This window comes from Sorex araneus, chromosome 6, assembly GCF_027595985.1.
Source record: "Sorex araneus isolate mSorAra2 chromosome 6, mSorAra2.pri, whole genome shotgun sequence".
NCBI lineage: Eukaryota > Metazoa > Chordata > Mammalia > Eulipotyphla > Soricidae > Sorex > Sorex araneus.
In genome coordinates, this window is record NC_073307.1 from 133838475 (window position 1) to 134125455 (window position 286981).

General features: G+C 43.6%; 2 protein-coding genes and 1 pseudogene across 2 annotated transcripts; 2 read left to right on the top strand and 1 right to left on the bottom strand.

Moving 5' to 3' along the window:
- The first annotated feature begins 12894 nt into the window (after positions 1–12894).
- LOC101556346 (40S ribosomal protein SA-like) lies at positions 12895–13722 on the top strand (annotated as a pseudogene).
- An 8566-nt stretch (positions 13723–22288) lies between these two features.
- RCN1 (reticulocalbin 1) lies at positions 22289–38762 on the top strand. The gene is made up of 6 exons (XM_055142998.1): positions 22289–22590; positions 27183–27376; positions 28715–28893; positions 29568–29628; positions 32836–33035; positions 35004–38762. Exons 1-6 carry the CDS (start codon positions 22349–22351, stop codon positions 35109–35111), a joined length of 984 nt encoding a protein of 327 aa, XP_054998973.1. The 5' UTR covers positions 22289–22348; the 3' UTR covers positions 35112–38762.
- Positions 38763–41540: 2778 nt separating this feature from the next.
- Positions 41541–232754, bottom strand: LOC101540905 (uncharacterized). The gene is made up of 3 exons (XM_004607966.2): positions 232627–232754; positions 134828–135068; positions 41541–42846 (listed from the first exon to the last, which is right to left on the bottom strand). Exons 2-3 carry the CDS (start codon positions 135043–135045, stop codon positions 42462–42464), a joined length of 603 nt encoding a protein of 200 aa, XP_004608023.1. The 5' UTR covers positions 135046–135068; positions 232627–232754; the 3' UTR covers positions 41541–42461.
- Positions 232755–286981: the final 54227 nt, after the last annotated feature.

Genomic DNA, 286981 nt, shown 5'->3' on the forward strand with positions numbered 1-286981 from the left:
ACCAACGTTTCTTTAACCAATCATCTGTTTTCAGGCACTCAGGTTTTTTCCAGATTCTGGCTATTGTGAACAGTGCTGCAATCAACCTATAGGTGCAGATGTCATTATTATTATACTTTTTTGCATCACCGGGATATATTCCCAGAAGTGGTATTGCTGGGTCAAATGGGAGCTCAATTTCTAATTGTTTGAGAAGTGTCCATACTGTTTTCCAAAAGGGCTGAACCAGTTGGCATTCCCACGAGGAGTGAAGGATAGTCCTTTCTCCCCACATCCGCGCCAACACGGGTCACTTTTGTTCTTTTGGATGTGGGCAAGTCTCTATGGTGTGAAATTGTATCTCATTGTTATTTTGATCTGAATCTCCCTGATGATTAGTGATGAGGAGCATTTTTTTCATGTGTTTTTTAGCCATTCAGATTTTTTCCTTGAGAAAGTTTCTGTTCATTTCATCGCCCCATTTTCTGATGGGATTGGATATTTTCTTCTTGTGCAGTTCAACTGGTGCCTTGTAAATCCTTGATATCAACCCCTTGTCAGATGGGTATTGGGTGAATATACTTTGCCATTCTGTAGATTGTCTTTGTATTCTGGTCACTATCTTTTGAGGTGCAGAAGCTTCTCAGTTTAAGGTAGTCCCATTTGTTTATCTCTGTTTCTGCTTGCCTGGTCAGTGGTGAGTCATCTTTGAAGATACCTGTAGCTTCAATGTTGTGGAGGGTTTTGCCGGCCTTGTCTTCAATGTACCTTAGGGATTATGGTCTGATGTTGAGGTCTTTAATCCATTTGATCTGATTTTTAAATTTTTTTTTATTGAATCACCATGTGGAAAGTTACAAAGTTCTCAGGCTTATGTCTCAGTTATACAATGCTCAAACACCTGTCCTTTCACCAGTGCCCATATTCCACCACCAAAAAAAAAAAAACCAGTATACCTCCCACCCCCCCAACCCCTAGCCCCCCATCCCCCCTGCATAACTGATAATTTTCACTTCCTTTTCTCTTTACCTTGATTACATTCCACATTTCAACACAAAACTCACTATTGTTGTTGGAGTTTCAACACAGAACTCACTATTCTTGTTGGAGCTTATCCCCCAAGAATACGGCCCTATTGACAAGGAAACATTTGATAATTAGTTTTCCACTGATGAGAATGAAGAGATATAAGTCGTTCAGCAGCAAAGCGGCTGTGCAAAGGCGTGGCCACCTGGGTCGAATCTCGGCAGAGCTCAAGCCGGACCGGCCCCGGCCCGAGACTGCGATTTTGATCTGATTTTTGTGCATGGTGTTAGGAATAGATCTGAGCCTTTTTATTTTTTGCATGTAGCTGTCCAGTGTTGCCAGCACCATTTGTTAAAGAGGCTTTTCTTGCTCCACTTCACATTTCTTGCTTCCTTATCAAAGATTAGATGATCATATATTTGAGGGTATGTGTAAGGATATTCAACTCTGTTTCATTGGTCTACTGCTCTGCCTTTGTTCCAGTACCACGCAGTTTTAATTATTACCACTTTGTAATAGAGTTTGAGGTTGGGGAAGGTGATGCCTCCCATTTTCTTTTTCCCCAAAATTGCTTTAGCTATTCAGGCGGGGGGGGGGGGTTGTTGTTCCATATGAATTTCAGGAGTGTTTGGTCCACTTCCTTGAAGAATGTCATGGGTATCTTTATAGGGATCGCATTGAATCTGTATAATGCTTTAGGGAGTATTGCTATTTTGACAATGTTAATTCTCCAGTCCATGAGCAAGGGATGTATTTCCATTTCCTCATGTCCTCTTTTATTTCATGAAGTAACATTTTTAATTTTCTCAGTACAGGTCCTTAATCTCTTTAGTTAAGCTGATTCCAAAGTACTTGATTTTCTGAGGCATGATTGTGAACAGGATTGCTTTTTTCATATCACTTTCTTCTCTCTCATTATTTGCGTATAGAAAAGCCATGGACTTTTGGGTGTTGATTTTGTAGCCTGAGACTTTACTATACAAGTCTACTGTTTCTAAGAGTTTCTTAGTAGAGGCTTTGGGGTTCTCTAAATATAATATCATATCATCTGAGAATAGTGAGAGCTTGATTTCTTCCTTTCCATCTGGATGCTTTTAATGACTTTTTCTTGCCTAATCGCTATTGCAAGTACTTCCAGTACTATATTGAACAGAAGTGGTGAGAGTGGGCATCCTTGTCTTGTCCCTGATCCTAGAGGAAAGGCCCTTAGTTTTTCCCCATTGAGGATAATACTTGCTACAGGCTTATAGTAGATGGCTTTGACTATATTGAGGAAGTTACCTTCTATACCCATTTTGGTGAGAGTTTTCATCATGAATGGGTGCTGGATCTTATCAAATGCTTTATCTGCATCTATTGATATGATCATGTGATTTTTTTCTTTTCTTTTGTTGATTTGATGGATTATGTTGATTGACTTCTGAATATTAAACTATCTTTGCATCCCCGGGATGAATCCCACTTGGTCGTGGTGTATGATCTTTTTGATGAGTTGTTGGATTCTATTCGTTAATATTTTGTTGAGGATCTTCGCATCCATATTCATCAGAGATATCGGTCTGTAGTTTTCTTTTTTTGTGGTGTTTCTGTCTGCTTTTGGTATTAGTGTTATATGAGCCTCATAGAAACTGTTTGAGAGTGTTTCTGTTTCCTTAATTTCCTGGAAAAGCTTGAAAAGAACTGGCAATAGGTCCTCTTTAAATGTTTGGAAGAATTTGTTAGTGAATCCATCTGGACCTAGACTTTTGTTTCTGGGGAGACTTTTGATTACAGTTTCAATTTCCTTGATAGTAATGGGTCTATTCAGGTATTCCAAATCATCTTGGTTCAGCCTTGGGAGGTTATAGGAATCTAGAATGTATCCATTTCTTCTAGATTCTCTTGTTTCGTGGTTTACAGACTTTCGAAGTAGTCTCTGACGATCTTTTGAATTTTTTTGGTTTCTGTTGCGATGTCCCCATTTTCATTTTTTATTCTGTTTATTAGCGTGTTCACTGTTTCTTTCTTTGTGAGTCTTGCTAGTGGTTTATTAATCCTATTTATTTTCTCAAAGAACCAGCTCTTATATTCATTGATCTTTTGGATTGTTTTTTGGGTTTCCATGTCATTGATTTCTGCTCTAAGTTTTATTATTTCTTTCCATCTGCCAGGTTTGAGCTCCTTTTGTTGGTCCTTTTCTAAGATCTTGAGCTGTGAGGTCAGGTTATTTATGTGGGCCCTTTCTTCCTTCCTGCGATATGCTTGCAGAGCTATAAAATTTCCCCCTTAACACGGCTTTAGCTGTGTCCCACGGGTTCTGGTAGCTCGTGTCTTCATTTTCATTTGTTTCCAGATACCTTCTGATTTCTTCCTTGATTTCCTTCCTGACCTACTCATTGTCAACATTGAGTTGTTTAATTTCCAGGTGTATTTTGGTTCTCTGCATCTGTGCATGATTAACTTCTATCTTCAGTGCATCATGGTCTGAGAAGATAGTTGATACAATTTCTATCTTCTTGATTCTATTGAGGTATGCTTTGTGGCCCAGCACATGATCTATTTTGGAGAATGCTCCATGTGCACTGGAAAAGAATGTGTATTCTTTTTTATGGGATTGCAAAGCCCTGTATAGATCTATTAGCCCTCTCTCTTCTATTTCTTCATTCAAGGCCAGTGTTTCCTTGCTGAGTTTTGATCTTGTTAATCTATCCAGAGGTGATAGGTGGTATTTAAGTCTCCAACTACTATTGTGTTGCTAGCAATGTCCTCCCTAAAATCTGTTAGCAGTTGTTTTAAGTGTTTAGTTGGTCCCTCATTAGGTGCATATACATTTAGGAGTGTGAGTTGTTCCTGCTGTACATATCCCTTGATCAGTAAAAAATGTCCTTTGCTGTCCCTTCTAATCTTTTTCAACCTGAAATCTATACTGTCCGATACTAGTATGGGCACCCCGGTTTTTTTTTTTGAGGGAGTTGTTTGCTTGAAGGATTGTTTTCCACCCTTTGACTTTGAGTCTGTGTTTGCTCTGACCATTCAGATGTGTTTCTTTCAGGCAGCAGAATACTGGGTTGCTTCTGAATACATTTTGCTACTCTGTGTCTCTTGATGGTGCATTTAGGCCATTGATGTTGAAATAGATTGTTATTGTGAATTTTTGTGCCATCTTTCTGTAGGGTTTGTTGTGGTTGTAGTGTTTTCTTTCATGTCTTACATGTAGGAGCCCTTTTTGTCCTCCTTTTAAGTTTTGTTTTGAGTCTATGAAGCTCCTGAGCTGTTGTTTATCCATGAAATTGTGTATGGTTCCTTTGAGTTTGAATGAGAGCTTAGTCGGATAGAGTATTCTTGGTGGGATGTTCATTTCATTAAGTTTTTTCACTATATCCCACCATTGTCTTCTGGCTTGAAGGGTTTCCTCTGATAAGTCTACTGTGAATCTGAGGGGTGCTCCTTTGTATGTGATTTCCTTTTTTGATCTTGCTGCTTCTGTATTGTGTCCCAATCCGTGGCATTCATCATTCTGACTATGATATGTCTTGGAGTCTTTTTATTAGGGTCTCTTCTAGCTGGCACCCCATTGGGCTTCTAGGATTTGGACATCTGCATTCTCCAGCTCTGGGAACTTTTCAGCAATGATTTTTTTAACTGTGGCTTTTTCCATTAGGGTTGCCTCCCTGTCCTTCCCGTACTCCGATGATTATAATGTTATTCCTCTTTGAATCATCCCCTACGTCTCTGATTCACCCTAGAGCTATTTTGAGGTCTTTTGCCATTGTTTGTTATAGCCTGTGAGCTTTCTGCTGCTCATCTTCAAGCTCAATGATTCTATCTTCAGCTGTAGCCATTGTACTGCTGAGGGCACTCACTGTGTTTTTTATTTCATCTACTGAGTCTTTTATTCGTGACATTTCTGAATGTAGCTTTCCTATTTCTGCTCTCATTTCTTCCCATTTTTTCTTCGCTGACTGTTCCACTGTTTCCTTAAGTTCGTTGAACATTCTCAGCATTTATTCTCTGAAATCTTTATCAGAGAGATCATATTTGTGGATAACCCCTGCTGAAGCTTCTGGACTCTTTACTTCATCCTCTCCTTATGGTGGGATTTGCACTGTTTGTTCATGTTGTCACAGTTGTATAGAGGTGGGACTTTCCAGTTCACTAGTGCTGTTCTCTCTTTGTGAGGTTTCTGATGAAGGTTCGAAGGATGTGTTCTTTTACATTGGGTTTGTGTAACTTCTTGTGCTCATCGGTATTTTGGTGTAATTGGAAAGGGTTTGTGCTCACTGATAGTTTGGTGTAATTGGAGTACGCTAGTAGCCTATTTGCCTTTTGTGTTTGCGGTAGCTGGGGAGTTCTCTACAGAGTTAGGTAATGTGGATTGAGATATCTGTGGAGTTGTACTGGAAGAGGGGAAAATAACTGCAGCCTGCGAGCAGCTGCTACCCCTGGAGACCACGTCCCCTGAAGCAGAGGCCACGCCCACTACCGCGGAGGCCACGCCCCCTTCTGGCGAGATTGGGGGCTTGGGGGGGCGTGCGGCTGGGAGCCCGCTGGATGCTGGGTTGAGGTCGAGTCCTGGGGCTGCGCAGGCAGGAGCAGGGGAGCTGGTGCGCTGGGGCGCCTGGTGAGGGGCGAAGAAAGAGAGCCTACTTTAACTTTCTACTCACAGGATGTCAAAGTACATGCATTCCAAATAAGAAATTCAATACCCCAGAGGAAATTCAATACCCCAGAGCCTGCAAAAATATACAATATGCTAATCCTTCCAAAGGTTAGATGAACTTTTCTTTGTTTGCCTGCTTGCCTGCCTTTCCTTCCTTCCTTCCTTCCTTCCTTCCTTCCTTCCTTCCTTCCTTCCTTCCTTCCTTCCTTCCTTCCTTCCTTCCTTCCTTCCTTCCTTCCTTCCTTCCTTCCTTCCTTCTTTCCTTCTTCCCTCCCTTCCTCCGTCCTTCCCCCCTCTCTTCCTCGCTTCCTCCTTCCTTTTCTCCCTTCCTCCCTTCCTTCCTATCCCTCCTCCCATCCTATATTCCTTCCTTTCTTTCTTCCTCTCTCTACCACTCACTCTCTTATTCCCTCATTTCCTAACATTTTTATAGTTAAGACTTCATTTAAATTAATCCCATTTTACATCACTCTATTCTTGCACTCTCTTTGCCAATATTCAGTGCAGTAAATTCAGTATACATGTTCTCCTGGCACTGCTTGCTGCTGTAGCCAAAATCACATATAAAGCTAAAGGGATCCACAGCAACAACTCAGCCCTGCTGGCTGCCCTTAAGACACTCAAGATACTACTGACTGGATTTAATTTTCCATTTCATTCTTTTTATTCTCCCTTAATTTGAGAAGATCATAATCCTTTTGATCTATTTCATACTTAGACAACTCTGGGCAGATTCATCACTCTTAACTTGTGAGGCTCAACACCGGTCCTACACTTCCACCAGGTCTCCCCAACTTCCTTTTTCCTGTTGATTACCTTCTTCCCGTCTCCCTTCAAAGCTCTTGTTCCTAATCCAAGGACAGGTTTTTTAAAGCCTGGGTCCTGGAGATGAGCAGAGCATGTACAGGACTCCAGGTGAGCCAAGACCTTTTCCTGAGTGCAGAATCTTGTTCTTATGTCTAATGTTGAATGAGATCTCCCAGATTTCATCTAATTTCCCAAGTGTCCAATTGACCCAGCACTTTGCATCATCCATTTCTTTTCTCTCTTGGATCATTAGGATTCACCTACTGTACTCTTCTCCATCTCTCATAACCCGGATATACTCAGGCCATGGACAATCATGAAATTTAATTCTTAGATGCTTGGGTTGCTTAGAATATTAGAGCAAAATACCACAGGCTACGGGACTTAAATATTAGAAAAATAACATTTTCTCTTGTTTGATGGAAGTTTGAGAGCTGAGTGTGAGCATGGTTGGTGTCTTGTGAGGGCTCTCTTCTGGGGTGGCAGGCAGCCACCTTCTCCTTCTAGCCTCACATGGTCTTCTCTTGGTGCATGTACTCAGGGTAGTGGGGTGAATGAGAGAGAGAGAGGTGGAGAAGAGGGAGAGAAGAAGATGAGTAGGGAAAATGGGAGAGTGAGGGGGAAGAAAGAAGGGATAAATGTAGGTAGAGAGGAGGGGAAGAAAGAAGGGGCAAAGGGGGAGGGAAAGAAAAAGAGAGAAGCAAGGGGAGAGGAGATGGAATCTGAGCAAGGGGAATTGGGTGAGATGGAGAGGGAGGAGAAGGGAAAGGAGAGAGGAAGGAAATCTTATAATGCTGCCAGTTTTGGATTAGGGGCCTCATCCTTATGACCTCATTTAACTTTATCTCCAAATAAATTTTATTTGACTTTATATTAAAATATAGTCACATGGTGGTCGGGTTGGAGGGGGGGTCATGAGGTGCTAGTTCAACATAAAACTTTGAGTGTGGGAGAAGAGGAACACAATTCTATTTTAGCACCAGGAATGAAAAAAAATAAAACAAACCTGATTTAAGTTATTCCAGTAGCAATCTTTGTTATTTTGGCAATAGTTTCCTACTCATAGTCCTCCTTTTCATTTACTCTCCATGCTGTAGTCAGCAAAATCCTTCAAGTGAATGATGTTGTGGTTGACTTCTTCTTCACTCTGGATGTGTTTGTTCTGCTGTGCAGAATAACAGCCATTATTAACACTCCTCATTCCCCACCCCCCATTCCCACCCCCGCCAAAGGATCCCTACTTCAGGGATCCTGCTTTTCTTTTCTCCTTCTTCTTGGCAAAGAGCTAGTCATTTGAAATATGCCTTTCCCTCTGATCCTTTGTGTGCATAGGCTTACAGGGACTACGAAGCATATCTTCATGTCTAACATCCCCTTCATATGTTTTCCCAAAGTTTTCCATTTCTCTGCCTCTATTGCCCACCATTCTTGCATGCAGTCTGCTTTTTCAACTAGAGCCTGCAACATATATTACTCACAGTTATTTCGAATACACTATACAAACATTTCACAATCTTTGGCATATCTATATCTAATTTCACTGCTGCTTTTTTCCCCCTGCGTCATCAGGCTGTGTTTATTCTTGTCTGTTAACATGCCTTGTAATGTTCTGTGGAATGACAGGCATTGGGTAATAGATACTTAGGTAAACCAACATTCAGCATGAGATTTTAGGTTAATTTAGTTAATTTGGTTAGCATTAGACTGTACTCTATGTTGCTGTAACTATAGGTGCTAAGGTTTTAAGTTCCAATAGTGTCTTTGTTTCTTATCTCTCTTTGGGCTTCTCTACAAATGTCTCTGTAAATAGAGTCTGAGTCATATTGTTTTTCAAAAAACTCACTATTATTTCACTCACAAGTCACCAAAACTGTTGGCTCGGAGACTAAAGAAGTGTAAGAAGTCTAGAGAGACAGTACAGGGGTATAGCATATGTCTTGCATCCCAGAACTATATGGTTCTCTGAGCACCACTGCTTGTAGCCCTGGACACCCACATGCACTACCCTACCCAAGGGACTGAGATGTTCCCCAGCACGGCAGGACCCAAGCAGCATCAGATCTTCAGATGTATCGAACCACCAGTTCAAACAGCCTGCTTGGGAGTCCCTCTCTCCACATAAAAAAATAAAATAGAGGGGCCGGAGCGATAGCACAGCGGGTAGGGCGTTTGCCTTGCACGCGGCCGACCCGGGTTCGATCCCCAGCATCCCATATGGTCCCCCGAGCACCGCCAGGAGTAATTCCTGAGTGCAAAGCCAGGAGTAACCCCTGAGCATCGCTGGGTGTGACCCAAAAAGCAAAAAATAAATAAATAAATAAATAAATAAAATAGAATAAAAAAGGGAATGTGTGTCGGAGAGGGAGGGCATAGGGTAGGAGACTTTTATAATCCTTTGATTCCTCTGGTTAAATTTTGGTGTTTTCATGGACGTGGGTCACAGGCCTGAGACCTTCACAAGTGTTTCTTTGCTCCTCGTCTTCCTTAGGTGAGATATGGCTGCAGGGGGCCTGAATTACTAGGAAACATGCCTCCAGGTGAGAGAAAGCACTAGGACTTATGAAAAAGTGACCAGTGCTCTGTTGTACAGGATCTGGGGTATATTTCAAGATGGCTTCTTCCCACCCTTCACTGTCCCATCTTCAGAGACATAGGCTGATTATTTTTCTCCTTTATCCCCACTCTTGGTACTTCTCGTTTGAGAGCAGGATAAGGTTCTTAAAGATAAAGCATATCAAATTCTGGATCCCTACTAGGCACCTTCCCCCTTCCACCACAACTACAGTACCAGAAATCTTCACTTTGTTTTAATACATATGCAGCCTCCTCAATTGATCAAGATTTCCATTTTCATGCTCCTATCAGCTCTTGGTAGCAGCAGCTTCTGCCCCCAGTGGCTGAGCTCAGCTGAGACTGCAGGTTCACCTTTCTCTGGATTTCGGGAGGCAGCCCTCCCTGCAGCTTTCATTCTGGTGGTGGGTCTAATAAAAGACTTTCAGTGTGTTCAGCTCCCTTTCTTGTTGTGAGTCAGGAGTGACAACTCCAAGCTCTTTCCTTGCTGCTGCTGAAATTAAAAGCCCTGAGACAGGATTGGGGGAGGCGAGTCTTTTGATGGGCTATTTTGGCTTTGACCGTGAAATCTAACAGATGGTAGTAACAGGCTCTTCCACCCTGAGAATATACTTTAAATTACTTGAATTCATTTAAATATATTGAGACTTATTTTATGGGTCCAAAGATGGTCTAGCTTGGTAAGCTTTTCACACTTGAGAAAATATGCATTCTGCTGTGGGATTGAATTTTCTCATTCTTGGGAGGTGTTTTGCACCACATCCAGAAATCCTTAGGGACTGTTCTAGGCTCTGGATTCAGGTATGACCCCAGTTAAGCTTGAGGGGCCCCATGTGGTACCTCATAAGGTAAACTAAGTGCCTTACCTCTTATACAATCTTCAGCCTTCATTAGAATTTTCTAAAGGAACAAATCAATTAAGGCACTGATAGTATCATTCAGCCTGCTCTCTTTGTTGATTTTGGCCTATGTGTTTCATCAATTATTGGAGATGAAAGTTTTTAAATTTCTGATTTAAATTGTGTGATTATCTAGCTTCCTTGAACATATCTCTCTCTTTTTCTCTCTCTCTTCTTTATTTTAACATTCTGCTATTCAGTGCAAAAATATTCAGGATTGCTCTTTTGATAAATTAATTCCTATGTAATTATAAAATGATTTTATTTAACTTTACCAAAAATCTTTATTCTGACATGACTTTGATATAAATATAGTCAGTTTAAATTTCTTTTCTTTTTTTTAAATTTTTTTCTTTTTTTTTTCTTTTTGGGTCACACCTGACAATGCACGGGGTTTTACTCCTGACTCTGCACTCAGGAACCACTCCTGGCGGTGCTCAGGGGACCATGTGGGATGCTGGGAATTGAACCCGGGTCAGCTGCATGCAAGGCAAAAACTCTACCTGCTGTGCTAGAGCTCCAGCCCCAAGTTTAAATTTCTTTTGGTTCATGTCATTTTGGTTTAGTTTTGTGTACTCAAAATATGAATACGAAGCCACAGCTCTCTCTTGCCACCTGCGTTCGATGGTCTGGAGCCGCTTCCCTCACCCAGGATATCTGATGGCAATGGGCAGACAGACGATGGAGGAAATAAAGCCAGGCTGGTTGGTATCAGTTGCAGTTTTTCCAATCTCCTCTCCATTCTTCTCTGGGTCTCCTAGATCCTCCCCCACATCCACATCCCCTTGCCCACTCTTACAGCATTAGTTATATTTCCACTCATGAAAGCTTCAGGGTAGCAATTACACATAGGTGTGGTCATACAATCAATGGATGTAAAGTCCTTCCCTCAGGGGAAGCTTCTTTTAGGACAAATTTTGATTCAGCAAGATGACTTGCCTAAGGCGAAATACCATCTATCGGGTGTGTTTCTCCTTCCCTTAGTCCAACAACATTTAAGCATTCATCTTAATTCTACTTCTTGATAATATGAGTCACTTTGTATGGGGACACAGTAAAAGATACATTAAGCTTATAGGATGGCTCTCCTGGGGACATCTTGCTATAGATATCAGACTACAGTGCTCAGGCCAGATTAGTCTTTCCTAACCCTAGCAGGTTCCTAATCCAGTTATTACTTTTTGGATCTTGACAGAATTTGTCCATGACTGTGCTATTAACTTATAGTTAAGTATTATAGTGCTTGACCTGGCCCATTTCAATGCCAGGGTAGCTTACAGCTTGCCCTGGGTCCAACCAGTCCCATGTCAGGACCCTGCTTTTGGGGTGCTAGGAAGTAAGGGCAACTGAGGTTTAAGTCAAGAAAACAGATGCCCAGGAGTGAATATTATTCAGAGTCAATTAGCTCCCAAGTTACAAAAGCATAGCATTAACTGTCTTCCTGTGACTATACAAAAAGGACATTGCTTTGAACTAACTACTCAAAGGACATAAGGAGAAGAGAAAAGCAATATCTCACTTACAAATACAAATCCAGTGTCCTTAGAAGGATTTAATTTACAAGTTAACAGAGTCTGAGTAAGGGATAAAAGTGATTGACCAGTTGGGAAAGTAGAGCACAAAGAAAGAGTTTACAGTTAAACACCGAGGAATGGGAGTGCCTCAGGAGCATTGTGATGGGTGTTACTCAGTAAACCTAAGCTCCCTGTGGCCAGGGAGAAAGGACAAACCAATATTATCCTACAAGTTTTTTCCCTTCCTTATACCTTTAACCTATTTGGTTTATTTTGTTTGCTTCTTTTTGTTTTGTTTTTTTTTTTTTTGCCACATCCAGGGTTGGCCACAAGCAAGGCCAGTTCCCTACCTGCAGTACTATCACTCCAGCTGCCATGTTTGTATTGTTATATATACTTTGCATTGTTTGTTTGGAAGGAGGTAATACCTGGCTCTCTCTCTGTTCAGAACAAATTTCCAATGCTGCTATGGGACCATGTGATGCTGGAGATTGAATCCAGGCCCCCTACATAAAGAGCATGCACTTAACCCATTGAACTAACTCTTGTATGTTATGTTTTTATATTTCAGAGACATTTCCTATAGTCAGTATATATTTGAGTACTGCTTTTATTAGACCAATTTTGCAATATCTGACACTATCTGCCTCTTAAACTGAGAGGCTTATACTACTTTTTTTTAATATGGTCATGAACATGGTTAGGTTCTTTAGGTTTCACAACATTATTCTTTATACTAACAAGGAAGTAGGACAGGGACATTAAAAATGACTCACAGGTGGGAGCTGGGAATGTGGCTCAAGAGGTAGAGTACATGTTTTACATGTATGACAACCTGGATTTAATACGTGACAGACACCGTGTTATCAAAAACCAGGAAAAAGAGATCAACAGAATTTCCTCAAAAAAACCAGACTAATGGCCAGCAGGCATATGAAAAAAATGCTCTCCCTCACTGATCACCAGTGAAGTGCAAATCGAAACAGAGATATATTACCTCACACCAGTGAGACTGGCACACATCCAAAAGAACAAAAACAATCAGTATTGACATGGATGTGTGTGTGTGTGTGTGTGTGTGTTGGGTGGGGGGGGGGAATCCTCTTCCACTGCCAGTGGCAATATTCACTGGTTCATCTTTTATGGAAAACAATATGAATCTTCCTAAAAAAATTAAGAATTGAACTTCATATGATCCAGCAATTCTGCTTCCTGGTCTCTAGCTCAAGGTAAAAAACCCCTATATTCTGAAAAGACATTTTCACTCCTCTTTGTTCATTACAGCACTAAACTGTAACACAACAGTTACAGCACAAAAGACAAAATCTGAAAACAACCCAAATGTCCAAGAACAGATGATTGGATAAAGAAGCTATGGCACACCTTCCCTCGCTGCCCAGCAAGGGATCCATAAGGTATTGTTCATAATTCCCATCATAACTTAAAGGGAAAGTTCACAATGTCCAGAGCCTTTGATGTCCTGCAAATAAAGGAGGAAGATGTTCTCAAATTTTTTTCAGCAGGTACCCAGTGAGCAGGCACTGACCTCGATTTCCAGCACATCTACAAGAGGAAAAGTGACGGCATCTACAATTATAAATGTGAAGAGGACCCTGGAGAAGCCTCTTCTGGCAGCTTGTGCCATTCCTACCATTGAAAACCCAGCTGATGTCAGAGTGATCTCATCCTGGAATACTGGTCAACGAGCTGAGCTGGAGTTTGTGGCCACCACTGGTGCCAACTCCAGTGGCTGGTCGCTTCACTCCTGGAATTTTCTCTAATCAAATCAAGGTAGCTTTCCTGGAACTGAGACTTCTGGTCATTACTGATCCCAGGGTTGACCACTAGCCCTTCACAGAGGCATCTTACATTGACCACCTTCCATTGCTCTGTGTAACACAGACTCTCCTCTGCACTGTGACGGACATTGCCATCCCTTGCATCACTCTGTGGGTCTCATGTGGTAGATGCTGGCCTGTGAACAACCATGGGAGGTCCTGCCTGGTTTCTGCTTCTACAGAGATCCTGAGGAGATTGAAAGGACGAGCAAGCTGCTGATGAAAAGGCTGTGTGACTAAGGAGGAATTTCAGGGTTAATGGATGCCCCGACTCCCGAGTTTACAACTACTCAACCTGAAGTTTCAGATAGGTCTGGAGAGATCCTGTCTCCCTTTGTTCAATTCAACCGTTCCTTACTGAAGACTCTCAGCCTGCCACAGAAGACTGGTCTGCAGTTCCCACTGTTCGGGCTACTGAGTGGGCAGGAACCACCACTGAATGGTCTTAAGCTTGTTTTTCTGGATTAATGCAGGGAATAAAATCAGGCTGATGGAAAATAAATTGAGTTTCTAAAATATGGGGAAAAAACAATGGTACATATGTACAATGGAATAAGATGTGGCTATTTTAAAAAAGACAAAATCATTTAATTTGCCACTACATGGGTAGATCTGGATAGTATCTTGCTGAGGGAAGTTAGAGGAACAGATATAAAATGATCTCTCTCATATATGGGCTTGGAGATCTCAGTCATGGGTTCTTGCATATGTGGGTTTTCCTGCCGGTCCACTCTCTGGTGAGGTTCATCCTGTCTTGGGTAAGGTTCGTCTGAGCATGTGGAGTATGGCCTTGAACATGGCGGGGGTTGTATTCTGGAGGTTTTCAGCTACCAGGATTCTGTTTGGGGCAGGGAGGGAAACTCAACCCACCCGCCACCCTCCGAGGTGCCCTGGTGAAGACATCCTGGCTCGAGGTTCATGCCTGCTTTTTAGTGCGGCCTTCAGATATTATCTCCTGTGTACTCCTATAAATCTTAAGCCCAGTGTGCTCCCATCAATCTGGTGTGCTAGTGAGCCCTTAACTCCGTTAACTGGGGTCATAAAAGGAATGTATCTGACTCCTTTCTCTTGTTTAACTTAGGGGGTCAGTTTCAGTTTCCCAGTCACCATCACATTTCTTAATTTTCATTACAGTTTCATGATTCTCATTACATACAGCTTCTTTCTTGTCATTACAGGACCACACATAGCAGTGCTCAGGGCTTCCTCCTGGCTCTGTACCCAAGGATCACTCCTTGGCTGGGCTGGTGGGACCATACATCGTGCCGGGGACTGCATGCAAGGCAAGAGCCCTATCCTCTCTACACTGCTCTAGCCAGTGACTTTCATTTCTATGAAGAGCAAGTGACCTTCTGGAGAGGGAAAAGGAAAGAAACTGAGGCAGGCAAACTGACAAACTGGGGACATTGATGTCAAGAAACATACACTGGGATATTGTATAACTGACACTCAATCACAAACAGCTTTGTTCCTGTGTATTTCCCAATGATATTTCCATAAAAACAACTTAAGCCAAAAAATTAAAGTAAAATACAATACATAAATAAATAAATAAATAAATAAATAAATAAAAGATTCTTTTTGCAAGAGAGAACACTGGCATTTCCAGAATGGGGTTAAGTATGAATATTTCCTATATACCCGCCTTTGTCCCAAATTCTTGACATACGTAGGAGTTCATGGGGCTTTTCCTGGGGAAAAGCATTGAACTTCTGATGCTTCTTTGTGGCATTTTTTTGTTTTGCTCTTTGGGGCCACACTCTGCAGGATGCTAAGGAGTTAATCCTGGCTCTGCACCCAAAAATTATTCCCTGAGGTCACAGGATAAAACCAAGGTCAGCCTTTTGCAAGGCTAGCACCTTACCCGTAGTACTATCTCTCAGACCCCTGGTGGCCCATTCTTGAGTTCCTATCACAGCCTTTTTCTACAGCCTTTGCCCACCCATTCCTTCCACCTCTCCTTCCAGGCTCCATCCTCTTGGGCCTAGAATTCTGCATCTCAATGACTTTCCAGGCTTCTGAGATGGATCCGTTGTATCGAGGGCCTCCATGCCTTCTGTCTGGTTAGGTTAACCCCAATATGCGTTATCAGGCCTCCTCTTTTTTCCTGCCTGTAACACTATGATTGAGGGGCTTATGACAAAAAAGGAGGCCCCCTAAAATTTAGCTGCACTTGCCTGGAGTTTAATTTCCACCACAGGTAGTGGGATATACCTGCTAAGGATGGCCCTTCCTGGGCTGTAGGTCAGTGGGGAATGCTGCCAGAAACATTCATCATTTTCTTGTGCAGCACCTAATCACCTGTTAATCCTGTGGTGGTACTGTAGTTTACAGTAAGGGAAACAGAATTCATCTTTGCACCCTTCCTAGAACAGAGCTCCCAAAACCCTTGACATTTTCTAAATGACCAAGGTATCTTTTTGCTGTTCATAAGTTATTTGATATAATTAGCTACTTCTTTTCAGCCACAAAAAATTTATTGGCCTATAAGGAGGAGGACTGCCTGCCAGAGAACCAATCATTTCATTAGAGAGTTAGAACTTTCAACACTATCCAGCACCTCTCTCTCTCTCCTGTCCAGAATGAGGAGAGGGGATCCACCACCAAGGACCAGAGCTCTGATTCTAGGTAATGATGCTCACCTAAGTGAAAGGTCTGAGATGGGGTAATGAAAAGGAAGAAACAGGGTTCAAGAGAAAAATTAGGCTGAAATGGGGTTTATTGGAAAGAGTGCTCCCTGGCAGACTTCACAAGCCTCAAGAGTTGCTAATGACAAAAGTAAAGAGAGAGAATGGGAGAAATTGTCCACCATGGAGGCTGGAGGAGAGTTGGAAAGGCAGGGTATACTGGGGACATTGGTTGTGCAGAATGTGCACTGGTGGAGGGATGGGTGTTCAATCATTGATGATTGAAACTCAAACATGTGGGGCTGGGGCTGGAGTGATAGCACAGTGGGTAGGGGGTTTGCCTTGCACGCAGCTGAGGTTTAATTCCCAGCATCCCATATGGTCCCCTGAGCACTGCCAGGAGAAATTTCTGAGTGCAAAGCCAGTAGTAACCCCTGTGCACCGCCAGATGTGACCCAAAAAGAAAAAAAAAGACTCAAACACAAAAGATTGTAACTGTATCTCACAATGATTCAATAATAATAATTTTAAAAAGAGGGGCTAATGAAGATGGCACCCACCTCTGTTTTAGGGTAGGTTTATATGAAAGTTAAGGAGGCCTGTGGCAGGACAAGGAGGGATGTGCCATTAACTCAGAACCAGGTCCTGCTTCTGCCTAATGGGTGTTGGTTAGCAGGGACCAAGGCCCCATAAGTACTCTTTTGTTTTGGGTTCCAGTGGGCTCCAGGGCGGTGCTTTTATGGAGCTGCAACTGCAGATTTCAAAGTGCCCATCTCTAGACTGACCTAACACTAAGAAACCCAAAACTCAGACCAGGTAGAAAGCGTGTAAGATGCTAAGAGCAGCGCATAAAGTTCTAACCTCTTCTCACGTGCCTTGCCCTGTGCCGCTGTTCCATTGGCTGCCCATGAATTCCATCCTTTTCCAGTGAACCAGTGATCAAGTAGATAAAATGTTTTCTTGAATTCTCTGAGCTTCTCGAGAAAATCAACTGAACCTACGGAGACAGAGAGGTGCTCTGTGGATACTCAAGGGGATCCTCTGCAGGCCTTCAGGTTTTCTCTGTAGACAGTTGTTAGAACAGAAGGCACCCCACTCTGTGTGAACAAAAGTTACACCATTTTGTGAATTTTTTCATTTTGTGTATGATATAGTTCGCTGGGAAGTTATTTACAAGGCTACTGATAACTGGACACGGACCATGGACCTGACACCTCTGTTTATCAATGCAGAGCTGATACTTCCTGCCTTGAACTCGGACTGACCAATTCAATAAGTGACACTACAAACTGATTGGCCAGTGGACCCTTTAATGACAGGCTTCTGACAGCCCCTGTCAGACTTGGACAGAACCCCTGGATCTTCTCCCTGTCTCCAATGTACTTGGGACCTGGCATGAACCTGTGGATCTCTGCTTTGTCCGCTATATGCCAGAGGATGGACCCTGTTTGACTTGTCTGAGGGACAACACTGCTGACAATCCCACCCCTCTGCCAACCTCGTGTCAGGTGAACTGGATGACCCTGAGCTGAAACTGTGGAGTTCACTGGACACATAAGACACGTCACATTAAGAGCACCTAGGTTGTGGCTTTAGTCAGCTAGAGGTGAGGATATGATTTGGAGTATTGTGTTAGTTATATGGTTTAGTTATATTGTATTAGTTAATTCAGTTTGCTTCCTTACATGATTTTAGTGATGAAACTGTGTACACTGTTATTCAACAAAGTAGAAGTGTTTAAGCATATCCAACTCCACTAGCATCTATCACATTGGTGACAATAGCTATCTGCTCTTTGGAACTACCCTCTGGTTGGCTTGGTGTCTCTGCACTATTTTCTTTTTAACTTACAGAGTATGCTTCATCCTGATTCCTTCTTCCTGCAGGTAGCTAGAAAATATCACCGACCTAAACTAAGATAGTCCTGGAACTCAGTGACTTCCAGTGTCCTTCAAGGCCTGATTCCAGGGCCTTGAAAACTGTTCTATCATTCTACTTTTTGTTTGTTGCCAACATAAAGGTAAATTTTGTCCATCCATGACTCCATGTTGACCAGAAGCAGAAACTGGTAGCTACTATTGATGTCAGTGGGCCACACAGGTGGCTTATGTGAAGCTGGGAAGAGAGAGATGGTCACTTTCTCCCAATCCATCTCTGCCAACGGGGACCCAGGGTTATTGGGTTCTTGTCTCCCCTCACAAAAAAGAATTTCAGAAGCAGATGAGCAGCGAAGTAAACAGATTTTATTTGAAGGTTTTGGGGAAAGGGAAGGAGGGAGAGAAAGTGGGAGATAGTAGAGTAACGTGATCAAGAGAGAGCACCTACACACATCCCAGCATTAGATATGAAGGCATAAAAGTCTACATCTCAAGAGGGGAGATTCGGGCAACACATGTGCTCGGGCACCATGTGTGTTTTGGTCATGTGGGCACAAGTACATGGGCCCAGGCAACAAATGAGCACCCTTCCTTTGTTCAAGATGGCTTTTATAGTTTTCTCCAACCTGCCCCCATGTGGGGCTTCTACCTAGGTAAAAGTCTATTGCTAAGGAGGTTGCCAAGGGGGATAGAGATGGGAGTGGTCCATGGTCTTCTTTGAAATTCCTTTCCTGGCCTTTTGCTTCTGCTGGAGCTTCTGTCAGAGGAGGGTCCAGCCTTCTCTTGATCTGTTGCTGGAGCCAGATGAAAGTCTTATCAGGCTTTAGTTCCTGTTTTCTGCAAAGCTGGCTTTTTTGCAACTTCAGGATTATTGATAATATTATTTCCCAGGAAATTCATTATCATTGCCTTGAGGGACTGGGCCTTCCTTATCTGCCTCCCTACATTACTATCACCCAATCAGTTTCTTTCAAATATTTTTTTCAAGTAGAAGCATACAGTGTGCTAGTTGCTGGGTACACAGCAATAAACCAAAAATATACAACCTGACAGATACAAATATCCTGACAGATACAACCATCCGGTTTGTTTTTCTTTGCCAACAGAACTGGAAATAAGATTTTCAATGTAAGTTGGGTACTTTCCAGGCCAAGACAGTGATCCTTGATTGGTCTCCACTTTATGATCTCTTAACCTATTGTTGGACCTGGGAAAGACATGTGACAAAATTCTAGGCAATGAGAGGTTAAGGGAAGTGGGCTGGGAGAATTTTCCTCTTGACAAAAGGAGGAAACACTCTTTTTCTCCCAGAGTTTCTGACGGGAAGAAAAAACAAAGAGAAAACAGTGTTTTTTGGATGATGTCATCAAGTCACTTAAATTAACCAGTCTGAAGCTGATCAAACTTTGCGCCATTTGCTACAAGTTTTCTTATAGTTTTAGTAACTTCTGCTGGATTTTTGTTCTAGTTGCCCTGACCTACAGCCGAGAGCTGCAAAATCAGAAAAGCCTAAGGAACCCATTCCCCTAACCTGCTTTTTCTTCCCACTGGTTCAACCTGTCACTTCAAAAATGGATATTTTGTTTTAAATGCCTCATCAAAAATGGATATTTTGTTTTAAATGGTTATCAACCTTGAGATGACAATGTACTTCACCACACATGCCCACGAGGAGGAAGAAAAAACAATTTTTAAGATGAAAAGAGAGCAATTGCACAATGAAGTAACTGATTCTTTTATATCACCATCATTCAGAACTTTCTGATTGAGAGGATTTATTTAATTCTCAGGGGTTGGTGGAGGAAAGAAAACATAAAGGAAGAGAATGTAGGCAAGTTTAGAGGAAATGTTATAAATGCTTACAGGCAGTCCATGAATTCTCTGGAATTTCCACAGGAGGCAATACTACCTTTGCAACAACCTGTGGGGAAACCACAAGGGTCTGGCAGGCAGCCAGCTAGAATGTGCCCTTCTTGTTCTGGAGGGACTGAATCAATCCCGGGGGCCAAACTGAATATAAGCAAGTTTCCCAACCTCACCCACTTTCCTGTTGACCTCTAAATCTCTCTCCTCATCCTAGCTCTGCTATATTTCCCTTTGCCTTGCTCCCCATGTCTCTTCCAGCCTTCAATAAATAATTCAAGTCTCTGCCTGATGTGCATGGAAGGTACTTAGCTACCTAAATCAGAGCTCTTGCATTTTAGCAGGAAGCTCTGACTAGCACACAGTCGTGTAGACATTCTGTGTAGACATTCAGGCCTCTGGACCACACTGGGGGACTGTTCTCTCACATAGTCTCTGAGCCATGAAAAGTCGACTGAGGTGGGCCAGGAATTATGAGCTTAGAACTCACTGCTAACAGTGGAGGGGCCACAGGGGCTGTCAACCCAACCGCCACTGCTTTCTACTCCCATACACAAGGATCCTTCCTTCCACTCACAGTGTGGCTTATCCTACTCACCTCCAGTTGCACTTTAGATTTTTCTTCTTAATTTTATTTGCATTTAATTAAAGAGCTATGGTTTACAAAGTTATTGATAGATAACTATTAGCCACACAATATTCAAACATCAACCCCACCACCTGTGGGGTCCTCCCTGCGGACGTCATCCTGTCCCGCAGGGAGGACCCTTCTCGGGGCTAAGGAGGGGATGCAGCCAAATGAACAGACACAGAGCCAGAAGGAGGAGGAGAGAACGAGAAAGTTTATTCTACTGCAGTTACAATACTTATACCTCTTGATGGGAGGGGGTGGTATGCATGCTTGGGCCCCCATAGGAACAATAGTAAAACGTTGATCAGGCATGGCCATTGGCTAGTGAGACAAGTGGTAAAATGATAAGATCACAGGAATCCCAAGCAGCCTCCGCTTGACTAGACGATAAGAGCCAAGCTCTGTAAGATGGCTCCCTACAACCACCAGTGACTATATTTTTGTTGGGGGTCTTCCAGGTTGAGCCCTCCAACTGAGTCCTGGCCTTGTAATGCACTTCCATAATACTAAGTGCCCTGATCTCTGGTACTGCTTTGAAATCATGCTCTGTAAACAAGTACCCACCACAGTGCTGAGGCTTAGCAGGTATAACTCAGTTCATTGAATGAAGGAGTGAATGGATGCAAGAATATCTGTTCCCAAACCCCACAGTTCTACAGAGACTGACAATCTTCTCCATTCCTTTCAGCACCCAGTCCCACCTCTGAGCATGGGTGGACTGATAAGTGATTGATAAGTGACTGTGTCACAACAGTCACTTATCAACACACTGAAAGGCATCTTCTTGCTTCTATCCTCCTGTGGAAATGTTCTATTGCAAGAGCAACAGGCATCGCCCAGCAATATCTTCTAGGCTATCAGAGATGTCTGGAAAGCTCTGGGTGGACGTGCAGTGGGTAGGCAGTTGAATTGCTCTCCTTAATAAAAGTCTGTTTCCCAGGGATTCTTAACCTGTGGCTCACCAGTGGGGTTTCTGGAAATGCACAAAAGTTCTGACCCTTGCATCAAATACCCACACTAGTAACTGCACTTGGTCTCAATGCTGCAAAAACAAACCGAATCATCGCTCTGGCCCTACACTGTTCACTATGTTAGCTACTTGCCAAGCATTAAAATTTATGCTTAAACTTGAAATTTCCAGTGCGTCACTTACACTTGATGCCCCAAAGCACACCTGTGGGACAGATGAGGGGGGCCAGTCCATCATTGCAGGAAGTTCGGCAGCGATTCCTTTTGGCAACGTGACCCCAAATTCAAGTCACAGTCCTTGATTTGTGACATGTGGTGCTTTTTATAGAACGAGTCCTCATCGTTAACACACACACACACACACACACACACACATACTCGAAACCCCAATTTGCTGTGGGAAAAGGGACTTTCTGCCAACTCGGGACCTGCATGCCAGCTGGCATCTCCCTTCTCATAGACCCCAGGGCCCAGCTTGGGTCCCCTCCCTGACTCGGACGGCCGCAGCCCTCGTCTCAAGGGGAATCCACGATGTCTTAGGTCTTCTTCCCTTTTCTTGTGTGTGGCGCTGGACTCCAAGTTTGGGGATGCAGGGTTGCTGAGCTCGATTTAGGGCGGCATCCTATTGCGGGGTGCGGGGCGGGGACGTGGACGCCCAGTTGGAAGTTGAGGAGGGACACGGCCCCCTCCGCAACCCCCCGCCGCGTTCCTCCTTTCGCTTTCTGCAGGATCTGGAAGCCCAGGAAGGGACTCTCATCGCGAACATCTGTTGCTTGACAAAGAACTTCTAGCACCGCAGTCCCCAGCCCGGGCCGCCTGGGCCCGCCCCTCGCGACGAGGCGGCGGGGAGGGGCCCCGGGGAAACCCGAGCCCCGCGCCCACTAGCCGGGGCAGCCGACGTGGCTCGGCGGGGCCGGCCGCGCCCCCCCAGCCCACCCCTCGTCCCCGCCGCCCGGTGGCCAATCGGGCGCGGGAGCCGGGCCGCCCGCAGCCTCCCTGCCCGCCGCCCCGGGCGCGCCCGTCCCCTCCTCCCCCGCGCCCCCCGCGCCGCGTCCCCGCCCGCCGCCGCCCGCTCCCGCGTCCCCGCGCGCCCCGCTCTCCCCGCAGCATGGCCCGCGGCCGCCGCTGCCTGGCGCTCGCCCTGGGGCTGCTGCTGGCGCTGGCGCCCGGCGCGCTGCGGGCCAAGCCCACGGTGCGCAAGGAGCGCGTGGTGCGGCCGGACTCGGAGCTGGGCGAGCGGCCGCCGGAGGACAACCAGAGCTTCCAGTACGACCACGAGGCCTTCCTGGGCAAGGAGGACTCCAAGACCTTCGACCAGCTCACCTCGGAGGAGAGCAAGGAGAGGCTGGGGTGAGCCGGGGCCGGCGCCGCAGGTGCCCGGGAGGGTTGGGGGTGTGGGGCGGAAGCCACGCGGGGCGATGGTTGGGGGGGGGGGGGTGGCGGCCACGCGAAATTCCGGCGTGCGCGGAGGCCCGGGCCGGGGGCGCGCGGGGCGCGGCGAGGTGGGGGCCCCGGGGTGGCCGCAGGAGCCCCGATCCCCCCCCCACCACCACCACCATCACCACCCCGGGGGGAAGCAGGCCGTGGTGCGTCGCCCCCCGGGGAGGCTTCCCGGCAGGAGGCGTGAACGTGGCAGCGGGCTGGAGGGCGCGGCGGCCCGGCCGGGAGAGCCCGCCCCTCGCTCGGTTACATCAGAAGGGAGGGTGTCGAAGAAGAGTTTGTCCACCGAGGCCAATTTTAGTGTTCTCCCGGGAGTTCTTGCCCTCCTTCCCGCCCCGATCGCGGAGAGGCGCGCCGCCGGCACGGATAACGAGGCCTGGAGGAGGAGCCGTGGGGGAAGGAAGAAGAGGCTGCCGGGCCTCTGTCCCGGGCCGGTGGCTGGGCGTTCCGGCCTCCTCTTCCCGCGTTAGCACCCCATCATTCTCCCTTAGAGGGAAAACTAGCTAAGAAGGGAGGGGGGTGCTGGGTGAGAAGGGAAACGAGTCCCTTGCTCCTGCTTCTTCCCGCTGATAGCAGCAGAGGCGCCCAGAGGTGGGTAATGTGGTGGCAGCTTGCGCATTTTCCTGTGGATGGCACCTGAACCAGGAACCAAGCCTGGGAAATAAAACTTTGGGCCTCCTTGGTGCCCTCTACCCGCCCACCCCCCCCCCCCCCCACACACACACACAGGCAGACAGTATAGGGCAGAAATATGTGGACGCCCTTCCACTGGGCAGCAGCCAGCCTGGCCCCAGGTGGAAGCCAGCCTAGGGAGGATCCCAGGAGCCCTCCTACTGGGCATCAGGCCTCCTGGACTAGGCTGGAGAGGTGGTGGTGGTTGGGGGTGCTTCATGCTCTGTGACTCTGTGAGGCACATCCCTGAGAGCTCAAAGGCCGTTGTGGCTGGTTAGACTGTGGATAGATTATAGCTATTGTGTAGGTGCTCTGTGTGCTGCCCTGATAAAAGGATCTTTTGAACTTCAAAGTCACCCCCAAACAATCACCTTCTTTTTTTACCTAGAGAGGTGCTTTCTCTTCTTGGTTAGCGGTTAACAATGGAGGCCATTGATGCGTTCCCTCTGTTGCATTGTTTGGAGACTAGATTTCTTCTGGGGCCCCAAGTGGCAGCCATTTGCAGCTAGGCCAGGAGAAGGAGGGGACTGAGGGTTTAGAGGAGGGAACTGAACTCTAGTTTACCCATTGCCACTGCCAGGAAGCCTGGTGGTGAGCAAATGCTGGTGGCGTTGGTGTGCATTTTTATCATGTGTCAACTATTACTTCATTTAGTCGCACAGCAGACTTCTGAATGACTGCTGCGGCCCTCCAGGCCCTCTGTCTCTGGCCAGAATAAGAAATCGGGGAGGCAGCAGCACTCCCTGGCTTGCCAAGATGGTGGCACGTCATAGCTTCAGTGCAATGACCAAGAGTGTCTGGGATTGAACAGAAGAACTTAGGAGCTGCAGTGGCTGCTGACCACACCTTGTGAGATGATGCAGCCCTGGGCAGCTGTATACACCGACAGGGAGGGGGACACGTCTGAATAGAGAGCCACCTGCTAGGAGAGCTCTTGAAACCTGTTCAAAGGGGACACGTAGGGTATTGGGGTTGGTAAAGGGGTATTTGTTGACCAGTGCTGGGAAGCAGGAGGAGGAACTCGAGAAGCAGCCAGGGGCAGAGCAGGAAGAACCTCCTGGACATTGAATGGATGTTCTCCTGATGTTCTCCTGTGCAGGCTGGGTAGGAAAGCACACATAGTACAGAAGGGGAGAGCAGGGCAGGGGGAGGGTAAGTGGGCGCGGTGGGATCTGCCCTGTACACGCTGACCGTCCTCGTTCCTGACTCAGTGTGGAGGGCCACAGAGTGGGGTGAGGGTTCAGGGGCATCAACAGGGTCTCTGCCCCGAGCCCCATGGGAAATGATCATTGGGGTCTTTGCCCTGAGCCCCTTGGGAGATGGGCAGCAGACTCACTGATAAGTCCAGGCTAGAGGTCAAGAGGGTGGAGGGCTGCCTTGATGGGGTCAGTCTGGGCTCAGGCTTGGGGTAAAGTGCCATCTCGGTGTCCTGAACAGCTATGGGTGTTGGCAGTGCTCTCTCCTTGTCTGGGCTGTAGAGGAAGGAGCATGGCTTGATCTAGGTAACTGTGACCGCAGAATCTAGAGCCATCACCTGTCCGCAAAATGGGGGGAGCTGCAGTCTTGGGAAAAATAAAATCATTTGCTAACATTTAACATTGGAGTGATTTCAGGGCTGGGAGCTAGTACAGGCGTTAGAGCACATGCCCAGGAGGTACCTGACCAGGTTCAATTCCTGCCACCACATGGTCCTCCCAAACACTGGCAGGAGTGGCCCTGAAGGCCAGAGCCTGGGCAGCTTTGCTTCCTCGAGCTCTTGCATTGAACCACGAGCTCCGGATGGCCAGGTATCACAGATGGACACAGCTTGGGAGCCCCTGCCCCCATCCCAGCCCTGGAAAGAAGTCAGAGTAATTTGATACAGAAAGAAACCAGAGTGATTTGACTTATCCTGATTTCTCGGCCTCCTGGGCCCCATGTTTTGTGACTCCTGTGGAGTGATCATTGCTGGCAACGGAGTGGGCAGTCTTGTTGGCAGCTGGCAGGAGCCATCTAGGGTGACCCAGGCTCTAAACAGAGGCTTTGCTTTTTGGTACCTGTGAGGTGTTGAGTTCTCCACCCAGCCAAGTTCTTGGTAACTCGTTCCTGCCTTTATTCCACACATCAGTCCTCAGAAAGTTTCGTTTTACACTCAAAGGCAAATCACTTACGTGGATGGCCTAGGATTAGGTTCCAGCGTGCTGAGAAGAGTATTCTTCCTTGGAGCATCTCACCCCTGAGTGTTTTTAGAGAGGGTTTTTTTTTTCCTTTTTGGGCCAGCAATGCTCAGGAGTTACTCCTGGCTCTGCACTCAGAAATTACTCCTGGAGGTGCTTGGGGTACCATACGGGATGCTGAGGACCAGACCCGGGTCAGCCGCATGCAAGGCAAACACCCTACCCACTGTACTATAACTCCAGCCCCCTGGTCTGAGTCTTGAGACCTATTAAAACTGCAAATGAAGAGACTAGGGATTAAGGCTATTAGACCACCTGTATACAGAAGCATAGTAAAGGAGTAACAAAAGACCTAAACCAACAGAATTTGTGAACTGATCCACAGAGCTGAGCTAACCATGGTGTTGGTGGTGGAGTGGGAGTGGAGGGGGGGTAGGGATGGGGCGGGAGACTGTGAGATGGTGGTAGGGGAAGTACACTGGTGGACCGTGTGATGTTAGAATGCTCTGTGCTTAAAACCCTGTCATTGATAGTATTCTAAATCACTATGACTAAAATAAAATTTAAAAAGAAAAGAAAAGTTTGTTAGAAAGTTTATGCCTTCAGGAGAAAGAGGCCTAAATCTAAAACTTAGGTACCACCAAATTCATTTCAAGTCATAGAAAAACTTTCAGAGCTTACATTTAGAGTAAGAGTTTTACTTCTGAGTTGATGGCAGTCCAGCCCAAGGTAAAAAACTAAATCCTTAATTAGCCTGTATGACCTCATCCGAGGTAAAAGGATTGTCAGGGTAAAACCATCTCAGCACTGGAAATCTTTGACGTCCTCCCCAGGGATATTGTCCCAAGCTCGGGAGGGGCTCTGGACTGGGCTTGAGGTTCTTCTGGGGAGACCAGAGTGAGATTGCTGGAACTGGACAGCCAAGGAGACTTCAGAGGCCGAGGGGCAGAGCAGGGTAAGGCCCCTGCACCGCCTTTGCAACTTGGGCTCCGTCAGTGGCTTCCAGAAAGTGAAGGCACTTGCTCCCCAATATTTTATGCTTTGTCTGTCAAAATCTGGCTGGCTTGCCTTTGCTTTAAATTTCAAATCTGGGCGTCCAGACTCCAAGACTTGAGATTGAAATTTTTTTCTTTTTCTCCAAAATTTTATTTTATTAAAACACCATGAATTACAAAGTTATTCATAGTTGGGTTTTTGACAGTATTCCATCATCAATCCCCACAGTGTTCCCAGGTTCCCTCTCCTACTACCCCCTTTGGTTTACAGACAGTTTACATTTCCTTCCCTCTCCTACCCCCCATTAGTCTGAGAGCCAGAAAACATGGGTTCTTATCTCAGTTGTGTGTGTTATTGGAAAAGTCACCCAGTTTTTTCTATCCTCAGTGCCCATTACTTTGAAATGAGAGTGCCTACATCCAGAAGACCGCTGGGTTTTTACCTCACAGATCAGCTTCAATCAGGCATCATACCTATGTGTGCCCTGGGCACCGGGGAGAGGTGCCGTGTAGTCCTCATGATCCATAAGATCCTTTCTAGCACCCTGGGATCATTAGTTCTGTTTTAATGTTTATGCATTTTTGCACCTACGGAGGTTTAATCTGTTCTGGGGTCACTCAAACCTGGATAACCACATGGTGGTTGTTTCTTGGACTTTTTTTTTCCCTCTTACTACAGGAAGATTGTTGACCGAATTGACAGTGATGGAGATGGCTTTGTCACCACCGAGGAGCTAAAAACCTGGATCAAAAGGGTGCAGAAAAGATACATTTATGATAATGTTGCTAAAGTCTGGAAGGATTATGACCGGGACAAAGATGATAAAATTTCCTGGGAAGAATACAAACAAGCCACGTATGGTTACTACCTAGGTAAATGGAACCTGTATAATGAGGCACCCTTCAGCTTGCTCACATCCACCCTTTGGGGATCCTCCAGCCACACCTCACTTGTGTAATATCCCCCCCTGCTTTCTGAGAAAGTCCTAGGGTGCTTACTCTAAGTGAAGTCCTAGGTGCTGAGTTGGAAGAGGCCAGAGATCTATTTAAGAGGTGACTTAGTTGAGGGTAAGGGAGAGGGGCAGAGTGATAGTAGAATGGGTAGGATGTTCACCTTGCACATGGCTGACCTGGGTCAGTCCCCTATATCTCATATGGTCCTCCTACACCTCCAGGAGTATCCCTGAGTGCAAAGTCAGGAGGAACCCCTGAGCATTGCCAGGTGTGGCCCCCAAACAAAGTGCAAGTGACTTAGTTGGGACAGACAGTACAGGAATTGAGGCACTTGCCTCACAAGCAGCCAACCCTGGTTTGATCCCCAGCACTGCAGATGGTCCCCCGAGTACTGCCAGGAGTGATCCGTAAGCAGAAAGCCAGGAGTAATTCCCGAGTGTGGGCCAGAAAGTGGAAAAAGTAAAGAAATGACTTCGGTTGCTGCTCTCCCCGAGTCTGTGATCTTAGAGGCCCACACAGAGAACGCAGCAGAGAGTCGATGTGTCTGTTGTGTAGTTTCCTGTAGCAGGAGCACGTGGGCTGGCGCGCACAGTGCCGACTTCCTGGTGAGGGGCGGTTTGGGAGCTGGGAGGGTATAGCTTTGTATTTGGAGAAGAAGAGAGTGTAGGGAAGCGGGATCATCTGGAGGTCCAGTGCATTGCAAGGAAGCAATGCATTGGGCAGTGGGGAGGGTTTGGGTGGAGACAGCTGTTTGGAAGGAACGAGGGAGGGGTGTGTTCAAAGCACAGGATGCAGCTTCACAGTGATGAGTTTAGACATTGCACGAGGACAGGCCAGAGGAGAAGTAGAGATGCGTTCCAGCAAGGCCAGAGCAAGGGATATCTTGAAAGCCAAGCAGCAGCATTGAGACAACATATCGGGGACTACCAGGGACCTTCTGTGTGTTCTGTGTGTTCAGGATCAAGAATGATAGAAGCACAGTTCTCCAAACAAAAATATGGGTTTGACACAGCTAAAGCCTGTGCCCTTTGCTACTTGTCATTATGCTTTAATAAGTCATGGAAACTTGGCTTGAGCAGGGCCATGAGATACAGGCACCCTTCATGGTGGCTTTCAGGGGCTTTCAGAAATAAAGTGTTTGGGAAGGACACAGATAGGACCTTGGGTCCCAAGTCTGCCCCTTAGGAGTGTGGGTGAGGGGTCTGGAAGGAAATGCACCCCTCACAGCAGCCCTGCTTCCATGATTCTGTCCTGAAGGAAACCCCGAGGAATTTCAAGATAGTTCCGACCATCACACCTTTAAAAAGATGCTGCCTCGAGATGAACGAAGGTTCAAGGCTGCGGACCTCAACGGGGACCAGACTGCCACTCGGGAGGAGTTCACTGCCTTTCTGCACCCCGAAGAGTTTGAGCATATGAAGGAAATTGTGGTTTTGGTAAGACCGCCTCTGACTTTAAGGCTTGGGAGATAGTACAGCGGTTAAGGCATGTGCCTTGCTTTGCCAGACTCAGGTTCGATTGCCAGCATCACATGGTTCTCTGAGCCTCACCAGGTGTCCTGAGTACCTTCAAGTGTGGCCCCAGAGGTGGCCTCGGTATCTCCAGAACTGCGGGGACCAAGTAGCATTGCATCTTGGGTTGAACTACTAGTCTAGTTGGCTGAGCGTCACCAGCAGCGCCCACAGCTGACTTGGGTTCGCTCCCAGCACCCCATAGAGTCCCTGAGCCCCACGAGGAGTGAGCCTCGAGAGCAGAGCCAGGATTAAGTCCTGAGCACCGCGGGGCCTGACCCCAATACCAAAATATAAATGAATGAATTCAACTCTAATTTCATTTGTCTGACAACAAATTGGTGTTTATGGTTCAGTCAGTCCTTTCCATTTAAGGACAGTGTTTGTCTCTGATCACGGTGGGTGGGGAGGAGGGGCAGAAACCACCGACTGTTTCTGCTTCTGATCAGTGACTCCTGCCCAGGGAGGTGAGGAGAGGAGCCTGATGTCCAGGAGTGCTGGGTTCTAAGTGCAGAACAGAGAGCGCGGTGGGGGGGCACCCCCGAATCCTTGCGAGCACTGCACCAGGAGTCCATTCTTCTTTCCCCTTTGCTTCCCAGGAAACGCTGGAGGACATCGACAAGAACGGGGACGGGTTTGTGGATCAGGACGAGTATGTGGGTGAGTGCCACCCAGTCGCTCACTGCGCTGTTGGGAATGAGCCACAGTGCCTGGCTTCTTTCTTGCCCAGACGTCCCTCTTGTGGCTGCTGAAGTCAGCAGGGGACTCTCCTGTGACCTCCCAGGGCTCAGGGACTTCCCACACCAGCCCTATTCATAGGCTCTCAGGAGGGATGGGTGAGGTGAGTGTCACACCAGCCAGGGAAACACTGAACTCTTCTTGACTGTGGGTCCTCTGTGGCCAGAGGCTCCAGATAGACAGCCATGATCCTTGTCCGAGCAGAAAGGTCTTTCACAGGGCACCCAGTGGCCCCCAACACCAGCAACCCAGTCACCCCCTGTCTTTGGATCTTCTCCTTGGGATTCCTATCACTAGGACTTTATTCCCAAAGTCCCCCAAGTGCACAGCACCAAGAAGTGTGTTTCCAGAAACGGGGCACTGGCTGGATGAGACACAGATGCAGGGACAGAACTCACCATGAGGGACTCCTGCTGGCAACTCTCCCAGCTGGCAGGACAGAGCAGGCAGTAGGGACAGTCCCGGTGGAGCCGCAGAGCTTCAGCACGTGGCACGCCCAGCGAGCTGCCTTCTCACAATGGCTCTTCTCTGCAGACCTGGAGGGGAAACTGGGAAACCCATGCAGAGCGCGGGAGCGAAGGGCTCGGAAACCCCATAGCCCTCTTTAACGCACGGACGCCAGCACTGCAGTTGGCACTAACTAAGCCAGATTCAAGTGTGAGCTCGAGCTGGTGATGCCTGCCTGCTCGGTGTGTTGGTAGAGACCATTCGTTCCCGTCCAGTGGAAGACCAGCCTCTGAGCAGTCACCAGTCTCTGGGTGGCATCAGTACCACCAGCAGCCACCCCAGTGAGAGAACAAGTACCCTCAGCCATTAAGAATCAGGCACTTGCCGTGCACAAGTCTGACCCAGGTTCAATCCCCAGCTCCCCATATAATAATCCTGCTCCCCTCCCCAGCAGTAATCCCTGAGCACAGGACCGAAAGTAAGACCTGAGCAAGCAATGTGTTCTCTCTGTCTCTTTCTGTCTCTGTCTGTCTTTCTGTCTGTCTGTCTGTCTCTTTCTCTCTCTCTCTCTCTCTCTCTCTCTGTCTCTCTGTCTCTCTCTCTCTGTCTCTCTCTCTGTCTCTCTCTGTCTCTCTCTCTCTGTCTCTCTCTCTCTCTGTCTCTCTCTCTCTGTCTCTCTCTCTCTCTCTCTCTCTCACACACACACACACACACACACACACACACACACCGCCCACCCCTAGAAGCCGGAAGCTGTTACTGCCGCTGTGTGTGACGACTGACAGGAAGCTGTCAGTATGATCATCAGCATGATCTGGTGGCACCACTTTTGTAGATGGGGATATGCTGAGAGTCCCCTGGTCCCCTGCCTGAGTAGCAGCAGCCGAGCCCTTCCCTGCGTTGCAGATGTGAGCCGTGGTGACAGAATTAGACGGACAGGAAAGGCTGAGTAAAACAGGCTTGTGCTTTTGATGCATGGTGTGCGGCTCTGCCCTGCCCAGCCATCAAGTGTGCAAAGTCAGGGACAAAGCAGCATATTCCATTCTTACACTGGGCAGAGGAGATGGGGATGCTTTGTGCTTGCAAAAGCGACTTTGAGGCTCTTGCTGGCAGACCTGATGGACTTGGTGCCAGTTACTGTTTTTTGCTGATAGGGAAGGGGAGGGTGGCGGGGGGGAGAGTGACTTCTCTGCTGGAAGGGATAGAGGGGAAGCTGGCAGTGATGTAGTTGACAGGGAAGAGCACTTGATGAGGGGTCCTGGCACCTTCGTTTGCCTGCTTTGGAGCCCCAGGGAAGCCTTGTAATCACTACTAACCTCCGTTTCCTTCTCTGTAAAATGGAAAGAAATAGAACCCATGCCTACAGGATTGAAAGAAGCTCCAATTAGTCAACTGCTGTGATAGCCTGAGCTCAAAACAATAGTAGAGAGTAGGAATAGTAGGGAGATAGCTCAGCCGGCCAGGGTACATGCTTTGCATTGAGGAAGGACCTTGGGTTTGAACTCGAGGATAGCATGGTCTCCTGAACACAACTAGGTGTGATCCAACTACACCCCCCAGACCCCTCCCCCTGCCCAAATAATCAGAACCAGTCTGCAGATTTCATGTGTGGTCTTTGTAGAGGGAGCAAGACTCGGACTTCTTCACTGCCTGCTTTTGCTATATAACCCCCCCTTTCTTTTTAAACAGCGTAAACATTCTTTTTTCTTTCTTTTATTTTTAACATTTGGAAATTTTACTCAGAAAAACTGATATCATCCATATGAATAACAGCTTAAAACCTTTTCTTTTAAAATTTTTATGCTGCTAGAGATAGAACCTAGGTCTCATATGGGCAATGCACTGCCCTTAACCATCAATCTCCATCACCGGCCCTTTCCCTGCTACCTTTTCCAAATTGTGCTTCCACTGAAAAGGAACTTCCCAAGAGGATATCTCTCTTTTCCAAGATCTAGTGACTCTGAAACCAACACATAAGCTTTCCTGCCATTTTGTAAAAGGAGGATAATGATCTACCTCATAGTACTGTTCCAAAGATGAAATTAGATACTGTAGGTGAAAGCTCTTCAGAACTGAGTAATGCACACAGTGGTTAAGACCCTGGGTTGACTGTTCTCATGTAGGCTTGTCCAGCCTGTGGCTCCTTGGGTAAAGGCTGGGTTTCCATCTATAAAACGGGATTAGTAACACCTGCCTACACCTGTTAGGAAAGTCAAATGGAAAATGTATGAGAAGCCGTGAATGCCTTATCTGGATTACAGAGAAAGTGTCTGATATTTGTGGGGTTCTTTTTTTTTTTTTAAAAAAAAGAGCCAGTTTGGGTTGTAGAGGGTTTTTCCAGAGAGCGGCCTATTGGAACTTCCTACTAGTCTAATGGTTTCTAGATCACCTTCATTTTACAGAGGACTAAGCTTATGTCTCAGCTACTGAGCCATGTTGAGGGTCAGAATCCATTGCCTGGTACCTCCATTCAGTTCTTTCTATATTATTGTCCCCAAGAAACTGGCTCCTTTTGCCATTGTTTTTTTAACAGCTTCAACATTTTTTTTCTTTCTTTTATTTTAACATTTGGAAATTTGGGGATTTCTGCACGTTGATCCTCTCCCTTGCAGAAACTCAAGAGGTCAGGTGTTCTTTGCTCTCCCACTTGTCTTCATAACCGAGAACAATCTTCCCTTCCAGCGGATATGTTTTCCCACGAGGAGAATGGCCCAGAGCCAGACTGGGTGTTGTCGGAACGGGAACAGTTTAATGAATTCCGAGACCTGAACAAGGATGGGAAGTTGGACAAGGAGGAGATTCGCCACTGGATCCTCCCTCAGGACTATGACCATGCGCAGGCCGAGGCCAGGCACCTGGTGTACGAGTCTGACAAGGACAAGGTATTTGACATTCTTCTGGAATGGTTTGGTGAAAGGACACAGTTTACATAAGATTACTGTTGTTTGCTTCCTTGGTGATAGCACTGACCCATGCGTCCCCGCTCTTATTGACCTTTCTCAGTCTTGCCTTATGCTAAGAATCTGTCCTGGGGAGACAGAGCAGAGGTTAAGGCACTTGTCTTGCATGTAGTCCACCTGAGTTTGTCCCCAACACCACATATGGTTCCCTTAAGCACCAAAGAGCAATCCCTGAATACAAAGCCAGGAATGAGCGCTGAGTACTGCCAGGTGCAGCAGCCAAAACAAAACAAAACAAAACAAAAATCTGTCTGCCTGCACCAATTCTGAGAAGCTGCAGTGAGCTCACTAGGTCGAGACATTCCTGGAGTGTACACAGTGGCCCCACACTTCCAACAGCACCTCCTAGGATTGTAGAACCGCTAACTTAGTTTGCTATGGACGGGGTGTGGATGGATCTAAATCCTGCATTACCCTAAGACATGTGTGCTGTTCCGCTCTGGCAGTTCGCAAATATTTGTCACATATCCTAGACGGGGAAGGTGGCAGCAAGCCCATCCTCTCAGAACCCAGGCATCCTCAAACAGATCACAGGGAGGCTTAGGTGCCCAGCACTTCGGTGTCCATTGATAAACTGCCAACTGAACAAATAACCAAGATTTAGAAAGAAGGCCTTTCTCTTTCCTCTTCGGCCACTGCACCAGAATCTCATGAGACAGTGGAGCTTGGCAGTCAGGTCCTAGAAGGGCAGTGGAACCCCGTGGGGCCTGCTTTGCCAGTGTCCCCGCTGCTTGCTCCTGAAGTCCTCCAGGACTTAACCTTCTGGATTTGAGCCTGGCTTTTACAGCCCAAGTCTGTTGCCCTTTTGGAGTTTTACAGTAGAGTAATGGTAGGTGAAGGAGGCACTTCACAGCAGTTTGCTTATTAAATGTGGGATTTAAAATATTGCATATTGGGACTGGAGAGAAGCCATAAAGGTTAAGGCAGTTGTCTAGCATACAGCTGCAGCTGTAACCCTGGTTTGAATTCCGGCACCACTGTAGCACTGTAGCACTGTAGTCCTGTTGTTCATCGATTTGTTCACATGGGCACCAGTAAGGTCTCCTTTGTGAGACTTGTCGTTACTGTTTTTGGCATATCGAATACGCCATGGGTAGCTTGCCAGGCTCTGCCATGCAGGCAGGATACTCTCGGTAGCATGCTGGGCTCTCCGAGAGGGACGGAGGAATCGAACCCGGGTCGGCCGTGTGCAAGGCAAACACCCTACCTGTTGCGCTAGCACTCTAGTCTCCCAGCACCACATTTGCTCCATATGCTCCCTTGAGCACCACCAGGCGTAACACCTCACAGAGCCAGGTGTTGCCACTGAGCACTGCTGAATGCCTCATACCAGCCCCTCACCTCCACCTTCCCAGGTTGCATGTGTTGTGCCCGAGTTTCAGATCCCCAGGTGCGGAGAGACCAGGTCCACACACGATAATGCAAAAGCGAAGGAACTTTATTACTAGCCCGAGCCATACCTAGCTCAAGCTAGGTAGGGTCCAAGTCTCATCCAACACAGTGGAGTCTTGACAAGGGCCCCGACTCCAAATCACAAGCAGTTTATATAGAGTTTAGAGCTAAAGAGCAACTTATATACTGGTCTGTTTTTAGCATTGACCATATTACAATGGTGATCAGCAATTAGGCAATGGTTAGTAACAATTTCTAAGGAGGGTACAGTGACCCCTTATGACCGGCCAGACCCAACTGCTCAACTCCTTGTCTCGGCAAATTACTCAACTGGGAGTTTACCAGAAACTGCAAGTCCTGCTTCGGAGAAACAGAAACTGAGGCCTAGCTGAAACTTAATGTTAGCTGCAGCTTGTCATGGCATCAGTTTCGCCCTCACAATGGACATCATGCTTGCAGAGCTTCTAACACCGGACTCTTTTTCATCCCCTACTACAGGATGAAAAACTAACCAAAGAGGAGATATTGGATAACTGGAACATGTTTGTGGGAAGCCAAGCTACCAATTATGGGGAAGATCTCACAAAAAATCATGATGAACTTTGATGTACACCTCCATCTCACAGTTAACTATCATGGAGTTTTCTTCCGTTGTCATAGATGGTTGCTACACTTGTCTCCTTTACAGCATTGGGTCTCCCCCAAAGCAAGTTCATAACCTCAGATTGGCGTTTAAATTGTTTTCCATAAATATTTACTGGGAAAAAAAAGTCATCACTATTCTTCCAGTGAATTTTCTTGAAACTTATGAAAATCTTGGCAAAATGGGGATGCACTGCTGAAGTCATGACCATTTAGCTTTTTCCACTAAGTTAAAGGAGAATAAGGTTTTAAAAAAACCTGTTACTCAGAAATTTCGGGGGCGGTATATTGAAATGAGTGCTATGTGTTTTAAGTGAATTTTTTAACCTTTGCCACTTGTCTAGTTGGCAAGGGAACCTTCAGATTAAGTGACAGTGGTATCATAAATAGAGGATTATTTCAGAACAGTTTTAATATTTCAGATTTTTCTTTTTTGACTTTATACTCTGAACTGTTACTATACATGATATATAAAACTGCTGTGCATTTGCACATTTTCTGCTAAAAACAAAAAATCTCCACTTTTAACAATAAGCAATCAAGACAGATAATGTGAAAAAGAAAGGAATTTCAAGTAGGGAAAAGATGAATGTGAGGTATGATGAACTATTTGAAAATGGTAAACACTTTATTATACTTGAGAAATTTTTCTTGACATGTATAAGAGGTATATGTGAGTTATGAAAAAGTGAATAGAAATGCAATCTATTTCTTCGTGATCATTCATAGAAATGAGGGAGTGAACTGTAGGGAACTATAGGGAAACTGGCTGAACAGTCTATCACATCCCAGTCCTGGGGATTTCCAGACCCTCAGAGCTGCACCGGGACAACTTACCCTGAGGAATTAGGACCAAGTGATATTCCAAGTCATTGGATGAACTGACTGAAACAAATTTAAATGTATTGAAATTCTACATTCTAAGTAAAAAGTGAGTAAAATAAAGGACTCTCCCCACCCAGGAGAATCTTCTACTGTGTCTTGTGGATTTTGACTTTAATTTGTACTATTTGTGACATCATCCAAATGGATTTCACAGTGGGTTACATGAGTATGGTTATAAAAGCTCTGCTCTTTTGGATCCATATTTATCAGAATGACCATATTTCTTTAATTAATACACACTTTCTTCACTGTGCTAGCCAGTATAAACTAAATACTAGTTTACAGGTATTTATCATCATAAGCACATTCAGAGATAGGTTTAATTAAGGAAAAAAATCTAGATTTGCTTTCAGAAGCTTATGAAGCCATCAAGTCCCTTCCTACTTCAATGGTGTCATTTTCTTCCTACCCTCCCTCTCACCTTCCCTGGCCAGTTTCACTGAATTTCTGCTCCTTAGACAAACACCAAGTTCATTCCCAGATTGAACCTGGCACCCCCCAAGATTCAGAACCTGCATCTCCTATATCTTTAGATGTCAAATGATACCTTCTCAATGGGCCTGCCAGATTCTGCTACCCAAAGCAGTTCCCATTTCACATCCTACTTCATTCCCAGTGTTCTTTTCTTGGCACAAATTATTACTAAGAATTTTATACTTACAGTTCCCTAGGGCCGCTGTACAAATTTCCAAACATAGAACAAAACCTTGATCTTAGTTCTAGAGGCCAGTGTAGGAGAGCAAGATGTTGGCAGGGCCATGGTCCCTCTGAAGTTCTAGAAGAGAATCCTTCCATCTTCTGCCTGTTTTCCCCTGGCCTGCACTTCTCTTTCCTCTAAGTATCTCTTTGTAGAATATTTGTCATCAGACATAGGGCCCACCTGAACAATGTAGGATAATCTCATCTCATAATCCTTAATTGTATCGGCAGAGACGGAAGCATTAGGAGATAGACATATCTCCTAATGGGGTGAGGGGCACCATTCCACTAATTGGAACATCTGACATTATCTTATTTGTAAGTTATCTCCCTGAATGAAAACCAAGAGAGCAATAATCTAGTCTGTCTGAATTATTGTTTTCTAGGACCTAGATAATAGATACTAGTTTGACAGTAAGTACTCAGAAATTACTTATACAATGAAGTTGTTGGCTTTAATCAAAGAGAATATTCCTTGTGAGGTGGGGGGAGAATTTTTTTTCTTAAAAAATAAGAAACCCTACCTTTAACAGTATTGTAAACCAGGGTGTTTAAAACAATCAATGAGCCTGTCAAGGAGGCTGTCCTGGAGGGCTGATGGAACCTGGGGACTTTGGTAGAGAGACAGTGACACTGGTGGTGGGACTGGTGTTGGAACACTGTATATCTGTAAATCATCAAAATTTTTTAAAAACCAAAAAAATAGTTAACTTTTCCTGCAGGTGATTTGCCCTGGATTGGATGGTGATAAATGGCAGGGCAAGAACTCATATCTGTATGTGCCTGGCTTATAAATCTCTTTGCTACAACGTTTACTCCTAAGTCTGTTTGATTTATTTCTTTGTTCATTCATTGTAAACGATTATGTGGCCAAGAAATGGAAATAACTCCTCTTACCTAGAAACAGCCTGATACCTTTTTTAAGAAAGCAAAGAAAACATGTCTTTAAAGGAAAAAATCCTAATTATAAACATAACACTTAAAAAGGTGCTAATATTTTTCTCCCAAAGGGGGAAATAGTGCTTGATTTCTGAAGTTACATGTAAAAAGATGCTAAATGTTATTTTGAGCATTGTTTTTCTTTTCAAGTCAATGCACATAAAAAAAAAAAACTCTCAAAAAGGACTAGTGATTCTAAGCCTGAATTTAACATAATATATAAGGAAAGAAAATCTTAGCCAGGGGACATAACTGTTTGTGTGGCGATTCATAAAGTCTTAGATTTTTAATAGGGTCTGACTGTTACAAGGTAAACATATTGTGTTTCTAGGTAATATTTCAAGTCTGATTACGAACAAATGATACAAAATTGATCTGTAATGGGAAGTACTGTAATGTCATAAAAATGTCATCTATATACTTGCTATGACTGAAAGCATTAATTGCTAGGAGCTAAAATCTGTCCAAGCAAAACATGAACACACGTTATATACCTTTTGTCTCTTAAAAATGAATTTTGTTTCTTACAAAATGAATTTTGAAAAATGGGTTTCAAATGAATTTGAGTGTTAACAAAAATGTGGTTTAAAATATCAGGGGCTGATGCTAGTTAGTGTTAGCATGTGTCCAACCTAGGTTCTATTCCTGGCACCACAAGATCCCCCCCAGCACTTCTTGGGGGCCCAGGTAATCCCTGGCACTGCAGTGCTGTTCAGGCCCCTTGCGCTTAGCCACCACCCAGTTGGCCAAGAGTTGCTGGAGGACAGCCCCCCTCCGTCCTGAGCAGTTCTTGGGAGTCTTCCCTCCCCCCATCCCTATCCCCTCAAGTGAGAATACCTGCAAGTTTTCTTCACTTTTGGATTATTGCAGCAGTTTCTTGTTAGTAAAGCATGAATCAGATCTGGTATATTTTCCAAGTTATAATAACTGCATGTTGTTAGCTGCTTGTTAGCTGCTCCTCTAAAACACCTAGAGTAAGCAGTGAATGGCTGTTTTTGTTTGTATTGTTTTTATTTTATTTTTGAATTTTAGATTTTATTCTATGTTATTTTGCCACCTCTAATAAAACCTGGCTCCTTTCAAGCACCAACAGAGATATTTGGCTCCCTCCATAGTCTTGAAATGAGTTTACAGTGCTAGAATTTCCCACTAAAAGCGAATGAGTGTTGTAAAGTTCACTGCTTTGGCATATACTGAAGTATTAAAATGTTGAGCAGTGAAACCACTGTGTCATCAGCACTTATGAGATTTACACAAATTTGGGGCTCTTTCTGAAGAATCGACTTGTACACTCATTCCTGATTAAGTTTGGAATCTAAGACTACAGACCCAGCCTAGGAAGCAGGCTTTCTACCATTCATGAGCTTTAAGTACCCATCATTTTTCCCATACAAAAGAGAAAGCCCAATATCCCACACAGGCACATGAATGAAATCTATGGACTGTTTACATTCCAATCGTGGAAAATTTTGTGTTGGAACTACACATAGCATTTCTTTCCTCCGATGATAAACACTAAACTATGCCAAGTGCTTTTATGTAATCTCGTGTAACCCTCACAACAAGCCATGAGGTTAAATCTTGAAAGAAAGAGGAGAAGCTGGGTTATTCTGTGGGAGCAAACAACCACACCAATTCAGTGGTTTAAAGCAACAGTGGTCTCATTTTGGCTTTCGAAAAGGCCTCTGTGGCACTGGGCAATTGCCATGGCAGCTGTGGTTTAGGGAGTCAGTGGCATCTCCACATCCATGAGAGCCAAGTGCAGGCCCGTAAATTCAGTGTAACCTAAGAAAGAATGAGAGAGTCCTCTTTGCTCAACTTCAATGGTGGAAGCAAGTCATGTGGCCACACTTTTTTTTGTTTTTTAACTATATAAAGAATATATAAAGATCTGAACAGCAATATATCAATATCAATACCTGATCATTTACAAGAAACTTTAAGGGAGCAGGAAGTGATACAATCCCACATTTTCTTAAATGGTGTGTGCCGAAAACTTTGGTCAGTAGCCATGGTGCTATCAGTACTATTTTCACATTTTATAGATGAGCCAACTGTAAGGAAATAAAACACCTGAAGTATACAATTTAGAAGTGGATATCCACTCATCACACAGATAGTCCATACCAGAAAAGCTTTTCCAATAAATTTGGAGGTGGGGGTGGGGGACACAGTTTTAATCAGTACCACTCTAAATCCTGGGTTACCTGCCTTACTCATTTTGAAATGAGGGCCTATTCAGAGACTTCTTTTTTTTAATAAATAAGAAATGGAGGTTATGAAATGAACAGAAACTTTCTCAAAGAAAAAATCCGAATGGCCAAAAGGCACATGAAAAAATGCTCTTCATCACTAATCATCAGGGAGATCTGCATTTTGATCTCATGCAGATCAAAACAACTATGAGATATCATCTCACACCACAGAGACTGGCACACATCCAAAAGGACAAAAACAACCAGTATTGGCATGGATGTGGGGAGAAGGGGACTCTCCTTCACTGCTGGTGGGAATGCCAACTGGTTCAGCCTTTTTGGAAAACAATATGGATGTTTCTCAAAAAAACTAGAAATGGAGCTCCCATTCGACCCAGCAATATCATTTTAGAGCCTTCTGCTTTTACTGAGCTTCTTATGGGCTGAGGAGCTGCAGACTAAAGACACGTACTTAAACTATGATACCCATTTCTAGACCCTGCTCCAAGTCGCTGTACTAACCTAAATTTCTCTCCTACTTCTGGAGCCTTGGTACATCTTCCAAAGGATAGACAAAAACCTCAGCGGTGCAGAGGGCCACACCCAGACCTAAGGAGCACCTGGCTGGCTCAGCTTGAAAATGCAGGCTGGCATTCCACACACACATGGATGAAGTGTCTTACCAAGAACAAAAATGATGGCATGATTCATGGACCATTAAAAAATTTTTTTTTCTTACACTTTGAGACCCACAAGTCTTATAGACAACCAGATCCAGGTCTGTCCTGAGCAAACTGGAACATGTGGTTCCCCTATCTGAAAGCAGTAGATCCAGGGCTGCCAAAAGGATTCCAAATCCATACTCCCACCACTCACTTTTTTTTTTTTTTGCTTTTTTGGGTCACACCTGGCGATGCACAGGGGTTACTCCTGGCTCTGCACTCAGGAATTACCCCTGGTGGTGCTCAAGGGACCATATAGGATGCTGGGAATCGAACCCGGGTCGGCCGCGTGCAAGGCAAACGCCTTACCCGCTGTGCTACTACTCCAGCACCCCCCCACCACTCACTGTCTTACTCACCTCACTGTGTAGCCTCCAATTTAAGATCCATACTTGGTGAAATCATGATAATGTTAAAGACAGAAATACATGAAAGAATTTGAAAATTCAGGACTACTGGGGGGAAGATTCAGAGCTGGCAGCACAGCTGGAAGAATCCAAAGCTTATGTAGGATTTGAGTTATTGATGTTAGAGCTGGTCACTTGCCTTCAGCCCTATCTGATGGAGATGATAATAGTACTGGTAACAATAATAATAATAATGGTTATTATTAGTATTTAATATCTAAATGTCAGAAACGTTTCAAAGATGAGATTAGGTATTACACATAGCACCAACTGCAAGGATTAAAACTGAAATACAAATGAAAGGAATTCTCCCTGTCGACCTTCCCAAGCAGGTCAAATACTAATTTGACCTACAAACATCAGGCCACTGTTAGCTGAATTTCAGAATTCAAACAATATACAACTGTTTCAAAAATCTCAAAGTACATCTATTTATTACCAGAAGAAATGGAACAGAATAAATGACAAAGGTGTTAAAGCATTTAGCATTATTTTAACCTTGGCCATGACCTTTCAAAGCTATTTATATGTCACAGGAATGTGAAATGCAACTGAAACACAGATCTAAGGGCTCCATACATTCAAATAACGTTCAGGGATCCAAATAGAAGAGGTCATTTAGGATCGTGTGTTCAGAGAACAACATTGAGGCCCAGATGTGGCTAGCTCTCATTTCCCCACTTCCATACACCTTAACATGCTCATCTGAATAGTGGCAACATAACAGTTACCGAGGGAAGAGCATAAAGGTTACACTAACTTAATCCTTAATTTAGATAGTCAGTGCTTGGTCAATAATGACCATTAATGTTATAGATACGAAAGTGTGGATCAAAGTTAAGGACTTGTCTCTGCATCAAAAGTTTCATTTAATCATAGTTACTTTCAATCTTCAACCCATGACACTAGTGACTAATAAAGGCCCTGGATTCATCAGAAAATTGTCAGTGGTTTGTTTTGAATGCATGAAAAGTGGATTTTCATCATACAAGTCTAGGTTGTTAAAGAAAAAAAGGTGATGGTGTGATTCACTGTCATAAGCAGAGGATATTTATGGAATCCTATCAAATTAGTGATCCCAAACCACAGGATGCTTGTAGCCCTGCTCTTAACTAAGTTAATAAGATCAAGAGGGTGTAGCATGCACATCAAAAAAAAAAAAAAAAAACTCAGAGATACTCCAGTGACTACAGGGTAGTTTCATCCACGCCATCCATTTCCTTTACCTCTTCATTTGAAAAGAGGTGAGAGCATTCCTCACCTCTCTGGGGTCTGTGGGACTCTGTGAGGCCCAGTGTGGGAGGCCCTTTGCTCAAAACCTGATGCAGGAAGATGCTTGACAGTGGTTAGGAAAACATGTATGGAACATCCAATCATTTTATGAGTTAAAAAATCATGCTGAGGAGTCCAAAGGAACTTGTTAAGAGAACTTATATTCTGACAGGTACACTTCCATGTACAAACCATTTACACAGCAGTGGGAGTTTTCAGCCTTAGGAGGCCCCTCCGGAAATCATCTGGAAGCCCCACAGGCTTGTTCGTGGCTGGACTCACAAACACATGGACTGCAGATCCTGTGGCACAGGCGGAAGTGTCAAACTGTGCCAGTTTGGGGTGTCCAGAGAAAAAGCCGTCGGTGAGGTCCTGGTGCTCCACTACAGGTTGCGCTGGGGCGGACTTGGGTGGGAACAGAGCCAAACGGTAATGCACACTGGAGCGGCCCACTTTCTCCACAGCCAGTGCGGCCACTGGAATCTGGGGAAAGCTGATGGGGGAGTGGAAGTTGCACTGATTGGTGGCCATGAGCCCCACCAGTGACGATGTCAGCAAGCTGGTTTTCAGGCCACAGTACCTAGAAGGTAAAGTCACAGAACTTATTCTGGGTCACCTACCAATGTCTGTGCTTTGGCAGCTTCAGAGACTCAGAGCTCCTGGTTCTGTCACTTACTGGCTGAGTTACCTGAGCAGGTCACTTACCAACCCAGAACCTCAGTGTCCACAGTATAATGTTGATATTTCTGTCTAGGTCATAGGCTGACTGTGAGAAAGACAGATGTCACTTAACATAGTACACCTTTTTCTAGACATAGTAAGTTTTCACTCAATACTACTATTTGTATTACTATGTCAGTTTATTCTTTCTTATCATGGTCAAAATCCAGGTTACTTTTGTGTAACTTACTTTCCTGTTAAAAAGAGGGAACACTAATTTATTGAGCTACTTTGTCTCATCTCGGTTCCAAAGGACAGAGACAATTCCCATCATGTTTACTTTTTTAAGTTTGTTGACTAAAAATGAAGCTACATTTAAGATAAATTTGGGACTGGCCATATAACTCAGTGGTAGAACACGTCTGGCATGTGGGAGAAGGTCCACATACCAGCACACCCCTCACACCCCAAAAAAAGCCACCAAAACAAACATGATGAATTCATACATTGAACAGAATCAGGAAAAGCATAATGCTGAGCTACAGCCTCTCCCCCTGCCAAAGGAGCCTTAAGATTTAAACATATAATCTCTTGTTTCTCTTTCTCTTGAGCAAATTCATATTGACTGTGAAAATTCCCTGTCAGGCATTCCTACTGGTTGCTTAAAGGTTTGTCTAACAATTTATTAGCAGAGGGGCAGAAAGGAAGTTCAAAGGGCTGGAGTGGTTGTCAGTGCTAGGCACTAAGTTTGAACCCTGGCACCACACGCTCTCCATAAGTGCTGCTGGGGTAACTCTGGGGGACCTCAGTACTATTGGGCTCAAGCACTGAACCATTTGGCCCCTTGACCGTTCTGGGGGAGCCCCCCTAAAAAGATGTTCATGGGACTATTGTTCACAGAGGTAAAACAGGAACTAGCTATTTGTCTCACTGGGAGTGGGAGGCAGGGGGTGTGGTGGGGCATACAGTGAGTACCTGTGGCCGGGCACCCTGACATCCAGGATACCAGCCAGTGTAACATTACATCCTCTCCCTTTCTGTCTTGGCAAGCAGCTCAGGAAGAGAGGTCAGGTTACAGAATGGCAGGACCACTCCATCTCCTTTGTTAAACAAGAACATACTGGTCTCTGTACTTAATGCCTAGAAAAAAGCCTTAGAAAGGATAGACTTCAAGATATTATCCGTGGTTTCTAGTGGGGGAACTTTGGATTATTTCCTTCATTTTTGCATGTGTGAATCTCCCCAAAATGAACATAATTTTCTTTTAAAGTAAAAATATGATTTTTATGTTTGCTTTTGGTCACACCCAGCAGTGCCTCAGGGCTCCTGACATGCTTGGGAAACCGCATTGGGTGCTGGGGATCCAACCTGGGTCTACCCCCTGCCAGCAAGCCTCTAAATTATCTCTCTGCACCCCCACTTTTTAAATCTGAGGGCCAGAGATATAACACAAGGGTTAAAGAATTTATAAACAGCTAACTCAGTTTCGATTCCTCACACTGTGTATGGTCCCCTGAGCACTGCCAGGAGTGGTTCCGGAGCACAGAGCCAAGAGTATGCCCTGAAACACTTCCAGGTAAGGACCCCAAAGCCAAAAATACATAAACAAAATAAAAGATGTAAAAAAAAAATCTGATTTTCTTTAAAGCACTAAGGAGATGCACCAGCTGGAAAAGCAAGACTCTTCCTTCTACTTACTGGGGTCCTCCTCTCCCCAGAAACCCTCCTCTTGAAAACCGGAACAGAATAAAAAGCCCTGAACCAAAAGTGACCCTCAGTGAGATCACCTGGTCTCTCTCATTTGCAGTGCCACCACTGGCTATTGCTTTCTGTTTTTTCTGCCATCACTTTCTCACCCCTGTAAAGAAATGGTGCCTCTTCCTGCTGGAGAGCCACTTGCCCGAGCTCTCTGATACCCTGAGCCCAGCTACCATTCTTTCAAACAAGTGAAACAGAGCGTGCTTTCAAACAATGCCACCAAGGATCAGCTTGGTTCATGCCAGGGCCAGGCTGCATACATTCCACTGTGAGTTTCAGCCACCCTATACGACAACTGGCATGCTCCCCATTTCACAGGAAAGAATCAAGCAAAGAGGCTAAACAAAATTTCCCGAAAGTTAAAGTTACTGATGAGCTCAGCCCAAACAAACATCAGGCTCCCTAAGGTCCGAGCTTACATCTTCTCCATGCTGGCTTACTGGAGGAGAAGCGAAAAATTGGCATTTTAGTCCAGCAGATGAATTGCATTTTCTCCAAGTATTCTGGAGAATTACATTGCTGAAATACTTAAAGAAAATGCAGTTCATTTCATGGGCCAAGCTGCAACACAGTGGTAAAGTGTGTGCCTTGAATATAGGAGTTTAATTCACAACACCGGAGGAGGGGGCGGGGAGGGAAGGAAATGACATTTTCTTTACAGCATCATTAATTCTGGACAATACGCCTCCTCCTGTTTGTAAGCTTATAACTCAAACTGGCTTGATTGATGATATAACTGGCCATTCAGAGAGTGATTTTTCCCTGGTTTAATTTTTAAGATTTTCATTTTTAAGAGTTTATGTGTATCTATATAATGCTCTGAAAAATCAAGTTGTTACTAAAAACTAGTAGTTCTAGACCAGGGAGATGATCAGTGGGCTAAGCGCAGATTCTGAGCCAGAAGTAGCCCTGAGCACTGCTGAGTGTGACACAAACCAACCCCTAAAACCAAGTATAACACCAGTGTGACCCCAGCACCATACACCTCATCCCTAGGCCCTTGCATTGACCTCCTGGCCTGGTTGCCTAAGAATCACTGGTGGGGTCCCCAGACCTCCTGAGCATTGCTTGGGAACACCCCGTCCCTCCATAAAAGCAAGTATAATAACTTAAGTCAAGTTTTTACAATGAATTCATCCATTCTACATCCCCACCACTCCTGCTCTCTGTTGAAGGCTATGGACATGATGATGGGCAGGAGAGGATTCCTGCCTGTGGATTCCTTACAAGGGTCAACACTAATCCTCCCTTTGACAGGAAGGTGCTCACCATGTGCCTTTCTAGTTTCCTGTTCTCTTTCCTCTCTCCTTTTCATTCTTCTCAACAAACATGCAAGGAGCACCTTCTGTGTTCCAAGGAGGTAGGGATACTCCTTTTCTGGAGGAGAATGCAGAGTGACCTGGCTTAATCGAGGGTCCCCGGGAAAACCTTCTGAGCAAATGACGGCTCAGGTAGGGTATTAAGAAAATGCTGGCACTCGCCAAGCAGGAAGTAGAATCTTGGGAGTGGGGGAATGAGAGATGCCTGTGCCAGGAGAGCACAGTTCAGAGAAGACTTAAATTCCAGATGGCCAGAACACCACGGTCAGAGGCTGGGCGAGAAGGAAAAGCCAGAGCCAACCTCTGCCTTTCAAACCAGCCCCAGACCAGACCATGGCTCAGAATCAAATCAGATGCTCATTATCCGACTCTCTACATCTAATTCCAATACTTGGATTCACTCTTCCCTTATTCCCACCTCCCCAGCTTTCCACCTGCCTCCCTTGACCCTAGCTAGTACTGAGGTTCTGCTTAGGGCCACCCACAGCCCCTTGGGTACCCTGGGGCAGTAGGAGCATAAAACACAAGGGGCTTGTGTGTCTGGGTCTGAGTGAGGACAGAGCCTACGTTCTCCTGAATCTGCAGGAAAGGCAGGTGGCCAACAGGCTTGGGCACAGATACACCCTTCAGAAGACTGGGGGGTTACTGTGTATAAATAGTAATAAATGGGCTGTATTTTGGAGGCAATTACCAAGAATTCCAGGGCAGGATTCTGTCAGAAAGTTCACCCCAACACATTCTCTGAAACTAAAAATGAGCTCAATGCAGGCAGAAGGAACTTCCAAGACTGTGCTGTGTTCTCAAGGAGGTTTCCATGGGCACCAGCCTGCGGAGTTGGCACCAGGAGACTGTAGTCTGTGTGGTGGTGAGACTGGGAGAGAAAAATATCTTGAACATGAGCAAGGATAAAGCTGCAAGACTGAGATGATGAGATCTTTGGCATGGCCTCTCTGTATCTCGACAATTCACCTTCAGTCCAGTCTATTTGGACACTGCATTTTCAGACTGACTTGGTCTGGAGGATGCAGGAAGGCTGACTGAAATCAACTGTACACAAGCACTTGTTTCTAGCAACATCAGCCTATGGTATAGCAAAGCCAGGCAGGAACTAAAGCTGTCAGATGGGGGCTTGAATAATGAGTGTCCTGCTGTTACTTCACGAGCCACTCAATTTTCAACAGTCTGAGTTTTCTCTTCTCTAAAATGGAGATGAAACCTAGGAAAAAAGCTCAGTGACCCATAAATGTGTGTCATGTGAAGGTCCTGAGTTTGGATCCCAGCATTTTATCCCCTGCCCCAAAACTGGTGGGTTGATTCCTGCAGGCTGCCAGAACTGCCTCCATTGCCAGGAGCACCATATTGTCAGGTCCACACATTGAATCATCAATCCTGGTTGGCCCCAGGAGTAACCAGGAGTAACAAAGAGTAGACCCTGATTTGGAGAGCTTAAAGCTTTCTTCTTGTTTAGAAATCATACCCAGTAGTTTTAAGGGTTTACTCCTTGCTCTATGCTCAGGGATCATTCCTGGAGGGGTCTGGGTGACCCAATATAGTACTGGATTAAACCTGGGTTGGCCATGTGCAAGGCAAGTGCCCTACTTGCTGTATTAGAGCTCCAACCCAAATTTTTGCTGTTATCGTTGTTTGGTTTTTGATCTTAGATAGAAGTTTAGATCATTTTTTAAAGTTTTTTTTTAATTGAAATACTGTGAGATAGACCCTTACAAAACTATTCATGTTTAGGTTTCAGTCAACATTTTAGGTCTTAAAGGTGAAGCTGACGTTTGTCTTTGGGTTAAATTTTCTTTCATTTTGGGAAGATCCCTTGTGATGGGCTTCAGTGACCAACCTGGTGATCTCCCAGGAGGACTGTTGATGAAGTCACTGTCTTGCTCCTTTAGGTAACTGGTTTCCAGGGTGGCAGACAGGTGAACAGGTAGGCAGTGCGAAGAAGCAAAACTGGTTGGATGAAGAGTGGTCGTGGTTATAAATTCAGAAAGTGGAGAAACTTCTAAGAGATGTTCTAAAGAGAAGTGGGGAGAGGTCTAGCAAGTGAGCCAGAGTAAGTCTGAGCCAATATGCTTCACCTTGTAATCATTACAAAAGTTAATGTTCACAGCATTGTCATACAGATAGAAATTTAGTCAAGAGGTATAAGAGAAACTCATTTGGTCCATCTCTGGCAACAGCATAAATAGATGGATTGGTAGAGCTAAGATTTCAAGAAAAATGGGCACATCAGTCTGTACACTTTATGGAATGTCAGGGACAGGCTCTCTTCTCTGGGGAAGCTAATATTTTGAGACAATAAGGAGGAAGTTGTCCAGATGAGTGGCAGCAACATCTCTGAGGGGGACAGAGATGCAGGAGATACCAGAAACAAAGGAGTCTAATTCAGATGGAGGCAGCTGGGCACTTCTGAGGACCCAAAGAAGGCCAGCAAGATCTGGTGGTGAGGTGGCAGAACGGGGGGGGGGGAGAATGGGAGGCAGCAGAGAAGAGAATGAAGTGGGAAGACTCATCTACTCATATACAAACTAGCAGAACAAGAAGATGCTGTGGAGTGAATGGGTCATTAGTGCCATGCAGGTCAAGAGAAGCACTCCAGGGAAACAGACTGGCAAAAAAAATGTGAAGACTACAGAGATGAGGGGAATTGGCTGATTGTAAGTGATTGATCACATGGTAAAAAGCTGTGACCTGCACAAATGTGCAAGAAGGGGCACCAAGGACAATGCCCTGGGCCCTCCTGACTGACTGCCTTCCATCCTCACAAAGGTCCGTGGTGGAGAGGGACAGCAGGAAGAGTAGGGGCCTCTAGCAAGTCCTTCTTGTGGTTGAGGCTTCCAGCAAAACCTTAGTTCTTCATGGGAATGAGACTTCCCCATGTCAGTCTCTGACTCTGTTACTTATTACTCAGCATGTCTCTACCTGTGATCAAGTTCTATTTTCCAAGTAGTACTTTACGAGTAGCTTTTACCAGTACTTCAAAAAGAGTATTTCATTTTGTTGATTTAGCACAGTGGGTAGGGTGTTTGCCTTGCATGCGGCCGACCCAGGTTCGATTTTTCTGTCCCTCTCAGAGAGCCCAGCAAGCTACCCAGAGTATCTCGCCCACACGGCAGAGCCTGGAAAGCTATCCATGGCATATTTGATATGCCAAAAACAGTAACAAGTCTCAATGGAGATGTTACTGGTGCCCTCTCAAGCAAATCAATAACAACAGGATGACAGTGCTAATTTAGTTTTGGGGCCATACCTAGTGGTACTCAGAGCTTACTCTTGTCTCTACACTCAGGGATCACTTGGGGGCAGTTTCATGCAGTACCAGATACCAAACTGGGATTGGCCACGTGCAAGGCAAACATGTTAACCCCTGTACTATCTCTCTAGCCCACGATTATGATTTCAAGTCAAGGGAAAATGATTACTCCACTGTTTAACTTCTAGAAGGGGAGGCTGGAGCGATAGGATGTTTGCACACGACTGACCCAGGTTCGATTCCCAGCATCCCATATGGTCCCCTGAGCACCGGCAAGAGTGATTGCTGAGTGAAGAGCCAGGAGTAACCCCTGAGCATTGCCAGGTGTGTCCCAAAAAGCAAAAAGGAAAAAAAAAAAGCATGTGAAGCACTCGAGATTAAAATGGGAAGGTTGATTTTCTGACAACTTCATATTTCAAATAACCCTAAAGAATACTGAGGGTAATCACTAATCATCAGGGAGATGCAGATCAAAACAACAATGAGATATCATCTCACACCACAGAGACTGGTCCACATCCAAAAGAACAAAAGTGACTGGTGTTGGCGTGGATGTGGAGAGAAAGGGACTCTCCTTCTATGCTGGTGTGAATGCTGACTGGTTCAGCCCTTTTGGAAAGCAGTATGGACGCTTCGCAAAAAATTAGAAATTGAGCTCCCATTTGACCCAGAAACACCACTTCTGGGAATATATACCAGAGATGCAGATGTAAAAGTGACATCTGCACCTATATGTTCAATGCAGCACTGTTCACAATAGCCAGAATCTGTAAAAAGCCCAAGTGCCCGAGAACAGATGACTGGCTAAAGAAACTTTGGTACATCTACATAATGGAATACTATGAAGCTGTTAGAAAAGATGAAGTCATGAAATTTGCATATAGGTGTATCAACATGGAAAGTATCATGTTAAGTGAAATGAGTCAGAAAAAGAGGGACAAACATAGAAAGATTGCACTCATTTGTGGAATATAAAGTAACAGAATGGGAGACTAATACCCAAGAATAGTAGAGATAAGTATCAAGAGGAGTACTCCGCAGCTTGGAAGCTGACATCACATGCTAGGTGAAGAAGCAGCTCTGATAGAGAAGGGATCACCAAGCAAAGGGTGCTAGGCGGGCCGACTAGGGATGGGAGATACAGGCTGAAAATAGACTATAGAACGAACAAGATGCCTACTCAATACCTCTGTAGCAAACCACAACACCCAAAAAGAGAGAGCGAGCAAATGGGAATGCCCTGTCACAGGGGCAGGGTGGGGTGAAAGGGACAGGGCGGGGGTGGTGGGAGGGATGTTGGGACCATTGGTGGTGAAAAATGGGCACTGGTGGAGGGATGGGCACTCGATCATTGTTTGACTGAAACGTAAGCATGAAAACCTGTAAGTCTGTAACTCTGTCTCACGGTGATTCACTAATAAAATAAAATTAAATTAAATTTAAAAAAAGAATACTGAGGTTGCCATCTGGTTACATGATGCTGCACTGAAGCACATTTTAAATCTTATTTTGCAGGACAGAGACATAAGTAATGAGAAAGATTTCTTGGAAGTAAAGCTGAGTAAAAAGTGAAATTGAACAAATACATCAATAAGGGAAAAAATCAATATTACTTTGTACTTTGTTTCTCTCGACACTTGGCAATATAAAACAATGAAGACAATATTTCTAAGCCAGGTAGCCCAAAGCCAAATACAAGAGAATGAAGAAGTGGTCCAATTGAGTCCCCATGGGAAAAGCCCCTGCTCTGTTCCACCGGCTGTGTAGGAAAATTCTTATGGAAACACTCAGTTAAACATGCCACAAATGCTCTGTAGTCTCCCGTGCCACTCTGCTCTCTACTCTGCTCTCCGAACCTGTGCTCCCTATCTGTGATCACTCATGTTCCACTGAGCTCACCAGATTCCCTAGGTTACAATCCTTGAAAAAATGTATGACCGCCTTCCAGCCTCAGGTACCACTTGTGGTCCTCGGAGCACAAACAGGAGTGATCCCTGAGCACAGAGCCAGATAAAGCACCTGAGCATGGCCAGGTGCAGCCCCACAACCAACGAACCAAATGGAAAAACAATAGTTTGACTTAAACTGCCTGCCCAAGCAGCTCCATGTGGGGCGCCTATGAAATATAAAAGGCTCTCAAGCTGTGTGGGGTAACTTCCCTCAGAGGTCTGCTGCTGTGTCCTTTTGATCAGTGTATCATCTAATCTGCTTTACTCTCTTGCCTAAACATCTCCCTTTTTAGTCAATTCTTTTAGTTGACCATCATTCTGCCTTGCAGAGTTTGGGTATGAGTAAGCACCTTCAGCAAATATAAAGCCAGGGATAATTTCTTTTGGAAAATTTCTAGACCCATTTCACAAAAGGCAGACACTGGGCCCCCAAACTGGGAAAATGGGATGAAAATTGTCATCTCACAGGACAGAATATGTCATCTATTTTGCAACAGTGCTCTCACAGGAAGTTATTGGGGGATAAATCAGTGTCAAAATGACAGGAAAAGGCAACATGTTTCAAGAGGTAAGACATGTAATAAACAAAATGCTTCCAACTTGTGTTCAGAAATTGAATGCTAAAGGTTTGGATGAAAATTTGAAAACCAAAAAAGGACCTGAAACAAATTCTCTAAAACATTTTGAATAAAAAGAAGAAGAGGGTGACACTATGGTCAATTAGCAGAAGACACAACCTTAAAGGGTAAACGTGGCTGACGATGAGCTATTTTTTCCCCCAGACATCCAGAAGCCAAACCAACCACTCGAGATAACTCCAAAAGACAGATTAAACTAGGAAAGCACTTTGATTTTGTGCACACACACACACACACACACACACACACACACACACACACACACACACGCACATATCCCAAAACCTGGTGTTTTTGCCTTGGCTAGAGTTGTCCAGCAAGAGACTTCAAAATTAGCATTCTCTTGGGGCTGAAGTGATAGCACAGCGGGTAGGGCGTTTGCCTTGCACGCGGCCGACCTGGGTTCGAATCCCAGCATCCTATATGGTGCCCTGAGCACCGCCAGGGGTAATTCCTGAGTGCATGAGCCAGGAATGACCCCTGTGCATTGCCGGATGTGACCCAAAAAGCAAAAAAAAAAAAAAAAATAGCATTCTCTGAAAAGTGACTATTTGATCCTTCAAGCCCTCAATGTTATTATGTAAGTCAGGGATACAGTGAAAATCCTGGTCCCCTAAAAGCACAAATGGGAGTTAAGCAATACGTTGCTTCCCATATCCACAGCCTTCAAGGAGGGCTCTAACAACTAGCATTTTTAAACCTGTTGTGGAAAGTTCTAAGACACTGTGAAGAACAGCTATAAAATTTTTATTTTAATTCAACCACAGAGCCAAAAAAAGTGAATCACCAGGAGAACAATTTAGAACCTCTCACATAAATAACTATGGGACTCACAAAAATGTTGGCAACACGAAAAGGTTCATGAACATATAATGACCAAAAAAGTAATGCAAAATAAACACAACAGCATGGATCCTTTCTGGCAGTGCTCACCTGTGGTACATTCTTGGATGAAAAAAGGTCACAAGTAGGAAAAACTAAACAAACTGTGATTTTGGGTAGTAAATACAAACATCTCTCCAATTTTTTTTTGTGTGTGTATCGAGAGAAGTCAAATGTGGAGATATAGGTGTATGTCCTGGTATAGATGTATCAGTATTGAAAATTGAAATTAAAGTGAATTATAGGCCAACAGTTAAGGGTTAAACTTACAGAAGAAAATGTAGAAGAAAATCTTAGTGATTTGGGTTTTGCAAAAGAAATTTTTTTAACAACCCATAGAAGTTATATATGTAATTAGATTGACACACAAAAAAATCATATAATAGACTAAAATGAGTTTTGCTCTTCAAATCTTATTATTATGAAAATAAAAAGGCCTCTGTCTAATGCCAGGCACAAAAGTCAGATTAAAGTGGATTAAAGACCTCAATATCAGACATGAATCTGTAAGGTTCATAGAAGAAAATGTAGGCAGAACTCTCCATGACATTGAAGCTAAAAGCATCTTTAAGGACAAAACAGCACTGACCATGCAAGTGGAAGCAAATATAAACAAATGGAACTACATAAAACTAAGAAGCTTCTGCACTTCAAAAGAAACAGTGACCAAAATACAGAAAGAACCCACAGAATAGAAAAGAATATTTACACGATACCCATCTGATAAGGGATTAATATCCAGGATATACAAGACACTTGTAGAATTTTATAAGAAAAAACCCTTCAAGCCCATCAAAAAATGGGGAGAAGAAATGAACAGAAGTTTCCTCAAAAAAGAAATACGAATGGCCAAAAGGCACATGAAAAAATGCTCCACATCCCTAGTCATCAGGGAGATGCAAATCAAAACAACAATGAGATATCATCTCACACCACAGAGACTGGCACACAGTGAAAAGAACAAAAGCAACCAGTGCTGGCATGGATATGGGGAAAAAGGGACGCTCCTTTACTGTTGGTGGGAATGCCTACTGGTCCAGCCTTTCTGGAAAACAATATGGACAGTCCTTCAAAAACTAGAAATTGAGCTTCCATGTGACCCCGCAATATCACTTCTGGAAATATATCTTTTTTTTTTTTTTTGCTTTTTGGGTCACACCCGGCAATACACAGAGGTTACTCCTGGCTCATGCACTCAGGAATCACCCCTGGCAGTGCTCAGGGGACCATATGGGATGCTGGGAATCGAACCCGGGTCGGCCGCGTGCAAGGCAAATGCCCTACCAACTGTGCTATTGCTCCAGCCCCACTTCTGGGAATATATCTTGAGGATGCAAAAGAGCACAGTAGAAATGACTCTGTACCTATTTACTCATTGCAGCACTGTTCACAATAGCCAAAACATGGAAACAACCCGAGAGCCCTAAAACAGATGACTGGTTAAAGAAACTTTGGTACTTCTACACAGTGGAATACTATGGCAGCTGTTAGGACAGATGAAGTCATGAAATTTGCTTATAAATGGATAAACATGGAGAGTATCATGCTAAGTGAAATGAGTCAGAAAGAGAGGGACAGACATAGAGGGACTGTGCTCATTTGTGGAGTGTAGGTTGCATCACATGAGGCCGACATCCAAGGACAGTAGGTAGAAGGGCTGAGGGATTGCCCCATAGCTGGAAAACTGCTTCATGAGCAGAGGGGAGAAGGCTGATGGAATAGAGAAGGAATCACTAAGAAAATGATGGCTGGAGGAACCAGTTGGGATGGGAGATACATGCTGAAAGTAGATAATGGACCAAACATGATGACCTCTCAGTGTCTGAGTTGCAAGCTATAAAGCCCAAAAGTACAAAGAGAGTACGGGGAATACTGTCTGCCAAAGAGGCAGGGGGAGGGTGGGAAAGGGGGGGGCATACCGGGGATACTGGTGGTAGGGAATGTTCACTGGTGGAGGGATGGGTGTTTGATCATTGTGAGATTGTAACCCAAACATAAAAGCTTGTAACTATCTCATGGTGATTCAATAAAATTTAAAAAATTAATAAATAAAAATTTTTAAACATTTAAAAAAAGAAAAGAAAAAAGGCAATGCACACTCCTGAATTGAATGCACCTATCTAAAGTAGAACTTGGACATAGACTTTGTAAGGTACACTTAGAATTTAATAATAAGAAAACACATATATTCTTTTCAATGCACAAAAGATTTGAATAAAAACTTCACTAAAAAAGGCATGCGAATAGCAAAATAAAAGCACAGAATGAGTTGAATGTAACAGGACAATGCAAATCAAAAGTCACCATGAGATATCCACACACATCCACACTATGGGCTCAAATGAAAATGATAGTTAATACCAAGTTTGACAGTGTTGAGGATGAGAAATCTCATACAGCTGCTGGAAATTTAAAATAAAGTTGCACATACACCCATCATATAATCCAACCATTTCCATTCTCAGGTAGTACTTGAGATAAATGAAGGTATATGTCTATATAGACTTGTAAGAAATAACTGGAAATGACCCAAATTTTGGCCTACCATACTGTACCCTATCCCAGAAACAGAAAATTACTCATCAGTAAGAAGAAATGAAAATAAAACAATACAAAGAGAATGCAAAATCATTATGCTGCATTACACAAAAAAAATACATAGTGTATGAACCCATCTTACATTAATCTCCAGTGGAAGAAGTGTATCTATGGTCACGTGGGGATGGGGGCTTCAGGAGAAATGAGAAGAAAGGATTACAAAGGGGTACTAGGAAACTTTGGCATCAAGATGTTCATTATCTTTATTGTTATAATGGTACCACAATTGTACAAACAAACCCAAACTCCTCAATTTAGGCACTCAAATCATGTGCACCTTGTTTTGTTTTCACTTATTTATTTATTTATTTCACTGTTAAAAAGTTGTGCAAGTTTGAGTTTCAGTCATACAATCTTCAAATACCCATCTGTTCACCAGTGTACATTTCCCACCACTAATGTCCCCAGTTACCCTCCTAATCTCTCCTCCTATTCTGACTCTATAGCAGGCACTTTTCTCTTTCTCTTTTTGCTTTTGGACATTATGGTTTGAAGTAAAGGTATTGAAAGGTTATCATGTATATCCTTTACCATCTTTCAGCACTTGGTTCTTGTCCAGAGTGATCATATCCAACTGTTATTATCATAGTGGTCCCTTCTCTATCCTAACTGCCCTCCACCTGGCCCCTCTGCCGCCCCACTTATGGCAAGCTTCCAAATGTGGACCAGTCCTCCTAAAAACTGTTCCTTCTCTCCTTGGATATTAATCTCATGCTATGTTTTTTGTTTATACCACAAATGAGTGCAATCATTCTATGCCTGTCTCTCTCCTTTTAAAAAAAAAAAATTATTGAACCACCGTGAGATAGTTACAAGCTTTCATATTTGAGTTACAATCACACAACGATCAAACACCCATCCCTCCACCAGTATGTGCACCTTACTGCACATGGTCTATAGAGTACCACCAGGAATGATCCCTGAATACTGCCATCTAAAAAAATGTGCACCTTCTTTTATGTAAGTAAAAATTTTTATTCAGGGATCATTCCTGGTGGTATTCTATAGACCATATGCAGTGTTGGGGATCTAACTCAGGTTAGCGGAATCCAAGGCAAGTGCCTTTACTCTTGTATTAACTCTCTGGCTTTGGTATAAATATATTATAATATGGCTCTTTTAAATGAATTTACTAAGGAAGCAGAGTATGGAGTGAGAAGGGAGTTTGGGGTATTGATGGAGGATATTGCCACTGACAGTTCATGTGAAGATAGCTCTGTACCACTGTAGCTCTGTCCTCCCATTGTTCATCAGTTTCCTCGAGTGGGCACCAGTAATATCTCCATTATGAGACTTGTTGTTACTGTTTTTGGCATATTGACTATGCCACGAGTAGCTTGCCAGGCTCTGCCATGCGGGCAGGATACTCTCGGTAGATTGCTGGGCTCTCCAAAAAGTGACAGAGGAATCAAACCCAGGTTGGCTGTGTGCAAGGCAAACGCCCTACCTGCTGTGCTATCGCTTTATTTGAAACTTTATCATTAATGGTATATTATAAATCACATTGTATAAAATGCATTTTAATGGGCTGGATATGTAATTATAAATAACACTGCATAAAATTAATTTTTAAATGGGTCAAGCCCTTGCATTTGGCTGCTGGGTTTGATCCCTAACACTGCATAGGGTCCCTGAAGAAATACCAGGAGTGATTCCTGAACACAAAGCAAGGTATAGCCAAAACAAATACTTTTAAGTAAATAATAAAATTTTTAAAAAACTGACCATAAATCAAGCTCTTTTATTAAAAATACACAGGAGGAAAAAAAAGTGCCAACATCTCAGCTAATAATCTCTTAACAAAGTCAATCTTGAACTTTGGGATTGTAAATTTACTGATTACTATCTTTCTTGATAGTAATGAATTTTCTAAGTTATACAAATTAAACATGTGTTGGGTTGGAGCGATAGCACAGAAGGTAGGGTGTTTGCCTTGCACGCGACCGACCTGAGTTCGATTCCTCCATCCCTCTCAGAGAGCCCAGCAAGCTACTGAGAGTATCCCGCCTGCATGGCAGAGCCTGGCAAACGACTCCTGGCATATTCGATATGCCAAGAACAGTAACAACAAATCTCACATATAGGACATATAGGACAACAGTGCTACAGTGCTATACTACTTTTGTGTAAAAAAATAAACAGCATTTTTGAGAAAACAGATTGTATTTACGAACCTTCCTTCCTTCCTTCCTTCCTTCCTTCCTTCCTTCCTTCCTTCCTTCCTTCCTTCCTTCCTTCCTTCCTTCCTTCCTTCCTTCCTTCCTTCCCTTTCACACCTGACTCAAGTTCTCAGGGCTTGCTCCTGGCTCTGTGCTCAGAGATCACTCTTAGCAAGGCTCAGGGAAAGCTATGTGGCACCAGGAATCAGCTGGGGCTGCATGCCAGGCAAGCACCTGAACCATCATACTATCTTTCTGTCTCCAAATACAACATTTTTCAAGAGACAGAAGATCCTTTATTTTGGGGCCTGGGGAGATAACCCATGAGTCAGGGGCACATGAGTTCTAACCCTGCAGCCACATGTCCTCATGAGTATACCTGGTCTAGCCCAAAACTCTCCTCCAGCACTACAAGGACCAAACATGGACTGTCTGTTCCAGTTGGCCAAGTATCACCAGGAGTGGCCAGGGTCCCCTGAGAATACCATAGAAACACTTCTGTTCTTTCAAAAGTCATCAAGGAAGATCTATGAGAGTTTGTTTTTCTTAAGTTTTATAAGAACAAAAATATCTAGACTTGAAACCAACTACAGAAAGCACATTTATTAGCATAATGTTCACATAGCTGGACTAAATAGTTGAATGTTTTTCAAAGATACCAGTGGGAGACAAATTCAGAGAATAAGGATAAATTAGAGATAATCCCAGAGAGTTATAGAAGGTGAATTTTCACATGTCTTGTCCCATCATTTCTTGAGCTCATCCAGGAGGAGAAGGATTAAAGAGTAATCCAACCTAATTAGCAAGTCACCCACATTGCACATCCTCAAAACAAGAAATACATACTACACACAAAGTACAAATCATGACCCAGAAAATGCTGTTCTGCACCTAACCAAATAGAGTCAAGTTTCATCAACTTGGGTTTCCACTCTTGTGAATGTTGGCTAAATCTGTCTGTACTGGACTGAGAATTGACTCTGAATTTTTTTTTTTTTGCTTTTTGGGTCACACCTGGCAATGCACAAGGGTTACTCCTGGCTCATGCACTCAGGAATTACTCCTGGCAGTGCTCAGGGGACCATATGGGATGCTGGGAATCGAACCCGGGTGGCTGCGTGCAAGGCAAACACCCTACTTGCTGTGCTATTGCTCCAGCCCACTACTCTGAATTCTTAATAACAAAAGTAAGTTTTAGAAATATTTCAGAGAACACATTACTTAACGTCCTCACATGACAAACCATTTTCAAATTTCTCAATGCATTAATAATTTGAATACCAAGTACCAAAATTTATCAAATAATGTTTTATGCTTGTTAATCAGCAAAAACACACTGTTAACCACTGTACTGGACTGTAAGACACGAGGAAGCCAACAGAGTCCATAGTTTCTTAGAATTCCTGTCTAAGGACTAGGAAATCTACAATCAGTTGCAAGACAGGTTGTAGAGCATGGCAACCGGCACCAGAGCAGATAAGATCTGTCCCTGCATAGCAGATAAGACCTGTTCCTGTATAGCAACCCAGTAGGAGTGTCTGGGCGCATTTGATAAGCATCAGGTATCCAGCCTTGAGTCTCACCCAACCTCCTAAGAATTGTCACCTATACTTAGGGAGTTCATTCCTAACTGCAGTATCTAGCCCTAATTAGGATTGGGCAAAGCAGAATTGGAAAGGGGATAGGTCAGTAATGCTAAACTTTATGTGATTGGATCATCCTCCTAAACTGAGAACCTCTATAAAATATGTGTGTATTTGGCAATAAAGTGAATGGCCATCGGCTGTCATCCAGAGTGATTTTTCCATGTGCCCATTTGCCCCATATCTGCCCGGACCTGATGTGCAACGTGTCTGGGCACGTTGGGGAAAAACTGTTCCCCAGCAACAGGTTGTTCTTGGTTTAGGAGAATTAAATAAAGAAGTCAGAGAATCACAGAGAAAGGAGGTAAGGTTTGAGCAGGACCTTGAAGACTATATAGGAGCCTCTAGTTAGGTGAAAAATAGATTCCTGGCAGAAAGAAGAGCACAAGATGGAAAGGGATGAGAAGATGAATTCTTTAGTAAGTGGCAAGGACTTCCCTAAGGAGTTAAAAATATCATTTACCTATAGTGCTACCCTGGCATCGAGATGGGCCTGGCCAAAGTGCCTAATGCTTAACTATAAGCTAAGAGCTTGGTCATGGACAAATGCTGTCATGATCCAAACAGTGATAACTAGATTTGGACCTTGCTAGGGTGAGGAATGATTAATCTGGCCTGAGTGCTGTAGTTGAGTCTGGCAAGATGTTCCCAGGAAAGCTGCCTTGCAACCCTCAATGTATCTCTTGCTATGTCCATACAAAAGTAACTAGGATTAAGATGTTAATGAGTCTTTGGACTAAGGAAAGGAGAAAAACACCTTAAGAGTCAGGAAGGGCTTTGGAATGCCCTGCCCTCAGGAAGGGCTTTCATATGTTGATTTTGCTACCTGGCTAGGTGTAGCCTAGATGGCAAGGTGGGAGAGACAAGTAGGAGGAGAGACCAGAGAAGCCAGAGAAGCTGCAGTAGATCCAGAGAGGACAGAGCTAGAAGTGCGGGATGAGAAAGATGGAAGATTGAATAAACGGTAACTAATCAGCAACCAGCTTGGTCCTCGTTCTTCCTTCGCCTGCCCTTGGCCAACAGCCGTCCCGATCCAGCCCATACACAGTGGTTCCAGAGCACCGAACGCAGGCGGCGAGACTGAGCCACCCGGAGAGCCCGAGAGTGCACATGCCCCTCGGTGTGCCTTTTAGTTTTTTACAACTCCTGGCAGTGCTCAGTGGACCATATGGGATGCTGGGAATCGAACCCAGGTCAACCGTGTGGTTAGGCAAAAGCCCTAACCACTGTGCTATCACTCCAGCCCAAAAATTTAGTAGTTTTTAAAAGTGGGTATCCTGGGTACTACTACACAGATGAATCCTGAAGATATTGCTACATGAAATAAGCTACTCATGAAAAACCATATAGTTTTACTTATATGAAGTATCACATTTAAAGATACAAAGAAGAATGCAGGTTACCAAAGACTGGGGAAAATGGGAAGGAGAAGTTTAAACTTTTCCCTTTAGGAAGATGTTCAGATTCAAGAGATGACAGTGGTGATGGTTTGGAGAGAAGGTAAATATACTTAATGCTATTGAAATTTATACTAAATTCTTAAAAATGGTTAGCGTGATAAAAAAATATTATGTCTGTGCCAACAGTAAAAACAAATATTAAGTCTTTAAATAAAACTTCAAGCACTACAGATGAAAAGGTCAAGAGATGCCATTGAGGGATGCTATCACTCTAGTTCACTGTTTTCTTCTGTGTTGGCTTATTTATTTTGTTTTGTTTTATGCTTATTTGATTTTGGGTTATACAATGGGATGCTCAGGGGCTCTGTGCTCAGGGAGGATCACTCTTGGTGGTGCTCAGGACCATATACATAACAGGATTGGAACCAGGGTCCATGAGCTCAGCAAGTACCTTAACTTATATATTATCTTTTTGGCCCTGGGCTTCAATTTCAAGACTAATATTAAGTGGAGCTATAGGGGGCTACTTTCATTTTAAATCACCTGCAGTGCTGAAATTCTTAGATGAGAGCCTCTTGCCTTGCCTGAACGTTGCTGCTAAAGGTGGTGGACACTTGGTTAGCCTTCCTTTGAGTCATAGATCATTCCAGAATCAGTCACTGTGGTCAGGAAGTAGAGTACTCTGATTGGTTGAGCCTGTGTCACATGTCCAGCCCTGAATTAATCACTGTAGCCAAAGGGCAAGAGTTCTCTGGAGGAAGCCAGCCCACACGAATCACAGATGCTGAGAAAGAGAGAAGACAGACCAGACAGATGCCCAGCTCTGGTGAGATGCTGAGTTGGCAGCTTTGTAAGAACCATCTGGAGCTTCACCCCACCCCCAGAAGGCAGTGCTGTAACCTAAAAGAGGGAAGGGATGTGGAAGAAGTAAAAGCTAAAGTCCCTTGATTAGCACCACTTTCCAGAGTATCCCTAGACCCAGACAATCTTTTCACAATAAGGCTACAGTCAGCAAGAGACCAGGCTCTTAAGAGTCCTGACAACACTGGGAGGGTAGGAAATGTAAAACGTCGGTTAATATATGCTGTAGGAGGGTAGCTGGTAGTCACACAATTTACCAAATTTTTGTTTCTATATCATCCTCAGGAAAAAGCACACATCAGGAAACAGCAGATCAGAAGGAAAATAATGCCTCCAACTCATGCAGTTTTTAAGTGTCAAAGCTGGTAATTAGAGACAAAGGTCTCTAATCTCTGGTGATAAGGAAAGTGCTAATTTCTGGTCTTATTTCTTGTCGGGCCTCACTGAAAAACCCTGCACATGTCTTTTGTATCTCTTAAACAAGCTGTTTCTTAGATCTGTATTCAGATCCTGACATGAACCAAGTTGTCACCTCTTGCATCACTGATATTTGGAGGATGGATGTGTTATTTCAGTCCCTGTATAGACACAGAAAGAAGAAAATTGGGGCAAGCTGGATTGTCTATACAGCAAAGGCAGTCACTGGACCCCCAACCAAATTAACCAATCTCCCTAGTTCTTACATGTCCTAGAATAAATAGAACATGTTAGAGAGCACCACATCAAATGGAAAGCAAGGAAGAATAAATCAAACCCACTCTGTCTCTAATTCCTTTTTCTTATACTCATCAGCTGTATGACATCTTACCAATAACATAACTTTCAAGAGCCCTAGTGCCCTCAACTGGAAGAAGGGAAGAGTCCTATAAGGAAGACAGTACCCTCCCCACTATATTCATCTATCTACGTGCTGGCTATCACATACAAGGGCCAAATTACTTTTATTTTTTTTTAAATTTTATTGAATCACTGTGAGATAGTTACAAGCTTTCATGTTTGGGTTACAATCTCACAATGATCAAACACCCATCCCTCCACCAGTGCACATTCCCCACCACCAATATACTGGGTATACAACCCTTTCCCACCCTCCCCCTGCCTCCATGGCAGACAATATTCCCCATACTCTCTCTCTCTACTTTTGGGCATTATAGCTTGCAACACAGACACTGAGAGGTCATCATGTTTGGTCCACTATCTACTTTCAGCATGAGCGTTCTTAGTTCTGGCACATACTAGGTCTCCTTTAAGTGTCTGTACAGTTCTCCTGGACTTTATAGAGGAGACAAAACACATTCAAACTGCATGAGTCCCCATTAACTGCAGCAGATCTGTGTTTGGGTCATCTTTCCTCCAAGTCCAGAAACTATGGCCAAATGAATTCCACGAGATATACTGCACAATTAGTGAGCACCTCTTAGCCTTGGCTAATTACCTCTTTTATCAATTAAAAATATTTCCCATTAAGCCAAAGAGCTGAGAAGGAGAATGGAGTCTCTTCTCTATTTCTAAAGCCTCAGAAAAATTCAGCAAGATAATGTCACTGATTTGGTTAATTTCAGGTGCACATCAGGCCATTCAACCTAGGTGAATTTAATGACTCAGGACAGGTCCAGCGATGAATGTCCCTGTAAATCATTTCTAATTGCAAGCATAAAAATTAAAAATCAGTCTGAAGAGCAAGATAACGTAATGCTAATGACAGAGAGCAGTAATCTGAAGATAGAGGTTTCCCTGCTTTAATCAGCCCCATTCGGATGACAGAGCGCTGAGTCTCTAGGGGATTGTTCTGGAAACAAAAGACTGGGAACCTACTTCAGTCTTTAATGACTTACTAAGATAAAAGAAATTAACTGAATTTTCATATTATAATTATAAAACTTAATAAGGAATTTTTCCCCTTCATACTTTTTATTTTTCTCCTTGCTGAGATAAACCAACATGCACGCTATTCACCTTAAACAAGGATGATTTTATAAGGCCAGTTATGTCCGGCCACATCATGGCAAAAGTACAGTTAATAAATTATGTCCAGAAAGAGGAATTCCCAGAGCTGTAACAAAGACAGTTTCTACAGGCTCTAATAAATTAAAAAACTTTTTACCCTGTTTTATATTGAAATGATAATATAGTTAGCATCCAAGTCAGTGAGAATCAAGGAAGTGAGTAGAGAAGTATCACGATGTCCCCTTGGGATGTTAGCACAGATCAAACACCCGATTCCCCTTGACTTTTCTGCCCTTCAGGACAAGATAGACAATGTGTGTGGCATCATGATGCATTCTCATCCCAATTCACAGCAAAATGTTCTCATGCTGGCATTTACATAGTATTGTAGAGAAAAATGAGTATTAATCTGATTAAGTCATCTAAATTAATGAGTATTAATAAAAATGATTATTAATACTCATAACCCATGACAGAAAATTCCCACTCTGATCAAACTTTCATGACATATTAGATGTCAAAAGCTCTCTCCTTCATCTCCCAGGCCAATCTCCATGCTGCCTATAAGCACATGTTAACAATATGCTTCTGTCCATCTGCAAAAGGTTCCTAAAAGTAAGCTAGTAAGAACATGGATATCAAGAAGGTGATTCAAACATTAAATATCCAAAGGCTAGTTTCTACCAAGTGGACCATAGTAATCTCTGTTTCCTTGCTTTTCCACAATGGCAGCACAAACTCTTTCTACAAAGTCATTACATGCACAATAGAATTAAATTTAGGAACTTTAGAGTTCAAAAGATTACAAATATCTCCTAATCCAATTCCCAGGCTTTTAAACTATCTGTTAAGGAAAGGGACCAGATGAACTTTTCTACCTACAGTTATTAAGTATTTTGTAGAAGGTGGATACCAACTAAAGCAGAGAAATCATCCAAAAGACCTTCATTTCTAGTGCAATTATGGTAAACAATTCTTTAAAATGTTGGGTTAACACCTAGCTGACATTGTGGTGCTTATATTTTTTATTTTATTTTATTTTGGTTCAAAAGTATAATCTTTGTTGGGTTAGTTATATTTTCTGTGTTACTGAATTGTTCCCCTTCTTTATTTAGTTCTTGTGTTAGTTAATACAATTTCTTCTTATTTTCCTCTATTTCTCTGAATTATTTTATTGGTGGTGGTGGTGTGGTTTTTTTTTTTTTTTTTTTGGACCATACCTGGTGTTTCTCAGGACTTATTCCTGGCTCTGCATTCAGGGATCACTCCTGGCAGACTCAGGTCCCGTGACCCGATGGGGGGCCAGGGATTGAAGTAGGCAAGCACTGTAGCCATTGTACTATCACTCTAACCCTTCTTAAATTCTTTAACTAATAAAGTTTCCTCAATATTGTTTACTCTGTTGGCTTTAGAAGCTACAGATTGTATTTCTGCTCTTTCAATGATTCTTGGTTGTTCTCAATATTTTAATACCTACCATGCCTACCCTCTTAGCAGACACAAAATACTTTATTTTATATTGATTGTTATGACTAAATGGCTAATGGAATTGCCAAAAAATACTACAGTGGGGCTAGAACGATAGCACAGCAGGTAGGGCATTTGCCTTCCATGCGGCTGACGGGGTTCGATTCCCAGCATCCCATATGGTCCCCTGAGCACCGCCAGGAGAAATTCCTGAGTGCATGATCCAGGAGTAACCCCTGTCTATTACCAAGTGTGACCCAAAAAGCCTCCCCCTGAAAAAAAAAAAACTACAGTTAAAAAAAATACAGAAAAAATCTATAGTAAAAGAAAATTTGTGAAAATTGTTATATCTCATTATGGAGTGATGAAGCCCTTGTCTGAGGGTTTACTAAGCTGTTTGTTAGTTGAGTCTTTTGTTTTATTGTTTTTGTTTATTAAGCTTAGTTGACTTCTGGAAGTATTGTGGTCGTGGGGATGTTGCCTGCCCCCACTCTGAGAAGACCCCAGAGTTCTCAGCCTGAAAACTGGTATACGTGGAATTTTTATTGATTTGATGTCTCTACAGAGATTAGTTGAGAAGCAATGGAGTTAGGCCAATGGCATAGCAGAAGCTTTGAGTGGGGGTGCAGTTGCCAAAGCTTCAGCAGGATGTGGCTTGCCTCCTTACCATGGGTTCCCCAGTTTCAGTCAGGAGACCCGTGTACCCATACACTTTATGGGCTTGGCTTGCATTTCTTTGGGTTCAGTCATGAATCTGGAATGCTAGGCTAATGGATGAGTTTACACGACAGCAGTCGTGGGATGTCAGTATACTGTACTTTGTATATCTGTATAAGAAAATCTCAATTGCTCTCCATTTCTATTTTATCTCAAATACACCATAGATATTCACTGTCATCATCACTGTCATCCCACTGATTATCGTTTTCTCGAGCGGGTGCCAGTAACATCTCCATTCATCCTAGTCCTGAGATTTTAACAAACTTTTTATTTATTCTTCCCAGCAGTGCCGCATTGGAGGCTCTTTCAGGGTAAGGAGAATGAGACCCATCATTGTTACTGTGTTTGGCATATCGAATATGCCAGAGCTTGCCAGGCTCTGCTGTGCCGGCAGAACGCTCTTGGTACCTTGCCAGGTTCTCTGAGAGGGAGAACTAGGATATAAGAGGTAATATGCGTGGTGGCCGCATCCGAGAGTGTTATTTTATAGTCTCTGGATCTTGGCCATTGATAGGATTACATGGTGCCAGAGGCAGTTTTTGGGTGTGGCTGCCAAGTTACTGGAAAATGGGGGGTCTGGGTGGAGGAGACCCAGTCCCGATCCGAGCAGCATGGAGATCTCAGCCCCGAGTCCCACACACCTGGGCTCCTATGCCAGTTCCTTCATGCGTGAGGCTCGTCCGAACCTAGTGCTTAATGGAATTCAGATGAGCCTCACGTCATAGATATTATAATTTGTGAAAAGGATTGTATTTTTATATTTATTTAGGCCTTGTCCTTTAATAACTGGTTTGCAGACTCTAGCTCTCAAGATAAGTTTTATCAGGTGAAAAAATTCTGGTTTGACAGCTACTTTCCCTCATTGCTTTGAATGTTATTATTTCAGTGTCTTCCTGCCTTTAAAACTGGCAGTAAGAACCCATACCCCTTCAGTTGTATCAAAATATGCCAAACTGTGAATTGTTACTTATTGTTACCTTGAACCTAAGGAGGCCATTGTTGGATAACATTGGGTTGTCCTTGTTCCTTCCAGAGGGACCTTAGGTTTATTGAGCCATTCCCAAAACAGTGCCCCTGATACACACCCAATTCCATCAAGCACTAATAATCCTATATTGCTTTTCTCTTTCCTTTATATCATTTGCATGACTTATTTAGCAATGTCCTTTTTGTATAGACACAGGAAGACAGTTGATGTTATGCTTTATAACATGGGAGCTAATTGACTCCAAATAATATTTACTCCTGGGCATCCATTATATTTACCTGACTTAAGCCTCAGTTGCCCTCAGTTGCTAGCACTCCAAAATCAGGGTCCCAACTAAGGGACTGGATGGAGCCAGAGAAAGCTGTAAGCTACCCTGGCATTGAAAGGAGACAAGCTAAGCACCGTAAGTCTAATAAGTTGTTAAGAACATGGTCATGGAACAAATTCTGTCATGACCCAAAAAGAAGTAACTGAATAAGGACCCTGCTAGGGTTAAGAAAGAGTAACCTGGCTTGAAGACTGTAGTCTGGAACATATAGCGAGATGTCCCCAGGAAGAGCCAACTTTTAAGCTTAACATATCTTTTACTGTGTTCATATAAAAATGACTAGAAATATTGAAAGTAAACTTACTTTGATTGTTTAAATGGATTACTAGTTGAGGAAAGGATAAAGCAATACACATTGGATGTAATCCCGCCCTTGAGCAGATCTCCTAGTAATCTGAATGTTGAACCCTCACATGAGAACTTGTCCTTGAGTTAATCTCCTGAAGGAGTGACTTTACATCTGCTTGTTATTATGATAATGTTCAACCCGACCTTTGTATATCCCCACCCTTCATGATTTCTATATAACTATGCTGTAAGGGGTAAGAAGGGACTAGAAAGTCGACAACTAGAAGGAGGATGAGAACTGAGACCGGGACTTTAGGACTTTGAGGTCTTTGGGGACTAGAAGGAGGATTAGAGAATGACATTGACTACAATGAGACAACGTAGAGGACTATGAGACTACAATGAGACTGAGAAAGAAAATGTAATGAGGTAGAGGGCTTTGAAGTCTACAAGGAGACCAGGATGATGGAACTATGATGACTGGGACTACAACCAAAACTAAGACTACGATCATGCCATAAGGGGAGAGATTGGACTACACTGGGGAGAGAGAGAAATAAACTGTCTAATGACCAGCCTGGGGCCTGGGCCTTGTTTCTCTGTTCCCCAGTCCTTCATCCACCTGTCATCATTGTTTGGCCTGGGGAGGTGGCTCTCAGCCACGGAACGCTCACGTCCCTTGAGTGCCCTCACACTTTTTCCGTGGAAACTCACAAGCCATGACTTTCTTCAAGTGTGAGATAGTTTCTCTGCTATTTCGTATGTTGTAGTCCTTAAACTATCTTCTACATCTCTTAAGTATAAAATATTTGGGTATTAGATAGTGTAAGGAGTAAGGCCCCTTGCCTTGCATGTCTCCAGTCCTGGTTCAATTCCTGAAGTCCCCAGAGTATTGCCAAGATAGCCCCAATCAATAAAAAATAGAATGAGACTAATGCCCAAGAATATTAGAAACAAGGGCTAGCAGGATTGGTCCATGGTTGTAACCTGCCTCAAGTGGTTGGATAGAGAAAGCAGTTGGATAGAGAAGGGACCACTATGACAATAATGGTTGGAAAGGATGGCTCTAGATGGGAGATGTGTGTTGAAAGTGGGCAAAGGACCAAATATGATGGCCTCTCAGTATCTGTATTGCAAAAAATGATGGCCAAAGGGAAGAGAGGGAGAGAGGGAGAGGGAAAGAAGGAAAGAGAGAGAGGAAGAGAGAGAGATACAGAGACAAAGACAGACAGAGATAGAGACAGAGACAGAGAGAGAAGGGAAACTGAAGACATTGGTGCTGGAAAATGTACACTGGTGGAGAGATGGGTGTTGGAACACTGTATAACTAAAACCCAACCACAAACTGCTTTGTAATGTGCTATCTCATGGTGATTCAATTAAAAATAAACAACAATAAACTTCTGTACAAGGAAGGAGACAGCTATGAGATACTCAAGCCAGAGACTGTTCATATGGAGTAGAATATGAAAGATACTGAGTCCTTTCTCACTGTAGAATGACATTTTGTTCCATTTATGGCAGACCCTATAGTTTTCTGATAGCAGATGGAGCACAGCTATCCTTATTACCCAACATCTCTTCCAAATCCCCTAAAAGAGTGATTAGGGCTAAGAACAGGAAACCACAGATTCTATCTATCCCCTATGTGTTGTCTCTTCACTAAGGCTCCCCAAGTCCAAGCAGAAGTATAACTGAGAGAGATTTCCAGTGTCTCCTCCCAGACACCTATTTGTTCATAATGGTCTGCTTCTTGTTCATACTAAACACAGTGAATGGCATAAAGAAAAAAGGATAAACACTTGTTGCAACCAACTTTGTTTTCTCAGGATACTGAATATAGACCACGGGGAGTAGGTCATCTGACTATGGGGGCATGTTAGAAGTTCCTGTGGAACTGGGAGCTGAGAACACCAGTTTGCCAGGACAAGATTGTGCACAAGTTGGACCATCAGGCACAGAAACAACCTCACTGTGAGGCAAGTGAACCTTGAAATGCAGCTTGACGAGTTGTGCCTCTAAAAGCGGAACTTCCCCCAATGACAAAGCTGTCATATGAGCGAGCAGTGGGTCCAGTGTACAAGGAGATAGGTGTGGAGACAAGATGGTCTAAAAGACAAGAATGAAGGAAACAGCAGCAGTAATGAGATACGTAGTGCCAACAAGCAAGATGGAGAGGGAAGTTTTCTGAGTACTGGAAGCAGCCAAGAGCTTTGTTCAGTCTCTACCACCCCCTGCTTGACTTCCAACACCAGTTTCACAGAAGGGCCTCACTATCCTAAGAGACTCTCTAAGTTAGCTTTAATGAGTGATTTGTTTCTATATCCTATTGTAATGTAGCTTAGGGAGGTAAGTGACTTGTTCAGCACCATTCTTTGAAGCAGTAGCTCAGAGGATTCTATAACTTGCAAGAGGTCATAAATCAAGTGGGAAGCCCACATGCCCTGTCCAGGGACACTTAGGGGTATGGTTGATCTATGCAAGGGCCTAAGAATAGGACACTACAGGAAGGCTTCTAGGGCTACACCCTTCAATGTTGGAGAAATTATGTAACACTGCAGATTCAATCAGTTGATTGCATGTAAGGCAAGCATCTTAACCCCTGTACTGTCTCTCTGAACCCTGTCTATGGCAATGTCTCTACTATGAAAAGTTGGTTCTGAGAAAGGAAGTTCTTATCCTTTCTCATTTCTCTGCAGTTACAATTTTACAAACTTTTTTTTAATGATACCCATTCGGACCATTTGCAATTTACTACGCTCAGTTTTTAACCCTCACCAGACAGTTTCATGGCTGCATTTATGAATTTATAAATTGAGCACACAGTTATGAAACAACAACCCATCAAATACATCAGCCTCACTGCAGCTCCATTAAAAAAAAAGTTTAAATGACCAGGTTACCAAAAAAAAAAAAAGTGCAATTTTCTACTGTATTATTGCCTGTGAGATATTACAAGTGCAAAATGTAATTACCTTAATGCTATTTTTGATATCATATCAGCAAATTATGCCGAGTCCCTACTGTGACACTTCTATCAGGGTAAGCATTATCCCGCTGTGAGTGCCGATCCCTGGGGAAAACGAAGTCGCTCAAACGTTTTCCATGCTCCAGCAATTAGCCATCTTGAGACTGTTGGGAAGGACTGATTTCCGAGCCACTTATGGAATGTTTAACCTGTAAACATCGAGGACATTTACCTCCTGTTTGTTTTTTTCTCAATTAAGCCCCAGAGAATACTCTCTGTGCATGTAAAGAGTCATTTCATGTAATAAGAACTTTTCCCCCTCTATTTTCCTTCTTAATCATCAGCAAATCCCTCTTGACTATTAAAATACACAACAAGAAAACTGCAAAAAGAGATAATAAGTATATATTGAGCTGAAGACTAATATCCTAGTGCCACGAGGAGAAAAATACACACAATGTGATATGGTGGCAGATTAGCTATCTCCACATTCAGAAAAAAAAAAATAACAACTTCCAGCAACCTTTGGAAGAGGACAATTTTTGTTTTCTCAAATTCAGAAGCTTTATTATGAGATAAAAAGGATAAAGTACACACTAAGCTTAGCAAAATAGTCCCATTTCCTTTGGGTATAAATACAAGCTGAAATAATGTAGAATTTTAAGTTACTTCTCTGCCTACAATGAAGAACCTAGCCTCATCTCCTGCCTATACAGCTCTGTTAAAATTAAGTGAAAAAAACCTTTTTGGTCTAAATGGAATAGTAAGTTGCTAATATAATTCAATCTTTGAACAACTGGGACTCACTTTGAATTCAGTAACTAAATCCTGTAAGAATTAAAATTAAGAAGCTGGAAATTGTTCAAGATACCTATTTTTCCAAAGTAAAAATCCAACTTCTCAGAGAAGGAAAATGCTACCTCCAACTTGGCAGCCTTTTTGAGCTTAGCTGCAAGAATGAAAATATTAAGGTTGGTTACGGGATCCTGAGCATCTCTGCCTTCTCAGGTCTATTTTAGGTAGAAAATCATGCCTCAGGCAGCCATTTCATCTGGAAAACGTAATTAATAAGTCATCTGCTATGGGCTCTGCACTCTGCTTTATAAAGTGTGCAAAAATAGAAAGAGAGAGAGAGAGAGAGAAACACACACAGACCTATTTATTATGTGTCAATCCTAAGGGTTTCTCTGCACTTCCTTAAACAACCCTGGATCTCTAGAAAACTTGAATATACCTGAAGAATTTGGGTAAGCTTCTCTGTTTCCTTTTTAAGCATCTCAGGCACATCACCCAGTTCAACTGCAGAGCTAAAGGTGCTAATGGAGGGGTGGGGTGGGGTGGGGGAATGAAATTCCTTCAGGGGAGGCAGGATCTGAGCACAGGCACCCTTCCACAGTCTAAGTCATCGTCCTTCTTCAGACGGAGGGAACATTCCAGGCGGGGAGCAGAGCACCCTTCAATCAGAAGCGGTGGGTGGCTGTATGAACTTGGGGAATTGACGTAATCTTTCTGAACCTCATTTCCTCATCAGAGTGTATATTTCACTGCTAGCAATGACTGTGATGACATGAATGGATTTGTTCAACTAAAAACAATTTTACCTCACCCTGGAAATGTCTAATGGATTCCTATTCAATAAAAAAAACAATTATGGTAAACTAGTAAATTTGGTAAGCCCAAATTCTTGGTAAACATTGTGATTTTTAAAAATTTCACTTTTTGTGGAGTTCATGCCCAATTCAATCAGCTTTTTTTAAAAAGAAATTTTAAATTTTATTGACTCACTGCGAGAGAGTTACAAGCTTTCATGTTTGGGTTACAATTACACAATGATCAAACACCCATCCCTCCACCAGTGCACATTCCCCACCACCAATAACCCGATATACGCCCCCTTTTCCACCCTCCAACTGCCTCCATGGCAGACAATATTCCCCATTATCTCTGTCTACTTTTGGCCATTGTGGCATGCAACAGAGACACTGAGAGATCATCATGTTTGTTCCATTATCTACTTTGGGCATGCATCTCCCATCCTGACTGATTCCTCCAGCCATCATTTTCTTAGTGGTCCCTTCTCTATTCCACAGCCTTTTCCCCTCCACTCAAGAAGCAGGCTTCCAGCTATGGGGAAATCCTCCTGGCCCTTGTATCTATTGTCCTTGGGCATCAGCCTCATGTGATGTTATTCTATACTCCACAAATGAGTTCGGTCCTTCTATGTCTGTCCCTCTCTTTCTGACTCATTTCACTTAGCATGATACTCTCCATGTCTATCCATTTATAAGAAAATTTCATGACTTCATATCTCCTAACAGCTCCTAACAGCTGTGTAGACATACCAAAGTTTCTTTAACCAGTCATCTGTTCTAGGGCACTTGGGTTGTCTCCAGATCTTGGCTATTGTGAACAGTGCTGCAATGAACAGATAGGTACAGATGTCATTTCTACTGTGCTTTTTTTTTTTTTTTTGCATTCTCGGGATATATTCCCAGAATTCAATCAGCTTAATCAATGGCTGAACAAATAGCAGTACTCCTACATTATTAAAAATAAATAAGTAAATAACATTAAATTAAAATTAAAATAAATATTTCACCTTTTAAAAATGAGGATACCTGATACCCAGAGAGGTAAATTTCCAGGTCCTGGTCAACATGGTTTAACAGTTACCTGGTTTAAAGTCCTATCAAATATCCTGGGTTATCACTTTCACAAAGGTTTCCCTCTTCCTAACTAATCTGAGAATCTCTCTTGCAATCTTAAAACCAAAGGAACTGTTTTAATGCCATATTAAATCTAAAAGGCTTATCTTTTTGGGGAAGGACAGGGGGCTTGATTTGGTTTGGGGCAACACCTGGCAGTGCTCAGAGCTAACTCCTGGCTGTGTGCTCAAGGATCACTCATGCTGGGCTCAGGGACTATAGGAAATTCTGGGGATTGAACTCAGGTCAGCAGCATGCAAGGCAAATGTACTATCGCTCCATACCAAGAGGTTTACCCTTTTATCCCAATCTTCTTAGCTTTTTGGGTCACTCCCAGCAATGCACCAGGGTTACTCCTGGCTCATGGCACTCAGAAATTACTCCTGGCAGTGTTTGGGGGACCATATGGGATGTTGGGAATTGAACCCGGGTCAGCCACGTGCAAGGCAAATGCCCTACCCGCTGTGCTATTGCTCCAGCCCCATAATCCCAATCTTTTCGGCTTTATCTGGAGTGACAGTACAGCAGGTAGGGCGTTTGCTTGCCTTGCACATGGCCGACTGGCTTTGATTCTCAGCATCCCATATGGTCCCCTGAGCACCACCAGGAGTAATTCCTGACTGAAAAGCCAGGAGATAACCCCAGTGCATTGCCGGGTGTGACCCAAAAAGAAAAAAAAAATATTTCCAATCTTTTAGGCTTTAGTTTTACTTACTGACTCTTCATGGTTTGTGATTAAAATCTGAATGTGTCTATTGTAATAGTGCCTGTGCTTGTTTTTACACAAGTTCTAATCTTCCACAGCTAACTCTGCTGTCTTTCATGGCTTTGGGTTTCTGTACCACTCAGCTTCAGATTGCCAGGTATTTGGGATTAAATCCAGCCTGAAATGTTATATGCTCTCTTTAGTGCCTTTATGATGATTCTCTTATTATCTGCATGTGCTTCAGTGCTAATTGTATATTACAATGGCTGTAAGCAAGTAGCCTGTGAGCAAAACAGGAGAGTGGAAGGATTAGGAAAAAATCTGCTGGTCTACAGAATCCAGCAAGAGAAAGGCCAAAGGCAGAATTGTCAAAGGGAAAACAAAGCAATATTGGGTAACCTTCATTCTCTAAAAACAGGGCGTTGAATGACTCTGAATCAAAGAACACTTTTTTTTCTGGACATTTAGCAAAATGTTCCACCAAAAGGAGAGCTGTTTCTAAGATCCTAAGAGAGCATTCCAAATAAACCTGGATCGTCCAACTTTAGAATTCATGTGTAACGATGTTTTAATCATTTAAAAGGGGAAAGATACCATTTAAATGATTAAAACAGCCCAGAGACTCTAATGATAGTTGACAGATCAATTTAAGCATGAAGATGAAAATAGTCAAATAATAAATTCCCAGATCTGAGTTGAAGCAGATATTTTTTTAAAAAACTATCCTTCTGATATTTATGTTAATAGAACTCACGAGAACAATTATGACCCCCGCCTGACAAAAACATTTCAGTAGCTTTGAATCACAACGCACCCTGAAATCATAATCTCTAGTGAAATACTCTACATTTAATGGTCCACGCTGTTTGCCAAGTTATTTTAAAAGACAGCACATATGGCACTCAAATGCATCTATAGAAGTATGATAAATTGCATGTGGAAAACAAATTATGTAGTACTTCTTGGCATTTTTATTAGCTTAAAAATGGTTTTAGCATTGACATTTTGCACAGTGTAATGAAACACAAATTTTAATTAGAAAACATTTGGTGTTCATTCTCAAATTCATCTTTTGCAATTCTGCTTTTCTGTGGCTCAGTCACTGGAGACAAGATAGTGAACCATCAAGGCTGTGGGATCTTATCTCCCATGTTGTTCTACAGGGGCTGCTCAGAAGGAGAAAATGTATCTGAGTGACAAAAGCCTAAATTCCAGGTGCCCTCATTCTCTGGGACCCCTTCTGAGGCTATGGACAAAACATTGTGTCTGTTTTTTAGTAAACAGACTCTCCCAGATGCATGAATTTTAAGACCCACATAACTTTTCTGTGTCAATAGATGAACCTTCTTTAAGCATCTAAACCAAGTCATGAATTGCAAAATGCTATCACTTACTAATCCCTTTACAACCAGGGCAGATTCCTGACATTATCATTCTCTATAGGGGTGCCAAGTGGAGGGTGGCTGGTAACAGAGCAACACCAGGAGTGATGAGATGGTGGGTGAGCCTTCTTGTATAAATGTAGGCAAATAGTAAGTAAGCATGGTTTGATGTGATTTTTTTTTGTACGAAGAAGCATACTGTCCACACTTCACTTGTCCCTGTTTTTCATCTATAATAAACATCTGCAGATTGCTCTCAAGTATGTTTTAGCAGTTCAAAGTGAGGATTCTGACTCAGCCGGAGTACAGATCAACCTTTTGGACTTTTCAAAGTTAAAAAATAGTATGTACCATTAGACTTTCTGTCTAAACATTTGAGAGTTTCATTAAAATCCCACTGCTAATTTTATTTTCACCTACATTTTCAAATTAAGCAACACAGCAATCTAACATGTTTTGCAAGCCCCACAAAAATATCTAGAATTCCTGGCCTCTTTTTCATTTTATTTCAAATCCACAGCAAAAGTTTTCAGATTTCAAAAAGTAGCTATTCTAGGGGCTGGAGTGATAGCACAGAGGGTAGGGCGTTTGCCTTGCATGCAGCCGACCCAGGTTTGATTCCCAGCACCCCACATGGTCCCCTGAGCACTGCCAGTTGTAATTCCTGAGTGCATGAACCCGAGTAACCCCTGTACCCCTGTGCATCACCAGATGTGACCCAAAGAGCAAAAAAATGTAGCTATTCTCTAAGAACTATATAGACCTACAGAGATAACTCAAGGACTGAGGCACTGGCTCTTTTATCTTTTATGAAAGATCTCTGATGGTCCCCAATAACAGTTGCAGAAACCTTAGAACACCCAGAGTAGTACCCCTAAGCATTACTAGATGTGGGCCCCAACAAGAACTGTCTACAGTCTTTTTTATCATGAGTTTTCTATAATTTATAATAATTCATCCTAGAGCTTCTTAAGCATGCAGCATTAAGAATATGGATGAAAAGTTTTATTGACAACTTCACATTTCCCAGGTATTTACTAGAATTTAACTAATATAAAATATAGACTAAGTTTATGAGTCAAATATCATGATCCTGATCTATGGAAACAGTTTCAGAGAGGCAAAGGAACCAGCTCGAGTCAACTAATAATTGAGTAAGTGCAGAAATCAATCAAGAACAGGAATCAGGGGCATTCTTCTGAGAAGCCCTTGGTTTAGCACCAGACCACATATTCCAAGGAGAAGAGAGGATGAAACCTCAGAATTCATGAGCCCATTCTTCCTGATACATGAAAAAGGGGTCATTAAGGAAAAGGTGGAATTTTATTCCCAGTCTGAAGTTCTCACAAACGAATAGACTTTTATAACTGAAAAACTAAGACAGCGTAGGAGATGGAGACATCATCAAGAGTAAAGAATAGTAAAGACTCTATGCAGAACAAACAATGCCCAAGTTTGGTCATGTGTTACCAACTACCATTGTGACAAACACATTGTGAACAGTTGTATACAGAAGACTACAGTATTTCTTTATTCAGAAAGAAAGTGCTCAAATTCTTGTATTGCAGATAAAAACTGATCATGATGACCAATTCCTGCATTCTGTTATACATAATTGAGGCTTGAGATTTAAGGGGGGCAAACAAGAGCAGCACTCGGGGGGCATGCCTCTGAGAGGTACTGGGTTAGTACCAGACAACACAGTCCAAGAGGAAGATCCCAGATGGGACACAGCAGTACTTATTTAGAAGAAAGCTAAGATACTTAGGCTGCAAGTCAAGGATCAGGAAACAAGGCAATTTATAGTAGAGAGTGGTGACTTTGAGATGTGTCAATGGGATTAGATCTCAGGGGAAAATAGAAGAGGGCTCACCCAGTTATGAAGGTGGAAACTGACCATTAGAACAGAAAGAGGCTAAAATTCCAAGTCAAGGGAGATGCACAGTATTTAGCAAAAGAAGAGTGGACCTCTGAAATGAATTCAGGGCACGGGGGTGATTTTCGGTCTTTGGGCATCGATGAAAAATGACAGCTGTGCTGGATTTGATCTTGAGAAACAATGCCAATTCCTTATTAAACTGTCAATCTTTCTTAGTGTCACCCTCAAAGATCTATGATTCAGTGAATGTACCAGTGAACCTGAAAGCTACGTGTTTCAACAGCTCTCCTTGAGAAGTAGGCGCTCACCCAGAATTTCTAAAGTTCCTGGTGCCATTCCATGTCGCATCACACTAATTTTCCTAACAAGCTACGTTGAACCGTTTGCTTCACAAACAATTTGCAGAAAAACATCTCATCTTGAAAATTACTTTTAAAATAACAATAGTTGTAATAATGGCACTGAATTTCTTAGCCTCCTATAGCTAAAACTAATTATGCTCCAACCTTCCACTGTGAAAACGCTGTGGAAATGGGCACACTTGCCATCTGAAAAGTTTTATAACCTTGATGAAAATCATAATTCTGTCCAAATAATTTCTATAGATGATACCTAAAGTGATCACTCCTGTTATCAGAATATTTGGGTTTCTTGCAGGCAATGAAAGGGAAAGGATTAAATTCTAATCTACCCATAAGGAGTAGGATATGGGGAATTGCACCCTGCTCCTAGGGTGATGTAATGATATCGTACTCGTGATGACGTGGATCACTCACTTGCTGACACAAGCTTTCACCCCCCCAGGCAGAAGCAGAGAAGCCAGAGAGTAAAGCACCCATTGTGAACAATTGTGATTTCAACCTCAACTAGTAATCAAGTGACAGAAGCGCCAAATCAGCCCCTCCACATCCTCACTGTGTTCTAGGAAAGGAAAATATTATTTACACGCAGGTCTCATTTGTAGCCAGTGAGGCACCAAGGTGGTAGTGTCAGTGATAGTCATCTAATAAGACTGAACATAAGATGAAGATCATTAAAGACAACATGGTCCTTGATGCATAATGCATGCTTACACACACACACACACACACACACACACACACAGAAGCTTTGTTCTGGTCACTGTGTCAAGCATTTTACCTATGACTTTTTGATACCAGTGTGTGGCATAAATTCTGGCATACAGTAATAATTTGTTGAAGGAAAGAACGAAATGAGGTCTCTGGAGGATATTATCATTCTCACTTTATAATGAGAAAGAAAGAACCCCAAAGAAGTCACCAAACCAGCAGTAAAGCTGGTTCAATGTCTAAATGTTCATATGCATCCACCCATAAAATCCATGTCCTAACACACCCACTTGTCTTTTTTGAAAAAAGAAAAAAGAAACTTCTAGAGTTTCTGTTGCATGCTAGACATTGTGCCAATGAGGAACCCTGCCTTTGAGTAGAGGAGCCAGTGAGGAACCCTGCACCTGGTAGAGGAGCCAGGTCCATGAACAATCACATAGCATATAATAAATGCAAGATCAAAGTAGGCATAAGGTATAGAAGAGAGGTAGAAAGATGTCCATCCATCTGTCCAATGGGATGGGGTCAAGGAACAACTTAGAAGTGACTTCTAGTATGGGTTAAATTGAAGTCTAGATTTAGTCCAGTCCTCAAACCATTCAGCATTGCAGGTAAATCAAACCTTTGATGGCAACGGACTTTCCTAGTCATCGGATTACTCTTTGGCTTCACTGGCTTGAAGTGATCCTGACAGATATACCTCACAGAGAGATTGTTGGAAAAGTAGCACCTTCAAGCATAAGACTCTCATCTTTTGAGATTGTTCATGAAATAAGTTTCTCCATACACCATGGGGCAGTGGATCTCAGAATACCTCACTAAGCTCTACTTACTCCTCTGACTACCTTAGATCAACCCAGCCCAGACCCATGGATCCCACTCAATACAGTCAGGCACAGGAGAATAAAGATTTTTCGCTTTACATTAACACAGACTGACACACTGAATCAACTGGATTCAAGATTTTGCTCTCCTAATTTCCCCTTGGGTTCCTTCAGAACTTTCTCTACTTGCTTCCAAGTGGCCTCTGTGTGGTAGAAACCATAGTCACTATTCCCAAAGACGTATGCTCCAGCATATCTAGAATGTTCTTTGTCTGGATCCAAAAAGTTGAAGTTCCAGAGACAGTTTTCCCTTCTCAGAGTCCTTCCTTCAGGTATTTTCCTGTCTTCACCCCACAACTTTTCTGGTGTTTCACTCTGGAGTGAGAACTTCTCTTCTTCAGAAAAGACTGCCCTGAACTCTGGAGGAAGTGACTTCATTCAGGCCCTCACCACTTCAGGAGGCAACATCTACAGAGAAGCCACTGACCAACAGTGGAGAATCAGGCTCCAAAAGTTGCCGATCATGCACTCAGGAAGGATCCTGATTCATTGACTTACAACACTAAGAACTTACCTTGTGCCATGTACTTGCACACAAAGCAAATAAAGAGTTTTCTACAGTGGCTCTGTCCAACAGAAGCACATGGTGCAGCACACAGGTAAGCTTGTATCTGATACACTAATAACAGGTTTTTTTTAAAAAAATGAATTAGTCAAAAATCATATATTTTATTTAACTCAATATTTCAAAATGTTTTCAACTAAATGTGAAATTCAAATCAACAAGTCTGAGTGAAAAGTCTGAATGATATATTTTTGACTCTTATTTTGAACAACACCTTTGGAACCCTGTGTGTGTGTGTGTGTGTGTGTGTGTGTGTGTGTGTGTGTGTGTGTGTCTTACATCATCTATGGGTAAATGTCATTCGATTATTGGCTGACTCTGATTTATGTCACTGAGTATATTGGTGATGTTATGAGCTAGGAACTCTTCTGTTGGCAGTGACAGAAAAATCAACTCAAGAACACCATAGGCAAAGGGTCTGGTGTTTTGTGAGTTACTTATCCGGAAGGTCCACAGAGGTTGCATTCATTTCACCAAGGACTGATCCCATGTTTTCTCCTCTCTGCACTGCTTCACACTGACATAGTCTTCAAATTTAACATGATGGTTTCCAGCACCTGCAAGGAATCACCTAGATGTTTCCAAATACCATCAACAATAACAGACATCACCTCTGGTGGATGAGAGCCTCTCTGCTGGCTCCCTACTAATGCCACAATTCACCCTCTGCCATTGGCTAAAACTGGGTCATGTGTGCATTGCTGAATCAATCACTGCACGTGATTGCTAGAGTTCCGACCTGATTTAGGCCAATCAGGGACAAACCCAAGAGCTGGGGGATGGCTAATCCCACTCCCTATCTCTACCTCAAACACTAAAGCTGGAAATGAAGAAGGCTGAGTTCTTCAAAGAAAAAAAATACCAAGGTCCCTTTATGTTAGCTCCTGGGGAGCTATCAAAGAAGACCCAAAATTTGTCCACCTTAACCAACACAATCCGTTCAACATTGCTACTTCACCTCACCTGATATGTGGGGCTTCAGCTCCAGAGCTACTGAAGTTCACTTAGCATTGACTATGTCACACTAACAAATTTAGTCTTTCCAGAGAACTATCCAAACTGCAGTGCTCCATAGGGTGGAGTCAGATGTCCTTAGAACAGTGCCTTTAAGAGAACAAGCCCCTTCTTCTGGGAGGGATCTCATCACACCACTCTATTGAAAAACTGAACATAACCCAGGGACAGAAAAACACTGTCACATCATAGGAGTTAAAAATTACAGGAAAATTTTATGAACAAAGCTCAAGTGTTATCAGCTAGTAGCCTAAGCTTATACAAGAAAGCCTGATCAGGCATGAGCTGGACACATCTTTCAAAGTCTAGTAAAAAGATTTAAGGAAGCTTGTGGTACCAAATTTCTATCCAGAGTTCTTCAAATAATTCTTTCTAAGCTTATAGATGCTGGGCAAACTCTTTCTGGGAACAAAGGGCACCGGGTAAAAAAGGATTAGCCTGCAGAGGACCCAGACTTATTGGCCTGCTTCCCCTTTACAGGAAAAGAAAAAATCACTGAACATTCCTCAATTCCCCCAACCCTGTAAATCTACCTTCTTTAGGTAAATAAATAGGAAACATCCCCTGATTGTACCTGAGGCTACTGTTGTGTCCCTACACCTCCACACAACATATTTCCCGTGTCCCCTGGGGTATTATCTCCCACTCTGGGGAAATTGTGCTAGGGGAAGAAAGCAAGGGATGAACATTGAAAGAATAATTCTTGCAGCAGACAGCCTGTAGTAGAGTTCTGCTCCAGAGCGCTCTTACATATCACATTCATTTGAAAGACGGAATGCGCCTCCTAAGTTTATAATCTATAGCAATTACTGTAATTAATAACCAGTGACATCCATCTGGGCAGGAACTGCATCTACTCTCCTTACCACCGTGTCCCCAAGCCCTGGTACACAGCAGGCACTCCGTAAATGTCAGATACAATGAGATGAGCTGGGATTTATTTGGTCAGAGCCGATGTACTCTCACACACAGGCTCGGCCTAAGGACGCCTTCACACACTGTAAAGTTATTCCTCTGGGTGGCTGAGACTGAGGGTGTGGAGGACCTGGTGGGTGGGAAGGCGCACACATGGGGGACTGATTCACAGTCCTTCCCACCATTCACGCCAGGCTGCCTGGAGCTAGGCAACCAGAGATGGAGGGAAACACCAGTTCATGGATATACTGGGGAAAAGACTGACCGAGGGAGTCACACAATCTGATCATAACTAGAGAGCCCGTAAAAGGCTCGTGGGACAGAGCCACAGAGACCATGAGGGATGGAGGAGCAGTGATGCGAAGCTTCCACTAAGACAACGCCTGTGATCTCGGGAGACCCGGGACAGTGGTGAGCAGGAGCAGGTCCAAGTATGTCCTGGAGCCCCAGGAGCCTTTTAAGAGGCTGATCTGTTCTCGAAGACAGATAATTCCTCCTTCGCCACCCTGAGACCCTGGCTTGTGTGTCCCCATCACAGTCTCATGCCTGCAAGAACAAAGCCGCAGCCAGGGCAGGCACAGTCGGTGCTCCAGGAATGGAGAAGGCCCGCGGCGAGGGTCACCAAGTGCCTGCTGGGAAAGGAGGTGATGAGCTGTTTCTCCCATTTGTTTCCGGTGGAACGGAGTAACCCTCAAGCGAGAGGTTCCAGCAAAGGGACCGCATCCCCCTGCTAGATAGATCTGCCTTTGCCACATGGCTTTCAGTGTTCCTAATGAACTGTTAACAAGCTGTCAATTAGGGGCACAAATTAGGAGAGATGACACACAGAGGGTTCGACAACAGAGCAGATTCCCTGGCTGCAGCCTAGAGCCTCTGGTGGGTGCCCGAGGGACTCATTTTGGGATTCCCCAAATGAGAGCCTGTGACCCGGAAGGGGGAAAGGTGGCAAACAGATGCTGGTCTGATGTTTTGGGGACATGAACTAAGAGTTAATTAGCTTTTCTCCCTCTATGTCGTCGGGTGAATCCTCTCGGCGTACAGCAAGTCGAATGTACAATCTTTGCTGCAACTTGCAAACCTGTTTGACTTAAATGGCTGCTGGTGGAAGACTGCATTCTGTGTGACCCTTACTGTCATTTCTTTTCCCACAGCCTATTGGTTCTGTAGGCTTTCTGCTGTCAATTGGGCCCTCTGTGGGGAGAAGATCTCCACACAAAGGAAAGACACTGCACCAGGAAAGACAAACTTTCATTGTGATTACCCACACTCTCTGTCTGCCACTCCTTCAGAGTTTCCTGAAAGCGCCTCTGAAGCAAAGGCATAAACCTTCAGTCTGGTTTATGGCCAGAGAGGGGAGGTGGTGGGCCTGTGGGTGTCCAGCGGGCTGAGAAAAGGGAGTGCAACTTCGCATCCTTGGGACACAAAGGGACATGAAAGGCTTCTGCGGACCCTAAAGAGAAAGGACCCAAAGATCTCAAGGGCTCCCTCTTTGTGCGAGTGGTGGGAAGGGTTCCCCTCAAAGAAACGGGGTAACAAAACCGCAAGTTACTGGTTAACTCTAAGAAAGAGCTGGGCGTGCTGGGGTGGGGGGAGGGTGGTCTCTTGAGAATAGAAGAAAATGGTTCAAAGGAGTCAGCGGGCATCATTCTAAAGTGCTGGCTGCCAGGACGTGCTGTCTCGAGATACTTGGGGGGCGGGAGCGGGGGGACAGGATACAGTGGTCTCCATTCACCCCCTAAAGTCAATGCCTGCCCCCCAATCCTAAAGCAGGATACGGAAGCTTCTATTGGTGGAGCTCTATGTCTGCAGAAAGGATTCCTGAATGCCTTGCCTCTTTGAAACTCAGTTTCCCCCTCTGCTGAAGAACCTGAATAAAGAGGCAATCTCATATGAAAGGAGGTAACTGCAGACATGGGGCCTGATGTCTCTCTGGAGGATAGAGATGGGCCTGGGAGGTGGGTGAAACCAGCGGTCAGCCCCCTCCCCCAACACACCCCCAACCCAGACTCCAGGTACCCCCTGGGCACTGCTCTGCCCATGCCTCATCAGCGCCCCCCACTCCCACCTAGCTCACCTCCCCGGTCAGAGCTGAGACCCTCCCCTCACCCTGCCTAAGGCAGGATCCTAAAAGCTGAATCACTGTTTGACTGTGTGACAATGAGTGAACTTCTAAACCTCTCAGAACTCTGCTTCCTTTTAGGCAAACAAATCACTGTGACATTCACAGGAGATGGTGAGTAACTCTGCAGTAAGCTAGACACTGAACAGTCCTCCACCCTCACGCGCGCTCTCTCTCTCAAGGAGAGCCCAAACATGTGTAATCAGGAAGGTGGGAGAGTTCTGGCAGAGGTGGGGGTATGGCCCTTTGACCATACCTACCTGGTTCCAACCTCCCAGAAGACACCACTGCTCTTCAGGATGTTCATCTGAATAAAGACTGACCCAAAGTGGAATGGACAGGTACAGAGGGGTTTGAGGGGGCACAGTGGGGAGGGCACCTGGCAGTGAGTTCCCAGAGAGTAATGAAACCAAGAAGGGATTTATTTTTTTATTTTTTTTTCTTTTTGGGTCACGCCTGGCTCTGCACTCAGGAATTACCCCTGGCGGTGCTCAGGGGACCATATGGGATGCTGGGATTCGAACTCGGGTCGGCCGAGTGCAAGGCAAATGCCCTACCCGCTGTGCTATCGCTCCAGCCCCAAACCAAGAAGGGATTTAAAGAAATGACTCTGCCACTAGCCCTGAAGTAGCTCCAAAGCATAGGGGTGGGTCCATTTGTTGGCATGGCAACTGAGGTCTGAGAAGACCCTAACAGGTGCCAGAATCAGCTCAGAGAAGGTTGGATGCCTCCCAGAGAAGTTAGAGCAGGAACCGAGGGTCTTGATAAGGACCTGAGGTGGCCCACCCCAGGTTCAAAGCTCTTCCCCTGAAATTGCCTCAGCAAAGGATTCGCATCTCCACAGAAAGCTCCACACGGAACAGTCTGGGAGAAAAACCAGCTCTACCAAGGTGGGGGGGAGGGCGCGACGGGGCCTCCCACCCTGGGGGTAGCCAGAGTCTCCGTCAAGATGTGCACTCTCAGCTCTCCCTCTGGGGAAGCCCATGTTCTCTTAAACGCGTTACTCTTTCTCTCTTTCCTTCCTTATAGTCTCTACATAAAACTTTTCTTTCTTTCTTTCTTTTTTTTTTTCACTTCATTAAGTCTCTTCTGAAGTTCTTTCCTGAGGGAAGGTGACATTTCTGGAAGACCCGGGTAGAATTTAGAGCTGATTTTCCAGGCCAGAGAGCTAGTACAGTGGGGAGGTCACTTGCTTTACACGCTAGATCCCCAGCACCATATATGGTCCCCCGAGCATCACAGATGTTCTCTGTAGTCAGGGATCATCGGTGACCTCTGAGCACAGAGCCAGGAGCAAGCCCTGAGTCCCGTTGGGTGTGGTTCTCAAACACAAACAAAATCCCACCCCCACCCTCCATGTAGAATTGACTTTTGTTTCCTGCCAAGAGCAATTCCTCACTCTTGCCTGGTTTGCAATTCCCTGAGAAATCAAGGGCAGGACTCATCTCCCACACCCAACAGAACACGTGGACTCGAGATGCACCTTGATGACCCCCTGGTGAGGGTCATGAGCCCTGAGGTCTGGCCTGGGCAGGGGCTCAGTCCCAGGTTTCTCAGGCCCAGCCTGATGGCAGAGGCAGGTAGAGAGGGAAGCAGTGGATTCCACTCTCAAGGCTGCCGCCTGCCTCTCTGTGCCCCCCGTCACCTAAGCCCCCTCTATCTAACAAAGGGATTTTGGAAATCAAATCCCACACTCACTGATGCCCATGGGTGACAGTCGCCCATGTCCTGCCCAGGCTTATCCCCCGACAGGGTCTCTCAGCCTGGGGCTGACTCCCACCTCTACAGATCAACTTCTTACAATTCTACAAGCCAACATTTGATTCGGGCTTCCTCGGGAGGGGCATGAAAAGCCCTGTTCATTCCTGCATCACCCATTCTCTCCTTGTCTTTATATGTGGCTATTTATGCTTCAAAGGAGATGATTTCTGTCATATTGTGACTTACGCCTACGGGCTTGTATCTCTCTCATTCTCTCTCTCTCTCTCACACACACACACATACACACACACACACATACACGAGATAAAATGCAAGTTTCTTAAAACTAGTCTAAGAAAAATGAGTTGCAGGTTCATTAGTGAAAATACTTTGGGATCTCCTCAAGGATTCACCACCTTATTTCCAAAAGTGTTTACAGTTCAGTCCTTGGTTGACCAATGATGTCCCTCTGGTCTGAAATGAGGTTTCTGGACAAAGGGGGGGGCTGATAGTTTTAGCCCACCAGCTTCCCCAAAGCCAGACTGAATCCCAGTGGAAGTGCTCCTGCAGGAAGACGTTACCTGCCCCCGCTTTTGCATGCTGTGGTTTCACTAAGCAGGTCTTTCCGGGATGGAAATGCGGGCAGTGGCTGCACAGCCACGTCTCCTACCCCCCAGCCCCCTGAGATCCCCAGAGGAAAAGGCAGCAGGCACAGTTAGGGCTTTCGTGTGTGTGTCTTTCTGGAGAGAAGACTTTTAGTGTTATTTTATATATTTCCTCCACACTATGCGAATGATTTTCTCAGGAGCACAAGCCTCAGGCATTTTCTTCTGCACAATGAAAATTTCATAGAAAAGTTATCCAGGCTCAGGACCAGCAATATTCTTCCTTCCTTCCTTCCTTCCTTCCTTCCTTCCTTCCTTCCTTCCTTCCTTCCTTCCTTCCCTTCCTTCCTTCCTTCCTTCCTTCCTTCCTTCCTTCCTTTCTTTCTTTCTTTCTTTCTTTCTTTCTTTCTTTCTTTCTTTCTTTCTTTCTTTCTTTCTTTCTTTCTTTCTTTCTTTCTTTCTCCCCCTGCTATCATTCAGGGTTGCCTGATGCCACAACCTACTGCTAATCACTGTCACTGTCATCCCGTTGCTCATCAATTTGCTAGGGCGGGCACCAGTAACGTTTTCATTGTGAGACTTGTTACTACTGTCTTTGGCATATCGAATACGCCACGGGTAGCTTGCCAGGCTTGCAGAATATGCTTCTAAATGCTAATATGCAACCCAAATAAATCCAAGAAAGAGGTGGGTGAACCAGAGGTTGGGGTGAGAGAGGGAGAGAGAGAGAATTAGCGAGATGAAGCAAGAGTGCCACATTTATAGAGGGAAAACAAAACACAATAGTAAATTGTTTTCTTTACAAGTAAGAGAAACAGGACCAGGAACCTTTCTGCCTTCCATTCCCCACAAGCTGTGCGCTGGGCTCAGGCATTTGTGGCTCTCTTGTGCCCTCTAGTGGGCCAAGGTGGTCAGTGTTTTCCCGTGAGTGACAGCCAGTCTCTAATGCACTTGTCGGCCTTCTTATTACATCATGAATTTTGATAAGCCCATTAGCCAGCCAGGCAGCCAGGAGGAGGATGTCTTTCTCACTTGATGACTACACAATGAGGAGTAATATATTTTAATTTAAACACCATAAACCTATTGAGTGCTTAATTAACTTTAACCGTCTTTAGGGGAATGAAGCCAATTTGAGAGGGTCAAAAGGAGTTGTTTCAATATCAAACAGTTTTACATAGTCAATCCATTCATTCGGCCTACAGCTACTGATTAACACACAAAATTAACATGTTAGTAAAAATTCATATTCAGGCCTCTGGGGAAATTAAGATGCGCATGCACAGGGCATGATTAGCACAGCTATTGTTTGCTCCCAACAATATAATTTAATGGGTTTTTAGAATTACAGAAAAAGAGACTCGGTGCTGGTTTGAATTGATTATTTACCACCAAGCTTTGAAATATAGAAAAGATAGAAAACATCTCAAGCCAACAGGGCCAGCGAACAGAGGCGGCTGGACCTAGAGTGAGTGCGTCTGCCTAAGCGCGGGGCCAGGATGAACCGCTCCAGTAGCGGGCTGGACACCGTGGCCAGCCGGGGTGACAGAGGAGTGGGGAGAGGCTGACTGGCTGCACAGGAAAACACAGGAAGAGCAAAGGCTCACGTCTGTCTCTGAGATGTGTGTTTCCTTTCTCTCCCTCCATGGCCCCTGCATCCCTGTATGGGATGGTTAGTTTGTTACCCTAGGATGTCTCCTGTCCACAGCCCTGTGTACTTGGCTTTCCCACTCCAGAGAACCAGGCAAGCCCCTGCTCTCTCTTGAGCATGCATCTCCCTCTCCCTTTCCCTCCCTAACTCTCTTTCCCTCCCCCTCCCTCACTCACTCCCTCTCTCTCCCTCTTCTTTCTCTCTCTCTCTCTGTCTCCTGTCTCCATCTCCATTTCTTCATTCCTCTCTTTATCTCCTGTCTCCATCTCTCTATTTCTTCGTTTCTCTCTCTCTGTCTCTCTGTGTGTCTCTATCTCTCTCTGTCTCTGTCTCTCTCTAGCTCGCTCTCTCTCACTTTCTTTCCTCTTAGTCCCAAAATAAACTTGTTTTACCAAAGGGGGAAAAAATCATTACACACCCAGCCTTTTTTTTTTTAAATATCATATTGAGAAAGAATAAACAAGAATGTAATTGTACTAATTGATTCTTTGGTCAGGTGGTTGGGGCTTGGAGGCCACAGTCAGAGGTGCCCAGGGCTATTCTTGGTTCTCAGGAGTGACTCCTCACGGTGCTCATGGGACCATGGGTGGTGCTGGAGATTTGATGCAGGATTGGCTACACACCCAAAACAAAATCCTTAACCCCTGTAACCTCCCTCCAGTCACTAGAATCCCTATAGTTGTTTTTAAAGAGAAGCAGTAAGAAAGACAAGAGAGGGCAAGCGTAGAAGGCAGTTACCATATTCAAAAAATAGATTTAGTTCTATTTAGTTTCCTGGCAGCCAAGGAAAAAGTTCTCAGCACACTGGCACACAGCAGTCTCGTGATCTTTTATCCTTAAGGCAGCATCGATGTTTGTGCAGACACACCTTCCTCTTTCTGTGCTGGACCTGAGTCACCTTGGTTATACCATCCCGTCCGTCCAGAAAGTTCACCGCGTGAAAGAACCGTCCTTGCCTCTCATGACCACCCAGCAAAAGATAAACAATCTCCAGGACCTGCTGCTTCCCGGCCTGCCTGCCTGCCAAGGCAAGCCTAAAGCTTTCGAGTCAGACTGGCAAAGTCATTTCCTGAGGGATCTCGGTTATTTGCTGTCTGACTCTCTATCTCGTTCCCCTGGAGTGTCGTCGTTTTAGAGCCCAGACAAGCAGAAAGTGAAAATAACTTTTGCTCAAATGGACCTTATAGCAATGTGGAGACCCACGGAACTAACAGCCTAATAGCCACCAGCTTGCCCCTCTCTTCCAAAGCCCGTAACAGTGCTCCCAACATCAACTCACAGAGCCTGTGCTTTGCTCATGTGCCCCCCACGGATCTCTGCTCAACATTTCCTCCCCAACCTCTCCAGCCAACCAAGCAGGCCTCTCCCCTCACACCACAGGCCCGGCCCACCACCACCCCACTCCTTCCCATGCTCATGCCAGGCCCACCCTGACTCCCCCTCTCATATTATTTCCTAGTACTCCCTCCTCCAATCCTTTCCCAGCTTTCCTCAAACACCAATAATAAACAAGGCCCTGGCTATCAGGGACCCCACCCCAACTCCGGAGTGACCCTGGGACACCCATGCAGGGGGACAGAACTGTTGCTTTGCCTCTCAAGTTCAGTCTCTAAGCTATGCGAGCCCAGACTCTCTCCCTCTGCTCTGCACCCCAGCTTCATGTCCCCCTGACCAATGCCATCCTCCATGAGGCCCAAAGCCCCTCTGGGAAGCCGTCCTTGGGACGCCACACCTCTTCTAAATATCGCCCCGTCTCCTGCGTGAGTTTCTGATCTCCTGTGGCAAAGGGCCCCACACCAAAGAGGGCTCAGACACATGGGTCAAAACACAGTCAAAAACACAGTCACTCCTGACCTCCAACCACTGGCTGACGCTGGACTCCCGGCTCCAGGAGGATGGGGTTTGGGGTTGTGCTCCTCTGTGACCCCGTGTGAGGATGGCTGTGGTGGCCGGTGTGAAGATGTCACTGGCCAGCTGGCTCCCAGCCCTCCCCTCTCTCCTCGGCTCTCCAGAGTCTCTATTTATCCTCAGCCCGGCAAAGAGGAGGTCAGGGAGCAGACAGGAGAGTGTAGACAGACTCCACCAGCCTCTTTCCCCCAGCTGGGAGAGCACCGGTCAGGTCTTAGTGGGGTAAGTGGAGCAGAGCTGGGATGGGCTCAGAGGGGCCGGGGTGCCCAAGGCAGGAAAGCTCGGGGCCTGGGCCAAGGTCACTAGGGCAGGTACTTGAGGGATCAGACATGGCCACTAGGGATTCAAACTAGGTTGGCCAGATGCAAGGAAAGTACCCATCCACTATACTGTCTCTTCAGTCTGTTTTCTTTCTTTCTTCTTTTTTTTTCTTCTTGGGTCACACCCAGCGATGCTCAGGGGTTACTCCTGGCTTTGCACTCAGGAATTACTCCTGGTGGTGCTTGGGGGGACCATATGAGATGCCGGGGATCGAACCCAGGTCGGCCGCGTGCAAGGCAAATGCCCTACCCGCTATGTTATCGCTCCAGCCCGTTTTCTTTCTCCTTCCTTCCTTCCTTCCTTCCTTCCTTCCTTCCTTCCTTCCTTCCTTCCTTCCTTCCTTCCTTCCTTCCTTCCTTCCTTCCTCCCTCCCTCCCTCCTTTCTCTTTCTTTCTTTCTTTCTTTCTTTCTTTCTTTCTTTCTTTCTTTCTTTCTTTCTTTCTTTCTTTCTTTCTTTCTTTCTTTCTGTCTGTCTTTCTTTCTGCCTTTTAATTTTATTGTCCTTCCTTTCTCCTCTTCTGCTTTCTCTGTTGTGATAATGCAGAGTCCCACACATGGTGGCACTCATTCGACGCTGCTCACACACATTGGGTTGCTTCAGAAACTGTACGTTGTTGTGGTGCAGTGAGCTTAAGTGGCCGTGCAACTAGGACAGTGTCACAACATGGGGCAGGACCTGGGAGAGGAACTGAGACCTCCCTTACAAGGCAGGTCCTTTGCCATGAGCCACTGAGCCACCCACGCTCTGGGCTGGTCTCCAGTCTGGGGCTTTCCCAGGCATTTCGAGAGGTACAACAGTCCTACCCAATCCTACTTATGGTTCAGGGGAGATCTGTGCAGGTCGCCCACAGGCCACATCGAGTTCCTGGCAGAAAGGGTTCATTCTTCCTGTTGAGATGATTCTGTTGGGCATCTTGCTCCCCAAGCTAAACGACAGAAAAGCCTAATTCTCTCTTGCCATGGCTTTGGAGGGGTTGACCCTCTGGTTCTTCCCTTACCCACTTTATGGCTCTGTTTTCCATTGCTGTTGGGGGAACAAGTGGTTAGCAGCTAAGGCCGTTACAATGACATGTCAAAGCAAGATGGCCACCCTAGGCATTAAAACTGACCATCCCAAGGGTATTTTTCAGCAAAGTAAAGAGAAGCCTCCTGGAGGAAAAGGGCAATTGGGCATACTCACCTAAACCCTCCAAAATATGCAAGACAGAGGGCGCAATGGGCTAGAGCATTCGGGGTGCGTGCTGGGCATGAGGGAGGCCTGGGTTCAAGCAGAGCCCCATGATCCCTCCCTCAAGCACTGCCAGGAAAGACTCCTAAGCACCAATACATGAGTAACTCCTGAACAACCTGAGTGCAGCTCTAAATTGAGAGAAAGAAATAATGTGCATTCTGAGGATACTCTATTTATTTAGGAATATATGCCAAATAAGCACAGATAACGCTCAGTGATTTAGTTCTCATTTGATAATACATTTATCATTGTATTATCAAATGAGATAATACAAATGAGATAATACAAATATCAATATCAATGATAATACAAATATCAAATGAGAGTACAATTATCATTGTACTCTCCATGATAATACATTTATCATTGTATTATTCAGTGGAAAACAGAAAATATGCCCCCAAAGTATTAGTTATTAAAATGATGGGATCATTTCAATGGAATAGCAAAAGCTAAAAGCAGATTTATATTCAGTGACACAGAAAATATGTTCCTCCAAACTTAATCAATCAAAAGAACACACAATAGATGTTTTTATAATTTAACCCCATTTCATTAAAATATATATGTATATGTGTGAATATGTGGAGAAAATTCTGGAAGGATGATTACCTAGATGCTCACGGTAGTCACTGCTATGCAATGGAGTCATGGTGCTTTTCCAATGTAGTCCTTTTGCTAATCTGCAATTTACACATTTCAAACCATTAAATTCTGTTGCTTTTGTAAATGCAAAAAAGACATTGGCAATTATTTTAAATAATCTTGGAAAAACATTCCTGAGTAAGTTACTGTGAGCCATTCCCACTTTCATTACAAATAAAATCTCTAAATACCAGAAAAAAAAGTGCTCCTATGTGGTCGAGACTCTGCCACCTCATACCTGTTCTTTTCTTTTGGGTCATAAAATCCCACTGTTACCCTGAGTGATTCCATGAAGTAATGGCCTATTCCTGCCTCCTTTGCAGATGGTCTGGCTCTGAGACTAAGCACTGCCCTATGAAAAGCCTGCCAAGGTGTGGGGTGCCGCTCCCAGGATCATCTGAAAGGAAGCTAGCCGCAATGAGGGATGGGTCCATCTGTCCTCCCCACTTCCTCCTTCCAGCCTCCATGATGCACAGTGTGCCATCAGCTTTCCTCCGTCACCAGTGACGTCAGGATGGAAGTCATGGTAGAGAGAGACAGAGTAGAAAAGCAGACCCCACCAGGGCCCCGTCTTCCCAGTCAAGTTGGCCTGTTGCTGCACTTCACTTCTATGAAAGAAAAAAAAATTACATTCTTGTTCAATCTCAATCAAATTGTATTTTCAGCTAGAAGCAGTCATTCCCAACTCCTTGCTGCCACGGTGGGCCAACAGTTACTTTGGAAAAGAAAAATAAAACAAGGACAAGGACTTGAAATTCTAAATTGGCGTGGCAGACCAAGCCGGCAAATACTTCAGAGCTGGGCTTTTATGTGCTATTATTTAAAATCATAAATGCTGACATTTATGCAACGAAGTGCCATTATTTCAAGCATTAGCAGCGCAGAGCTATGGCAAGTTATTTCACTTAGAAGATGTTTAACACGGGTACCGTAATTGGCACTTAATGGGTCAGGGAACCAAGAGAGCCTTGCCTTTGTGTGGCCGGGCCTCTTCTCTGCAGATCACACGTATTTCCTTTCATGTTTAGGAAATGTAATTATGTGTAATGCAAAGGACAAGCCAGAACACCACCACGGTGCTTATTGCTATATTGCAGTGGTTTAGTCCTTTCATTATTTCACAAATGTGCAGGCCGACCCCCACACTAACCTCCCCTCTCTACCCCCATCTCAGAAAAAAAAATAGCTTAACTCTCAAGATCCTTTGGAGCACATTTCATTATTCCCAGCATGGAGCGTCACAGAGAACAATGCTGGCTGGCCTTAGTCAGATTCCCCAGGTAGCTTTTTTAACCACATCCTTGCCCAAATTAAGTTGTCGGGGACCCCCACTCTGGCAATGATTGGTACCTACTGACCTTTTAAGATTTGGGTCTAGTATCCCCTCCTTTGGGCAAAGTTTAATTGAAGAGACCGGCCCCAGCATTCCTGTAAAACCTGGTGCAAAGCTTTCACAATAGCTGCCACTCCTGGGGTCCTTTTCCTGCACGTGGTACACCACTCACTGGTGCTGATGGAACCATAGCACCCCACCTTCCAGCAGTCCAGTGAGGGACAGACAATGAGGGACATTAAAAATGAGGAAATGAGGTTTAGAGAAGCTAAGAGCTTAGCCGATCAGAGTCAAAGATTATAAAATAATGATTCAACCAGGCCGTCTAGGTGTAAGGCCGAGTTATGTTGTCTGGCAAACCTTCGCAACCTTCCGTGGGCCCAACAATGTTTTGCATTCAGTAAGCACTCAATAAATGCTAGCTGAGTGACTAGAATAATAATAATGTCCATGCATTCACACCCAACTCCACCAACTAGGTTAAGAGACAAAAGGGAGAGGCTGTCAAATGCTGGGAAGGAGTAGCTCAGTTTCCTTGGATCCAGGGAGAGGGTGGAGGCCTGTTTTAAGTCGCATCCTTCCACTGAAGGAATACCACTTCCTCCTGCTTCTTCACAGAAACCAAACCAGGGCTTAAAATGCCTAAGGAACCACAACCTGGAGGCAGGCCCAGAAACAGTGGTGCCAGGTTCAGAACAGGGCTGACAGGGCATCCTTGAAGGGGCTCTAGACACTGCCAGGGAAGATTTGGCTTGGTCTGGGGCCAGGAACGACCCAGCCAATAAGCTTCTTCCTCAGCAGCACAGTGAGGCTTGGCCCTGGCGTTCCCATCACACCGAGTGCTAAGCTTGCCGCCTCGATAGTCCTCACTGCACACCGCTCCTGGTTCCCGTGTTCCTCCCTGGAGAGGGGTGCACAGGGCCGGGCTGGGGAATCTTTATTTCTCCTCAGGACACGCTTAGAAACCAAGAAGTGGTGTATGAAGAGAGATGAGGAGATCATTGTCACTCTCTCTCTCCTCAACTTTCTCCCTCACCCTCCCTCCCTCCCTTTCTCCCTCCCTCCCTCCCTCCCTCCCTCCCTCCCTCCCTCTCTCCCTCCCTCCCTCCATCCCTCTCTCCCTCCCTCTCTCCCTCTCTCCCTCCTTCCCTCCCTCCCTCCCCCCTCTCTTCCCCCCTATTGTCACTACCTCTCCTGAATCCTCAGAGAGATTCTCCATAAGCCTGCCTCTTTCTCACCCACCTCTGTCCCCCCTCCTTCTCTCTCTCTCCCTCTCTCTCTCCCTCTCTTCCTCTCTCTCTCTCTGCCCCCCTGCCTATTGTCACTACCTCTCCTGAATCCTCAGAGAGATTCTCCATAAGTCTGTCTCTCTCCTCTCTCCCCCTCTCTGTCCCCCTCCCTCTCTTTCGCTCTCACTCTTTCTCTCTCTTCTCTCTCCACCTCTCTCTCTTTCTCTCTTTCTCTCCCTCTCTCTCTCGCCTGCTGTCACTCGCTCCTCTGAGCCCTCAGAGAGACTCTCCATAGCCCCCAGCCCCATCTTGCTCACTCGCTCACTCACACTCTCTCTCTGTGTCTTTTTCCTGAGCCCCCTGAGCTGTGGCCACAGTGCCCACCGCCCAGCCCGGGCCCAGGAAACAGCGGCCATGACAGAGTGTGGTGCCAACTGGGAAGATGGCTTCCAGCAACAGCACCTGGCCTCCTGGCAGCTCCTCAGCCAGGCTTGGACTTGTGCCTGAGGTTTTTTGTTTCTGATTTTTGACATCTCCCCTACTCCTTTCCCCCCCCCTCCCCTCCCCCGCTCACTCCCACCAAACAGTATCCTCTTGAAACGGTTCCCTCTGTGATCTCGTGAGAGCCTGGACAGGGCTGAACCAGAACAGCTGTCCTGGTTTCTGCTACAGCAGCTCCTCCATCAACCATGGGCGCAATCTAGCCCTCCTGAACGGGGGTGCCTACTGTGTGAGGAAGGCTGCGCACCGTGGCTGCTTCAGTTAAGTGTCTATGGAAAGCTGAGACGGACCCGGGGCTAGGTCTGGTCAGTCTCATCACTGACCACTGTTGGATTTCAGTCTCCTATTGAAGAATGAGGGACACAAGTGTGGGCTGGGTCATGAAGGCACCCTCTCCCCCGTATTTCCTCTCCCTAACCAGTTACCTCCAAGGAGGCCGAGCAGGCATGGTGGCTACTACAGAGCTTCATGCCTGCGCATGATCAGGTCACAACACCCGTCCTCTCTGTCTTTGTCCTGGGCGCTTAGAGCCCTTCTCTCCTCTACACTGTAGTCCCAAAGCACAAAGTCACCACTATTGATGTCTGCAACACACTGGCCCCGCTAGATTTGGCCATGCTGATCCTCATCTCAGGAGATCCTCTTGCTTTCTGCCCTGCTCATACTTGCATAGCTGCGCCCCTTGCCGCTCCTGCTGGTCTGTGGTGGGTCCCACTTTAACGGTCAGTTCAACATGACCCCCTTGGGGCTGGAGATGGCCAGAACGCAGCCTCTGCCCACTCTAGGTAGGGTGAATCTCTTCTTCCTTTGGGTTCTGTCTCTGTTCGCCTGCTCTGAGTGCAGAGCCTGGGTGAGAATTCATCCCTGTGCCTGAAGAACCGACTCTGTGTCTGTCGTGTGTGTGTGTGTGTGTGTGTGTGTGTGTGTTCTGTGTGTGTGTTGGGGGGAGCAGCTTTGAGGAATGAGTGACCGTGTACACAGATGCCAACCCAGGGGCCAGGCTCAGGTGAAGGAGAAGATCTCCCCCCGAGGTATCCAGAAAGACTTCCACGCTCCTCAGTGGGTATGAGAACAGGGCATGGAGGATTACCCGGGACTTCAGAGTTTGAGCGTGGGGCCCTCCCGCTTTCCCTGGGTCAGGTCACCCACCTTTCTGAGTCCCTCCTCTCCCCAGTCTAATCTCTCCACCCTGACCTGCTCACGTCAGCCCTGATGCCGACTTGCCTTGCGGCTGGTGGATTTGATGCTCGTGGAACTGACCATGGAGTTCTCTCTGCCTCTGATGAACTCAGCTCCCAGGAGCACTCATTCTTCTCACACAGGCATCTCATCCGTAGGGTGTGGGGCACCCCACTTTTCTCGTGCAGTGCTGCTGGATTAGCTAAGGGCAAGAATAGGATCTGGCTTTCTTGACACACACTACAAATTCATCTCAGAGTGGCCCCATCCCCATCACCTGGGACAGGTGAGCAGTGACAGGTCACGGAGGCTCCTCAGTAAGACAAATCCACTGTCCAACTAACTTTCTGTCTCCCTTCCCACAGCCGCTGCCCTGAGGTGAGTCCATCGACCTTCACCTGGGCTATGAAGTGACCTCCTATGAGCTAATCTTCCACCATCATCCAGTTCCTCGTCCTGAATTCCAACCTGCACAGAGGACCCAAGTGTTTCCCTAAAGCACAAGTGGATTCTATCACTCTCAGGCTTTTAAGTCCCCACTTCCTATAAAATAAAGTTCTATTTTCTTGACTTATCATTTAAGATCCTTTCATCAGTTAGTCTCAACTTATTTTTTTCAATTGAGATAGAATTGTGTGCAGCATTGTATTCATTTCAGATGAAACACAAGATACGTTCAATGTATTCAGATACATTATATAGGGGCCGGAGCGATAGCACAGTGGGTAGGGCATTTGCCTTGCACGAGGCCGATCTGGGTTCGATCCCCGGCATCCCATATGGTCCCCCAAGCACTGCCAGGAGCAATTCCTGAGTGCAAAGCCAGGAGTAACCCCTGAGCATTGCTGGGTGTGACCCAAAAAGGAAAAAAAAACCAGATACATTATATATATGAATATATATACACACATCTAAAATGAAAAGATCACCACTAGTTCATGTCCATCACCACACATAGTTGCAATCTTTTTTTTCTTGTGATAAGAACTTTTAAGTGATCTCTTGCAGCAACTTTCAAATAAACAACACAGTAAGTATAATCACTTCTCCATTACAGCCCAGAATAGACTTGTTTTACAACTGAAGTTTATGCCTTCTACAACCTTCCCCTATTTCCCCTAGTGGAAGGAGGACATCTCCCCTCCCACAACTGCAAACCATCAATCTTTTCTGTGTCTATGAGTTCAGAGGTTCGAGGGCTTTGGAGGTTCTGCTTTTAGACTCCATATGTAAGTGAGATCATATTTATTCATCTTTCTTTGCCTCTGCCACTTAACAGAATGCTCTTGAGGTTCATTCATATGTCACAGATGGCAGAAATTTTGTAACTGAATAATATTTCACTGTGTAGAAAGTAAAGCAGCTATATGTATATGTGTGTGTATATATATACATATATATATATATATAGCATACCCAGTAAGTATACACACATTTAGTCAAGTGCTGCTGAATGACATTTTAGTCAACAAACAGCTGCCTGCGTAGTGGTGGTCCCTACAGCTTAGACCCAGCACTCTACCATCTAGGTTGGTGTAGCTACACTCTACGATGTCACATATAAAACCACCCAACAACATGTTCCCAGGATGCATTCCTGTCATTAGGCCACCAGAACACTTATTTTGTTGTTGTTGTTGTTGTTGTTTTTAGTTTCAGTTTTAGTCCACACTCAGTGGTTCTGAGTGGTTCTAGTGGTTCCCCTAGCTCTGCACTCAGGGATCACTCCTGGTGGTCTTATGGAACCATATGGGGTGCCAGGGACTGAACACACTGGCTGTGTGCAAAGCAAGCACCCTACCCACTGTGTTATTACTCCGGCCCCAGAGCACATTTTAAAATTTATCCCTTTATCAATGAGCAACCAAGCTGTTTTCAAGTCTTGATGATTATAAATTATGTTGCAATACACACAGGGGTACAAACATATTTTCAAGCTAGTTTTTTTTCCAACTGACTTTGTTACCTATCTCTGAGCACTTGCCTAGGAAGATCTTGGTCTCCCTTCCAAAAGAATTACCATTGTTTCTTTGGATTTAGATAAAATGTTCCCTTCTCTCCAGCCAAAACCAATCCCTCCACTCAGTAACACTGCAATACAGAGTATATGTGTGTATGTATATATATACATATATATATGTATATATATAGGCTTTTTGGATCACACCTGAGGATGCTTAGGGCTTACTCCTGGCTCTGCACTCAGGAATTAATCCTGGCAGTGCTCAAGGGACCATATGGGATGCCGGAGCTCGAACCCAGGTTGGCCGCATGCAAGGCAAACGCCTACCTCCTGTGCTGTTGCTCCATGCCCCAGAGAGTATATTTTAATGCAGCACTCCTTTATTCTGTCTACTTTACTTGATCGCTTTCTCTGCAGACTAGTTCTTTGCCTGCAATTTGTCAGGGGCAAGAACCCTGCCTCCTCCACCTCTGTAATTGTCCTCAATGCCTTCAGTACTTGAGTTGATCCCACATTCCCATTAACTGCCAATGAAACATGAATAAAAGACACCATGAGTTGTGTTTAAATAGGTCTGTGCTGGTTTGCAAGGCACTGTGGTTAGGATCATAGTATAATGCAGTTCTGGATAAGAAAATGTCTCTTAGGGAGCTCAAAGTATATTTGAGATAATATAGATTGAGTGTACAAAAACCAAAAATCACAAAGGAACATAAAGAAAAGCAATGTTTTTCTTTATGTGAGCAGGGCACTTGTCTTGCATGCAGCCAGCCAGGTTAGATCCCCAGCAGCACATATGGTCCCCCAAGTCCCTTCAGAATGAACCCTGACTGCAAATCTGAAGTAAATCTTGAGCATCACTGAGTATAGCCCCAAACCCCAAACAAACAAAAAAAATGAAAGCTTAAAGGCAAAAACCAAAAAGAATTTTTTTCAAGCATGCATGCAAAATGAAACAGATGTTGGGAAATTTCTGCCACCTCTAGAGATGTTTACATGACTTAAGTATTGAATCACAGGTCTAAGGTTTAAATTACTATCACTTTGCTTGCAGAAACATTTACCGAAAAAATCTTAATGCTGTTGCTTATGTTAATGTAGCGAGAGTGAATTTTTTTTACACTAGTAGGTTCTTGAGAATTGTAATAAAGGCTTGCATACAAAACTCAGATGCTTAAGAATTCAAAGTTTATTATATAGTTCAAGTAGATGGGTCCAGGTTCCTCGTGTATGACTCTCTTATCTGTATCTCCCTCTCTCTCTGGAGATAGATAGATAGATAGATAGATAGATAGATAGATAGATAGATAGACAGACAGACAATCTATGTGTCTGTCTATCTCTCTATATATCCCTCCTCCCTCCCCCACCCCTTGTCTATATTACCATGACATACATTACCATGGTCACCTCCAGTGTACATGATCTGGCCTAGTCCCTATGCTGTTCTTCTGTCCGTCAGTGTAATGGTTCCTGATCAGGAAACAATCTAGCTGAGAGGAACCCTGTCACCTGTGTCTCCTTGTTGGGACTTGCTGCTCTGTAACCTATGACTGAGCCTCTCTAAGACTGTACCCCAGTGGTTCCCTATCATCCCAGCTTTCCTTAGTCTTCAGCATAGCTACGTGTGCACGGGTGAGATCCTTGTGCTCTGTATCTTATCTGGGTATAGGTGCCCTACCTGATTCTTTGTCTGGGTATAGGTGCCCTACCTGATTCTTTGTCTGGGTATAGGTGCCCTACCTGATTCTGCCACCTGACCAGGTGTATGATCCCAACCTGGTCCAGCTGTCTGTCCGGGGGTATGAGCCCTGCCTATTTCTTCGGATTGTCTGGGAATAGATGAGGAGGGCAGAGAGACAGAACAAGAAAGAACCATCTTCTCCTCCTTCTTTTCATCTCTTCTTCCTCCTCTACATCAATATCCCTCTTCATTTCCTTTTTCTCCTTCTCCTCCTGTCTTCCTCTTTCACTATGGTTTCTGGGTGTGTTCCTGCTTCCTGACTGGGACTTCCTTTCATCTGCTGTTATTTTTCCACCTCCAGCCATCCCATTATCTACTACTGACTGGATACTTTTCAAATGAGTGAGATTAAAATTATTGATTACATTAACCTTACACTGACTGGTTTATCTGGCATCCCACCCTTCCACTTCCACTGTATCACTGGTGACTGTTAGGATGAATCTTCATGATTGATCTACACAGTGAGATGCTCCTGAGGCAGTATAGTCTAGTGGCTAGGAGTCAGAGCACCAGGTTTAAATCTCACTGCCCAATGGGAGATTGAGTGATAACTTAACCACTCATAAATGAACAGTACTACCCAGATGACAGGATCCACGAGAGGGAACGACTGAGTTAATATATAGTATCAAGAACACAGTAGACTCTAAGTCAACACAATCATTTATCATAGTCAACTATGCCACCTTTCCAGAGAGGAAGAGAAACAGTCTGGGAGATAGACATTATGTAATACCTATTATTAAAATGCTGTTCTTTCCTTCTCATTGTTTTGAGGAACTACTTTTATTTAGTATTTTGGCCTCCCAAGCAGTGCTCAGGGGTCCTCAGGCCACTCCCAGCAATAACTGGACAGACCACTCATGGTGAGGATGGGGCATTGCTTGGGCCCTGCAGGGCCGGAGACCCCAGGGCTTCACTAGTAGTGCTCAGGGTCATCCAGGGCTATACCCAATGGTGCTCAGCAGGCTGTGTGGTGCAAGGGATCGAAACTGAGTCTTGACACATGCAAAGAACACATTTGCCCTTGACTGCTATGCTACCCCCCCAGCCTGAGAACAGGTGTGAACTTCTCTATTTTTTTCTGAATTATTTCTTTTTTTCAATGATCCATAGTCTATAGTGCTGGGAATTAATCCTGCTGCAATGCTCAAGGGTTGCTTCCCACGACGCTTGGGGACATGTGGTGCCAAAAATGAAGTCAGCTGGCATGTGCTCCAGCCCCTTGAGCTGTCTCCTCTGTCTTGGAAAGGGCTTTTTTGGAGGGAAAGGGAGAGTGGGTCACACCCGGTCATACCCAGGAGCAATTAATAACTTTGTGCTTAAGAGTGATGGTGCTCAGGGAACAAAACACTGTGCCAGGGACTCGAACCAGGTTCTCAGACAGTGCAGCCACAAGCAACACAAGTGTCTGATCTCCTGTAGTATTTCTCTGGCCTTGGGAAGGTTGTTTACTGGTTTTGGTGGTTTTTTTTTTTGAGTGTTTTCCATCTATTATGCATATTCTTTTTCACAGAATATACCAATGGAACACATATTAAAAAAACAAAACCCAGCATTGTACTTAAAAATTTTAGGCTTTGCAACCAAGTCACCTAGATTATCTGAAGTCTTTCTACTATGTGACTTAACCTTCGTGGTTCTGTTTTCCTTGGCTATAAAAAGGGAGTGGGTGGCAGAACCTTCCTGTAATTACTGTGAGGACTAATGAGCAAAACATGTAAAAGGTTTAGAATAGCGTTTGGGATGCTGTTGCTGATGTGAAGAAATGTAGTTATTCTTATTCAGTCAACAGGTGCTGAGCTCCCACTAGCCTTATCGCTGGGGACCCAGCAGCTGGGATGAGAAAAATCCTGTCCTCTGGAGATGGAGGTACTATTATCATCATCACCCATCTCCATGGTGAGGCTTAAAGGGGTGAAATCCACCTGAAGTTACTTGCTAGTAAGTCATCAGGCTGAGATTAGGACCTGGTAGTCATGTACCAGGCATCATCCTGCTCCAGCCTGAAACACTTAGGGGTCACCCATTGCCCCTTCCTAATCTTAAAGGTTGTACTTGTGGTCCTCAGAATTAAAATCTAATCTCCTTGCTTCCCATTTCCAATAATCAACCATGGTAGCAGCCACCTCTGGAATCCTTCCTTACTGCGCTACTAATTGGACCCTTGCTGTGCACCAGACCCAATTCTAGGCCATCCATGGCCTCTGATATCACTGTCAGTGTCACTGTAATGCCACTACTCATTGATTTGCTCGAGCAGGCACCAGTAACATCTCCATTTTGAGACTTGTTGTTACTGTTTTTGGCATATCAAATATGCCACGGGTAGCTTGCCAGGCTCTGCCATGCGGGTGAGATACTCTCGGTAGCTTGCTGGGCTCTCTGAGAGGGGCAGAGGAATCGAACCCGGGTCAGCGGCATGCAAGGCAAACGCCCTACCCACTGTGCTATCGCTCTAGCCCACTCAAAAAAATAAGGTATATAAATATAATTCAGTAACTACACAATGACACGGTCACTGTGTTTTCTATGCAATTCTACCACTTGAAAAAAAAAACTGTGACTATTTCTGCTAAAAAAACTACATGGGTGTATGGGGGCGGAGGGGCTGTATTGGGTATGGGCCTCTGGTGTCATCAGCCTCAAAACTGCCCAGTGAGGAAAGCAGGAAGTCGCCAAATCAACAAGACTCAAAGTCTTCCTTCAGAGCAGAGTTTCCCAACTTATTTGACCTTTTTCAGAAAAGAAAGAAAAAAGTTACTCAGAGCTCCACCTCTCCCAGAAATATACGTCCTTTCAAGCAAACAAACAAAACAATATCCCCAAATAGCATCTGCACTGGATTATTCCAAAGCTGCCCCCTATCCCACCAGCGGCAGTACCACCCACTTTGGGAAAGAAGGCTCTAGACTAAGAATGGAAACCTCAAACTGATGTGGTTCAATGGGAAGGAGGAGCAGGATTGAGAAGTACCGAGAGGCTGTGTGTGAGTTCCATGGCAGGGCACAGGTTCTGCCTGTGTGAGGCACTGGATACAGCCCGGCACCTCGGACTCTGAAACACCAGCATGTGACTGGAGGCAGCTCTGCTAAGAGTGCTTCAGTCCAACAACAAAAATAACAGTCCCCCACACACCCACAAAAGAAACTCCTTAAATAAATGCAGTTGCCCAAAAAAAGTAGCACCTCCACGGAGGCAGAGGGCAGAGGTAAGGCCCTCCAAGGCTGAGGAAAAAGCATTTCAGCACCCCGCTGAATCCCTGGGTATCCCTACCGACCTCAACACCTCATGATGTAACAAGGAGCCTCTATCTGCAAGAGAGCTCCAGACTCTCCAGTCCCACTGTGGACAGCCATCCCAGCCCACATGTCCTGCTTCCTCTTTGTCTGCTCCATACAGAGCCACTGGCCGGACAGGCCATGCCTAGTCCTGTTCAGTGGCTTCTATTCCCCACTCCCATCCTTGAAGAAGCAGCCGTGTACACGTCCGACCAGAGACCTTCCTCAGCGGGGGCTGCTCACTTCCTATGGCTCTCTGCCTCTTGATTCTCCCAGGCCCTAGAGAACAAGTCCTGTCTCCCAGAATCTCTTGAAGACTGTCTGTTATGGACCCAGTGCATTCCACACAGTGCAGCCAGACCATTTGCTGGTGTGCCCTCTGATAATGCAAAGGACCACAGAGTCTGAGTGACTGTGGCCCCCAGGGTACCTTCAAGAAATTTGTTATATCTGGAGACATGGGGTGCTACTGGATCTACCAGAGAACATGTACCTAATATTCTAGAATGCACAAGACAACAACCCAACCGCTCCCTTTGCAGCAGAAAGATAGCAGAGGGGTTTGCATACACTGTCTTTGCACACTGCTGACTTGGGTTCGATCCCTGCCACTACAGTCCCCTGGAGTGATCTCTGAGCACGGAGTCAAGAGTACTCCCTGAATATTGCTGGATATGACCCCAAATATCCCCCACCACAAAGAGTTTTCAGACCTAAAATGTCGATAATGCTGGGGGCAGGGGCAGTGGATTCTGGGCTAGAGTCATAAGAAATTGAAAAAGAAACAAGATTTGGAGAACACTCTCGCAACAAATATCACAGTGCTCTTAGAAACAAGGTCTGACTAGATAGTATTTCTCTGAGTAGTGCTCATGATTTTAGACAAATAACTGAAACTCTCTGGTTCACAGTCCCGTGATCATGCTATTAGATATAAGGCAATTGGAAACTGGCAGCAAACTCATCCCAGGTTTTCCATCTCTCAATGATGTGACCCCATCTGACATAGGGAGGAATTTTGAGAACCCAGTGAGAGCATTAGAGAGCATTATATGGTGGTTCCACAGTGTTGGCAGAGATTCTGAGCAGATAATATTGTTCTAGCAAGTCTGATGATATTTTTCTAAATCTAATTTATGGGAAATCTCTGAGAATGGGCCTAAGGACCATCTTTTGAATTCAAATGGTATTTCTCCTTCATGCAGCTGAAACGTACCAGCCGTGGAAAGAGGCAGAGCCAGATCTGTTCTCAGTCCTGCCAGTGGACTGGACATCAAGACGGCAGAGGTCACACATCTGTCCTGTGCCCACTCCTTTCCCAAAGGAGGTAGGAGTCCCAGCAAACCTCCACAGAATGGATGAACACAATCACCGTCTGCTTCTCCTCAACTCCAGGTTCTTACTGACAAGCGGTAGAGACCTAAGGAGGCAGCTGTTGCCAGAACTGAGGGGAGACAGGAAGTCTGTGAAACATGATGCTCTGTGCACGGCAGCTAGCCTTCCATCCATGCCAGCGAAAGTCAGCGGGGGCTTTCACATCAGGATTTCCTCACCCTCTTCTTTTCTTCGGAGGAGTATTCTAGCTAGAGAAGCTCCGAAGCCTTGAGAAACAGGGCCGGTCTACGTTTCTGAAACTAATTAGAAACCCAAAATTCTGCCATGCTTTCCAAGCCAAATTTATTCTCACATGTGGGCTTCACATTTTTAATTTGATTATGCACATCTCAGACGAGCAACAGGAATGGATGAGGGCCAGGCTCCTGTCTTTTTAGATTTTCTCAGCGTTACCTAGCCACTGAGGTGCCCAACACATAGTAAGTGAACAAAGGAAAGAACAGTCACCTCAGATCTTAGCTACTGGATTTGCTGAAGGAGAAGATGAATTGCACGAGCCCAGAAGCTGATAGGCCACCTTCTGGCTCACAGTGGACACAAAGCTATGAGGATGGGAGAGTTTGACTGCAGCCAACTCCTTGGATAACAGCTTGCAGGCCCCACAGAGGCTGAGAGTGTCCATGAGGCAGTATCCACTAGTGCACACAGGTATAGAAGGCAGCATGGATGGGACAATAAGCAGAATCACTGGCTCCAGATCAGGAGGGGCTCAATTTCCCACACTCCCACCTTCTAATTTGCAAGTTAAGCTCACATTTCTTTGGAAATTGTTTCTATAGGAGGGCATTAAGGGTTGGGGATCTGACTCAGCAGTAGAGCACTTGCCCCGCATGTGTAAGACTCTGGGTTCGATTCCTGGAGATTTAAAAAAAAAGTGGGGGAGTCAACAGTATAACTGCTATTTGGAGGTGGGGAACTGGGATCTACTCTGCAGTGTTCAGGGCTTTCTGCCGATTCTGTGCTCAAGTATCTCTTTTGGAGGTGCTCAGGGAATGTGGTATGTGGTACCTGGGACTAAACAAGAGTTGGCTGCATGCAAGGCAAGTGTCCTAACCCTTGTTTTATCTCTCCAGCCCAATATAGCTACTATCAAGGGCAGAACTGCCATCCTCTCCCAAAATTATATGTTGGTATTTTAATCTCCAGTACCTTGGGATGTAACATTACTGGAGATATTTTCCTTTATAGGGAAAATCAAGTTGAAAGGAGATTATCAAGCTAGGTCCTCCTTTAATTAAATTAAATCTGCATAATATCTTACTAAATATAAACCCATTTTAGAATATAATAAAAATATAACATTATAATGCACATGAATTAAGTATGCAAATTTATCTAGCTTACTGACTATATTTAATGTTACATTGATATCATTGAGTATGGTACTAATTTTATTGTCTAATTATTCACTGTACTATACTGTATAATTATAATCTTAGAAATATTTTTGAAGAGAGGCTAGATAGATAGTACAGTGGGTGTGGCACTTACCAACCTGGCTTCAATACCCAGTACTGTATATGGTAACTAAGTAAGCCCTGAACCCCACGAGGAGTGAGACCTGAGCACAGAGCCAGGAGCAAGACTTGAAAAGTACCTAGTATGGTCCCCAAACAAACACACACACACACACACACATATAATTATCTTTACATTTTCCTATTACAGAAAGTAATTTCATATTCAAACATACGGCTTTGATATCATTCGAACCTTTCTTTTTGAGGTGGAGGCAGGGCTTGGGGTCACACCAGGCAGTGCTCAATGGCTATACCTGCCTGTGTGTTGGAGGTCACTCCCCATGGTGTTGGTGATTAAACTGGATTTTGCCACATGCAAGGCAAGTACCATAACTCCTGTACTATTTCTACTATTTTCTGACTCTTAGTGGAAGCTTTCTACCTTTTTCCAGAGAATTTGTCTTCAACTCTGCAGCACTTTTGGGTCTGTGTATGAATAATAACACACCTGGCAGTGCCCAGGCTTTACTCCTGACTCTGTGCTCAGGGACCACTTCCTGCCATGCTTAGGGGATTCTCTTTATTATTATTATTATTATTATTATTATTATTATTGAATCACCATGAGATATAGTTAAAGCTTTCATGTTTGAGTTTCAATCATGCAATGATCAAACACCCATCCCTCCACCAGTGCACATTCCCTACCACCAATGTATACCCCTCCTTTCCAAACCTCCCCCTGCCTCCATGGCAGACAATTTCCCCCATACTCTCTCTCTACTTTGGGGCATTATGGTCTGCTATATAGAGACTGAGAGGTTATCACATTTGGTCCTTTATCTACTTTCAGCACACATCTCCCATCCCGAACAAATCCTCCAACCATCATTGACTTAGTGATCCCTTCTTTACTCCAGATGCCTGCTTCCCCTGCTCATGAGGCAGGCTTCCAATTATGGGGCAATATTCCTGGCTCAGGGGACTCTGTGCTACAGATTCAAAAAGTTTTTCCTGTGCAAGTCAAACACTTAATCCCCTTGTACCAGCTCTAGAGGTCTGGCTGTTTGAATCTTAAAGGCTTATAAAGAGCATATCGATTATATATATTAAACTTTTATTGTTACCTCCTTATAGTCATTACATTGTAAATAGCACAAAAAGTTAGGAAATATTCTCCAACTATCTGCCTCACTAAATAAGCACTGATACAAATCTGTTATATTGTTCACACTGAAACTGTACTCATTCATCAGAGATGCCTGCAACTTCTTTGCTGAATCAAATTATGTTCAAGCATTTAACTGTAATCTGAGTTTGTCAAATTACTGTTTGATTACTATCACAGGTTAGGTACAGATACAGGAGCTCAGCAAAAAAATCAACAAAAGCATTCCATAATAATCAGTTGAGATTCGCAGTAAAATGTGTTGTAGATTTTAACATAATTTTACATGTTACCAACATACAAGAATAAGCTACACATCTTTTATGCCATTAAATATATAATATTTTATAATCTGGTTTCTCTTCAGATCACATAAATCTTTCGCCTTTTAAATATATAATATTTTGGGGCTGGAGCCATAGTACAGCGGGTAGGGCATTTGCCTTGTACTCGGCTGACCCAGGTTCAATTCCCAGCATCCCATATGGTCCCCTGAGCATCACCAGGGGTAATTCCTGAGTGCAGAGCCAGGAGTAACCCCTGTGCATCGCCAGGTGTGACCCAAAAAGCAAAAAATATATATATATATAATATTTTTCCCAGAATCACTAATTATTTAAAGCATACCACTGAATGAAACCAAGGAAAACCTACACAATTCCTCTGGTGATATATTCTCATAACACTACAGACAAGATCCTCAGTGATTCCTAGAGAGCCTCTTAGAGAAGTGATATTTCAGAAACTGCCTTTATTTATTTATTTATTTATTTATTTATTTATTTATTTGTTTCTTTGTTTATTTATTTATTTATTTTCAGAAACACATGTACAGCTCCAAAGTTTTTTGGTTTGTTTTTTGGTCATACCTGGCCATAGTCAGGGATTACTCTTGGCTCTGCACTCAGAAATAACTCTGGGCAGTGTTCAGGAGACCATATGGGATGCCAGGAATGGAACCCCAGTCGGCCATGTGCAAGGCAAATGGCCTACCTGCTATACTATCGTTCTACCCCACAGCTCCAAACTTCTTAAGATAATAAAATCTGGGCCCACCTCCTAGAGTGTTAAGCACAATTCACCAAATTGAATTAGAAACTCACCACTGTAGCACGACTCAAACGAAACACAATGGTCGGAATAGTCTTCCAAACAGCTTGGGAAAAGTTCTTCAGAGCCTCTTCTTAGTTAAAGAACTTGACTGTGGAAACTTCATTGTACTTAGCATGTGATATTGTTGCTGACTCATTTACACATCTATCTCCCCTTCTAGCCTGTGAGCTCCATGAAGACAGGGTGTCTCTTATTGATCCCTTGCCCAGCCGGAGTTCAGTCAACCTTCCTGTACTCACATATACAAGTGCCTGAAGAGAGGGAGTTTCAAAAGAAGGAAGGGACTCCTTTACAAATATGGTCTTGGTAGAACTACCAACTGATTCCCTGAGTCAATTCAGGATTTCCTATTTCAAGAGCAATATTTTCATGTGCTTCTACACACAAATAGATGTAATAGCGAGTTGGTTCAAAAAGGCATCCAACTTTTCAATACATGCTACTTCTAATACTTGTTCTACTGTAACAAGGCACATGAGATCACCACAATTAATGAGCACGATCTATGGGGTTCATACAAGCAAGTTGTCTTTGCAAATAGGACCCCTAAATCCCCAAATACATTATAAGCACCCTTGTTTCTCTATAACCAACATCCTACTGTTACTCATGTGGCCGAGTGAAGTGGGAACAGATTCTACATATATAAGATTATTGGAAGATATCCCATTTATCTTGTTTCTGAGCATTTAGAAATCAGTTCAGAGAACCTGGGATACTAAAGGTCAAGAGACAGTGGGGTGAAAGTGATTCTCCAAAAATGATTGATTGATCCTGAGAGCAATGCCCACAGAGATAGCTGAGCCAGCCAGAGATTGGGCAGTTTCTAAGCTATGGCTGGAATTACAAAGAATACACCTCTCAAAATTATATAATCATTTAACTCAAGCAGTTATGTCACATTGAAAGAGGTCCAGAACTCTCCTTCAGGATTCTTCTGGAAACCGGTATTGACCCAGATTCTTGATTTCCAAGATTTCCATGGCTTTTCATCTCAATGACAAGGAATCAAATATACAATCTTCTTCTTAATTCTCTATCTCTAAGGAGCTGGAAATTGACTGATAGAACAAGCTAATAAAATACAACATTAGGGTTACTTTGCAGGTAACCTGGCATTGAGGAGTGAATCTCACACTATTTCTATAATAGGCAGGAATAATAGGCAGCAGGAAGGGGCTTTTGTAGTAACCTTCTTAAGATGCTGCTACTTCTTTAGAGCACAACAGTTAAAGAAAACAAGGAGGAGGGGTGTCCGCAAATGGAGATGAATGGTACGCAGGCCACTGAGGTAATTAAAAATGTATTTTCCATCTCCTAGTAATTGAATTGTGTACAAGCTGCAAGTTAATGAGGTCATCTACCCTCGAGCACTGACAGGATAGCAGGAATAATTATCTTTCAATTTTTTCTTATGTAGCAATTAATTTTAACCATTCGCCTCCACCCCACATCCACTCCCCTCAATCCAGTCAGTCAAAGTCATGGCTAAACCGAATTGACAAGCAATTGATACGGTGGCGGCACGGAGCTGCCGAGGCGGGCAAGGTAATCAAGGGGCTGCAGCTGTTGAGGGCTAAGCGCTTCCAGGTGAACGTCGCCTGAGATTTCGCATTCTGCCACTCGGAGGACGCGGGACACACAGTGGTGGCTGACAGAACATCTGGTGCCAGGTGGGCTGGGAAGAGGCACGGCTGACTTGGGAAGGCAACAGAAGGATGGACAAGGATTGATGGATGGACAAGACTCCAACAAAATGTCACTGACAGAAAGTGCTCTCTGGAAGAGGGGGGGGGGGGGAGACGGGCAGCCACTCGTTCTACGTGTTCCCGAGTTTTTGGCACCGTCAAACTTCTTGGGAGATTTCTGGCTGGCTGATTTGGGATTGGTGTCCTTTCTAGCCAATGCTTCTAGAATTTACAGCACAAAAGCTTCGTTGCTTAGTAAACCCCACAAAAACGCATAGCATTTTTGAGACATCCTTCTCGTCAATGCAAAGCTCCCCACAAGGGCAGTGCTGGGGATGGTTTGCTCTCAGTCTTTATCCAGCTCAGCCCAGAGGCGTCATGTCATAACAGGCATTCACAGAAGCCTGCAAATCTATGAGGCTCATCTTCCCAAGGTTTAGATTAATTCCTAGTTACTCTACTCTATCTTCACTCAATCCATTTCTAATTGGTAGGTAGCAAATTATCATTTTAAAAATCTGTATTGAGGTGCCGTGTTTTACAATCCTCTTCATGATGGTTTTATGCACACATTTCAACACTAGAGTAACTACTTCCCTCCACCGAGATCCCAAAGGCCATTCACCTCTGCATCCCACCCCAGCACCCAGCTCAGTTCTGCGGACCAACTCTTCAGTTCTGTTGCTTTTGGCCATTTGATGCTTCCTTCCTGTGTATCTTTAAATCCCACATATTAGAGAGATCATTCCATATTCTTTTCCTTCTGACTCACTTCATTTAGCATGGTATCTCCTAGTTCAATTTCTGGAGAGGCAAACAATATTTTTGTTCTTTCTTGAGGTACATCCATTGTGTATATATACCACAATTGCTTGATCCATTCATCCAGAGTTGGGCATTTAGGTTGTTTCTATACTTTGACTATTGTACTAATCAATGAATATATGTATGCCTACATCCTTTCAAATTAATGTTTTTGTATTTGGGGGGTAAGTGCAAATAAGTCCTATTGCTGGGTCAACTGGGATTTTGTATTTGGGGTGGTTTTTGTTTTTGTTTTTTTTGAGAGATCTCCATATTGCTTTCCATAGCAGTTGAACTAGACAATATACCCACCAACAGAAAGTTCCTTTCTCACCACATCCCTGGCAATACTGGTTATTTCCAGACTTTTAAATACATGCAGAAATTCTCATTTTTGATAGGATATTTGAGAAAGAGAGAGGAGAGAGGCAAGTCTTCATTTACCCTGTTATCCAATTCAGACATATTAAGTACCTGGACAGCCCCTTGGGCATAATGACCAGATTTCTCTGCTCACCTCTTGTAGTGATTCATTTAACCCCCAGAAAGTCACTCATTATAAATGCTTTCTTTTAAGGCCTTGTGATGCCAGAGAGTGAAAGTATAAGGGATAACATGAGGGCAATAATGAAGCTTCATTAACATCATATGCTCACCCCACTCTTTGAGAGTAGGTACCCATGTATGACTTGTAGGATAACATTGAGTTTGTCCTTTAAGCCTTGCTGCAGGGAACTTAGGTTTATCAGGTTACACCCATCACAATGCTCCCGAGTCACTCCCATTCCTTTGTTTATCTGTAAATTCTTTTTTGTGCCCTCCTTCCCAACCAGTTAATCACTTTTTCCTTCATCAGATTCTGTTAGCTTGTAAGATCAGATCCTTCTAAGGACACTGAACTTGTATTGTAAGTTATATCTTTTACATAGATTACCTTAAAGCAATGTCCTTTCTGTATGGACACAGGAAGACAGTTAATATTATGCTTTGTAACTCGGGAGTTGATTGACTGTGAATAATATTTACTCCTGGGCATCTTCTTTCTTGACTCAGTTGCCCTTAGTTCCTAGTACCCCAAAAGCAGGGTCCCAACAAGGGATGGAATGGACCCAGGGCAAGCTGTGTGCTACCCTGCACCACAATACTCAACTATAAATTGAGAGCATTGTCACGGACAAATGCTGTCATGATCCAAAAGTAATAACAAGATTAGGACCCTGCTGGGGTTAGGAAGACTAACCTGAGGACTGTGGTCTAGAATATATAGTGAGATGTCCTCAGGGAGAATCAAACTTTAAGTTTGATATATTTCTTACTGTGCTCATAACACAGTAAGATATAGAATAACATTGGGTTTGTCCTTTCAATGACTCTTCTTCCCTCTGTCCCCTCAGTCCCAGGTTTGTACCTCAAGTTCTTTGGGACTCCTACTGGCCATAAGAAGTCAGAGCAGGAAGGGGACCCCATAGTCGTTTCTCTATTAGCCAAGGTGCCAACAAATCTAAACTGTAATCAGGCTGACTTCTTCGTCCCTGACTCTAGAATGGCTTTTTGAAGAATGCGGACAAGGCAGGCAACAGTGCTGGAAACCCTGACACCTTTTCAGATATGCACAATGATAATTTCCTTGGGCTCACAAAGAAATCTCAAAGGGGTAGAGCGCATGCCTTGCATGTCCCACAGGCCCTGCCAGCAGCACTAGGTTAAGGATAAAGGGGGTGCGGGAGGGAATGAACTTCATTTTTAAAATATGGCTGATGGTTTTGAATAAGAATCAGCTCAGAGAAAAATTAATTTTCTCAAAACCTATCCATGAGGACTACAGAACAAACTGGGTGAGAGCAAGTCAAGCAGAATGGTTGTGTAGGGCGGGGAGGGTGATGGGGGGGTGCCTTTGCCCTTTATTCTGAGGCTTTTCCTGCATCTCTGTTCTCATGAAGCCATTGCCCACCCTCAACTCCCTGCTCCCCGCCCACACTCCCAGGACACACAGGATGAACACCCTAGATCTAGTCTTATTCTGATCCATGCAAGGGTGAGCTGGTGTGCTCAGAGATCCCTGAGGAATAGAAGAGGAAGGAGACTCCCTCCAAGCCAAGCAGGTGCATTCATTCAGCTTCCACCTGTACCCTGACCCTGAAGCTACCTCAGGGAGAGAGTGAGAGGGTAAGCTTTCTCAGGACACCTATGCAGAGAAAGGGGATCAGTTCTCACCACAGCTTTGCTGCCTCTGCAATGCTTGTGCACAGCTTCCACCCCAGAACACTTGGACCCCACTGCGAAAGAGGCACTTTGTTGTAGGCAAGGAGATACAGGGGGTCCCAGGTAATGCATACTGGAAAGAACACTGTCTGGAACCCAAACCAGCCCAAAGCCATGAAGGCCTTCTTTGAAATACATAACCCATCTCTGGAGCTAAGAAAGCATTTAAGATATAGAATCCCAGGCCCAGAGCATTATCTGGACCCCTAGAGAGGAGAGGTTCCATCACTGCAACAAAGGTTATGGTAAGAATCTCATAGAAGGGGGCTGGAGTGATGGCACAGTGGGTAGGGCATTTGCCTTGCACGCGGTCAACCCGGGTTCGATTCCCAGCATCCCATATGGTCCCCTGAGCACTGCCAGGGGTGATTCCTGAATGCAGAGCCAGGAGTGACCCGTGTGCATTACCAGGCGTGACCCAAAAAAGAAAAAAAAAAGAATCTCATAGAAGACCATTGACAGTTCCAAGTTCCCCTCCTTAGAGCTTGCACCCCTAAAAACAGATATTGTGGTGCAGTTTGGGAAAACTGTATGCAAAATAATAACCAATTTATGAGAGGCAAAGGCACACATTTCCCTATTCTGTGCAAGAATAGCAAGTTGCCCACAACTTTGCTTAAGACATGTATTCTTGGCATTCGCCATCTTGGGAATGCACCTGCAGCTTTACTCAGAACGTGTTTGTGGTTCACTCCACCTTGAAGAAGCCCATCTTCTCTCCCAAGGAGAAAAGTTCTCTCTCTCTCTCTCTCTCTCTCTCTCTCTCTCTCTCTCTGCATTTCCCAAATAAACTTATCTGATTTCACAACTTGTCTCATTCCTAAAAATCTTTTGTGTGAGAGTAGTCAAAGAACCAAAGAAGGAACCTGCGGAAAGATTAGGACTGATTCTGCCTTTTCCTGCACAGAGCCATTCCTCACACTAGTATGAGTTCTACAATCTCCAAGAATCCAGGTGGCAAGGATTAATTCCCTTGCTGTGTGAGACTCGAGTGTGACTGTAACATGAAGCTGGCGAGACATAAAGTCTGTGCTGTGCAGGTTCTCAAAGCAGACTTTCATCAGTTCTAAACATTCCAGGCACTTCCCTGGGGACAGAGGTGGGTAAAGAGGAAAGCAGTACATTCCTCTCTTCAGGCTATCACCTCTCTTCTCCCCACTTCACACTTCAACCAACTTTGTACCAAGAGGGTGGCAACTTTTGTAGGTTTCATCTCATTATCCCACCCACTTAGCAATAAGCCTCTTTTTTTATGAAGAAAAAGCTAGCAGCAATTTATCTCTTGCCATGTGCGAGACAGTTTACATGTGTTAATTCCAATGATTTCATAGCAACTCTCTGCGGCACTGAAGCCTTAATGTACAGATGAAAAAATGAGCATGCAGAGAAAAACAAAAACATGAGGTGGAACCAGGATTTGAGCCTGAGCCCAGCACCCACTAAAGCTTTTGCTCATCTTCAACTTCACACAGCAGATCTAACTAGTGTCCGTATAGGCTGGCTCTTCAGATCAGCTTTCTGGGGAAATGCTGGAAAAAACACTGTCTGGAACATCAATGTCCGGTGATATCCCTGCTGATGTCTGAGTATCAATTCTTCGTGGGGTTTCTACCAAGCATTGCCTTCTTCCTCTCTACATGGAAACCCCTATGTAGAAGGAGAGACACAAATATATGGAACTGCCCAGTGGGGAGGCAGGTCTATCACGACCTTTCCTCCTGAATTAGGTGGCTGTTGGGAAATAAATTCCCAAGATAAAAGTACATGTGGACAATCTAGGATAGTGTACCGGTCAGAATTATTCAGAAGAACATACCTATATGGTTCATTTTATTTATTTATATACATATGTAGAATATGTATATGTATATGTATATATGTATAAAAAGAGACATGCAAGAAAGACTTAGTGAAATTATGGAAGATCAGTGACTAAAATCTGATGGGAGAGGTAAACAGACTGGAGACTCAGGAAAGAGTTGTATTTCAAGTCCAAAGGCAGCCATGCAGGAGATCAGGAAGAGTCGATGAGAAAGCTATCAAAGCACCCAAGTATAAATGCCATCTGCCGCAAAATTCCCTTTTGCTCTGGCACGGTCAGACTTCTAAAAATGTTTAGTCTTTGACTGACACATGAGGCCCACCATACTATGAAAGCAAGTGATTTTCCAAGTCTGTTGATTCACATATAAAAGCTATCCTCTCAGAAACACCCAGGATAAGTCTGGCCACAGAGCTGGTCCACGTGGTCCAGCACTATGGACACATTTACTATCCTGAGCAGAAAGGAGGGACAAAGCTGGAGTCATCTCAGAGGAGGTATATGCATTGAAGAAGTAAGAATGACACGCAAATTTTAATAGTGTTTGTTATTTTGTCTTTGTGAGATTCAAAGAGAATCTTTGTGAGAATCTCACAAAGACAATGTTCATGAGAAACGGACTAGTTCCTGACGTTCCATTTACTCTCAATGGAATGAACATCTCCGAATGCAGCAGCTATGTGTACCTAGGTCAAGAACTCAACATGATGAACAACCTGGCACCTGAGCTGTGCATGAGGAAGAGAGCAGTGTGGAACACCTTCAAGGACGTTGAAGAAGTTGTTAAGAGGACAAAGAATCTCCAGCTCCACCATTTTCGACTCCACCATTCTTCCTGCACTAACATATGCCTTAGAGACCTGGGCCCTATGAAAACAGGATAAGAACACTATTTGGGTCTCCCAAAGATGAATCAAATTGAATATTACATTTCACCCAAGTGAGAGAAGGAATACAGATTCCGACTTCCATTGATGATCGAGAATCAGGGACGCTGTCTCACTTGCAAAGGCATCGAAAATCAGACGCGCCGGACACGTTATGCAATTTTGAGATGGCTGCTGGACTAGAGCTGCTACCGACTGGATTCCACGGGACGTCAAAAGAACTCCTGGCTTTCCACATACAAGATGGTCAGACTTCTTCATCAAGAGCCTAAATGGTTTGAGGCTTTTCGTGTTCCTGGGGAGAGCAGATACCACTGGGCTACACTAGCATGCGACAGGGACAAATGGAGATGTTACTGGTGCTCACTCGAACAAATCAATAGCAACAAGATGACAAGTGATGCAAGTGATTTATTATTTAAATATTATACATTTGGGAGTCTGCAGGTGAATGTTGTATAACATAACAAGGGGTCAACCATTAGGACAGAGCTGTCATAGAAAGGAAACAACATTGCATCCGCCTAGTCTCATGCTATGCCCTCCAGCCTCAATGGGCTCTTTATCTGTGGGCCCCTTGGAAAACCCTTGGGACTCATAGAGGGATCATATGGCTCTCCATTGAGAAACACTGGGTGTAGAGATTTTAAAATGTTGGAGGCTGGAGCGATAGCACAGCAGGTAGGGTGTTTGCCTTGCATGCATCCGACCCAGTTTCGATTCCCAGCATCCCCAAGCACCACCAGGAGTGATTCCTGAGTGCAGAGCCAGGAGTAACCCCTGTGCATTGCTGGGTGTGACCCAAAAAGCAAAAAAAGTGCTAATAATGGGAGACAATATCTAGTGTTTGCTGGCAGGAAAGACCCACTGGCAAGAGACAGGCAAGTCATTCAGAAGGGACAGGCTTGGCCAAGGGAAGCAGGATCTCGAGGTTAGAAGCTACTGGTAGAATCACAGGATCCAGGGCCTGAGCTCAATCCTGGCATCACATAGTTCCCTGAGCACTACCAGATATTGGCCTGATGATACTCAAGTACTGAATGGTCAGGTCCACAAAACGGTCAGGCAGGGTCAAGTATTACCAGGAGTAGTTCTGGGGTGCCCTGAGTCCACATTCAAAAAAAAAATCACAAGAGCTCAGAGTAGAAGAAATATCTAAGTTCCCCTAATATGTTCTTCCCACCCAAGCACCAACATGGAATGGCACCCCAAGGCTCCTGAGCCCCTAAGTGGCACAGACAAACCTGGAACCAGACCCCACCCATGATTTATTCTTTTCTGAGTACTGATTCTGCACCAGGCATTTCTTCACAGACAAGGAAATTGGGCCAAAGAGATGCAAGTCTCCCCAAGTTACAGAGCCATCAAGACTGAGAGCTGGGCTTCATTCTCCCCTGGACACATGGGGTTCTGACACTTTGAACACTTAGTCTCAACACAGCAACTTCCCAAGCCAGGGTGCCCGTTGGCTGAGAGACTCTGCAACCCCTCACTGCAGTTACTCGGCCCTTTTCAAGGAGACTCAGAATACCAGAGAGAGATGATTCCGCCGCTGTCTGTGGTGGCCTCTCACAGGGAGAGATAAGGTCAAGATCGGATTCCTGGGGAGGTCTGCCATGAGCATGTACACGCACCTCTATACACATGCACAAAGACATACATATACAACACTTGCACACACAAATACACACATACAGAGGTGCGCACAACAGACGGCTTGGCTTCACAGGGCTCTGTCAAGAGAGGGGACCGCCAGCGGGACATCCCACCATCACGTGCTCAAGACAAGCTGTTCCACCCCCGCGCCGAGCCCTGGAACCAATGGGCACTCAGGCACAAAGCAGCCCAGCTTCCCGGTAGCAGCCAAATCGTCATTCAAAGAAAAGACTTCCCAGGACAACAGATTTCTCCCAGCATACAAAAGGATGGACAGGTGGCTTCCCATCAAAAAGCGTCACCCCTAACTTTGTCTCCAAACTCCAGGCTGCCTGGTCAGGCCTGGAGAGGAAGAGACAAAGCTGGCTCAAAACGGAGACATTTTGAAATACAAATGTAACTTTGGAATTGTTCAGATAGTTGGCTTTAATAGATAAGGCTCTATTAGAAAAAAGCAATAGGGAGAGGAGGAGGAGGAGGAGGAGAAAGAGGAGGGGGAGGAGATGGCTACTATTTATTAAGCTTAATAATAAAGGTGACTACACACTACCGAGTACTTCATGCCAGATACTAGGCTTTATATGCCTTCTCTACTTGGAGCATCACAGTAACCCTCAGAAGAATCTTTTCTTCAGGCTGCCATTTTATAGTGAAGCAAATGTAGTGTCTAGAAGGTTAACTGAATTCCCAAAGAACTCAGGGAGGTGTTTAAACCCAGCTCGACCTGATTCCAAAGCCTGAGCCCCACTCACGTTGTGTGTATGTATTTTTTTAATCATTACAAAGGTCTTTAATATAATTTCTATTTCCTTAGTTTTAACCTAACGCTATCTGTTGCAAAACACCATCTAGTATACACATGACAATTATTTTTTAATTTTTTTTAGTTTTAGGTAATTTAAATTTTTAAAAAAATTTTGTAAAGTTGTTCATGAGGTGCTGGGAAAACTGGAAAGCTACATGCAAAAAATAATAAAGTCAGACCTCTGTCTAATGCCAAGCACAAAAGTCAGATCAAAATGGATTAAACACTTCAATATCAGACCTGAATCCATAAGGTACATGGAGGAAAATGTAGGTAGAACCCTCCATGATATTGGAGCTAACAGCATCTTCAAGGATGAAACACCACTGACCAAGCAAGTGGAAACAAACATAAACAAATGAGACTGCATTAAATTAAGAAGCTTCTGCACCTCAAAAGAAACAGTGACCAAAATACAGAAAGAGTTCATGGAATGGGAAAGAATATTTATCCAATACCCATCAGATGAGGCTTAATATCCAGTATATACAAGACACTGGTAGAACTTTACAAGACAAAAACCTTCAACCCCATCAAAAAATGGGGAGAAGAAATGAACAAAAAGGAAATTCAAATAGCCAAAAGGCACATGAAAAAATGCTCTACATAGCTAATCATTAGGGAGATACAAATCAAAGCAACAATGAGGTATCATCTCACACCACAGAAACTGGCACACATCAATAAGAACAAGAACAACCATCGCTGGCCAAATGCAGGGAGAAAGGGACTCTCATTCATTGTTGGTGGCAATGCCAACTGGTCCAGCCTTTTGGGAAAACAATATGGACATTCCTCAGTAAACTAGAAATTGAGCTTCTATATAACCCAGCACTACCACTGCTGGGGATATATCATAGAGATGCAAAAAGAAAAACAGTAGAAATGACATCTGCACTTGTATGTTTATTGCAGCACTGTTCACAATAGCCATTATCTGGAAAAAACCCGAGTGCCCGAGAACAGATGACTGGTTAAAGAAACTTTGGTATATCTACACAACGGGATGCTATGCAGCAGTTAGGAAAGATGAAATCATGAAATTTGCATATACATGGATGGGCACAGGAAGTATCATGTTAAGTGAAATGAGTCAGGAGAGGGACAGACATAGAATGACTGCACTCATTTGTGGAATATAAAGTAAAAAAATATGAGTCTAACACCTAAGGACAGTAGAGATAAGGGCCAGGAGGATTACTCCGTGGTTTGGAAGCCAGGCCTACATGCTGGGGGAAAAGGCTATTGGGATGGAGAAGGGACCACTAAGTAAACGATGGCTGGATGGATCACTTAGGATGGGAGATGCATGCTGAAAGCAGATTAAGGACCAAACATGAGAGCCTCTTAATGCCCCAAATTAGAGTGAGAGTAAGAAGTAATGTACCTGCCACAGAGACAAATAATGCCCCAAATTAGAGCAAGAGTAAGAAGGAATGTACCTGCCACAGAGGCAAGGGGTGGGGTAGGTTGGGGGTGGCAGGAGGGACACTGGTCAATTATTGTTGACTGAAATGTAATTATGAAAATTTGTAACAATCTCACGGTGATTCAATAAAAAATAAAGTTATTTATGATGATTTATTACATTCAATATTCCACCACCAATCCCACCACCAATGTACCTTCCCACAACCATTATTTCCAATTTTCCCAACCACTACCCAAGCCTGTCCCAATAGCAGGCCCTAATTAATGTTATATTGTTTGTATGAGTAATTCACTAAAAATGATCAAGAAAGATTGCCTTAGAAGAAAGTGTGTGATGATTTTGTATATCACCCTGGAGTCAGTAAGCCCTGGTATGAGATTACTAACATGTTTTTATAATAGGTTAAGCCTTGTGTATTAATATTTCCTTAATAGAGATTAGTTGCCTTCTACTTCACATTCTATCCAGTATGATACTCCTGGTATATCGGAGGTGTAGAGTTTGAGATGTCACTCCAGGAATTCTAAAATTCTGAACGGGGATACAGCTGGAGTTAAATTTTTAACTGGATGGTGACTTTGGGGTCTGGAGGCATCTCTGCTACTTGCTGATCTCTTTTGAGATTTATTTGAGTCTCTGGATCATGGCCAGTTAATGAGCTTGTATGGCACCAGAAGCAGTTCATGGGTGTGAGCACCAGGCTCCAGGAACAACAGGGGGATGGGGGGAGGTCACCCATCACCCATCCCAGATACCATGAAAACCTGGAGATTTTGATCACAAAACCAACATAACTGAGTTTTTCAACAGATTCATTCTTGGATGAGTCTCATCCTGAGTCTGTGGAGTCGGGCCGTAAGCATGTTGGCGACTGGAGTGTGGAGGTTTTCAGCTGCTGGAGTTCTGTTTGGGTGGGTGGTGGACTCACCTACCCCCACCCCCCACCCTCCAAGGTTGGCCAGATCTGAGACTCAGCATGGCGAAGGATCTGAAGGCATCTCTCTGTGTGCACATCTTTGTACGCATATGTGCACAAGTATGTATGTGCATGTGTGGGAGAAAATTTAACACACACTAGTAAAGAATACAGCATCCTGGCTTGAGGAGTAAAAGTTCAGAACATAGTAAAGTCCTGCTCATCTCTCTTTCTCCACTAACAGGTCCACATTCACTGCCCAGTGCCGCCCAGCAACCTAAGCACAAGAGGGAGAATTGGACGCAGCTCACGTCCCCCCCATCCCTTTCCACTTCACCAGTCTTTCCCAGATTTTCCAACATTAGAGATTACATGAGCTGTAGTTCATGACAAGACCTGGATGAAACCTTGGGCCTCAGCCACTGTCCCCAGACACATTCTGAGTGCTGACCCAAAGTCATTGCCATAACTGACACTACAAGCAGAACAGAGCTACAATAGCCCCACCATTCTGGATTCTGCACAGACCCCACCTCCTCATGCTGGTAGTGTCCATACTTGACCTGGGGCATGTGCATGGGTAAAGCCCAGTGCTATGAGGGCATCCTTGCTGCAAAGGATGCTGGGAAAACAAGTGTGAGACATTTTTAGCTTCTATGCTGTGTGAGGGCAACACAGTCATGGTTTCTTGTAGTCCCAGTAAATGTGTCAGTCACTGATTGCCAGAAAGAATGATGGTCTGTCAATGAATAGTTGAAATATTTTTTTTTTCTTTTCGGATCACACCTAGCAATGCTCAGGTGTTACTCTTGGCTCTGCACTCAAGAATTACTCCTGGCGGTGCTTGGGGGAATCATATGGGATACCAGGAATCGAACCCAGGTCAGCCGCGTGCAAGGCAAACACCCTACCCACTGTACTATCACTCCGGCCCCAAAGAGTTGAAATACGTAACCCAGGTCCTCAGTGCTTGCTACGCACAGTGCAGAACTCCACACTGTAAAGATATTCACAACCACACCCCACTCCCTCCCCTAAAGTTTCCTATTATGTCCCCTGATAAAAATCCACCTGTCATCACATCCAGTCCTTCACTCTTCTACACAGGAAGCCAAGTTGTAGACAAATATCTGCTGAATGCTGACAACTGAAAGCAGGCTATTATGGAGTCCTTCGTGTTCAAGGGAGATTCCAGAAGCTGCCAAAAGGGCGCTGAAGCAATGAGAGATTGACCTTGGAGAGTCTGGGGTCAGTAAGATGGCTTTCGATAGAGGTAACTACTCTTCAGTAAATAACCTCAGCGACTCCAAGACCAGCAATGAATGGCGAGTCCCTTACCTTTGAGCATGCGCCACACGCTTTCTGCTTGTTCTATTTCACCCAACCCTCTGCCAAACCACAAGCAATCTTTGAAATAAATGTTATTAGTTTCTGAGAGTTTTACTGGCATTGCTAAGGGACTAAACTTAGAAAACAGGAAACTAGACCCAGCATCCCTGACTACGAATCAAGTGTTTTTTACTTTCTAGGACTCTTGGCAGACTTTTCCTAGGGTAAAAATAATCCAAGAGATATAAGTGAATAAGGAAAGAAAAAAACTGGTGATACAGTTCATCCTTTAGGAAGCAAAAGAGGGGATGGGAGAGAGAGAGAGACAGAGTGAAGGAGAGAGAGAGAAAGAGAGAGAAAGAGAGAGAGACAGAGTGAAGGAGAGAGAGAGAAAGAGAGAGAGAGAGAGATCTCCTTCCTTGAATGCACCCCAATCCTACTGGTTAAATCAACTCCAAGTATTTTCAAAATGGGTTCTGATTCCAAAACATTTACAGTTCTCCAGAAGTACCACATATAATTATTTCCATTTTGTCTCAAAATTTGTAAAACTTAGGGGATGTAAAACAACCCCGGAAGAAATACAGAAATCAAGGTAGTGTGTATAAGAGGTAGGGTGTGTGTGTGGGGCAAGCCCAATCTGCAAAACCAGTGTGAACCTTTTTAGCCGCAGCAATGGGGAAAGTGTGTCTCTGAGCTTCATGATTAAAGCAACTGCAAATTAGTTTCTGCAAAGGTCTTTCTCCTTAAATTGAAAAGCACCGTGTAATGGAATTTCATAGATGCTGCTTTGGAAATGACTTCATACCTCACTCTGTTCAGAGCTGAAAGATGGCCACATGCTGTGCATCCTAAGAAGCAGAGGCTCGATGGGGCCGAAACTTCCTACATTCCTGCATTAGAGGCGCCAGGACAACTCACCCCATCCCAGCCCCCAGGAAAGGGCCTACCTGAGCCCTGCAGGCCCAGCTGCTTAATTAGTGTTCCTCTCCTTTCAGCCTATTTATCTGCAAACCAGAATTTTTCAACTTTATTTTTCTACAATGGCCCCTTCCCGACCTTGTTCCTTCCAGCAATCCTTGCCCATCCCCAGTCCCCACCCTCTATCCTACAGGTGGGCCCCTCATCTCACACCCTGGGCCCATTTTATGAGATTTTAACTTGCGGCCCTCTTAAAACATCCTGGCTCCCAGAACACACTTGCTACCTACCCATCACCCAGGCAAACACATATTAAATGAAAGACTCTGGAAGACTTAAGGCTTGCTTTCCATTTTTTGGAGGGGGAGCAATCTGGGGTGACTGTCTAGCAACATTTCCCAAAGAAATAATGACATTCTAGCAGACAAAGATATCCTGAAGCCACAATGTTTTCACTGAATGCCTTAGCTTTCTCAAAGGGCCCATCTCAAGAATAGCAGAGCCCTATTTCAAAACTGTCTGCAGCGTGACATGAATCAAACAGGTCTCCAGTCACTGTCAGCCCTGACTGGTATTTCCAGACAGTCCCAATAGTTCACTCATTCATGCAAGAAACATGTACAAGGACTTGGATGTGCAGGGGCCGGTGCCTGCCCTGTGGGCAGTATAGAAGAACCCAGACTTCTCAGGGCATCCAGAACACACCCTGGAGGAAGCAAGCTTGGAGCTGAGAATCCTGTTAACGAAAGGTGAACCGAGAGGGCTGGTGCAATGCCCTCCAGGCCAGGGCAGGGTCTGCTGAGTCCTGGCTCTGCCGACCAGGGGAGTCTTCAGAGGAGGCTGGGAAAAAGAGCCCTGCAGAGCTTTATATCAGAAATGCTAATTGTATTCTGTAGAAAAGTTGTAAGTCAGTGAAGATGAAAAGATTCTCTAGTATGATGAGGAAATGTCTCTCTGGCTATAGTATGGAGACTTGTAAGAGGGGGTGCGGGCCATGAGCTGTTTGCCTAGAACACCATAAGGCAATTCGGGGCCTTGCCCATCTTAACAGTGACCTGAATCAACCAACCTCAGACACAAGGTCTTAGTCAACCTGGGATATTAGAGGGGCTGGAGCAATAGTACAGCGGGTAGGGCATTTTCCTTGTACTCGGCCGACCAGGGTTTGATTCCCAGCATCCCCTATGGTCCCCTTAGCATCACCAGGGGTAATTCCTGAGTGTAAAGCCAGGATTAACCCTGTGCATCACTGACTGTGATCCAAAAAGCAAAACCAAAAAAACAAAAACAAAAATACCTGGGAAATTAGGACACGGGTCTCCTACCTCAAAATGTTTCCCACTCCAGATTTGTCTCAGAGCATAATGTTTAAGATGTTTACAGGATGATGCTGTTACCCACACAGTATGTTCCTTCAAGTTCAAATTTCTGGGAAAGTAGTTTTGAGCACAGATAACACTGACAATCATCGATCATCCATCAATAACAATCCCCCCACACACACACACATATGCACGTTCATGGTGGTTTTAATTTTGTTGGGGTTTTTATGATGTTTTGGGGTGACTTCCAGCAGTGCTCAAGACTGGTTCTGGTTCTGTGCTCCTGGTTCTGTGCTCCAGGTTCTATGCTTCTGGTTCTGTGCGCCAGGGTCACCCTGGTGGCACTCAAGGGACCATACTGGGTGAGAAAATTGGGACTAGGGTTAGCTGGGGGCAAAGCAAGTACCTTAACCCCTGTGCCCAGTAAAATAGTGTTATAAGAAACACTAACCTGAGGTTTGGTGCTAATTAAGCAGAAAGGCTACTCTATTCTGTCCCTGATAGGACAGTTATTAGAGGCTAGTCTGTCTATGAAGGACACAGATTCATAGTCCCTGGCAGGTCTGAGGAGGTTTCTGGGATCAAGAAGCGAAGGGAAGTGGATTACCGGCCTATCCTGAGTCAGGAACTTGCCACTGGGCTAAGATCAACAGCTCAGTGGAATCGTCACACTTTTTCACTCCTAATGACCAGAGACAGGGCCTTGGGGAACCACTCTTAGCAACTTACCCAGAACCCAGCAGGAAGCCCCCTTTTGTCAAGGAAATGCAGAGCAGCCTGAGGGTGTGTGTGTGTGTGTGTGTGTGTGTGTGTGTGTGTGTGTGTGTGTGTGTGTGTGTGTGTGTGTGTCTGTCTGTCTGTCTGTCTGTCTGTCTGTCTGTCTGTGTGTGTATGTGTCTGTGTGTGTGTCTGTGTGTGTATGTGTTGGGATCAGCTGATGATAATCAGCAAAGTCCACTTAGTGTACGGTCTGGTCTTGCTCTGACTAATAAGATGATTGGTTGTATATATCCTCTTTATGGTTGTTCATTATATCACCCTAACATAAAGTAATTTAATTTCAGTGGAATAATTAGGGTCTTTCTAATTTAACAGATAGTCAGAATGAAATGAGATTCTCTGAGGGAGATTTGTGTATCAGGAGACTGGTGACCTCCGGCCCCAATCTTCACACAATGGATTAATCTGACAGCCTGACTTCCCAGGCATAAGGCATCCGTCCATTTCCCAGCCGGTGCGTTAGAGCACACACCCGCAAATGAGATTACTTTATTTATAATGAGATTTCCTTGGGCTCAAGGAGACAGATCATAATATTTTCACCGAGGCCTTCAGACTGACAGAGCAGCCATACGTTAACGGGAGCCTGAGAGGCGAACACGCAGAAGAGGGAGCGGGGCCTATGTGGGGCTCAAAGATGCTCGTGAGCAGAAGGGGAGACCCAGTTCTGGGAGATGCCGAGGGTCGGAGGTTGCTCTAGCCAGGCCTCTGAGCAAGCAGGGCAGCTGAGAGCCGTCACTCTGCGCCCCACTCGCCTGAACATGTCCCAATGGTGGACCCATTCTCTTGATTCCCAGTCCACTGAATCAACAGGATGTGGCTGGCTCCTGGGAGGTCGGTACTAAAAACACTTCCGCTCATAGGCATCTTTACCCAGAAGCGCCATTAGTCCTCAGACCCACAACTAAGTCACTCTGTCCCAAGCTCTTTACATTCTGGTAAATTCCTTTACATCCCTTTTGGATTTTGAGAGAAAAGGCGGTCTTTTCCGGGGAAAATTCATGATTTTCCTTCATCCATTTATGGAAATTACATAGCTTATGTTGTTCCCCTGGTTCTCTTGGGTGCCAGGAAGTTCAAAGATCAATGTCACACCTGTTTGCCTCATTCCTTCTTGCTTTCTTGTGCTGTCCCGCGGACAAGATGGGTAGCCATCAGTGTGGGTAGCCGGGAGAGGGTGCGAGAGTGAAAAGGAGATAGACGCAAGAAGAAAGAGACAGACACAGACAGACACAAGAATGGGAGAAAGCTCCAACTTTATTTCTCCTAAGCTAGTCTTTTATAACTGATTATATAAGGAAGTGGGCAGAACGAGGGAACAGCAAAGAATGCAAATGTTAAACGAAACTGGATGTGGGTCCTGGGGGCAATTTCTCTGGGCATTGTTCTGCAACCTTTCCCAAGAAGCGGTTGTTCCTAGTTACAGGTCAGTTTGTACTGACATATTGGTTCCCAGGCATGGGTTTCTGGCTGTTCCCAGGCATTGGTTCCCGGCACTTTCTATTTTTCTTATTTTTTCATTTATAGTGAAATATTTCTTTTTTTTCTCCTGTTGAGTTGTTCGAGTTATTATATATTTTGCATATTAGCCCCTTGTCGATATTTTATTTGCAAATATCTCCTCCCACTCAGCCTTTCTCAGAAATATTTTAGTGTGCCGTGGTCCCATTTGTTTCTGTTTTCCTTGCCCTTGGAGACAAAACAAAGACAGCTCTAAGGGGGCCACTGCTGCGGTGCTTGCTGCCTATGTTTTTTCTGTGTGTTTTATGATTTCAAGGCTACCTTTACAACATTAACCCATTTTGCATTAATTTTGGTGCACTGTATAAAGTAGTGGTCTATTTTCAATCTTTTCCCTGTAGTTATCCAGTTATTAGATAGCATTTATTGGTGGACACTTGATTAATGGACTGTACCATTTTTTAAAAATGTGTTTTTATTAGTGAATCACCATGAGGTACAGTTACAGACTTACAAACTTCCCTGCTTACATTTCAGTCATAAAATGGTCAAGTATCCACTCTACCAGTGCCCATTTTCTACCACCAATAGTCCCAGCATCCCTCCCACCAGCTCCACCCGGTATCCCCTCCCAGAACCCTGCCTCTGTGGTGGGGCATTCCTTTTTGCTCTCTCTCTCCTTTTGGGTGTTGTGGTTTGCAATAGAGGTATTGAGTGGCCATCCTGTTTGGTCCATAGTCTGCTTTCAGGGTGTGTCTCCCATCCCGAGCAGATCCTCCTAGCACCATTTACTTGGTGATCCCTTCTCTAACGGAACTGCCTTTGCCCTCAGTATGTGAGGCCAGATTCTGTAGAGTAACCCTCCCATGGACTGTACCATTTTTTGAAACACTTTTCTCCATTGTTCTTATCTCCTTTTCATAAGTTAATTGTTCATAAATATATGGGATTGGTGGTTGTATTTCAAGTTTGATTCAAGTTCAATAAAAAGAATTTCTAAACTTTTCTGTTTGTTTGTTTTTGGGTCACACCCAGCAATGCTAAGGGTTGGTCTTGGCTCTGCACTCAGGAATCACTCCTGGTGGTGCTCAGGGAACCATATGGGGTACTGGGACTCAAACCCTGGTGGGCCATGTGCAAGACAAATGCCCTACCTGCTGTACTGTATTGCTCTATATACTATATACTCAAGAATTTCTAAACATTTTAAAATAAGTCAAGATATAAGTATTGACTCATAAAGGGCACTGTTAAAAATCCTTCGGTACCTTCTAAGCACCTATTAATAACTAACATCTGCTGATCTCATGACATGAGCCATTTTTTTAAGCACTTTGAACCTCACAACCTCCTCTAAAAGACCCATTATTCTCTGCACTTTCTGAAGGAAGGTAGCAGGGATGGAGATGCCAAAGCATTTGCCTACAATTATACATAGAGTGAAAAGTTGAACCAGCATTCAAACCTGGGTAATCTGGCACCAGTGGCTGCCCTCTACCTACTGCTTCTCAGCATCCGCAACTCACTGTGCTGGCACTGAAAGTGGATGTTACAGGCACTGGAAGCTTCCGCCAGCTTCCTCGCTGAACTCCCCCTTCCTCTCTGACTATGGCAGCATCAGTAGGCAGTGCTCAGGGTGACCTGACAGAACCTTGCTACCAACACCACCTGACATGTCTCTCACTTTCTGCCTGAGGTAGCCTCCACCCCACCCTTGTTGTAGGGGGTGGAGGCAGGGATCACTGGTTTCTTTTCAAGAACTCCAACACACATGTGCTTTAAAGACAGAGGGCAAACACCTCCTGGAGTAAGCTTTGCTTTAAGAGAGCTGGCCCCAGTAAATTCTTCTAGTGTCTGCCCTGTAGGCAGATAATTCTGAGGCTTACTCTCTCCAACTCCTCAGGGATATCCAGTTGAACTCAGTTACTCACACCTTTGATCAACTCAATAACACTGAGCTGAACATGGTCTAGTTCATTCCTCCCTGGTCCATATTCTTGGTTCTTGGCATCAATTTCCAAAGAAAAAAAAAAAGACTACTCCTCTCAGCTCTGCATTAGGGGGAACCAATGACTTAAAAGGGAAAATTTAGTAACAATGCATTTAATGCAACCAGTGGCTAAGCATGCAGAGAAGTGACTCAGCTCTATAAGAACAAAGAGAGGGGCCAGAGCGATAGCACAGCGGGTAGGGCGTTTGCCTTGCACGCGGCCGACCCGGGTTCGATCCCCGGCATCCCATATGGTCCCCCAAGCACCGCCAGAAGTAGTTCCTGAGTGCAAAGCCAGGAGTAACCCCTGAGCATCGCTGGGTGTGACCCAAAAAGCAAAAAAAAAAAAAAAAAAAAAAAGAACAAAGAGAAAGCAGAGAACCAGGAAACAGTTTGATCCACACGCACACAGTTATGTGGTCATTTGCATGGGGGTCTAAGGTGCTGTCCTGCTTACAGAAGCAGAGCTGAGTAGCAGTCAGAGACCAATGGCCCCCTGTACACCTAAAATATGTGATTCCTGTTAACTGAAATAGATAGTGGATCTCTGATGCAGAAAGTACATAGTGGGTCTCTGATCCTGAATCTTTTTAGGATTCTCCCTGGGCACATATTTTATTTGAAAGGTAGGAAACAGGGTAGCCAGATGTGGAAGGACACACATCCGGCCAGGCATCCTCAGATGAGGCTACAGTTGGATAAAGACTCAGAGCACTCAGGGCACTGGTCACGATGCAGAAAAAAAGCAAGCAGGAGGGAAGGGCAGAAAGGAGGCAGCAGGCAGGTCTTTTACTGGCTCTGTTTCTGGGCCATGCCCTTTATTTTAGTTTATTTCCAGATCCTTGGATGCCACAACCAAAAATTTCCCAAGGGCCTTAGACTAAACCATCTCTTGAAGGGAATGAAAGTGAACTTTGTGATGTCCTTGTTTTTCTGATGAATGGTGGAACGTACTCCATTTGTAATGTACCCCTCTTTGCACCTGGCATTCCTGGAATGTAAGACCCTTTACCCTCTTCTGTAGCACCCCCTGGGATATGCCTGCTTTGGCCACCTGCTGCGAAGAAACCCACTGGACTGCCCGTCACCATTTTAGAAGGTCAAACCTCACTCATACCCCACTTGGTGCTCTGGTATCACATCCCCCAGGAGCCTACCTTGCAGTTTCAGGTACAAGGACACGTGACATGCAACAAGAACTTTCACATAGGGACAATATGGATTAATCAGCCCTGGAAATGGCTGAGTTCCTGGGCAGCACAAACCCTGGGTAAAGTAGCATGCTCTAGTGTGAATGATTTTATCTAATTATTTGAAGGCACATTCAGTGTGGATAGACACACTGTGCACAACCCTCAGACTCCGTGATTGAATAAATTAAGATCTGTCCTGCCCAGGGGCTCACAGTCTAAATGGAAGGAAAGAGCATAAGCTATTTTCCTGGCAAGGAAAAGGGGTACAGCACATACCCTCCCCCCATTGTGGGAGTGCGGTCCTCAGAAAGCAATAATGAAAGAACACTAAAAGATTAGTAAATGCCTTAACCCAATCTTTACTGATGATTAAGGAATAAAGGACAGCTACCACATCAACTGGAAACATGCAAGTGAAAACATAAGTCCAGAATTGTCTATTCCCTTCAGAGCCTCCAGTTTCTCCTGAAAATACCCATACAAATTTTTTACTGGTCTGGAGAACCAACTCTGAATCAGCAGTACAAAGGCAAGTTTCCATTCCAAAAGGACAGAATTCACACACAACTTGGTAATATATGACGCCAAGTGGTTGGCATCCAGACACCAACCTCAACTGTTTTGTATTGTATAGTTCAGGCTAAAAGTAGAAATAGAAAAACCAACATCGATTTTCTTTTTCAAAAAGGAAGGGGAAAAATAACCTTTATTAAATACGGGCATTTAGTCCAGCCCTGTATGAACACTTTCCTGTGCATTGTCTCATGTAACCCCTTAAACTACCCTCTAAGGCAAAGTGCAACTGTCTCCTGTTATAGAGGCAGCAATACAGTCTTTTGGAGGGGGGTGTTTTTAGGGGGACCACTTCTGACTGTGCTCAGGGTTTATTTTTGGCTCTGTGCTTAGAATCACTCCTGGTGGAGGCAAGGGACCATATGGGTTACCAGGGTTAGAACCTGGGTTGAAATGCTTGAAGACAAGTGCCTTAACCCTGTACTATCTCTTTCAGAGTCTTTTTTTTTCCTTCTTGGGTCACATCCAGCGATGCACAGGGGTTACTCCTGGCTCTGCACTCAGGAATCACTCCTGGTGGTGCTCGGGGAACCATATGGGATGCTGGGGATCGAACCCGGGTTGGCCGTGTGCAAGGCAAACACCCTCCCCGCTGTGCTATCACTCCAGCCCCTCTCTTCCCGAGTCTTAAATGAAGAACTGACCTGCCCTTCACGGAGAAAGTAAGGGTCACCTGACCCTATTCACAGGAACTCCACCACACCTATGTTGTCCCCTTGCTGGCCAGTCCCCAAGCCCTGCCCCAAACATCTTTTACCAGAAGTTTGGCCCTGCCTCGGCTTCAGGACAAGTCCCTTCCTTATGATAAGCAGGGCCCTCGATCTCTGACAGCTGTTCCGTGCTCTTCATCATCATCTGAAACAATCAGTAAGCATTAGAGAGTACTTTTCCCTTTACAAAGGTGATAATTAGATAACAAGCTGAGATTAAAGTAATTACAGTTAGACAGCTGGCGAGGCAGCACAGTCATGTTGAAATATTGTTGGTGCTTCAGCATCTGGTTCTAATAACAGCATAGGCTAAAGGATTTTACATTAATTACAGAACATAATTTAATATAAACATATTTAATTACAATTGATGAGCGATAAACTGTTCAAGAATGACTTAACCCCTTCCACAAGTCAAAGGGAGAGGAACTTGGGGCAGGCTGCGGCCTTTTGTGTTGCCTTTCTCACCCTGCCAAGGCATCCCCCGCCCCACAACCTGGAGGTGCCTCAGCTCCTGGAGGACATCCCCTCCAAGAAGGAATGTTCTAGACAAGGACGTATCAAGATCCAATGGTCCAGGTCAGGCTGGGGACCTAGAGTGCTTACCTACAGGGTCTCCCACGGGTGAAACAAGACTACCTTTAGCCCTTTCCTTATACCTTTAGGGGTGAAGGCTTGGCTTTAAACAGATACTGAATGAGCTACTAAGAAATTCTGAGATTTCTCGTAATAAATATAATGGTAAACTTACTTGGGAGGTCATCACCGGGACCCTGCCCACATAGAGGGTATTGTCATGATTCTGAAATCCAGGCATTAATATTTGCGCATGTGTTTGTGAGACACTCCCTACTCCAACTCCCTTGAGATGGCCCAAACTGACAGATGCAGAATGTGGGTGAAACCACTCTTAGTAAATGAGGACAGGAGACAGAGAGATAATACAGCAGATAAAGCAGTTGCCTTGCACACAACTGACCAGGGATCAACCCCTTGATCCCACACGACTCCCAAGCTCATCAGGAATGATCCCAGAGCCAGAAGTAAGCCCCGAGCAAAGCTGGGTGTAGCCACCAAACAAACATATAAACAAAAAATTAGGGCCATACAGACAGAGTCCTATTAAACAAAGAACTCAGCCCTTATCATCTGCAGCTGCCACCGTAAATGGTGGCATTCATTCAAAAGCTGTAAAAACCATGTTTTGTGCTGTAAGACTGTGCTCCCCTCCAATTCCCCCATTTCCTCCCCCCCCCCCAAAAATTCATATGCTGAAACCCTAATCCCCAGTGGGATGGTGCCTTCAGCAAATTTAGAAAAGGTCATGAATTATACCATGAATCCCTATGGTATAATTATAAAAAAGAGAAAGACACAAAAGTGCACTCTCTCAGGTAGTGAGGCGAGGAAGAGGCAGTCCCCAAACCAGGAGGAAGACTTGAACCCAAGCCTAAACCTCCCAGTCACCAGAACAAGGAGATATATGGTGCCATCGTTTCTGTCACCCACCCTGTGCCATTCTGCCACTGCAGTTTGAACTGACTAGCCACAACACGAGGTCTCAAGTACACTGAAATTATTCTTCAGTCAACCCCAAAAAGTTACAAGTAGATCAGAGAGAGAGAGAGAGAGAGAGAGAAAGAGAGAGAGAGAGAGAGAGAGGCCCTGGAGTGAGTTGGAAAATTCACTGTCAAGTTTCCCTTATGTGACAAATGATGAGAAATTACAAATAGCCTCAAATACTGTTTTTACCTCCTGCTGTGGATTTCAAAGTATAAAGCACACATTCTCCTAAAAGCTCAAATGAGTGCTGAAAAAGACGGTTTATTATTCATAAGTAAGCAAGTGTGAGCGACTTTCAGAGGAACGACTGACAGGCACACACAAAGCAAAATTAGTGTGAAGATTCAGGACCACATAGCACCCAAGAGAGCACCAGGCACTCTTAATGTGAGAGGTGTCGTATACATTATCCTTTCAGAAAAAATAAAGAAATTTCAATTCCCTAACACGGCAAATCTGCAATGTGAGCAACAACGATAAGGTACTTTCTGTAGATTAAGCTCTCATAATGGAAGCACAGAAAGGACAGCAAGGCAAAGTAGTCAATAAAGCATTTGTTATTTTAAAAGTTACTGTTCTGTCATCAACAGAAAATACTTTCATGTGTCAAAAGACACAAGCAAGAAGTGGGGGGTGGTATGACTTTTTACAAAAGAATTTGTAAATCATATATAGGATAAGGGTCTAGTATTCAGAATATAGTACAACTTTGCAACCTAACAATAAAATAAAAATAACCAAACTGAAAAGTGGGAAAAGTATCTGAAGAGATAGTTCACCCAAAAAGCAATACCAAAGACCAGCAAGCACACACAAAGATGCCACATGGCTTTACTCATTAGGGAAATGCAAATCAAAGCCAAAATGGTACCACTTGACACACAGCAGAATGGCTCAAGTCAAAGCGATAAATAATTACAAGTGCTGGGGAGGATAACGAGAAATTGAAACCCTCATCCACTGCTGGCAGGGATGTAAATGGCATAGTCAGTCATTGTAGAAAAGAGTTCGGTCATTGCAATTCCTTTTTTGGTATATAACCCCCCAAAGAATTGAAAACATGCCACACAAAAACTTGCACACAACTATTCATAGAGGGATTATTCATAATAAGCCAAAAAGTGGAAACAACCCACATGCCCATTAACTGATGAATGAATAAACAAAGTATATCATATCCTTACAACAATATTATTTGGCTATAAAACAAGAATAAAATGCTTCAAAAGGATGAGCCTTGAAAACATCACATCATGTGAAAGAAATTAGTTGTAAAAGACCATCTATAACAGGATACCATTTGGATGAAATGCCCAGAATAGATGAAGCTATCGAGGCAGGAAGTAGACGGGTGGTTACCAGGGATGGGAGAAGGGAGACTAAGAACAGGATTTGGGCGAGAGTGATAAAATGTTCTGGAATCAGATAGTGGCAGAAGCTACCAATCACTAGTTTACTTAGTGACTACACTGGAAAAAAAATTACCTGTACATTTTAAAGTGCTTTAAAATAGTTGGTTTTGGGGTCAGAAAGATAGTTCAATAGGTAGGGCATTTGCCTTAGATGCAGCCAACTAGGGTTTAATCCCCAGCACTTCAATTGGTTCCCTAAGTCATGCCAGGAGTGGTCCCTGGATGCCGAGGTAATAGAAATAAGCCCTGAGCACTACTGAGTGTGGTTCCCTCATACCAAAAAGAAATTAAAATCAAACAAATAAAAATAGTATGTTTTACATTATATGAATTTTCTCATTTTTTTCTCACGTGCTAGTCTGGATCTGAAGATTCATCCCCCCGGGGCAGCCTGGACAGCTGTGAAAAGAACTGGTTTTCAGTTGCTGGGCTGGTTCACAGGTGCAAAATGGTCGAGGACCACTGATATCTTAGAGTCTCCTCAACCAGGAGATGAGGGAGTGACTAAAGGATGCTTATAGAAAGGGGTTTTAAATTGCCACACTTCTGGCCTGATGAAAGATGGGGCTCTGATGGAAATGCTGACAGTTGACAGGGACCCAAGAGGTATGGGTAATACACAGACACTCCATACTACTCTACCACCAAGTTGTATTGGGATTAAATGAGAAAGTCTGAGTATGAGTGCCTCACAGTGTTAGACAAAGACAGAGTTCCAAATATGCATGAGTTATTTTACAGGAAGAATCTTAAAATTAGACAATTTTAGCAAAATGGTGCAGCTAATGGATGATGGAGGTGGGATTTATGCAGATCTTTCCAAATGATACAATCCTTCATAGAGACAATTATAATAACCAAACCTATATTAAGCAGTCTTGAGCAGGTAAGAAAGACCTCAGGGTACTGAGGAAGCCATAACAAACACCATCAGGCCTAGCGAAAGTGCAGCAGGTGGGGCACTTGCCTTGCACGCAGTTACTCCAGGTTTGATCCTGAGCACCACATATGATCCCTTGGGCCCCACCAGGGGTGACTGTGAACACAGAGCCAGGAGTACGCTCTGAGCACCAGTGGATATGGCCTCAAAAAAAGCAAAAACAAAACAGAACCAAAAAAACCTTCACCTTGCTTGCTTCTTTCTTTCCCTCAGTCAGAGAAGGAGTTTGAAGGCCACTGTGAGAATTGGCTCATGTAGCCCAGAATCTGAATGGGAAGACGTTTTGCTGCAGGGTGCTTGAGTTCACAGCCTACACACTTGCTGACCATCGAATGCAAAGAACTAAGCTACACAAACTCCCGAGGCTACTGGAGCAGTAAAGCAAAGCTTTCCTCACTCCCATCTCAGTCTTCCCGTTCTCCCTGGGAACAATCTTTCTCTTGGCTCCATATAAACAAAGCTGCATGGACAGAGGAGAATGCTGGGGTTCATCCCAGCATGCCCAGCGTCAACCCTCACCACCAGCCTCCCCCACACACCCTTGCCAGAAGGTTGATTTGCAGATGTGGGGCTGCAGAACCCCAGCCTACCTGATCAGGTAGTGGTTGATGATAGTATCAAAGTAGCTGTAGTACACAACATTGTTCACATGGCAATACTGGTCGTTGTCCTGCCATCTTGTCTGGATGGGCAAAAAGTACCCATAGGCTTCCAAGTGACGGTGATAATCTTCACTGCCCTGTTTCACTGTTGATGTGGCCAAGGAACGGCCATTCCGAGGAAGCAACTTCAAAACCCAAGAGGCCATGGTTGGATCTGCTGCTGAGGGGTCTTTTAAGAAAAAAAGTCACAGAAGTTAAAAAAATCACAAATGTCTCCCAAACTTTTTATTTTAGTTTTACAAAAGAGATTACATTAAATTTGGACACTGGTTTCAGGAAAAAGTTAATTCTTTTTCCTAAACATCAATATTCCTTTATAATCCTTATAATCCTTGGACTGGACCGATAGGACAACAGGCAAGGTGTTTGCCTTGCACATGGCCGACCCAGGTTCGATTCCTCCATCCCTCTTGAGAGCCCGGAAAGCTACCGAGAGTATCCCACCCGCATGGCAGAGCCTGGCTAAGCTACCAGTGGTGTATTCGATATGCCCAAAACAGTAACAACAAGTCTCACAATGGAGATGTTACTGGTGCCCGCTCGAGCAAATCGATGAACAACGGGATGACACTGCTATAGTGCTACAATGCAATCCTTATGATCTGGATTTCAAAAGCTTATTAACTTTACCAACAAGACTTTGGCCCAGCAACAGAGACAAATGAAGCTGCTATTTGGGTTTAACTCGTGGGAATTTGAAGCCTGTGTATATGGCAGTTTGCTGCTTCACAGGTTATTTTCAAGGAGGCACTCTGATGAAATCCAAAATACTAGTCGGGGAATAAAAAGAAAACTCAGGCAACCAAAATGAAATATGCTTACCAGAAAATATTAGCAACTAAGCTATACATTTATTTTTAAACATTTATTTTCTTCTGGGACAAAAATGATGCTTCATGGAAACAAATTTTTGTATAAATCAAAAAATAAGGGGTCAGGAAGATGTCTCAAAAGGCTGAAACAGGGGCTGAAGCGATAGCACAGCAGGTAGAACGTTTGCCTTGCACGTGGCTGACCCGGGTTTGATTCCCAGCATCCCATATGGTCCCCCAAGCACCACCAGCAGTAATTCCTGAGTGCATGAACCAGAAGTAAACCCTGTGCATTTCCGGGTGTGACCCAGAAAGAAATAAAAAAAGGGCTGAAGCAAAGGCTGATTGGAAGTCCCTGATTTAATCCCTAATACAGCGATGTTCTCTGAGTGGTCCCTCAACAACACCCGGTTGGCACTCCCATGAGACATTTAGATAAATTAAGAAAACCAACAATCCAACAATACCAGCTTCATGCACTTTTCCAGTAACATTTAAATATCTGTGGAAACATTCTTACATTGGACCACACTGCACATGCTATTTTGTCATCTCAAGTGTGGATCATTATTATTTCAAACATTCCTCTACATCATTTTCAAAGTTGAATTCCATGATTTGAAATACTACAACCTGTCAAAACTTTTATTGCTGCAAATTGAAGATTTCAAGGCGGGGTTGGCAACACCCCCAAGGTTCTCAGGAGTTACTCCCAAATCAGTGCTTAGCAGTGGCTCTAGGGATGCTTGGGGACCATTCCACTCTGGGGGTCGCAGCTGGAGCTCCCCATGCAAAACACTGCTCCAGCCCTTTAAGCCAACTCCCCAGCTCTGGATTTTGATGACTGGAACCAGAGCTCTTTGTAAGTAAATCTTTACACACATCCAAGATTATCTCTTTAGGATAAAAACATGGAAGCAGAAGTATCGGACCCCCGGGCAGATGAATTCTGATACAAATTAATGCCCGCTGGAAAGGTGGTACCAATTTATACCTTCCCCAGCAGTGCTAAGCGGGCCAATTTTCTTGTCAATTTTTAAATGCTTTGACAATTTGACTGTGTTCTCTCATTTCCATACAAAGTTAATGAAATGTGCTAAGTGGAAAGATGACTGCTTCCACTAGCTATGATGGTATAGATAACCATCCTTTTTATTTTTATTTTTTAATTTATTTATTTTTTAATTAGTGAATCACCGTGAGGGTACAGTTGCAGATTTATACATTTTTGTGCTCATGTTTCCCTCATACAAAGTCGAGAACCAATCCCTTCACCAGTACCCATTCTCCACCACAAATAAACCCAGCATCCCTCCCACCCCCCCAATCCCATCTCCCCACACCCTACCCTGCCACTGTTGCAGGGTATTCCCTTTTGTTCTCTCTCTCTCTTAGGTGTTGTGGTTTGCAATAAAGGTGTTGAGTGGCCATTGTGTTCAGTCTCTAGTCTACATTCAGCATGCATCACCCTTCCCCCAAGTGGCCTCCAACCACATTTTACTTGGTGTTCCCTTCTCTATCTGAGTTGCCCTCTCCCCAGAATGTGAGGCCAGCTTCCAAGCCATGGAGTCAACCTCCTGGTCCTTATTTCTACTGTTCTTGGGTGTTAGTCTCCTACTCTATTATTCTATATTCCACAGATGAGTGCAATCTTTCTATGACTGTCTCTCTCTTTCTGACTTATTTCACTTAGCATGATACTTTCCATGCTGATCCACTTATATGCAAAGTTCATGACCTCATTTTTTCTAACAGCTGCATAGTATTCCACTGTATAGATGAACCAAAGTTTATTTAACCAGTCATCTGTTCTAGGACACTCGGGTTTTTTCCAGATTCTGGCTATTGTAAATAGTGCTGCGATGAACATGGAAGTGCAGATGTCATTTCGACTATACTTTTTTGCTTCTATGGGATATATTCCCAGCAGTGCTATTGCTGGGTCAAATGGAAGCTCAATTTCTAATTTTTTGAGAATCGTCCATATTGTTTTCCAAAAGGGCTGAACCAGTCGGCATTCCCACCAGCAGTGTAGAAAGGTTCCTTTCTCCCCACATCGTCTCCAACAGCGGTTGCTTTTTTTCTTTTGGATGTGTGCTAGTCTCTGTGGTGTGAGGTGGTATCTCATGTTTGTTTTGATCTGCATATCCCTGATGATTAGTGATGTAGAGCACTTTTTCATGTGCCTTTTGGCCACTTGTATATCTTCCTTGGAAAAGTTTCTGTTCATTTCTTCGTCCCATTTTCTGATGGGGTTGGATGTTTTCTTCTTGTAGAGCTCCACCAGTGCTTTATATACCCTTGATATCAACCCCTTATCTGATGGGTATTGGATAAATATCCTTTCCCATTCTGTAGATTGTCTTTGTATTCTGGTTACTGTATCTTTTGTGGTGCAGAAGCTTTTTAGTTTAATGTAGTCCCATTTGTTTATTTCTGTTTCCACTTGGTTGGCCAGTTGCATTTCATCTTTGAAGATACCTTTTTCTTCAATATCATGGAGGGTTTTGCCGACCTTGTCTTCAATGTACCTTATGGTTTGTGGTCTGATGTTGAGGTACTTAATCCATTTTGATCTGACTTTTGTGCATGGTGTTAGGTCGAGGTCTAAGCCCATTCTTTTGCATGTGGTTGTCCAGTTGTGCCAGCACCATTTGTAAAGAGGCTTTCCTTGCTCCACTTCACATCTCTTGCTCCCTTATCAAAGATTAGATGATCATACATTTGGGGTTGTGTGTAGGGATATTCCACCCTGTTCCATTGGTCTGTGGCTCTGCCTTTGTTCCAGTACCATGCTGTTTTAATTGTTACCGCTTTGTAGTAAAGTTTGAGGTTGGGGAGGGTAATGCCTCCCATTGTCTTTTCCCCAAGAATTGTTTTAGCTATCTGTGGGCGTTTATTGTTCCATATGAATTTTAGGATTGCTTGATCCATTTCTTTGAAGAATGTCATGGGTATCCTTATAGAGATCACGTTGAATCTGTATAATGCTTTGGGGAGTATTGCCATTTTGACAATATTGATTCTCCCTATCCATGAGCAGGTTATATGTTTCCATTTCCTCATGTCCTCTTTTATTTCATGGAGTAGCATTTTATAGTTTTCTTTGTAGAGGTATTCTACTCCCTTGGTTAAGCTGATTTCGAGGTACTTGATTTTCTGGGGCACGATTGTGAATGGGATTGCTTTTTTTTAATTCTTTTATTAATTCACCATGTGGAAAGTTACAAAGCTTTCAGGTTAAAGTCTCAGTTATACAATGCTCAGTTATACAATGAGCATTGTATAACTGGGATTGCTTTTTCCATGTCCCTTTCCTCTGCCTCATTGTTTGTATATAGGAAGGCCATGGATTTTTGGGTATTGATTTTGTAGCCTGCAACTTTACTGTATAAGTCTATTGTTTCTAAGAGTTTCTTCGTAGAGGCTTTAGGCTTTTCTAGATATAGTATCATATCATCTGCGAATAGTGAGAGTTTGATTTCTTCCTTTCCTATCTGGATGCCCTTAATCTCTTTTTCTTGTCTAACAGCTATCGCAAGTACTTCTAGTACTATATTGAAGAGACGTGGTGAGAGTGGGCATCCTTGTCTTGTGCCTGATCTTAGAGGAAAGGCCCTTAGTTTTTCCCCATTGAGGATGATGCTTGCCATAGGCTTGTGGTAGATGTCTTCGACTATCTTGAGTTTAGTTCCTCCAAAACCCATTTTGGTGAGGGTTTTCATCATGAACAGATGTTGGATCTTGTCAAATGCTTTCTCTGCACCTATTGATATGATCATATGGTGTTTATCTTTACTTTTGTTGATATGATGGATTATGTTGATTGATTTTCGAATGTTAAACCATCCTTGCATTCCTGGGATGAATCCCACTTGGTCATGGTGTATGATCTTTTTGATGAGTAACCAGGCTTACTCCTGGTTCTGCACTCAGGAATTGCTCCGGACCATATGGGATGTAAGGAATCAAACCTAGTTTGGCAGGATGCAAGGCAAACGCCCTATTCCTGTACTATCTGTCTAGCCCAACCATCAATTTTTTTAAGGTGCCACTGGAATACAAAATAGAAAAAAAATTGTGTGTGAACTTTTTTCTTTCCATACCCAATGGGGCTCAGGGGCTGAATTGGTGCTTGAGGTACATGTGGTGCCAGGGATCAAACCTGGGCCTCTCACAGGCAAAGGATATATTAATCCCATTGACCTATCTCACTGAACCCCCCCAAGATAATATGTTTAATTATTGATACTTTAATTCACTTTATGCTATCTCAAAATAGGCATACAAATCAATTCCATGTATATTACAAATCCAAAGGAAAAAAATAATGTTTTATAATGTATGCTATCGTCTTAATACTGCAGTAAGCAATAGATACCCTGTTGGATCCTATTTGCTAATATTTTGTTGAGGATCTTCTCATCGTTGTTCATCAGGGATATTGATCTATAATTTTCTTTCTTAGTGGTGTCTTTGTTTTCTTTTGGTATTAGGGAGATGTGTGCTTCATAGAAACTGTTTGGGAGAGTTCCTGTTTTTTCAATTTCCTGGAAAAGCTTGAGGAGAACTGGCAACAGGTTTTCTTTAAACATTTGGAAGAATTCGCCAGTGAATCCATCTGGACCTGGGCTTTTGTTTTGGGGGAGATTTTTGATTACAGTTTCAATTTCCTTAATATTAATGGGTCTATTCAGGTATTCCAAGTCTTCTTTGTTCAGTCTTGGGAGATTGTAGGAATCAAGGAATTAATTCATTTCTTTTAGGTTCTGTTGTTTTGTGGCATATAGACCTTCAAAGTAGTCTCTGATGATCTTTTGAATCTCATTGGTTTCTGTTATGATGCTCCCTTTTCATTTCTGATTCGGATAACCATCCTTTTTAAAAAATATTATTGAATCACCATGGATTACAAAGTTACAAGGTTATTTAGGATTGAGTTCCAGGCATACTATGTTCCAACAGCCATCCCTTCATCAGTGTCCACTTCCCACCACCAATGTTCCCAACTCCTACGCACATCATGCACCCCCCCCCCCCGCCTTGGTCCCCAGACTCCCTCTATGGCAGACACTTATTCTGTGTTTGTACCTTTCCTTCTGACTGCACTCAGATCCACCCATGTAGCAGTAAACTGCATAACTTATCTTTTCTTACAGTCAAGTAGTATTCCATTCTGTGTTTCTTTATCCAGTCAGGTGTCCCTGGGTACTTTTGAGGACAATGATGAAAGAAAATGCCCAGATGCACACCAAGAGCCACTTGCAAGTGTGAGGAGGCAATGAAGGCAGCAGGACACACAGGCTGCAGTTCTGAGAACTAGAGATCTCGCTGCACTGCAGTGAGCCCGGCACTGGACCCTGCCATCTCTCCCCAGGATTTCCCTGAACTCGGCGCTAGAGAAAGCAAGGGTGAGGAGATGGCAGTAGCCCAGAGCTAAGAGGTCTCTGTGTTCATGCTAGGCTGGGAAAATGGACCACAAAGGAAAGGACAACATCCTAAGATAAACTGAATTGCAGAATACAAACACTCACAGGGCTCAAGCATCTGCTGATTTCTGAGCCTCACCTGCTCAGGTGAGAGACCAGCAGAAAGCCTGGTTCTCAGGCTAAAGCTCTGAGAAAAACAAAGCCTTCTCTGACTGCTAAGGAAACAAAACTTAGCTTTCTGGGCTGCGGAGAAGGTGCTCCACCACTTTCCATTTCGACACAAGACATGTTCCTTTTTAGAGGGAGGGCCAATTTAAATTCACCTGGTGATCTAACCACATGAGCTGATACTCTATACTGGGGAGGGAGGATGTAGATGCAAGGGATATTACGAGAATAGCTGACACAATTCAAACTTCAGTCACATAATAGCATTGTGTCAATATGAAGTTTCCAAATTTTGATCATTGTTTTCTGGTTATGTAAAAAAAATCCGTTTTTAATAAACACAAACTGAATAATTTTGAACAAAGAAAAGGCAATCTTAGTGCAGTATCATGTCACATGTTTGAAAGAAATTACATTGATATACATGGAGGGCATGTGATATACATGTCTCTAAGGTAAAGTAATAAAACGGGGAATTTATATAAACATTCAATGAAGTTATAAAGCAGTATATAACAATATACTTCAAATTTGAAATCATAAGTCTGGCTATCCCCAAAAGTTCACTGACACATTCAAAAAACATATCAGAAATTTGCTAATACTGAGAGGATATAATTTCTTCCCTTAATTGAACTATAAATTCAAGCTATTCTTATCAAAGTCCCAGTTGAAGGCTAGGGTATGGCTCAAAGTGGCAAAGCACATGTGTGTGCTTAGTGTGTATGAAATTCTGAGTTCAATATCTGGTACTGCAAAGCCACCAAGCATGGCTGGATATAACTCTGGTAGCCCCAAGTACCACCAGACCTCAAATACTCCAGTACTGGGGTCTGATCACTGAACCTTCAGGCTCATGCTGTCAGGTCTGGCATCATCAGTAGCGATCCCTGAACTCTCCCTCCTCACCCCACCCCACCTCACAGGAGAGACAAACGTAACTCTGCAACAGGACAGAGTGTCTAGGAAAGACTACTCACACGAACCCACCAATTTTCTTTTTTTTTAATTTTATTTATTGGTTTCTGGGTTTCACTGGTGATGCTCAGGGCTTACTCTTGGTTCTGCACTCAGGAATTGCTCCGGACCATATGGGATGTAAGGAATCAAACCTAGTTTGGCAGGATGCAAGGCAAACGCCCTATTCCTATACTATCTCTCTAGCCCAACCATCAATTTTTTAAGGTGCCACTGGAATACAAAGTAGAAAAAAAATTGTGTTTGAACTTTTTTCTTTCCATACCCAATGGGGCTCAGGGGCTGAATTGGTGCTTGAGGTACATGTGGTGCCAGGGATCAAACCTGGGCCTCTCACAGGCAAAGGATATAATAATCCCATTGACCTATCTCACTGATAATATGTTTAATTATTGATACTTTAATTCATTTTATGCTATCTCAAAATAGGCATACAAGTCAATTCCATGTATATTACAAATCCAAAGGAAAAACATAATGTTTTATAATGTATGCTATCGTCTTAATACTGCAGTAAGCAATATAATCTAGGAATATGTAATACAGCAATCATCATAACACAAGACTGATAAATCTAACTTCTTTAATATGAAAAACATATTTATTTTTTAAAACCACAATTAAGGCATGTAATGCAATAGTCAACAAAGAATTTGAGTCTATAGGGCTTGGAGCACCAACAGCAATTTGCAGCTAGCTGGGCCAGTGGTTCAAAGTAGGAAGCTGAGAATGCAAAGCTGTTCAAGCTCTGAGGGACCACAAAATTCCTACACCACCATACTAGTGCTCAGGGGCCACACCCAGCAATGCTCGTCTGGTCATGTGACTGGGATCAAAGTACAGTCCACCAAAAGCAAAACTTGTGTCTCACTTTTATTTTTGATAGTGCCTCCCACACATATTCACTAGTATTCAACATATTTAACATCCAATCAACAACTTTTATAAACATTTGCAGAAACCACCAAATCCCCAGCCCGTTTAGTTCCAAGAGCTGATGGCCATCAGTGGACCAGAGAGGAGATGGAAGGTCAGTTCTCCAAACCCGCTGCTACACCTCCCAGCACCTGAACAACAGAGTCGCATACTCCCCACCCATTCCCACTCCATTCTGTGTGAATGAAAGTTACACCATTTTGTGAACTTCTTTCATTCTGTGTATATACAGTTAGAAGTATTTCCTGGAGTGCAACTTCATCCCTCTTGGAGAGCCTGGCAAGCTACCAAGATTATCCAGCCTGCACGGCAGAGCCTGGCAAGCTCCCCATGGCATATTCAATATGCCAAAAACAATAACAGTAACAGTATAACAACTGATAAAATATGCTCTTTGTGTTCCTGGTGTGAGCAGACACCATTGGGCTACACTAGCATGTGACAGGGACAAATGGAGCCGTTACTGGCGCCTACTCAAGCAAATCAATGAGCAACAGGATGACAAGTGATACAAGTGATACAAGTGATGGTTTACAATACCGATAATGATAGGGTTTCATGCATAGCACATTCCAGCACCACACCCTCCACCAGAGTGTTCCTTTCCTCCACCATGTCCCAACCCAACATATCCACTAATTCCCTTTCTGTGGTAAGTTTCCTACTAAGACCAGATCTCTATTTCTGTTGCCTCTGAGCATTTGTTATAACCCTACTTTGTGGGACATAACAAACGTGGGTATACTTTGTATACCACGTGTGAGAAAGATCATTTAGTGTCTGTCTCTCTCCTGACTAACTTCACTCAGCCTATCTTCACCCTCCAGATCCACCTATGTATCAGAAAATTGCATGATTTTATCTTTTATTAGAGTTGAGTAGTATTCTACTGTGTATACGCACCACAGTTTATTTAGTCTTTTTTTTTCTTGGACACTTGGATTATTTTCAAGTTTAGGCTATTGTGAATAATGGTGTAATGAGCAAGGGGTTCAAATATTTTTTCTAAATAGATTTTGGACCCCTGGCTTACTTAATCCCTGTACTATCTCTCCTGCTCCAAAATACATACATAACTCCTACAAATCAGTAAGGAAAAAACAGACAACTCAACAGTTTTTTTAAAAAATTAAGCAAAAGACTTGATTAGTCACACAATGGAAGAAGATATCCAGATGTCCATAAACAAAAGGTGCTGAACATTATTAGCTTTCAAAGAAATGAAAATTAAAACCACAATATTTTAACTTTTAAAGCCCTCTCAATGGCTAAAATTGCTTTACTGGTGAAGATGCAGAGCATCTTAAAACTTTTGGAGTACACCCAAAAGTGCTCAGGAGAGGAGACCATGGAGAGCCAGAGTCAAACCATGGTTAGCCACACGCAAGGCAAACACCTTAACCTTTGTAGTATCTTCCAAGCCAGCCAAGAGCAGGCAGAAAAATCTATCTCATAATTTCTACTAAAATTGCATAAATGCATGTCCTATGATCCAGTATTTCTGTTCTTTGGTATGTGGGCAAAGGAACTACAGATGTATGTGTATATATGTATATATATAAATATATATATATATATATTTTGGGGTCACACCCGGCGATGCACAGGGGTCACTCCTGGCTCATGCACTCAGGAATCACCCCTGGCGGTGCTCAGGGGACCATATGGGATGCTGGGATTCGAACCCGGGTCGGCCGCGTGCAAGGCAAATGCCCTACCCGCTGTGCTATTGCTCCAGCCCCAAAAAATATATATATTTTAATGTATCTTTTGGTAATATAAATATATGATAGAAATGATAGAAATATATATATATTACCAAAAGATACATTCAAAAATATTCATAACATTGTTCATAGTAGCCCTAGAGTAGAAACAATACAAATTTCATGGGTAGTAGAAGGGATAAGTAGCAGTATATTAATATCATAAATATGCACAATTTATACTCTGTAATGATATTAATGTGCTACATAATTTTACATTAATAAATCCTACAAACTTAATTTTAAGGGGAAAAAGGCAACCACAAAAGAATACCTGTAACATTATTCCATTTATATAAAATTTTAAAACTTCAGAAGCCATCTACAATGATATATATCAGAATACCAGTTTCTTTGTGGTGGGGAATAATGACTGGAAGGTGCCAAAAGCAAGCCCCTGCAGTGTTAGTAATGTTCTACACCTTGGTCTGGATGGTATTTACATAGGTATATTATGTGATAGAAAACCAGCAAGCTTCTTCCAAATATGAATGTGTTAAACTTCAATTAAAATTACTTCCCCAAAAGTAACTGTAATTACATTAAGACTTAAGTGTCCAGAGAAGTTCGTTATACATTATATATGAATATATAATAAATGCTACATTGTATATAGCATACATACTCTATCTATTCACCCTAACATAAACTGAAAACTTGAAGAATTTATGCTTATTCTTTATCCACAGAGGCCTTGGATTAACTACATTATAATGTTTTTTTTATAAGTATGGAGATAACCATACAGTCCTACTAAAGAAGCAGACTGTGAACTCTCCCGTAGCAGAAGAGTATGCAGTGACTTAGAATACTGGATGACCTAAAAATAATCTATCATCTCTGTGACATTTTAAAAGAGAAGGTTCTTAAACTTAAACATTTTTACACTAAGCTTTCCTAAGGAATCATTCTTCATCATCTGTATCTTTTGGTAAGACATACAAGCAGCTATTCACTCACTTGGACAAGCACACAAAAATCTCCAAATACAAGAGTGCTCTATGCTACCCAAAGTACCAGGGGGCATTCTGATAAACCACGAGGAGAAAGTAGGGGGAAGTCATTTTCAAAACCAATTTTAAGTAACTGTTATTAAGCTGCAAAGTGCACTGGCATAACTCAGAGGGCATCAAACTTGACAACTGCTTTATAGATATTCAGAGTTTTACAAATAATCCAAGGGGCATTCCAAACCTTTTGTAAATGTGCCACAAAGGAAAGTCACCACAAATGGGCACTTAGCTGAAATCTCAGTGTGTGGGGGAGGAGGCCCAGCTATGCAGAACAAGTCTCAGGAAGCTGTGAAGATATTAGCTATTTTACTCAATTTATTCCAAGCTGAAACATAATAGTGCATTATAAATCTGTTTTGATTTTACTTAATCTAATGAAAAAATGTTCATCTTTTTGATAAGTGCTCATTAGCCATTTTTTTCTGACATAAACAGACAAGAAAGATGTTCTTGTACTGCATTTAAAACGCAACTCAGCTAATTACAGTGCAATGACTCAAAGAACAAAATCAATGCACTCAAGTTTCTCACTTGAATTGTCTTTATAGTTGAATTAAAAATATAACAAAAAAAAATTTTAAAGAGCCCCAGCAGTCTATTTTACACTAGGGTTGAATACTGTTTAAGTAAATAAAGGTCAAATCCCAGCACATGATATACACAGTTAAAATTTCCTAATAGCAATAGCTCCCTGAACAGTTACTCAAGTTACCCAAAAACAGATGCTTGGGAGAGAGGGGTGCATGGACTCTTTAGTAGAATGGGATAAAACCGCATGAACAGGATCGCTGAGTGGCAGAGCACCTGCCTTGCAGGCAGGAGGCAGATAGGTTCTTCCCAGCAGTGCTGCACACGCCGAGTGCAATCCCCAGCATGGCAGTAAAGAGCCTGTGAGCACAGCAACTAAAGTGTCAGACACCCGGGAAAAACCACAACCAGAGTGCAAGCCCCACGACCAGGAGTGTAATACCAGGTCATTGCAAATGTCCCCCCAAATACGGAGAGGGAAGCTGAAAATTTTTTGATTGAATGAATAATTCACCCTATTTCACATAGTCCCTAGTAAGTCTCTATGCAGATAATATCCGTGAAGGATCAGATTTGGAGTCAGGAATAGCATGAAGCTATGTAATCCCATTAAAAAAAGAAGACTTACTTACGGCCCAGGTTTTTGTCCAGGCCTTTCAAAAATATCAGATGGTTTGGGCTTTTTGAATCAGAGTATAATCTGCTGAAACATTATATACTGAATGAGTCATAGAACTAATGCCCTTTTCCAAAATGCTGGATTTATAATCCAGGAAGAATTTTAATCTGCATAATATAACATTTTGTGTATGTTACACCTGTTTATAAACCAAATGATAATTTCATTGATTGTTAACTCATTTTTTTCTTATAAGCCCTAAGTCTTTCAAATTATTTTTAGATCTATGCAAAGTATACCCCAACTTCCAGGCTCAACATCACAATAAGTAAAATTAATTATTTAAATGTGTCACTGATGACCCATTCTCTGAAGTCAGCATTTAAACAAATGCATGCAGATTTTTGTAATGCTTGTTTGAACAAACAGGACATCAAGAGAACATTCTACTACTGAGGTCATTTAATAAATGGTTGCTGAAGTTACCTTCACAAATGATTTTTCTAACAGTGCATAATCATTGGACATTGCTGAGAGAAAACTTGTATCTGTGACATACAGCAATTCATGTTGCTCTAATCTGAGTTGAGTAAATAACAATCTTTCGTTAGCAAAGCTTGATGTATGCACAGAATAGCTGCACCAAGAAGAAAGGCAAAATCATATAGTTAGGAACTCCGGGCAGAAAATACCAACCCCACCACTTCAAGGGAGACTGAACAAGATCCTTTACTTCTCTAAACTTCCTAAAAGAATAACAGGAAATGATACCCTGCTGTTACATTCCACGAAAGATGTTAATTGAAAAGCACTTAGCACAGATCCTGACACATCACTGGGTTTTGAAAATTCAGCTAAGATTTCTGGACCACCACTAAGACTGACGTGTTCAGGGTCTTTCCCAAGAAGTGTGAAGTTAGTCTTCCTCCTTCTCATGCAGGGTGACTGTTAGGGGTCTCCAAAATGAAAAGGAAAATCCTTCTCCTATATTGAATTAATTGAACTGTTCCCAAGGAGCAAACTAACAACCTTGACCTTGGTACAATCACGACTTAATCAGTTCTATTAAAAGCTCACCTGAAATTGTCTAGATATATTGGGAAAACTGTATATGGTATGATTCATAATTCCAGGCCATTGAAAAATGACACTTTTGACATTCTACTGGATTTATGTCTCCGTCAATGGAGTCTGGCACATAGAAAATGTTTACCGACTAAGTAACAGAAAGGGTATTGGCTGGTATGATAGTACAGTGGATAGGGTGATTTCTTTGCACATAGCCAATCCGGATTCCATTTCTGGCACCCCATAAGTTCCCTGGAGCCTGCCAGGAGTGAACTCTGAGCAGAGCCAGGCATAAGTCCTAAGCATACTGGGTGTGCCCCCTCCCCCAAAATAATAACGGAAAGGGCAACATTTGCTTTACTCTGGTTTTAAATTGGCATATAAACCCATCAATGTTTCCCAATCTTACACCTGCTTTTCAAACTACTATTCAAACACCTCATTCCTCTGTATTCACACAAAAAGTAGCCACCTACTACTACTGAATGTCTACTAAGTTCCAAAATCTGCCTGAAGAGAGACAGACTTAAAGCCATGCATCTTGTAAGTAATGAAGCCAGACAAATTCCAGTGTGTTCTGACTCCAAAACTCAGGCACTTTCATTACAACAAGAAAACTAGACAGAGACAGAGGTTTCCAGAAGGACATATGTTGGGGGAAGGGTGAGGAGGGAAGGAAAAACAAAAAATTATTTCTAATATGGAAATAATAGCACAGCAGGTAGGGCATTTGCCTTGCACGCGGCCGACCCGGGTTTGATTCCTCCTTTCCTCTTAGAGAGCCCGGCAAGCTACCAAGAGTATCCAGCCCGCATGGCAGAGCCTGGCAAGCTACTCATGGCCATATTCAATATGCCAAAAACAGTAACAACAAGTCTCACAATGGAGCCGGTGCCCGCTCGAGCCAATCGATGAACAACAGGACAATAGTGCTACAGTGCTATGGAAATAATTGAACACCAATTGTTATTATGTTTACATTGGGGATCACAAGATAGTATTTAAGAAGGGCATGTTTTCATCTATTTCTTTGAACATTTACTTAACTTTATTAATGATTCTTATTACCAAATATTACTACTACAAAGTAGTGATAAAGATGAAAGCAACACATTTCCTAACCTATATCATCTGTGACTCTCCACAGGCCCCACTGAAAGCCCAGGAACATCCAGCAGAAGTTTCTTTCCTCAACTGCCATGCTTTGGAAAAGCACAATAGGCTTGAAAACAAATGAAGAAAGATTTTCTGGGAAGAGAGGGGTCACTTAAATTTTGCATATCATTAGTGTCTAATAGAATGACAAAGAGCCATTTGATCCTGGGTTCTTCCAGTTCTGGGGTGGGGAGAGGTGTGGCACAGAGGCAGAACGGATTGCTCTGCATGTCTGAAGCCCTGGGTTCAGTCCCCCATCTCCAGCAATTTTGTGTTTAAGACTTAAGACATGCCACGGAGAACATGGCAAGCTACCAAGAGTTTTCCTGCCCACATGGGAGAGCCTGGCAAGCTCCCTGTGGCGTATTCATATGCCAAATACAGTAACAATGATGGGTCTCATTCTCCTGACCCTGAAAGAGCCTCTAATGCAGCACTGTTGGGAAGGACAAGTAAAGAGAAGCTGTTAAAATCTTAGGGCTAGGACAAATAGAGATGTTACTGGGCCCGCTGGAGCAAATCTAGGATCAACAGGATGATAGTGATAGTGGTAGTGATTAGTTTACCAGGTCTTCAGATAATCAACTCACATCAGAGGCTTTGTAATCTGTCTCGATTTTCCAAAGCTGTCTTCCATTACTCTCCATATATGTGCTAAGAGCTAAGGATACCATATAACTCCAACTTTCCCAGCACACTGGACTCCTCCCCACATCCATACCTTTGTATATGTTGGTCCTTCGGCAATGATATATCAATCACCTTCTTTCTTGTCTCCTCTGATCATTCCCCACTGCTGGTTATAATCTTCAATGCTTAGAAACTGTTGGCTGTTCCCTTCCTTCATTCTTCCAGTGACTTATAACCAGTTTGTATTCATCAGTGAACAAAGCCAACCAATATCTTTACCCTTGGGAATCTGACATTTTTGCATAGGTAAAAACAATAATATATATAAATACAGATACAGATAACATAATGATATCTGATATAGAAAGTTTTGAGTTATGTGATATAGAAAATTTTGAATTATGTAGATAATATGGACTGGAGCGATAGCACAGCAGGTAGGGTATTTGCCTTGCATGTGACCAACCCGGGTTAGATTCCTTCGTCCCTCTCAGAGATCCTGGTGCCCACACAGCAAAGCCTGGCAAGCTACCCATGGCAAATTCGATATGCCAAAAACAGTAACAACAAGTCTCACAATGGAGATGTTACTGGTGCCCGCTAGAGCAAATCGATGAACAATGAGATGACAGTGACAGTGATAGATAATATAATAATATCTGATCTATAAATTTTCAAGTTGATACGTGATGTGGGAGAAGAACAAGATAAGGAATGAGGGAAGGTGTTTGAGGGACTTCAAGTAGTGGAGTTCCAATTAAATGTGGTGTCAGTTGTATTTCAAACCAGAATGTCCTAAAGGACAGTGAGAAAGAAGGGAAGAAGAAGAAAGGAGAAGGAGAAAGAAAATGGGTAGGGGAAGGGGAAGAAGAGGAAAAGGAGGAGGAAGAAGAAGGAGAAGGAGGAGGAGAAGGAGAAGAAGACAGAAGAAGGAGAGAAAGGAGGAAGAGAAAGAGGAAGAGGAGAAGGAGGAGGAGGAGAAAGAGGAAGAGGAGGAGGAGGAGAAGAAGAGGAGGAGGAGGAGGAGGAGAAGGAGGAGAAGGAAGAGGAGAAAAAGAGAGAAGAAGAAGAAGAAGAAGAAGAAGAAGAAGAAGAAGAAGAAGAAGAAGAAGAAGAAGAAGAAGAAGAAGAAGAAGAAGAAGAAGAAGAAGAAGAAGAGGAGGAGGAGGAGGAGGAGGAGGAGGAGAAGGAGGAGGAGAAGGGGGAGAAAAAAGAGGAGAGCAAGAGGAGGAGCAGGAGGAGGAGCAGAAGGGGGAGCAGGAGGAGAAGAAGGAGGGGTGCTTGCCATAGAGGTAGGCAGGATGTGGGTGGGGGAATTGAGGACATTGGTGGTGGAAATGTACACTGGTGAAGGGACAGGTGATGGAATATTGTGTGACTGAAACCAAATAACGAACAACACTGTATCTCACGGTGATTCAATTTTTTTTAAGTGGTAGTCAGAGCTGGAGAGACAGCACAAGAGCCTTGCCTTGTATGTGGCTGCAACCAAAAATCCCAAATTTAAAATAAGTCATTTTATAAAACTTTTTTTTCAATGTTTTTGTCTGGAGAGATGGCAAAGAGGTTAGGGTCTTGTATGCAGACTACCCCGATTCAATCCCCAGAACCATTTATTCCCCTGGTCACTGTTAGGAGTAACACCAGAGCAGAGTGAGGAGTAGCTCTGAGCACTTCTGGGTGTGACTTATACACCCCCCAAATAATAATAATAGCTACTATTATGAATACATGAATGAAGGTCAGGGGCTGGAAAGGGTGAGTTTAGGCTGATATGCAAGCAACCCTGGTTTGATTCCAGAATGAAATGGTCCCCTAATTCAGGGTGCAGGCTTAAAGCCTCCATGCACCTCCCCTGTGTGTTTACAAAATGTTTGTGGGGGCATGCATTCGGTCGACATGAGTGAGCCATTTTCCCACCATAGTTGGCCGCAGATGGATGCACAAAGGAGGGAATAGGGCCACCAAGATAGTTGGTGATCACTCACGGCTTATTCCAATCTCCATCCACTGTTAATTCCATTCTCCCCGTGCACCTATTCCAGTTTCACGGTGCACCCCATCCCAGTTTTCCTCTGCCTCTCACTTCCATCTCCTACTGCCCCTCATGCTAGTCTCCATATCCGCAGTCTCACAGCCTAAATTGAAGAGAACAATCACCAGGGATTAGGGGTAGCAATTACACAAAGGTAAGATAGCACAATCAACAAATGTAAAGCCCTTCCTCCTGGGGAAGCTTTTTCTAAAACAAAGATCTCATCCTGCTAGGAGAGCTGCTCAAGGGCAGAATTTCATGTAAGGGTGTATTTCTTCTTTCCTTAGTCCATAACAATTTACACAGTCATAATAATTCTATTCCTGAATAATATTAGTCATATTGTATGGACACAGTAAGAAATATATTAAGCTTGAAGGGTGGCTCTCCTGGGGACATCTCGCTATAGATCCCAGACTACAGTCGTCAGGCCAGATTAGTCCTTCCTAACCCCTGCAGGGTCCTTTTCCAGTTGTTTCTCTTTGGGTCATGACAAAATTTGTCCATGACCGTGCTCTTAACTTATTATAAGTTTTATGGTGCTTGGCCTGTCCTGTTTCGATGCCGGGGTAGCTTACAGCTTGTACTGGCTCTATCCAAGTCCCTTCGTCAGGACCCTGTTTTGGGGGTGCTAGAAGCTAAGGGAAACTGATATTTGTTGAGTAAATATGACAAATGCCCAGGAGTAGATATTATTCGGAGTCAATTAACTCCCAAGTTACAAAAGCATAGCATTAACTGTCTTCCTGTGTTTATACAAAGAAGGATACTGCCCTAAAGTAAACTGCAAAGGACATAAAGGAAAGAGAAAAAGCAATATTTCACATACAAAAACAAAATCCAAAGATCTCTGAAGATACTGATTTTATAAGTCACAGGTTTGGATAAAGGGAAATGAGTGATTAATAGATAAGAGAAGCAGAGCACAAGGGAGAAGTTAGAGATGAATACCGAGGAAATGGGAGTGCTTTGGGAGCATTGTGATGGGTTTGTTACTTGGTTACCAAGGGCAGAGGAGAAAGGACAGAAAAGGGACAAACCAATGTTATCCTATACTCCCCAGCACCTTAGAACCTGGGCAGCACCACATGGCCTTTGCATTGCATTGAACCACCAGTCTGGTTACTGAGAATCCCCTGGAGATATCTCAAGATTCTTGAACACTTTTTGAGAGCCTCCCTAACCCACCCTGCAAAACTGGTAGTCCCAAGTGAGCATTCCCTCAAGGAAGCTCTGAAATGATGGGGTAGAACAGCAGCCTTGGGCATAACTGGGGGCATACTGTTTACTTAAGAAGGTTTTTTCCAGGGAGTACATGGAAAGATTTATTATTCTGTGAAAGGGGCAGTAGTCTATCAAGTTTGAGAACCTCTGGAGCAGATTAGTTATGAAAGAGACAAAAACACACAGGTGAGAGCCTCTGCTCCTTTCATACTCTTTCCCCCATCAACCATTTTGCAAGTTCCTTAGTCTTCCTCATAAATCTGGCACTCCAATGGGGCAGGGACTCTAAATGATCTCTTTTCTCTCTTGTGTACAATAATGTACCTGGCAGCAATTGCACCCTCTATTGCCCACTGAATGAACAAATTAAAAAAATCTTCAAGGCTCTACAGTCAGAAGATAAGACTGATTTTTTCCTTTGTCTACATTTTAAAATAAGGGTTTATGGTGTTTGCCTTTAGTTACCTGGAATCCTCGTCCTCTAAACCAGTGATCTTTGCTGTGTGGGATTTGGATGAGGGCAGTTTGGAAATGGGAAGGAAATATTAGAACTTCTTTTCATGTCAATGTTATATATACGTATATATATGTTTATATATATATAAACGAAGAGCCAAATTAAGTCTTACTAGAATATTATCTATGTGGTGCTACTGACCCTTACCTTTATACGGGGATCCAAGATATCCTAAGGCAAAGGGGAAATCCCACCCCAGCATGACCTTCCATGATGGAAAGGATACTAGATAAGCAGACTTAAACATTTTAAGTGGCTATAAACTGAAGCTTCATATCTTCCAAAAATTTGGGTGTAGAAACCTAATGTGTCTCAATGTAGAACCTGAATAGCCACGTGGTGACACATGGAGGCTGGACCTTTGGAAGGTTGCTGACATCATTTGATTGGGGGCCGCAAAATGGGACTCATGTTGGGGGCTGGAGTGATAGCACAGCAGGCAGGGCGTTTGCCTTGCATAAGGCTGACCCGGGTTCAATTCCCAGCATCCCATATGGTCCCCTGAACACTGCCAGGAGTAATTTCTGAGTGCATGAACTAGGAGTAACCCCTGTGCATCGCCAGGTGTGACCCAAAAAAGCAAATTAATAATAATAATAATAATATAATAATTATAATAATTATAATAAATGGGACTCATGTCTTCATAATGCAGGACCTCGAGTACTCCCTTCGACCTCTTGAGGACAATGAGAACCCAGACCTCTGTGAACTGGAGGTGGGCATGCAATAGGCACAGAACCTGCCAGCAACTTGATCTGGACTTCCCAACCTCCATAACTGACAGAAGCAAGTTGTACATAAGCCACCTTGTCTATGGTATGGTTATAGCAACCCCAAAGAACCTGCTACTAAATAGATAGGCAGGTGGATTTAAAATAAAATCTTTATAGAAAGCCACAGGATGGTGAAATGCCAAAAAATTCAAGCAACAGCAAACAGGAGAATGGCAGAACTCAATTGTCTCTAATTTCTAGTGCAGCTTCCTTACAAGGTACCCTGTGTGGCGAAAAACTAATTAAGTCTGTCGAGAAACTGGTCAAAGATTTCAAACTGGAAGGCTATTTTAAATATAGATGTGGAGCAACAACAGGAACAGTGCATCTCTCCTAAAATGTAAATTGTGTCTTATTCAATTTTCTGAGTTTCACTGAACTAGATAATAAATATTTAGAAGTCTCTTGGTGCTCACCCACTATTCATTCTTACATTCTCTCAAGACATTGCCTGCTACTCAGCCATATCCATTCTTACACTCTCTCTCACAAACAGAATCCTGATTTTTGGCGAGGATTATCTGAGACTCTCTTGCAGGCATGTGGTCTCATATTAGATCAGGAGAAAAAGCAAGTAAAAAACTGCTGGAAATTTCAGGAAATGTTTTTGCTTCACTAATATACTGCCTATCCTTCCTCCTTTGCTGATGTAGAATTCTGACCTAAGAGGAACCATCCTTCACTCCTTTCTGTCTAAAATTTGGTTGTGAGACCAAGTTGCTGCCTGTGAGCCAGAAGCAATATACATGAAGACATGGTCCTTATGAGAAGGATGTCAGAAAGGGAAGACAGAAAGGGCTTGGAACCGCCCTTACCAGTTTCCGGCTGTGAGAAAACACAGACCCTGTTCAATAAGGCACTTAAGTCAAGTGTTACATGCAGCCAAACACAATCCTCTTTTGAGGTTTATAATTTAACAGCAGAAGACAAAAGGCCATACATCAATGGGAAGCATGTGTTCTCTCTGCTGCTTTTCAAATGACAGATTAAACACAGAAAGCCACCTGGCAGCTCGTTTCAGTGCATTTTCTAGTCTGCAACACTCTTCGAAGAAGAACTCGTTGCTCATCCAACAGTTCACAACATTTGAAATTGTTTGTGCTTAATATTTAACATTTTTAATGGTAAACCATTTGAATAAAGGTTTCATCTGCCCTTTGGGCTCTATAATAGCCTACAGGTAAGGACAGGGATTTCAAAAGAAACCAGGAAACTCTGAGGCTAAAGAAATAGTATGGGGAGTAAGATGCACACCTTGCATGTGGCCAGCCCTGGTTCAAACTCTAGAACTGACACACACACACCCTGAGCTTCACTGCGTGAGGCCATAGAATCCCCTGAGCATGGCCAGGGTGGCCCAAATTCCAAGGCCTGAGCTGCACTGCATCTTCAAACCCTCACGCTGAATTGCCTGACCCATTGGCCAAGAATCAGTGAGAGATACCCCTGTGTCTCCTGAGCATTTAGAGGCTTTAAATAAATAAATAAATAAACCCTAAACTTCAGAAAGGGGTTAAACACTATAATTCTTTATCTTCTTTAGCACTCCTCTTAAATCCTTTTTATTACAAAAGTGACACATGCACTTGATAAAACATGCAAGAGCTACAGACAAGCATTGACTACAATTTTCATCTCATTATCTTTACAAATAGTTATTACCACATTATTCAATGTTTTGTTCACCATTTTCCACCCACACCAATCCTTCCCCCCTATCACATCTCGATGTCCACATTCACTGACAGGATTATTTGGATTGTCATGAAACCACCAGACTGATTGAGGCCTCTCTGTCCATTCTTTCAGATCATCTCCTACTTATACAATTACATCTGCTTGTGTGAGTGTTGAATTAATGTCTGTGTCTTCTCTAGAGGCTCTTTGAGGGCAGGGACCCACCCACTGCCATTGTTGTTTTACAGTATGCCTCTGATCCTAGAGACACTCAACACATGTTTGATGGCTTAATGAATAGTGATGAGGATTAAAACCAGTGAACATTCTAGAGAACAGAATCCAAACTTTTTTGCACTCCTATGACTCCCAGTACAGTTGGAGTGGAAACTAATGTCAGACACAAAAAGGGATGTGTGACTTAGGTCAAGCCCTTCCCGCTGCCTGTGTCACTCCAGTCATGGAGCAGTGGCCCTAGTCTATCTGTCTCACTGAATGGAAAAGAGAATTCCTGTTCTGCAACCAGTCTAGTTGAGGAAAATTTTTTCCTTCTGGAGCCTCTTTACATATAAAAGTTTCCTTCTTCATCACCCAAAGATGGAAATCCTTGTGATGAGCAGGACTTGCCCAGTGTGACTCAGGGGGAAGGACCACTATTGAAGCAGTGTTCTGTCCTGATGGAAAAGTCAGTGCTGCACATGTGTTCTTCAATAGCAAATCTTCAACTGAAACACTCCAACCCTCACCCTTGGAGTTGGCACCCTGACCACGCAGGAGGCAGGATTGGAAAGTGTGTAAGCCAATACCTTCCTGCAGTGCCAGCGGGCAGGTCCTCCCCAAACATCCTTTGGGGAGATCAAAGCAGGGTTTGTGCCAAGAGTACCTGGTGACAATTGGTCTGTTGGATCCTAATAAGACCCTGCGGTTTCTTCTTCCTCTCCCCTCCTCCTGGGATGGAGAGCTAGTATAGAAAGATCAGAGAAGGCAGCAATCATTTCAGCTGCCTTCAGGATGGTATAGGAGACACCAGTTCAGCTAGTTTTATATTCAATACCCAGAGGAGATCACTGGGGAAAATCTCCCATAACTCATTCAGTTAACATTCACTGTGCCCGTGGCATCATATTGAGAAATAAAATGGAGGGGAAAAAATATATATATATGTATATATATAAAATGGAGGGCCAGAGAAGTAGTATAGGGGTAAGGTACTGGCTGACTGCGTTCAAACCCCTTGCAACATATATGGTCCCCCTGGAATCACCAGGGGTCACGCCTAGGCACAGAACCAGGAATAACCCCTGAGGTCCTGATTATTGCTGTGTGTGCCCCCCAAAATAAATAAATAAAGGAATCAATGAAATCAGGTGGAGGGAATCCAACAGACTCTGGTGGAGGGGTACTGCATTGTGATGGTGTACATACAGTAATTCTGTACCCTTAAAACCATATAAATATTTACACTTTTGTAAAACAATGGCACTTCAGTAACATAAATTTAAAATTTAAAAATGCAATGGAATCTATCAGCATAGAAAAATGAAAATATGGAAATTCGGCCTGGAGCCATAGCACAGCGGGTAGAGCATTTGCCTTGCATGCAGCCGACCCGGGTTTGATTCCTCTGCCCCTCTCAGAGAGCCCAGCAAGCTACCAAGAGTATCTCGCCCGCACGGCAGAGCCTGGCAAGCCACCCGTGGCATATTCGATATGCCAAAAACAGTAACAACAAGTCTCATAATGGAGTTGTTACTGGTGTTCACTTGAGCAAATCAATGAGCAACGGGATGACAGTAATACAGTGATACAGTGATGGAAATTTGGAACAAACTTTTTAAAATGGAGAGGCCACACAAAAAGTGTATATATATACAAGGGGATCCTATGTGGTATTAGAGTTTGAACCAGGGTGAAAAGCATGCAAAGTAAGTGCCTTAACCCCTGTATTATCTCTGACAGAGAGTCAATTCCCCTCAGTCTTAAATCCAGATCCAGTTATTCTCTATGACTTCAAATTGGATTGCTTGAGATTTTTTTAAATATATCTTTGAGTTAGTTGCTTAACTACTGTCAGCACCGCTGACATTATTTTTAAAGTGAGAATATTAATATGTTGTGAAGATGAAATGGCTTAATGCATATTTAGTGCTTAGCACAGGAGCTGGCATGGGGTGAGTTCCCAAGCAATGGCAGTTTGTTATTAACTACAAGCATAAAACACAATATATAGTAAAATAAGGGAACTTTAGTGAGCTGAATTGTAAATTTTATTATCATCCCCTTAGGAGCAAGTCGTCAGTTTCCTTGGATTGGAATTTTTGCTTACTAGTATTTTTAGTAGGAATCTGAACATCTGAAACATTTACAAAGGCACACAATTTTTAAAAATACAGCAATGTGCGAGCAAATTCTCTATTGTTAAAAGTGGACAAATACCCCTGGGAAGAAGCTGGACTAGGTATTTTATAGCTTCCTATCCTTGAATGGAAGAATTCTGTTAAGTGAAAACAAAAGTATTATGCTCGTCCCCAGAAAGGTCCTCTGTCAACTTGATCTCAGGTGACCAGATTCCAACTGGAGGCAGTTTTCTGAAGTACTTGCAAAATCAATGGATTCCTGGACTAGGTGGGGAGAGACTCAGATGGAAAGATTCCAAATCAGAGTGTGGATTATTTTGCTTATCTCCTGGAAACCAAATGCAAATCTAATCAACATTCCAGATTTATCAAATCTAGGATTATGGAAAGTGCTAGTCATGGACCCAGAAATAAAACTGAGACATGAGTAGCAGTCTATGCAATCATTAAGGGGACCGTGGATCACAAAAGGATCCTGGGATCCTTTTATCCCAGGACCTTGGCTATCCCCTGAAGCGGAAAGTCAAATTAGGTGTTAATGGACAGAGTTGGGTTTCACCCTAGGACATGATATTTTTCTTGAAAAATTCTTTCTCTCTTTCTCTCCCTCTTTCTCTCTTTCTTTCTTTTTCTCTCTTTCTTTCTTTCTTTCTTTTTCTTTCTTTCTTTCTCTTTCTCTCTCTCTTTCTTTCTTCCTTCTTTTATTGAATCACTGTGAGATCTAGTTACAAAGCTTTCATGAGTTTCAGCCATACAATGATCAAATACCCATCCCTCCACTAGTGCGCTTTTTCCACCACCAACGTCCCGATTATTTCTCCTGCCACCCCCACCCCACCCCACATCCTGCCTCTGTGGCAGGCACCTTCCTTCATACTTTCTCTTTCTCTACTTTTGGGCATCATGGTTTGCAATACAGATACTGAAGCCAGCATATTTGGTCTTCGTCTACTTTTACACATCTCCTATCCCAAGCACACATCTCCTATCCCAAGAGATCCTTCCAAGCATTGTTGACTTAGAGGTCCCTTCTCTATCCCAGATGCTTTCTCCCCAGCACATGAGGCAGACTTCCAACTATTAAGCAATCTTCCTGGCCCTTATCTCTACTGTAAGACACAATTCTTTAGTCTCTTCCTAAATGTGGAGCAATAGGTATTGAAGAGTTGCAGCTTTCACCTCTAGAGAAAGACTTTCTGTCTGAGGCCTTCAGTGCCAAGCATGGTTCCTTTGTCAAGTGATTGCTAGGATAGTGAGAGCAAGAGGTAATGATTTTTTTAAAGCCCCAGACAGAATATTCCAAAGGTTCACACTTATGCTTTTGAAAGAAAAGAATATGAGCTGAATAAATAAAAATATCTGCAAAATGCTTCATGTATATGAGAATTTTTAAAATATAGTTATTTTAGGGGCTGAGAGGTAGCTCAAGAGGCAGAGAACCTGCCTTGCATGTGTGAGGCCTTGAATTTCATCCCCATCCCCATGGGATATGGTCCCTATACATATATCTGTGTGTGTGTCTAAGATATAGCACTGTAGCACTGTCATCCTGTTGCTCATCAATTTGCTTGATCGTCTCCATTGTGAGACTTGTTGTTACTGTTTTTGGCATATTGAATATGCCACGGGGAGCTTGCCAGGCTCTGCTGTGCAGGTGAGATATTCTCGGTAGCTTGCCGGGCCCTCCAAGAGGGATGGAAGAATCGAACCCCGATCGGCCACATGCCCTACCCGCTGTGCTATCGCTCCAGCCCCGTAGACATATATATATGTATATATACATACCTATATATACATACACAGAGAGAGATGTATACACACACATACAATTTCTAAAGCTACTCTCTGGTTACTTACAAATAAGCACTAATTTTGGTTCCTAATCAAAAGCTTTTTTATGCATTTAATCCCAAATTGTCTCGCTGCCTACAAAATCTGCACTAAAGCAATTAGAAGCTGTAGAGTAAACAAAATGTGTTCAGTCAAATTGTGAGCTCGGGAAACAGAGCAGAAACATTCACACACTGTCAGGGTATTTTCAGGCTTTTTCTCTGTTTTACTCATTCATACTAATGTGTGGACAAGAGGTTTGAAAACGTTTTTGCTAAGAACGATTCCTGAGATTTATAAGTAATTTCTAAGCTTAGCCTTGGGAAAGAAGCCACAATCTGTTTTCAGACAAGAGTAAAACACTGGCAATTCCCTTTGAAAAACAACGTCCAATCTTCCCTTAAATTGAGATGCCAGAGCAAGTAGATTGCGATTTAAATCAGAGAACAAAATTAGCTCAGGTACACCAGGGTGGAGAAGAGGCGGAACAGACACTAGCAAATAGCCTATGAATTCAAAATGTTGAATTGAGTCCTCCCCCAGCACCAGCAGTTGCTGACTTCCAACAAATTAGAGAAATAAATTGGCAGCTCACCTCCAACTCGCCAGTAAACAAACATTTTTCACCCGCTCACTTCATAAGTGTCTCTTGAGTTGGGTCTTTTTAAATTCCACGAGGACTGAAGGTGAGAGGACTCCCAATAACCGTTGGCAGGGATCTAATGACAAACAAAACTCCCCACCTAGTTCCACCAATTTGACAGAGTCGTGGAATCCTGTGAAGGCATCCCAGTTAGCAGTCTGGGCCCAAGCTAGAACTATGGTGAGGAGAAAGGAACTACAAGCAACTAGAACGTTGCAGCTGCTGGTCAAACCCAGTGAGATTTGGGCTTCAAAGCGGTTTTAAAAATCAAAGCCATGAGCCATTACAGGACTGGACTGGACCAACCCCTTCAGGTACAGCAGAAACGAATGGAACATTCTGGTTGGACTGAGGCTCAGCTAGGAACATTGATCCATTGCCAGGAGCAAATGGATCCCTTTGACGTGCTGAATAAAGGCTCCTGACTTCCACAGTGCCCTAAAATTCAGTCTACCTGAGGGTTATCATCACCCAAGATTCATCAACTTTTCTCTTTAGGTTCTGTAACAGCTGAGACCACTGCTGCTGACAGAAAATTGGAGCTGGGGGTAGAACTGGGAGGGAGGAAACATATTCTGACCGGAGAAGTCTCTATTCAACAAAGGTGCCTTTATCTTTGCAAATATGTCCCACTGACAGGTTGGCTGGAACCAGACCTCTTTCTTCAAAACAAGGGTATTTCAGGACTCAGCCCAAAGAAGCAGCTATTTAGTCCAAAACTTACTCAGTAATGGAGCACACACTCTCCTTGTAGGAATAATGTAGCTCTCCCACCCTGATCGGCTGGGGAAGAAATTGGTCCCAGAAGATGAGACATAGCCAGAAACAGAAGACTGTTACAAAATAATGCTCTCAAGAGTTCAAGCAGGGAGAAAGAGGTGAAAGAAAACCTGCCCTAATCCAACATCCCAGCATTAAATTCTGCTCAAGTGGTCTTTTGTAAAACAAAAGGAAACAAAATTCAAAAACCTGTACCAAATGCTAGGAAGTGATCGTCAAATGGAAAAAAAAACAAAAAACTTGTCTTTCTTATAGAAAGGTTCCAAACTCACATTTTTCAGGGGAAGTTAATTGAAAATTGATGGTGGTGGGGGGCAGGTTTCAAAAGACACAGATCACAAATATAATGATCAAACACTGTTAATGACATCTTATCCCAGATGGCACGTGAAGGAGACTCTGGGATGGAAGGCACCTAGACACTTGCCAACAGACTACGAACACATTAGGTAATGGGGAGAAAAAAACAGACTTCTTAAAGTGAAAATTTAAAGGAATTTAAAGGCATCAAGATTCTAGTAACAATCTAATGAACAATGTGAAGAATAATAAGTAGCTGAACGTCAGAATGATACAAATCTTCAAGTGCAAAGAACAGGAATGCTGACACCATTTAAATCTGTTCCGAGACTTTGTTCCCGGGCACGGGGCTATGCACTGCAATGTACACAAGTGGGGTGTAAAGTCAATGGGATTACACTTTCGTAATTATTTTCTGCTTGAGGTTTACAGCACATACACAAAATGAGATCAGCCGGGACTTGCCTCTCTAACAAATCACTCAGATTTAGACACTGCTCACATAAACAAAGGGGGGGGCGGGGAAGAGGGGCACAAGGCTGGGAAAAGACAGAGAAGGGCTTCTTCAATCACAGTTGCAAGGAACAAAAACCTGGAGGGGGAAAAGAGTTGCTGGACCGCCACCAAATCTCCCCCACCGGAGACAAGAGCCCATCTGCTGAGCTCGGCAACTTCGCTTTAACTACCATTCAGCTCTCGTCTCTGCAGAGATCTGTCTGCGGAACTGGCAGATGGACCCCTGCTTCCCTGAGTCGCTGTGTTATTTGTTTAATAAATTTAATTAATATCCATACTGCACTGGATTGCTCCCAGAAAAGGAGCCAAAGTGCTCCCTTCCCCCTATAGTTACAAGATGAAGTGATTTTCCCCCAAAAGAGCAGATAATGTGCCCTGGGGTCACTAAAAAAAATTTTTTTTAAGTATCATGAGCTTGTGTTACCTGTGTGCATTTTTTAAAGTGCATTAATATACTTTTGCCCATATTAAAGTGTACAATTCTATTAAAGGATGGAATTCCTCTTCTTCCAGGTCAGTTCTAGTTGTTGGAATGTTTTGGAAAGAATCCAAGTTAACCACACTGTCGATACTTTTATCTATTGTGCCCAAACTGAAGGTCCATGAATGTTAAACAGGTTTCTTCTGGCAAACAGCTAACTGTACAGCTGTCTTTAGCACACTGAAAACCCTCTCTGGTCATACTAAACTTGTATTTTTTTTCCTAAGCTAAAAAATGTGTATTGCAAACATAGAGAAGAAAAGAAGAGTCATGGACAAAATCAGGCAAAAAGTAACACAAATCCAAATCTTCCCTGAAGGAAGTGCAGAGCTGCTTGTGGGTGAAGCCCCTGCAATCACTAAGTATGAACTAAAGGTGGTGTTTTACTGGCCTTGTCACCCAATACCATCTTATCCTTCTAAGCAGTGTATTTTGTCTTTCTAAAAAAGTGAATCACCCTGAGATATCCAGTTGTTCATGATTGCACTTCATATATTGTTCTATATTGTTCATATATTGTTCTAATACCGTCCCCTAACCCGTGTACATTTCCCTCCACCAATGTCCCCTCTTTATCTCGCACTCGCCCCCCCCTTCCCTACAGCCTGTCCCTATGGCAGACACCTTTCTTATCTCTCTTTCCCTCCCTCCCTCTCCCCTCTCCCACTTTCCTTTTAGGCACTGTGCTTTGCAATATGGTTACTAAAAGGGTATCATGCATATCATTTTACCTCCTTTTAGCACTCAGTGTTTGCCCAGAGTGATCACTTCCAACTATCATTGTCATAATGGTCCCTTCTCTGTCCTAACTGCACTCCCCCTCCAACTTTGTGGTAAGCTTCCAACAATGGACCAGTCCTCCTGGCCCTTCTTCCTACCATCTTTGGGTATTATTCACAAACTGGTAATTTATTTTTATATCCTGCAAGTGAGTGTAATCATCCTGTTTGTCCCTCTCCCTCTGATTTCACTCATCATGATACTCTCCAGGTCCATCCATATATAAGCAAATTTCATGAATTCATTCTTCCTAACAGCTGCATAGTATTCCAATATGTGTAGATGTACCATATTCATCTGTTCTCTGGCACTCGATTTTTTTCCCCAGATTCTGGCTATTGTGAATAGTCCTGCAATGAACAGGAGTGCAATGGCTTTTCTGCATTGTTTTTGGTTCACCAGCGTACATTCCCAGGAGTTGTATCAGTAGGTCCTATGGAAGCTCAATTTTTAGTTTTTTTAAGGAATGTCCATATTGTTGTTCAGAAAGGTTGGACCAGTCTCATTCTCACCAGCAATGAATGAGAGTCCCTTTCGCTCCCCCCTTCTCCTGCTCCCTCCCGCCACACACATCAAATCCACCAGTACAGGTTGTTCTTTTTTTTTTTCTTTTGCTGTGTGCCATGCTCTGTGGCATGAGATGGTATCTCATTGTTGTTTTGATTTGCATCTCCCTGACTGTTAGTGATGTAGAGCACTTTTTCATGTGCCTTCTGGTCATTTGTATTTTTTCTTTGAGGAAGTTTCTGTTCATCTCTTCTCCCATTTTTTGATGGGGTTGTATGTTTTTTCCTTGGAAAGTTCTACCAGTGCCTTATATATCTTGGATATTAATCCCTTATCAGGTGAGTGTTGGGTAAATAATTTTTCCCATTCCATGGGCTTTTTGTATCCTGGTCATCATTCCCTTTGAGGTGCTAAAGCTTCTTAGTTTAATGTAGTCCCATTCTTTTTCCTTGCTTCCACTTGTATGGTCAGTGATGTTTCATACTCGAGGATGCCTTTAGCTTCAATGTTATGGAGTGTTCTGCCTACATTTTCTCAAGTACCTGATGTATTCAAGTCTGATACTAAGGTCTTTAATCCATTTGGGTTTGAATTTTTGTGCATGGAGTTAGAAAAAGGTGTGAGTTTATTTATTTATTCATTTTTGAATGCAGCTAACCAGAGTATATTTCACCTTAAGGCAGATTTCCTACAGTGTGCTTCAAACAAGCAGAGTCCTATCAGTCCAGAAAACATGGTCTCAAAAAAGTTAAACACGTTTCTTCACTACAGTGCTTGTCAGTGCCTTGACTGTGCTCTAATTAGCGCACTTTCCTGCAAGCAGGGTGAGGACAGGATGGTATTCAATGTGAAAAAAGAAGCTTCCACAAAAACAGGCCTGTTGGTTTCACCACTGTATCTCAGGGATTACCATGGAGCCTGGAAGACAGAACATTCTCATCATATTTTTTAAGTAGGAACTCTTTCATACTTGTTGAGCAAATGAAAGAATAAGCAAGACATGAGCTCCTGATGGTGTTGCTTAAAGATAATCTTTGGGCATCTAAACCTGATTACTGATCATTGAAAAACAGAAGAAGAAAATCACTTCCATAATAGAAAGAAATGAAGAGGGCTTGAAATATTAAATTTGGAGACATTCACTTTCAGTGTTTTCTTCCTTATATGAGATTTATTCTGCATTTAGTCTTCTCCACTAATAAAGATCACTCCTATTCCTTGACATGGAAACCCATTCTTGTAGAATGTTTTTTCATACTTCTCAGCTCCTGGGCAATACCCTAATTTATTTGTCTTTGATACGCTTAATCCCTTCATAAGGACTGAGTAATGAATTCAATTCAAGCATGGGCATTGAGCTGGAGAGATAAAAAATGTGCTCGTTTCAAGTGAATTATTTTAAATGCAAAACTCACAAAGGCAGAATTATTTTGAGTGTTTATTGGTAATTTCAACGTCAAACATGTCAAACTAAAATTAAGGCTTTACTAAATAGGAAACATTAAAAAATTATTTTCATATAGATTCATCCTTGTACATTTTGACTGAATCTTTCCCCTACTGTTTATTTGCCTTCTGTAATTTTCTTATAATCCTCTTACAGTTAAATGCAGTCATCTTTATTCCACAGTTTAAAACAACATATCTTTCTGATAATTTAATACTTATGGAGAATTTTAAAAATTACAATCCTCCATATCAGGATAGTGAGATGATAAAAAAAATTATCTATCTCAGCTGGCTACTAATTACCAAACAAAAAAATTTTTTAAGAGTGATGTCTCTTTATTGAATTTTTTTAATAGTGAATCACCATGAGTTACAGTTACAAACTTATGAATTTTCACATTTGCATTTTGTTTATATCCCTCCACCAGTGCCCAGTCACCTCCACCAATGTTCCCAGTATCCCTTCCACCCTCCCATCCCATCCCCTCCACCCCACCCCACCTCTGTGGCAGGGCATTCCCTTTTGTTCTCTCTCTCCTTTTGGGTGTTTTGGTTTGCAATAGAGGTATTGAGTGGCCATCGTGCTTGATCTATAGTCTACTTTCAGCTCGCATCTCCCATCCCCAGAGGGTCCTCAAACCACACTTTACCTGGTGTTCCCTTCTCTATGCAAGCTGCCCCTTCCTCCAGCATGTGGGGCCAGGTTCCAAGCCTTGGAGCCAACCTCCTGGTACTTATCTCCACTATTCTTGGGTGTTAGTCTCCTATTCTGTTAGATTTTATATTCCACAGATGAGTGCAATTTTTTATGTCTGTCTTTCTCTTTCTGACTCATTTCACTTATCATGATAGTTTCCTTGTAGATCCACTTATATGCAAAGGTCATGACTTCATCTTTTCTAACAGCAGCATAGTATTCCATTGTGTAGATGTACCAAACTTTCTTTAACCAGTCATCTGTTCTCGGGCACTCGGGTTTTTTCCAGATTATGGATATTGTAAACAGTGCTTCAATGCTGCAATGAACATTCGAGTGCAGATGTCATTTCAACTGTACTTTTTTGCCTCTCCGGGATATATTCCCAGAAGTGGTATTACTGGGTCAAATGGGAGCTCAGTTTCTAATTTTTTGAGAAATGACCATACTGTTTTCCAAAAGGGCTGAACCAGTAGGCATTCCCACCAGCAGTATAGGAGGGTCCCTTTCTCCCCACATCCATGCCAACAGCGGTTGCTTTTGTTCTTTTGGATGTGTGCCAGTCTCTGTGGTGTGAGGTGGTATCTCATAGTTGTTTTGATCTGCATCTCTCTGATGAAGAAAATTTTTTCATGGGCCTTTTTGCCATTCATATTTCTTCCTTGAGAAAATTTCTGTTCATTTCCATCCCCCATTTTTTGATGGGGTTGGGAGTTTTCTTCTTGTAGATTCCAACCAGTGCCTTGTATATTCTTGATATCAGCCCCTTATCTGATGGGTATTGGGTGAATATTCTTTCCCATTCTGTAGATTGTCTTTGTATTTTGGTCACTGTATCTTTTGCAGTGCAGAAGTTTCTTAGTTTAATATAGTCCCACTTGTTTATCTCTGTTTCCACTTGGTTGGTCAGTGGCATGTCATCTTTGAATATACCAATAGCTTCAATGTCATGGAGAGTTTTGCCAGCCTTGTCTTCAATGTACCTTATGGATTCTGGTCTGATGTTGAGGTCTTTAATCCATTTTGATCTGAATTTTGTGCATGGTGATAGGTCTAGATCTAAATCCATTAGTTCACAATAGCCAAAATCTGGAAATAACCCAAGTACCCTAGATCAGAAGACTGGTTAAAGAAATTTTGGTACATCTACACAATGGAATACTACGCAGCTGTTAGGAGAGATGAAGTCATGAAATTTGCTTATAAATGGATAGACATGGAGAGTATCATGCTAAGTGAAATGAGTCAGAAAGAGCGGGACAGACAGAGAAGGACTGCACTCATTTGTGGAGTATAGAATTACATCACATGAGACTGACACCCAAGGACAGTAGATACAAGGGCCAGGAGGATTGCCCCATAGCTGGAAGCCTGCTTCATGAGCGGAGGGGAGAAGGCAGAGGAAATAGTGAAGGGATCACTAAGAAATTGATGGCTGGAGGAATCAGTCATGATGGGAGATGTGTGCTGAAACTAGATAATGGACGAAACATGATAATCTCTCAGTGTCTGTGTTGCAAGCCATAATGTCCAAAAGTAAAGAGAGAATGAGGAATATTGTCTGCCAGGGTGTAGGGGGAGAGTAGGAAAGGGGTTGTATACCGGGATACTGGTGGTGGGGAATGTGCACTGGTGGAGGGATGGGTGTTTGATCATTGTGTGATTGTAACACAAACATGAAAGCTTGTAACTATCTCACAGTAATTCAATAAAATTTTAAAAAAAGAACACAGGAGAACTTGGGTTCCTTCAACTAGCTGTCCTTATGTAAAGTTGATTTGGGGGAGGTTGGTGGAAGGAACGGTGGTGGGTGTGTTTGGGCCACATCTAACAATGCTAGGGACATACATCTAACTTGGTGCTTTGATCTGTGGTACCTGAGATTAAACCAGTGTAAACTATATGCAAGGCAAGTGCTCTAATCTCTATACTCTCTTCAGCTCCAGAGCTGATCATTTTACTGTATTCATGAGGATTGGAGACTGCTTATGCTTAAATCCTCACTGCCTATCAGCTGAGTAAGATCTGTCTGTCCAGGGATTTATCGTTTGTTGTTGTCCATCAGACTAATATTACATTAGCATTCTTCAAAGTTAAGTTTACTCAGCACCTACTTGTGCTGTTGCAATGTTCTAGGCATTAGCAGATGCTCAAAACACTGCCAAATTTTAAAAAATCTTAGATAAATTATTCTATTCTTGTTCTTAAAGATATTTAACCTTGGTAAGAATTTTTATTGTGAATTAAAAGCAGAAGCAATGACACAAGATAACATATACTAATACGGGTTAGGAGAGAACAGGGAGAAACCGCAAATGCGTCAGAACTAGAATGGAGAGGGGAAAAAAGTGTTTTCAGAGAAACAATACCTTGGTTTTTATTTAAAAGTAGAAAGTTTTCAAAAATGACATCTCCTGGAGGGAGACATGGTAATAAACCAGGGCGTGGAGGGCAGCATTTCAGTGTCTGTGACTGGAGGCTGTTTAGCTCTGCTGGAGACATGATCATATTCAAACATGAGAAATTTAATAAAGGTCAGCAATTTGTATTGAGTACTTACTACTAGTCAGGAACAGTTTGAGGCTCAGGAAAGATAAAAATTACTAAGGGCCCTAAAGAAACAAACAAACAAACAAAAAACTAGAACTCCCTCTCAGTAACAACAACTTCTCTTTTCCTTGAAGAATGAGAGACAAGAGAGAAGCCACACTACTTATGTCACCTAATTCCAGAAGTTACATATCATCACTTTCTTCATATTCTACTTGTCATAAGTGAGTCGCCAGGTCTAGTCTACAATAAGGAGAAGGTGTATACACGCACTTGACAAGCAGAGGGTAGGACTTATTGGGGGCCAGAGGTGCCTGCTTTGAATGGTGCATTTTTGTGCCTCTAAAAATATCACACATACACACAGACAGATACACACACACATCGAATATCTATAAAATAATCCTATTTCTCAACATTTCTGCTTAAAAACTAAGTTACTGCCTTGAAGAAAATCCTCATGTACATACAGTATATACTTCCGTTCATGTAACAAATAGTTAAGAACTTAATAGGATAAAACACTGTTCTGGAACTTTTTAAAGAAAACACTAAAATTGTGTTGTAAAAATGCACCAAGATGGTGACCAAACTCATTTTCCCTAAGCAGAGATACTGAGAATAAAGATGAAGACAACCATTGTTCTTTCTAATTAAAACTACCTCAGCATTTACTGTGAGTGACTATTTTAAGAATGTTTTCTCAAGCTACAGCAGTGATGAGTAAATCTACTTGCCAACAGATATAAAACATCTCTAACATCAGCTTTAATAATGATAGTGCTGCTATTTTAGTTTTCATATGCCTTCCTCTTTTTCTCCTATGGTTCAAATGATCAGAATTCAGAAGAGGGAGATGAATGCTGTTTATTGATTCCCTTTAAAAATTCAATCACATTCAGTACAAAGCATCAAAGACAGGACACACAAACTAGACACTTATTCTCTGATGTTAAGGAAATAAGAAATTTTTTAAGAATTTGCATTGCTTAAAGGGAGAGGTAAAAGGAGCAAGAAGAAATGGAAGCATTCTTAACTGTTAAAGCATTTACCAAAAAGAAACTGAAAAGACCTATAATTATCTGAAGTTAACCTGAATTGGCAAGACTTTACCTCCCCCCCATTAATCAAAACGGGGAGCTGGTTTAGGATCAGCTATAGTGATATAATACTGCATTTTGCACAAATACAGGTTTTTTTAAGATTTAGACTCATGACACAGCTAATAAATATTTTAAAACTTATGATAAAAATGAATGAGGGGGAAATGATAAAGGGAGAATGACAAAGAATTGCCTAGTGAATGGATGTCTTTTTCTTTTCTTTTTGGATCACACCCAGCAATGCACAAGGGTTACTCTTGGTTTTGCATTCAGGAATTACCCCTGGCGGTCCTCGGAGGACCATATGGGATGCTGGGAATCAAACCCGGGTCGGCCACATGCAATGCAAACACCCTACTCACTGTACTATTGCTTCCAGCCCATGAATGAATATCTTTTTAAAAGGGTGATATTTAAATTTGGACTTGAAGGGGGCAGAATTTAGGCACATGAAAAGTAGGAGTGTTCTGGGTAGAGAAAACAGCCCATTTCCTGATAGGAGAAAGTGCTCAGCATGCAATGGGAATCTGAAGACCACTGCTAACTGGGGCATAGAGATGAGATGGAGAAAGTGAACTCAGGAAAATGTTATACAAAAAAATAGAGAAAATGATAAATACAAAGTATAGTTATTGAGCTTAGCATTCCCTTCCCCAACTGCCATCTCATTACTAGACACTTACAATCCCACTCCCAATTACTTTTAACTCCTTATTACAAACTTTGTTATATACAAAGTCAGCGGGAGATTAATATAAAACATTTCTTTCCAATGTGCAACTCACCCAACTCACAGAAACATGTTTGACAAAATTTAAGTGTTCAGGAAGAGAGAACTTTGAGGGAAACCTTTCATGTACCCTTATATCTCCAAGATTTAAATATACATGTATACTTATGTCAAAAGATCTGAGTTTTCACACGAAAAATCAAGTAACTCTTACACACATTTGCACCCACCAACAGAGAATTCAGCATATGCCATACCTGTCCACTTCTCTTAAAATTATGGGTTGCTTTTGCAGAGTGAAAATGTCTGTTTGTAAGCTTTAAAGTCAGAATTAATTTAATATAGCCACCAAATTCTTCTTACGTAAATTTGGAAAATTTGTATGGAAAGTATGGGAAGTTCAGAAAGTTTGTGTGAAAAGTATGGAAAGTTTGTCCATAGGATCTGAGCACATGGCAAATTTCAAGTTTGGAAAAGTGAATTGGTTCTTTTTATTTCACGTTCTTTCACTAAAACTGGTTGGTTCAACTTAGACCACATTTTCATCCTCAAATACCCATAAGCCTTCTTGTTGCAAAGCACAGTTTGACTGCTCACAAAGTTGTTAGTCATGGAAAAGAGAAGGTTATTTTAGCATTTCTCCTCTAAGCTAAATGAAAGCATTTATTGTCTATCTCAGAAACTAAGTCAAACGAGTCCATTGCAATCCAGTAAACTAGTTGTGTAACTTCCCACTAGATCCTTTGCACTAGATAACTGCACAAAGCACTAGCAAAACCTTCACCCAAGGAGCTAAAGAAACATCCCACCGTGTTTCTGTAATTCACTGATGACTTTATGAGACTCGATAACTTTCTTGTCAGCAGAAAGATCCAATTTAAGTCTTCAGTTCAGTTGGTATTTAAATGACACCTGGCAGTTTAAATGATAAGCCTTAATCAAAGAACAAGGCAAGGTATCCCCTGCCATATTCTACTATATCATATATCTTTGATATATCTATCATATCAAAGAGGGCAGTCACATATCAACCAACTTCAGTGAGCCCAAAATCAATGTTCAGAGACCGCAGTCCCTGGCTAAGAATCTCTAACAAGACAGGCTGGGCAGAAAAGAGAAAAAGAGGAAAGGAAAGGTGTGAGCCTAGCATCCACTCAAACCTTTCTTAAGTGTCTTCAATTTTTCTTTCAAGGAACCAAAGGCATTTTTGTTGTTGATGGTGGTAGTTTTGTGGGGATCACACCTCACTCATGTGTTTAAGGAGCTACTGCTGACTCAAGTGTTTAAGGGCCATTGTTGGTGGTGCTCAGAAGATGAACCCGTCTGGGCCTCCTGCATTCAGAGCATAGGCCCCTCCCTGATCTTTGAGCTCTCTCCCCACCCCATAAGCATCTTTAGAATTTTTAAGTATTTGTTCATAGGGTCTTCTACTCAACAGGGCCCAAAAGGCAGCGTCCTTAAATAAATAGTACAATGCCTGTCCTTAAATAAATAGTACAATGGTTAGGTGCTTGCCTTGCACACAGCTGACCTAAATCTGGTCCCCAGCATCAGAAAGTCTCTGAGCTTGGCTGGGGCTAACCTTCACCCCTACCCCCACCCAGCACAGGGTTGGAAATAGCCCCTAAGTACCACTTGGTGTGGCTCCAAACCCCTATATAGACTCTCCCATTAACTACAACTTGATTAACACCCATTCCCTAAGACACACACATTTAATGTGTTTCCCAGTCGAGGGCTACTGGCCTGTTCTGACTTGCCCTTCAGTCCTGGTAACCTGGCCTGGCCGCCTGTCAAGCTGGAACTGGTAAGTGCCCATAGATCTAATACCTATGTACCTGGAGCAGACCTCCCAAGATAGTTCCTTGAGCAGAGACCATATGCTCCGTTTCAGAGGACTTTCTAGTTTTCTTAATGCCCATCAATTTACTCGAGGCTCCTTTATTACTCCTGCTCCTCCATTACACACATAGAAGGAGAAAGAAGAGTTGAGAGGATGGGATATAGGTCATCTACAATTCTGATCTTCACACTGCTCAAAGACTGATGTCTGTGCCCAGGTGTGGAAAGACTGAAAATCCACTGGCCTTCCATTTTGATTATAACTGCCGGTCCGTGGACCATTCTGCAAACAGGTGCTGGAGTAAAGAGTCTATAGAACACTGCTTAACAAGCCTTACTATGACAAATCAAAAGTTGGTATCCATACAAGAAGGCACTCAACCCTTAAGCAAATCCTTAGACCACAACAAAATGTTAAGAGCAGTGATGGAAAAGAACCTAGACCTTTTTGTAAGTAGGCCCACTTCATTCTCAAATTCCAAGGGGGATTTTGTTACTAATATTATGTGTCCCGGGCTGCAACAACTATTGAGTCTTCCAAGACTTAGTCTTAGGCAAACACTCTTTCCCAAATATAACTTGGCTACGATAAAACCATTGGTAACTAAGGTACCCTAGGGTTTTGTTCATATTCTATTTTTTCAAGCACTGCATTTATTTCTGAAAAGCTCTAGAGGTCCAGATATGTACTCCTCTCTCCACCTAAAATTTAAAATAGAAGTAGTACATTTGCATGTGTGCATATACATGTGTGTGCCATGTGCATATGTGTGAAAGAAAATATTACATTTGGGAAATAACCCTGGGTAAATCAAGTCTGGGTGAAGAAATATCTTAATTCTTGGCACAGAGACAGAGCCAACAGGCTGAGCACATGCTCTGAATATGGAAAACTCAGGCTTATTCCTAGGACCACATGCATCGTCTCCTATCTACCAATGGAAGTGACAGTGAACATATAGCCCGGAGTTCCCTTTCCTCCTATGCACCCCTACGAGGTATGGCCCAAAATCTGAAAAGAAGGAGGAAGAGGAGGAGGAGGAGAGTACCTTAGACCTAAATGGCATTTTTTTGTTTCTTAGCATATATTTCATTTACAGTAAACCACATTCACCTGTAATGACCAAAACGTGTCATGATTTACTGCATACCATAGTTCCTTTTGTGATGCCTGGGGGACAATGTTGTGACAGGCAGCAAGCTTAGGACTCTTGCACACAGAGCGTGTATCAAGCCCCTGAGCCATCGTCCCAGCCATGATTTACTAAAAATCAAAACCAAAATCTCTGTACCCAAGCATGGTGTTTCTCCAGGCAGGCTACACCAACTGTGAATAGAAACATTATCCCAGACACTCACAACTGTGGGAGAGAAATGGGTGAAATTTTATAGCTATAAAGATTCTTAGAGGTGCTGAGCCAAAGTAGGCAGGCCAAGTGCGCTAATCATGAGACCAATGTAGAAGGCTGAGACCTTCGCTTGGAGCTTTATGATGATCTTCTAAAGCTCACTTTCCTGCAAGTAGGATTTTCAAGATATAAATTTCACTAAAGCACAAACTGAATAGAATCATGTAGGTATAATCCTCACATAGTTCTGCCAGCTGGGATCCTGGATGTTGAGCTGTGACCGCCTCTCCTTGGGCTGGAAACCACCAATCTGTTTCACATGGGTCACTGCACAACCATCAGATGGAGACACTATTTGGTCACTACCCTAACAAATAGATCCAAAGCACCTACGAGGAGGGAAAAGGTTACAGTGCCCATTTCCAATCTCCCAAGCCACCCAGTCCCTCTGCAACAGAGTATCAATAGAGAGACTAAATGAATTGTTTGCTTAATTGTGCTGTGCAAGCTGAATAATTGCACGCTTTCCAGAAAGGCTTTGTAACCAATGAGATGGAGTTGGATCTGCCAAAACCCTTACCTTGAAGCCAACATCCTTTCTTTTTACAGTCTCTCTCCTATCACAAATAACGGCAACCCTGGTATTATTTCCAGAGAAGGCAAAACCATGGCAGAAACATCAAAAATCATGTCTTTCAAAATGGAAAAAATCTCCATTAAGCTGCACCCACTGAGAACTGCTATATCCATATGTGCCAATGTGAACACTTTAGTCACAAACCCTGTTCCATAACTGAAACAACCAACAAATAGCGAAATACTCTCTTTGGGGTGAGCAAGATAAGTCCATTACCTATAATTACCACATTTTACAAGGAGAAGAGACACATAATGAAAATAAAAAGGGCTGGGAAATGGCTTTTAAAATACCAAATAGTGTAAAAGAACAGAAAGGAGAAAATTAGAACATAATTTGTCAAAGAGTCCTCAGGGTGCTAAAAATCAATTAATACCAAGATAGAAAATACTGAAATAAGACGTGATGAATGAAAAAAGAAAACCATTAAGGGGGAAGCACAAACAATATTTCAGCCAAAGAAAACCCCATATTACAAAGTCAAGTGAATAAAGCCATGGGAAATGCCTTTCTAGTACTTCCCCAAATATATTTGAAGCATGAAAAAGCCCTTCTAAAATGGAAATACTTGCTTCTGATAAAGAAAGTGAGCACTGGCTCTTGTTTTAATTTAGTTATTTTTGAACAGGTTCAAAACTAAAGGTACCCTCAAGAGGATCTCTAGTCAACAATCCCCCTTTCAGAAAGCAAGCGCTACTAACTACTTTCTTATGTTTCCTTCCAGAACTGAGGTCCAGTTTTCAAACTCATTTTGTAAGTTTCCTTCTGTATCTTTCACCAGTTTCTCATTAGCAATAATCAGAGTCTTTTCTTTAGGTTTCTGTTCATACAGTATTGAAATTCCCCAACTAGCTCTTTTGCCTCCGTTGCCATTATTCCCCGTGGCATGGTATAATGGGCATTAGCAGGATTGGGATTCTGGAGGAACAATGTACAAAGATGCTATTTTCATATAAATATCCCTTTTTTAAAAGTGCTCTGAAATAAATGAACAATGGGGTTGGAGAGACAGTCGGAGTGCCTGCCTTGCATGTAGTCAGCCCTGGTTCAAGTCCAGGCACCCCATAAAGTCCTCTGAGCACAACAGAAGTATCTATACCATCAAAGCCAGTAATAAGCCCTGAGCAACTCCAGGCATAGCCCAAAAAAATCAATCAGTTAATCAATACAAAACACAGTGTAGCTGCCATACAACCAAAGTTTTGGTTTTTGCACCACATCCAGGGGTGCTCTGGGGTTACTCCTGGCTCTGAACTCAGAAATTGCTCCTGACAGTGCACAAGGGACCATATGGGATTCCAGGGATCAAGCCCAAATCAACCACATGCAAGGCCAACGTCCTACTCACTGTGCTATCCCTCTAGCCCCGAGTGTTTGAGTCTTGACAGGGCAGTCATACCCTGATCCAAGAGCCTTGGATTTTGAATCATCAACCTCATCTGATTTTTTTTCATGTTTAGACAGACACAGGCAGCACTGGTCTGAGTACCTTTGAAAGAGATGATGGGAATAGGAGAAAAAATAAGGAAGTGCCACACATGAATGGAGAGGCCTTCTGATGCCTTAAGATTATCCAAAAGGATGGTAACAAGCAAAGGTCAACGTTTTTTTAGCTTCTCAAATTCAATTGAGGCAAGGGCCACTGGGACCACGGTGGGAGAAAGACTCAGGTTCTGGTCATGGTTTTATCATGGACTCTATGTGTATCCTTGACCTACTCACTTTTGATTCTGTCTCCTCATTTATAAAAGGAGGACCCTAATGAACTTTAAAACCATTTTCCTGTCGGTTTGTTTTATTTCAGTCTGTATAGTTATTTTATTTATAATAAAAAAGGATATACATTATAGTTGTTTTATTTATAATAAAAAAGATATACATCTAGAGGTTTTCCTTTTGTGTTTTGTTGTTGCTATTGTTTTATACCCTCCTTCCCATCTCAATCTCTCTCCCAGAAGCAATCATAACAGTTTACCTTCTTTTAACCTCTTTTTTAAATTATTTCCTTAATATCTGGACAAGTTTGCAAATGTATATTTTCCAATTTTTAAAAATGTCATATAAGCTGCTCTACATTTTACCACTTTCATTTAACGATATAAAAGTGATTATTAAGTCAGTTCATGAAGACTAGCTCATTTTTTCCATGACTGAATAACATTTTACAATATACATAAATCACTCTCCACTTCAGCATGACCCTACTGATAGAAACTTATGGAATTTCAATTTGGAAGGCTTAAAGCTTAAAAACACTGCTTCAATTGTCATCCCTGGTGTGCAAATTTTTGCATGAGTATGAACTTCATATATGTCAGATACCTCATGGAACTGCTCACATGAAACATGTTTTCATACATATTTCTCTCAAAAAGGGCTGTGCTTACTCACAATATTATCACAGTTGGTAGTAACATGTTTTTCCCCATATGTAAGTTCTGGATATTATTATTAGATTTTAATACCTGCCTATAATTCCCATATGGCCCCCTTGGCTCACTAGAAATTATTCTTTTTTTTTTTTGGGTCACACTTGGCGATGCACAGGGGTCATTCCTGGTTCTGCACTCAGGAATTATCCCTGGCAGTGCTCAGGGGACCATATGGGATGCTGGGAATCAAACCCGGGTCGGCCGCAGTGCAAGGCAAATGCCCTACCCGCTGTGCTATTGCTCCAGCCCCTAGAAATTATTCTTGAGTACAGAGCCAGTAGTAACTTCTAAGCATCGCCAGATATGACCCCAAACTCTAAAAAAAAAATCAAAATAAAAATAAAGAAGGAGTTGGTTTATTGACTTAGAAAATGAACCCAGATGAGACTGTTAAGTAATTCATTTAACAAGGTCCAATCCTATAAGCCACCCCACAGCCATTCAATAAATTATCTTTCTACTTAATTAATAGTGTGCTGCATAATGATCCAAAATTTAATGGTTTAAAATAATGAGCAGTGAATTTCTCACAAGTCCATAGACTGACAGTCTGGTAGAATTCCACGGAGATGCCATGTCTTGGCTCTTTATGTTATCAGCTGTAGTCTCCTACGATGTATAATACCCAAAAGTAGTGAGAAAGTATGGGGAATACTGTCTGCCATGGAGGCAGGGGGAGGGTGGGAAAGGGGGGTATACCGGGGATATTGGCAGGGGAGAACATGCACTGGTGGACTGATGGGTGTTTGATCATTGTGTGATTGTAACCCAAACATGAAAGCTTGTAACTATCTCACAGTGATTCAATAAAATTTAAAGAAATAAAGAAATTCGTTTAAATTCTATCATCACTGGGCAGATCTGCTGGGGCCTGACTCATAGTGGACTGTCTTCTCTCACGCATGTTTTTGGATTCAGCTGGAACTGAACCCCAGTTCTCCAAGTGGTCTCCCATGTGCCAGGGAGCAAAATTTGGGCTTCTTTACATGATAAAAATGTTATGATAAACCAAGCAGACGCTGCTACTTCCCTTCCTCCACATTCCACTGACCAAAGATGATTTTAAAACCAACCAAGATTCAAGGGTTAGGTGAACAGATTTCATCTGTTAATGACAGGAGTGTCAGAAACGTCAAGAAAAGTGCCTACAGGGAGATATGATTCCTTGAGGACCATTACTGTAGTAATCTACCATGTGGACATTAGTTTCTGTTGCTTGCAACCTAAGAACCATTACTAATCCACCACGCAGTAAAATGTGACATGGAACACAGATTTTCAAGAACTCCACATTTGAAACACGTTCCATGTTTATACCTCATATAATTAATAATATAATTGAAGAATGTGGGTGTCATGAAAGTGAGCTTTAAGAAGCAGAGCATTAAAAGGGAAATTAGCCAACAGGGATGTAGCTCAGTGGTAGACTACTTGCTTCACATGTGTGAGTTCAACCCCCTGCACTTCAAAAAAAATTAATTAAAAATAAAACTGATCACAGCTGAAGTCCTGAAAGTCTCTTTCTTATCTATATAATATTGAACCTATACAATCTGCAACTTTCATTTAAAAGACAGCTCAATAGTGATATATAAGAGGTGATAGTGTCACCTGAGTTGCAGAACTGTTAATCTGAAGAGTACAGTTCTACGAACTATGATGGTTTTCACTTTGCACATCACCCATAAAAATGACCAGGCATGTTGAAACTATAAGAAAATGCATCAACTAGAAAAATTATTCTCAGACATAAACATTTCTGTCAAAAAAAATTTACGTTCTATTGCTATTGGGTATACATGAATAAGAAAATAAAAATTAACAAAACTAATGTCTACCTAATATACCACACTTGTTTCTAATAGGAGCCATATATATGACATATATGACAAGCAAAATGTGGCCTGAGAGTCAGATCCAGGTACTGGGGGTTCAAGGGCCACACTCTGTGGTGCTCAGGAGCAATCACTATGGTGCTCAGGGATAACCATGACTACAGTGCTCAGAGGTCATGTGGTGCTGGGGAATGAATGAGAGTGTTGAGCATGTGAGGCACATGTTCTACATTTGAGCAATTTACCTAGCCATGACACGATTATTATAATTTACAATACTGAAAATAAAATACTTAGCTCATTTTTAAAAAACTCAACAACGTTAGCTTGAAAAAAACCCTCTTCTTGTCATATAACGCAGAATATGGAGCAAACATTTTTCCTTTCTGTGCTTTGGCAAATGTCAATCTTCTTTTGAAGTTTACATCTGCTTCCAACACTTTTATCCCTAAGTTTTCAGTATCATCAAATATCAACAAGAATTCATTTATGTGATTTTTTTAATGAATCACTGTGATGCTTTTGCTGGTGTCAGTTCCTCTGCAGCCTTTTCTTCTTTTCATCACAACTAATTTCCTCATTTATCTCAATAAACTCTCCTTCATTAAGTATAACTGACTTTCATATCTCTTGGATGGGAATAATGTCAACATTTCCATGCCAGATATTTCTTTCACCTTCCATTTATGTTTTATTCCAATTTCATTTCCATCATTATTTTCATTTCTCTGATGCACTTTCATTTTTCAAAACCTTTTTCTTTCTATTGTGTTTCTGTGGTTTCCATATTGCTAATAACAGTTTCTTGTGCCACCACACCACAATTCTAACACCACAACATCATGAGTGTACCTTTCTCTCTCCCCCAATACCCCTCCCTCCCAAAAACTCCTACCACAAAATTAATTTTGTGTATCATTTTTCCCATTATGCTGCCTTCAGATCTTTTTTGTTACCTCACTGTGACCCACACTTTCATTATTACTGGTCAATTCTCATATTGCATTATTCACTTGTATAAAAACCACATGGGCTCATCACTGAGAAATAGAGAGACAACACAAGCACACACTTTTCTGTAAGTGAACTGAACACCAGATGCCCAGGGATCAGTCACTGAAAATTCCTAAAAGAACTGATGTTATATAGCACAAGTCAGAAGGAGCTTCTGTAACTTAACTTAGCACGATGTGAACTAAAGACCAAACAGCAGAGCTTGTATTTTATGAAATGCCTAGTTAATATATTTGTTGGAAATATATGCTGGGAATTTGAATCATACTGTTAGGAGACTGGTGTTGCTGAACTAAACTGTAATTGATGTAATTTCTACATTTCAGAATTATTTTAAGTGAAAACTGTTAATTAAAGATTAAGTCAAATTTAACTATTGCCACTGTTGTATTAAAAAGAAAAACTAGACTACATTTTCATCCTGTATTCTTTAATAAAACCTATTTTTATAGGTTTTATTTAATTAACAATGTACTGGGCTCTCATAATTTTCATCTTAGCCCCTGGAAAATCCAGTAGATTCATATTAAATACTGGCAATCAAGAGAGGAGAAAGGACTTGAAAAACAACTGCATTTAACACATTCACACATCACAGGGGTGGTGAAAAATTCCTGAAGAGGAATGTAAGAGAATAGTAGATCATCAACAAATGAAGAGAAATTGTGCCAATTATGTGCATCTTTTTATTATTCTTTATTTCCTAAGTCAGAAGGAAGCTACGCCAATGTAATTTCCCATGAATGTGGCTGAGAATCTCCCAATACCCATTTTCCATTTTTTCTTAGGAGCAAATCCCTGATTTGGGGCTGACTATGCTCCTACCAAATGAAATGCTATCAATGAATAGAAAAGCATTAGCACTAAAGGCTTTCGCCATGCTAATGTTTATTGCAGGACTAGGTAGACTATAGAAGCAGCCAAAGTGCACATTGACATATGTTTAGAAAAAGAAGATGTGCTCCATTTATACAATGAAATACTAGTCAGCTCTTTGAAAGATGACTTTTTTATTTGCAATACAATGAAAGTAGTTCAAAAGAATTATATGAAACAAAACAACGTGCGTGCAATTTAAAGATATAAGATTAATGAACAAATAAAATCAAAAGACATACCAGTGATCATGATGTACAGAACTAAGGGGACCTGAGGAGAAGGGGTGAAGGAAGGGGCTTTAGGTGAAGGGGCACAAAGAGTAATGACAGGCCCTATCTTCCAAATTATTTTGCCACTAGTTGTGTCTATATGATTAAATCTTGACCAGTGAAATTTAACTTAAAAGCATAGTGGAGATTTTTTTTGAAAACTGAATCACAGTGAGATACAGTTACAAAGTTTTCATGTTTGAGTTTCAGCCATACAATGATCAAACACCCATCCCTCCACCAGAGCACATTCTCCACCATTAATGTCCCCAGTATTATCCCTCCTCCTTCCAACCCTCCTCCTGCCCCTATGGGGGAATTGCTTTAATAGGGGATTATTTGTTGGGAACAGCAACTTTCTTTTTTTTTTAATTTATTCTTTCATTGAATCACCATGTGGAAAGTTACAAATCTTTCAGGTTTAAGTCTCAGTTATACAATGCTCGAACACCCATCCCTTCACCAGTGCACATATTCCAACACCAAGAATCACAGTATACCTCCCCCCACCCCCCACCTCCCCAGCCCCCCACCCTGCCTGTGTAACTGATAAATTTCACTTTACTTTCACTTTACTTTGATTACATTCAATATTTCAAAAAAACCTCACTATTATTGTTTGGAGTTTCTACCCCCTAAAGTCAGACCTGCTGAAAAGGAAGCATTTGATAATTTGTTTTCCATTGCTGAGAATGAAGAGATATGAGGTCGAGCAGCCGCACTAGTGGCCACACGGTTTTGGATTTCTGTATTTTAGTATTTTAGTAACTAAGTCCAGAAAAATATCTGCCAGAAATTGTATCATTGCAAGCTTGTACCTCTCAGTTACTTTATATTGCAAATATGAGTGCAATCTTTCTATGTCTGTCTCTTTCTTTCTGACTCATTTCACTCAACATGATACTTTCCATGTTGATCCACTTATATGCAAATTTCATGACTTCATGTTTTCTGACAGCTACATAGTATTCCACTGTGTAGATATACCAAACTTTCTTTAACCAGTCATCTGTTTTTGGGCACTTGGGTTTTTCCAGATTGTGGCTATTATAAACAGTGCTGCAATGAACATAGAAATGCAGATGTCATTTCTACTATACCTTTTTGCCTCTCCGGGATATATTCCCAGAAGTGGTATTGCTAGGTCAAATGGAAGCTCAATTTCTAATTTTTTGAGAATCGTCCATATTGGTTTCCAAAAGGGCTGAACCAGTCGGCATTCCCACCAGCAGTGAAAGAGAGTCCCTTTCTCCCCACATCCACGCCAACACTGGTTGTTTTTGTTTTTTGGGATGTGGGCCAGTCTCTGTGGTGTGTGAGCTGATATCTCATTGTTGTTTTGATCTGCATCTCCTTGATGATTAGTGATGTTGAACATTTTCTCATGTGCCTCTCAGCCATTCGGATTTCTTCTTTGGGAAAGTTTCTGTTCATTTCACCACCCCATTTTTTGATTGGGTCGGCAGTTTTCTTCTTGTGGAGTTCAACCAGTGCATTGTATATCCTTGATATCAACCCCTTATCAGATGAGTACTGCTTAAATATCCTTTCCCATTCTGTATATTGTCTTCGTATTTTGGTCACTGTTTCTTTTGAGGTGCAGGAGCTTCTTAGTTTGACATAGTCCCATTTATTTTTCTCGGGAACAGCAACTTTCTGTAACACAGGTCTGGTTTCACAGAGATAACTAAGGCTATGGGGGAATAGTGCACACCTCTGGTATGGTGGAAAAAATCCAGGAAACTGAGTCCTTCTGGACTATGCAAACAAAACACCTGCTCGGGGCTGCTTCTCCGTCTTGCCTTACATATATGTAGCTTACTATTTTTTTTCATTCTTTCTAATATACCTGTTTGCTGTTGTGATTGATAACAATAATTCTATTTTATTTTTATTTTTATTGATTCTTGGGTCACACCTGGCGATGCACAGGGGTTATTCCTGGCTCTGCACTCAGGAATTAACTCCTGGCGGTGCTCAGGGGACCATATGGGACGCTGGGAATTGAAACTGGGCTGGCCACATGCGAGGCAAACGCCCTACCCTCTGTGCTATAGCTCCAGCCCTGATAACAAAAATTCTAATAGCTCCAGTTCTAACTAATGTATACTCTCATCTGGACAATGGACTATGTTAGTGACTCAAATGACAGTGGTTGATTCTTACACCATTCATATAACAAAGGTCCCCAATAAGACAGAAACACATGGGCAAATCAGGACACATATGTATACTTAGGAAAATATGTATATTTTTCATATGTATATTTATGTATATTTAGGAAAAACTCTAAACTCTCATATGCATATTTAGGAAAAACTATTTATGACTGTAAAGTCCTAATAGGGAGTCAATCAAAGCTCAAAACCTCATACAGAGATCTTGCTTAAGAGGTGTTTAAACAAGCAAGTATTAGTTCATAATAATTTATTATAAATCCAGAAGTGTGGAGAGTAGGTGCTTCAAAATATAATTCAGTGGTCGGCTACATTCATCTACCGTCTAGAGGAAAACAAAGGAGATGCTAGCTCATGTGTTGGAACCTCCTTCAAGGGTAATTAACAAAGATAAAAAAAAAACTGAAGTGAGGACCACCAACATAGTCTAGATACCACCATTTCATGAAGAATGGGAGAAAGACCTGGGGTTGCACAGGTAGAAGTAAAGAAAACAAAACAGAAATGTGATTTCAAATATTTGTGGCATTAATTTTTAAGGGAGCTTTGCTTTGATCTGCATGGTTCTAAGCAGAATTCGTACCAATGAGTTCTATAAATATTGAAACATGTTTCAAATCAATTAAATGAAACCCTTTCTGAAAATTACAACTTTCCAAAATTGGAATATACTAACTTGATGATCTGATGTAATAGTATCACTTTATCACTGTCATCCCGTTGCTCATCTCCATTTTGAGACTTATTGTTACTGCTTTTTGGCGTACCGAATACGCCATGGGTAGCTTGCCAACCTCTGTTGTGTGGGTGAGATACTCTCAGTAGCTTGCCGGGCTCTCGGAGAGGGGTGGAGGAATCGAACCCGGGTCGGCTGAGTGCAAGACAAACGCCCTGCCACTGGGCTATGGCTCCAGCCCTATGTAATAGTGGATATTTTTTAAATAAGAACACTGTGTATCTTGAAATCCCTGAATAAATTAATTCCAGGGCAGAGATTAATGAAGAATATTAAAGAAGGGGGTTCTCTTTAGGCGGGAAACTGGACCAGCTGTTCAGTTCTAACATTCTGCTCATTCTCATTTTCCTGTTGCATATGAAATGGTTACTATGCAATGACCCAGGTGTTCAACAAATGTTCTCAGAGGAAAATAATGATTGTATTGGCCAAAATGCATTTAAATATAAGTGGAAGAAACCAACTCACAATATTTTGAAGGGGCGAAAAATAAGACACTCAATGGAAAGAATAAATCTCACTTAAGGCATGGATGCTCAGACAATACGGTCAGAATCCTTTCTTCATCTCTTGGTCAAAGCTGGCATCAGTCGCAGGCACACTCATCCTGGACAAGTCCAGGCTGCTGCTCTCCACTTCAGACTTCATCCTCTAACCCAGCAGTTCCAAAGTACAGAAATGTTTTTCTTCACAAGGTTTGTTAACTGACTCAGACTAATCTGCTTCAGACACGAGTCCATTGCTTCCTCTATGTACCTATACTGATCATGAATGGGTCACATAAACAAGAAGAGGAGAAGGGTGGTTTCTAAAAGGAAAAGGCTTCTGAAGAAAGGAATGCTAGGAAGATTAAAATAATGAATGTCCACTACAATAACAACAATGAATGTACAGATTTTAGAAAATAGCAACTTTAATGGAATTCTGTGCCTATTTTGAATTTTAAGATAGGAAATGAAAACACTGTTGCATTTAAAATCCATGAGAAAATGAAATGAATTTGATACTGTACCTTAATCTAAAATTCTAAAGCTCAAGAAAATAACAATTTTAACATGTCTGTCTCTTCACCAATTCCTTTTTTTTCTCCTTAAGATGTCTCTTGTTCACAGACAGCCTCATCAGACAAAGTAATAGCAAACGAAGAGAAAAGCATAAAATGTTTATTGAAGTGGATGAAGGCACAGCATGTAAAGAAAAATTCTTCATTAATAGCTGAAAAAATCTTTCTCTATATTTAATATTTAGGTGACATATTTCTATTTCAGGGAAAGTAAACACTATAGTCATGAATAGCAAACAGAAACACAAACTCCATTTATTTGTAAAATAAACTCATTTTCTTTTCATATCAATGCAAAATATGACCCAATGCCATATGTTCCATTTGCCATGATTCTAAGACAGCGAAGCTATACAATTTCTAGATCATTAACTTGTCTTCCTATTTTTCCATGTCTTACAGTTTTGCTAGGTAAGCGTTCGTTCATTCACTTTGATAATGCTACCTTTTATAGGTTTGGTATTTCATTTGCTCAATTACTCCATGCAAAACTACAGCAGCCAGTGGCTGGTGGGGGGGGGGGGCGTCGGGCAAGGGGGAAGAAAAAGACCCACCCCACAGTTTCTCAAAAAGACGAACTCAAGACTACACTTGCAATGTTTCAAACAAAAGAAGATTTAGTCTTCTGCTAGTCTCAAGTTTGAAAAAGACATTTATACCCCCTCATTTTACATCACTGGAGCAAAGCAGAATGCCACGGCGCTCAGGATAGCACAATGGCACAACAGAGCAGCATGTCAGCTCTCTAAGTGGTGGGTGGCAAGATGAGGAAGAAGCAAAGTACCTGCAGTCACAAGGGAATCGTGCAAGGGTATCATGCCCCTGGAATAGAACAGGGGGAACCATGAGGCTTGATGTTTTGCATGTGAAATCAGAAAACTAGAATTCTGCAAATAAATCCCAAAATTGGAGTTGAAAAAAATACAATCCAAGGTCACTGCGTTGATATGAGAGAGATACCCTGAGGTTAAAGCAGCCAGGAATCATTTCTTATAGTTTCCATTTTTATTGCATTTCTTAGCTATCCATAGAGAGATTTCTTTTGGCCGGCTTGATCCAGTCAAAATGGCTGTATGGGGCTGAAACCATTCCGGAAAAAGAAATTTTACTTAACTGCTCAGTAAGTCAAAGAGTTCAGACCAAAGAGCTCTTTCATATGACTGAGAAATAATCACCAGCAGAAATCAAACAGGAACTAGTACACAAATTGAATGTATAAACACTTGAACAGGAGGGAGGAGCAGAACAGAACAAGAGACGTGAAAGAATGATTTAAACCATAATGGGTGCCAGCTTACACAATTAAAATTTACTATTTCTTCTCTGAAGTTTCAAACACGGCAGTTCACAAAATGAATCAAAATAATAATAACCATGAAAAGACCACCATGTTTTATTTATAAATACATTATAAATCTAGCACAGAATACATTATTGAATCTTTTCTACATATAATTACTTTTCTAGTAATATTTATATAAATATTAATTTATATTATCACTGTCATCCCGTTGCTCATAGATTTGTTCGAGCGGGCACCAGTAACGTCAAGTGGATCTCGGGAATTTTGTGTCACTTATCTAAAGCTACACAAGCTAGCAATGGGAGCACTCGGATTTAAACTAGGATTCCTAACCCTGCTCTTTACACATCAGTGTTCTGACACAAGAAACTCGCATAAACTTGTTCATTTAATTTGATTCCAAAAAAGGAAGAAATTATTATCTTCACGTTTCCAATTAGAAAATCAAGATGACAAACTATTTATGTCCCCACACTTCTGGTTAATGGCACAGCCAAGGCTGAAACTCTGGTTCTGACTCTTGAGACCAATGTATCATAATATGTAGATAATATACCATAGACTGCAGCTCACCCAACACAATGTACTCAATTCCTCCTGGATGGGACTGCTGAGTCCAAATTCACACTTTTAGCTTCCCTTCCAGTAAAGATAGAGCCATTCGACTAAGTTCTCACCAAAGGAAAATGAGTGAATGTGATGTGGGCAACTTATGAGTCACCATAAAATCCCTGATTTTCTCTTTATCTGGAACTCATGTAGGCAGGGGCCAGGCTTCTGCATTCTACAAGTCATTCTACAATGTCTTACTTTAAAGAGACAACAGATTTTAATGACAGGAGTAATTCAATGAAAGACTTAACAGAGCAGAACTCTCCCTACACCAAGACCACACATCTTGGCACAGTTATTAGAACTGTGAGCATTTCATTTCTACATTATTCAAACCACAGTACATGGAGATCTTGTTAGAGTAGCTCAGAGGAACTCTAAGCCAACAAGTATCATATGAAGAGAACGGAGGTTTTATAGACTTAGATAAAGTGAAAGAAGGCAGACATAAGAGTATGAGGGGATCAGTGAGATCAATATTATAATTACTATACCCTTTCTATCAAATCACCACTATATTACATTCTTCATGCTTAAAAATGATAAGGCATCCACTAAAAAGATACTTACACAGTATCACCTATGAAAACATATTTCATTACTTTGCTTTACAACTTTGAAACTGACTAGGGAGGCCTGAGAGATAGTACAGGGGTTAAGGTGTTTGTTTTCACAAGGCCCATCCACCTTCAATTCCTGGCATTACATGGTCCCCAGACTATCACCAGGAGCTTCTCCCAAGCACAGAACTGCATGTAGTCCCCAAGCACCACTGAGCATATTTCCAACCCCCCCCCCAAAAAATGAGTAGGAATCAACATGAAAGAGTTTTTAAATTAGCTCTGGTAGAGTTTATTGAAACAACCAAGGTAGAATTCACTTGAACATACCAAACAAATCTCCTTTAGCCACTTATATAGCACTGCACTGTAGCTCTGTCATCCCATTATTCATCGATCTGCTCGAGTGCACACCAGTAATATCACCATTGCGAGACTTGTTGTTACTGTTTTTGGCATATCAAATACACCACGGGTAGCTTACCAGGCTCTCCGATACTCTCAGTAGTTTGCCAGGCTCTCCGAGAGGGACGGAGGAATCAAGACCAGGTTAGCCACATGCAAATCAAATGCCCTACCCGCTCTCAGAATATTATATGTGCTAAAGTAGTTCATCTGGACACTGTTTCCACTACCTTCAGTCTCTACATTCCATACTAGTTCTATTGGGTATGTTGTTTTGGCTCAGGGAATGCAACTCTTTCATCTCTTTCAATGATATGAGGACAAGTTATAAGAATAAATCTTTAATGTATTTATTAATTAATTTATTAAAAATAAATCTCTAATTATACACAACCTTGAGTCTGGGGTTACCAAATGCACCCACAAGAGCTTCCCAACTGAATTCAAAATGTTTCCTTTTCATTTTTTATAAAATGAAAATGTATTCCTATAGAAAGTAATTTTCCTATATTTCAAGATTCATTAACATGATCATGACTTTTGATGCCATGATTCCACACATAGATGCCTTTTGGGGATAAGGCAGGGGTTTCAGATCATATTCAGGGCTTACTTCTGGCTCTGCAGAAGTGCTTGCTTCTGGCTGTCCTTGGGGGACCATATAGGGTGACCGATAGAACCTGGGTTAGCTGCATGCAAGGCAAGCACCAAACCCACTGTACTATCTCTCCAGTCCAGAGATGCTTAATTTAATAAAATAATAAAAATGTATTTTCAAGGATTTTGCAAAGTATACTTAGAGAAGTGGGAAACTGAAAATATACACAATATCAAATATTTGGCAGCAGTGATGGGTGACATCCACGGCATCCAGCAGTGTTTAAGGGCTACACCTAAGGGTCATACCTAGTGGAGCTGGGAATCAAACCAGGACTGATAACATATAAGGCAAGCACCGACACCAAGGTTTATTCATGTAAATAAACCTAAAGATCCATATAAAAAAGCTCTGAGAAATAAGTTAAAATTTTCTGGGTATTTATACACCTTTGAAAGAAAATTTTCCATTTTTCTCTGTTGGGAAATATCTAACTTTTCCCTCGCCAGGTGCCTCAAAGTACACTGGTTAACCAAACAGGTTGGGGGGTGGTATTGTTGGACAGTAAGTGAACAGACCTCCAAAGTGACCAAAATCCAAGCCCACCCCTGATGGATTTCTGAGTGCTGGAAGAAGTGTATGATAACCCGAATGATCCCTCACTTCTGCAGGGGTACCTTTAAGACAAGAGATTCAAAAAACCTTCGGTCCCTGCATATTCACAAGCACAGAGAGCTCTGCATAACCGAGAAAGATTAAAGGATTGCTTTGAAGTTACAAAGAATGTTTCTCTGTTAGAAGCCAACCTCTTGTAGTTAACCCAGAAATGATAGAAACCAACTAGGTGTCTTCTTTTGAAGAACAATCATGCATTTCTTTTGTGCTTGAAACTTGTCCACACAAATCAAGGGCAACACTGCCGATGAGACCAGGTCACTTAGGAGACCTGAAGCAGGACTCGGGACTCTACATGTCTCCATCTCTGAATAAGTACTTAAAAACTTCTCCTTTCCTAAAGAACTCTGAACTGCTCTTCAGCTGAGATTGCTTCAGTCAATACTATTTCAAAGAGATAAAGGAAATGTGCTTTGCATGACCCAGAACACATCCAAGAGAGGCAACATGGAACCTAAACATTAAAGAAACAGGGATTACAGGTTAAATGATATGGAGAAGCAAACAAAGCCAACATGGAGACTTTAATAGTTGACCAGGTTTCTTCAAAGTGTTAGAGGCATTGTGGAAGCATGGCATCTGGGACAGAGAGGTAATGTACTGGGTAAAACGCCTGCCTTGCACTCAGCCGACCTGGATTCGACCCACAGCACTGCATCTTGTCCCCTGATCCCCACCAGGAATGAACCCTGAGAACAGAACCAGTTTTGAACCATGAGCACTGATGAGTGTGGGCACAAATCAGAAAAACTACTAAAAAGGGGAGTCTGACCTGACTTGAAGTTTGAGACCTTACTTTATATTACAATGTAAAAATTACAATAATCATTATAATGTGGGCTTCGTTATTCGCACTAGTGTGTAAGAAAACAAGATTTGGGAGATGTTTTGTCTGTAGAACTCAGCTCATCTGACTGGAGGTGAGAGTGGCACAGGGGGATGACTAGAAGGGGCCTTTGGAACACTGATGGAAGAAAGTGAGCACTTTGATGGTACAATGCATACAGAGTATGTATAATTAGCTGTATCCAAAATCCTGGTATACTGTAATAAAAATGTAGAGAAAAACAAAAGAATCAAGGCTGGTGGGGGGCGGGGGGACCTGACTGGTGCTCAGAAGTCCAGGGTCATGTGGGGCCCTTGGGTTTCATTTTCAGCACCACACATCAAAAGAAATAGCATGAGAACTGGGAGTTTTCTTTATAACTCTTACTTCTGCTATATACTGTTACTTCCGTTACAGTAACAGTTACAGCAATAACAGCATCACATACCAGAGTACAAGCCCGGCAGTCAGCTGCCACAACAGTTTCTTGGAAACAACCCAAGATCGGGAAGATAATCTCAACAGCATTCACGTAACAGAGTCATGTGAAGAGAAGACATTGGGGTTCTATTCAAAGAGGTCTAATGGCTGTGGTATTTTCTTTAAAGGATTAGATTTGTTTTTGGTGGGGAGGAGGCTGTTTGAGTCAGGGGTTATTCCTGGCTCTGCACTCAGGAATTATTGCTAGCAATTCTCAGGAGGTCATATGGGATGTCAGGGATTGAACCTGGGTTGGCCAGGTACAAGGCAAATCCACTGTACTATTGTTCTGGCCCTAGACCCATTTCTAATATGTACAGATGCGTGCGCGCACGCGCACACACACACACACACACACACACACACACACACACACACCACAATGTAGAACCAATTTCCAAGTTAACAGTGAAAATGCAACTCCCTTGACTCCCTGAAGCTAAATGGAGTATGTGCTGTTATGCATGTGTCTTAAGACCAGAGGGTGAGGCAAAAGCTTTGTGTGGAGAGTTGTGAAGAGTCCTTATGGTGAGGAATGGGAATGAGACTAATTTTCCTGTCAGAGGTCAGTCTGGGAGCCAGAGCAATAGTACAGCAGGCAGGGCGCTTGCCTTATACACGTCAATCCCTGGCATCCCATACAGCCCCCAAAGCCTACCAGGAGTGATCTTTAAGCACAGAGCCAGGAGTAAGTCCTGAGCACTGCTGGTTGAGATTCCAAAGCAAACAAACAAAAAAGTAAAAATAATCAGTCTGTAGAAAGTCAGTGATGGACAGGAAAGATCTCCTGTCCCTCCTTGGGATGCTTTTCCCGTGTCTGGGCCTGGCTCCTGCCCTGTTTGAGAGGCATGCCCTCTGCCAAAAAAGTATCTCTGTGCCCAGTGCAGAGAGAAAGGCAGTGGTGCCCAGAAAGCCACTGACAGAATTCAGAGGTTTCCAACAACGGAGACAGACCTTCTTAATACATAGATTCTGTGGAATTCCACTGAACAGGAATTTTAAGAAATGGATCCAGATTGGTGGCTGGATTGCTCACTGATCTGCTTCATTATTCCCAGATAATTCTTATTTGACCAGCCCATATGGATCCCTACAGCAGCTTTTATGATCCGCAAACTTTCTTTGCTTCTGCTTGTTAAGGCCATTCCTTTCAGTGACACTCTGGTGTGGGGTAACAGACCCTTGAGTTTTCCTGAAGGGCACTTCTGTCTGCAGTGGTTATAACCATGGAAGCCACCATTTCTCCTGCCTCTGTACTGGTTCGAGTGGTTCCCCCGTACCCTCCCCCCCATGTCCAGCAAACAGGGTGGCCTCAGTATCCCTCTGTGCAACTCAGCCTCAGTACCCAGAGGCAGCCTGAGGAGGCTGAAGCTGGGGTTTGCAGGGTTTGTTTCAACACATCCTGTCCAACAGCCACCAGGCTCAAGGGGGAGAGAAAAGAACCAGTAAAGACCTAAGGGGGTCTGGCAGGGACCACTGCAAATGTTTTCAAAAACCCTGAGAAGACAAATACAGACAGGATGAAGGAAGAAAGAAGAAAGAAAAAATATATAAATTTCTTTTTTAAAAGTTTGAGGGGCCAGAGCGATAGTACAGTGAGTAGGGTGTTTGCCTTGTATGCAGCCAGCTCAGGTTCGATCCCCGACATCCTATATGGTCCCCAGAGCACCACCAGGAGCAATTTCTTAATGCAGAGTCAGGAGTAATCCCTGAGCATTACTTTTTGGTGTGACCCAAAAAAGCAAAAAAAAAAATTTTTTTAAATTTTAAAATATAAAACACTTTTTTGAAAAGTTTGAAAACAGGGCTGGAGCGATAGCACAGCAGGTAAGGTATTTGCCTTGCTCACATCAGACCCTGGTTCAATTTCCAGCACCCCATATGGTCCCTCGAGCACTACCAGGAGTAATTTCTGAGTGCAGAGCCAGGAGTAACTCCTTTGCATTGCTGAGTGTGACTCCCCCCCCAAAAAAGTTTGAAAACTACTGCATCAAAGCAAACAAGGCCAGAGAGCACTATAAAAATAGCAAGAAGAACGTTCTTCTGAAGAAAGGTCGTTTACCTGTGGGAGCACCAGAGTATAAGGAGGAGGGATGTCTCCTCCACCGAGTCAGCATGAAAAACACGGCCATGTGCAAAACGGGTGCCCGCCTGGTCCTCACTGGACACTGACCACCAAGCATGAAGCCAGGTGAGGAAGGCCAGGCTGTGCAGGGAGGCCGAGCTGTGTGCACTGTGTTTGGCGGGTGGGCAGGAGAGGCATGGAGGGGGACAAGCACACAGAACAGATGTTCAGAGACAGCTATGCCCTCCCCCAACGGGACAAAAGGCTCAAAAAGTGGGGTCACGGGACCCTTTCTGTCTTCTTCAGAAAAGGGAACTGGAAAATATGAAAGAGGCTTTGTCTTGTGAGTAGAGCCATATTAATAGAATAACTGGACACTGAGCAAATGAAGAGGGAGCCGATAATGCCCTGACAGCTCAAACAAGAGGACAAAGAAGGAAAGAAGAAAATATGGCTGAAATGCGGCCACTGAGCGATGTCTCTCAGAGAAACCCTCTTCCTGTTCCCTCTGTGTGGGCAGGTGGGCTCAGAGAGGGATGCTTCTATCTGTGGTGCTATAATTGGTTTCATTTGATTCCATAGTAAAATGGGTTAATAGTGCATCCATATTGTGACAACATTCTCTAGCAAATGTCCTAATTAGGAACCCTAACTAGCTTTCCATTATTTCCAAACTGTCCAAATCTGGGTAGACCCCAAAGACCATCTGGAACCTGGATTCCTGCCCAGAGATGCAGGGGATTGTCCTTCATTAGACCTCACCATGCCCCACTTATCTGAGGAGGGAATAAAAGGGGTGCTGGAGAAGTCCGTAGTTAAGAAAGACCCTGAGTAACTAAACATTCCTGCCTCAGATATTTGGTTTTATCTTCCTTGCAACTGACCACATTCATAAAACTTTAAAGGAGATTTTTCTGGTACTTTTGCTATTTAAAATTAACTAGGACATGCATTTATTTAAGTATGCATTGATGTCTGCCTAAATATGCAGAGCGCTCATCCAAGACAGGAGAAAGTACTGCTGTTCTTTATTTTATCTTTAAACTATTTTCGTTTGAAAGGGAAGAAAAAGCTTTTAAAAAATCAAGAATAACTTCAAAATCCAGAGGGAGAATTGCCAATAAAGTAAAACCACTCCTGTTGATTTATCATTGTATTTCTGTAACCAATTGCTTGCTTCAGTAGCTTGTCACTGGAGTGGGCGGTGAGGAGGGGGGAGTGCTCTGGCTCTCACGCGTGCGGATTTTAAAATTCAATCATAAAGCTCCCCCACGTGGACATTTTCTTAACTGCATCCTGAAAGCAGCCATTTTACCCGTGATTTGCCCAAACAAGACTGAGACCTCTAATATACTTAGTTAGGCAACAGTGACCTGGCTTGGTCATAATTTGACCTTGATGGCACTTGGCACATAATTTTAAAAGATAAGCATGTTGCAAAAGCATTCAAAAAATTTTAAGTGGATTCTGCAAAACTACTGAATGTTGTGACAACATTTCCCATCCCCAGCTTCCTGGAAAATTAAAGCAGCTGCCTTTGGCTATACTATCACTTACCTGGACTAAAAGGATGCAGAGATATTGTGAGGTACAGCTGCTCAGGGGTAGAAAATCCCCCAGTGGTCCCTCTGAAAAAACTCCCTTGTCCATTTCATTGTGCTCCATATTCCACTATCTGGACTGATTATACTGAATTACTTGGCACCCCTGTTAAGCCTGTCACTTAGATTCTAGAACAAATTAAGTTTGCTGAAGGGCTTTGCTCTTTCTCTCTATTTAAATATTCATTTCTGCTCTAACAACCTGATAAAAACTGGCTAAAAGCCTTGCTGGTATCCCCAATAGGGAGTGCCATTTTTAATGAACCCACAAGCATCATAAATAAAAGATAGCGGGTCTTAATAAAGAATTGATAGAGCCACTCTAGCCCAGTTAGGTGTCAATGGGAAAGCTACATAGTCATGGGAGACCCAATGCAGCAGACAAGTCCCCAGAGCCTGAAGGACCCCAAACTACACAGGAATCTCCGAAGGCAGCATCAATAAACTTACGGAAAAACTTCCCATCAAATCCCTGTAGCTAGAGGGTCTCACTGGGGTGCATGGTGGAAGATGGCCAGGAAACCCTTTTGGAATAAAAAGGAAACAGGAAGGGATGAGGAGAGAAATGACTAACATTTTGGACCACCTATCTCCTCCTCACAAACGAAGGCCAGTGGAGTTTACGTGTATGAACTGCCTGAGCTATCACAGTCAGGAGGGGAATAGTCTGCACTCCAATCCAGATCGAGTGTGTGTGTGTGTGTGTGTGTGTGTGTGTGTGTGTGTGTGTAGGGGGGTGGCATAAGGCAACAATCACTGACTGCTGGGGGGTCAAAGTGCTGGGGGGGTCAAAGCTTCAAGCACATTAGCTGGGATCCGGGTCTCCTTCCTTCTGGGATGGCAGACCACTCAATGCAACCTCACCTCAATGGCCCCACGAGAGAGAGTGAAATTCAGCATCCAAGTGCCCAGGACTTTCACTATGTCCTCACCGGGCCTTTGGAATCGAGGCAGGACCACAGCCCCAGCTCTGCCATCAGGGGAGAGTGTTATACCAGGCAAAGTGGCTTTCACACCCAGTTCTCTTCCAGTGTGGCCACGAATAGCACCTACTTCACTGAGCGGTGGAGAGAATAAAATATCATTTGATTAGCTATTGACAACAGCAAAGCTTGTTTCAAGAGAACCTCCCGCAGGAGCCCAGGGAGGTGCCCGCTTTCAGTGGGTGGTCAGGAAACACATCTCTCACACAGCACTCGATCCACTCAAAGACCCACCCCCACCTCCCACTATAGCTTCCTCCCAGGCTCCCACGCCAGAGCAACAACCCCTTCTCCCATCCTCTCAAGGATCCCACTGACTGCTGGGCTTTCTTTCTCCCCTTTCTTGTTGTTGTACTTGGCCCAAGATGCCGGAAGCAGAGAAAAGCAGAGGAGGAAGGAGAGAAAGCAGAGTTGGAAACCATACCAGCTTCCCTCCATTTTTTTTAAATGTCATTGAATCACGGTGAGATAGTAACAAGCTTTCATGTTTGGGTTAGGGTACAATCACACAATGATCAAACACCCATCCCTCCACCAGTGCACATTCCCCACCTCCAATATCCCCAGTATACCCCCCCTTTCCTATCCTCCCCCTGCCTCCATGGCAGACACTACTCCCCATACTCTCTCTCTAATCTTGGGTATCATGGCTTGCAACACAGACACTGAGAGGCCATCATGTTTGGTCCATTATCCACTTTCGGCACACATCTCCCATCCTGACTGATTTCTCCACCCATCATTTTCTTAGTGATTCTTCCCCTATTCCATCTGCCTTCTCCCCTCCGTTCATGAGCAGGCTTCCAGGTATGGGGCAATCCTCCTGGCCCTTGTATCTACTGTCCTTGGGTGTCAGCCTCATGTGATGTTATTCTATACTCCACAAATGAGTGCAGTCCTTCTATGTCTGTTCCTCTCTTTCTGACTCATTTTACTTAGCATGATATTCTCCATGTCTATCCATTTATAAGCAAATTTCCTGACTATCTCTTTTAATAGCTGCATAGTATTCCACTGTGTAGATGTACCAGGAGATTTTACCAAGATGCTCTTCCTGTTCCTGGAGCGAGCAGATATCATTGGGCTACACTAGCACACAACAGGGACAAATGGAGACATTACTGGTGCCTGCTCGAGCAAATCGAAGATCAACAGGATGACAAGTGATACAAGTGACAAGATGTACCAAAGTTTCTTTAACCAGTCATCTGTTCTAGGGCTCTTAGGTTGTTTTCAGATTTTGGCTATTGTGAACAGTGCTGCAATGAACATATAGGTACAAATGTCATTTCAACTGTGCTTTTTTGCATTCTCAGGATATATTCCCAGAAGTGGTATTGCGGGGTCATGTGGAAGCTCAATTTCTAGTTTTTGAAGGACTGTCCATATTGTTTTTCAGAAAGGCTGGACCAGTCGGCATTCCCACCAACACTAAAAGAGCTTTCCTTTTTCCCCACATCCACGCCAGCACTGGTTGCTTTTTTTCTTTTGAATGTGTGCCAGTCTCTGTGGTTTGAGGTATCTTATTGTTGTATTTATGTGCATCTCTCTGATGACTAGCAATGTGGAGCATTTTTTCATGTGCCTTTTGGCCATTTGTATTTCTTTTTTGAGGAAACTTCAGTTCATTTCTTCTCCCCATTTTTTGATGGGGTTGGAGGTTTTTTTCTTGTACAATTTTACTAGTATCTTGTATATCCTGGATATTAAACACCTATCAGATGGGTATTGGGTAAATATTCTTTCCCATTCTGTGGGCTCTTTCTGTATTTTGGTCACTGTTTCTTTTGAAGTGCAGAAGCTTCTTAGTTTGATGTAGTCCCATTTTGTTTATATTTGCATCCACTTGCACAGTCAGTGCTGTTTCATCTTTAAAGATGCTTTTAGCTTCAATGTCATGGAAAGTTCTGTCTACATTTTCCTCTATGTACCTTATAGATTCATGTCTGATATTGAGGTCTTAAATCCACTTTGATCTGACTTTTGTGCCTGGCATTAGACAGAGGTCAGAGTTCATTTTTTTTGCAGGTAGCTATCCAGTTTTCCCAGCACCACTTGCTGAAGAGGCTTTCCTTGTTCCACTTCACATTTCTTGCTCTTTTATCAAAGATTAAGTGACCGTATATTTTGGTGTCTATGACAGGATTTCAACTCTGTTCCATTGGTCTGAAGGTCTGTTTCTAACCCAATACCATGCTGTTTTAATTACTACTGCTTTGTAGTAGAGTTTGAAGTCAGGGAAGGTGATGCCACCTATCTTCTTTTTCCCAGGATTGCTTTAGCTATTCGTGGGGGTTTATTGTTCCATATGAATTTGAGGAGTTTTTTTGTCTATTTCTTTGAAAAATGTCATGGGTATCCTGATGGGATTAAATTTGTATAGTGCTTTGGGCAGTATTGCCATTTTGATAATGTTAATTCTCCCTATCCAGCGGGTAGGACGTTTGCCTTGCACGTGGGCCAACCCGGGTTTGATTACTCCACCCCTCTAGGAGAGCCTGGCAAGCTACCGAAAGTAGCTGCCCACATGGCAGAGCCTGGCAAGCTACCCATGGTGTATTCAATATGCCAAAACAGTAACAACTAGTCTCACAATGGAGAAGCTACTGGTGCCCACTTGAGCAAATTGATGAGCAATGGGATGACTGTGATGACAGTGATGACAGTGATCCATGAGCAGGGGATGTGTCTCCATTTTCAAGTGTCCTCTTTTATTTCTTGAAGTAGTGCTTTGTAATTTTCCTTGTATAGGTCCTTCACCTCTTTGGTTAAGCTGACTCCAAGGTACTTGATTTTCTGAGGTACTATTGTGAACAGGATTGTTTTTTTAATGTCTCTTTCTTCTCTTTCATTATTTATATGTAAGAAAACCATGGACTTTTGGGTGTTGATTTTGTAGCCTGCCACTTTGCTATATGGGGTAGCCATCCTAGTATCAGACCACATTGATTTCAAGCTGAATAAGGTCAGAAGAGACAGTGAAGGTCATTTCTTATTGATAAAGGGATCTGTACAACAGGAAGAACTAGCAATAGTAAATATATATGCACCAAATGAAGGGCCAGAAAAGTACTTAAAACAACTACTCATAGATTCGAAGAAAGACATCAATAGCAACACAATACTTCAACACCACTTTATCACCTCTTGATAGATCAACCAGACTCAAGCTTAGCAAGGACATACTTCATCTGAGGGAATAAATGGAAGAAAGGGATTTAGTAGATTAATACAGGACACTTCATCTTCAAAAAGCTGAATACACATTCTTGCAAGTGTGCATGGAACATTCTGAACCATGCTGAACCACAAAACATACCTCCATAAAATTAAGAAGATAGAGATCATATCAATGATCTTCTCAGACCACAATGCACTGAAATTAGAAGTAAATCACACACAAAAACAGAAAGCTAAATCAAACACCTGGAAATTAAACAGATCACTATTGGACAACGAATGGCTTAGAGAGGAAATCAAAGAGGAAATCAAAAGATTCCTGGAAACGAACAAAAATGAGGACACGAGTTACCAAAACTTATGAGACACAGCAAAAGCTGTGTTAAGAGGAAAGTTTAGAGCTCTACAAGCATTCCTCAGGAAGGAGGAGCAAACCACATAAGTAACCTAACCTCACAACTTAAGAGCTTGGATAATGACCAACAAAAGGAGGCCAATCCGAACAGGAGGAAGGAAATAATAAAACTCAGAGCAGAAATCAACGAGATGGAAACCGGAAAAAAAACAATCCGAAAGATCAATGAAACCAACAGCTGGTTCTTTGAGAAAATAAACAAGATTGATAAACCTCTAGCAAGACTCACCAAAAAAAGGGAAAGAGAAAACCTTAATAAAATGAATCAGAAATGAAAAGGGTGATATTACAACAGAAACTACAGAAACTCAAAGGATCCTCAGAAATCACTTTGAGAATCTTTAGCCGCGAACACGAAAACCTCAAGGAAATGGATAAATTCCTACATTTCTATAGCCTCCCCAGGCTGAACCAACAAGACCTGGAAAACCTGAACAGACCTACCACCATCAAAGAAATTGAAACTGTAATAAAAAATCTCCCCAAACACAAAAGCCCTGGCCCAGATGGATTCACTAGTGAATTCTTCCAAATCTTTAAAGAGGACTTATTCCCAATCTTCTTTAAGCTTTTCCAGGAAATTGAATTATCAAAAACACTTCCAAACAGTTTCTATGAAGCAAATATCACCCTGATACCAAAAGCAGACAGAAATATCACAAAGAAAGAGAACTACAGACCGATATCCCTAATGAACACAGATGCAAAGATCCTCAACAAAATATTAGCAAATAGAATCCAACAACTCATCAAAAAGATGAGTTGTTGACCATGACCAAGTAGGATTCATCCCAGGGATGCAAGGCTGGTTTAACATCCGCAAGTCAATCAACATAATTCATCGTATCAATGAAAGAAATAATAAAAACCATATGATCACATCAATAGATGCAGAGAAAGCATTTGATAAGACCCAGCACCCATTTATGATGAAAACTCTAGACAAAATGGGCGTCGAAGGAACTTTCTTTAATATATTCAAAGCCATCTACCACAAGCCCACAGCAAGCATCATTCTCAATGGGGAAAAACTAAAAGCCTTTCCTCTAAGATCGGGCACAAGACAAGGTTGCCCTCTTTCGCCACTCCTATTCAATATAGTACTGGGAGTCCTGACCATCACAGGTAAACAAGAAAAAGATATCAAGGGCATACAGATAGGAAAGGAAGAGATCAAGTTATCACTATTTGCAGACGATATGATACTATACTTGGAAAACCCTAAAGACTCTGCAGAAAAGTTCCCTCCACTTTTTTTTTTAATTGAATCACCATGTGGAAAGTTACAAAAATTTCAGGCTTAGGTCTCAGTTATACAATGCTCAAACACCCATCCCTTCACCAGTGCACATATTCCACCACCAAGAATCACAGTATACCTCCCCCCAGCCCTTCTCCCCACCTGTGTAGCTGATAAATTTCACTTTACTTTCTCTTTACTTTGATTACATTCAATATTTCAGTAAAAAAATCACTATTATTGTTTGGAGTTTGCCCCCCCCAAAGTCGGACCTGCTGGAAAGGAAGCATTTGATAATTTGTTTTCCATTGCTGAGAATGAAGCGATATGAGGTTGTGTGGCCGCAATAGTGGCCGTACAGTTTTGGATTTCTGTATTTTAGTATTTTAGTAACTAAGTCCAGAGAAATTTCTGCCGGAAGTTGCATCATTGCAAGCTCGTACCTCTCTGCTACTTAATATTCCACATGAGTGTAATATTTCTATGTGACTCTTTCTTTCTGACTCATTTCACTCAACATGATACTTTCCATGTTGATCCACTTATATGCAAATTTCATGACTTCATCTCTTCTAACAGCTGTATAGTATTCCATTGTGTAGCTGTACCAAAGTTTCTTTAACCAGTCATCTGGTTTTGGGCACTCCGGTTTTTTCCAGATTGTGGCTATTGTAAACAGTGCTGCAATGAACACAGAAATGCAGTTGTCATTTCTACTATACCTTTTTGACTCTCTGGGATATATTCCCAGGAGTGATACTGCTGGGTCAAATGGAAGATCAATTTCTAATTTTTTGAGAAACGTCCATATTTAGGAAACATCTTTGGTAACAGATAAACTACTGCTCCAGTGCACCCTTTGCAGGAGAGGCTGACCTTGCTTTCTTCTAAAACTCCTTCCACTTACTGTTAGGAGGGCTAGAGCTGCAATACAAGGCCCACCAGTGTCAGCATCCAAAGGAAAAGAGAGGAAGAGGCCTTGACTTATGTGCGGGTTGGGGGGCAGGTGAAAGGCAGCTAAGCAGACCTTTTCTCTTTGGACAGGGGGGATAAACAAACCCATTGGTGCTGAGGAGGTAAGGATGGTGCTCCCAGAGGATCCTTCGGAGCCCAGGATGAAACCCAGGGCATCTCTGTGCAAAGAATGCACAAGAGATCCTTAAGATAAATCCCCGGCCCCTTCGTTTTATTTTTTTTAAGGGATGAAGGCACAGGAGCAATATCCAGCTGCATGCTCAGGGGCCACTCCTGCAAGGCTTGAGAGAACACACCGAGCTGAGGATTAAACTCAGGCCTCCAGCCAGCAAAGTACATACTCCAGTCCTGTGAACCATCTCCTTGCACTCCCTTCTTTCCTCTTTAATCACGTGTCCTTGTTTAGTTTAATTTTCATTTTGGGGGAAAAAAAGGAAACCATCATTTTCTAGAATGGTATCCTTTTTTTTTTTTTTTGGACTGGAGTTAAAAAATGCACATATACTAGCCCTGGAAGGTGGCTGCCAGTTTGTGGCTGGGAAACACATTCCAAGATGGACCACTGGTATTTTTCTCAAAATGGCATCCAGACTTGACTGCCAGACTGCAAGCATTCAGACCTAGACAACTCTTTTAGACACCCTCAGGCTGTTTTCCTCCTCCAGACTGGAACAGTGATAAATCGCACCCTGTCAGGTGGCTCTATGGGTTAAACAGAATCATCCATGTAAAAAGCTAGGCATATTAGTAATTGCTCTGCAACATTTAGGTTTTTTATGACTAGAGTTTTAAAAATGTACGCATGATAGCCTTGGAACTTGGCTGCACAAACTTGGAAACATATTCCAAGAAACCACTGGTTAACAATGAACTTTCAACAACTGCAGTTGTTACAAAAATAAGAAGTTATCAATTACTCTAAATCCACTGGCTGCATAAGAAAAAAAAAAGCTGCTTTCTAAAATCAGTGCAAATATCTGGGCTCACTGATCAAAGCTGTGCTGCAACAAGCACTATTTCTTTCTTCAACAAGTCTAATTTGATCAGTGTGGTGTGTTTTGCTCTGTGTGAAGGATGCCTCTCAGCATGCCAAGGGTTTCTGAGGTTTGGTGTCTGAGAGAACCGTCACCTCAAGGACCTCAAGGTCCAGGTGGCATTAGGGATCTTCTCTCCAAACAGCTCCAAGCCACATGCCTAGAATGGAATGTCTGCTAGAGCAGAAAGCAAAAGTGATTCTTCCATCAACCCTGCAAGGTCAAAGCTCTGCAGGGCTAGAGGCCTAACCCAGACCTCATCTTAGGTAGGAAGTGAAAGAAGTGTCAGAGTTCTTCCTATTCAATCAAGTCTCCACCCCACTCCATAATCCAGTCAACTGATGTCATGGGCCTAACCACTGCTTCAAAAAGCAAAGTTCTTGCAGGAAATGAGTCTAAAGGGAGAGGTCCACATGGTGACACCCACTTTCTTCTGTGGTGGGATTATGGGTGCTCTTCGTTTTCTACTTTCCCATTTTTCTTTGTGTTCTAGGGTTCTTTACCATAAACAATTAGAGGATAATTTTAATATTTTTAAAATGAGATATCAGAGGCAGACCAGATCTCTGGGCCCAGATTGATGCCTCCTTGGGTTAGGAGTATGTCAAATCCCCATCCTGCTGGAAGGCCCAGTGCCCCCCTCCCCCCCCCACACACACGACTTCCTGACATTTAAAGGGTCCAGCTCCACGACTAATCTCAGAGAGATGCCAAGCTGCTGAATCATCCCAGTTCCACAGCTCCTGGAGTGCAAAGTCACATATACTGCATGTGATAGCTCCAAATTTCACAGTACTGACAACCCAGTAGGAGCACAGCAAATTGGAACAATTAAGTTATATTTTATAGGAATCAACTTAAAAGCAGAAGGTAGTGAGGCTGGAGAGATAGTACAAGAGTCAAAGCATTATACGCCTTACATGTGGCTGACCCTGGTTCTGGGCTCATCAGGCCTGGCCTTACAGGCACCCACGCATTGTAAGGGTGGTCCAGGCAATCCTTGACACCAAAAGGCCTAAGCAGCATAGCATCCTCTGGCTCGCATCATCAACCTCTGGCCCCGCTGGCCAAGAACAGTCAGAAGGACCCGTGGATCCATAAACGTTGTTTGGAAGCCCCTCTAGAAGCTCCTCACTGACCCACACTTCAAACCATAATAAAGTATCACTTCACATTCATTCAGACGGCATAACTTTTTTAAAGGAGAAATAAAAAAATGTTGACAAGAACATGGAGAAATTGGAACCTTACTATACTGCTGGTGGGAATGTAAGATGGCAGAGCAACTTTTCAGAGTCAAAAGAAGAAATTTAGACAATTCCTAAAAATTTAGACACAGAATTAGCATAGTAGCTAAAGCTCTCTAGGTCAAATGGCATGAAAAGATATAGCCACACAAGAATTCACATATAAATTTTCATAAAACATTTTTTCATAATAGCTGAAAAAGGAAGCAAAGATCCATTAGTAGACAAATGGATTTTTGAAATATGGAAAATACATATATTGGGATATTATTTGACCATAAAATTCAATAAGGAACATAGGGGTACAAACATTCTTTTAAATTAGTGTTGGGGCTGGAGCTATAGTACAGCAGGTAGGGCCAGGCTGGGTTCAACCCCCAGCATCCCATATGGTTCCCCAAGCAATGCATGTTCTTTAAATATAAATATATATTTCTGCACTCAGGGATCACTCCTGCTGGGCATGTGGGACCACACAGGGGACCTTAAGCAATGCCGGGGATCAGACCCAGGTTGCTGCATGCAAGGTAAAAACCTTACTCACTGTACTATCCCTCCCAAACCTTCCTCCATATTTCTGACCACCAACCAGCGATGGGAATCTCTGTACTAAAACTATATTTTGCCTGTCCAAAACTGTTTTTGAACAGAAAAAAGGATAAACACATATGCATTTTGTTTTTTTTAAGAGCTTTCAAGCAACAAAATTGCTTGCAACATGTTTTTAATACTATGCCCTAATGTAGCTATGAAACTATTTTTAGTAGAATAAAAAATATTCGTGCCTGCCCAGTTCTTGGTTTGGGTCAGGTGATCATCTCTGCTTGCATGTCAGAGATTTTGAAAGCAGAGATGAGTTGGGGGCCGAGAAGTGGAGCCAACTCTCTCATCACAGACAAGAAGGGGCCACTGATAGAGGTGAAGCAGCTGGTGTGCCTGATGAGCTAGCCAGGATCAGAGCCCAGAGCTCACCAGCCATCACATTTTGAAAGAAAAGCTCATATGAGGGTCTTCCGTTGAAAAAAAAAAAAAACTCATCTCTGCAGATATGAAGGAACTGCAGTTAAGCTCATGCTCCAATTGGAATTTTAGGGCCATGCTTAACCAGAAGAAATCTCAGTTACAAGACCAGAATCTATAATGTAAGGAGCTCATGAGAGCCACTTAAGCGATGATTAACAAGACACCCAGAATCATTCCTGAGGTCCCTGATGTCCCTGAGAATGAGGCAGGAGGCAGTCGAGGCCCATCACTCTGGCAACTGTCTGTTGCCTTTGCAAAGATTCCTGCACTGATCCTGCTGGAGTCAGCATGCTCAGAGCCTCTCTAGGGCAGTCACACAATAGCCAGGAGCTCTTCCCCAAACTTAAATGGTTTGAGACATTGGGGTATGGATCTTCTGTGTTAGTCACAGCCTGCTACTTTCTCCCAGACTATGCCCCATCATCATTTCCCCTGCCTCCTTGAAACTGGAGGGCTGCGGATGCCCCCAAGCCAGGGCTTGCATGTCAGGACAGAATGTTTTGATTCTCAGGAGGAAGGATACTTCCTGAACAAGAAGAGGGTTGGGATCTGAATGGAAAAGCTGGTGGAAGTGGCAGTCCCATGGAAGCAAGGAAAAGATGGAATCCTGTGCCAATCCATGTTCACTATGACAACCCAGTCCTTCTGTCATTGGCCCCAACTCCCTTATGTCCCTGTAAGATGAAAAGTACAGATACCTGACTAAAATTCTCATTTCAGTAGAGCTCACACTTGTTAGAAACAACAATTTTGCTAGACTGAATAGGTAAAGCACAAAAGTTGCTATTGTGATGGTGTTTAGGGGTGGGACAAGGGTGCTCACAACCCTCCCCCACAATGTGCCAGAGAATAACCAGAGCTACTATTGGAGAGTTCTCCCTGTGTAAACTTACTTCTCCCCAACATCCTATAAGGAAGGAACATTAGGATGATTCCACTGGTGGGGAAAGAAAGGACAGAAACATTTGGCCATTGGCATAGACCCCCACAACTGGGAAGGAGCAGAGCTAAGAAGGCGGTTCCACAGGTCCACCAGACCAGGCTTCTTTTTTGTTTTTCTTGAATTACTGTAAGATAATTACAAAGCTTTCATGTTTTGAATTTCAGTCATACAATGATCGAATACCCATACCTCCACCAGTGCACATTTTCCACCGCCAATATCCCCAGTATACCCCCCCTTTGCAATCCTCCCCCTGCCTCTATGGCAGACAATTTCCCCATACTCTCTCTCTCTCTCTCTCTCTAGTTTTGGGCATTATGATTTGCAATATAGATACTGAGAGGCTATCACATTTGGTCCTTTATCTACTTTCAGCACACATCTCCCATCCCGAGCAATCCTTGCAGCCATCATTGACTCAGTGATCCCTTCTCTATCCCAGCTGCCTTCTCCCCCAGCTCAGGAGAGAACAAGTTTCTTTCCTTTTCAAGCTCCTCAGATGGGAGGTGACCAAATGCCAGTTCAGGTTGGTGGTGACACAACTGGACTAATAAGACTTTGTTTTAGACTTGGCGGGGAGCAACCATTTCACAGCAGTTTTAACTATCTTTAAGAATCACTGCAACACAGAACTCCTGGATTCCCTCCATTCTCTTTCCATTTTGTATCTCTAGAAAAGCTTTGTCCTTCTCTGACTGCCCAGTTCAGTCTTATCTCTAGTACTCAATGCTACACCTTCAACGAACTGGCAACGGCTTATCTGAATCTGCCTGATCGAATAGAATGGGCTCCTTGTGTCTAAAATCTTGGAAAGAAACAAGTTGCTTGTCTCTGAAATATACCGTCCCTGAGACATTCAACTTAGCCACAAAGTAAAGAATATCTGAAAGAAGAAACACCCGTATTTATTCATCCTCAGAACCATCTTCTGAGCTATAGACATTAGACTATTGTCTATATGGCTTCCTGAGTCCCACAAGAAGCTCAAAGGGAAGTTTTAGTTTTCAAACACACACAAACGAACCAGCATGTGAGGTTGCAACAAAGATAAATTATGCGAGAGGGTCATTGTTCTTCTCCAGATCTCCCCTACTGTCCCACTAGGGAACAAAGCCTTTTGTGATTAGAGGGTTAAAGCCCTAACAGGGACTGAGCTCTTGAAAAGGATCCAGACACCCAGCTCCTTAATTAAGGGCAAGCACCTTCCAGAGCTTCCACCCCTCCATGCCTCCTTTGATCACAATATTTCTAACGCAACTTTTTCCTGCACTGCTCAGAGGCTGGCAGTTCTAGTTTCTCAGCATCACCTTCAAGAACCCTTTGTTTGGCCTCCATGAATGAGTCCTATGCATCTACTGCCCCTCGACCCTCTTGCCACATACTACAGCCTGAATAGGCTAATGTCTACAGCCATTACTGTGAGAACAATGAGGACATCACAATGCCTGGAAGAGATGACAAGAAGGCAGCATAAGGATTGTTTGCTGTATCCAAGTGTACTTACTTGCTCTTCCTGAAATGAACCCTACCCTATTCTTTGCATCTCTGGATCTTGGTTCAAGATCCTTTAATTGAATCATCTTTCTCATTCCTCTAACTTCTCTTTTACAAGAATCACCTTTAGCAAGGGAATTGACAACTACCAGTGAAAACAAACCCTTACATTTTTTGACAAAGGGATTGAGGTTACTTAGGGGGCGGGGCCAGGAGAAGGAAAGACAAGACACCTAGGAACAGAGGTGGAAGGATATTGACACTTCAGTGGGGGTAGGGGTGAGGTGTATGCAGTAATGTTGTAAACCTAAGGCATAATGAGTAACACTCTTGAATGTTATCTCAGCAGGAAAAAATTTTTTACATCAACTTTAAAATTCTCTCTTGAGAGATAATCTTATACCCTTTTAAAACTGAGCTAGGAACACTCAACACTAAAGATTCAAAGTATGATGAAGAAGTAATGTGACTTAGTATGACCTTAATAAATGCACTAAAATTTATATCCTAAATTAGTCATTAACCCTGTAGTTATTAGTTCATTGTAAGAGATCAGTTCGTTTTAAGGGGTTAGTAACCTTCTTTAAAGCAAAAAAAGTGGCTACATTTCCCAGAACATGATACCATTAAAGATGGCATTAACTTTTCCTGTCTTCCAGAATCTTGCATGAATCAAAAGGCCAGGGCTGGACATTAACCTGGAGATCACCTCAAACCCTCATTTACCTGCAGAAACTGAGGTCTAACCAACCCAGAGATCAAGTAGGAAGTTAATGGGAATTCAGACAAGTTCATCTTTTAGCCAACCCCACATTTAAGACTCTAATTTTTTCATCTCACACTTAGAAAGAAAAAAATCTACTGAATTCCTCCCAATACCTGCTTTGAACTTCATTCCATGATTTGTTCTGTTTTGCTGCTTCACAAGTTAATCTGTTATGCTGAAATGTTAAAGGAAATGTCACAAGTTATGCTGAAATGTTAAAGCAAAGGTGAAAAACCCACAAGCTCCATCAGGGATCCGGGTCACATGTCTTGCATGCACAAGGTCCCAAGTTCTATTCCCCAACATGGAACCGGCCCCCAAGCACTGCCTGGAATAGTCCTGAAGGTGGCCCAGCTCTGTGAAGGCCACCCTGATGGTCCCAACACCAGTGACCCAGAACAGCACTGCACTGCCAGGCTGAAAGTTGAATGGTCTGGCCCGCTGAACCAAGCACAAACAGGTGCCATCAAAGCCTGAACACTACTTCGGAGACCCAAAGTTAACTCAGTAATTAAAACTCCGGATGATTTCATCATAAGATACATTCTGTCAGGTCTGTAAACCATCTGTACTAAACAAAGGCTAACCCCCAAGTTCTAAGAATACCAGTCTTCACCCCAGTGTTTCTTAAACATCTTGCTTAAGTATATCATTATCCCAAGTTTGGACTTATTTATAACTTTGTTTTAACTATTATTTACTTGCTGTTTTTTTAATTCAATTGTACTTACCTATGTTTTTTAAGATTTCTAGTTTAACTATTGGCTATGAAAAATAAATAATCCAAGACTCATGATTTTGATGTTATTTATACTGTTTTCCTAGCACACTTAACACATTTAAAATGAACATATAACTGGTAAATTGCTTTTGTAAAAATTCATGTATCCTTTAGAATTAGTCTACATAATATAACCAGCATGCACACAGCGTCTTGCACTTTTTTCTAGAGTAGTGTTGGTGAACACTACTCCCCAAAGGGAAACCATGTACTCTATTTTCCATATCACTTTATATACACTCTGTCTTCTTCAAGCATCTATTTTATCTAAACCGCCAATCAATAGCAAAAGGCAGATCCCAAATGATAGTTTATCTTTACACTAATAGCTTTTCTTATCAACCACTAGATCACTATGCCTTCTACACATTTGATCTGTCACTTTGTTTGAAACTGTCCTTTACCCTAATGCTCTTCACTGACTATTAATAAATGACAAACAAACAGCAAAAATAATTACTCTTTCACCTAGGAAAACACTGGTGACTAGGACTTAATGGTCTGCCAGTGACATACGACTTTACCCAGCCTAATGGATGCAAATGCGTAACAGGATAGGGGTAAGTTATTTTCACACAAGCTGTCACTTGTCACACAAATTACACGGGGTTCTATTTGCTGTTTAATTCACAGATACAGCAGCAGCAATAACAACAACCAATCACACCCTCAACACCTGCATCCTTCCTGGAGCTTCAGGACAAGGCAGGACCAACGCACAAAACCATCAGAGAAGAGTTTGCAGGGAGCGCTATTTCCACTCTGCAGGTACGCAAACTCCACTGTAAGGAGTAAGGAGTCAGGGAAATTTGAGTTGTCCAAGGATCTAAGAATCTCCAGAGGAGGGAGCAGGTCTGAGTATGAGAATAGCCTTTCTGGACAGACAGAGGGCACAGGAGTGCAGTGCAGAACTCGTGGGTCAGCCCGCTGATGGCAGAGAGAGCCGCCAGGCAACGCTAAGGTCGGTTGCTTTACACCATCAATCTAGACCGGACAGGGCCCTCAGCACGGTGCCTTCCACGCACATTCCAGAGGCGCAGTGACTGGGCACCAAAGGCTGACGAGCTGCCTGTGCTGCTTGGGGATCTGGGGGCCTGGAGCCGGAGGCTGCAGCTTTTTGCTCAGCTTCTGCCCACAACTCACGATGATTGTCGAGTCATCACACAACACCACAACAGCCCACTAGATACTTTAAACCAGTCAGTCTGGTTTTATTCACAGTGCAGACAAACCAAAACTAAGCTATTTTAAGTGTTGTCTCCTTATAATAAATATCCCTCTCCCACTTGCCAAAAGGCCCAACACTGCCACTCACTTTTCTGAAAGACCTACATTACTACCTGTTTTCATTAAGTGCAAGAAATCTGAAGAGGGGCCAGGGAGATAGGAGGCTGCCATTGTGGAGTCACAGGTGTGGCCCCACCAAACCCCTTCCCCGGGAACTCTGCGGACTTCACAGTCATCATCACGGCTGCTTTCCCTGCATGAAATATCAGGATGATGTGCTATACGCTATTTGGAATGATTTGGTTGGTCATTGGGTGGGTGAGGGAGCATGTCTAAGAGCACTCAAAAATGTTTCCACTGAATAAGGAATGTGACAACTCCTTGGCACATGATGCTCAAGGATCTGTGTTCCATCACACACAATTGTCCCCAGAGCACTGTTGAGTAGTGTAGTCTATAGGACTCTCAAGCACTGGGGTGGCCCTGGTGGCCTCCATCACTGTTGAGTCCCAACACTGAACCATTAGTCCAATTAGCTGAGTATCACTGCGAGTAATTGGCCCTTTCCCCCCCACCCCCACCCCCCGAGTTTATCTGAGTACCAGGCCTCCATTCTCTGACCTAGTTAGAAAGTAAGGTAGATGAGAAAGGAGAATTAGTTTTCCCACTGAGCTCAGAATGCCTGGGGCTCCCTCTGAGCCAGCAGAGAAAAAAGCCCCAATCCATAGCAATGTCTGTTCCCAGGGACAGAGGAGCAGGAGGCCAGCATGTCCTCTACCTGCCATCCTTGACTAAAGCATCATCAAGGTCCCTTCCCACAGAAATTATCTGAATTCACCATTCCAGCTCAACTATAGGGAAATGCAAATTAAAACAACAATGAGGTATTCTCCAAAAACAAGCAATGGAGAGAAGGGAACCCTAATCTGCTCTGGGGGTGCAAATTGGTGCAGTCATTATGAAAAACGTTATGGAGATGCCTCCAAAAATTAAAAATTCCAAATGATTTAAGTTAGCCCACTTCTGGGTATTTATCACCAAAATACAAAAACACTAATCCAAAGAGCTGTACTCCTCGCTCACCCCCCCCCCCCCGCCCAGTGTCTACTGTGCATTATTCCTTAGAGCCAAGAGCTAGGAGCAATTTATAAGCCACAAACCAACACAAGATAAAGAAATGGTACAGCTACAGACTGAAATACTACTCAGCTATAAAGATGACATTTCACCATTAGCAACAACAAGGATGGATCTTAAGTCTTAAGAGTCTTAAATAAGTCAGAGGGGGAAAATCAAGCACTATGTGATTTCACTCATAAGGAGCACAAGAAGAAAACTAAACTTGGAGGGTGGGGATAAAAAAAGAAAGAAAACAAACTGAAGAACTAAGTAAAATTATAAACTTTTGAATTATAAGACCAATTAGTGACTATCATAAAGGGGAGGGATGAGGATCAAGGGGACATGCACCATTTTCAATAACTGATATTGACCTGAAGGTATCTACTATTAAAATGCAATGATATTTCAAAGTTTTAAAGTGAATTTTTAATTAAGTGAAGTGACAATAGCAAAACTGAGAAACCAGTTCTTCACATTCCTAATTGCATTCCATAGAAGTCACTAACAAGTGAATGCATTTAAAAGAAAAAAAAACAAACCTAGGGGGCTGACTTAGGAGCCCACGTGGGGCCTGCGGTATGCATGATTTATTAGAGCTACGCAAAGTGAGTTATTTTGCTCTTTCAAATATTTATGACACCGCTAAAACACTGAATACATCAACATCAAAATTAATCATGAATAATATTTAATTAGTGCTTGACAAGGATCAATTTGGCAACTCTTTTTGTTCTTTCTCCTTCCCCCCGAATAGAAAAATAGTCATAAACTAAAGTGTTTTATTTTTCCCATCTGCTTCTGGTAAAGCGCATCCCTGAATTGCTAACTTAGCTGAGATCGCCTGAACTTTCCTATACCCAGGTAATTAAACTCAGATGCCGTCCGAACCGGGCTTATAAATCAAGTCTGTGTATGTAAGCAGAAAACAGGCTGCTCACACCAGAGCTGGTGATGTTTTCTCACGGACCTGCCCGTGCAGCAGGCAGGCTCTATGTCTGCTTTCATCTAGCTGCTGTGCCAACGGAACTCCTTCTTGTCTCATAACCACACAACCCCCTACCCCCCAAGCTGATGATAAGCTGAGTCCTTTACATCCAGAAGGGAAAGAAGAGCGGATTTTGGATAGAAGAGCAAAAATTCTGCAAAGAGCTCCCTGAGAAGGTAGAAGCGGAAGACAAAGACAGCAGGGAACGGAGGAGGGATCAGATACTTCCCTCATCCAAAGGTCTTGGCGGCTCCAGGAACCATTTCCCAATCGGGGAGTGCTGTTCTCCAGAGGCACGATTAGGAGAACTTTGAACCCATTGTTCCGTAACAATATAGGCATTCATTTCATTTTCAAGAACAGTAGCATTTGTTCCAGTGGAGTTCATGTTTTAAATTATGAGGCTGGGTCGGGGGGCGCTGGAGAGAGAGAAAGAGGACAGGGCCTAAGGTGCTTGCCTAGCCTTGCCTGCATCTTTTTGGTGGTTCTAGTGATTCTGCAGAGCCAGATACTACACAAGCTGGGCAAGTGTTTTGCCCGTGAGCCACAACCCCAGCCCACACTCCTGGGTTTTTGAAAATGCCTAAAAGGAAGTGGCAGGGCTCCCATGGATGGACGGACGGGTTGTTGTCAGCTCACCGGGGAAGCATTTCATTCTCAGGGGTCCCCTTTTGTTTATCTCTGAGTCGTATCCATAAATTTCGGGTTGGATACCCATTGTCGGAGCAAATATGTAGTGTGTCAGGAGACATGGGGATGGGAAGGTGCATTTAGGTACCAGCCTGGTACCTTCTTCTATGTCTAATATGAGCCACACCACAGTCCTAGGGAGAGGGGCAGCAACCATCAACCTGTGGATAAGAGAACACAAAGGCTCCAGAGGCTCTAGAAGGTCCTCAGAGTGGCAAAGCAAACACCTGGGAGTTAGGATTCCAAGTTCAAGCCTTTCTGGCCACCAAATCCAGTTTTACACAGGCTGGTCCTCTACCACAGTTCTCAAGGTCTTGAAACTCTAATCACAAATATGTATTGAGCCCTTTGGGCATCCCCTTGTTTAATCCTCATCTGAAGTTATTATGATTCCCATTTGAAAGGTGGGGGGCAGGGGGTAGGGAGAACTGGCCTAGAAAAGACAAATGTATTCTCAAGGGCACACCAGGAATTGGCTGTCTGCCCACAGCCCTCTCCCCTGCAGTCTGAGGCTCCATCGGCCCACAAAGTGAGCTGAGTCACACTCGTGGCTCCCTGGGACTTAGAACTCTCTGAGGTTCGGAATTCCCCTAGATTCGTAAATACTGCTGCCTGAGCAAGCACTCCGTGAATTTCCTCTGTGTCAGTGTGTAAATAATTAGAATTTTAAACCCTTTGACAGAGAACACCAGGGACAGGGGAGACAGTACAGGTCTTGCATGAGGCCATTCCCTCCACATCCATGCAACCCCCTGAACACTGCCAGGTGCAGCCCCAGAGGTCCCCAGGCAACAGTGAGGTGTCCTGAATAACCCCCAGTCCTGTATCTTCAGGCCCCTCCTTGCACTGAACTGCCAGTTCATCGCTTGGGGTGGGGAGAGGAGAGAGGGAGGAGGCTGGCCCAGCAACAGCAACTGAGCCTCCTGGGCACCACTTTAGAGGCTCAAAAATAAATAATGAAAGAAAAAGAGAACGTTGAACACATACATACACACACACACACACACACACACATACACACACACACACACACACACACACACCTTCTAAAACATAGCCCAAAATGGGCACAAACTACAGCCGGATCATTTTCTCCGAGAGGAAGAACAGTATGATGAAAACTGTCAGAGTTTATCATTAAAGGCTAAGCTCTTATAAGATATGATTAAAAAATTAAATTTCTATGGGCTTTTATCCTTCCTGGGCTGACGGCGGATTTCCCTCCCCACAAGGCTTGGGAGATGAGGTCAGTGGATCTTGTTTCTGCTCCACTGACTTTTCCACAGGCAACTTGATAGCTCCGGGAAACAAACCAATGGTTACAAGATCATTAAAGTATGTTATTTTAATTAAAGGAGGGTCCTACATGGAGAGGGCAGGGGCAGTGAGCCTGTGAGTGACCACCACAAGTCCCAAGTCACAGTCTACTCACCCATCCATCTGGTTCTGCGACCACTACATCAAGGCCTCACAGGGTCTAATTCTTTAAAACCCAATTGGTCAAGGCCACCCCCAGAGTCTCAGGCATGACATTTTCCAGAGAGGGCTGGAGAGGTAAAGATTCGATGCATTTAGGCAGCTATCACCTCAAAAGCTAAGAGAAAGCATTCTGAAATGGCAGTGTGTTCTTGGGAAAAGAAAAGGAAAAGAAAGACTAAGTCCAGACTGCCAAAAGAAAAAAAATGAATTGGCATTGTTGTAAAATTATGTTGCATAGCGAGAATACAAATATTTTTCATGTTAAGGAAAGGGTTGACCTAAGATGTGATTTATAGGCACTTCAAATGCAGTGCAGGAAGTAAACGGAAAAATTAGGGTGCAAGGTCACCGAGTAGGCAAGAGTCAACTTAAGGGTAAAGTTAAAAACTTTAGGAAGGGCGCACACAGTTCGGCTTGCCATATAAATTAAGCAACATCTTTAAAGAAAAAGAAAACCCAAATATTCAGGTGAGTCTGCGACCAAAAATGTTTTACTTTCCATGTCAAGAAAACAGCAAGATTGGTTATGTGGTAAAAATGTCAAGAGGGTGGCTCATAAAGGAATGAGAAGAGCTCGATGCAATCCAAAAATCTACGGTGTCATCACTCAGTAATCTAAGCAAACAATGACAGCGCGCTGATGGGTTTTAGAGGGGTGATGCCAACAGCACAAGGAATCCAAATTGGACTTTAGGTTTAGGTTTTAGGGATGTGTCGCTTCATAGTTCCAAAAAGCAGTTCCAAAATTGGCTTGGAGAGTGGCGGAACTTATCGATGACAGAGAAGAGGTGAGGAAGAAGTGATACTCAACAGTGGAGTTCCAAAGGTTCAGGTCCCCTCAGTTACCGGGCTTTCCCATCTAACCATTTTGTTCAAATACAATTCACCATACATTTTATTTTTTTTTTTTGCTGATAACTATTGTCTATATTTTATTAAGTACTTACTAGTATACTACTTTTTTTTTTAATTTATTTATTTTTAATTAGAGAATCACCGTGAGGGTACAGTTACAGATTTATACACTTTTGTGCTTATACTTCCCTCATACAAAGTTTGGGAACCCATCCCTTCACCAGTGCCCATTCTCCACCACCCGTAAACCCAGTGTCCCTCCCACCCTCCCCAATCCCATCTCCCCCCCACTCCACCCTGCCACTGTGGCAAGGCATTCCCTTCTGTTTTCTCTCTCTAATTAGCTGTTGTTCACCATACATTTTAAGGGAACAGGAATGTTTTCTAAAGAACCACTAGAGGGCAGAGCTTTGTGACATTCTGAAGTGAATCAGTGAATTGTGGTTCAGCCTGGCCAGCTTTCTGAAAACAGTCAAGAGTAATGATAAGACAGATGCTGAGGAATACTCCTGGAAAGCCAGGGACTCTCTCTCCTGCAGCCAAAGTTCCCAAGAAGCAAAGCAGCAAAGACCCCTGGCCTTTACTCCTCCCAAGTTAATACTTTCGTAGTCTCAATTACTGCCTGACAGAGGGCAGGCCAGAAAGGGGAGCTCCATGCTAAGGGGGCGGGGGGTGGGTGGAGGCCACAAAACTGGGCAGACTAAGAGACATCTAAGGGCCCCAAGCAGTTTCCTGAGTCTCCTACAGAAAAGTGAAAGGGCTATCCCACCACACCCCCCTCATAAGCCTACCACTGCTACTACATTGTCCTTCTTTCCACCAAGCCCGATTCTCATTAAAATGTGTTAAAACATCTACCTTAAAAAGCTCTGTAGCACTGTTGTTCATTGATTTGCTTGAGTGGGCACCAGTAACGTCTCTATTGTGAGACTCGTTGTTGCTGTTTTTGGCATATCGAATATGCCAGGGGTACCTTGCCAGGTTCTATCGTGTGGGCAGGATACTCGGTAGCTTGCCTGGCTTTCTGAGAGGGCCGGAGGAATTGAACCCGGGTCAGTTGCATTCAAGACAAATGCCTTACCTGCTGTGCTATGGCTCCAGTCCACTAAAAAAATGCCAAGAACCAGAGAGATAGTACAGTGCCTTTTGCCTTGCAAGTGGCCGAGCCAAGATCAATCCCTAACATCCCATATGGTCCCCAAGTCTACCAGGAGTGATCTCTGAGTGCACAGCCCTGAGCAGCACAGCCAGGTGTGTCAAAAAAACAAAAGAAGTCCATGAAGTTAGGAAAACCAATTAGGTATAGTGGGCACAACTGAATAGGCCTTACTGGACATAAAACCTATTTCAGATTGTCAGCCCTCATTTATAACGCTCACAGTCCTCTGCTGGACTGTGGATCTGCCGTGGCTGGGTCAAAACTGCAGGCAGCTTCTTGAGAGCCAATGCAGTGCAGAGAGTAACCTGGGTGGGCAGCAGGGAATCAGCCCTCTGCTCCGAGGATACTCCGCACAAAACACAGTCGCATGAGCCCCTGAGAGGTGTTCTACTGATGCAAGGCAGAGAAGCTGTTCTTTCCCCTGCTAGGGGAGCAGAATAGAGGAGCGACCATTCTTGCCCGACATCAGCAGCCAAGCCTGCAGTCCCAGATCCTCACTAAGGCATGTCCTCCCAACAGGTCTCCCGGAGAGAAATCCGATCTGAGCTCAGGGTGTGGGAAGGGGCAATGGGAATCTTCCCTTTCCTTCACACTTTGAGCGAGTGGCCCAGACCAGGCATAAATCAAGGTCTCACACAGGCAGCCTCTGCCCAACTGCTCTAAGTCTCTGCGAAAAGGTGGGCACAGGATTTAACTGCCTTAAGACATGCTCCCCAGCCTGGAAGGAGCCCACCAGGTGATTCCTGGTATTTACATGCAGACCCTCGAGAGTAGGAAGGCAAGGAGGGTAAACCTCAGGCTAACTTAGTGTGATTTTGCCTGTGGCCCAGAAACTCATCTTCTGACCTCAGGCAAAGCCCCATAATTCTCAAGTAACACACGTGTGTTACTTGTATCACTTGTCATCCCTTTGCTCATCAATTTGCTTGAGCGGGCTCTAGTAACATCTCCATTCATCCCTGTCTCGTGCTGGTGTAGCCTAATGGTGTCTGCTTGCTCCGGGAACACGAAAAGTCTCAAACCCTTCGTTCAGGGTCTTGACGAAGAACATCTACGTATCTGACCATATACATATGTAAGCACACAAGGCACAACCTTTAACAACATGTCAGTGATCTCTTATAGTAGGGCTTAATGGCCCCTGGGTGAAATACAATAATCTTCACACTTACCTCTAAGGAAATTTTTTTGTAGCATTATCAGAGGTTTTTCATAATACACAATACAAAATATATTATTTCGGTTCTGCTTTGGGGCAGGGGTGGTGTCTGGGATGAAAATATCTGAAATATGGTGGAGAGAAGATATGGTAGTGGGATTGGTGTTTGAATATTAAATGTAATCGAACATTGTAAACTACTTTATTAAAAAAAAAAAAACTCTCTTGACAGGTCACAGGGAAGCTCAGGCAAGCTTTTACCCTGACCAAAAGGAGGTTTGCCCTTAATGTTAAACTTCATCTGTCACCAGGTGGTTTTAGCACAGATTTCGACATTGCTGACAATTGCAAGAAAAGAGGCACATGTAGGGCAAAGCTCAAGGCTCTTCACATACAATTTCTTTCCTCGCAAAAATCACAAAACAGAAGGTTTTATTGCTAATATCTAAAGAATTGAAGTACCAAGGAGGACAGATTGGAGGTTCTCTTGGTAAGATCACTGTCAAAATGAGCAAGGTAATGTGCACCAAAATAATAGCATTGGGGCTACTATTAGCACAGGCCCGTAAGGTAGCTTATTTTGTTTTAATCATCTGTATTATTATTAAAGCTGGGTCAACTCAGGGCACTCATTGTCTTCCTGTTTACCTTTAGGCTCCTATTCATCCTCGAACGAAGGATGAAGTGGACACAAGCAGCACAGGCTCAGGATGGCATGGCCAAGCCAGGGGACTTAATGTCTCTCTGTCTTAATTTCCCCCAACGACTAAGAGGAAGGTAACAAGGGTACCCCAAGGGAGTTGGGGAGATAGTACTGCAGGAAAGTTGTATGCCTTGCACATGGCTGACCTGGGTTAGAGTGTCGCACTGTATTTGCACCTTTTGCCAGGAGTCATCCCTGAGCACAGACCCAGAAGTAAAGCCTGAGCACCATGGAATGTTCCCTTCAACCTCCACCTCAAGAAAGAGTACGTTGAAGACTGGCAAGAAGAGTGATGCTAAAAAGATGTGTTTGAGGCCCTGCTTTTCCGATTCACAAACTAAATCTCCAAGGAGATGCAAGCCAAGTAGCTGAAATTCATGGACACACAAGTTCCCCATCTGCAGCTGGAAGCTGTGAGACGGCCTCAGGTGGGAGATGGGCCAAGTCCCTGCCCTGCCAAAGTCCCAGTAGCTGCACTCACACCCCACTGCTGCCATCATGCCAACAGCCTGTGGCCTCATTCCACGGCTTCACCAAGAGTCTTTGCTGACTCATCCCAGCTGCGCAGATCCTGAAGTGCTTGAACCAGGTGGCCACATATGCTGCAAATGCACACACATAGTTCATCAGCTCCAAATTCCGTAGTACTGAAATTCCAGTAGGAGAACACCAAAGCAAAGAGAAAGAAACAAAGAAGCCAACTAAACCCAGGAAACAAAAACAATTAACATGAAAGGCTCAACAGCTTAGATAATTCTCAAGGACTTAACCCCATGCTGAGAAATAACTGTAGCACTGTCCTCCTGTTGTTCATGGATTTGCTGGAGTGGGCACCAGTAACATCTCCATTGCGAGACTTGTTACTGTTTTTGGCATATCTAATACTCCATGGGTAGCTTGCCAGACTCTGCCATGTGGGCATGATACTCTCGGTAGCGGGCACTCTGAGAGGGACTAAGGAATCAAACCCGGGTCGGCCACGTGCAAGGCTACCATGTCCTACCCGCTGTGATAATAATTCTCTTTATCCATTTGGTTGTAACACGGGATATAAAACAAGTTATCATTGCCAATTAAAGGGGCAGGCTTGGGAAATGGGAAAAATGGGGACAATGGTGGAGGGAAGTTCACTCAAGTGGTGGGATTGGTGTTGGAACATCAAAAGCCTGCAACAATTGCAGTATGAACAACTTTGTAAAATGGGGTGGGGGGGGAAGAAGTATTTGATGAAGGTGAGGTGGACGGGGGAAGATAATTTGAAAAACAAAATAAAAGTTGTGTCTGCAGGGCCAGGAGACAGTGCAGGGTTAGTGTACACACCCAGGACGCAACTGTCCTGCAGTTGACACCTGGCACCACACCACAGACACTCACTGCTGGACATGGCTCTGGAGGCCCCCAGCACCACCAACGTACCCCACATCCTCAGAGCCTGAGCAACACAGACCCTCTGCCTCTTGCATTGAGCCACCAACCCAGCTGGCCAAGCATCAAGAGCAAGGACCCCTGGGCCCCCTAAGCACAATTTGGGGGGCAAGGGTCTCCCATAGTGATGCATTTGCATAAGTGTCTAATGAAGCAGGCGTTTGCTATAAAATGGTTTGCCGTGGATAGGAGAGCAGGTCCACAGGCAACTGTTCACTGAGTGGAGAAAACACACTTTTGAAAAAGAAGCCCAGTGTTCAAGGTTACCTGAGGGTTCTGAAATGATTTGTGGATTTCAAAGACTCTACGATGGATTCTTCTGTTTCTTTCTCCTCAGCCATATAACCGAACCCCCCCCCCACACACACACAATATGCATGCAACACATTTACATATAAACACACAGAGACAACCCAAACTCTAGCTCGAGCGTACACACACACTCACACATGAAGAAACTGGGCTTCCTATGAGAAAGGAACAGACTGAGATTCAGCTCTTCTGGAGCTGCCCTATCTCTGTGACCCTGAGCAAGGCAGCTGGACAATCAAAACCAAACCAAGAGGGGGAACTCGTGAAGTTCAAACAAGAAACAAATGGAGAAAACGCCAGAAGGAGGTTCTAGGATACAATTATACTGACTGCCTACCCCCAAAGGACACGCGACTTGAGGGGGTTCATTCAGTGACACAGCCCAGTGAGGAGACTAAAATAGTCCTTTGTGTTTCCCTAATATTGATCATTCAGCAGAGTTCAGGTGAAATCTGGGGTTGGACGACGAATGGCTAGATCAGGCCATTTTCCTTTGTGTTGCCTCCCAGGGGCATTGCCAAATCCAGTGTAACTAGACAAAGTACTCTTGTTTTTGTTTGGGGTTAAATCCTTCGGCTGGGAACTCCCAAGACAGAGTGAGCCCTGGCAGGCTGCGTGCACTGAGGGCCAGTGTGTGCCCGACAGTACATCTCCTAGGGAAGACCTCGGCACGCGAGGCCCCCAAGCCTGGGAGGATGGCAGAATGTGTGAGCTAAGTTGCTAGAATAGGATAAAGAAGCCATCAGCACACCCGACATCAGAACCGCTAAAGTGAAAGAGGTTTAAGGAGGCCGAGAGCAGCTCTGGGAAGAGCCCTGGTTAGTCCTGGCTCGATTTAAAGTATCCTCCCAGGGCTAGCCCTGGAATCGCCCCGGCGGTGGTTTCTGTAAAAGCCAGATTAGGTCATTCTGCCCTGGCTCTCAGAAGTTTCCACAACAGATGGGGTGACAGAGCTTTAGAGGCAAGCCCGCTCACATGGTCTGTGCTCCGTATTGGCCCTGTTCTCTGAAATGCTATATGTTATCTGGAGCCTGTTTGTTTTTATCTGTCAGAGTGGTTTATTGTTAGGGAAATGTGGTGTCAGCTGTCTCTTCCCCACCATCAAAGCTGCAACATTAAAGTTAATAGTGTTTGACTTGCAGCGATCTCTCTCCGAGGTAACCCAAGAAAGGCCTTGCTGCCTGCTCTTTTTCCGGCAGTAAAGGCAGCAAATGGATGCAATAACTGCATTAATCATTTGGCAAAAAAAAAAAAAAGAAGAAGAGGAAGAGGAAGAAAGAAAATGAACCCTATCACATCTAGCATCTAGTAGCTGCTTAAGAAAAGCCTCTCAAATTCATGAGCCCGACTTCACCCTTCAGGGTTCTGACTATTCCTCTTCTGACTGTGTAGCTGATGCCTCATCACTTTCCAGTCTGAATTTCAATTTGTCTAAGAAATAAGGGGAAAGAGATGGATTATAATGAGGCCTTTTTTTTTTCTTCTCTAACCACAACAACCATTGGATAAAAGTAATTTTATCTCTCATTGAAACCTCATCCTATATATTTTAAATATTATTTCCTCATAAGGATGCTTTTATTCAAAATATATTTCCTATTAAAATAATAAAATTTGTTAAAGATTGAAAAAAAAAAACCTCATCCTATAAGCAGGCCAGGGCAACCTTGTTTGGGGGCCAGAGCAGTAGCACAGCAGGTGGGGTGTTTGCCTTGCATGTGACCAACCCCGGTTTGATCCCAGGCATCCCATGTGGTCCCTGAGCTCTGCAAGGTACAGAGCTAGGAGTAAGCTCTAAGTATGGCCCCCAAACAAAACAAAACAAAACAAAACAAAAACGAAGCAAATTCCTTTGAAACTAAAGGGGAGAGGGAAAGGAGAAGTTCTATCCTCTGCACCCCTTCCAGCCAAATCCCCAACATTCCTCTCCCTTAGGGATCCTGTGCAACCTGCAGGGGGAGGGGGTTGCCACAACCCTCCAAGGCCTTCTTGGAAGCTCCTTGGAAACTTATTGGAAACTGAAAATGTGAAATCACCAGCTTGGAGGGAAGTCTCCCTCAAGTCTTTCCTGCTCAGAGTCTGGATTCTGTGACCCAGTCACAGGAGTCAGCCTGGCAGGGCACAGTATCCCTGAGAGTAAGGATAAGTCAGTGGAAGAGTCTGTTCTCAGTGTCCTCCACCCAGGAAACGACCCCAGCTTTGCTCTGTTTTCTGTCCTCCTCATCAGGTCACTGGGTGGTGACAAAGCTTGCTTCTCCACTGGAGGAACAGATCCCAAACAAGATCCATCACCTCTGGCTGCTCTCATTCAGCGCTGGTTCTATCTAAGTTATTCACCTGGGGGCTGGAGAGATAGTAAAGCAGGTAGGTGTTTGCTTTGAGCAACTGACCAGGTTCAATTCTTAGCACCCAATACTGTCCCTCCCCCCCCACCCCCGCCGAAACCATCGGGGCTGATCCCTGCGGACAGAACCAAGAGTAAAACCCCAAGCACTGCTGGGGTGGCCCCAAAACCAAAAATACAAAAATGTGAATCAATAATCTGAAAGCGTGGGGGGTTGGTGGGGAGGGGTCAGGGCTTACTCCTGGCTCTGTGCTAGGGGCTTTGTAGCTCTAGGGACCCAACCAGGACCTGTCTTCCACCACCCTTTGCAAAGTCAAGCATCTTACCCTCTCCCACCGCCTGATGGCACCTTCAGGGTAAGTTGAAGCCTGGGTGACTGTTCAGATTCATCCTTTCCCCCTCTGACTACCCTCTTGGGTGGGAGAACCAACAAGAGGCTCAGCCCCGACAGGCCTGTCCTTCTGAGAACACCTGCTCACTACAAACCAAGACATTCTCGCCACAAGCATCAACAACCAGCAGGCTGGCCCTCCGCATCCTGCCACCCCTCTGCCACCCCTCTTCTCTGTTCCAGAAGGCCAGAGGGCAGAACTGCAAGCCCGCTGAGCAAGAAGATGCCAGTGAGTGAACCTAAAGCCAGTTTTCCCCTCGCAAGCAGAAAGGAATTTCAGCCAGCCCTCATTTCATGTGTCAGAGATTACCTCGAGGCCTCAGTTCCAGCCTCAAGGAAAGGGGAGAAAATCAGGAACATTGTTTCTCCCCAAGGTCGCAGCCAGGAAGGCCCTCTCTACTGCCCTCACTCCGTGAAAGACTGCGGCTGGGGCAATAGGACAGCAGATAGGGGCACTGCACATGGTGGTCCCCTGAGCACTGCCAGGAGTAATCCTGAGCACAGAACCAGGAGCAAATTCTAAGCACAGCTGGGTGTGGCTAAAAAACACACAAACAAACAAATAAAAAAAAAACCCACAGGGGCTGAAGCGATAGCACAGCGGGTAGGGCGTTTGCCTTGCACGCGGCCGACCCGAGTTCAAATCCCAGCATCCCATATGGTCCCCTGAGCACCGCCAGGAGTAATTCCTGAGTGCAGAGCCAGGAGTAACACCTGTGCATCACCAGGTGTGACCCAAAAAGCAAAAAAAAAAAAAAAAAAAAAAAAAACCACAGGTCTTCAAGATGAAAATGGTGGTTGGGTAAATGACATGGGTAGGGGGACCAAGGTAGAGGCCCACTAATGGGAGGATTGGGAGCTGGAAGAGAGAAGGGAAAGGGGCCACAGGTGTCTTGGAGTTTCTTGAAAATGTTGCAAATTCCAGTACTGGAAGGAAAAGTTCAGCAAACAGCCCACACTCAGGTGTTGACCAGGCTGTGGTCCTGCTTCTAAGCGAGGCTCTGTCTTGGCTGGGAACCAGCACTGTGCAGCCACATAAAACTCAAAAGATTCCCAAACCACACCTTTAATTCTTTTTGACCCAAATGTTTGAGAAAGAAAACAAAACTGGAAGGAAGAAGACATCCATTCCTCTTGCAAACATTCACTCCTGTAACACAACCCTTGCCCAATCTTTCTACTGGGCAGGTGCTGGGCACCGGAGCCTGGCCCTGGTTACTCAGAACTACAGAGATAATTCCACTTGCATATGAGTTGAGCGTAGGTTTTCAAGAAGTTTTTAACCTACGACAGACTATCAGGGTCTCTATGGTAACCATAAGATGGTTTAGGCCATTAAAACCAGTTTCACAGCTGAGAAAACCATTAACATGGCAAAGTAAAGTGATTCGCCCAGTCCCACAGATAGTTATATCCAAAGCAGAAATTAGAATGTAAGAGGTGCTATTTATGGGATTTTTTTTGTTTGATCAAACCAAATGTATCCTGTGATTTTCTTAGAGCTGACATTCCAATGACTGTATATTCTATGCTCTCCAGGGACAAAAAAAAAAAAAATCGGTTTCTCTCAACTTCCAGTACTCTATTTCTTTCTCTTCTGAACTTTGCTTGTCAGAACACTTCTTCTTGGACTTCTCTGGGAAATACAGACATCTCTGTCAGTTTTTTAGGTTTGAAAAATAAAGCTATCATGGGCTCTCTCAACTAGTTCATATGAACTGAAGTTAGATTTAGACTTGATGGCATTAAGGCCAAGCAACGGTTATAATTTTTCAATCAGAACATCCTTTGGTGTAGAAAATTACTTCACTAGGCACATTATTTGAGCTCTTCTGAAAACCACTCTGATGTTCTTTTTATTAATCTTTCTCCTGTGTCAGATCCTCGTGCATTTCTGCCAGGCCTCGGAAGGCCCCATGTGCGTGCTGCCAGGGCAGAAATGTGTTCCTTTTTGGTTCATTGGAATTCTTCAGAATGTCTGGCACAGAAACATATTGGCTTTAATTAAAAGGCTATGATTTCTGTGAATTTCCATTAAGCTGGTGAAAGAAATGTGCATTTTAAAAACAGTTACCACATTAGGATACAGCTGTAATGAAAAATGGTTCCTGCTTCAAGAAGTACTTAAGCAGATGAAACTAAGCTGCCTGTAATGAAAATATGCTCATTTTTAGTAAAACCCTTCCTTTCGAAATAAGGGGTTTCGTTTGGTACATATGTGCCCAATTAGCCATAAAGACTCAACTAGACATGAACCATACAAGGCGCCACTCTGCCTGTTGACATCCCAACATCGATCCTATTAACAGGGGTGTCATTTAAATAGTTAAAAAGTGATAAAGCACATAATTCGAATCTGATAGGGCTTGAAATATGATACTACTGTGCACCAATGACAAATCAGTATTGAATTATGACTACAGCAAAGTTTGAAGTAGTTCAAGCATGTTAATTAGTGATCCACAAACTCAAGAGTTGCATTCTATTATGTTATATATTATATTCAGTCACACCTCTGTGCCCACAAGCAAAAACATTCTCCAACAGTCTTCTCCAGAGTGGGGGAGCGGGGGAAAAACAACATGTGAACCCCTTTGAATACTAAGTTCTGATGTCCTAGAAACAACAGACAGACATAACTTTCTACAACCGACTTCAATGTCTTTAAAATGTCTTATACCTCAAGACAGTTTTTCACAGGACAATGTTTAAGACTTTGAAGTGTGGGATGTTCACAAGTACCTAGGGAAAGGCACAGAGCGACACTGTCATTCTTTCTCAGCATGCTTGTGACAGGCACACTCCGGAGGAATTTGCCTGGGAAAGTTGGTGAGAAGAAGCAGCTGGGGGGGGGGGGGGCGGAGGTGCATCTGAGTTATTCTGCTTTAAGAGAAAGAAACATAGCACAGCAGGTAGGGTGTTTGCCTTGCACGCAGCTGACCCGGGTTCAATTCCCATCATCCCATATGGTCCCCTGAGCACCGCCGGGAGTAATTCCTGAGTGCAAAGCCAGGAGTAACTTCTGTGCATTGCCAGGTGTAACGCAAAAAGAAAGAAAGAAAGAAAGAAAGAGAGAAAGAGAGAAAGAGAGAAAGAGAGAAAGAGAAAGAAAGAAAGAAAGAAAGAAAGAAAGAAAGAAAGAAAGAAAGAAAGAAAGAAAGAAAGAAAGAAAGAAAGAAAGAAAGAAAGAAAGAAAGAAAGAAAGAAAGAAAGAAAGAAACCTGAGCCAGTTCACCTTTGTATAATAAAAATCACAAATCTTTCTGGACTAACCTTGAGCCCATCAAGAAGATCCTGATGGCCACTTATGCTCAGCCAACCTTGTTTCACCATTGCTCTATATGCTTAGACTATTGAAAAGTCAGGGTGACAGAGCTATAGTACAGCGGGGTCAACCCTGGGTTCAATCACCAGCATCCCATATGGTCCCCTGAGCATCACCAGAGGCAATTCCTGAGTGCAGAACCAGGAGTAACCCCTTAGCATTGCCAGGTGTGGCACAAACACAAAAACAAATCCCTGCCCCCAAATAAAGAATGTTAAAAGGTGGGGTTTCCTTTATAATCATTCATAAGCACTTTAATGGATTACTTTGGGGAAATGAACTATATTCCAATCACCTTGACTAATGGTTTCATTGGGCATAGGGGGTGGATCACGGGCAGGGGAAGAATATCCCAGAGTGCTTACTCCTAACTCTGTGATCAGAGATCACTCCTGGAGGGGCTGGGGGACCATAGATGGTACTGGAAACTGAAGCGGACCTGACCACATCTGCACTATCCCCCTGCCTGCAGTGGTCTCATCTTTTTAAATAACTACCAACTGGGCTGCAGCCCCTTCTTCGTGCAGTTTCCATTTTCTCCACCCTTAGAAGCAAAGTGGTAGATTCAGCTCTTGCAATCTAAGCTAATTCTCCTTTGCTCAGGCTTGCTGCTTTCCTATACACAGGGGAAAGAAACATATCCTAAGGCCATTCTCCAAATACCATGTCCACAGAAAACTACCAAGGGTTAATTAAAAATAATGTGGACTGGAGCAATAGGACATCGGGTAGGGCATTTGCCTTGCACACGGCTGACCAGGGTCTGATTCCTCTCGGAGAGCCTGGCAAACTACCGAGAGTATCCTGCCCGCACAGCAGAGCCTGGCAAGCTACCCGTGGCATATTCCATATGCCAAAAACAGTAACAACAAGTCTCACAATGGAGACGTTACTGGTGCCCGCTCGAGCAAATAGATGACAATGGGAGGACAGTGCTACAGTGCTACAGCGCCCTACCATCAAAGCTCTATCTCTGAAAATCACTGTACCTGAAGCAAAAGTATGTGGTCTCATCAATGTCCCTAAAATAACTGAATTCTTGGAGAAGACGGGGGAGTCAGCAGGTAAACATGGATGAATTATCCGTTTTGGCTCACAAAGAAGAATTCCAGTGGGTCTGAAACCTTCATTCAAAATTCATCCAATATTGGGCTGGAGCGATAGTACAGCAGGTAGAGCATTTGCCTTGCATGCGGCTGACCCGGGTTTGATTCCCAGCATCCCATATGGTCCCCTGAGCACCATCAGGAGTAATTCCTGAGTGAAAAAGCCAGGAGTAACCCCTGTGCATCGCTGGGTGTAACCCAAAAAGAAAAAAAATTCATCCGATGTTAAGTGTGGCATAACAAGGATGGGAGACTCAAGGACCAGATCCTGACGTTGCTGCCTTGCTACCCAAGCTCAGGCATCCCGCCCCCACCCCCCCCCCCCCATTTCCTGCAGCTTCTCTCCAGAGCATCTCACTCTCCAGCCTGGACCTCCAAAGTAGCTCCTGACTGGCCCCTCCAATCCCAGTCTCAATTCAACACTGCCAGAAAGTGCTAGTCTTCCAAATGTCCACCACTGACTGTATTGGTCCTCAGACCAAAGAACTTGAACCACTGTCACTGTCACTGTCATCCCGTTGCTCATCAATTTGTTCAAGCGGGAACCAGTAACATCTCTCATTGTGAGACTTATTGTTACTGTTTTTGGCATATCCAATACGCCACAGGTAGCTTACCAGGCTCTGCCGTGTAGGTGGGATACTCTCGGTAGCTTGCCAGGCTCTCCAAGAGGAACGGAGGAATCGAACACGGGTCAGCTGTGTGAAAGGCGAACACCCTACCGCTGTGCTATCACTCCAGCCCCTTGAACCACTAGCTGCAAATAAATGCCTGATAACAAAATCAAGGTCTCAGTCCTCACTATGACGTTCAAGGCCCCAGCTTCATTCTAATGTTACTTTTCAGTTGATTCCAAGTCCTCTTCAAGACCCGCTCCTCCGTGGAGGCCCCTATCTTTGTTCTACTTGTCTATGTCATTCCAGCTCATTCTATCACCTCTCTAAATCAAAATCCTATCATGTTTAAAGGCCCAAATGAGAGAAATTTCATCTCTTCTAGGGGAAAACAATGCAAAGAACAGAGCCGGGTTTATAGGCATTCAGTGGTCTCAACACTGGGCTAGGCAGTGGTTAATCGGAATAATCTCTCTTTACTGTCCTGTGTTGTGATTTAATTATACACTTAATCTTCTGGTTTTGGGCCACACCTGGCAGTGCTTGTAATTTACTCCTAGGTCTGTCCTTAAGGGTCACTTCTGGAGGGCTTTGGGGACACTACGGGACACCAGGAATAGAACCCAAGTGGGCTGCATACAAGGAAAGTGCCCTACCCACTGTGCTATCGCTCCAGCCTCCTAGGGATTTTTAACTCTGAAAAACCATATTATTCCCTTCACCATTGTGTTCTCCAAATCAGAAACCAAAGCCTTGTACATCACTGAAGAAAAATGTTAGATATTGCATCAAACCACAAGGGGGAACCATTGAGCTACTCTAATCGTGGAATCTTATAATTAATAGGAGGGTTTTAGAATTGAGAAATTTTGTTCAAAGTACTGTGAATTTGTTTAAAATAAGTATGTATCATTAAAATATATTCCCATATAGATGGCAAGACAGATATAAGAGGTATTTAATACAAAAACACAATAGAATTTACATAATCCTATTTTTCTAAGAGATCATACATATGATCTTATTTTTATTCTTAAACAATCGTTATTTCAGAAAAAGATCTGCATAAAATTCACAAAACATTATCAGCTGTTATCTCTGATGGGTGATGAAATATAGAGACTTTTCTTTTTGCACCTCTTGGAATTTTTTATAAGGAGCACATACTCATTTTATAGCCAGAAAAATAAAGCTGTTTGCATTAGAAAACACCAAAGCAAAACACACTATTTTCTCATCTTCCCTCCAGTCCCGGGTCTGGTGTATTTAAAGTTATTGAAAATGTATTTAAATACCCAACTATGGGAATTTTCTACTAGATTAAAGCAAAGATTCCCAAACTCTTTGGGTGTACGATGGTACCCTGGTGTCTCCATAACAGCACTCCGGGAATGAAAGACTATTTCACCGTGTCACTGGTTAAGTGAAGAGGTCCTAACAATGTAGCATATTTTATGGTCCTACATTGCAAAAATAATACACAAAATATTAATGTATTTCATCCTTAAAAATACTCCATTTCTGAGGCTGGAGTGATAGCACAGCGGGTAGGGCGTTTGCCTTGCACGCGGCCGACCTGGGTTCGAATCCCAGCATTCCATATGGTCCCCTGAGCACTGCCAGGGGTAATTCCTGAGTGAAGAGCCAGGAGTAACCCCTGTGCATCACCAGGTGTGACCCAAAAACAAAAAAAAAATACCCAATTTCTTGTTGATAGACCATACATGGAGCCTGTTCAGCTTCTTAAACTCTGGGAGTAGATTAGACACTGCTTCCCTCAGCTCTTCCTCTGGACTAATCGTCAACAGAAACTCAACTTTTACCACAGCAACCACCCCACAAGCATCTTTCCACAGAGAGGACGCCAGTGTTTGAGGGCCTTGGGGAGAGGCACTATTGTGGAAACTATGAACACCCCAAACTAGCAGTTCTGGGGCACCCACAGCTGTCAAGCACTGAAAAACTATGGGGTCAGGGAACTGGCTCAAAGGGCTGTAGTATGCTTTGCATGTGAGTGCCCCAAGTTCAATTCCGGGACCAAAGTCCCCTGGGTATGGTCCCCAAATTAAGGCTCTGAGCACAGCCAGTCAACACCAAAAAACATAATAAAATGCAAGCCTTAACAAAAAAATCTGGATAAACATTGTAACAACTATTTTCCATTCCTCCCAAAGGCCTCAAAAGCTTTCTACACCACCCTCATCTGCTTAACTTCACTCAGTGTTGAGTCCCACATACTTCTTTTCCCATCATACTGCCCCCACTGGGGAGTGGGAGAAGAGAGGGGGGAGCTACACCCAAAGGTGCTCAGGGGATCCTGTGTGTGGTGCCAGGATGGAACTCGGCCTCAACAGGCGAAGCCTGAACCAGCCCTGGTGTTCTCTCTCCGGCGCTTCCCTGTCTTTATTCAAATTTGAAGCCCGGTTCAAATTCTGAGTGTTTATGAAATCACTGATCTTGTCTTTGAATTTCCCCAAAAAACACTTCCATTGCTCCACTCAGGAATTCTTACCAAGACAATTAGTGCCAGAGGGTTCAGGGCAATCAGTAGAACATTAATGTGTGTGTGACACCGACCAAGTTGGCCAATCAAGGAAAGCATCTTACCTCCGCTAAGCGTCTCAGTCCCACTGACCTATTTATTCAACACCCCACTGTACCCACCATGTGGAACTTAAAGGAAAACTTCCTTCTAGCAACTGGCAGTTCCCAGAATATTGGTTTCCTCCCCTGCTGCCTTCTCCAAGTCCTCCTACTCGCTAGGGAGTCTGGAAGCCTAGGATTCTGTGTGCCCTTGAAGAGAGAAACAAGCTGGCCCAGGACACTCCACCTTGGTACTGCCCTGAGGGAGGGGGGGGCAGGTGGAGAAGGGGGGTCCCTTAACAACAATCAATCCCCAGCAAACCCCGGGAAATTCCAAGCTTCTCTGCTCCCACTCCCTGCCTCTTCCTCATCAAAGCTTCCTCTGAGAAGTGAACCACGTAGAATCAACAGGAATCCGTGACCGCTGCCAGCAAGCCCCGCCAATCCCAGCCTCGTGGCCCGCCCCGGCCCACAAGGAAAGGCCTGGGATGTTAGCAGCATGTCACTCCCCTAATTATTCCCCGAGCCTGGAGTCCAACAATAACAGAGCATCCTTCACCAGCAGCTCCCACCAGGAACTTTGGGACCTCGTGCGCACAGCCAAGCACTGGGAAGTGCGAAAGGGTCCGTCAGGGCTCTTGGGCCAGCAGGCTCCTGGCCCCTGGGGGAGAATCCCAGTTGTCCTGAGCTAATCCAAATTCTGGATAAGGCTCTATCTCGCTTCCTCCCCGCAGGAAGAAAACGAACTGAGGCCCCAGATGCTTTGAGCTCTAGAGATCTTAGTTTCTAAAGCTGGGACATATGGGCCAATAGGCCCAGCAGCAAGAGTTGCCAGAGGTGTGTAGCAAGGAGCCAAAGATGTTTCCCTGAGGGTCGTAGTCACTGAGCCAGTGGTCCCAAAGCTACTATAAACTGTCACCAGTTTTCCTTTTTTTTTTTTAAGGATGTTTCTAGAATACAACAGTAAGGAGTCTTACATGACTGACTGGGCAGCAAGCACTAAGAAAATAAAGAATTTCACGCAATTGTTAGTACTTTGAAGAAAATAGAATCGTTAGTACTTTGCTGTTGCTGGAGGGCAGACAGGAAATGGGTATTTGTACAGAGACCTTAATAAGGAAGGATTAGCAAAAGCAAGAGAGAAGGCACTGTGGGCAGAGACCTGACGCCTCTGATTAAATGCAGATTAGGGGGTAAGAAATACTCGATGAAATATTAGTTCTCAAACTACTAGTACAGGGTCGACTCAGGGTTATTTTCTTGAGAGTATAAAGATCAAAGTGACGCTGTAAAGAAATTTGCCCTTGGTTTTCCAGGAAGATGCCAAAAAAACAAAAAGTGAATGAATATATATTCTATGTCTCGTGAGGGTTCTTTTTAAGCCTTTCATCTCCTTTATCCTTTTAAACTTTTACAATATAGGTTGAAAGCATGATACAATCTTGTAACTCCCAGTGCATGTATTGTGATTTTTTTTCTCCCCTCAGAACTAATGAAGACTTCCGCTCTGTAGGGATATCATTTACCGACCTTGTTCCAAATTTGAAATCAGAATGGCAAGTACCGCTAATTGCAACTATGTAAACCTATGTGCTCCCGGATGAAGACAGTGGGGAGGGAGGAAGAGGCCTCGGGATGTTTTCCAGTTTGCTTTTATTTTTCTGTTATTATTAAAAACCCTCAAAGGAAAGAAATACATTGTGCACGGCTGTGCAATCTGCGTGTCCTCCACTTTAATAAATGTGTCCTTAACTGCTGTTTATATCGCATTTCTAACTTCACCACCACCTACATCCTCTCCAGGCTACAATTAAAAGTTGAAAAGTGCAGGAGGTCTTGACAAAGCCGGCTGCAGGGATGCGGCTGTGCACGTACCATCCACGTGCACCCTAGTCCTCTGAGGAAGAGAACTTGTCCGGGCCATAGTCCCCCCCCACCCCCGTCCCCACCCCCACCCCAGGGGTCTGTGGATCCAAAGACCTCTCGGGTGTGTGTGTGTGTGTGTGTGTGTGTGTGAGAGAGAGAGAGAGAGAGAGAGAGACACACGGGCCCCCGTGTGTGTGTGTGTGTGTGTGTGTGTGTTTGTGTGTGTGTATTTGTGTGTGTGTGTCTTGAGCGGGTTCGGGAGCTGCAAACACAAAGCTAGGAGCCGGCCCCCGTGTGTGTGTGTGTGTGTGTGTGTGTGTGTGTGTGTGTGTGTGTGTGAGAGAGAGAGAGAGAGAGAGAGAGAGAGAGAGAGAGAGAGAGAGAGAGACGGGCCCCGTGTGTGTGTGTGTGTGTGTGTGTGTGTGTGTGTGTGTGTGTGTGTGTGTGTGTGTGTGTCTTGAGCGGTTCGGGAGCTGCTAACACAAAGCGGGGAGCCGGGCTTGGCCCTCCCACGTGGCGCGCTTGCCAAGAACCGCCCCGCCGCGCGGCCTGGCTGAGCCGCGGCAGCGTGTCCAAGGGCACCAGGCGGCTAGAGGCAGGGGCCAGCTGGGGGACCCGGGCCAGTCCAGCCGTGCTGCTGCCCTTTACACACCCCGCAGAGGCTAGGGGCCAGCTGGGGGACGCGGCCCAGCCCAGCCGCGCTGCTGCCCTGTACGCACTCCGCAGACAGCCCTGTTCCGGTGGGACGGTGGGACGCAGAGGGGGCCACGCAGTGGAACGTGGGACGTGGCCCTCTGCGCTCCCCAGGGAGCGAAGGTCGCTCCTCCCCGTTCCCCTCCCCCTTTCCCCGGCGCTGCACCCTCAGATCCGGGTTTGCCCGGGCCCTTACCCTGAGCAGCCGGGGTCACTCTTGCCTGGGGAGTCCGGGGCGGTGCCGTCAGGGGAGCAGAGGGGAGTCACGTGCGCGCTCCGGGCTGCCGAGCCTCGCGGACCCTGGGCACCGCGGTCTTTGGCCTTTGACCCGAGAGGCGGGCACCCTGGCTGGGGTCCCAGGGTAGGAGTGGGGTGGGAGGAATCCGCTGGAAGCAGCAAAGAGCCCCCCCCCGCCACACACACACACACACACACACACACACACACACACACACACACACACACACACACACTTCAAAACCTGTAAAACAGTGAACCCTTAGAGGTGACAGCTTCACCACACGGGATTCCTTTGCGTAATCTTGTTTGGATCAGGGTTGAGGATTGGCTTGTCTGACCACGCTGCTGGGGTTCCTCCACATACTGAGAGGGGGGATGGCTCAGAAGAAAGAGGGGCACTGGTAGGACACAAAAAAGTCAAAATACAGCGATGAATCAGGATCTACCTGACCCCCTCCCCCGTAAAAAATAAAAAAATATTTTTAAAAAAAGTGTGCCTGCGTTTTCAACAGCCCTTTTATTTTCCCACTTTTTTTTTTAATTGCTGTTTGTAAAAGGCTTGAGGAAGGGAGCGTGTGAATGTGAATCACCCCAGGAGAAAACAACCCAGACAAGGCTAGCACTTACCATCATCTGCGACACTTGCTAAATTCCTTAAGAAACGCTCCAAAGTGAGTCAAACACGCCCGTTCCACCCACCCTCATATCTTTGGGGGCTGGTGTCCACTATTGGTGGCAAATAGTTTTCTTGGCCTTAATTTCAAATTCCTGCGGCAGGTAATAAGAGAATTCCAGAGAAATTTCTAAATTCAAGTAATCCCAGGAACTTCTAGGAAAACACTAAACCAGTTTCTCTAATTGTGGTTCACAGACATCCAGTTTCCAGGCTATCCCTTTTCTAGGTTTAGGATATAAGGCCTACAAGATAGTTGATAAACTAGATTAAGAGGAATTAAATCCAAAAATCTGCGTTTAAAAATAAGTTACTCTGGTTTTAGGTAACACAGCTACAGTAACAATAGTGTTAACACATAATTTTGATGTAGAACCTAACATATGATTTTGATAGACCAATTAACTTTACCTTCACCAGCACCAAATACATTCCCCCAAGCCCTTCCACCACAGTTCTTGGTTCACTTCTACTCAATCCATTCTTTATCCTCTACTTTCTCCCCCAGCTGCTTGGTAATCTCAGTTTTGTAATCCAAGGCCAAGGGTTTATCAGTGTTTGATACAGTCTATTCCCTTGTTGTGTTTCTCTGTATCTCACAGATGAATGAAGTTATCAGGTAAATGTCCTTCTCCCTCTGCTGTTTCGCTTCACCAGATATACCCCAGTCCCATCCAAGTTGCAGTGAACTGCAAGATTTCCTATTTTCTTACAAGTGCACAGTATTCTGTGGTGAAAATATACCACAACATCTTCACCCATTCATCTGTCATTGGACATGTGTGTTGTTTCCACACTCTGGGTATTAGACTTAGCATTGCAATGATCTTAGTTGTGCAGTTATCTTTTTGGATTCGTGGGTTTTTTTTTTTAATTTGTGGGGTAGTTGCCAAGAAGTGGGATCTCTAGGTGATATGGCAATTTGTTACTTTTTGAAAATGTCTATTTTCATAGAAGTCGAACCAAACAAAATTCACAGCAATGAAAGAAGATTCCTTTTATTCACTGGTTGTTTCCATTCTTTTTGACATATACCATTTTCAATGGCGTGAGATAATATCTAAGTATCATTTTGATATGCAAGAAAACTGCTTTGTAACAAGCTTGCCTCGTGAGATTTCTGCTCACTGTAATTTAAGAATTACTAATCTTGGCCCTTTTGGGGGGCCTCTGCTGAAATGCTACTTATTTTCCATCTGGAATCCTTCCTCAGAATCTCAACAATATTAAATGTGTTTTGTTGTTTCGTTTAGTAAGCCCTATATTTGGCTTCAAACAAATCACCCATTTTCAAAGAGCCAAGAAACTCTTAAAAGAAAACATACCAAAAGCATTATTTGCCACTGCATAGAATAAACATTGATGGTAAGTGGGTGGTTTATGTTCTGTGCCTTATACTAATGGTGGGTTGCTTGCTTGCATTCTGAGCCTCACACCCTCTGCCCTGCTGCTCCAGAATGAACGTTCCTATCCTTCAAGTTTCTTATGTTGAAACCTAATCCTCAAGGTGATGGTCTTTGGACATGGGTCTTGGGGAGGTGGTTAGGTCATGGGGAAGGAACCCAATGGACTTAGTGCCTTTATAAAACAGATATCAGAAGACTTGCTTTCAGGCACTCTGCTAGGTGAGGCCATAGCTAATAGTTGACTCTATGAACAGAATCTGCTGGAGCCATTGTCTTGGGCTTCCCCACTCTAGAAAAAAAATGACAAATAAAATTTCTGTTGCATATATAATTCAGTTTATGGTGCCTAGTATTAAAGTTTAAATAAACTAAGATTTCTCATTTTAATATTTTTTCTTTTTTGGTTTTTTTGGTCACATCCAGTAATGCTCAGAGGACTACTCCTGGCTCTGCACTCAGGAACTAACTCCTGGCGTTGCTCAGGGAACCACATGAGATGCCAGGGATCAAACTCCAGTCAGCTGCGTGCAAGGCAACTGCCCTATCCACTATCCTACCCACTCAGGCCTCCTCAAATTTTAATTTTTCTTTTTTTGGGGTCTCAATTGGCACAACTTTCTTTGGGTAAAATGGAAGTTGAGTCAGTGATTATGGTGGTTTCCAAACTGAACTACTTGAAATTAGTACCTGTGGGGATTTTTTAGCTACTAACCAGACTCAAGATCTTAGCATTCCCACACCTTACACTCAGCTAGTGGGCAGAACTTTTGTTTCACAAAGCATGCCATGAGATTACTGTGTTCAAAAGTGAATGATCAGAAGCAGCATTCGGTAGCATCAAAATGAATTTGGGAAACTAATTAAGAACACAAAAAGAACTTTAGAAACAACAATAGTAAACATGTTCAACACATTGTTGCTTAAGATAAATAAGTTAATCTACATTTTTCCAGCAGTAGAAAGTTGATTAAATTCTGGAACATTCATATGAAGAAATACAAGTCAACTATCAACAATTATATTTTAGAGAACATTTGTTGACCTGGAAAGATTTTTTTTTTTTTGCGAGTAAAAGGTGCAACATGAACAATTGCCTTCCTCTTGTTAAAGATAAAAGATCTAGAGAGAACTTAGGGAAGACTCAAGAAAGCAGGCTCCTAAACTGGTGATTGAGAACCCTGAAAGAATCTTCATTCATACCACAGAACTGGCAAACAGAACAGAAAACAGAATTTCAGTTGGAAGTCTATTGAAGAAGCTGTTAGATATCCTCTCCAAGTCATTCCAGCTGGGTCACTGTCCCCCAACCTTCGAAAACACTTATGATTTATTCTCTGGAGAGGTTAAGTGTGTGAAAAACAAGAGGATTATATGAAACTTTAAATACTTCCCAATCTCTCTTTCTGAAGTGCAGGAAGCCTACCATGCATCCTCCAGAGAGAAGATGGCAAGAATCTTCACTGGTGAATCTGGTGAACCCACAAGAAAAGATACTGACATGATGGACTGCCTGACTCAGGCCCAGTAAGATTGTGTCGTGGTGAGCCTACAATGACAAATTTCATCCACATGCAGAGCTTGCAATCATCCTGTTTTCTGCTCCTCTTGGCAGATAGAAAGAATCCCCAGATGTTAGAAGAAAGATTCTAATATTAAAAATCATGGTAGGAACAAACAGAAAAATCCAAAGTTATAAAAGGATAACACTAAAAAAAAATGGGGTTGTTATTTTCTTTTTTCATTAAAATTATCAGGGGTTTTTTTTTTTTGGTTTTTTTTGGGGTTTTGTTTTTTTTTTTTTTTTTTTTTGCTTTTTGGGTCACACCCGACAATGCACAGGGGTTACTCCTGGCTCTGCACTCAAGAATTACTCCTGGCAGTGCTCAGGGACCATATGGGAAAATTTAAAAAGCTACATATAAAACAATCACATTTTTTTTTGCAGACTTACAACTTTTCGTGCTTGTGTTTCAGTCATACAATGCTCAAGTACCCATCCCTTCACCAGTGCTCATTCTCCACCACAGATGATCCCAGTATCCCCCACACCCCCCACCCCATTCAACCCACCCCATCCCACCTCTGTGGAGGGTATTCCCTTTTGTTCTCTCTCTCCTTGTGGGTGTTGTGGTTTGCAATAGAGGTATTGAGTGGCCATCATGTTTGATCTACAGTCTACTTTCAGTGCACATCTCCCATCCCCAGCGGGTCCTCGAACCACACTTTACCTGGTGTTTCCTTTTCTATCTGAGCTGACTTTTCCTCCAGCGTGTGAGGCCAGCTTCCAAGCCGTGGAGCCAACCTCCTGGTACTTATCTCTACTATTCTCGGGTGCTAGTCTCCCATCCTGTTACTTTATATTCCACAGATGAGTACAATCTTTCTATGTCTTTCTCTCTCTTTTTGACTCATTTCACTTAGCATGATACTTTCCATGTTGATCCACTTATATGCAAGGTCATGACTTCATCTTTTCTAACAGCAGCATAGTATTCCATTGTGTAGATGTACCAAAGTTTCTTTAACCAGACATCCATTCTCGGGCACTCAGGTTTTTCCCAGATTCTGCCTATTGTAAACAGTGCTGCAATGAACATTCGAGTGCAGATGTCATTTCGACTACACATTTTTGCCTCTCCGGAATATATTCCCAGAAGTGGTATTGCTGGGTCAAATGGGAGCTCAATTTCTAATTTTTTGAGAAGCAACCATACTGTTTTCCAAAGGAGCTGAATCAGTCGGCTTTCTCACCAACAGTGTAGGAGGGTCCCTTTCTCCCCATATCCAATCCAATAGCGGTTGCTTTTGTTCTTTTGGATGTGTGTCAGGCTCTGTGGTGTGAGGTGGTATCTCATAGTTGTTTTGATCTGCATTTCTCTGATGATTAGTGATGAAGAGCAGTTTTTCACGTGTCTTTTTGCCATTCGTATTTCTTCCTTGAGAAAGTTTCTGTTCATTTCATTGCCCCATTTCTTGATGGGGTTGGATGTTTTCTTGTAGACTCCAACCAGTGCCTTGTATATCCTTGATATCAACCCTTTATCTATTGGGTATTGGGTAAATATTCTTTACCATTCCGTAGGTTGTCTTTGTATTTTGGTCACTGTACCTTTTGCGGTGCAGAAGCTTCTTAGTTTAATATAGTCCCATTTGTTTATCTCTGTTTCCACTTGGTTGGTCAGTGGCATGTCATCTTTGAAGATACCATTAGCCTCAATGTCATGGAGCGTTTTGCCAACCTTGTCTTCAGTGTACCTTATGGACAATCACAGATTGTTTAGGGAAAAAGAAGAACAGAAATGACTAGTAGGCCTAGATTTTGGCCTTTAACTATAAGGGGAGAAATAAATAAGAGGTATAAAATATGGATAAAAATATATGAAAAGAAAAGACAGTCCAAATCAACTCAGTAATAAAAGTTCCAGAATGATAAGACAGAAAAATAAGAGGTGGTTATGATTAAATAAACAGCTCTATTAATTAATTAACCACTCAAGAGAATTTCCCCAAATTGGAAAACATAAGTTTCCTAATTGAAAGGACATATTGAGTTCCCAAAATAATGGTTGAAAATAAACCCACACTGCATGGTAGAGGATGAAAACTAGGCTTTCAGTGGTGATCATCATATTAATATAGACGTTTAATTATAATGCTTAATATAACTCAAACTTATATTAAGTCAATGATATAAATCAATGATATAAACCAATGTTACCTCAATAAAAATTTAAACATATATTTATGTGTTTGTAGATAATCCTCTTGAAAAAAAGTACATCCAACCCAGAATTATATAACCAGCTAAGTTATATCAGCAGTGGGGCAAAAAGACATTTTATATTAGCATGTTCTAAATATATATATGCCTCACACTTTTTCTTTCTTTCTTCCTTTCTTTCTTCCTTTCTTTCTTCCTTTCTTTCTTCCTTTCTTTCTTCCTTTCTTTCTTCCTTTCTTTCTTTCTTTCTTTCCTTCTTTCTTTCCTTCTTTCTTTCTTCCTTCCTTCCTTCCTTTCTTTCTTTCTTTCTTTCTTTCTTTCTTTCTTTCTTTCTTTCTTTCTTTTTTTTTGCTTTTTGGGTCACACCTGGCAATGCACAGGAGCAACTCCTGGCTTTGCACTCAGGAATTACCCCTGGCAGTGCTCAGGGGAACATATGGGATGTTGGAAATCGAACCAGGGTCGGCCATGTTCAAGGCAAATGCCCTACCCACTGTGCTATTGCTTCAGCCCCACACTTTCTTTCTTAAAATGCTATTGGATAGAGGGTGTGCAGATTATCTTGCACACGGCTGATCAAGTTCAATCCCCAGCACTTCTTATGGTTCCCTGAGCCAACCAGGGATGATCCATGAGCACAGAACCAGGAGTAAGCCCTTCGAACCTATGGGTGTGGCCCAAAAACAAACAAAAAAATTCTATTTGATAAATGATAAATTGTAGGATTACCACTTATGTGAGGTACTTAGATAACCAAACACATAGAAGCAGAAAACAGAACAGTGATTTCCAGGAGCTGTTGGGTAGAAACAAGAAGAAAGTTGTTGTTGACTGGATACAAGTTGGAAATATGAAGAAATCTCTTGCATGGGTGTGGTAAGGGGCCTAAAATAGCATATTTTGATACTTTACCAAAGGGGGGAAAGATGCTAGACAAGGAGCGCCACTTAAAAATGGGAGTGAGAGAAGAAAGAGGAAATTTTGGATTCTGGAAGCAAGAATTCTAACTTCAAAAGTAAGGCAGAAGGAGGAAAGAGGAAAGGAGATCACAGCTGTTCAGAGCCTCTGAGAACAGCCATGCCAGACTGGAGCAGGTCAGCCTTCCCCTGAGTCTCAAAAAAATTGATAGAACACATAATATTTTTTTAACTTTTGGAAAACACATAAAGCCAACTGAGAGAGAATTTGAGGCTAAATCATTACATAAATCTCAGCAAACAAACAAGTATCAGAATTATTTTTCCTTGGGAAATTTAAGTTGTGAAAGAGAGGAAAAATCATCTTCATACTCTTTTACACTCTAGGGCTTAGCAGTCATTTGAATGTATCTAGTCAAAATAATGTGAGCACTAAATAGTAATCCAATCAAAATTATGATAAAACTGCATCCAGTAGGTGGGGTGAGCTGTGACTTCCAGGAGAGGCTGGCCAGGACAAAAGCTACATTCTTCCATGCATTTATAGAAACCAATAGATACCTAAGAAAGAATAGTAAAATATAGCTTTAACAAAAGTGTTCATTACTGAAATAGAACAACTAAAAGACTGAAAAGTCATTTTTCTCTAAGCGGTGTATAATTAAGGAGATTAAATGGTTTGGAAGTTGCTTTTTTTTTTTTTACTATTAAAAAGAAGGGGCAATAGTGAGAGTTGTCAGGAAAGACTTCAAGATGAAATTCAAACTGAACTTGCAAAGATGGATTGCAGGGTATGAGGGTAATACTATCCATCGGGACTCCTTATGCGAGTAACACAATGATGCAAGACCTGCAATATTGTTAGTTAAACCACATTCAAGTGTGAGCCGTAAGTGGTATATGCCAGCGTCAACATACTAAGCCATGGCAGCATGTTTGTTTGGTGATGTATGTTTGACCATGTGTGTTTGGTCAAAATCAAAACTAAGTTTTTTTCCCAGTTTTTGGGCTCTAGTGATGCTCAAGGGGTATCTGGTAGTAGTCAGGGGGGCATATAGGATACCAGGATCAAACCTGGACTGGATACATGCAAGGCAAGCACCCTATTTACTGCACTATCACTCCAGCCCGCAGACTATTTTGAAGAAAGAAATTATATTCTCCAAAAGCTCTTCCAGATAGTTTTAAATCGTCTGCATCTATCAGCCCAATCCCTGCCCCCATTTCTTAAACATCCTCTGTTCCAGAAAGTAGTGTTTTCACCCTTCCATTTTTCTCTGCTATTGTTTCATAAAAACAGGCTTCTGGAGTGTAGTCAGGGAACTGAACCATTACATTCATTACTTCTCCAGAGACTTGGACTTCAAGTTCTAACCAAGCAGCTTCCCCACAAAAAGTTCCTGACTTCTGTTTATTCATCAGGGACTGCATCATTCATTTTCATAGATATTGTCATACAACTGAAAAGACATTTAAAGAATCAGATACCGTTTTGATTGTACTTAATATAGTGCCAGTCATTTGGTACAGTCAAGGAATGATGTGGCTACTGGAAAAAAGAAGGGGCAATGAAGAGAGTTGTCAGGAAATTCAAACTGAACTTGCAAAAATGGATTGCAGGTTATGAAGATAATACTATCTATCAGGGCTCTTTATGCAAGTGACAGATACTCAAGTCAAGCTAACAATGTATTGGCTCACTAACTAGGATACCCCAGGGATTCCAGCTTTAGGCCACAGGTTGATCCTAGGTTAAAAGAGAACTTGAGGGGCTGGAGCAATAGCACATTGGGTAGGGCGTTTGCTTGCACGCGACCGACCCGGGTTCAATTCCCAGCATCCCATATGGTCCCCTGAGCACCGCCAGGGGTGGTTCCTGAGTGCAGAGCCAGGAGTAACCCCTGTGCATCGCCAGTTGTAACCCAAAAAGCAAAAAAAAAAAAAGAGAGAGAGAGAGAGAGAGAACTTGATTGGTCCTCTCTGAGTTCAGGTGAATAGTATATGATTAGTCAGGTCTGAGTTGACTGCCAGAAAAGGGAAGATGTGAAATAAGGTATTGGACTGCCAAAAATAATACCTATTACATCCCAGGATAATTGTACGTACCAAATATGCTGCGAAGGAGATTTTTTAGTGCTTGAGCCAACTGGCAGTATGAGCAAAAATGCCTCATAAAATGCTAAAGCACCATGAAATGTTGATTGTGAGTCAGTACTAAATGTAAGTCTATATTGGCCCTGCTCGATGAAACTGCAATTACTCCTGAATCTTAACTCTCTGGATGTTTTAAGTTTTTCTTTCTTCCTAGCAGATTCATTTGTCACAGTTTCCCTGGTATTGGCCTCTTCTTCTCAAAGAGTCTGCTTCCAACTGCAGTGAAAAATTTGCTCATGTCATTTTTCAAAGGAACTCAGGAGGAGGAGGGGAAAAAGTCTAAAGTTGGAATGGTTTGAAACTGAAGACATAATGGATAGATGTGTGTGTAATCAGATTGTTCTCAGGATCCTTCACTCTACCGTTTCTCTAATCTATTAAGTCACTTTCTTGGCCTTGTTTAGACAGTCCTCAAATAAGCCAAAAATGTTTTTTTGCTGATACTAGCTGCAATTTATTGAGTGATAGGATATTCATAATGTACTTTGAGACTGAACTTATAGCCCCCAAAATTCAGCAGTTAGTTAGTAGGGAAATATTTTTGCCATATAGAAAAAAAAACCTTAAGATTAATTAACACTCTATATTGGAATGTCCAGCTTTCATAAGCTTCTTTAAGGCATTTGATTTTTTTTCTAAATGTGAGCTATTTTCACTTGACTATCAACAATGTGAAGTCAGCTCATGCCTAAATTTACTTTCAATAAACCTCTCTCATTGATGTCAACACTAGAATACCTAATGCTGCATTACACACTTAATATTTGATAATAGTATGGATGAAAGACAATTACCCTATGAGTATGAATTTTGCTCAAAAGATCTTAAAGGAAATCTCAGGAGCTTTCTCTGTATTTGACACTAGCAAAATCATAGGATATGGCCTCCCATTAATTAGCACAAAATTATGAACAAATATAGTTGCACGACTATCCAAGACCATCCTCAACTCCCTTTTTGCTTTCCAGCTTCCTACTTCAGACACTGAAAACCTCAGACATTTTCTTTTCCAACTACCTATGGCCATAGGATCCAGTTCAGGCCAAGAAGCAGGTGACTAGGGACTTGTGGGAACTTTACTACATCAGTAAAAGATGAGGTGTCTGGGAAGTGAGTCTTGTTTACTTTCTTCCTGATTGGGTCACATCTGAGAATAAAACACCTAAGGCTTGTGCCCATGGCCAAAACAATGAGTATAACAAACCAAAAAAATCATCTGTATCAGCAGGGTCATTGCTGAGTCACTGTACCAATTGGAATGGTCTGTCTTCACATTCCTATTAAATGAAATCAATAAGCATCTATGTTTCAGCGACTATAAAGTCTGTCACTTTTAAAAGACATGTTTAGTCTTTAAATAATTCAGAGATATAGATTATTTAACTGGTAGCCATTCTATGTTAACTCTTACTTGAAAATGCCCAGATTTTCATATAAAAATCAAGTCTCCATATGTATTTTGTGTAGCCATGGAAGCAAATTTGGCCTCCCATTGCCAGAAGCCATCACCAGTTAGCTTATATCTGTCAATAAAACCTGTTCCCCAGGCTGGGAACAGTGTGCGTGTGTATGTGTGTGTGTGTGTGTGTGTGTGTATGTATGTGTTTGTGTGGTGAGAGTTAAATCAAGAGTTGGCAGCTTAAGTTGTCCGAGCATATCAATCTTTAGATTTTTTGATGTTGTTGTATTGCTGGGAAAGAACACACTCTTACCTTTTCAATTATTCACATACAAAGCCTAGAATCCTACAGCCACTTTTGCTACATAGCTAAGTCATTCTTTAGATGAAACAGATGTTACAAAAAGCAGACCAGAAAGATAGAAATTAAGTCCAGGAGGTTAGAGAGACAGTGTGAAGAAAATGTGCTTATCTGCCTCATGAGCTGGTGGAAAAGGCAGTTGGAATAGAGAAGGGATCACCAAGAAAATGGTGGTTGGAAGGATTGGTTGGGATGGGAGATGTGTGCTGAAAGTAGATAAAGGACCAAAAGTGATGGCCTTTCGGTATCTGTGTTGCAAACCATAATGCCCCAAAGTAGAGAGAGAGTATGTGGGAAATTGTCTGCCATGCAGGCAGGGGGAGGGTAGGAAAGGGGAGTATACTGGGGAGATTGGTGGTGGGGAATGTGCTCTGGTGGAGGGATGGGTATTTAAACATTGTGTGATTGTAACTCAAACATGAAAGCTTGTAACTGTATTTCACGGTGACTCAATACAATATATTTTTTAAATGTGCTTACCTTAAATGTGACCAACCCCAGTTAGATCCTCAGTACCAAACCCCCTGCATTGGAATCCCCAGAGTAAAAAGAAGGAAGAAAATATTAAGTCCACAATAAGGATATCAAGATGTTAGATTGCTCTCATTTTGAACATGTCTTTGTATAAGCTTGTTAATATTCTTTACTGAAGTTAATGTACTGAAGTTAATGTGGGTTGAAATTTCTATTCTCTGCAACTATAGAGCATTCTGATTTGATATATTCCCTATCTGGACTGATAGACAATAAGAAAAGAGGAAAACCAAACGGCACTCTATTCAGCAGCCAGAATAGAAATAACCCTCCCATTTCAACCATGTTAAGTAGGTCTGTGATCATTCATCATTTTTCATTCATCAAAGAAAGAGAAAAACATGACGCATCCAGCTGTCATATGTAGTGTGTCCTGCCTCTTATTCTGTTGATCTCTGGATCAATTACATGATCTGCTTGTGCCTTTGTCTCTATTTGAGTTGAGAGATACTAGTATCTTTGTTGTAGGGAGGCTCAGAAATGAAATGAGGTAATACATGCACTGGTGATTCTGATAGGTCCTGTTTATAGAAACACTAAAAAGCTACAGATTATTATGATGACTAGGAATCCCCAGTCAACTAGGCATTGTGTTACAGAGAACTAATGTCTTCTTCCAAGTCTTCCAAATGAGCTCTGTACAAATATTGTCTTGCAAAAGAGTTCCACCATCTTTCTATAAAAAGAGAATAGAATAGTGGTAGGGAGATAGCTCAAAAGGATTGAGTTTATGCCTTTTATTCATAAGACCCTGGGTCATTCCCCACTTCAATTCCCCTGACAACTACCAGGTGTAGCTTTGGTGATTGCTCAGTACCACTAGGGTAGCCCTGGTGCCCCACCCTCCAGTACCATTGGATTGAGCAACATCACAGCACCAGGTCTGAGTTAGGAACCAACAGGCCCACACATCCAGATTGAATATCACCAGGAGTTATCCCAGGTCTTCCTTTGTGCTGTCGGGAAGCCCACATCCTTCCCTTCCCCCCAACACAACAGATCCTCCAGATTTCTGTGAAATAAAAACGTCATGACTTCTTAACTCACAAAGAGATCTCCTAGCAACTTAATCTTAGTGAGGTCAGAGTACTTAGCAATGCTACTGATTCTCACCCTCCAGGTAAGGGGACAAAGTCAACCCAGGGATCCAGACACTAGATTTTCCAGCAAACCTACACCAGAGCACGGCATGATGGCAAGGGAGAAGGAGAAGCCTGCCAGGGTGGGAGTGGGTGTCCTGGCTAGTTCCTTTCCCCAGAGTCTCCTTGGAAAGACAAGAGTGGGGGTGCATTTGTAAACCCAGAAGAAAAGGGAGAAAACCCAAAGACTGAGAAATAGCCTCTGTAAACAGGGTTCAGGGAACGGCTGTATGGGTGATTTCATCCCTGGTCAAGGATGCCATAAAAAAGAGAATTATTCAGTGACAACCATTTTACGTCTCTGAAAAACTTAAGACTTGGGCCCCAGAAAGTTTCAGTTCCAGCAACATTCTGCTCTGACAGGACCTTAAAATGCCTTCTGGAGTCAAATCAGGGAGAAAAATTCTTAAGGTAACGGAGAGCAACAAATAACTAAGTATGAAGAATTTCCTCTAATTGCCAAGAAGGAATATGGCCAAGACGGCTAAGAAAAGGAGGGGGGGAGAGTGAAAAAAGAAAGCAGAAACATTATGATAAGAAGAGAAGGGATGTTCATTTTCAAGCAGGAGATAAGATATGGATTAAAGTTCATCCTCAGAATAGTGTAGCAAGAAACTTTATAGCCAAACTGACTCCCAACCGGAAAGGCCCCTGTTTCTCGGATCTCTTTGAATTATAGGGAAAGCTAATTGGATCTTCATGTTTACTATGGAGGAAACCAAGTGTTACTCGGGATGTAAATCCTGGAGGTACTTTAAAAGGACAACGCTGACCTTTACAAGCTTCTAAACTTATAGATCTGTAAGGAGAAAAAAATTGATTTCCTGACCTTTGACTGGTTCCTCGTCATTTTCCCCCCTCCCAGGGCACCCCCAACCCCATCCCATCACTCTCTTCCTGGTGTTATTTTTCTGACCATGCCCTCTCTCTCTGGACAGGCCCAGGGGACAGGAATAGGCCAATTCTCCAGGCCGAGCCTGGGACAGGCGAGGGACACTGAGGGATGACTTCCCTACAAACCCTATTGGGAAACCCATGGCCCCTCAGGGAATAAATACTGTCTCTAGGAGCAGAGTGTGTGTGTCTCGCAACAATAGAACTAGCAGCCACCTGTGAGTCCCTAGTCTCTGTGTGTCAAATATTAGAGCGAGACTTTTCTGCCCTTAGTGGACACAATTCACCGTCTGGAGGACCCAGGAGTCTGCATGAACTCTTGGATAGGTCTCTCTCTCCCCCATCACAGCCCAGGAAGCTTTGCTTCCTCACTCTTCCCTGTCTCCTGCTTCCTGTTCTTCTGAGCCCCCTTCCCTCTGAGCGGTGAGCTACACAGAAGACAGAACCATTGAACAGAGACCTCAGCGACAGTGGGACAGGCACTGTGAAGATGAGGAAACAGAGACCCACGGTGGAGAGTGGGGCTTGGGGTCACAGCGTCCCATTGGCACTGAGTGTTCCCCAAATATCACCAGATAAGAGTCCTGGAGGCCCCGAGCACTGCCAGGATGGTCTTGGTGATCCTCAGCACTACGGGGGCCGAGGGACATGTCATCGCTGTAATCCAGACAGTGAGCCTCAGGACCAGTTGGTCAAGGATATCATGGCGTATACAGAGCGGCCTCTGGCCCTCTGAGCCCCACAAATAAAAACAGATGGAGGTTCGGAGAGATAGTACAGCGGGTAGGGTACTAGCCTTGCATGACGCGGTCCTGGGTTCACTCTCCAGAGCCTTGTATGAAGTCCTAAGCACTGCCAAGAGTGTTCCCTGAGCAGAGCCTGAAGTAAGTCCTGAGCACCACTGAGTGTGTCCCAACACCCCCCGCCCCCGCATTCTCCTTACCCACCCCCCCACACACAAAAAAAATAGATCAAAAGAGGTTTGGGGGCACAAGGACCCAGGGTTTCAGTGTCCAGGCAAGGGACCCCCACACCAGTGCTATTCCATGGTTGTAGACAGAGCTTATCCTCTCTCAAAAGCCAACCCCAGGTGGGGCCAGGACTCTGTGGCATGCAAACCCCCTGCAACTAGCTCCCTGGCATCTTCAAAGCCAGAGTCCCTGTGGCGGAAGTGGGGAAGGGCAAGGCTGACCTTGAGCAACTATCCCAAATCTTACTCAGAGGTGGGCTTTCTCAAAGCAGGCAAGGAGCGAGCTGAGTGGGTGGCATCGGCCCACTTTGGGGCTCTGTGGGTGACCCCCAGTAATGACTCTTTGTCTGTTCACCCATGTCTGTTAGTTTGGAATCATTATGAAGATTTTCCCCATATCTATGAACCTTCTGCTCTCTGGTGGTTTGAACCCTATTTTTAAAACCCTAAGGAGAGTTATTTTAGAGAAAATTAAAAGGGTATTTTAGGACATCTGTGCTGTAAAGTGAAAGTCAGTATCCTTGGCCACAAAGAGGGACCCACCATGACCCAGAAACTCACAAGTGAATCTGGGAACCGAGCAGGCAGGCAGAGATGCCTCAACACTTTGCCCAGGCTGATTTCACGGGGCGCCTCAGACAGGAACAGGCATTGTCCCTCCACCTGCCCCCTAGGATTCCTGGCGGCTGCAAACTTCCAGAACAAAGTGAAAAACCCAGGTACTCAGGGACCAGTGACTGCAAACTCCAGACCTCAAGGGCTCAGGGATGTGTCACTCCTTCCCATCTCCTGTCCCTTTGGGGTGCTGTCTGTCATGCCCTCAAACTGCTCCAGGTACCATTTAAGCACATTAATGTCCATGATCCAGAGGCTCACAAATGAGTCTCAGAACCAAGCAGCTCACTGCAGCAATGCCTCCGGACTCTAGTTATTTAAACTTTTATAATTCCAGGAGCACAAGGCCACTTTTGCAGCCTCTCATGCTATTCATAACAAGCAAACAAAATAAATTATCTAGCATCTGCCTATCGGGCAGGCTTGAGTGGTGGTGGGAAAATTCAAAATAATGGTGGCGGGAAGATTTAATGGTGGTGAGATTGGTGTTGAAATATTGAATGTAATCCATTACTGTGAACAACTTTATGAAAATAAAATAATATATTTAAAAAAAAAAAAAGAGGGGCTGAATAAGCAACAGTGAAAGCAAGACAGTAGGGGGAGACTCTTGCTCACTGCTGTCCAAGGTTTAGAACTGTGCTCTCACTTTGTAAAAGAAGAAAGAATAGCTGGGCTGGAGTGACAGCACAGTGGGTAGGGTGTTTGCCTTACATGTGGCCAACCCAGGTTCGATTCCCAGCATCCCATATGGTTCCCTGAGCACTGCCAGGAGTAATTCCTGAGTGCAAAAGCCAGGAGTAACCCCTGTGCATCACCAGGTGTGACCCAAAAATAATAATAATAAAAAAAAATAGCTGGTCCCAGGAGGAAGTATAGGGGTGAGTCCTCCATTTCAGTCCTGGCACCACAGAACCTCCCGAACACCACTGGGCACAGATCTGGAGCCCAGAAAGTGAGGCCCTGGTGGTCCCCAGCATCACAGGCTCCAAGCAGCACCACATCTGCACATTTTACCCCTGACCAAGTTGGCCAAGAATCACTGGGAGTTGTCCTCAGGCCCCCTGAGCACTACTTGGGAGCATGCCCCACCCGAAAAGAGATTGTTAAGTGTTAAAGATGGGGTCAAATGGTGATTAGCTCCTTGACCTAATCCAGGAAGATTTACAGAGGAGCTAAACGCTGTTGAACAACACCTAAGTCATCAAAAAGCTAATTGTCTTTTCCCCAGATGTTGGGAAATTCTGCAGACCCCTTTTATGTTTCCTCAAATGCAACTTGGTTGCATGCAAGAAGGAGCCATTCATCAGAAACCTAGCATCCAGCTCTGTGAGCTGAGGCTGTTCAATTTTCTGGGCCTCACTTTTCCTCATTTGCACAATGGGAACGTTTGACCAGTTAATATCTGGTAGGGCCTTCCAGGGGTAAAGCCCACTTCCTCTCTCGTTTAAGGAAACAAATAACATGTGTGGTGCATAGGACAGTTTAAATGAAACAAGGTGCTGAGTGGCAACTTAAAAGATGGTAGAAAATGCCTAAGGACATGGCTCAAGTGGAAGAGCCCCTACCTTACATGAAGCCTTGGGTGTGATCCCTAGACACCCAATACAAGGTACCTTGTTACTCATATGGTCCCGGTGGCCCCTGAGCAACTCTGGGTGTGTCCCCTATTTTAGAAAAATATGATAGTGGAGCAGGTAGCACCCTAAAAAACTGGCAAAAGTGTGGGGTGTGGAAATCTCACAAACGCTTTTCTCAGCCTCACCTAGGCTGATATTTCAACCCAAGGCTGTTTAAACAGCAATGTTTAAACTCAGATTTTTTTCATATCCAACAATAAGATTTTAGAGCAGAAGGATAAAATGTACAGTCAGAAAATTATACCTCACTTATCTAAGAGGAGGAAAGAATGAAAAGAACTTTTGTCTACTTTCAAATTTAGTTTCGGTTTGAGAGGTAACTTAGGGCAGTGTTTGGGAAACAGGCCTGAATCCCATTACAAACCTTAAGTGTACTTCAGATAGGACTTGGGCAAGTAAAACCCACTTATAGTGCCTTTCTTTTAATTTAATCCAATCTCATTGTTAAATTATGGAGACTAAGAGAGGAAAATACGTGTAAAGAATATGTATGGAAATATGTGTATCAAAGTGTCTAACAAATGGTTATATACACATTAAAACATTTATTCAATGCTAAGATTTCCTGCATGCAAGCAAGCCTTTCTACTCGTTGTTCCAAAGCAGCCTCTCTCTCCTTCCCTTCCTCCTCTCCCTCCTTTTTTCCTTCCTTCCTTTCTTCTTCCCCCTCCCTTGTCTCTCTCCTATTTTTCCTCTTCCTTCTCACTACTCTTTGATCCCTCCTTCCCTGTCTCCTCTTCCTCTCCATGCCTCTCTCTTTCACTCTCCATCCTTCTCCCTCTCCGCCTACCCCTTCCTCTCTCTGGTTCCCTGAACTCTTCCTTTCTCTGTTCTCATGAACACTTCTCTCATACTCCCACCGATACCTGTCCATGCCAGTTTCCACATCCTTAACCAAACATAGTCATCTGCAATGAATCCATTCTTTTGGGTATCTCCCTTTGAAAATAGTGAAACTGTCTTTATCTGAAATGGAAGATTTTTACATGCTTTCAGGCTGACTTTTGAAAAACCGAACACTGGAGTGTGTGATATGCAAGGGGTGTTTGTACAGCACTTGCAAACTGTAGACCTTAACTGAAACAATTCCTAGTTTGCTAAATTAAGATGGGGAAAAGAACATAATCTCCTACTTCTGTTTCATTTCACCCCAGGATAAGAAAGAAAAAAGGATGAAGAGTCTCCTAAATGTCCTGGTTTTCTTCTTGGATTCTTCTTAAGTGTGTTTACAAAATACACACAGTGGACTCCTTAGTAACACACACATGATTAGCCCCTCCTGATATCTGAAAGATATATGAATTGCTGAGCTGCTGATGAGAAAGATCCATGAAGAGGTTTTTAATTGGTTTAGTAAGATTATTTCCAGTCAACAATTCCCCGGTTTAATGGCAGAAGATAGATCTGTTTTCCATAAAAGTTAGATGCCAGACTTTTGAATCATTCTGAATAAAAACCATCCCCTTAAAGAGCCACTTGCTATCATTTGTTTTATGGCAAAAAACAAGAGTCAAGATAGAAACTATTATCACAGCATGGCATGCTGAAGAGGCACTGGCAGTGATAAGAACACAAACAGCTCTTTTTCCAGTACTAAATTTCCAACTACCGCTGCAGAATACTCTGTGCTTCGTTGGAAACAAATAAACAAATATAAGCCTGCTTGCCCTCATTTGTTTCTATCTGCTGGATAAAAAATGACTTGCACAGTGCTTTAGACTGTGAAAGTGCTTTCTTGTCTAGTTTTCATTTGATCTCCAGAACATCCCAGGGAGACAAATAAGGTGGCAAATAGAGGCAACATCAGAAACAACCCAGAGCCTGGGGCGATAGCACTGGAGTTAATCTCTGGCACTGCGCAGTCCCACAAGTATGAGGATGGAGACGCCTGAGCCCCAGTGGGTGTGACCCTGGTGTTCCCCAGCACCTCAGGATTGGGACAGCACTGTGCCCTGTGTTCCTCGCATTGAAACACCAGCCCGCTTGGCTTCAAATTACCAGTTGCCCCGGGCCCTCTGAGCTATACTTGGAAGCCCCCTCCCCCCATTGGGGGATGAATAGAATGTGGTATATTTACATAATCAAATATTATTGGGTCACTGTCACTGTCATCCCGTTGCTCATCTATTTGTTCCAGCGGGCACCAGTAAGGTCTCTCATTGTGAGACTTATTTTACTGTTTTTGGCATATCCAATACACACGGGTAGCTTGCCAGGCTCTGCCTCGAGGGCTTGATACTTTCGGTAGCTTGCCGGGCTCTCCCGAGAGGGGCGGAGGAATCGAACACGGGTCGGCCGTGTGAAAGGCGAACATCCTACCGCTATGCTATCGCTCCAGCCCATTATTGGGTATTAAAATTAATAAATTGCAGGCATATATCACAAAATGGACAAATTGACAATTAGCAAAAGGATAAAAACCACCCCCAAAGGCTACATGTCGCATGGTTCCATCTAGATAAAATATCCTTCAGTTCTTTTTTTTTCAGTTTCCAAAATTTAAATTTTTTAAAATTTATTTATTTTATTAAATCACCATGTGGAAAGTTACAACGTTTTCAGGTTTATGTCTCAGTTATACAATGCTCGAACACCCATCCCTTCACCAGTGCCCATATTCCACCACCAAAAACCCCAGTATACTTCCCACCCCTCCCCCCACCCCCACCTGCGTAGCTGATAAATTTCACTTCATTTTCTCTCTTTTTTCCTATTTACTTTGGTTACATTCAATATTTCAACACAAACCTCACCATTATTGTTAGGAGCACCCCACTAGAGTCAGACCTGTTGTGAAGAGAAATGAGGTCTTGTATTTCTGTACTTTAACAACTAAGTCCAGGGAGATTTCTTCCGGATATTGGATCATTGCAAGCTTGTAAACCCCATCTGTGGTCGTCATAATATGGTGGTCCCCACGCCCTTCATCCCTGGAAAGGGACAGGCGAGAGAGAGAAATACCTTTCCCCTCCTGGGCAGGCATGGGGTCTCGGCTTAGTTCTCAGGCTGGAGACATTCTGCAAGTAGCTGCCCATGTTGAAAGTGGTTTAGCTGGGTCTGGATTCACGCTCGTGCAGCTGCAGAGGGGCCACACACACATGCGGCCCCCAGGATCACATCTCGGCAGCCAATATCCTTCAGTTCTATGTAAATAGCAATTAGGGGCCAGAGAGACAGCACAGGGGTTAAGCTGCTTGCCTTGCACATGCCCAATCCTGGTTTGATTCTTGGTACCACCTATGGTTCCCAAGTTGTGTCAGGAATGATCCCTGAGCACAGAGTAAGCCCTGAGCACTGCACAGTGTGGCCTCAACCAAAATAGAAGGTGTGATGGGGTAAGGTGAAAGAGAGCCAAAGTGCAAGGTGTTGTTTTTGTTTGTTTGTTTTTCAACTCGGAGGGTAGAGTGAGCTGCAGAATATTGAAAACGGCCTAAAATGAATTGTAGTGATGGTTACACTCCTCGAAAAGTTGTTGAGCATTAAACATTCTGTGTGTTGATTGTGTGATGCTGATTCGGGGGCTTGAGTGGCAGCCCTGGGGAGCCTGCCTTTCACAGCAGGGTGCCCATGGCAGCTCAGCTGCGCCATTGCTGTGGAGGCTCTGTGAATCTTTCCTGCCAACCCTCTGTTGCAGCTGCCCTCTCTCAAACGTCAGTGCTTCCGTGGTGGGTGGTGTCCTCACTGCCAGGAATGGGACTCTCCTGCACTTGGTATGTGATGTGGAGGCTGTGAAGAGGACTCAGTATGACTTGTACTTTGGGGCCTCAGACATCTGGGTGATGGGAAAGAAATGGTCCTGCTGGCTTCCTGCCCCAAAGTACTGGTCAGATCAGTCACCCTCACTTTTCTTTTTTTGAATAAGAATTTTATTTTATTGAATCATCATGTGGAAAATTACAATGCTTTCAGGCTTAAGTCTCAGTTATACAATGCTGAAACAACCATCCCTTCACCAGTGCCCATATCCCACCACCAAAAAAAAAACAACAAAGCAGTACACCTCCCATCCCGCCCCCCACACACACACCCCCGGCTTGTAACTGATAAATTTCACTTTACTTTCTATTTACTTTGGTTATATTCAATATTTCAACACAAACCTCACTATTATTGTTAGGAGTACCCCACTAGAGTCAGACCTGTTGTGAAGAGATATGAGGTTTTGGATTTCTGTACTTTAGCAACTAAGTCCAGGGAGATTTCTTCCAGATATTGGATCATTGCAAGCTTGTAAACCCCATCTGTGGTCGTCATAATATGGTGGTCACCACGCCCTTCACCCCCGGCAAGGAAGAGGCAAGAGAGAGAAACACCTTTCCCCTCCTGGGCGGGCATGGGGCCGCGGCTTAGTTCTCAGTCTGGAGACATTCTGCGAGGAGCTGCCCATGCCGAAAGTAATTTAGCTGGTGTCATCATTTTTGAAGCAGGAAGTTAGAACTTAGGGTTTGAGAGCAGAACTGGGCCTGCATTATATAATAAATTTTGGAGTCCCTATTCTGTGCCAGCAGAGCCTGGACAAAGTATAGGATCTCTGCTCCCAAAACTCCCAAAAGGTTCCAAGTACTGGCTCAGAGACCTGACTAGGAGTTTAGTTGACTTGGGTTAGGCTGAAGGCACCATCACTGTTTTGTTTCATGACCGTGGACAAAGTGTCTAACTTTTCTTCTTTTTTCCTTTTTTTTTTTTTTTTAGGTTTTTGAGTCACACCAGAGATGCTCATGGTTACTCCTGGTGAGCTTAGGGAACCATAGGAGATGCTGAGAATTGAACCTGGGTCAGCCACATGTAAGGCAAATAGTACCTGCAGTACTATTGCTCTAGCCCAAATTGTTAACTTTTCTAAGACTGAACACGCAAGTGTCAAATGAGAATAATAGTAATTTGTAACCTGTAAGACTGCTGTAACAGAGGCTGGAGAAACAGTACAGAGGTAAGGTAAGCCTTGCACACTCCCAGCTCTGGTTAGATTCTGGCACTGCATGTAATCCCACCGCAATGCCCAGAATGATTCATAAGCACAGAGCCAGGAGTAAGCCCTGTGCACCATTAGTTCAGACCCAACAATCTCCCTTAAAAAAAAAGAAGAAAGAAACTGGTAAGTTTAATCAGATTATAAAATCATAAATACAGTGTCTGATATACAATAAACACTAAAAATAATGTACCCTGTTGTTATCATATGCATTATTATATCTAGAACAGTGTTATAATATCATCTAGAAACAACACAAAACAAAGGACAAAGATCACTAAATTATTCAAGTTATTTACATGTTTTTTAAACTGGAGATCTAAAGGATACTACTGTATTTCTATGTAAGCCAGAAAAGAAACTTTGTATAAAAGTTTTGGGAGTGGGATTGACCACACCCTGCTTTGCTTATGGGTTACTCCTGATTCAATGTTCCAGGATCACTCCCGGGGGCAATAGAGGACCACATGATGTGGCGGCTCAAACCCAGGTTTCTCTTATGCAATATTTGCATGCCAACCCGTTAAGCTATGGCCCCAATCCCTAAAAAGCATTTTTGATACAATAGGATTATTTTTGTTCCCTGAAAGGAGATCCACTCAGAACCTTGAATGAACCAAAGTGTTGCTTTGTTTTCCCTTGAACAGCAAAGCCCTTCTAAATTACAACCCTGGGGAATCAAGATGATAGTAAATTACCCTGGCCCAGGGGAATGAGGGTTAGGGTTCAGGTAGTAAGTCCTCGAGTGAGTGGACATGCAGCCAGGCTGTAGATTGATGGGCTCTGAGCGGAGCCAGTTATTTGATCCCCAGGAAATGTTTCTGTGCCGGGGTCACTGTTGCCAGCTTTAGCATCAATAAGGCAGCACCTTTCAGCCTAGAGAGTTCAGTTCTATTTATCAAGTCAGAAGTGAGAGGAGCACCAAAGCTGATAGAAGCAAGGCACTGGGACACTAGTGGCCCCCACTCCTCATCTTCTAAGAGGGCAGAGATCTAGGCAGAGTATCTCCTGGTTTCCAGAGGTCCTGCTATCCCCAGGTCCCCCTCCTTCCTCCAGAAATCCCTCACTTTCCTAATGTCTACCCAGAAAAAAATCAGCAGACATCAATTTTTTTCCATGAAGCTTCACTAAACATGGACCAGGGGCAGGCACTATCTAGGTCTAAGGAATACGAGGTCTAAGGATACAATTCATGCACTGGCTCAGCAGATCCATACTGACCACTGACTCTTGGCCAGACACTCAGAGAAATGCACCAATGAATGCACAGCCTTTGGGTACTTGTATAGTAGGAGAAAATGAAATAAACAAATAAATAAATAATTTTTGAAAAAGAAAATAAGAAAAGACTGATATGATTTTTTTTTACCTGAATCACCATGAGATAGCTACAGGTTTTCTTGTTTGGGTTACAATCACACAATGATCAAACACCCATCCCTCCACCAGGGCACATTCCCCACCACCAATATCCCGGGTATACCCCCCTTTTCCACCCTCCCCCTGCCTCTATGGCAGACAATATTCCCTATACTCTCTCTCTACTTTTGGGCATTATGGCTTGCAACACAGACACTGAGAGATCATCATGTTTGGTCCATTATCTACTTTCAGCATGCATCTCCCATCACGACTGATTCCTCCAGCCATCATTTTCTTAGTGATCCCTTCTCTGTTCCATCTGCCTTCTCCCCTCCACTCATGAAGCAGGCTTCCAGCTATGGGGAAATCCTCCTGACCCTTGTAAGACTGATAATGGTTTCAATGGTGAAGTGCAGGCTTAAGTATCTGAGACCTGGGTTTGGACCCCAACATCACACACAAAAATAACAAGAAAACCAAGGGCCAGAGAGACGGTACAGGAGTTATAGTGTTTACAGCATGATTGGCTCAGCTTTAATTCTGGCGCCAGTATGGTCCCCTGAGGCTCCAAATAAAATAATTATTATAATGATAAATCAGGTACCAATTACAGAATTACAGAGGGATTAGTGTGGTGAGAAAGACAGCAGAGCATACAGTCAAAGCACAGGCCAGGACCACATCACCTACTCTGGAAAAAAATGTAGGGTGACTTCCTAGAGAAATGATTGCTATCCAGGAATGAAAGGAGGAGAAATGAACTCTAGGCAAGCATAGTAGCAGGTCAGAGGAACAAGTGTGAAATTCATAATGTTTTGGCAGAAAGGAAAATCGCTGCATTTGGCTGTAATGGAAAAAAAAACAAACAGAGACTGGCCAGAAACACCACCATAGATGCTGGTTGGAGCCTCATAACGCACACCTACTACTCTGATGTGCCTGAGTTCACCAAATGCCCAGGTTCCCGCAAAAATACTGGTTTCTGGCTCAAGAAAAGAAGAGGAATGAGAAGCCGGAGCAATAGTACAGCATTTGCCTTGCACATGACCAACTCGGGTTCAATCCTCAACATTCCATTGGTCCCCCAAGCACCGCCAGGAGTAATTCCTGAGTGCAGAGCCAGAAGTGTCCACTGAGCATCGCTGCGTGTGACCCCCCCTCCAAAATAAAAAAAAGAAGAGGAATGAAAGCCTGAAGTTTCCTTGCCACACACACAACCTTCTGAGAAGCTCAGAGACCCCGTCCTGAACCTGATGGTGGTGAGACGCATCCTTCAGCTGAAGGCCTGATTTGGCTTTTTTCATCATCCCCCAAAGGTCTGTGTCTCTAACCTGCATCGTAAAGGATGACATAAAAGAGCAATTGTCACCCAAATACTGGTGCTCTTGTGAGTTCATCGCTTAAAATCAGAACATTGCCTTCCACCCTCCAGCTGCTCCCCACTCTGACATGGTAAGTTGGCCTTGGAAGTTGCCAAGAGCTCCCTTAAGGGAGTGGATTCCTGCAGGGAGCCTGCCCCTTCCCAACCCCATGAATCCAACTCACACTTGGAAGTAAAAGTGAATACTCTGCCTTTGGGTGCTTTCCCATTGTGTGGGATATTTCACCTAGAACTCCTACTGGGTTCTCTTCTGAAGGACTCCCTGAGCTGTTATCACAAAACGTTGAGATTTTCGTGTATGGAGGCATTTGTTCCACATGGGGTCTGGGACAGACGACAGGGACCCCCAACGCACCAAGTAATATGGGGATGTGAGGAGCAGAGGTTCAGGCTTTGCTTCCTGCAGTGAGGGAGACAGAGAAAATAGAGATTAACTGGTTTAAAAGACTTTCCTGAGGCCCTGGAGGTAGTTCGGGGTTTATGGTGTAAGCCTTGCAGAGACCCCAGGCTCAATTCTTAGCACCAGCTGATCCTTAAGCACTGCCAAGTGTGGCTCTGGTAGCCCCTAGCACCACTACATCCACATAGCATCACGTTCTAGGCAACCATTGACCTAAGCCTGGTTTGATCTCTGCCACTCTGCCACTACACTGTTCCCTGTTCCTTGAAAATCTCCAGATGTTGCCCAAAAGGCCCCTGAGCACTGTGGGGTGAACTGAGTAATCCTGGCACCACATGACCCAAAGAGCTCCAGAGCATCCTTGCACCCAGGCACAGACCTGCTTATGTGCCTGCTTATGTGCCTGAGAACCATCAGGAGTGGGCCCAGGGAAATACACGCCCCTGCCATCTCCCATTCAAAGACTTTCCTTGGGAGCCATCTCTGAATTGCTCTCTCCCTGCCTGAGAATGCAGTGGTGCAGCATTGGGGTCTGTCCGGGGTCTCAGCCAAATGCAGCTCCTCATCATCCCTCTAGGCTGAGGCTCAAGGTCTGTATTTCAGAAAAGCTCCCAGTGGATAGCGTATCAGTTATCTGAAGTTGTGTTAACAAATCACCTCCATCCCCTCCCCCCCCCACAAAAAAAAAAGTACGATGAACAGCAATGAGCTCCCCCAGCAGCTGAGGTTCAGGCATCTGGAAGCAGCCTTGCTGGGCTTCTCTCTTAGTGACAGACCCGCTGGCTGGTGGGCTACAGCGGTGAAGGGACCAGCCACTCAGGGTCTAAGCTCACTAGAAGTGTTATTGATAGGAAGCCTCAGACCCACACCATGGAGGCCACTCATGCAATGAGCCTCTGAGATGGACTCCACAGCCTTGTCCATACCTACCTGGAAGTGACCTGCCAGCCCTCAGCTCTGAGTTATTGAGTCTAGCCCTCATTGAAGGTGAGAGGATTTAACCTCTATCTTCCGAGAGGAAAAGAACCAAGACATTGTGAACTTTTGTTTGGAAGGGAGACTCCCAAGCACTGCTCAGGGGGCCCAGGGCCACTCTCCACAATACTCAACTCTAATCTGTGGGCCTGGTGGTCAATGGTTGCCTAGAATGTGATGCTATGTGGGTGCAGCTGTGCTAGGGGCTACCAGGGCCTCAATTGGAGGGAATTAGGAACCATATGGTGCTGAGGATTGAGCCTGGGGTCTGCATGCAAAGCATGTGCTTCCATCCTGTGAACTGTTTCCTCAGCCTGACATATTTTATATACTATGTTCTTTGGAGGTGGGGTGCACCAAGACCCATTCCCCAGCAGGAGTGGGACCAGAAGGGGATGGAGCAAGCAGCCAGAGTTCAAACTCAGGGTTGCACAAAACAAAACAAGTGGGCTCCACCCTTTAAGTTATATCCTCAGCCCCTGATCATTTAGTTTTTATTTTCTGAAGATAATACCTAGCAAAGCTCAGGGATCACTCCTGGTGGGTGGTACGTGGGGGCCAGATATGGTGTTATCAATCAAACACAGGTTGGCCACATGCAAGGGGAGTTACTTAACCCCTGTACAATTTCTTTAGCTCTCCCTGGGCATTTTTTATAAGTCATCAATAGCTGGAGCTGAAGGATGCTTCAATTGCAAAAGCACCTGCCTTGAAGCATGAGGCCAAGAGCTCGGTCCCAGGAGTCAACCACATGTTTCAAGAACTGTCCAGCACCCCATACATCGCAGCCAAGTGAGTGTGAGCACTGCAGCTAAAGAGTTTGAGCATTAAGGCCAGCGTGCAACCCCCGGAAAGCACACAAGTGAGCACGACGGTCTCTCAGCATCTGTATTGCAAACCATAATGCCTAAAAGTGGAGAAAGAGTAAAAAGGAAATTGCCATAGAGGCAGGGGGTGGGGCTGGGTAGGGGTGGCGGGAGGGATATTGGCGTTATTGGTGGTAGGAAATGTATGCTGGTGGAGGGATGGGTGTTCAATCATTGTATGACTGAAACGCAATCGTGAAAGCTTTGTATATGTATCCCACGGTGATTCAATAATAATAATGATAATAATAATAATAATAAAACGTGTGACCTCCAGCAAGCACCATGAGCAAGCGAGTGTGAGTACCATGACCGGATGCTTGAGCATGGGGACTGAGCACGTGTGATACTCCTCAACCATCCCAACAGCTACAAAGAAAAAAGAAGGTTCAAAGATCCAGTCCAGATCCCACTGTTCCTTATCTTCAGTCCATCCCTGGAGAGAACAGTGTTTGGAGCACAGTCTCCACTGTCTTGGCTGTTGATCTGGAAAATCATCTGGACTCTCAGTACCTCACTGAAGAATTGGTCCACCCAGGCAAAGTGTCACATGAAGATTGTTGCCTTAGATGAAATGCAGAAAAATGGCTCAGCATTGTGACAGGCACATAAACATGCTCAATGAAGGGTAACCAATATTATTATTTTTTATTTCTGGGCCACACTCAGTGGTGCTCAGGGATTACTCATGGCTCTACACTCAGGAATTACTCCTGGGGTACTCATGGAACCATATGGGATGCTGGGGATCAATCCTGGGTCAGCTGCCTGCAAGGTAAATGCCCTACCCACTCTACTATCATTCCAGTCCCCTAATTAATTTATTATTATTATTATTATGGAACAATCATTTGTAGGCAGACCAGTTTCCCAGCATCAAGCCGAACTCCAGACTCTTTTCTCTTGGCTCCTTGTCCTCACTTCTGCTCAAGGCAAGTTGATTTCTGTTCCTGAAGCAGGAAAGTGTGTACAGACTGTTCCAGAATTCAAGTGACCCACCTCTACCTTCTCACTGTTCTCCAATCTCCCCCCCACAGTGGCCGGAGTGGGGACTAGTACCCAGATAAAGTGAAACCCATATTAGAGGTGTGCATAGTCACATGCCGGTTGATAGTTGGTCCCAGCAGTCGTCTTGGGACAAGGGGCCGGTAGAGAGCTCAGCAGGCTGGTGGGGCTCTGTTTGCAGGAGGCCCAGGCTCAGTCCTGAACCACATGTCCCTGCCGCCCCACCAGGAGCGACCCCTGAACACAGAGCCCCTGAGCACTGCCCGGATATGGCTCCAAACCAAAAGCAAACAGAGTCATCTTAGAATAAGACCCAGTGAATCAGACTCTGGAGAGAGAACCCAGTCGTCTCTCTGGTTATTCCCGTGCATGCTGGAGTTTGAGAAGTTCTGAAGACAGAAGCAGGAGATTTATTTATCCACCTACCTCCCCCCTCACTTCCCCAAAGAACGGGAAGGCTTGGCTTTGAGTTCCTGAGAACAATAATGAGCTGTCCTCCTGGGGCCCTGTCTGAGGCCAGAGCTGGACTGGCCCTGAGGTTGACCCGGTGCAGAACTTCTGTCCCGGTGACTAATGACTCAGCACGGCCCAGCCTGGCTGCGGTTTGTCTACGGGCCCCATGACAGGCCCATCCACCCAGATAACCGCAATCTTGCTTTGTGGGATCAAATACTGGCTCAGGATTTATGAGTCCAAGAAATGACATGGCTGTGCTCGAGAGGGGGTGGAGGGTGCGGGGTGAGCAGAGGGGGCCTCTTCCCTGCAGTCTTGGCTGCCCTACCTCACCGCAGGGCCGGCTAGCCGGCCGAGAGGACAGGCGGCTGGCAGTTTGGGTCGGAACAGGGTCAAGGTGCCAGGGACTCGGACGGCAGCTGGTTCATGTCTGCACTCGGGCCCGAGCAGTGTCAGCCGTGTCAGGGGGTGAGATCACTGCATGGTACACACTGGTGTGTTCTGTCATCCTAAAACTGAAGATGAAGTTAAAAATTTTTAAAAAAAAGAAAAAGAAAGAGGCCGCCTTCTCCCATTCCACACTTGGAGGCTGGAAAAGATGTTTGTCATTGCTCGCAGCCCCACAGCCGAGGCTGGAACCACAGCTCGCTGCCGGGTTCTTCCTTTGGAACTTAGGTCTCTGGCTCAGACAGCTTTAGACAATGAAACGGCAGAAGCTGACTTTGCCCCTGAATTTCCAGCCACTTTATTCTCCCCGGCTGGCGCAGACCCGCACTTCTTTGTGGACGTCTGTGTCACTTCTCTGGTTGTGATGCAGACCTATGGCCGGGTCTAGGCCAGTAAGCAAACAGCCACTGCCAAGTCCAAGGCTGAAGCTGGCATTCTGGAAGGAGCCAGAGGAGCCAGATGATACATTCGAAAGCATGAGCATCCGCGGGACTGTCACTGGGCCAGGGAGATGGTTCAAAGGGCCGGAGTGCATGTTTTGCATATGGGAGAACCAGGTTCCCCAACCACCACTGGGAGGAAGTGACACCTGATCATAGAGCCAGGACGATTCCCTGAGTACTGCCAGTGGTGGCCCCCAAACAAATCCACAAAAATGAAATTGTTCCTAGTGGTGATGAGCGAGGCCTAAAGAGTTTCAGAGAGTTGGTTTTCACCCTCATTAATGTGTGCAGAAGAAAGCAAAGGCTTGGAAACTGATTTGCAGTATAGATGTTGGAGTCTTTTCTCATTGCTCTTCTGAATTGGTCACCTGCCTGAAGATTCTTTTAGGTTTTCCTTCCACTTCTCATTAGGGTTGGGTAGAACACCGTGCAGCCTTATAGTTTTGGGACCCCCATTAATAACAGTCGTTACTACACAGACTGGGCTAGGTCAAATTTTATTGCTTTTGGCCCAAGACAGCTGCACAGTTTACAGAGCAAAGAGAGGTAGAGTGTGGGCTAACCGAACAAGCTACCGAGTTTGAGTGATACTTGAAGGTATTTAGCATTTAAAGACATTTTTGTCATTAGATGAATATATCAAAGTAGTAATTCAACAGTGGTATACAAAAGTTTTGACTGTGATTTGAAAGCAGGGAGTACAGGAAAAAATTATTCAAGGTTGGGGGCATCTTATTTATACAGTTTTGGGGTGATAGAACCTTCTGAGACCTGCAGAACATTGTGAATCCTGGAAAATGCACACATGTGTGTGCACATAAAATTTTAAGGTCCATGAACGGCTGAAGTCCATGTAGGGGTTCCCCTGGGAATCCACTGACCCTAATTTCCTGCTCTTAAATTTATACTTATATATGTGTGTAAAATATGTCCAAGCTATTTTATGTGAAAAATTACAGATATTATACAATGATAGTATACATACATATAATAATGTTTTTCTTTTTCACATTTTATGTGTATGTGAGAGACAGAGACAGAGAGACAGAAAGAGGTCACTCAATGCTCAGACGAGAGAGATCATGTGCAAGAATCATTTTTACCTTTTGCTATTTAATTTTTCATGTTTTTGTATAGTCAAAAACTTCTATATAGTGATTTTCTTTAAAATGAGGACTTAAACAACAGAAACCACAACAATGTCTAAATCAGACAATAACTTTCTGGGCAATTGGTCTTGACTGAGAATCAATACTTCTAGAAGATCACATGGCTATTCTGTATCAGGGTGCATTGGATACAGGGTGGCTGGAGTTTGATTGGGCAGCTATGGGATAACCTGAAAATGTACTCTGAAAGCATTTATCTAAAATGAGAAAAGAGCAAATTTGTAAATGATGTTTCAGATCATTTTAGATTGCCTTGGAGAGGAAGACGTACACCACAAAGTATTTTGACGAAAGATCTCTGTCTTTTTATTTATTGATAGAATGGGGAAGAAGGATGGCATACCCAGGGGTGCTTCTGGAGAAGTTTCTTGGGGCACCTTGGTAGTGGGGATGGAATATGGGCTCCTGTATGCCAAGAAGCTGCTCCCATCCCTTGAGCCATCCCTTGAGCCATCTCCCCAGCCCAAAGGTCTCTGGTGCCAGCAGGTACAACTGAATTGGGGAAGATTAGAGGGAAGGGGGTTAGGATACTAGAGGGAGACACAGAGACACTGGTGATGAATATGGTGTTGGAGTTATGTCCATGAGAAAATTATTATTAATAGCATTGTAAGTCAAAAAATGATTTGAAATAAAATGTTTTAAAAAAGAAAAATTGGGGGGCTGGAGCAATAGCACAGTGGGTAGGGCATTTGTCTTGCACTCGGCCGACCTGGGTTGGATTCCCAGCATCCCATATGGTCCCCTGAGCACCGCCAGGGGTAATTCCTGAGTGCAGAGCCAGGAGTAACCCCTGTGCATTGCCGGGTGTGATCCAAAAAGAAAAAAAAAGAAAAATTGGGCATCTCATGTTTTAATTTCAAGTTGACATCCTTCCCATTTCATCAAGAGCTTTGCTGGGGAATAGAAATAAGTGAGATCCTTTGCAAGAAAGCATTTACTGTTCTAAGAGGGGTGGAATTTTGTGAAACTATAGAGCTCTGCACACAAGTTATATGGCATAATAAAGGGACCCGCAATCCTGCAAGAAAAAGACAGTAAGTTCTGGTCTGTCTTCTACCATGAAAGGCCCAGATCAATGTCTGGTCTTCCCCTGGATATGGGGAACGCAGCGAGATACTGGAGTTACTCCATCTGCTGTGCTCTTCCACAGTGCTCCTGAGACTGAGCTGAGGACTGTGTTCATCACTGCACTTGAAAAGCAGCTCTTCCTGGCAAGGCAGGAGAAGCAAGAATTTAAGTCAACTTCTACAAATAAGATTTTAGTAATGCCAGCAGAGGCATTGTATGACTACCCCTGCCAAGATCTACCCTGCACCTATGGGCGAGAATGACACTTCTGCCCACCTCTAGAAAATAAAAGCATTCATGGCGTTGAGTTTATTCTGATCCTTCCAATCTTCTATTTCCAGCCCCTCCTTGGGATCGAGGTCGTTGTAGGCTACAGAAGTAGGCCATGGCATCAAGAGCCCAGATGGCTTATAACTGCAATCATCTTTTATTCAGGAGCACTTCCCAGTCTTCACTACCCAGTCACATGACCTCCAGGTTCCTCATTTGATCCTTAGAGGACATTGCTGAAAACCAGACAACTGTCCCCACATGTCAGATAAGCAAGCTGAGTCTTAGGAAGAATCAAAAATTGTTCCTAAGTCTGCTCATTTCAGTAGTGGAAAGAAAGATACCGGAAACCAGGTCATGTCTCCCCTTGTTTAATGTTCTCCTCCATTCTCTGAAACTGGTCAGGAGATTACAGTCCATTTGCCCTGGACAGAACAAAGAAAATAACCCCTCCACCTCCAAATAAGATAATTGGCTGCCTCTTAACTCTCAGTCTATGTCCAACATGCTCCAAATACTTCACCAATATTCTCTCTCCTGACCTCATCATAAAAGAAAAGTATTATTATTCATTTTACTAATTAAAAATAGAGGCTCAGAATCACCCAATGACTTGTTCATAGTCCCATATAAAAAGTATTGGTGCCCAGATTTTATACGGGCTGGGGGGTTGTGGAGGGCAAGGCTCCGAACCACCACACTGGGCCCCCTCCCACACTGGGCTGGGTCCTCAGCCCATTCATCAGGCAACCCAGCCTGGATCTAGCGCCCTCCAGGCTTTTGCTAGGTAGCAGGTTAGCTGATTGAATCAAGCTGAACGCTTCCATCCCATCTGTTAATAGCCCTTCAGCAACGGCGCATTAGGGGCCTAAGAGCCCTTAAACCAGCAACTCAAAATTCCCTCTTTCTGCAAAATTGCTCTTTCAGATGGCGGATAAACTCCATGAGGACACAGAGACAGATTCCTCAAACAGAGTCTCACTCGGCAATATAATTAATAAATGTCCTAGAGAGGGTCAGGGAAAAAGATTTGCTGCCGTTTTGCTGGGCACCTGGGGAGTGAAACACAAGCAATTCAAGTGCATTTTTTATTTCCACTTATTGCCTTTGTCAAGAGACTCTGTATTCCATAGACCAGATGGGTTAGGACTTTTTTTAAAAAAAAATACGTTTGTGTTTTAGTAAAATAGAATTCCACCCCCTTCCACTTCCACCAAATAAAATGAAAACTGCATACAAAGAAGAAGAAAAGAAAAAATAATAATAACTCAAAATCTCAGTTGGTCTCTTGTTGATAAATAACATGGAAAAACACTTTTTTTAATGATTGGGTTTTAGTCATATAATGTTCCAACATCTATTCCTACACCAATGTACACTTCCCACCACCAATGTCCCCAGTTTCCCTCCTGACCCCCTCCTGCCTGTGGCAGGCATTTTCTCTCTCTCTCTCTCTCTCTCTCTCTCTCTCTCTCTCTGTCTCTCTCTATCTGTGTCTCTGTTTATCCCTCTCTTTTTGGGCATTATGATTTATAATACAGATGCTGAACAGTTATCATGTATATCCCTTTACCTATTTTCAACATTCAGTTCTTGTTCAGAGTGATCATTTCTAATTATTATCGCCAGACTGGCCCCTTCTTAAAAATCACTTCACTTTCCCCTAAAGGAACTAGATGCTAAGAATCAAATTTGGTGGAGAGAAATAAGCTTGCAATGAATTGTCCGCACTCCAACCCTCCTCTACCACAATGCACTGATATTGAAGCTGGTATTTAAGATTTTGAAGATTTATGCCAAAGATAGAAACTCAACCCCAGTGGAAGTTTCAGTCCTTCAAGCCCCCGAGTTCAGCCTTGGGTTTTGGTGTTCTCCTTGGAGACTCCAATTGATAGCTGGTGTCCCTGCAGATACAACTTGAACTAATTCCCAGGATAATGGTTCAGCCTTCCATGATTTACTAACCTCACTGCCTGTGGCCGCCCCATCGAGAGGGTTAATCCCTTAATGGTCCCTGCAGTGTGTCCAGGCTGCTCTGAAAATTCCACAGCCCTCCCTGGAACACTGAGGGGCATTGAATGTCCTCCCTCCCCACCCCCACACCTTCTCACCCCACAGCCCTTATCTTATCAGGTAGCTAATTTCCACAAATTATTGTGTGATTCAGACAGAAGAATGAAATTGCTCTCAAATCGTAAATTTGTCACTTTCTAGACAGCTGCTAAATCAGGGAAATCTTGACCAAGTGGAGCTTAGCCCTGTTTTGAACAATTAAGACCCACACATGCATCTGGCTCTCCCTCAAAGCAATGTTTATTGAGGAGAGGAAGAAAACAGTTTACGGAGAGGGTTAGCCTGCTATCCATTCTTAAGTGGACTGTAATCCTTCTTCAGGGGTAACATGACTCCCAACACATAGTCCCAAACAAAATGACTCTGTGACCCAAGGGCACCCCATTCACTGTACCTGTTCTGAGTTTGGTCTTTGCCTCCAGATGGGGATCAGCCAAGCTGCCTAAATCTTATCTAACTTGGAGCCGAAAGCCACTCTGAGGGTGGCAAGGAGCACAGAGCACTCGATGTTCCAGGAGCACTGAGCCTCAGAGAGTCTGAGAGGAAATTGCCTTTTCAATGCTCTATCAGAGTCTGCCTGCTTCATAGCAGTTCTGCAACTGCCAGCTTGTTCCAGCCATGGTCCTCCCTCACCTGTATCGTAGTAAGAGCCTCTCAGTGGTCTCTGTCCTATTCATCTTTTCTATAACCTAAGCAACCTAGGAGATCTCTCTTGTTTACATGAAGATAAAATTAACCTCCACACCACACACACACACACAAACACACAAACACACAACATTCTTTTTATCTAGACTGAGACTCCAACCCTGGAGGCATGCACTCTGCCACCGACTCATGCCATGGCCCCAAAAAGAATATTATGAACATTTTTAAAATTTATTTTTGTTTGTGGTCACACCAACAGTGCTCAGGATTTACTTCTAGCTCAGTGCTCAGGGATTACTCTCTGTGGTGGTTGGAGGACCATTAATGGAATACCAGGGATCTAAACCGAGTTAGCCAAGTGCCAGGACTGTACCCTACTCACTGTACTATCATTCTGGCTCCCAAAACGAATATTTCAAAGTGTTCGATTTGTTGACTTTTGGTGTGTGTGACAGGTTGTGTAGCCATCACCGCTATCTGGTTCTAAGGTGTTTTCATTTCTTCAGGGGAGACCCCTTCCCACTAAGCAGCCACTACTTACACTCCCCTTGCCCTCATTTCCCACAGCCACTCACCTACTTTAGGTCTACGGGGTCACTGATGCTTGACCATGATGGGATCATACAACAGGTAACTTTTGTTGTCAGGCTTCTTTTACTTAGCACATCTTTATCTTACCCACATTCCAGCACAAATTCATTCTTTATCATGTTTTGTTGTTGGATAATGTTGCATTGTGTGCATAGGCCACATTTTATTTATTCATTTCTCAGTTGATGGACATATGAGTATTTCTATTTGGGGGGAGGTCACACCTGGCATTTCTGGCACAGAAGCACATGTGGTGTTGGGGATTGAATGCTGGATCTCACAATTGCTAGCCATGTACTCTACCACTTGATTGATCTTCCTAGCTGGCTGTTTCCACCTTAAGGCTATTGAACAGTGCTGCTATGAGCATTCTGTGCAAGTTTTTGTAAGAATGCTTCTCTTTAATACTTTAGGTATATGTCTTGGATTGGAATTGGTGGATCCTTATATCCTTCCAATTTTTAAGTCAGATTGTGTTTTTCTATGCCTATATTGAGGTTCTTCTTTTTTTGCTTTTGTTTGTTTGGGGGGGCACACCTGGCAGTTCTCAGGGTTTACTCCTGGCTCTGTGCTCAGTGGTAAGTGCTGGACATTACCACTGGAAACCATATGTGGTGTCAGGGAGTGAACCGGAGTCCTTTGCATTCAAGGCAAGTGCCTAAATCCCTGTTCTCTCTCTCCCTCCTTTTCTCTTTCTCTCTCTCTCTGTCTCTCCCTCTCTTTTTCCAAGTCTAACATAAAGTACATTGGGCAACTTACTCAAACAAATACTCCTTCTTTATGCTTATGTAATAGATTAACACAAAGAGATTAAGTGACTTATTCATAGTTACACACCTAGTAAGCTACACAGCAAAAAGATTTAAACCCAACAGAGTACTTGCTCTAATGCACACTATTCTATAATATTACTATTTGAATACATTGAATGAATTACTTGACACCCATACATATTAGTCTCAGAGATTCAGCTTCCCATTTCAAATATCAAGACAGCTTACACACTTGCTATGGTAAGTGTGGGTATTTAATCATATCTTTTGAACAGCTAGAGTTTTGAATTATGGCAACATAGTTATGGAAGACATAATAAAGCCGACAGTGGTAGACATGTAAAAGCAACAAGCACAACTAGAAAGTCAAAGGGCTGTTCATTCATCTCATAGATACTTGGAATGAAGGTTTGAATTTCAGTGCATACATTCAAGAGCACAAGAAACGTAATTCTTTTTAATTTCTCTGGAAGAGAAATTAATTTCTTAGACATACTTGCATGTCTGATCTGGTGACTGTTAAAGATTCTAGCTAAGTGTTAGGGGAACACAAACTACCAAAATAAGGAAGGTGATGTCTCTGCTATTCATGGAATATGTGTTTCGCCTGTCTGCCTTAACCCTCAGCAGGGAACATTAAACTCCCAGCAGCTCATCTGTGACATTCCACCAACGTGTCTGCCTAACACATCACTCAACCAACCCATCCTGGAGTTTTATGTCTGCCTACCCAAGCCCCATTTTCTTATCTCATTCTCTTTTCTGTGAGGAAATAATTTTTTCAGAAGGAATTTCTCTTTCTAAAATTCAGTGATTTCTTCTTGGCTCTTCCATTATTTCACTCAGCCACAAACACAAATATAATTATAAACACCCCCGGGGTTTGCTAGCTGAAAAAAAATTCCAAAGAGGATATTCGATTTTATAACCCATAAGTGAAAATAGTGTTCAGCATCTGTTTTACAGCAGTTATAAAGGCAAAAAGAACCCTAGGTCAGGAGAGGGTCACCACCATGTTCCTACCCTGGGAATTTTATGCCGGCTATATATTCATCACATCATTTCTGAGTTTATGACATGTTAATGATATTTTAGGTATTCTATGTTGTTTGGTATGATTTGATAGGTTATCTTTGAGGTCTGGAAGCACTCAAAATTTTGATAAAATTAATGGTAATTAATGCCATCTCAACTTATAGAAGGTTTCATAGGAATACACTTACAGATAAGGAAGGAACCTGTATACATAAAAACTCCAAAGAGGGACCACTGGCCATTTCTTCTTATCATATCTGTTTCCTGAGGAGAGAACCCAGGGACAAGTTACAAAAGTAGGGAGGAAAGGAACAGAATGTTAGGAAAAAAATTTTAAGGATAATATTTCAAAAATAGTATCCTGCCATGTATTATTGAGCATATGTTGTGGGTCAGACTTTGTTGTGAGTGGTAGGGAAATAGAGCCAAACAAAAGCTACCCAGTAGTACATTATTTTTCTATTGCTTCAACAGTGATCACAAATGCAATGGTTTAAAACAATTAAAGCTTAGTATGCACAATTTTGATAGCATCAGTGGTTCAAAACATCTTACAAGGCTGAAATTAAAATTGCGCAGAGTTCTTTTCCCCAGGGAAAAATTCATTCCCATGCCTTTTCCAACTTCTAGAAAACCTGCTACCATATTCCTCTGCTTTCTTTATCATATATTCTTCTTGAATTCTGACTTGTCTTTCTTCCTCTTTCTCTTATAAAGGCTTTCACTCTGATCACTAAGTCAGTGATAGTTGGAGGGATCGATTGGGATGGGAGATGTGTGCTGAAAAATAAAGGGCCAAAACATGATAGCCTCTCAGTATCTGTATTGCAAACCATAATGCCCAGAAGTATAGAGAGAGTATGGCAGAAAATTGTCTGCCATAGAGGCAGGGGAAGGGGCAGAATTGGGGGGGGGTGGGATACTGGGGACATTGGTGGTATAAAATGTGCACTGGTGGAGGGATGGGTGTTCAATCATTGTATGACTGAAACTCAAACATGAAAGCTTTGTAAGTATTGCTCACAGTGATTCAATTTAAAAGCAAAAGACTTTCACCTTGATTACCCCCAATACCCTGATTTTAAAATTTAAATGCAATCAATAGACAAAATACCTTTTGTTTGGAAATGTTACAGAATCAAACATTCTAGAGATTAGGATATGTTGGGACATCATTATTTTGCCTAGCATAGTGGGTCAAGGTTAAAAATTCTGTGCCATAATAGGAAAAATATCGGGCTGCATAATTCACATAAATAGCAAAGTTAGGGTTCAGAAAGTGCTCCTCTCTTTAGCCTGAAATTTGGAAGATAAGTAAGGGTTTGAAACTTTGAAGAAATAAAAACAGAAAGCTGTAGATGGAGGAAGAGGTGTTCCAATAAAGCATAGAAAAATGGTGTAAGATGATAAATCAATTGGTCCTGAAAGTCCTCGATCTACATTTATTTCTCACCATTGCATTTTCTTGCCTCCAGCCTCCAGACCTCATCATCTGACTCTAGTTTATTGCAACCACCTCATAATACTTTTCTTCATTACCATACATGACCTTTTGTGTCTATACTGGTGCAGCTGCTAAGAAGGCTTTTCTGAAATAAGTCTTTTCACCTCACCACCCTTGGAATTAAGCCAATGTCACATTCCATTCTTGCTCAACAACTTGCAGCTCAAAAGACTTTCCCTTGCCATTGGTTTTTGGACCATGCTTAGTAATGCTCAGGACTTACTCCTGGTGCTGTTTTCCTGGAGGTGTTCATATATGGTGCCAGGGATTGGATCATGGCAGCTGCATGCAAGGCAAGTAGGTGCCTTATCCCCTGTATTTTCTCCCTGACCCTTAAATGGAAATCTTTTGTTTTTTCAAGGGTGCTTCTTAGGCTTTTATTTATTTATTTTATTTTTTAATTAGTGAATCACCATGAGGGTACAGTAACATATTTACACATTTTCGTACTTGTGTTTCCTTCATACAATGTCCGAGCACCCATCCCTCCACCAGTGTTTATTCTCCACCACCAGTGAACCCAGTATCCCTCCCACCCCCCAATCCCATCTGCCCCTCCTTCTCCCCCTCCCCTGCCTCTGTGGCAGGGCATTCCCTTTTGTTCTCTCTCTCCTTTTGGGTGTTGTGGTCCGTAATAGGGGTATTGAGTGGCGATTGTGTTCGGTCTATAGTCTACTTTCAGCACGCATCTCCCCTCACGAGCAAGTCCTCCAACCATAGTTTATTTGAAGTTCCCTTCTCTATCTGAACTGTCTTTTCCCCCAGCATGTGAAGCCAGCTTCCAAGCCATGGAGCCAAACTCCTGTTACTTACTTCTACTATTCTTGGGTGTTAGTCTCCTACTCTATTATTTTATATTCCACAGATGAGCACAATCTTTCTGTCTCTCTCTTTCTGACTCATTTCACTTAGCATGATACTTTCCATGTTGATCCACTTATATGCAAAGGTCATGACTTCATCTTTTCTAACAGCTGCATAGTATCCATTGTATAGATGTACCAAAGTTTCTTTAACCAGTCATCTGTTCTCGGGCACTCAGTTTTTTCCAGGTTTTAGCTATTGTAAACAGTGCTGCAATGAACATATAAGTGCAGATGTCATTTCGACTATACTTTTTTGCTTCTCCGGGATATATTCCCAGAAGTGGTATTGCTGGGTCAAATGAGAGCTCAATTTCGAATTTTTTGAGGAGCGTTCATATTGTTTTCCAGAAGGGCTGAACAAGTCGGCATTCCCACCAACAGTGTAGAAAGGTCCCTTTCTCCCCACATCCAAGCCAATAGTGGTTGCTTTTGTTCTTTTGGATGTGTGCCATTCTCTGTGGTGTGAGGTGGTATCTCATAGTTGTTTTGATCTGCTTCTCCCTGATGATTAGTGATGAAGAGCATTTTTTCATGTGCCTTTTGGCCATCTCTTCTTTGAGAAATTTTCTGTTCATTTATTCGCCCCATTTTCTGATGGGGTTGGATGTTTTCTTCTTGTATAGTTCAACCAGTGTCTTATATACCCTTGATATCAACCCCTTATCAGATGGGTACTAGGTGAATATCCTTTCCCATTCTGTAGATTGTCTCAAAAGACAATCTTGATTCTCTTAGATATGAACATAAGGAAGAAGAACAAGTCTAGAATTGCCACAGGAACTTTCTGTTACGGGGCCCCCGAAAAAGAGGAGAAGGAGGTGTGAGGGGAAAGGCCATGGGTTCTTGTTTAAGCATGTTGACTTGGTTCCTGTGGGAAATGTAGATGGAGATACCTAGGGAGAAGTAGACTACAGCTATATCACTGGGCTCTTGTGAGGATAAAACAAAAATGATTCATGCAAAACTCTTAGCTCAGTACTCAGTACTCAGTATTTCTTCATAAGCTTAAGATACTTTTATTATTTATTAGTTTTTAATCAGGCATGTGTACCGAGGTCAAGAACCCAACATGACAAACAACCTAGCACCTGAGCTGTGCAGGAGAAGAGAGTGGCATGGAAAGCCTTCAAGAGCATTGAAGAAGTTGTTAAGAGGATGAAGAATCTCCAGCTCTGGGCACATCTTTTTGACTCCACCAATCTGCCTGCACTAACATACACGTCAGAAAATTGGGCCCTACTAAAACAAGACTCGAGCACTATTCAGGTATCCCAAAGAGGAATCGAAAGAGCTATGCTTGGAATATCACATTTTACTCAAGTGAGAGAAGGAATCCGAAGTTCCAACCTCTGTCGGTGATCGAGAATCAGGGATGTTGTCTCATTTGCCATGGCGTTGAAAATCAGATGGGCCGGACACATAATGCGATTTGGAGATGAAAGCTGGACTAGAGCTGTTACCAACTGGATTCCATGGGACATTAAAAGAATGCGTGGCCTTCCACCTACGAGATTGTCAAACTTCTTCATCAAGACCCTGAATGAATGGTTTGAGGCTCTTCGTGTTCTGGAGCGAGCAGATGCCATCAGCTATACTAGCACGCAACAAGGATGAATGGAGACGTTACTGGCACCCGCTTGAGCAAATCGATGAGCAACAGGATGACAAGTGATACAAGTGAATCAGTATGATATTTAACAAATCATGCCCTGAGACTCTCTTTGAGAGAGAAATAGAGAGAAGACGAGTTAGCGAAGGAAAAACAAGAGAAAGGATGATTCTGTAATGACCTAATGTCCAAGTTCTCACTGAGAGGCCTATGAATTAGCAGGGAAAGGACGGTGTGGTTTGTCTACAAAAAGAGAGTCCTCAGTTAGCATTAACCAAATGCAGAGAAAATACAACCACCCTGGGTGCACCTGCTTTTGCACTTCTAGAGATGGGCAACCCCAGAAAAGGCTCACCAACTGGGGAATTGGGAATTCTTACATTCAATTTATGAAGAAGAGGGATGGCTAGTATTATAACTAGGGTTGATGAGTAATATTAATTATGTTATTATTAATTTATTATTACTCATTATTAATTGTAACTAATAAATAATAAAATCAGCCAATAATTAATATTAACTCCTGGCTGATTTGTTTATAATAGGAAGCTTGGTGATGTGAAGAACAATTTTATCTCAACAATAGCAACCACAGCAGAGAGTTTATTCTTCACTCTGATTCCAGTCAAGTTAGCATTACCACCAAAGAAAGTTTTCTTCCTACACATCTGAGCACACAGGCACTTCAAGTCTAGGGGAATTTCTCCCAGTGGTTTAATTTTAGCATTTGCTCCATCAGAGGGAGAAATTAATTAGAACTTGTCCCACAGAGACAGGAATGAATTTTCCTGGGCAAGAGTACCATTTGGTACAAGGGAAAGTCTTATGATTTATGAGGCTCCAGAGGCCATTTATTTCCCTTTATGTATTATTATAAATGCAGTAACTTCATAAGAGAAAAATGGAATTCAAGGAACATTTACCTCTAAATAGTTACAGCAACTCAAATTCCTGTCCAGTCTTCAGCATCAGTAGGATAACTTGGGAAGTTGTGAACACAAAGTCAGAAACTGCAATGAGAAATACCTAGAATCTTGTTGGATGTTTCAGGACCTTTTATATGTTGTCAGAGTCTAAGACTGGAAATGTTAAAAGAATGCAAGTTTTCCCACATTGAAAGGTCCTTAAAATGAGACCAGAGACATAAATATCTTAAGAACATAAATATCAAAGAAATACCAAATTCAGTTCAGCAATAAATTTAAAGGTGTGATGTCAGTGAGCTGGGACCAGAGTTAGGAATTGGATCCCCTGAATCCAGGGAGCCTGAGATCCAGGACTGAGAGTCAAGTTCAGTGGGTCCCTGCTGTCTCATGGACTGCCCTGAAGTCAGCATCCAGACTGAACCACATCAAAGGGAATCCCAAAAGTATTTTAAGATAATGAAATTGTTTCCTCAGACAATAAAGTTTTCCTTAAATTATGAACCTCCTGAGAATATTTAATATTTCAGTATAGAAATGGTAAAATAATTAAACAAAATTATCAATGTATTGTTTATTTATATCCATACATGTTTTATATGCTAAGTGCAACATTTAAAAGCATTTGGTCTTCCAGAGCAGACAGTTTGACAGTTTATTTTAAAACAAATGACTCAATGTATATGTGGAATATTTACATTGAACTCTGATTCATTTTACAGACAAGTTTAAAGAGTGTTTGAGTATCAAAAGATTTGTGAGTTTGATATATTTAAAAGAATTATTCAGGCTTTCAGGAAGGTTTGGTTGGTTGGATTATATATGAAAATAGATTTTTGTTAGTCTTTATATTTTAGGGTAATTCTTTCCTGTTCAATGAGAAGCTATGAATGGTTTCAAACTACATCTTCTATTTCTGGAACAAACTTTCTAGAATCATAGCGCACAATGCTATTGGTATGTGTTGCTTTATTCTAATTGCTGCCATTTTAAATATAGTTCTTACATATTTTCCCCATGGAAGACTAATTTAAATGATTTGTTGGTGAGAAGACAAGAAAAAAATACTGTGTCTTTCTCAGAGTAAAGTATCAAATTCAGCTCATACAATAATCTCAGTTAACAGGTCAACCCCTTCCTCTGGCATTTTGGATGAATTTATACAATAATGAGATTATTTATGGTGCAGTGGGAAAGCACTGATTTGTAAGGAAAATGGGACTGTTTTAAGTGTCAGTTGGCCACTCACCAGCCTATGTCCTAGCAAATTACTCCATGTTTGTGACCTCAGCATTTCCTATAGTGCAGAGCCAATGAATGGGGAGCTGACAGACGCCTGGTGTATCCTGATGACATTTGGATGATGACCTGAAATAAAATTTGCCTTGAAATGTGACAGGCAACTGTGGATACATTCGTTATATTATTTCCTGGCACACAGCACTCCTGGACATTCATCTTTGTCCCTGTATTAAATTTCCCAAAAGTGGGTGGCTTAATGCAAGAAACATTGATTGATTTTTCTCACAGTTCTAAAGGCCAGAAGTCTGAGGAGAAAGAGTATTGGCAGGACTATTTCTGGGCATTGTGCAAAAAATCTGGTCAAGACCCTCCCCCAGTTTCTGGAGGTTGCCTGCAATCCTTGGTGTCCTTTGGCTGGCCGGCCCCCAGGCTCTGCCTCGATCTTGACATGTCTATGCTCTCATCAGGACACCAGTCATATTGCATTCAGGGCCCCAGCTCACTAGTGTATAACCTCATTTCAACTGGTTACATTTGCAGTTGAGCTTATTCCAAATAAATTCACATTCTGCCATGCCTTGGAAGACAGGGATTCAGTAGTGGGAGGTCTTATTTGAGACACTATACATACCCATATACACTCATCTTTGGAAACTCAATTACAGGCTATTAAAATAAGTACCTTGAATCGGGAAGATGATACAAAGAGCTGGACCTTATGCCTGCAGTCCTGAACTTGATCCCCAGCACTGCATGTGTCACTTCACCTTCAGCACTGCTGGGAGTAACCCTGGTGGACCCAAGCACTGCACCCTCTGGTCTGTGCAGGGAGTGGTCCTCAACACTCCCCTGAATACTTCTTGGGAGCCCCATTCCCCAAATAGGCCACATTTGTTGCCTGCCCTTTGCAGACAATGTGACACACTCAGAAGTTGCCCATCATAGTCCTGCCTTGGGCTGAATGACCTTGGGGAGTTGGTCTAAACTTTCTTGGCCTCATTTTAAAAAAATGTGGTCAGGACAGATGATATTGAAAGTCCCTACTAGTTAACTAGTTACACGATTTTTCAATGAGGTTTTATTTGTACAGGGAAATCCGAAAATGAGCCATTGGGAAAAGATATCAGAGGCTGGGAGAGGGTATAAATTGGCATAATCAGGTGTCACGGTTGGGGAGCACCTCAGCATCACTGTAAATTGTAGTGGTTGGGAGGGGGAGGTAAGTCATTACAATTAAATTCTGGAGCAGCTCAGGCTCTATCTATTCAGAAAGCAGCTCTAAAGGTGCTAATTGCCGATTAGTACCAGATAAACCTCTGCCCTGTGGGGTTGTGCTCATTTGGGGGCTTTTACAGGCTACTTCGATTCTGAACTAGTCTCATTAAACATTGCCGTTTATCTATCACCATGTGAATGAAAGGCATTATGGAAAATGTAGGCAGATGCCTTTGAGCAGAAATCAAGAGAACAGGTTCCATTTACTGAAAGTTGCCAGGCATCTGGAAGGCTCCTGCATAGCCTATTTTATTTAATCCTTCAAACAAATCAAGTCATGTGCCAGTTCACTGTTATTGCCCCTCAGCTCCAAACTGACCCTTCAGTACCAGCTCTGCAAAGAGAGACAGGATCTCGGGCTTGCTCCTTGGCATTGAGCCCCATGTGAAACTTCGTCGACAGAGGGCAATGGAGAGACATGGTAGGAGTAAAACAGTCTCCTCCTCCTCCTAGCTCTGGTAAGATGTTTTGCTTTGCTCCTGAGGTATCCACCCAAGGACGGGTAGGGGCAGCCATTCTATTTCATCCAGTACAGGGTACTCCCACCCTTAGCAACCTTAGTCCACCTGGAGTTCAGTGCCCAGAATGCAAGATGACTTCCTAATGTAGAGGCTCCTCACTGGGCTCCCAAACTGACCTCTGTCCCTGTTTGCTACTCACTTTGCTTGTTGCCTGGAGGATTGTTTCCCATGGCCCTCCAACATCAATATCACAAACCCTGACTGGAAAGATAGTACAGATAGCAAAGCAATGTCCTTGCATCCTGCCCAACCTAATGTGAATTTCCAACACCACATACGGTCCCTTGAGCACTGCCAGAGATCACTGCTAAGCACAGAGCCAGGAATATTCCCATAGCATCACCCGGTGAGGTCCCAAACCCTAGACCAAGCGTCATGATGTCAGAAAGCTGACTCCCAATACCCTCCTTCCTTTGCCTGTCCATTTCGGCTCACTTGTACATGGGATGGTACTCTCTGGTCTTACTAATTGTGTACCAGCTTTGGACCAACCATCCAACAAAGTTCTTAACACAGGGGGCCACAATCTTACCTTCTTCCACCACTCTGAATCCCAGTTTCAGGGAAGACCTCCCTGTTTCAAGTCTGTCCTTTTTTTTAGGTATACTGTCCTTCAGCCCTGGGGTTCCCTATAGGAATTTATATTCACACATGTAATGCCTTTTTGTTGTTATTTGGTTTTGAGGGGGCCACACTTGGTGGCACTCAGGGATTACTCCTGGCCCAGCACTCAGGGATCATGCCTGGTGGACCCTGGGAGCCATATGGGATGTCAAGGATTAAATCCAGGTTGGCCACAGTCAAGGCAAGCACCTTACCCACTCTACTATCGCTCTGGCCCTGCCTTTTTATTTTTAAGCTTAATCACCCGTTACAATCATTGTCCGATTTCTGTCCCTTTATTGGATCCAGACTGATACAAGCAAAGGCTATTACTGTTTTCTTTTCAGAGATGAAAGAGTGAGCTTGAGAAAGGCAAAGTGACTTAGTATCACGAGGAGCTGGAAGAACAGGACATAAACCCAGGACTATAGACTCTAACACATTTCATATTCACTCTTCTACTCTACTAATCGGGAGTTTATATAAATATTACACATAAGACAGAGGGATAGGTCAGCCTCCCCCACACCTCTTTCCTATGCTTATATATCCTGAGTGTTTCAGATTATAACAAGGGCCAAATATGCGAAAACGGAGCCAGCTCCTCAAGAAAGATTCTCAAGTCAAGAATGTCAATGGTCATCTTGAGCAAATGGCCAAAATAAACACACGGGCAAGGAAAAAGCAGGGGGTGGGGGTGGGGAGATCTACTTAAAAATTCATGTCTACACACTTTATACATGGTCAAAATTCTGCTCCAAATACATTTAGTTTGAGGCTTATATTTGATTTTTGCCAATTTCTCCAGCTTTTTCTTATCTGCTAAAATGCCTTGTTTTGCTAAAGAGAAAGCTGAAGTCCCAGTTTAGGGTCTCGCCTGTATTTGACTTTGGCTCAGTTCAGGCTCATTTCTAGATGATGCACAACCAATCAGCTGCGAGGGACTCTGGTCCCCGCTGGGGCTGTGCTCAGAGGCAACGTGTAACAGCTTCCATATTCCTGGAAATGACGCTCCTCCTGCCTCTCAGTTTAGCCCTTGGGGAACACAGCAATGTGAGCCCTAATTAGCCTCAGCATAACAAACCCCAATATTAATGATCTTCCCTCAGGGTTGTTCTTTTAACTTTGGTCAAAAAGCAAAGTCTGGTGCAGGGATTAACCGTTTCCTGCTGATTAGAAACGGGGAACCCTAGGCCGTGGGTTGTTGATACTTGGATTTTGAGACCTGGCTTGGCCACTCATCACGCTGCTCTTTGTATCTTTGGGAACATGTAGATCTGGTTCTAAGCTCTCAGTCCTTTGACTCTTGAACCTGTTCAACTCTCTTTATACACAACAAGTTAAATCATAGCAGCTACTATCACTAAATGCTCACAGTGTGCTGGGAAGCCGTTTCTTTTACCTGAAACGCTGATCTCACTTGAGTCTCATTCCCAACTGTGGTGTTCTTATTTTATAAATTCAGAGGGATTAGAGCAAGACCTAGCCACAGCCCAGATGTGTCACTGACTAATATATTCCAAACAGTAGGTTACATTCCTGATCTGATGAATATGTTTCAAATGGAATCCAACAGAAGCAATGAAGGTAGATTTATCATTTTGTGTGTGTGAATGGGGGGCTCCCCAGAGGTTCTCAGAGGTCTTGAGGCAATGTGCAGTGACTCTGTCATACAGTGCAGGCTAGACAAGTAGGTATATAGGTCTAGAGATGCAGTGTGGGCTTGGGGCTAGTGGTGCTTCAGGATAGAACTCAGGGGGTCAGATCACTGTCACTCTCACTGTCATCCCGTTGAGCATCGATTTGCTTAAGTGAGCACCAGTAATGTCTCCATTGTGAGACTTGTTACTGTTTTTGGCATATCAAATACGCCACGGGTAGCTTGCCAGGCTTTGCCGTGCGGGTGGGATACTCTCGGTACCTTGCCGGGCTCTCCGAGAGGGACAAAGAAATCGAACCATGGTCAGCCGCTGTGCTATTGCTCCAGCCCAGAGGGTCAGATATGCACACAAAACACACACTGCAACTCCTGTGCTGTTTCTCCAACCTCTAAAAGACTGGGGGTGGGGGTGTTTATGACCAGAAATTGATCTTTGGGGTTCCCCCAAACCTATGAGCCAAACTTGCACCAAAACAGTCTTCCAGAGGTCCCAGCAGGACAGAACGCAACCGGAGCCCCAAATGGAGGATGAGAGTCACTCTGGGACTGAGCATTTCCAAGCTGTAGAGGGAAGGAGTGAAAAGAGGTGGGCAAGGGCGGGGGCGGGGGGAAGTGAGAGCCGGGATGAAGACCAAGAATGACTGGAGAGAGTAATAACATTCTCTACATAAACAGGTGATAAAAGCTGATAACAGCAATGACAAAGTAAAAAAATAAAATAAAATAAAAACACCACTCAGAAGATTTATTGGCCGGCAAACACAGAGCTAAATCCCACAATAACTCGGGCTGATAAAAAGGAGCAGGGCACCAGCCACATAAACATGCAGGCCACTTGGAGGCTTCCGTGTATATTATGATGACACGGGTCTGTTGACACGGCACCATCCCCCTGACCCTAGGCACCAAGAGTGGTGCCTGACTCATGGGGGATGGGGGCCGGGGGGGGGGGGACGGACCCTGGGTGCAGGGCTGACACTGACGAGGAACTTTTTCAGGCAGACAAGTTATCCTTGACTGGACGCAGATGGCCCAGTGAAAAATGACATCTGCCAGCAGAGGCTGCCTTTATCAGCCGGAGGAGTGTAGCAGGGACGAGACTTCCCCACCCGGGCTGCCTGGGCGAGCCTCCGGTGTCAGCGCCGTATCATGGCCTGGTCGAGTGCATTCCTCTGCCACCGCCGCCGTCAAAGCCTCCACATCTCTGCTCTCCAGGAGCATCCTGGCTGGCAGGAGCTTGGTACCGGACCCGCCCGCTCTTTGCATTCTTCCCCCGGATGAATGCTCACCCCAGGAAAGGGAGAGCACCCTCATCGGGCAGAGCTGGAGGCTCTGACTGAACGGGGCCCTGTTCCATTAATCCTCCATACCCTTAGTTGTCTTTGGGGAGCCCTGGAAAGGCTCCCAGAACACCAGGCAAAGGCAGCCAGGTCTCATAGAGGTCCCCCAGAGTGTGTCAGACCAGAAACAGAGTAGTGACATGATGTCAGACAAACTAAGAAGCAGTGGGACAAGCACGGCGACTTACTTATTCTTGTGGCATGGAAAGGGCACTTTTGCTGGTGCTTGGGGGCTACCAGAGCTACACCCAGCAGTGCTCGGAAGCCATGGAGGATCAGAGATGGACCTGAGGACCTCACCCAGGCAAGGCATGTGCTCTCACATTTGAGCCACCTCCCTGGGCTGATGACTGTGTATGAGCCAGGCACCGTGCAGAACACCTGGCTGAATGACCCAGTCCAACGGTCTTGTGCAATCAGTGTTATGCCCACCTTAGATGAACACACTTGGGGTTAAGCCAACCTGCCCAGCTGGGGCTGGTAAATGGTAAATGCAGGGACACGAAATCAAGGTTCCCTCGATGCAGCACCTATAGTCCCCATGGCACACACATGGAGGAAAGAGGCATGGCATTAAAAGGTGGATACGGGAGCCAACTTCTCTGTCTCAGGTTGAGCAGCATCAAGGTGACTGTTGTCACTTGAGGTGACTCTTCTTCAGTGAGTGGAAATGGCTCAACACTTCCCCTGTAAGTCCAGGGCCAGCATTGCTCATCACCGCTCTCGCGGGTAACTGCAGTCACTGTATGGCACTCCTACTCGGGCAATGCACCAGCCACTCAGGAGCCAGCAGCCTCCGAGGCTTCCAACTGGTGAGCATAGAGGCTGTGTTTGGTCTCTTGGGGTACACAGTGTGGGAGAGCCCTTAAGGAGTGCTCAGGAGGTCTGAGGGCCCCAGCCACAATTCTCAGTTAACTGGACTAGCAGTTCAATGCCAGGGCCCAAGAATGTGGTACCTCTCAGGCTGTGTGGTGCCCAGGGGACCATGTGGTGCCAGAGACTGAACCAAGGTTATCCTTCTTCAAGACAAGTGTGTCTCATTTGGGATGGGGAAGCCAGTAGGATGTACTTTCACAGATACCACATACCACCTGGGTTCTTTCTAGGACCAACAGCTGTTTAGAGGGGTCCCAGCCAGTTCACAGATGCCTCCTCCCTGAGGCGACAGGTAGGGAAGAGGTGCCCTGACCGCCAGTCCTTTCAACCTGTTAACTTGGATAGGTCAGATGAGGCAGACAGAGACAACTAAACTGATTCTAACTCCTGTCCGAGTCATTCTGGCGGCCTCTCTCTTCTCTGCAGTGAGGTCAAACCCTCATGTGGGTGGGGGTGGGTCATGGGTATGACTTTGGGAAGGACTTTGCCATGAGACCTGGCTGCCTTTGCCTGGTGTTCTGGGGGCCAAGCATCCCCTGCAGTCTACTGGGCAACCCCTGGAGATGAGCAGCTCTGTTAGCTGAGCAGCAGCTCCAACATTCACACTGAACATCTCACTTAAGTAGTATCTGGCACGAGAATCGGACCTCAGCAGCACATGTCTACTTCATGGCTCTTCCCACCATCTTCATCCTTTTTATTCGTTCTTTGTAGACTGCACCTGTCAGGGTTGACTCAGCAAAACACCACTGTATCTTACCACTAGGCTAGATTGTGCTAAATGTTTATGGGAGAGAACAGGGCTCCCAAAGTTCATGTCTCCTCAAAGGCTTCTCTCTGGGTTGTTACAAATGGTGGTAGCATCTCTCCACCTGGCGTCAGTGGGAACCATCCCTGTCACACCTTTGTGGTGCCCAGCCCTGAGTTGAAAGGTCCCTTTATCAAGAGAGAGGTGAGCTCTGTCCACTCCACTGGTGCTGGGCTATGAACAGACACCCCATTTCCTCCCCACAAGCCCTGACTAAGAGAAGTTTGCTGGCGTTGGTGCTGGAAAAAGCCAACTAATGTGGATCATGTTTGTGGCCCTTATGAAGATGCAACAGGAGACTATGTCTCTCTGGCTTTTCATGTGTGAATGTCAAGAGCCCAAAGACACATCTTCAGAAAGCACAGGATGCCTATGGAGACAAAGGGACTATCCTGTCCCTGAGCTGGACTGGTAAACTCTCCCCTCCCCCAACCTTCTCCTCAAACCAACAGCTTCCTCCTCATCCCGCTTTCTGACACTTTGCTCTTTGGGAAAGCAGGATGCTGCTTTTGCAAAGCACCCATTGACCTTGAACTTGGGAATGTTTCTCAGATTTCCCCTTTTATCACTGTCTGACTAACATTATGCGCTGTCATTTCATAAGTTCCGGTATTTAACACACTCTTGAATGGAAACATATTTCACAAACAGGCTTTACAACTGAATCTAGGGGAAGGAAATACTTTTACCACCCGCACCTTTCATTCCCTGGGCATATGACCCTCATCACAGCTGGTACCTGAGCAAGCGCAGCTGCTGCCAACACACCTTGAGACAGGGATGAGACACAGGCTGTCCAAGAGCAGGGGAAGAGAGGGCTCTGAGTTGGATGACAGCTGGAAATGTGCCACACTGCCAGCTCTGGTTCTGCTGTGCAATTTCCTGAAGCCTGGTTTCTTCAGCAGTAAAGTGGCTATGGCTCTCCCACCAAAATTCATCTCAAATAGCACCAGTCTGTGCACCAAGATCCATTGAAAGGTGCTGGCTAATATTCTTACTCTGTAAGCACTTGAGCATCTCCTGTTTGGGAGAAGTCCTGGGAGTGGGTTTGTGTTAAGAGAGCTGGTGCAGGTTCATATGGGGGTCAGGTCTGGTTAGACAGAGTTCCCCCCCTTCCTGTCAGACCTCCCTGACATCCGCACTCCATTCCTCATCTGTCTCATCTTTCTTCCCAGAGTCGCCCCTCTTTCCATCCCTCCTTCCTCTTTCTTTTGGAGGGCCTCATCGGTAGCCCTCACATCCCCACCATGTCAGGCAATCCTTCTCACCCAGTGTCAACACTCCCCAGGCTCCTGGGATGCATGAGGGGGAATGATCCTTGTTTCCACAAACCCACCCACAGTATTTATCTCTGTTCCATCCCCCAGGCCTCTCTTCCCATCCTCACTGGCTCCATAAAAATCTCACCATCTCTGAAACTCACATGTGCAAATATGATCTGTCTATACCACTCACATCTGAGATGACCTGGTCTGATGCTTGTAGAGTGGCTGATTCTCAAACTGCATTTAAAGACACTGAGTGCCCCACCTGGGTCCCCAGGGGCTTGTCCCCAGCGTGGTGGGTTTCCAGATTTCTAGGAGATATCTCTTCTCTCCTATGCCATTCAGCACATTCTTCCCTATTTCTCACCCCCCCTCCGCCCTGTCATAATCTGAGGACAAACAAAATCGGAATTTTGCTTAGAAAAAAGAGAGAAGTCCTTGGGGCAGGGGCGACAGCACAGTGGGTGGGGCACTTGCCTTGCACGTGGCTGACCCGGGTTCGATTCCCAGCATCCCATATGGTCCCCTGAGCACCGCCAGGTGTAGTTCCTGAGTACAGAGCCAGGAGTGACCCCTGTGTATCACCAGGTGTGACCCAGAAAGAAAAAAAAAATAGAGAAGTCCAGAATCCTGAATCATAACAACTTCCTCAGTGCAAGGAATTGAATTGAGCGTGGTCCTCAGCATCAGGATCATGGACATCTATTAGTTTTGAAGAGATTTCAGCCACTTGATGAACAGAAGTCACTAGAAGCAAAGACTTAAATACAAAGGCCAAGACCTTCCCTTTTTCTTAGGAATGTTTTTCTTATATTGGTTTTATGCATTTAATGTGAAGATGTTTCTAGAAGTTACTGCCTGCTTTGAGGATTGGGAGAAAATTATACCCAGATGAATGGCTGAAGATGTGGCTAAGTGGTGGAAAAGGCCCTGGGTTCAATTCCTGGCATAAGCTACCCCAGACATAAGCTACTCAGCTTCCCAGCCCCAGCACTGCTGCCCAAAGCTGTGACCCCAAGCCCCAAAGCATGAGTGACTGGGTCTTGCACAATAAAAATAAAACAGGGGCTAGAGACATAGCTCAAAGGATAGTAGCCTGGACCCAAATGTACCTCAGGCATGCTTGTATCTCACCACCCAGATGATTCGCTTTCCCTCATCAATCCCAGCACTACTGGGCCAGACTAGTCAGGCTGGCACAGAGAGGCATCAGATGACCAGGAATAGCCTCTGAGCCTCTTGGGTCAAAACAGAACCCCCAAACTAATAGCCTAACTACCAGAAACCCAGCCCCTGTGAGAGTCACGGTCCTGTACTCACACATGCCCCTCCTGGAACCAGCCCAGAGTCCTGGTGCCAACACCCCACAGGAGGACAAGAATCTAGAAGGCTTGGCCTTTGCTTTGGTCACCAATAGGGCTGAGCAAATGGTTCTGAGTAAGGACATGACGTGATGAACTCTGTCCAGCTGCACGGCTGCTGGCTCACAGAGAAGAAATCCGCCCCTAAGTCCTGAGACTGTACTTGCGGCTGAGGAGATGGCTCAGGGCTGAGCTTTCTTGTAAGAGCCCCCTTACAAGAAATCTGGCACAACAATGCCCCCTATCCCCACCCCAAGCACTACCCTGAGATACCCCTCCTGTCGAAAAAGGATTGCAACTGGCGCTGTTGAGAGTTAGGAGTAGGGGAGGTTGAGGTCTGTTGCAAAGATATGAACCAAGGCTAGCCCAAGGACAGGAAACTCGTGTGTGACTATGCGTTAAGGGGGCCTCACCTGGGCCGCTGCCCTGATGTGTGCAGTCACCAGCAGAGGAAGGGCAGACGCCTCGTGGCTCATTCACCCAAGCTAACGAGCAATTTTGGGCAGCAGGAATATCCTGACTCACGGCCCGGGGAACCTCTGCAGCAGTCATTTTCACAGGTGAGTCCAAACTACTTCACTACTTACTCCAGCAGGCTCACCGCCCCGGAATTGTCAAATACAAACCTCATTTGCTGAGGTCACGCCTTAGGGCTCTGACTCAGTCATGTGTCACGCCTAGCGACACAAGGAGGGAAATGTCTGGAGCTTGTTGTAAATACAGACACTCGGGCCCCGCCCCCAACTCCCAAATCTGAGTCTTGCACTTAAGTAAATGCCTCAGCTGCTATCTATAGATGTGAATGGCAGAGAAATCCTCACACATGGAACACAGGGAAGGGAACCCTGCTGCTTCTCTGAGAAGCTCCCACTTTGGTCAGGAACACTTGGTTTAAGGACAGGGGACAACGGAGCAGAGTCCAAGTCTACATCAGCTGGCAGGATTTGGTCGGCAACGTGGACACCAAGCAGTAACCGCTGCCGTAGCCACTGAGTCTCCCTGAGCCTGAGCCTCAGAGGGAAGAAATGGGGTTCCTTCAACTGAACCCGTCATTCCAGTACCTGAAGATGGGAAACACCATGTGGGGAACAGCCCCTAATAGAGCCAGTAGCGCTGGCTCCAGCGAGTCCCCACTGACCAACTTTCATCCTGAACCATCTGCTGATGGTCAGGATGGAGTGTCTCAATCACACACCAGCAACATAGGGGCTTTTCAAAAGACAACAGATGTGGTCCCTGTGAGGAGGCTGGTAGTTTCTCACTGTTAATCTTAACTCTGCCCTGAGGTCTTTCTGCCGAACTGACCTATGAAGATTCTGGACACTTCTGCAGATCCCTGGTGGTGGGTGGGGGGGAGGAGGAACGGGTGTAGAGAGAGAAAATGGACAGTTTTGGGTTCTAGATGATGCCTATAAAGCCTTTGCTATGTACTAGATACTTATACCCCCAACTATACACTCCAATTATTCTCCACTAAGGGGCAGGGATGCTCTTATTACCGCTCCACAGTTAAGGAAACTGCAGGTTTAGGATCTAAATTCAGGTGGGTTGGCTTTCCAAAGCCCCTGGCTGCAAAGCTAAGCAGATGTGGGTGGGGGGGAAACCGTTGTCTTCCTCGAGTGGTTAAAACAATGTGGCTCTGCATTTATTGTGAAACCTGGCTCGCTCTGACTCCCTGACGTTTGCCATGCTTGTCCTGAGCTTCTCCAGAGAAAAGCTGTCTTCTGGCAGGAAAAGATAAAAACGGCTGATACAAATGAGTCACCACACTCACTATAATTAACAGTGATGCAAGAGCCAGATGCAAACTTAGGAGCCTCAGGATCTGACTTGAGGGCGGCCCAAACTTCAATGCACGGAGAACCGTGGCTGCCGCCTGCTTGGGATACCTTTCACATGAAGACATGAAACCTGGAGCGCATACAGGCTCTAAGATAATGGAGCTGCGAGAGGCAGCACCAGATTAATCTCCTATACAACTGAAAAGCCACCCACCAGAATCAGAGTTTATAGTTTATAGATAATGTAGAACTTGGCTTTAACAGTCAGCTGTCCTGCTGGCTAAGCACTTTGCAATCGGCTGAGCTGATGTATAGTAACT

Bases quoted from the DNA above. Each gene is read 5' to 3' on its own strand.
- RCN1 (XM_055142998.1), top strand. From the start codon at position 22,349: ATGGCCCGCGGCCGCCGCTGCCTGGCGCTCGCCCTGGGGCTGCTGCTG. The intron at 22,591-27,182 runs GTGAGCCGGGGC...CTCTTACTACAG, and splicing joins GAGAGCAAGGAGAGGCTGGG to GAAGATTGTTGACCGAATTG. The intron at 27,377-28,714 runs GTAAATGGAACC...TCTGTCCTGAAG, and splicing joins CACGTATGGTTACTACCTAG to GAAACCCCGAGGAATTTCAA.
- LOC101540905 (XM_004607966.2), bottom strand. From the start codon at position 135,045: ATGGCCTCTTGGGTTTTGAAGTTGCTTCCTCGGAATGGCCGTTCCTTG. The intron at 42,847-134,827 runs GTAGGCTGGGGT...TTTACCTTCTAG, and splicing joins ATCAACCACTACCTGATCAG to GTACTGTGGCCTGAAAACCA.